Source organism: Podarcis gaigeae, assembly GCF_964106915.1.
Source record: "Podarcis gaigeae genome assembly, chromosome: 4".
NCBI classification, from domain to species: domain Eukaryota; kingdom Metazoa; phylum Chordata; class Lepidosauria; order Squamata; family Lacertidae; genus Podarcis; species Podarcis gaigeae.
The window spans coordinates 34,318,458-34,606,815 of record NC_139677.1 but is presented as its reverse complement, the minus strand read 5'-3'; the positions used below and the strand labels follow the sequence as shown (position 1 = coordinate 34,606,815).

General features: G+C 45.1%; 1 protein-coding gene across 4 annotated transcripts; it reads left to right on the top strand.

The window, feature by feature from the left end:
- The first annotated feature begins 139,556 nt into the window (after positions 1–139,556).
- Positions 139,557–287,913, top strand: ATP10A (ATPase phospholipid transporting 10A (putative)). 4 transcript variants are annotated; one of them, XM_083734163.1, is made up of 22 exons: positions 163,106–163,440; positions 163,738–164,177; positions 218,552–218,756; positions 235,869–235,954; positions 242,647–242,753; positions 242,864–242,995; positions 244,810–244,943; positions 247,192–247,444; positions 255,687–255,904; positions 259,468–259,662; positions 261,909–262,470; positions 264,549–264,652; positions 264,879–265,005; positions 266,159–266,343; positions 267,409–267,733; positions 270,927–271,003; positions 274,118–274,243; positions 278,230–278,430; positions 279,767–279,847; positions 281,175–281,279; positions 284,817–285,004; positions 286,376–287,913. In XM_083734163.1, exons 2-22 carry the CDS (start codon positions 163,741–163,743, stop codon positions 287,067–287,069), a joined length of 4,542 nt encoding a protein of 1,513 aa, XP_083590289.1. In that variant the 5' UTR covers positions 163,106–163,440; positions 163,738–163,740; the 3' UTR covers positions 287,070–287,913. The 4 variants fall into 4 exon arrangements, with proteins under 4 accessions (XP_083590291.1, XP_083590289.1, XP_083590290.1 ...); XM_083734164.1 differs by having other exon boundaries at positions 163,108–163,265; XM_083734165.1 differs by lacking the exons at positions 163,106–163,440; positions 163,738–164,177 and adding an exon at positions 139,557–139,675.
- The last annotated feature ends 445 nt before the right edge of the window (positions 287,914–288,358 follow it).

The window sequence follows — 288,358 nt, the reverse complement described above, 5'->3', positions numbered from 1 at the left end:
CGCCAGGCACTCCTGTCTTCCACTGCCTCCCGCAGTTTGGTCAAACTCATGCTGGTAGCTTCGAGAACACTGTCCAACCATCTCGTCCTCTGTTGTCCCCTTCTCCTTGTGCCCTCCATCTTTCCCAAATTCAGGGTCTTTTCCAGGGAGTCTTCTCTTCTCATGAGGTGGCCAAAGTATTGGAGCCTCAGCTTCACGATCTGTCCTTCCAGTGAGCACTCAGGGCTGATTTCCTTAAGACTGGATACATTTGATCTTCTTGCAGTCCATGGGACTTTCAAGAGTCTCCTCCAGCTCCATAATTCAAAAGCATCAATTCTTCAGCGATCAGCCTTCTTTATGGTCCAGCTCTCACTTCCATACATCACTACTGGGAAAACCATAGCTTTTACTATACGGGCCTTTGTTGACAAGTTTTACATAGCAAGATTTACATAATTACAAAAGTCATAAACAGTAAATAAACCACATCAAAAAAACACACAACCAAATGGGAAACAATTTCCACATAAATCAAAATCTAAAATTAAGAATACAGCATTCCTACCAGAGTTTAAGATGACATAGGTAAAAAACAACAAAACAGAGCCCTCTCTGCCCAGCAGCAGCAGTGGCAGCAGTCCTTTATACAGCCCATCAGGCCCTGCCCTGGGCCAGGTGGTGAGTGGCAGGACTGGGGCCCTCAGGCGCTGAGCAGTGGAACCCTCCCGGATGGTAGCCACAGCAGCAGTTCTTATAGGCCTGTCAGGCCCTGCCCTGGGCCAGTCACATCAACAATGCCCTGTTAAAAAGGGGGTGCAGACAACTGCAATTCTGTCACTCTCAATGAAGTTTTTCAATGGTTTAGTAGAAACTGGCCAGTTTCTGGCCAGCTCTGTGATCAATGTCCAAGGCAGTTTGGCCCTAATTGTAAAAAAAAAACACCTCCTGAATACTTTCAAGTGAATATATGTCCTCCCCCCCCCCCAGTGGCGTAGCGTGGATTGTCAGCACCCAGGGCAAGGCAAGTAATTTGCGCCCCCTAACCCTGAGTGAGCCAGGTAGGGGCAAAGAGCTGCGAGTGCGAGTGCCCCCCCCAGATGTAGCGCCCGGTGCGGCTGCCCCCCCTGCACCCCCCACGCTACGCCACTGCCCCTTCCTCATTTTTGGTAGACCATGCATCATTTCCACTGGACCAAGCTACTTCCAGAATGTGCCAGAACGCTCCTGGTATGCAGCGCTGCGAAATGACTTGCAAACGTGAACATAATTACGGCGCTGCATTTCAAGCCTTGTTCCTATGAGTGAGATATTCTCACAGCCGAGATTTAAAAGGTATAATGACACCAACATTAACTCATAAAGACTTATACAATTCCCTGCTCTTTGTGTATAAATTTGTCAAACCCGAACTGACAGCAATACAAATGGAGGTTATTGAAATCCATTTCCCCCCAAGCAGACCACTAAATCATTTAATTTTTCTCTTGCTAGACAAAATCTGATACCAGAGGTGTCTAATTGCTGGGGTTATATATTTTTCTTTCAACTTTTGACGTTCTAATCTCTGCTAATAAGCTTCCCATCCTTCTTAAAGGTGCAAAGTTTGCGTGATGAAAAGGAACTTCTTGCCGTGCAAGGCATCGCAGATGGGTGAGATGTTATCAAATCACTGCTGAAACACAGTCAGCCTTATCCAGCAAGGCAGTTGCAGGGCCTGAGTTGATGCTGACACAAAGTGTGGATGTTCCTTTCAGTCTTCTTAATATATATTTTCCTCCAAAAAAAACAACCTTTAAATGCTGTACAGCCAGGGGGTTTTTTCAGCCAGAACTCAGTTCCAACACCTCTCAGGTGGGTACCATTGCCATTATAAGAAAACAAGGGAGACATTCACGGTGAGTTCCGGCACCTCTTTTTCTAGAAAAATAGCACTATGTACAATAAACAGTATCCCTGAAACAGAAATATGGCATGCAACAAGTAAAACAGTAATATAAAAGCATGTAAAAACAGGGAAATCATGGCATTCAAACACATAAAACAGGGCTTGGTGTTATGCAGGGGTCAGCAAACTTTTTCAGCAGGGGGCCGGTCCACTGTCCCTCAGACCTTGTGGGGGGCCGGACTATATTTTGAAGGGAAAAAATGAATGAATTCCTATGCCTCACAAATAACCCAGAGATGTGTTTTAAATAAAAACACACATTCAATTCATGTAAAAACACCAGGCAGGCCCCACAAATAACCCAGAGATGCCCTTTAAATAAAAGGACACATTCTACTCATGTAAAAACACTCTGATTCCCGGACCGTCAGGAAGGCGATTAGGCCTGATCCGGCCCCTGGGCCTTAGTTTGTCTACCCATGGTCTTATGGATCAGGGAAAGCCAGGGCAAAATGATAAGTCTTTACAAGAAATCTGGAATACCTTGATAGCTGCTGCTTCACATATGACACAGGGAAGGGCACTCCATAGCATAGAGTCACCAGCAGAAAATGTCCATTTTTAGGTCACCACCTGAAAAATGTTTAATGCATGCGTTAGGTACAGATGTTGCTAGACCTCAAGTTGCACTGATAGCCTTCCTCAAACTAGTAAAGATGTTTTGGACTACAACTCCCATCATCTCCAGCTATTGTCTACACTACCTGTGGCTGATTGATGAAGACGGTTGTGGCTGTCTCACACACAAACACAGACATGGGCGTACTTTAGAAACCAACAAACAGAGCAGCAGGGAAGAACAATATCCCATTCCAAAGATGCCAACAGCACAATAGCCACAGCAGGGAGTCCATGCTGGAAAAGTCCATGCCGTTTCTTTTGGCATCATTGTGAAGGGACCTGTCAGAGCTGCCCGAGGTCCCAGCTCACAAAGGACCAACGCCAGTTCGTTGTTATATACAAAAGTCTTTATTGAAGTTCAGTTTCGATTTCAAAGCTGCGGCGCGCAGCTCTACGTCTCAACTCTAGACCGCTGAAGCTCCGTCTGAATCTCCTCCCCCCAGACACCAGTTTAAGACTCTAGCCTTGCTCCACCTCTTCCTTTGCTCTTTTCTCCTCTGGGCCCGCCTGTCCGCTGGGGTCTCGCCCTTTCTAGACTCTTCTGACGCTGAGTCCCCTGAGTCTTCCCCCTCCCTCCGGCGGGCTTTAGGACCTGGTTCCCAATCCGGGTTTCCTGCTGTGCCGCGCGCCTGTACATTCGAACTTGGCGCGCGCGCCCAGCCGGCAACCTTCCTCCTGACCGTTACACTGCTCCTGTCACTGCTTCCCCCTTCGGATAGGCTAGCTGGACCTGACTTCCCCTCCGTTCCCTCACTCTGTGATAGAGGCGTGGCCAGCCCTGATTCATCTTCTCTCCCTGCTGGAGGAGAAGCTGGCCCTGATACATGGGACTCTTCCCCCCCCCCACTACGCTCTGGTGGAGGAGCTGGTCCTGATCTCCCGCTGCTGCTTTGGGAGTCCCCGCTGGCCCCTTGCTTCTGGTGTGTCCCCCCTGGGACCCCCCTTGCCCTGGTCATCGGCGCCCCCCTCTGGGAATCTTCTGATTCGCTGGAGAAGCTCATGGAATCTCTCGGGCCACTTTCATACTCCCCTACGCTGCCCTCCGATTCTTCCCCTTCGCTCTCCATTTCCTCTCTCCCCTGTGCCTCTGCTCCTGAGCCCCTGACAGGACCATATGCTACATATGGATGGATGTAAACATGTGGGGCAATTCCATATTGTTCTAGGATCATATGGAGGAGATGTAGGGATGGTGGAGAAATTTCATTCAGCTTATATCTGTCTGATGTGGCAAGTGTCTCTATTGTTGATCAAAACTCAGAGTTCAGTAAACAAATATGGAACTAAAATGTGTGGGATTTGCTTGCGAACACTTCTTTAGTTTTTGCATAAGCTGGAAAGGCTATTCATGCTGGAAGAAAATCTTCAGAGTTAGTAAGGCCCATTTCCTCCCTTTGGTTACATATTCACTTAGATTGCAATCCAATGCCCACTTACTGGGAATGTGCACTGCTGAACTCCATGGAACTTAACCTTTGTGTAGGATCCTTGTTGTCTTTTGTTTATTCAGAGAGGCAAGGATGAAATGCCAGCATTTTTGTGGTCACGTGACATGTCTTCTCATCCCCTTTCCTCCATTTGTGAATGTTCATGACAACACCAGGCAGTTATTTTCTTGGTTATCAAATGATGCGCCATGAGAGGATGTAACATTCTTGCATCTCTGGTGCATCCCGAAGGAGCCTGGGGTTGATGTTATGTGCCTTGAGAAGGAACGTGGCGATGATGGCGATGATGCATTGCTCATGAGTCACCATTTGCCCAACCCAGGGGTCTGCAACCTGCGGCTCCAGAGCCGAATGTGGCTCTTTTACACCTTTGCCGCAGCTCCGGGGCGGATACTAGCGAGGGGAGGAGGCGCATTGTGCACCCCGACACTCCCCACTGTGGCGGGCGCTATACTGGCTGTGACGTCGCATGGGGGTGGTGCGTGCATTAGTCACGCACCGTCCCGACGTCACCTTCCCGGTTTTGCGGCTCCCAGTTTTTTCCCCTTTGGAAACAGGTCCAAGTGGCTCTTTTTGTCTTAAAGGTTGCAGACCCCTGGCCCAACCATTTAAAGCTAGGATTGGGGTGGAGTGGGGAAATGGGTAAGTGCATAATATCTGCATAATATAAAGCAGATGATTATTTGGAAAGATGAAGATATTCTTGGTATCTGCTATGCAAGCTATAATTGAGAGAACAAAAGATTCCGAGCTTTATGGTTTTTAAAAAATTAAAGAGAGAGAGAGAGGAAAGACGCAACTGGATATTTAGCAACCAGGAAGTTGTCTATGAAAAATCCCATTAAACTGCTCAGAGAGTGTTCCCATCCATTGCGCTGGAGCTTATGGAGGAAAATTACCCAGTGAGTGGTGCCTCAGGCCTCGGTGAACCTTTATTATGTCATTCAGTGCAAGAGTATCATTCTGGAGGGATGACGAGATGTATCTCACAGAAACGTGGAATTGTAGAGTTGGGAGGGATCCCAAGGGCCATGTCAGTCAGTACCCCGCAGGATCACACAATAACTGACCAGGCTTACTTTTGAGTAAAGAGAGGATTGTGATTATGTACCAATACAGATGTTAGTGGACTCCAACTCTCACCAGCTCAATGCATCTCAACCAATGGTCAGGGATGGTGGGATAGGCTTCTCTTGTACATTTACTGGTACTATAAGACTCTTAGCATCATTCATCTGGCAACCAATTTGAGCTACGAAGCTGAAGCTGGTATCTTCAAACTGAGGTGCATATTGATAAGAGACTGTTCTCCCTCTCCCTCTCCCTCTCTCTGTCTCTTCTCTCTTCTTTGGTAGTTTATTATTATCCTTTCTCTTTCTCTCTCCTTGGTAGTTTATTATTATCCTTATATTCTCTCTCACTGTGTTTTGGTAAGAATTTTATACTGATGAAAGGGAAGGATAGTTTGAGGACCTCGTGTGAGAGGCAGTTAAGGGGAGATCTCACAGGGGAGGAATGAGTCCAGGTGAGAGCTGGGAGGGCATACCTTCCTATGTAGGGGATGCAAGTTAAGGTAAAGGTAACGAACCCCTGGATGGTTAAGTCCAATCAAAGGCAACTATGGGGTGTGGCACTCATCTCACTTTCAGGCTGAGGGAGCTGGCGTTTGTCCACAGACAGCTTTCCGGGTCATGTGGCCAGCATGACTAAACTGCTTCTGGTGCAACAGAACACCTGACAGAAGCCAGAGCACATGCAAAAGCCATTTACCTTCCCACCACAGCGGTACCTATTTATCTACTTGCACTGGTGTGCTTCTGAACTGCTAGGTTGGCAGGAGCTGGCACAGAACAACGGGAGCTCACTTCATCACGGGGATTTGAACCGCTGACCTTCTGATTGGCAAGCCCAAGAGGCTCAGTGGTTTAGACCACAGTGAGAGAGGATTTTGTAGTTTCTGTTTCTGTTTCTTCTTTGTTTAGTTTCATTCTTTTCTTTATTTCTTGTAGATTAGTTTGTTCTTTTAATTGTATTGTGAAAAACTTTTCCCCCCCCAAAAAAAAATGGGGGGGGGCTAATTTCCTCCATATCCTGCAAATTAATCTACGCAAGGGACATTAGCTAAGCATTTCTTTGTAACAAGAGACCACATTGGATCTAAAGGATGCTGGGGACACACTCAGATCTGCTGCAGAATAAATCCTATCCTTTCAGCAGGATGGAGAGGTTTCATTTAAATAAAAACAGCAAGATATAAATGAGCAGGGACAAAAGATGTGCATTTATCACATACGGTAGATGCAAAGCGTGGGGAGGTTATTCACATAACCAAAGCAAAATTTGATTTGCAAAAAAATATAAGATTGCAACGCTTCTTTTAAATGAAGAAAGGGGGTACCATAATGAGAAAGTCTTTAAGCTGGCACTTTCATTTAAATCAAGGTTGGGGAGCCTGTTGCCCTTCAGCTGATGTTGGACACCAATTTCTGTTTGCCCCCCCCCCCCAATCCAGTATGGCCTGTGGTCAGGAATGGCGAAAGTTCTAGTCCAACAAGATCTGGAGAATCACAGGTCCCCCATGTTTGATTTGAAGTATTGTGCTGATGCGGCAACTACTGAAGCTGCATTCTGCTTACTGAAGAAAAATGAAGCCACAGAGTTCCTTTCGCTTTGCACATGTCAAGCGCTGCCATGGGCTATGAACAAATGCTTACTTCTATGGATGAATGGGAATGACTTCCCCCTTACTGACGCCGTAGATCCAAGCCTGAACCTACTAGATTGATAAGCGTTCAGATTTGATTGATAACTGTGAAGAAGAGCCTGGTTTCACTGAGGGAAGTGGGGATTTTGCTGTAGGAGAGGAAAGCCTATCCCAGACCTTTCTAAAAGTAAGAGGGGGAGAAAGAGCGGCATCCATTTTAGCACTAGAGAGGACAAGTGCGTAATGTCTGAAGAAAAGATGAATTCAGGAACATAAGGAAATGAACAGATACCCTGTATGGGGATGGAGCATAGATGCACATGCTCTGTTTCATTTAGAGCATAATAACCTAAGAAGGGACTGATAGATCAGCCCAGTGACCCATCTAGTCCAGCATCCTATTCTCACTGTGGTCAACCAGATGCCTATGCGAAGGCCTTCACCCCACAGCACTCCACATTACCAGGGTTTTCAGTAACTGGCATTCAGAAGTACACTGGTTCTATCAGGGTTAGTAGCCTTTGATAGCTTATCCTCCATGAATTTGTTTAATCCTCTTTTCGCACCATCCTGGGTTAGTGGGCACCACTGCCTCTTACGAGAGAGAATACCATAGTTTATCCTCTGTGAATAAGACCTTTCTTTGGTCAATCCTGAACGTTCCAGCATTCCACGTCGTGGGATTATTGCAGATATTAATATTGGGCAGCACAAAGCAACTGGGTGCATAAAAACAGACTCCTTTTGGAACAAAATGTTTTCTGGGCCCATGTCATTTATAACTTTTCCTGCAGAACTTTCTTCAAAACAGAACAAAGACAATAGTGGCACATCCAAAATACTTGCATGCAATATCTTGTGCATGTCCAGCACAGGATCAGCTCCTTACAAAATATGAAATAATTCCAGTGTTACGAGAGAGGGAGAAAAACTTTTCTGTATCCACTCTTGTCAGTCTTCAGGGACTCGGCTTCCTCCTCCCCTTTGGCAGTAGATAAGCAGAACAAAGAGGAAGGAGTCTCTTACCAGTTAGAATTTTTAATGATCACAGCGAGAGAACAAAGAATCCATTCCTAGGAATTAAGGTGCTCCCAATTAAGGGTTCCACCCACTTCCTCCCTTGTCATCCACGTCACTACCACGTCTTGCAACCTGATTTTGCAACCACTGTGCTCTCTGTGCTACCACCTTATCTGCTCTTATTGACCTTGGGCCGAGCAAATGAATACTTTCCAGCAAGAGTGAGTCTGTTCTCTCTCTCTCTCTCTCTCTCTCTCTCTCCCCCCCCAATTTTCCTCCTCCTAGCTGTTCCCCACCCAGTACCTCCCAGCTTCTGCCTTCTGAACTATGTCCCTCTGCAAACCACTGTTCCAAATCTATACTGTCCTCCTGCTTCTGGGAAGATTCAGGATCCTGATCAGGAGTAACAACGGGGGGGGGGGGGGCTCCCACCATTCCTCCTCAGTGCAGCCCTCCACAGCATGGTCCCTGACAACTCTCTCCATACCATGAATAATTTCATGCACTCAATCATGTCACCTCTTGCATACCTTTCTGCTGAACGAAAAAGTCCCAAATGTTGTAACCTTTCTGCATGGGGGGGATGCATATGGGAAAAGAGCACACAGGTCCTTCAGAGTGCATTCACATAGGGATTTGTGTCAGAGATCTGGTGCGCCATCCCCGTCAGCAATCAGGCTGGGCTGAGGTCATACTGGTCCCCAACCTGCTGCCAAAGCAGACCAAGCTGCACATGCTGAAATCCCTTAATCCACACAGCTGTTAAGGATGCTGAAGCCCTGTCCTCTTTTTAGCATCGTGGCCATCATCATGCCATTCGTTTGCATCTGTTGCAAAGCTAGTTTGGTTAGTAGGCACTTCAAAAAGAAACCCTCTAAATCCCATGCATTTGACATCAATCAGCGATTTGTGATGGCTGGGGCAGCCCAAGCAGCCCACAAGGGAGCAATAGGAGCAGGTTTCCATTTCCTATTGTGCTGCCCATAAAGGTTATGTAAGGCTACTTCTCTTGCAAGTGTCAAGTTCTATTTTCTTGGATTTTACCTGAGGTAGCCTGGAATTCTTTTTGCAATGAAGTCTTCATCTTTTTAATCTGTAGCCAAAGTATATTGTATATTCAGGAGAGAAGAAAGTGACTGAATCTCCCTCTGGCTCCTAATTTTGGGGGGTTTTGACATGCCGTCACATTGAACAGGATGGGGGATGTATGCTGATCGCTAATGAGAAAAATTCACAGTGCACATAAATATTCGCTTTGAGGTGTAGCGAGTTGACTGCTGTTGATCGTACTGCAAACTTTGGTCAACAGCAGGTTAATCAACTGAAATGTTGGTGGCTTAATTGGTGGGAGCTATTTTAATCAAATTACTTTTGAATTTATATTTCTTGGTATCTTTTAATGATGGATGCCATCAGACTTTGTGCTTGGGGAGAAGACTAGGCATGTTCACAGTATTCAGAAGATTTATGATGTTGGTGCTTATTAACCTTCTGCAGCACTCCAGTGATTTTCAAAGCAGAGCTGAGTGGGATTTTTATTTTATTTTTTGATATGGTAATGATCTTCACAATGAGATCCATGACAAAAGAGATCTGAGGAGGTATGACTAAAGCTGCCTGCTAGGGCTCTTTGAAGATCCCCACATTAAATACACAGAAGCCAGGCGAGAAGTTCTTGTCTGGGCAATTGAATCCCTTTTTATATACTAGGCAGAGTTATTCCGCTTTTTGAAAATAACCTGTAGATAAGAACCACAGGACCAGTTTAAGATGGAACTGTATCACGAGGTACATTTTTGCAGGGTGAAGTGGTTTTATGAAAGTTTGCTGCCTAAGGATTTGGAAGTGCACCGGTTAAATAGAAAAGGCAGCTTTGATTTTAAATGCTGGGTGTACCTGGGTGAGGAGTGGTTTAACAATCAATCCCTCTTCACAGGGACCTCTGGAACTTGTAGTTCTATGAGGGGAATAGGGCTCTTCCAACAACTCCCAATGCTCTTAGCAAACTACAGTTCCCAGAATTCTAGGGAAACCATGACTGTTTAAAGTGATGAATTGTACTTTCAGTGTATCGTATACATGTGGCCCACAGAGGGGTGGGAAGGAAGGAAGAGCCGTTTCCCAGAGTCCAGTCATGGGGTTCTGTGGGATTTCTTCCAGGGGAATAACAACAAGAATAATAATTTATTATTTATACCGCGCCCATCCGGCTGGGTTTCCTCAGCCACTCTGGGTGGCTCCTAACAGATTAAAAACAGAATAAAACATCAAACATTAAAAACTTCCCTAAACAGGGCTGCATTCAAATGTCATCAAAGAGTCAGATAGTTTTTTGTTTCCTTGACATCAGATGGGAGGGCGTTCCACAGGACGGGTGCCACCACCAAGAAGGCCCTCTACCTGGGAAGCAAAGTACAACATGGAAAGGAGTAGCAAGCGAGTTTCTCACATGAAAAAAAAAGTGACTAATAGTGTCTGTAGACAGACAGGTCATGTATCCACAGCAGTGGTCTGAGGAAGAATGACTGCTGAGATGAGCGCAGAGAAGAAACGCCATGGTGCATCTGCAGCAGCACAACCGGACACCTTCATCTGCCCCAGCTGCAACAAAAAATGTCTCTTACATATCGGTCTCTACAGCAGGCGCTGTAACTCCCCAATGGTTTAACCCCAAAGGTGCTCTCCATTATTATCTCCCAAGACAGACTAATGCCAACAACAACAACAACAAAACAATGCCTCCTGTTTCAGGTTCCACAAATGCTAGAAACTCAATCTCTTTTTTGACAACAAAAGCTGGGAATTTTGAGATTATGGGTCATTTGGGAGGAGGCTGCCCCTCTTGCCCTCCTCCTACAGGAGTCCTTCTCAGGTAGGACCACATCAATGGGTGGAGCTACTGTTGTTGAATGTGCTCAGTTCCACTTAAGAATAGCTCTTCTCCAAAGGTACTTGCTGATGACAACCTATCCGCTGTTATTTAAATTAATTTTTTTATATTGCTTTGTGTCAGACTGTACAACAGATAAGCTGAACAGAAGAAAAGGCCATGATAAAATTCAAATGTATGGATGAACATCAAAAGTGTAAAGGAAAATGTCTCCTATGATCCTGATGCATGAATGAACATGGAATGTTTTCGTCTTTGCCAAATGAATGATACTCTGCAAATGCTGAAGAATATTTGCCTACTGTTGAGGTAGATAAATGAATCTCTTCCTGACATGTGCATCATTTAAACAAACACATTTCCATTCCATGTCTAACTAGTTCCTATGTCTGGCCTGAGGAAAATGGAATCGATTAAGTGTGAATGTTTTTCATTAGGGTGAGTGTACTGGCTTGAACAGAGAATGCAGATGTCAGTGGATGGCTACAGAAAATTGCTATCTGTATCTAAAGCTTTGACACAGAGATAGGGAACCTGTGGCCCTGCAGAGGTTGCAGAACTTCAACTCCCAGCAGCCCCTGTCAGAATGACCAGAGATGACGGGAGTTGTAGACCAGCGACATCTGGAGAGCCACAGCTACCTATTCCTGAGTCAACATGATCTTTGAAAATGTATGGGCGCGCGTGGGCTGCCCATGTGGTTACTATGCCCCTGGCTCTCTTGATTTCTGATCAAATGAAGATGCAGGGTCAACTCATCTTCCCCATCTATATTTACCAAAATTCCTGATTACACCCTGATATATTATTATTTAATATTTCACAATTTAATTCTCTATGTAGATTGACGACATGCAGAGCCAGCCTGCCCATGAGAGGTGGGGTTAAGTGGCTGCCTCAGGTGACAAAAGAGCGAGAGGCATCCTGTCTGCCCCAACACTGGCAAAACAACCCCTCTCACCAAGAATGTTCCAGAGGACGGCATTGCCACTCATCTTCCCCACCTCTGGGACAGAGAAGATGAATGTCAAGGCCTTGTGGAACACCCTCTCTCACCACTTTTGGTGAGACGGGGAGTTCTGAAAGTGGCAGAAGTGGATTGGCTGAGGTGGGGTGGGATGGCAGAAGTTGGGGGCAGAGGGCGGCACATTCCTGTTTTGCCTCAGGTGGCAGGCTGCCCCTGGCTATACATAACTTTGACAGGGTTTTGTTTGTTTTTGTATTCAAACCAATAGAGTTGAAGTTAAGTCCCACTGCAATCAATGGGACAAGCAGTGCTTTGGGGGGCACTCAAGGGTACACAGTACTGGCACCTTTCCCCCCTCAAACATTAAATGTGTGGCACTTACTGTAGCAACCTCATGGTGAGTACCGGCACCTTAAAACAAAAAAAAGCACTGGGGACAAGTTAATGATGACTTGATTAAATGGGAACTAAGTGCAACTAAGAATTATGCAGAAATTCTGGTTTAATATGCTGGCTGTTTGCCGTAAATAAACATTGACTTGACTTGATTCAATGGTGCAACTAACAGTACGCCTCAAAGCCCATCTGCAAGAAGTTAATATCTTAGTACATTAACCTTCACCTTGCCTCGCAAATGCTGACTTGGTTATGCCGGCATTAGAGGACACCTCCACAGAAGAAGAACCCCCGGGAACAATTTCTGGGATGCACATTCCCATCGATGCTCTCAGTCCTAGCCATCTCACCACCCAAACTGGCTACTCGATTTCAAACAAGGAGTTGACAGCAGACACCAGGGACCATGGTCTAACAACTGGCGCCCCTGAGGTACTAGAGGAACTAACAGTATGGCTTCAGCCCAATCATGTTCTAGGCTGGAGCAATATGTGTTCCTGTTGAATTGTTTCAAGTCAAATTGTTTACTATTGCCTTTTAAAGTGGGTTGTTGTTTTTTTTAAATGAACCCCAGCTGTGTTGGAAATATTAAGGGCGGTTGACAATTAATCACGCAATGTCACTCTCCTGCCATTTTCTATGGTGGGATATTTATAGACAGAAGAACCTACTGCATGCTACTCAAATTCATCAGCAACTCTAAACTACTAGGGTTATCACATATTTTTTGTAACAAAGAGTAGAATTGGAAGAGTGGTTTACACCATGCAAATTGGCATCCCAACCAAGTTTTATGAATAGTCATGTTGGCTATGGTTTACAGGAGCGGTGGCTCAAAACATCTGGAAGTCCTGGGATGGGAGGGAAAGCCACCTTTAGGAATATCCCCTGGATAATGTTTTCGAAGGCAATATGTTGCATCGCCGACACAGGTTCTGAATCAGCTGTGGCCCCATGGCAGACTTTCCTTCGAAGTTTTCCAGGAGGCATCCGAGGGCTTCTTTAAAGGAAAGAGATAGAAAATCTTTTGTTTCATTATGGATTTGAACTCCTGTCTGACAAGGCAAAGGCAAACAAAGGTTTTGCTTTGAGAAGTCTCTTTCCATTACTCAGCCTTCTATGAGTCACTGCTGTTCTTTCTGCCATGCCTGTCCCTGAGACTCCAAACAGTCCCCATTTCTGATTCCAGCTCCAGAATGTCGCTTCCCTCCTTTGACAGAGGTCTGGCATACCTTCATTTTAAAGGAAGGCAAAATAAATAGCTCGTTAGGAAGACTGGCGTTTCAGCTCATATATTGACCCAGCCGTGTGCGTACACCCACACACCACCTCCTCATTTCCATTTCATTCCTCCTGACAGAAAAAAACAAACCTCTCATATTTGGCTGTATTTCAAAGCAAGCCATTGGCTTTCAATTCCGTAGGACAAACAGAAGGACAGGGAGAATTGTCAATGAATAGCCCTATGAAATAGATGAAGTGACGCAGCAATGAGGCCCCTGAGGCCCATCTCTCACATGGGGGGAGAGAGTCTTAAGCCACATTCATAACATAAATTTAAAGCACCATGGTATTATTTAAACAGTCACTTCCCCCAGAAAATCCTGGGAGCTGTAGTTTGTTAGGGTGCTGAGAGTTGTGAAGAAACCATTGTTTCCCTCATAGAGCTACAATTCTTAGAGCTTCTTGTGAAGGATTTAATATTAAAGTAGCATGGGAGGGAATTCTTGCTCCCACTTACCATCCCCCCCCCCCGCCAAGGATGATGAGGAACCATTAGTGGGCACTCTTTGGGTTTGGTTAGTCAACCAGCTACAAATAAACCTAAGTTACCATGTCCAGCTTAAGTAGTTCCTTAAGCTTCTTAAAATCAGATTTGAAGTCCAGAGTAGATGTCCAACTACACTCAGCATACCCTTGCCTCTGTAGAATGGAACCCAAGAGGACATGATCGCTTCCAGTAAATCAATCAGTTTCTCCCTCTTGGTGATGACCACTCCAAGACAGATGATCCCCTTGTTGCTTCTTCCACCTTTTGAGAAATGAAATTGTCAGTGAGGCAATTGATGAATTTGTTGGTCCTCACATTCTTGGCATAGTCTGAGTTCCAGCAGATATCAGGGTAGTTGAAGTCTCCCATGCCTACTGTATATCTCCTTTTAGAATGGTTGGCAATCTGCTCTAGGAAGGCTTCATCCAAGTCTTCTGTCTAACTTGGTGGTCTATATCAGACACCCACAGTAAGGTTGCTGTTGTTTCCCTCTCCTACAATTTTTACCCATATACTCTCAATCTACCTTCCATGCTCCAAGTCATGGATCTCTTCACAAGTGAACACATCCTCTGCATATAATGCTGCTCCTCCATCCCTCCTGTTTATTCCTTTTGAATAGGTTGTACTCCTCAATTTCTACATTCCAGTCATGAGTTTCATCCCACCAGGCTTCAGTAATGCCTATTAGGTCATATTTGTTGTCCTGTTTTAAGAGCTCAAATTTGTCTAGCTTGTTTCCCATACTCTGTGTATTAGTATAGAGACTACTCAAACCATGGGCCATTCCCTCCAGCTGCTTCCTTGTTTGCCTTTTAGCACCTCAGTTTCCTGTGCACCAGTGAAACTATTATCCCCATTACCAGGTGTTCCCCTGTCGTCTGTAATATTTTCCCCATGAAAATATTTTCCGGTGCCAGTGGGCCTTGACAGGCTTATCTAACCACAATTGTTGTGTACTGAGCAGCATTGGGCAACTGGACCTAGCCACCCTTTAGATTTCCCCATAATGGGCAGACCCACCCACTTGTCAAAGTTAGTCCACAGAGAGTACTGGGGGACGTAAGGATACTTAGGATAGAGAACTTGGCTGCGGCAGCACTACAAAAATGATCAGGTGGACTGCTGTCAATTGAATTTACAGACAGTGCAGCTCTTTCTTATTTGTTATAGGTAGTGGGGAGAAGTGATTTCACAGCTGCTTGCCTCTGCCAGAGAAACCGGCAAGATCAGAGAGACTCAATTTTTCAGAATTTGCCTGTTTTGTTTTGCGGCCCTTCAGAGTATGTCATCAGTCATAACATTCATAAAGGAACCATCCATATGGCATCATTTGAGAAATGGAAGCTAAATGGGTGTCATCAGTATACAAATCTGCTCAGTTCTTCCCTTTATATGTCGGTCTAGTTGCTGTGATGGTGATGATGTGTGTGTGTTTGTTCCAGAATTGTTGAGAAATGTGTTCTGCACAATACAGTCTACATCCAATTCAGGGGCGGGGGGTGGCGCGGGGGAAGCATGCATGCTAATCTCCTTTTAATGGAGATGTTGTAAAGAGGCCATATAATCCCAGCTCTGTGGATTTTGCAATTTCAGTACTGGAGAGTATTGGATAATTCCTGCAGAAAGAATGGTGCCAAGCAGCATTGCAATCAAACAGCCTCTGCCAGCTGAGGGATTAGGAAGACATTAGCATCTAGTTGCTGTCTGCAGCTTGGCATCCAGAGACTCAGCTGATCTCTTGTGGCCAAGGTGTAGCTGGGTGTCAGCTGCTTCTAATTTATGTACAGTGGTACCTCGGGTTAAGTACTTAATTTGTTCTGGAGGTCTGTTCTTAACCTGAAACTGTTCTTAACCTGAAGCACCACTTTAGCTAATGGGGCCTCCTGCTGCCACTGTGCTGCCAGAGCACGATTTCTGTTCTCATCCTGAAGCAAAGTTCTTAACCTGAGGTACTATTTCTGGGTTAGCGGAGTCTATAACCTGAAGCGTATGTAACCCGAGGTACCACTGTACACACAGTAGACTAAAAACTGGCATGTGTTTCTGATAGCACTGGCAAATGATACTGCGAAGGAATTAAAGGTCAGCTTGGATGCGTAACCTCACGGAGGACCCATGTAACATGCTTTTGACTGGGAGGGAAGAGATGAAAAGACATAAGAAAAGTGGTTGAGGCAGGAGACACCAAAGGTAGGCAGGCAGGGATGGGCAAGTCTGTCAGTGTTGGTTTCTCTAAGGCTCTCATTTTTTTTTAATCTTAACTTCAATCTTCCATGTTTCCACATCAGTTTGTGATCATCATCATTATTTATTTAAAAGATAAGGCCCTTATGAAAATTTATCACAATTTTAGCGAGAAATTCTCCCAATGTCCACACTTTTGTATACAACTGGGCCTAAGACACATTTTTTTGCAAAGCAATTTCCTAAACATAATGCAATTTTTGTATGCTATTTCCACTAATCTATGCATACTTTGCACTAGTGTATGAAGTTTTGTACACTGTATTTGGCTGGAGAACTGCATTGCAAAATTCAGAGAAATGAGGATTTTTGAAGGATGCTGTGCTTTGGCTCACATATTGTTCTGGAAAGTGAAAATTAAGTAGGTTGACCTTTGAGTATGAACTGAATCAAATTTCTTAAGCATCCTTGTAGCAGAGAATGAGCTGAATTGCACATATCATTTTGAAGGGCCAGACCGAACATTTTGCTGCATATTTTATTGTTTCCCAAGCAATTCCGTCTTCTGTTTCAAAGTAAATCTACCTGAAACCAAAGGTTGTGTGTTATGGTGCAAGTTGACTAGAAGAGGCCCAAATGACCCTGTCACTTTAATAATACCTTTGCAATGCAATCAAATAATTGTGGTGCATTCAACCATCTTTGCATCATTTACAAGGAACATGGAGACTCATTTGGGAGGTTGTTTTATGATTTAGTCTGCAGCAGAGGCAGTAGCCAATGGCCTTTCAGATGATGGGAGAACTCCCTCCAACCCCAACCAACATGGCCAGTCATCAGCAATGAGGGGCATTGTAGTCCAACAAAGATATTCAGGGCATGAAGTTAGCTTCCCTGGTCTATGGGGCTATGCACACATAGCAGCTGCTTTAAATGTATACCTAAAAATGGAAAGTGTAAATGCAACCAACATGTGTCATAAGCTGCAGCTTCCTATTCTTCTCTATGCTTTCAGTGACTGTCAGGGCACTGTCAGGCAAGGAATGACCAGAGTGAGGAATCAACTTTTTATTGTCAAAAGCATGCTTACGAGTTGGGGACGCGGGTGGCGCTGTGGGTAAAACCTCAGCGCCTAGGACTTGCCGATCGTATAGTCGGCGGTTCGAATCCCTGTGGCAGGGTGAGCTCCCGTCGTTCGGTCCCAGCTCCTGCCCACCTAGCAGTTCGAAAGCACCCCTAAGTGCAAGTAGATAAATAGGGACCGCTTTATAGCGGGAAGGTAAACTGCGTTTCCGTGCGCTGCGCTGGTGCCGGTTTGCCGGAGCAGCTTCGTCACGCTGGCCACATGTCCCGGAAGTGTCTGCGGACAGCGCTGGCTCCCCGCCTCTTAAGCGAGATGAGCATGCAACCCCAGAGTCGGTCACGACTGGCCCATACGGGCAGGGGTACCTTTACCTTTACCTTTATGCTTACGAGTTAGGAAAAGGCATGTCTATCAGTCCTACGTCTCTTAGCTACTCCTAGATGTTTTTATTCTGTGAACCGCCCTGAGATCTTTTGATGAAGGGTGGTATACAAATGTAAATAATAATAATAATAATAATAATAATAATAATAATAATAATAATAGATGGGCACCCAATGAGGCAGTTGCTGCAACAGAGAGGCCCCACCCCCCAATTCGGCGTATGTATCACTCCCTATCCCACTCCCACAGCTTCATGCAAGCAGGTGTAGACTACGCCTGTGTGTAGCCTCCCTCTGCTCCTCCCACTTCAGTCCTCTTCTGGTCCTGGGAGACAGTGGAGCAGCAGGAGGAGGAGGCATGGGAGCCCTTGACTCCACACCTTCTTGACCTATCTCTCTCTTCCTGCACTTGTTCTTCACTCTCCAGTCCTGCAGTTTCTCCTGCCTCTCACTTTCATCTCCTGGCTGTTACAGGCTCCCCCCAGATCACTGATTCCTTCTTACAAGGCAGTCTCCAACCCCACTTCTACCAGTGACCATTCCTCTGCATCCAGCCACCACTCCTCAGTGTCCACTTCATTAAGCAGAAGTGGGGTACCTTTTCAAATCTGATGGCTGCATTCCCTCCTGGGCAGCCTTCTGGGAGCTGCATGCCAGGGGGGAAGTGGCAGAAGAAGGAAAAGTGGGCAGGGCAACAGCTGTGACTCTGAACTTCATACAGAAGGCTACATTACAGTCACATGAAAGTCAGAGGCTTCCACACATATCTTCTTCTTCTTGTTGTTGTTGTTGTTTAGTCATTCAGTCGTGTCTGACTCTTTGTGACCCCATGGACCAGAGCATGCCAGGCACTCCTGTCTTCCACTGACTCCCACAGTTTGGTCAGACTCATGTCCAACCATCTCATCCTCTGTTGTCCCCTTCTCCTTGTGCCCTCAATCTTTCCTAACATCAGGGTCTTTTCCAGGGAGTCTTCTCTTCTCATGAGGTGGCCAAAGTATTGGGGCATCAGCTTCACGATCTGTCCTTCCAGTGAGCATTCAGGGCTGATTTCCTTAAGAATGGATAGGTTTGATCTTCTTGCAGTCCATGGGACTCAAGAGTCTCCTCTAGCATCATAATTCAAAAGCATCACTTCTTTGGCGATCAGCTTTCTTTATGGTCCAGCTCTCACTTCCATACATCACTACTGGGAAAACCATAGCTTCAGCTATTCGGGCCTTTGTTGGCAAGGTGATGCCTCTGCTTTTTAAGATGCTGTCTAGGTTTGTCATTGCTTTTCTCCCACACATATCTACCCACACACAAATTCAGCTTCCATCCAGGCAAGCAAAAGGCATTGTCAAAGTTAGAGGGCATCTTCCAGCCAGGCAAAAACAGTCAAGGAAGGCAAAGAGCAGGGCTGATGAGAGTGTGGCCTGGGAGAGTCCTGAGGGAGAGAGGCTTAGTAGGCCGCAGTTGGGCCCTGGGCCTCAGATCCTGTTCTCTAAGAGATTGAAAGGTGCATGCCTAAGATTGGATCCTGTTAAATGAACTTCATCTAGGACACCTTGTCCATTATGCTCTGCAGGCTGCCAGAAAAAACAACTCCCTTTTATGGACTTCACAGATGCATTATTTTTAAAAAAATCAACCACTTTGGCAATTTCATTTCAAACGATCCTTCCATTACCACCACCACCCCTCTTTCTCTTCCTAGAACGTTTTACACAGGAAAGAAAGTGCTTCAAAGTAATCTGAAGATGCTGCTCGGCTAGAAGCAAATAAATATCATTTGCAGCAATGATTCCTAATAACCAAGAAGAGGAAAAAGATTTTGGATTTGATATCCTGCTTTATCACTACCTGAAGGAGTCTCAAAGTGGCTAACATTCTCCTTTCCCTTCCTCCCCCACAACAAACATTCTGTGAGGTGAGTGGGGCTGAGAGACTTCAGAGAAGTGTGACTAGCCCAAGGTCACCCAGCAGCTGCATGTGGAGGAGCAGGGAAGCGAACCCGGTTCACCAGATTACGAGTCTACCACTCTTAACCACTACACCACACTGGCTCTAACCAAGCAGCTATGCAAACAGTGAGCCTGATTCTGAGTCTAATTCAGATCCCATTGAAGTTACTGGTAAAACTATCTTTGACTGCCATCCAATGAAGCGATAAGAATGTGCAGAGCAAAAGCACACATGGATGTTTGGAGCTCCATTGGATGTTTCTGCAGCCATTCCCACTGCTGAGGAGAGAAGCTGTATTCAGATTGGAGGCTGGCTTGTTTCTTCTGTGGTAGGCAGTGGTGCTGCTGTGTTCTGGCTGCACACATCTCTCCATCTGCACATATTTCTTCTTCTCATGGAATTGTCTTCTTGATGAAAAGAATAGCATGAGGTAATATGTGGAACCTCTGCTTCATTCTGATACAGTAAAATGTGGAAACCTAGTGTAACCCAATAAAAACTCTAGGAATACATGTGAGAGGGTCTTCACAACTCAAGTGTAGAGATTATCTTTTGATGGATAAACACTGTGGTAAAACTGGCTTTGCTGCAGGATGATGATTCTACAATTTTGGTCCTGGATCATTCTTGAAAGCTACATATTAGAGCATATACCTTACTGAACATAGCGGCATTTACTTCCTAGGAAACCTGCAAAGCCATGTAGTTTAAGAATTTCAACAGAATACAGTGAATAACTAGAACAGAGTCAAATCTAGCAGTATCCCTCCTTCAGTTTGCATCCCTGAAGAACACTGGTACAGGGGGGAAAAACTCAGGGGAAATGCTGAGGCTTTTGTCTTGCCAAAAATGCATATTAATTCACATTGTTTGTTTATTCATGTATTCAGTCTATTTATAGCTCACATTTCTACCAAGAACGCATTTGAAGCAACTTCCTTTCCCCCTTTCTTTTCCTCAGTTGGATGAAGGATGACTGCTACCCTCCCAAAATATAATCAAATATTCTGCCAAGACACGAACACTTCAGGGTTATTGTAAAAAGAGCTTTTTCTCCTGTAGTTGGACCAAAAAATGGGAAAGTGAGAAAGTGTTACAAAGCTGAGGTCATTCCAGACAGAGCTAAAACAAAATTTAAAACCAAAAGCAATGTTTAAAGAGACTCAGATTCTTGGTATCTGAAATCATTTTCCTGCATAGATAGCCAGTGTGGAGCAATGGTTAAAAGGATGGATTGGGACCAGAGAGGCCAGGGTTCAAATCCCTTGGCAATAAAGCTCCCTGGGTGTCCTTGGCCCAGTCACTGTCTCTTATCCTTTCCTACCTCACAAGGTTGTTGTGAGGATAAAACGAGGCCAAGGAGAACCACATACACCACCTTGAGCTCCTTGAAAGAAAGGTAGGGTCTGAATATAATAACAAATAACATCAGCACTCCTGTGGCTTTTTGCAGTGGTGTCGCGTGGGTTGCCAGTGCCCAGGGCTGCATGGAGGGGTGGGTGGAAGGGAAGGAAACAGATGGAGCACGCATGCTCATCCAACTGCCTAGCAGCATCTGCGATACCCAGGAGATTGCAGCCACAGGGATAAGAAAAAAAGAGTTGTTCCATTGCCTGGAGAGGTCACTTCCTGCTTCTCATGGAGAAGCTGTTTTCAATGGAGCTCAGTGACAGAAATGAGCAGGTGCATTGAGGCGGCACTGGGTGCTGAATTTTTTGGGCTCCTAACAATTTTGCACTGGGGCAACCACCCCGTGGGCTCCCTCCATGCTATTCCACTGGATTTTTGTACACGGGAGCCATTGTTGGTTAAACCACAGAGCCTAGGACTTGCCGATCAGATGGTCGGCGGTTCGAATCCACGTGATGGGGTGAGCTCCCGTTGCTCAGTCCCTGCTCCTGCCAACCTAGCAGTTCGACAGCACGTCAAAGTGCAGGTAGATAAATAGGTACCGCTCCAGCGGGAAGGTAAATGGCATTTCCATGTGCTGCTCTGGTTCGCCAGATGCGGCTTAGTCATGCTGGCCACATGACCAGAAAGCTGTATGCTGGCTCCCTTGGCCAATAAAGCGAGATGAGCACCGCAACTGCAGAGTCGGCCACGACTGGACCTAATGGTCAGGGGTCCCTTTACCTTTAAGAGAGGTAAGAGAGAGAAATGTGCCTGATTTGTCCTTCGTTCAGGAATGGGGAACTTATCAGGTTGCTTTTAATGTATGGTGCAGATGTGAGCTTAAGTCTTGCAACAAAACACCTGTTGGTGCTGGTTTTGTGTTTGTTTTTCTAAACAGATCCCTTGACAGCAGAAGGAAAACAGGAAGCCAAACAGTGTCCCTGAACCACTAACTTAAATGGTCAAAGGAAGAGGAAAGCTGAATTGACAGCATATAGTTTACCATCAACTTCAGATTTCATTTGCGCGAGCGGATTGACAAGCGCCGCAGTTCACCATGGAGGGTTTACAAGGTGTCTTGCAGTGTGTTTACATAGAGTTCTGAAAACAAAAAAACAAAAAAATGTTCCAGCTGCAAGGGCCGTTGCACAAAGGAGTGGAGAGCCTCTTCTGGCTCCACTGAACTGTATAATGAGATGATCGCGACTCTAATCACAAGAGAAGAAAGAATGGAATGTACCTATATATCCTATTATGTAAGACGTTTCATGGCTGATGGGAGCAGAGAGGACAGCAAAAGCATCTTTCATCTGTTAGGGTGGAAGATACAATCCCGTTGTGTTTTGAAGTGCGTTTAGCGTACTTTGTAGAGAAGTGCAGTGATTAATTATTAGGCATCTATTTTTTAAAAAAACAAAAAACTGCAGGGGGTCCATAACTAGAGCAAAGTTGCAATATTGGAATTGGGGGGGGGGATACTTTGTATACAAAGGCTTAAAATAATCATTGGATAGATATTGCACAACAGGAGCAACACATAACAATATCACTTACTGTTTAGATTGCCAGTGTTCTTTTTTTTTTTTAACTAAAATGCTATTTTCATGGAAACAACCTGGAATTTTGGTCAATAAATCAGATCATGGTGCTTGTTATCCTCCGGCACAAAGAACCACTTTCTTTGTCTTTGATTTCATTTATTACACTATTTCCTGCCTCTCTTCCATAAAGCTCAACCATCTTATACGCACAAGGCCCCTGCAAAGAAGGATTGGCTGAGACAGTGGCTGGCCCAAGTCCACTCACTGCATTTCCTGGATGACCTGGGACTGGAACCTGGAGTGTTAATTGTTTAATTCCTGCTGAAATGGAGAATTCCTGTGTGTATTGCCGAAAGGGTTTGACTGGAAGATTCCACTGAAGCTAAAGAAGAGCAAGAAGCACTCTCTAAGTCAGGCATAGGCAAATTCAGCCCTCCAGATGTTTTGTGACTACAATTCCCATCATCCCTGACCACTGGTCCTGGTAGCTAGGGGTGATGGGAGTTGTAGTCCCAAAACAGCTGGAGGGCCGAGTTTGCCTATCCCTGCTCCAAGCATCTGCATGGGTTGATAATTAACTGTTGTTCTCTGCTCTGTCGTGTGCCTGATTTAGACCACATGAGAGGTACTGAATTGCAAATTGGCATCTCGGGTAGTTGGTCCTTTGTTCCCAGGCTTAGTGGGAATAAAAGGTAAAGGGACCCCTGACCGTTAGGTCCAGTCATGGATGGCTCTGGGGTTGCGGTGCTCATCTCGCTTTATTGGCCGAGGGAGCCGGCGTACAGCTTCCGGGTCATGTGGCCAGCATGAATAAGCCGCTTCTGGTGAAACCAGAGCAGTGCACAGAAACGCCGTTTACCTTCCCGCTGGTGTGGTATCTATTTATCTACTTGCACTTTGACTTGCTTTCGAACTGCTAGGTTGGCAGGAGCAGGGACCAAGCAATCAGAGCTCACCCTGTCACGGGGATTCGAACCGCCGACCTTCTGATCGGCAAGAAGGGAGAGAAAACAGTTCCAGGCAAACTGGAGGCTGTAAGGAGAGAGACCTTTGCTTCTAGATCTGTTTGAAATTATATTTTATTTCTTAAAAGATGCTGAGCCCATGCTAGACATGCACAAGATATTGTATATAATTATTTGGGTTTTTTAAATTTATCTGCATTTATTGCGTTGATATGTCACTTTTTTCTCTGAGGGGCAGTAACTGGCCCAAGGTGAGCTTCATGGCTGAGTGGGGCTTGGAAGCTCAGACTCCCGGGTCTTAGGCTGACGCTCCAGACACTACACCACACTGGCTTCCATTCTAAGATGCAAACTTAGAAATAATGGTTGCATTGTCTTCACCATCAGAGGAAGTAATGCTTCTCAATACTGGTTGCTGGAAAACACAAGAGGGGAGAGTGCTCTCCTGCTCAGGTTCTGCTTATAGATATGTGGTTGGTGGGTGATGTGGTTGGCACTGTGGTCCAAACTACTGAGCCTCTTGGGCTTGCCGATCAGAAGGTCGGTGGTTCGAATCCCTGCAATGGGGTGACCTCCGGTTGCGCTGTTCCAGCTCCTGCCATCCTAGCAGTTCAAAAGCATGTCAAACTGCAAGTAGATAAATAGGTATCACTGTGGTGTTAAGGTAAACGGCGTTTCCGTGCGCTCTGGTTTCCGTCATAGTTCCGTTGCACCAGAAGCGGTTTAGTCCTGCTGGCTACATGACCCAGAAAGCTGTCTGTGGACAAGTGCCGGCTCCCTCGGCCTGAAAGTGAGATGAGTGCTGCAACCCCAAGTCACCTTTGACCGGACTTAACCATCCAGGGGTCCTTTACCTTTTTATGTGGTTGGCCACTGTGAAAACAAAATGCTTGATCCGCCAGTCTCTTCTGATGTTCTTAAATTCTTAGATATATGGCTCACTTGCTTTTTCACCTCTTGTGGTAAAAAAGCATCCTGAGAACTAGCTTTCCATCCTCCTCCTCGTCCTCCTCCAACCCTGTTAAAAACAGAAGAAAAAAGACCACCACGGCAAGAACAAAAGCTCACGAATGGATGCTTCGCAGATTATGATCTCTTTGGGAGACAGAACAAGTCTTTCAGAGGAGGGGGTGCACTCTTTGCCTTTGACTTTCAGTCATCAATCTCTGTATTTAAGTTAGTCAGACAAAGGCCTCATTCATCACTGTGATAAATATAATTTCCTTTCCAGTGTCCTATAGCCAGCTCTTTACCTATTCAGTAAGGATTTTAATAACTTCCACTTGAGGACGAAAGCAAATTAATCTCAATTCTGCAGCTAAATAGTGCTGACTCTTATTGGAGACTCACTCGTTAGTCCTGTGTTGCCACTTGTCATGATCTCAAAGTGGCCTCCCTGGTGAACTTTTTTTTATTATTGTTATTATTCCGCTAGTCATTTGACTGCAATTATCGCATCCCTTGTCTACCCTAACCTAATATAGCTTCAGCTGCTTTGCTTCCTCTGCTCAGGTCTCTAATGCTTTTACAGAGCCTATTAGCGTTATTCCTTATCGTGAGCTGTAAAAATAGCACTTCGTTAGCCATCAAGACTTGTTAATATTTTCCTTTACTTCATTAAACAACAAGTACTTCAGTCATGAAGCATTAGGCAGAAATTGCGTATAACTGCAGAAAACTAATAACCCTTCCCATCTTTTGAGATGGAACCATTTTCTTTCTATAGAAGAATCAAAGGTGTTATTTTTTTCTATTAATATTTCCGATAGCATTTTAAGGTGTAACATCTCTTAGACCGCAAGCATGTGGGCAGAGTTTGGTCCTGTTTTAGCCTTGCAGCTGATGTTTGAAGGCAATCTCATTCTTCCAATAATCTTTTGTTGCTTTTACAGACCGTCCCCTTCAGATACCAGACTCTGGGGTTCATCCAGTTGCTTGGGTGAGTGCCACTACCCCAGGATGCTTTCCTCTACTGCTTATAAATGTATTAAACTTTCCACTTAAAAGCCTGGTAAGATTAAGCCTCTGCACACAGGCAAGGCACACTGAAAACTGTGGGGTTTATTCTCAGGTAAACATGCATGGGGTTGGATTGTATGGCTGCAATTCTAAACACAATGAATACTCAATATTATTGAACTCAGTGGGATTGCCAGGAGTGCGTGCAGGAGCCGGACCCTGTGACCAGTAGGGCTTTGCAGGACTGGGGCCTTTCTAAGTTTGTTCTGGAGAGGCAAGGCACGGCCGCACAGGTGAGGCCGCTTGGTAACTCACTGCACCTGGTGGCAAGAGCCGGGAAGGGATATAAGGTCAGCATTCCCCTTTGTTCCCTGTCTTGCTGTGTTTGGCTTCTTACTTCCTGAGCCTTGGCCCTCGGCTTTGTGAATCCTTGCTTCTCGACTCTCGGACCCTTGACTTCGGGACTCCCTGCTTCCTGACCCTTGGACCCCTGGCTTCTGGACTCTCGTTCCTGCTCCCACCCAGCCATCTTACCCCCAGTCCCGACGCCCTCAGCCGAGACTTTGATCGCCTGTAGACCGGACCCTAACAGGGTTACACTTCTGAATAGGCATGAGGGTTCAGATCATCTGGCACTCTTATTTTCATCAATAGAACCCCAACCCAAAGCTGCAACCTCAACAAACTTACTATGGATAAGCCCCAATGAACACAGGGCAACTTTCATCTGAGTAAAGGTTCATACAATTGTGCCGTACCCTTTCCTAAGCCCCATAATAAGAGCCTCTGAAGTATTATTACACTTTGTAGGATAAGAAAACTCTGATCCTGAATGCCCATTGCCTTACGGCTATACTCATTCATGAGTAAGACTTCAGGAGCAATCCCAGAGGAAAAAATTGTACCCACTGCATCTTCTTTGGGAGAAGAAAAAGCTAAGGAACAAACATTGCACAAATCTGGAGTGAGGTCCCTAAGATGGTTGGATGATGCCTTGTACGGCCCCGTTGGGCAACTCCTGCAACCAAGCTGGTGCCAGATGTATTGCTCAGCTTTTCTTTGGACCACATCAGCGAGGCCAAGAGGGGGGTCCTGTTGTCTGGGGAGCCCAGGACCTCCATACACACAGCTCAGGCTTGTGCCCCAGGGAGGTTACTTCAGTGCTGCTAATGCAGCAAAAATGAAAAATTCAGGGGGCAAGAGTTATAAGTTGCCAGTCTCTGCAGCCACAGCAGGTGCTGTGTTTTCCCAGCGGTTTGAATTCACCTCTGGAAACACACTCCATTGTCTCTTGAGACAGACGGTTGCCAACAACAACAGAAAGATAAGAAAAGAGTGCATTGCAGAGGGGTGGACTAGATCAGTGTTTCCCAACCTTGTGCCTCCAGCTGTTTTTGAACTACAACTCCCATCATCCCTGACTAGCAAGACCAGTGGCAAGGGATGGTGGGAATTGTAGTCCAAAAACAGCTGGAGGCACAAGGTTGGGAAACACTGGACTAGATGACTCTTGAGGTCACTTCCAACTCTACAATTCTATGATTCCTTACTGATTAAAAATATAAATTGTCATGCAGGCTTTTTCATAGCTTTCAATGCTGTTCAATTTCAGAGTTTCCGAAGCTCGGGTTCAGTTAAAGATCACTCCCCTGGATGTTCTGAAAGAAAAAGTGGTTCAGGCTGCAAGCAAGATTTAATTTTGGCGTCTGAATTTACGGCTGTTATTAGCACTCTCTGAAAATTGATGACAGAACGGTTACTAGAATTTTCGCTTTTCTGATTTACTGCTTTCTATTCCGCATCCAGATGGCCAGGCAGGAGGGATGTTCATCTTCACGGTGATAATGCCTGTGATCAACTTTCTTAACGATTTCAAGGAATACTGACACATCCCTCCTCTCCTTGGCCTCCCCCTTCCCGGGTCTCCTACATGCTAGATTTGACTAAATGTTTTGAAGAAACTCGGCGCCTCAAGTATTGGCGAAGGTCTTTGTTGATTTAAACAGCCTTTTGCAGCAAGGCATAGGGGACTCGAGCTGGTGGCCAACATCTATTCCAGTCTGAAGAAGAAGTGTGTTCATCCAAATTGGCTAGACAGCATTGCGAAGTTCAGTCTAATGACTTGGAGACTTGGCACCGATGGAGAAAAGAACGATTCAGCTTGATTGGTGGTCCCTTAGCAACCAAAGCAAGTTGCTCTCTTGCTTTTGTGCTTTGCAATAAGTAAGCATCAAAGCCGTTGAGGAAATATCTGAGGAGGTTTAGTACAGCCAGCAACCCTGTAGAGGATGGCTGGATGGGAGCGGCCACAAGCGATGGGGGAGAAGTTTGGTTCAATTGCCATTTGAAGGTGAGCCCACCTAATTTTCACTGCTCGAAACAAGCAGAGAACAATCTGCGAAAATTTGCGCTTCTCCGAATTGTGCGATGCAGTTCTCCAGAAAAGTATTGTGTACCAAGATAGAATCACAGAATTGTGGAGTTGGGAGGGACCACAAGGCCCATCTCGTCCAACCCCCTGCAATGCAGGGATCTATTGCCCAACATGGGGCTCAAACCCATGATCTTGAGATTAAGAGTCTCATGCTCTACCAATTGAGCTGTGTATCTACGTAAAAATGCACGTATTCGTGAAGATAACATACAAAATTGCATTACATTAGGGGAAATTGCTTACACAAAATATCCACATTAGACGAAATTGCATACAGAAATGTGAACACTGGGGAAAACCCACAATAAATTGCTGATGAGGAGTGCTTGTTTGTTAATTGCAAGCAAATGTGGAAATGTGGAGAATTGAATTTGGGACTGTAATGATGAGAGAGAAACTGAAACTGGCTGACTCTCCCGTTCCTTGCTGCTGTTGCTGCCAACCCAAGAATCTGCCTTCCTCACTCTACCCAATGGTAGGACTGGCCCCGCATAATTGCTTAAAAATGGAATTATATAATCAAGTCCAGACGAAGGGCTGTCTAAGAAACAGGTCATAAATAGCATTTGCTATTTAAATTTTGGCAATATCTAGCTATTCTCCCAACCTTCTAATGTATAATTTGCAGTCAACAGCAAATAAATGTAAGACATTCAAGGATCCCCTATAGTTACATTTTCTTGTCTTGCTGTTTTGGAGAAGACAAAGAACAAATTAGTTATTCGAGTTGCTTTTTAAACAAGAATTATTCTCCCAAGGTGCCACACTCCTTGTCGTTAATGGCAATTGTTAATAAGGAATCTTAAAATAAGGTGTAGCTCCAGCACTTTCAACACGTCCCTTGATGTGTCATACTAAATAGTCACTGAATAATAGATTCATCAGTTAGCATCACGACGCACCAACCGACTTGAATATGCAAAGACTTTTCTTTTCAACGCCTTTTCTTAAATTAAAAAAAAAATCAACTCAGAAAAAGCCATAATTTAAGCGTCTAGGCCAAGATGTAGTCTCAAAGACAGAATTTAGGCTGGCTGCTGGGAGCACCTGCACACCTGCCATCCTGGAGCTATTCCCAGGGGGCCCTGTTTATGCCTGTCCTGGCCGCCATCTTATTCCCCAGAATGCCCCTGACTTAACATCACCCTGGAGCATTGTGGGAAATGCCATGGGGCTGGAGGAGATGCTGAAGCTGTTTGCCTCCCCGCCTACACCAACTGTTTGAAGCCAGGCCCAGGTGTATGGAAGGAGTGTGGCTGTGGAAGAGTAAAACAGTCACAGGGGTTTTTTTTGGGGGGGGGGGTGTCTTGCCAGAGCTGCCACCTTGCTGCATCCTGGTTCCAGCAAGCAGAAGTACTGCCACGACTGTTCTGGCAAAACACTGGAGGTGGTTGGGGCAGTGAAGATCTGTGCCCACCACAACCTGCCTGATGTTTTTCCTGACATCACCACTGCCCCACCCCACCCCAGTCATGGTGAGTAGCAGCACTTCCACAGCCAGGAGGGTGGCACAGCCTCTGGGTGGGGTAATTTCTGTTTTAGATGCACTAGAGACCATTGCTTTGTACCAGCCCATTTTAGAGATAAGTATGTTAAGAAACCAGGGGGTGTGCTATATTCAGCTTTCATTGATCCGAAAGCTGCATTCAATTCAATCTCTTGAGTGAGACTTTAAGCACTAGATGACGTCCATTAGTGCCCTGGGCTAGTTTGAATACGGGCCCAATTTCTAGCATCTGTAGAACTGGAGATAGGAGGCAAAATAGATAGGCCCCATTCCTCTCAATTTTGGTGATAAAACTAGCCTGCTCCTCCCTTCAGTGTTTTGCTTCTTCCCCTTCCCGCCTACCCCCCCCCAAAAAAAATCTTGTGGATTTCCATGGTTGGCATGCATTACTTCATCTTTCAGATGAGTTATACAGTGGTACCTTGGGTTAAGTACTTAATTCGTTCTGGAGGTCCGTTCTTAACCTGAAACTGTTCTTAACCTGAAGCACCACTTTAGCTAATGGCACCTCCTGCTGCTGCTGTGCCGCCGGAGCACAATTTCTGTTCTCATCCTGAAGCAAAGTTCTTAACCCGAGGTAAAATTTCTGGGTTAGTGGAGTCTGTAACCTGAAGCGTATGTAACCCAAGATACCACTGTACAGAAGAGCTATTTTCTCCCCTTCAACCAAGGCCATCAGGACTCACTTAGCTAAGCCAACACCATAGATTAAGGGTATTAGAAACTTCCATTACTTTCTGTTAAACCTGTTCTTCATTTCTAGTTTTCAAATGCCATACCACCTCTTGTTCCCTTAAATTACTTCCATTAGACTACCCTAATTCTGTGTCCAGGCTTCATCCCCACTTTCCCTCCCATACCTGCTTAGTTCCTGTGCTAAGGAAACCTCAGCCTTATTGGGATGGCTTGAGGGCAGGGTCTCTGTGCCTTGGAGCCCTTTGACTGGGCACATACAGGCATTCTCAGAGGCCCGTTCCAGGGACTGAGATGGTGGCAGCTCTTTAAAGTAAGCTTTGCAAAGTTTTTGGTATCTTCCTATTTTAGCTTGTACCAGATGCTCCACAAAGCACAAATGCACAATTGTGGCATTTTATCTCTGCTTACTCGGCTCCACAGTTGCCGGCCTCTGAGAGAGCGCAGCATTCTGGGTAACAAGTTCAACGCCCGGAAATTGACTCAGTGTAGAGCGTTCCCATCCTTGCCTCTGATTCTAGTTTACAAACCCAGGGTGGCTCTTTGGAGAAGATCCATCAGCATTCCCAAACTCTTCATTCATTATTAATGCAGTACATTCTTCTTTTAAATGTTTGATAAATCCAGATGTTTCAACCATGTGCAGCCAACGTAGTGGTACTTCAAATTAGAGTTGCATGGATTCTGGGAGCAGGATGTCAAAACCTATTCAGGGTATGTGGTTTCCCTTATGAAACATAGATACCATATGGTCTTGTGCATTCCTCTTGTGAACGTCTCTTCTTCCAGGCAGCTAAATAGCAAGCCCTCTGCTATTTCTGCGGCTACATTCACGCACAAAATATTTTCCACAAAGAACGGACAAGATTAGGCTGTAAGGGCTTACCTTTGAAGTCCTGGAAAAGACCCTGTGGAAACTCATCCAGACCCAGGAAGCTGTTGCTATCTATGATCTCATCCAGATCTTCATGTGAGTTAACACTAATTACTGTATTGGGGAAGGCGCCCGTTTCCAGGATATTCATTCCTCATAATGCAGTTGCCCTTTGAGGAAGTACAAAAGAAAGAAAGAAAGAAAGAAAGAAAGAAAGAAAGAAAGAAAGAAAGAAAGAAAGGAAACTCAAGTCAGTTATTTCCTTGGTGCCATCTTAGCGCAATAAGTGAGAGCAGTACAAACAAAACTGAATGCACATTTGCTACCCAACTCCACCTTGAAACCACCCCTGGGATAATAGGTTAATATTATTTGTGGGGAGATTAAGGTGCTATGGCAATTCATCACTTTGTTTTTTAATTAGTTCTGCAGAACAGCTATGACACAACGTAGAATGTTTATCCGCATCTAATTGGTGGGCAGCAGCTTGCCTAAGTGTGCTTTAATCTTGCTAATAGTGGAAACAAATGATATCATTTATTAGAACTGAATTTCTGATTTGGAGGAGAAAAGAGGTCAATTTCATGCAAATTGATTTTCTCTCTCTCTTTCACAGTAAGCGACAAATTCGGTTTTGCACATAACATTTTACACCACTTAGCCATGAACATGGATGGCCACCAGGCCAGAGCGGATGGCTGAGTCACACAAATATTCTCTGGCATTTGCATTTGTTAATCCCTGATGTGAAAGCCCTGATTAATCCATCTGAAAAGGAGGGAGGAGACCATACTGACACATTATTTATTAACGTATACATTTATGAGTTGCCCTTATACTAAAGGCAACATTACAAAAAAAAAATACACTTTGAAAGCAGGAAATAGTGTGGGGTAGATTTCAAGAACAGACAAGTTTCTCAGTAACAAACACAAAGTTGACATGTTGAAGATATGATTCTAAGATGTTGTTGTTGTTGTAGTACAGTGGTACCTCAGGTTACATATACTTCAGGTTACATACGCTTCAGGTTACAGACTCCGCTAACCCAGAAATAATACCTCAGGTTAAGAACTTTGCTTCAGGATAAGAACAGAAGCAGCAGCAGCAGGTAGCACAGCGGCAGCAGGAGGCCCCATTAGCTAAAGTGGTGCTTCAGGTTAAGAACAGTTTCAGATTAAGTACGGACCTCCAGAACGAATTAAGTACTTAACCCGAGGTACCACTGTATTTATATGCCACCCATCTGGCTGGGTTTCCCCAGCCACTCTGGGTGGCTCCCAACAAAATATTAAAAGCACAGCAAAACATCAACCATTAAAAACTTCCATGAGCAGGCTTACCTTCAGATGTCTTCCAAAAGCCAAATAGTTGTTTATCTGTTTGACACAGAGGCATGGCGTGGGGGGCTGTGGCCCCAGGCACACATTTTTGAGGGGGCGCAATCAAGCATCCCCATGACAGGCACAGAGCCCTGACAGCTGAAGCACAGTGGGCAGGTAGATGGAAGCAGTGGGTGAAGAGCCTATTGGAAGCAGACTCTGGTCACTCTCTGCACATGCCCCCTGGCGCACACCCTCACCCCAGCTGCCCAGTCCACCAGGTGGGTGCAACACTCGCCCCACCCTGGGTGCCCGCAACCCACACTACGCCACTGGTTTGACATCTGCTGTGAGGGCATTCCACAGAGTGGGTGCCACTACCAAGAAGGCCCTCTGCCTGGTACCATGTAGCTTTATATCTCTTAGTGAAGGCCCTCGGAGCTGGACTTCAGTGTCCAGGCTGAATGATGGAAGCGGAGATACTCCTTCAGGTATACAGGGCTAAGGCAGAAAAGCAGAGCAGAAAGCAGGGTATTATACCATGTTAATCATTATATCAACATTATCATCAGAACATAATAAGTGCTCTGTTGAATCAGGCCAGGGGCCCATCTAGTCTAGCTTCCTGTTGTCACAGTGGCCAACAAAATTCCTTTGCAAAACTTGCAAGCAGAACATGAGTGCAACAGCACTCTCCTCACCAGAAGCTGGTATTCAGTGCAGATAGAACTTAGTCATTCTGAATAGCAGACACCGTTAGCTTTATCCATCAAGGATTTGTGGATCTCTCCATCTTTCTGAAGCAAATGCCATAGTTTACTGTGTTGTCAGGGACTGGACTCAAGAGGACGAGGTGGAGGAGGAGTGGTGGAGTGGTGGAGATCCTGTTCCTTCTCCTGACGCTGCAGGAGAAGGGGGAAGCAGCATTGAATTACAGCAGGGCTTTGAGGAGTTTGAGGGAAGTCACAGCTCAGAGACAGATGAACAAAGGAGTTGGGCAGTGTTAGAAGAATGGGAAGAACTGCAGCAGGGCAGCCTGATGACACCCTGTCACTGGAGAGTATTTCTGACCCCCCCCTTCTCCCAAAACGCGGCGTTAGTGAAGAGTGCAGTAACAGCGGAATCAGAGACATTTGACCATAAGCAGCCACCGTAAGGGAAGGTGTTGCTGCTAGGAAAGAGGGGGGAGGACCCCAGTTTGGAGCAGCGCCATGTCTGAGGCTTGTTGCTTTCTGCCAGGCTTCAGGGAATTTGGTCCCCCTCCCTCATGGCAGGCTGCCAGTAATGGAAAAACAAGAAGCTCTTACCAATATATTTTACTCAATATTCACAGAGAGGGGTGTAGGATATTGCCTCTCCATCTCTCCTATTCTATGTGATCCCTTCATCAGCTGATCTGTCCTTTCTGCCTCTGAGCTTTCTGTTCTACTACTCTCAAGGCACGCCTGGTCCTGGGAGAGGAGGGGTCATGAATGCTTTCTAAAGACACTGAGTCTGTCACCTGTCTCTCCCCTGGTGCTTCTTCTTCCTGCTGCTCTCCCAATATTTCCCAGCTTCTCCCCTCTGCAGCCTCTGAACTATGACCTTCTGCAAACCACTGTTCTAAATCTATACTGTCCTCCTCTCCTGGGGAAGGTCCAGGAGAAGGGGGAGGCAGTCTCCACCATTCCTCCTCTGATGTCCAGTCCCTGACAGTGTCCATAGGAAATAATCCTTCTAAGACATGAAACTTAGGGTCATGCCCCTCATTTTCCCTAGATGGCATTTCTACTCATCTTGAATAACTAAGGCTACAATATTAAAACCCTTGCCAGAGGGTGAAACTTCATTAATCACAGCTGGCTTGCTTCTAAAAGCATGCACAGGACTGCTCTGTGAACATTTTGTGCTTGTGTAGTAGTACAAAAATTCTCCCCCCGTCCCCAATGTACATAATAGTACTTGTGTAATATTTTTTCTCTCTAAAGACTCTCTGTGTAGGAGGAAATTGTAGTAGAAGATTGTCTTGGTAAGAATAGAGATGTTTTAGCAATAAATACAAATATTCTCACTCTATAACAAATGTCATAAAACACAGCTGATACAAAGGGACGACGTTTCTTACAGAATAGCATTCGGAAGAAAATCAAGTTTGCAGGTTTCTGCTGCATTAACTTTGAATTATAATTGATTTGTGGGAAGCAGGAAGAGAAAGTGTGCCTTGGTGCACAGGGCTTTGTATATGGCGTGAATAACTACATCCATCAGGGTATAATAAAATGTTGATTACTCCTAAAATATAAATAAATCTTGGGGTTTACCACCCAAAAGTGGTGCATTCTTCTAATTACACCATTGATGAGATTGACTTCGAATTGGCTGCAGGGCAAATACAATAAACCACTAAACTCCGTACGCCGTGCTGAGCACACCAATAAAAAAGGACAAACTAAACAAAACAAGGTAATTGGGAGAGAAGCCCCTGGAGTAAAGAGAAGCACACAAAAAATGCACAGATACACACAACAACTCTCATCCTGGAAACAAATGACATGAGTTGGGCTTGGGCATTCTAAGAACTCATGAAGACAGTGTAAGGGGCAGGTGGTCCTTGCCCTCAACACCCCCAGCTTGGTCAAAGTGGCTTCACCCAAGCTAAGCTTTTGCTGTGGATCTGCACACAGTTTTACGCTTATATTTGCAGTTAACAAATAATAATAATAATAATAATAATAATAATAATAATAATAATAATAATAATAAAATTTTATTTATATCCACCCTCCCCTGCCGAAGCTGGGCTCAGCGCGGCTAACAACAATAAAAGTAACACAGCATTCTAAAATCAATACATTTAAAATCAAATCAGAATCAGATTAACGGCAACCATTGGGCTAGAGTTCTATGGGGATTACCAAAGGAGAGGGTCAGGCTGTGCCTTGGCCAAAGGCCTGGTGGAACAGCTCTGTCTTGGAGGCCATGCAGAAAGATGTCAAGTCCCGCAGGGCCCTAGTCTCTTGTGACAGAGCGTTCCACCAGATTGGAGCCACAGCCGAAAAAGCCCTGGCTCTGGTTGAGGCCAGCCTAACCTCTCTGTGGCCCGGGATCTCCAATATGCTTTTATTTGAAGACCGTAAGGTCCTCCGTTGGACATACCAGGAGAGGGGGTCCCGTATGGGGATATAGTGGAATGTGCAAGTTCATGCTTGGATCAGAGCGCTAACGAGCCAAAATTTGACCTAAATTAAGAAAGACCAGGGAGAATTTGGAAGGAGAAAGGGAAGGGGTGCACTGGTCTATGATGAGGGAAAGGTCAAGAACGTGATAGGATAAAATTCAAGCTGGGTGGTTAGCATGTATTGGAAAGTGTGGCAAATATTATGAGTTGTATCCAAAGCAGCAGTGCTTCTGTTACCTCTCCTCTCCCTGTGCATGCAAACACACAAAATCTTCTCCAGAGGGTCCCCCAACCCCCTGAAGCTGATTTTGAGAGCACATAGAGAACTTCAGTGGAGAGGAGGGGGTGGTTCCGTTCTGCTGACACAGATCTCTTTGGCGCTGTAGTCTAAACCAGTGTTCCCCAACCTTGGGCCTCCAGCTGTTTTTGGACTACAACTCTCATCATCCCTTGCTAGCAAGACCAGTGGTCAAGGATGATGGGAGTTGTAGTCCAAAAACAGCTGGAGGCCCAAGGTTGGGGAACACTGATCTAAACCACTGAGCTTCTTGGTCTTGCCAATCAGAAGGTCAGCAGTTCGAATCCCCGTGACGGAGTAAGCTCCCGTTGCTCTGTCCCAGCTCCTGCCAACCCACAGTTTGAAAGCACGCCAGTGCAAGTAGATAAATAGGTACCGCTGTGGTGGGAAGGTAAACGGCTTTTCCGTGCGCTCTGGCTTCTGCCATGTGTTCCGTTGCACCAGAAGTGGTTTAGTCATGCTGACCATATGATCTGGAAAGCTGTCTGTGGACAAAAGCCATCTCCCTCAGCCTGAAAAGCGAGATGAGTGCCACAACCCCATAGTCGCCTTTGACTGGACTTAACCATCCAGGGGTCCTTTACCTTTATTTTATTTTTTACTGTCCAGTGACTTAGTTCCATTTGGGAGAAGAAATTCCAGTTTCACATTTTATGTGGGTATCATGTCAGCTGCTAAACAGGTAGCAGCTAAAGTAATAAAATAAAAAAGATTTCAGCTAATTTTTGCAAGTACAGAGGATGGAAGAATACTAGGTGGAACAGAAATCAAAAAGGAAAGATACAACTCCTATACCCTCCAACATCCCACTGAACCAAATTGGAATGCTTTCTTTTTGGTCCCAAGCTCTCGCAGGAGCCAGCTGACTCACACAAGTCTGTAAGACCAAAAAACAAACAAAGGTCTTTTGGTCTAGCACTCTGGTGCAATCCAGCTGATTCATGGCAGAACATGAGACACACAAAAAAGTATATTTTGGTCTGGTGTAGTCCAGCAGACTCTCACCAGAGCACGGGACCAAGATATTCCGTCAGAAGCCAGGATGCCCTGCTCAGTTTGGGATGGTTGAGAGGTATGGACTCCATTTTGTTGTGTACAAAGTGTTGCACGTGCTCACAAGCTTATCACACAACCATTTGAAACAAAAAGTCACCGGGTTTCAACCACACAAGAAGATATCCTAGTACAGCAGTGGTAATACGCTTCTGGATGTCTGATCTATGTGATATCATGGTAGTATTTAGTTTGTTATGGACTGGCCTTGAAATATGAATATGTGGGCACTTCTAGCCTGGTGCTTGTTATGAATGGGAAAGTGCTCTGCTCCGGTCAAGCATGCCCGTCATGAGAACAAGAGAGAGGGGGAGCGAGGGTGACATTCACCCCCCTGGAAAAAAAATTGGAAAGGAGGTATCCAATTGAATGCACAGAACTGCGCAGGAAAAAGGGGTTTTCTGCTACTCCAGCACTGATTAAATACCAATACTTTAATAGTGTGAAAGGGAGCAGAAGAACCTCAGTGCCAAACTGGATGCACTCTTGTCTGCGAAACACCTCTGGACCTGGCAAAGATAGCACCAGGTTTCTCAGCTACAAAACCGACACCACATGAAGCTACCTCGGAGCTTTAGATTACTAAAAATAAACGTGGAGGTAGCTGGAAAATATAATTTCAAGCAAGCATGGTTACAAAGAAAGACGTTTAAAAAGAAAGGAGGCTCACAGTGTGCTGATTTACAAAAGTTGCGACCAGAAGCCTTGCGACGAATATAGGATAGAGACAAATAGCATATTAAAGAGCACAGAGTACTACCTCTGAGATTCTGAAACGAAAAAAAGAAAAGAGAGGAGAGGAGAGGAACAAGAGGCAAAAAAAAAAAACCCAAACCAGAAAACAAAATAGTCATCAATAAAACACAGATCAAGTTTCTTAGAGGTTTAAAACCTAGATACCTAAATTGTATGTCTAGGTAGGCTAGCTGACACAAAAGCTTTTTCATCAGCTTTCTAAAACGAGAGGAATCATTAGTGATGGGATGATGGATTCACTAGAAATACTGAATTTTTACACCGACCTATGGTCAATCCATTCCAGAAATACGTATTTGAACCTTGAAATCTATCCCACTAGACACCTTCTCATCTATGCCCTGATTTTTTATTAATTCCCCTTTTGGCTAAGGTCCATGAATTGAATTTAACATATGTGAGGCTCCACAGTTATTTTTACATATTTGTTAGCTCTACTGTCACTGCTCTAAATGTACAGTTACAGAGAATGTCAGATTTCATCTCTTGGCTTAATGTAACGGCAATATGATGTGTGTCAAAAGACTGATGGAAACAAATGCAACCCTCTCTTCCTATAATGGATTTTTAATTGTTAAAAGTGAGCGAGAAATCACCTCCCTTAGCGTTGGCAAAAAACAATCAAACCCCAAAATGAAAAAAACAAAGCAAATCCTGAGAAAAACTCTGCACAAATATATAAACTATGTTGAATCTGAAGATTATTGAGGAACAAGGCCAAATAATTAAGGGCACTTTCAGTTATTGTCTATCCTTTTACCAGATTCCCTTAGGGCTTTCCCACAAAGAGTCACATCATTGGCTTTATGGTCTGTTGCTGTGACCCGCCCTCATGAGTCGAGGTGAGATGTCAGCATGTGGTTCTCTTGAAGTTCACTGTATCAACTGGAGCAGGGAGAATCTTCTCCCAAATTTGCAGTTATTTTGTGGATGCATCCCTTAAGCAACGCATCTGCATTGGTTCTTTTTAAACTAGGGATGTGTGAAATTGACTCAAAGGAATCTGATAATTCAAATGGATACTTTCATGACAGGCTGTGGAAAACAGCAACAGCCAACAATAATGTTAAACCCATTGGATTCCAGTGAGTCTCATCAGCATTGGGACAGGCCTGCTTGTGCTGGCTGGTCTTCTCTTCATTGCAGGAGACGCCGTATGTCATTTCAGAGGGCCTTCTCGGTGCTGGCACCCACCCTGTGGAATGCCCTCCCATCAGATGTCAAGGAAATAAACAACTACCTGACTTTTAGAAGACATCTGAAGGCAGCCCTGTTTAGGGGAGTTTTTAATATTTGATGTTTTATTTTGTTTTAATATTCTGTTGGGAGCTGCCCAGAGTGGCAGGGAAAACCCAGCCAGATGGGCGGGTTATAAATTATTATTATTATTATTATTATTATTATTATTATTATTATTATTAGCGCATGCTGCTCAAAGATGCATTGCATCATGGACACTGTATTCTGCTCTGTCCCACAACATGCATTCACAGTTCCTAGTTCTCAAACAGAGAAGCTCGCTGCAGCAGTGCAAGCAACGGTTTTGAGAAAACTTTATGAAAATTCAATCAAACAGTTTGTCACTGGATGCATACCTGCCTTTGCGTGATGGAGTGACACTGCAGCAAGAGCACAAGACAAGGCTGGTGGAGGCTGCCCATTTCTGCTCCTGCAATGCAGCTGTGCTGGCTTGGGTCCAAATGACAGCAACAGTCATGATTTGTCAGAGATACTTAACCAGTGCAATGGCTAAGACAGTGCCAAGGTTTTTTGCTCGCCAGAAACGCACGAGTTGTAGAAAGGGTTATGTTCTTCCTTCTTCATTTTTATCCCTCAACTGGCTAACTTTGTGCCTTCTTTCCTTGTTTCATCGCCTTATTGATGTTGCATTCTCTTCTCTTCTCTCTCTCTCTCTCTCTCTCTCTCTCTCTCTCTCTCTCTCTTTTTTTGCTATTTAACAAATGCAAGTTAAATATTTATGTGCCTGATGGCTAAAGTGGATGTAGAGCATTTCTGAAAGAGGACCTGTTAATGCCAACTCACGCACATGACGCATTTATGGGAAAACTGTAATAGTCTGCTACTGAAGCATGAATATTTATTAAGAAATTGTGAGCCAATAGTTTCAGCTCAATTTCATTTTGAGTTTCTAAAAGCCTTCAAGTTTTCTGCTGTACTGCTTACGTTCCAGAATCGCTCTGCTGCTCCCATTTTGGATTTGAGATTGAAGGAGAGGGAATACTGCAAGCATCTTCGTCAAAAGCCAACAAGAGCCGTTTAGCGCCGTGTGAATTCTTCGGTATTGCATGCAATGAATACATCTCAGCCACTTCATAATTTGCAGAGTCCTTGTATATGTGCGTGGCGACATACCACCTCTGTCGCAATAGAAGCTTCCCATCCTTCTTGCGCCGTGGCACAAAGGTGTGTGGATTTTTTCGCCCTTCCTTCTCTTCTTGCCCTCGCTTGGGACGCTTCAAGCACTCACGATACCTAAAATCTAGTCATTTTGAATGGGGCTATTGTGGAAAATGGATTTTTAGGAGGAGGACACCAATACACAGTGGCGTAGCATGGGGGGTGCAGGGGGGGCCGGCCGCACCGGGCGCAACATCTGGGGGTTAGGGTAAGGGGGCGCAAATCCACGGGTTAGGGGGCACAAATTACTTGCCTTGCTCCGGGTGCTGACAACCCACGCTACGCCACGCCACTGCCAATACAGCTCCTTGCCAAGGGTGTAAGGGACCCTAGGTATGTCTCTGAATGAACACCACCCACCATGGCATCAAGCCTTGGCCCTGTATACCTGAAGTAGAGTCTCCACCTCCATCATTCAGCCCAGACACTGAGATCCAGCGCTGAGGGCCTTCTGGCGGTTCCCTCATTGCGAGAAGTGAGGTTACAGACAGAGGGCCTTCTCGGTAGTGGCGCCCACCCTGTGGAACACCCTCCCTTCAGATGTGAAGGAAATAAGCAGCTATCCTATCATTAAAAGACATCTGAAGGCAGCCCTGTTCAGGGAAGTGTCTAATATTTAACGCTGCACTGTTTTTAACACTTGATTGGGAGCCACCCAGAGTGGCTGGGGAAACTCAGCCAGATGGGCGGGGTATAAATAATAAATTAGTAGTAGTAGTAGTAGTAGTAGTAGAGTGTTAGACAGGATAGCATATAAGGCCCCACACCAACTTTGTGACTCAACGATTTGGTGTATGAAAATCCAAGCAAAAGGAAAGGGACACCTGCAACAAAAACCCAGGGTGAAATAGAGAAAAATGTCAGGAAACCTCACACAAGCAGATACACACACACACACACACACACACATACTAGCCATCCACTGTTCCTCTACAAAGGCCAAGAGCGGGGGGAAACAAGCATCATTTGCTTTAACACAATATCTGGTGTTTCTTGCTTTTGCCTTGTGGAGGTGACATGTCTGGCTTTTGCTCCAGGGTTCTGTTTATGTGCATGGCTTTAACACATAGTAATCAGGTGGAATGTTCTCTTCATTGAGCATGCAGTCATCCAGAACTCCATGCAATTTCCCTTCTCCTTTTCTAGACCGTATCCTACTGCTTTGAGGCTATATATTACTGCTTATGTCCTCAGAGGTAAGCCTCTGTGTGTGGCCGCTATAGAAATGTGTCATTATTCTTCACCTTGCTAATTGTGCCCAATCTATTCAAAGTTGATGGGTTGTTGTTGTTTTTAAAGCCACACAAAGGGGCTATTTCCATTCTGGTCATGACTGGGGAGGGAATAGGGTAGCTTCCCCTCACCATGTATGGTAGAAATTGCATACCCACATGAAATTTAATGAATGAAAAACCAAGGACTTAGTTACAGGCTCAAGAAAAACTGGATCTGATGAGAGCTCGAGGAGTCATTCAGACCAACCCCCAAACCTCTAAAAATATTTCGTATGTTAAGCTAAAATGACAGCACAAAACACATCCTTTCCCAGCCAAAATAAACTACATTCAACAATTTGACATGATGCAAAACAGACCACAGCGAAAATTAGAAACCCAGTCATTAACTAAAAACAGGTTGAAGCTTTAAAAGCTATTTGAAACCTGTTTGAAAGCAGTGTAGTGATGACCCCTCTGTACATACCTGAGGCCGGGGTAGTTTCATTATTGTTTAAGAAGGCTTTCCCTGAGTTGTGACCCAATAGGGTGTGTTGAATTTTTCAACTTTCAAATGATTTGGGAATTCGAAAGATATTTTGGTTAAATTAATATAATTTAGTTTTGCTTGGTAAGTGAAATGTGTGTCAGATTGCATAGAAATCATTAAAATTGATAGCCAAGTACTTGCCGTTATATTACATATTAATGTTATTTATTATTGTTATTATTTAACATTACCTAAAGGTAAAGGTAAAGGTACCCATGACCAATCGGTCCAGTCGCAGACGACTCTGGGGTTGCACGCTCATCTCACTTCACTGGCCCAGGGAGCCGCTGTTTGTCCACAGACAGCTTCTGGGTCATGTGGCCAGCATGACTAAGCCGCTTCTGGCGAACCAGAGCAGCGCACGGAAACATTGTTTACCTTCCCGCTAGAGCGGTACCTATTTATCTACTTGCACTTTTTGGCGTGCTTTCAAACATTACCTAACAGAAGGTAAAGTCAAAATTTATTGGTTTTCCAATCACAAAAATACTAGCAGATTATTGACACCCCAAAACATATTATTAAGACCCCCTCACTGAAGAAATTTGCAAAAATTAAGTTTCACCCCCTAAAATGACACATTTACTGACCCAGCCACTTACAGAACAATTGCATAAGTGAATATATTGCTTTTAGGATGTGTAAAGTTGCTATTATTGTTTTGAAAGTTTGCTAAAGCTTCTTTCACATTCTAACCCATGGAGGACTCTAAACCAGCTAAAAATGATGTGTTGGTGGGGCTGGCTACCCACACTACTTCTCCTTGCATGTTTGTTTCCGTGTTAGGAGACAGAGCACACAAACAGGGCTATTGATGAATTGCTTTTGGTCACAATTAAATTGTCTTAAAGGCCTAAACAGGAATTCACTATGGCCAGTTGCCCCAGATCCAGAGGTTTCATGTGGGGCTGAACTGCAATGCCCCACTGATGCCCAGACACAATTCCTGGAACGAGGCAAGCATCTCAAAGCATTGCAATGGAAACGTTTTGTCCCTTGGCTTTGTCAAAGAAGGAAATCAAGTCAGAAGCAATAAACAGCTCTCAGTGCTGAGAAAATTGAATGATTCAAGAGCTGATGCTGATGGGAACTCTCAATTCCTGAAAAGCTGCGGGGATTATTAGTGTTCAATTAGTGCTAGGTGTTCCTTTGGCTCAAGCCGAGGCCACTCAGAACAGTGGAGCCAGATTGCGGCTGCCCAACCGTCTGGAGGTCGATCTTTACATTCACGGATGAGCTAATGCGTTTGTGGAGAGGCTCATAAAGGGAGGAGTTCACCTTGCATTCGCCTTGGCTCATAACAATAAATCTCCCCATGTTTCCAGAAATAGATGGCCTTTTTCTTGTCATTGATCTGCATGCCATAATTTAAGCATTTGCATGCCCTAATGTGGAGCCTTCCCATTGCCTGAAAGATTTCTCTCCAGGGAATGATCACTACAAGGACAACCTTTTGAAATGTAAGAGCACCATCGTTGGGAACAGAGGGCCCTGGAATCCGTGCGGGGTTCGGATATAGCCAAACGCTGAAGCGCTATTATGTCCCTTGATAAATGGCTCCTGGAGGCATTGTGGATGCAAGCAGGAGCACTGTAGCAATTAAATTCTAGACAAGACATCTAAAGCGAAACCCCCGCAAGCACACCATTTGCAAAGGACCTATTAATACACGCTTTATCAAAAGGCTTGTAAATCCATGAAAATGCAAAGGGAAGGCTATCCTGGAGAGACGAGGGAAGTTCTAAGGAGGAAGGAAAAAGAAAAGGATTCAGAGAGCTTTGTGTGGTCTAAATGTGGAAGGAAAAACACTTTGAGTTGTTCAGCTCTGTGTAGTGAAAAGGAGGAAGAAAAGGGGTCCTTTTCTACATGTCGGTAAGCTCTAGGAGCACCGTGCTGGAGAAACTGGAATCAGAAAAAAAATGAAAAATCATGGAACATCTTTGCTAATTGAGGCCTGGGCGGTGGGGTGTCCATGCTCACCTGAACTCCCAACTTCTGAGTTGCTGCCAGGAGAGAGAGAGATTGGGCATGTTGAGATGATGGGGAGGTCGGAAGGAGCACAACACTGGCTCAATGAAAAAGAAAAAGAAGAGGAGTTTGGATTTGATACCCCGCTTTATCACTACCCTAGGGAGTCTCAAAGCGGCTAACATTCTCCTTTCCCTTCCTCTCCCACAACAAACACTCTGTGAGGTGAGTGGGGCTGAGAGACTTCAGAGAAGTGTGACTGGCCCAAGGTCACCCAGCAGCTGCATGTGGAGGAGCGGAGACGCGAACCCGGTTCCCCAGATTATGAGTCTACCACTCTTAACACTACACCACACTGGCTCTCACACTGTTGATCTCCCTACCGCTTCACCCCACTCTTGCTCCTGGTAGGCAGCAGCCCATATCCTCTGGGGTGTGGCTGGTTTTCCACCACCAGGAACCAGAATCCAAATCCTTTCCCTCTGTTTTTTCCCTGGGGGACTCTTGGTCAGGCAGTTTCCACTGCTCCTTTGCATCCATCCAGCCAGGAGAACTTCATGCAGACAACAATAAATTAATGGTGATAGAGGAAGCTGACTTTCCATGTTAAACAACTGCATGGATGAGCCCAGAATCTCTTGCCGTACATGTTTTATGTATAATACTCACTTCATCAATAAACGAAAGCAACTCATAGGTACATTGTCAGCATATGTTTACCGGCAATTCCTCATTTTCGGCGCCTTTGATTAGGACAATTACATGATCAATTAGACAGCATGAAATCCTCCAATTAACCTTTGCCACGCAGTAAACACATTTTTGCTTTAAGTGTTTCCCGTAAAAGGAAAGTTAAGAATGGCCTGTGGTCATAACCAATGAAAAGAAAATATTGCATAAATCTAAACAGAGGCGTAATAAAAAGCCCCAAAGAAGGCTTTGGGAAGAAAGATTTGGTTTAGCAGATAAAATGAAAAGTTCAGCTGTTACGTAAGACAGCTATTACAGGCTTCTGTGAACTGTGATAATCTCTACTCTCTGGTGGGGTGTAAGCACTACCCATAGCCCACTACAATTAAACCCACGGCTACGTGGGGAGTGCTAAAGGAACAGAGACAGTCCACTTTCTAATAACATGTCGTACAACTGCTGCAGAAGCAGTCCTGGGATTTCCAAAGGGCTTATTTGCAATTGCACCACCATGAACACCCTCTGGCAATATCATTTCACCTCTTCAGGAAGAAAGTGTGGCCAGGATTCCTTGCCCCTTACTGTCATCTCCCCCTTTGCCGGAGCGAATCCACAGAGGCAGAAAGCTGTCAATGCAGTCTGAGGCTGGTCTACTCAGAAGGAGGGGTGAGTGAATCTCATTGATTTGGGTTTCTCAATATTCCAGTTTTTAGTTTGATTCACCACATTTATGCATCAGTTATTTTAAAAAAAAACAAAAAAAAACTCATTCGCATTGGCGGTGTCTGGTGTGTCACTTCCCCTCCCAGGAGTTCCCTGCCATCGATGGTGGTCACCTGCAAGGGAAAATCTAGTGGCAACAGGTAGAGCTGGTGCTCCAGAGCGAAGTCGCTGCTGAAGAAATTACACGAGCTGCCAGAATCTAGCAGCCCCTCCACTTTGACGGGGTGCCCATTTGGGAGTTCTAGCACCACCTCTATGGCTATAGCTGCCTTGGAAGGGTCAGGCTGGGGCACTTCTATTGGTTGCTGGCCTGGCTGCTGCCCCTGCTGGTTGGCAGCCAGGCTTTGTCGTTTCCCTGCACCGGCCCTTCTTCCCTCTTCTCGTCGTGGCCTGTAGTCCCCATCATGCCTTGCCAGGCTTTCCGTTGAGGGCAGACCTTTGCAAAATGTCCCAGTCGCTGACAGAGGAAACACTTCTTGGTAGTTTTCCACTCCTTCCCCTCCCTTTTCCGGCCTTCGCCAGCATTTGAAACTTCGTGCACCGCCTGGGAAGGTTCTCTCGGCATCTGCGGAATGCGGTTGCCATGGAAACGTTCCGCCCTTATCTCCCGCTTCTCCTGAGCCCGCGCTTCCTGGCGTACACCGATTGCAAGCACAGCCTTTGTGAGTTCATCCATCAACCGCGGGTGGGGCGCTCGGGACAATTCGTCCTTCACTTCAGGGTCCAAACCCTCTTCAAACAACATTTGTACTGGTTCAGAGTCCAGATCCCACCCGAGCTTGTGGACTAACATCGCAAAACGCGACTAGTAGTCTCTCACAGACAGGCCCCCCTGCTTGCACCCCATCAGCTCCCTCCGTGTCACGCTTTGCTCCACCTCACTGGAGAACATTGCGTCCATTGCCTGATAGAATTTCTTAAGATCTTTCAATGCATCATTCTGCGTCGCCATTAGGGGCCTTATCCATTCTCGCGCCCCATCCTGCAGATGTCCAACAATGTAAGCCACCCTCTCCCCGTCATCCGCAAAGTCATTTTTCTGCAAATCCAAAGCGTATTGAATTTCCGTTCGGAAGGCATTGTAGTCTTGGGGCTTTCCACCAAACTTGTCTACCAGCCCCGGGACCTTCCTCCCTATCGGGGTGGCTCTGACCTGTGCATCCTGAGCCTGTCTCTCCTCCAGCCACGCAGACAGGGTAGTGACATGCGCCTCCAGGTCTCAGTTCCTCTCGACCAGACCTCACACCATGGCTTCTTGCTCTGTCTCTCCGGCCGGCCCTGTTTGGCTCATCGTACTGCCTCTCCAGGGCTGCGCACAAGCAACGTCAGGGACTGACGGATCGCTGTAATGGTTCTAGGGGTTGCTCGTGCGTAAGCCGGTGCAAACACCGGGCTGGGTTGCCTGAGTGAACCTTTTCTGTCCACACAGCCACTCACCTGTGGCTGCCTCAATCGCTGGCAGAATCCGTCGGTGGACGTTTCTTAAACTTCTTCCAGCAAAGAAGCTCTTTGACGCCTAGTCTCCTCCTACTCTCTCTGCGCGAAAGCCTTCTGCGCAAGGAGGGCATAGGCAGCGGAGGACCCCTACTCTCCCCGCTGGTCCCCAGCAAGGAGTCATGGGACTGCCTCGCCGCTTCCCCCATCTGCCCCCCTTCTCCACTGGTGCTACGCTGATTCTCTTCCTCAGAAGATGGGCTGCCTCTCCCAATCCCGGGACGCTCTCTGGAATCTCTCTGGATTTTGCTCTCTCCCTCCGGCACTGATGGCAGTTCCCTGACAAAAACATTGATGGGAAGTCATTGGTTTAACAGTGTGTACTTTTCCTGTTGATTCATCATCTCTCACCTTGCTGAAAATTCCCAGAGTGCCACTCTTACTATCAGAGTATTCTGAGTGAGGCAGTTGCCATGAGAGCTCATACAACCTATTCATCAGTGGGTGCCTGCCCTGTGTTTCTCCGTTATCCTGCTTCCTGCCCCTATTTCCCTTGTGTTCCACAACCTTCCTGTTATGGGCTCACCACTGGGGGCTTTCTGGTGGTGGCTGGCTCAGGGCAGACTGAGTGAACATGGTGGAGCAGGGCCACATCTGCCCTCATGGGCCAACTTCCCCTGCAAGTATCGGGTCTTTTTGCTATTCTTCTATCCAAGGTGTTTCATAGAATCATAGGCTCCATCCTCAAACCCCTCAGCTGCCCTGATTTTGCCAGGGCAGTCCCATAATTGGTAAAGCCATCACAGCTTCTGACTTGAAATCTGGGTGTCCTGATTTCAAGGTTTGCCCCCCTCCCCCAGTGCCGCCCCAGCAGTGAGATAGAGCGAGATGGTGGTGGCACATTGTGGAAGCCATGCAAAGCCCAAGGCTCACCTGCTGGCCACACAGTGGACTGGACACTTCAAGGTAGGAGCTTCAGATCTGATCCACATGGATCCTACTTCTCTGTTCCTCTCAACATGGCAGGTAGCTCCGAGTTTGGTGGCGCAGCCTGATGATGTCATTCACCAAGGCACCACTGGGAGCCAGAGGCAGGGGAAGCATGAGTTTTAAAGGGCCGCGGTGCAGATTGGAACCAGCAGTGCTAGTGGGTGAGACTTGAGCAGCTATCAGGATGAGGAAGAGGACAGGTGTGAAGGGAAGGAGGGCTGGTGCCCAGTGCTAGGGTCCTGCCTGGTAACATGTGAGGTAATGAAGAGGTGTCGGTAGTGCCTCTGAGCATGTACAAAGTGCCTCCCCCACCCTGGCTCTTCCCCCAGTCAGAAACACCTTATATTTCTCAGATGAAAAATGTCCTGATTTTCAGCTGAGGAATGTTGGAGGGTATGCGTCCTTTTATACAAGCTTTTGTGAAACAGCATTCACGAAATCTTACGGCTCCCTCCCACTTTTCCACCTTCTCATTATTCCCTTATATCACAAGGTTGCCGTTTCCCTTGCAGCTGTCACAGAGGGCAATGAAACATGTCCTTGAGATCTGTTTTGAGTCGTTCTAAACACACACACACACAACACAAAGCCCCCAGGGAAGGGTCAGCAGCTTCCTGACATTTGCAATTGTGCTCTGTAATCTAAAATACGTTATGTTCTGGTTGTGAAGTGCTGTTCACATTTTTAAAGAAGAATACTGGGAATTTTATTTTCCCCCAATTGATTTTTGCCCTTTTTTTCAAAAGGCAGAAGAATCTCCAAAAAGTAGGCTGCCTTAGGCACACACTGAGATTGAACACCATATCAGCACTCAATTCTCTCCCCCATTCCCACCCGGCCACATTGCCCAGCTGAGTCTCCTTGCAACTTGAAGCAGGTTTAGCAAGAGCAAGACCTAGGCCGCATCCATACCATATATTCAAAGCAGTAATATACCAATTAAAGCAGTCATGGCTTCCTCCAAGGAATCCTGGGAACTGTCATTTGTTAATGGCGCTGAGAGTTGTTCCCCTCACGAAGCTACAATTTTCAGGGTGGTTCAACAACTTATACCTCTTCCCAGAAGTGCCTATTCTTCCTGTCTTTAAAACACACACACACACAAACACACACACACACACACACACACACACACAATGGGCTGCATATTGCAAACATAAACCTATTAGACTCACCAACAGTTAGAGAAACTGTAATGGCTGGAGTGAAGAATGAGCTCATGGTGCTGCGACTGAGGGAGAAAAACTTGTGAAAGATGCCAAAGCATTAATACGTGTGACAACTATTTGACTGGCAACAACCGACTGCAAATGTAGCCTCCTTTCAAATATGTGGGGCTTCCTTCCATGTTGTGGGTTTCCCTATGTGCATATAGGCCATGGAAGAACAGTTTCAGCTCATCGCAGTACGGCGAGATATTGAACCTTTGATGGAATTACAGGGCCACCCATCAAGTGTTAAAATTGCATTTGCTGTGCTTTTAAAATCCCGTTCTATGACTGCAAACGATCCGTCTCAGAAAGCCATGGTCCTTGCATATGACGCCCTCTGCACCTTCTGAGAGATAATTAGGGTGCCTTGCCCTGGCAGGCTTTCTGTATAATCTTGGGAACAATAACATTAAGAAAACTTTCAGCATCATGGGGACTTTACCTAGTGATTGGGGCATTTTAATTGCTATAATTTAAATATGGTACAAGAAGCAGGTCACCAAGCAGCCTTTTGAAATCCCAGAGGTGATTTGGAAACTGAAAAGGAGATGGCTGTTAAGCGCAGAATGGTATCAGGTATGATATCAAATAAATAAATGGCCAAAATGAGTGGCTCTACCTTTGCCCAAAATCATATATTGGTACTAATATTTTATTGATTATGTGTGTTTTTTTTAAATAAAAAAATACGGTCTTTCCTTCAAGGAACTCAGGATACCATACAAATTTTCTTTTATCCTCAGAGCAACCCTATGAGCTAAATTTGGCTGAAGAGAGTTACTTACCCAAGACTACTTAGTCAGCTTCATGGCAGAATGGAGATTTGAACCCTGGTCTCCTCAGTCATAATCCATGACTCTAACCACCAGGCCACACTGGCTGTGTCTTCCACACTGTGCATTTGAGGGGCCAATGAGAAGACGCAACTGAAGAATGAGATCAAATTAGGCATCCTCCTCTGCCTTGAGGGAAAAGGTGAATGAACAAACCAGTGAATCAGCCTTCTATGGCTGTGCTGGTTGAGGTTCATGGGAATGGGAGTCCAAAACACATGGAAGGTACCAGGTTGGGAAGGTTATAGCAGTCCTTAAGACAATGGTAGAGATATTGCTCTAAGAGCTGGGAGTCTCATTCTATTAGGCATGCACCGCATCTGCAAAAAGCCTGAAGCTCCTGGCCTGTGCATTAGGTCACTCTGATCCACATTCTCAGCATGTTATTCCTGTTGGTGTTTAGCTGTTTGCCTTCCCTGCCCCTCTCCCTGGACCTCAAATGCTGCACACCTCCCAAGAGGCCCGATTTATCAAAGACAAACATACTTTCTTTGAACGCGCTCCGGGCTCTGCCTTCATCCCAGGGCACCCCGATTTCACCACCTGCGGACAGGGCTTGTGGAAGTAGCATCAGTGGCATTGTAAAGGAGTTCTTCCCGGCCTTTGGGAAGAAGCTGTGAGCCTCTGACAGGATTCTGGAGCCCTCCTGCCACCTTCCCAAAACCAGCCAGCAGTTATGGGTCTTTGGGAAGATGGCCGGAGGGCTCTTGGACCTTGTCGGAGCATTGCACCTGTGACGTTAACATATATGAGACAGTGCTGGAGGGGAAATAGTTAAACAGGTTGCCCAGTCAGGACCCAGAGGGGGTGGAGTTGGAGGACTAGAAAACCAGTTCTGGGAGGAGTTCGTTGGGAGTTGTTGGTGGGTAGTTGGTTGGTTTTAGTGGGTTGGCTGGTTGGGAAAGGCAGTTGGTAATAGAGAGACAGTTAGGGCAGTGGGTTCTTGAGTGTGGGGAGGTAGAAGAGCTAGAGAGAGGAAAATAAGGCTAAGAAAGTAAAAAGCAACCACGTTTGGAATACCGTAGAAGTTTGTTCGTGTCTGAAATAAAATATACTCTGATTTTACCAGGGAGGACCTGGTTGGTGGCAGCGGATTAGTGGTGTACGGGTCAATAATCCATGAGATGACCAGGGACTCCGTACGAAGGCCATAGCACCTCCCTCTGTCAGCTGGGCAGAAGCTTCCCAGGCTTTGGGAAGGAGGTGCCAGGGCTCTGTCATGATACTTGAGCCCTTCTGTATCCGTCCCAAAGCTGGCAAGTGCTTGCCCAGCTTTGGGAAAGTGGTGGGAGGGCTCTTGCACCCTGTTTGATCGTTGTGCCTCCTTCCCTAAGCTAAGCAGAAGCTCCCTGTGCTTTAGGAAAGAGATGTGAGGCCACTGTCCTGATTTTTATTGCCAGAGTGGTGAAGCGTGTGGTGCCTCAGTTCCCTAAGATATAGTCATTCTTTGAGTTGGTGTTTTCCTTGAGTCACAAGGCTGCCTTCGGATCTTTGCTTTGTTATTTCCCAGAAAGAATTCCATGAAACAGTGGGTATATCTGAAATCACTGTTCACTACGTCTGTTTGCGGACCACTACGGCAGCGTTGGACGTCATAAAACAAAGCTTCACGGCTTGTTTTCTCCAGATAAACATCTGACCCATTGCTTCTTTCAGAGACATGCATTGCCCACAAAGACTTTCACAGACCTATAGGTAAAGGTAAAGGGACCCCTGACTGTTAGGTCCAGTTGTGGCCGACTCTGGGGTTGCTGCGCTCATCTCGCTTTATTGGCCGAGGGAACTGGCATACAGCTTCCGGGTCATGTGGCCAGCATGACTAAACTGCTTCTGGCGAACCAGAGCAGCGCACAGAAACGCCGTTTACCTTCCCGCCGGAGTGGTACCTGTTTATCTACTTGCACTTTGAGGTTCTTTCAAACTGGTAGGTTGGCAGGAGCAGGGACCAAGCAACGGGAGCTCACTCCGTCGCAGGGATTCGAACCGCCGACCTTCTGATCGGCAAGTCCTAGGCTTTGTGGTTTAACCCAGAGCGCCACCCGCTCATAGGTCGCTTCATAGACCTATAGATTTATGTTTATTTGGTTCTATGTTTCCTAGAGATTATGTTCTGTATAGATTATAAAAAGAGTTTATACTGACATTGCATTGTTGTACTTGGTCATCGTGTTGCCTTTGGATATTACTGATTATTGTTATTTCCCACGGCAGGAAACCACCTTGTTTTACGGCAGCCCCCTTGTAGGTGAGCTATGGGTCTGTTCCTATTATTGCATCGGCATAATCTGCCTAGGATTGTCAACAGACTGGATGGGATGGGGGAATAAATAGACTGGGATGTTCCTCTTGCCTTTAACTGCAGTTTGAGATGATCTCCTTGGTGAAGCTTTTTCGCAGCACAGAGATGGATAAAATCCTGCTGTAAAATGCTGCCACCAAAGATTGTTGGCAATCCTCGATGTGAAAAATGCAAGCAAGGAGGGCAGCTTTCTGGGAATGGGGGCACTTGGCCCTGACCGGTTCAGATAGGAGATGCAGCTGGATATCAAGCACCCGCATACAATGTTGGATACCTCCGGCGAGGAGATTTATGGGGGCAAACTGGTTTCCGCTCCAGTGGTAGCAAACTGCTTCGTAAGTATTTGCACCATCAGCAACGAACAGGAAATGCATTAGTCTCAGGTTTCATGAACCAATGAGTTGGATGCAGTTAGCCTCCTTTCCCAAATGAATCTGCTCAGATAATCAATTCAAATTAAGACACAGAGCTACACTGGTAAACTGCTAGGTTATTAACCTTAATGATATTGGTGCTTTCTCTTTGCCACAAGTAGTATCAGAGGTACAAGTTGCAAGCATGCTCCCTGCTGAGAAGATTATTGATGTTTCTAATTAAACATCGCAACCTTCAAATGGGCCAATGAAGAACCTGAGGAAGGGCTAATTTTTATTTGCACTATAAGAATAAATGGCTTGTATGTAAAATCCCCCTGGAGAATTGGTTGGCATTCTTGCTTACTGTGCACTGGACTGACTTCCGTTGTCATAGAAATTGTCTTATGGTCTTTCTGGATGATCGATTTACTTGTGCAAGAAATGCACAGTTGAACTTCTGTTGCATGGGAACCAAAGATTTTCCATTCAGAAATACTTGCTTCTGGGTGATGGCATTTCTGGTAGCTCATATTACAATGTGCCGTTTCAAGGCCAGAGGGAATTCCATAAAATTCTGCGCAAGTTTTAACACAGCGGTTGGATCATCCACAGCTGGACAATACCTTTATTAGGACCAATCACAAAATAGTGTCCAGTTTTTGAGTTCTCCAGAACCCTTCATCAAGCAAGATGCTACACAAAGCAAGAAGGGGCATATGAAGAAGAATGCAAAGCAGAATAGTACACAAAAAAGTAGGGTCAATATTGACACAAGCTTAGCTTTTAGACTAAAATCGCACCTGCACCATACACTTAAAGTACATGACATCCCCGGGAGCAGCCTGGGAACAACAGTTTGCTCAGGGTGTTGGGGCCAGTAGCTCTCATTGGGCTGTCTGGTAAAGGCTAAACTGCAGTAGGAGATGTTTTGAATGGATGGCCTTTCGGTGGACTGCATTGCAATAGAATGCCCACTGTTACACATGCATGATAACGGAATGTGACTATATCATTGCTTTCAACAGTAAGATACCGTGCAAAATATCAGTTTCCCCTGTTGGAGCAGAAGACCCATGGTGAAGGATGCTGTGCATCATGTTACATTTGGATGAATCTACTAAATTTTGCATTAGACAATACCAGCCTAGTTGTTGCAAATGGGTACAACAGAGACAATCAAGGATGATGAAGTCTGACAGATCAGAAGCAAGATGAAGGAACAATTAGCATATCAAGACTGACCTCTTACATAACAGACCATAAACTTGTCAGTAGTTCTCATCCTACTCTGTAGTTTGAGGAAGAACAGAGTTTACATCTTAACAATTGAGCAGAGTCTATTATTATCATTAAATTAAGTAATTAAATTTCTGTACCATCCTTCATATGAGGATTCTGTTCCTAGGTGTAGTTGCTTTCCTTAACTGATTGTATATTTGAGCTATATCTGAAAATCCAGATGTTGGAAAACCCAGGTTTTTTATAGAAAAAAACAAAAACAAAAACATGCATTCTTCCTTATACCTTCCCATACTCCAAATTCAAAGGTAAGTGAAGGTTTACTTAGTTAGGGATACCATATTTCAAAAAGTGAAAATCCAGACACAAAACATGTTGAGCTTTTTTTTTTTTTTTTTTTGACAAAGTTGTTGAACCCGGATGCCATTTTTGACAGACAAATCCTGGCTATGTCCAGGAAATTCCAGACCTATGGCAGCCCTAACTTAGCCCTTCCTCCCAAAGGACACCAAGATTACAAGCAGCTAAATGTTAAAACAATACAATTGAAAATCAATTTATCTAAACCTATTGAAAATCTTAAAATGTTTAGAACATCTGAAAATATTTAGAAACAATCACATACCCTTAAAGTTATTAACATCACGGTTACCCTGACCAATATCTCTCAGCCATCAAATATTTGGGTAAACAGGATTTTTACATTTCTCCTGAAGCTCAGTAACGAGGGAGACAGATGCACCTCAGCAGGGGGACAGGCATTCCACAAATGGGGAATCACCACCCAAAAGGCCCTGTCCTGGGTCAACACCAACCAGCCAGAGTCAGTACCACCAACAGGGCCTCCTCTGTCATCTGTAGAGCTGAGATGGTTGATCTTGGAGAAGCCACTCCTTTAAGGACTTAGGTACCGAGCTGTTAAGAAACATGGGAATTTGTCCCTGTAAAGGCAGGGGCATTTCCTGACATTCTTCAGATAAGTCCTCTGCCAGCTGATCATATCTGTACATAATCAACATAAAAAACAGATTAGACTTTCTATCTTTTTAGGCTGCTATTGTCTGCTCTACTTTCTGGGGCCTCCGGGTCTTTCACATCAACCACTACCTGATCTTTTCAACTGAACTTGGGGGACCTTCTGCATGCATGTGTTCTCTGCCTGAGCTCACGGTCCTCCACGCCTCCTCCAAACCTGCTCCTCACTCTGCTATTGGAGCTACCATCCCTCAAGTCTGTGCAGCCATTGTGGGATGCTTCGGGCTGCTTTAATTCAGCAAATATGAGATCACAAGCTAAATCATGTACTGGCAGTGGGAGAAGGCAAGCTGCCAAAGAAGCTGAGCTGGATTAGTGCTAGGCAGAAAGAAAAGCCAGAAAGAAAACAGCAAACTCTGGCTGGCTCCATATTTCTGTCCAGTGAAACTGTTGATTAGAAAGCTTGAAATTTGTCCGTGATCCTTTTACCTTCGCTTTTTTGTGTGCGTGGTTACTGTGACTCTTTGCGTCCATGGGCTGATGCTTTGATTGCTGTGCTCACCTTTAGCTTATAGAGAACAAAAAGGAAAACTTCTTGCTTTTGTTCCAAGGTGGCTTGTCAAATGCTAAGAAGACTTGCCTCGGGCGTTCTGCTGAAACCAACTCGCAAAAGGTTTCCTATTATGACAGGCCCAAAGAAAGAATACGCCTGCCATTAAAGTGATGGCTTACTTATTTCATGGTTCTTCTGGAGACTTGTAAGACACTGCGGAACTGGATGTGGCTGGTATACCATGCGGATAAGCATGGACTATTTTATTCCACATACAGTGGTCCCTCAGGTTAAGAACTTAATTCGTTCTGGAGGTCCTTTCTTAACCTAAGGAACCACTTTAGATAATGGAGCCTCCTGCTGCCGTTGTGCCGCCACCACACAATTTCTGTTCTCATCCTGAAGCAACGTTCTTAACCCGAGGTACTATTTCTGGGTTAGCGGAGTCTGTAACCTAAAGCGTCTGTAACTTGAGGTACCACTGTACAGTCATACCTCACGTTACGTCCGCTTCATGTTACGTTCTTTCAGGTTACGTTCCGCGGTGACCCTGAAGTACCAGAAAGGGTTACTTCCAGGTTTCGCCACTCACACATGTGCAGTCATGCAAAATGATGTCACACGCATGCGCAGAAGCGGCGGATCGCAACCTGCACATGCGCAGATACGCCGCTGCGGGTTGCGTTCTTTTCATGTTGTGAACGGGCCTCCGGAACAAAGTACCACTGTATTTAGCAAACAGAAGACAAGTGAGGGGTTGGTTGTATGAAAATAGCTGATAATGCATCAAAGGGGCCATTCCTTCTCTTCCCACCTTGGACACCTGCTCCTGTCAGTGTACTCATCCTAGCCAACTGAGGCTGAAAGTCACGAATTGCACTGACACTCTGGGAAAAGGAGCATGAACTGTAGCTCAGTGGTACAGCACCTGATTTTGCATGCAGAAGGTCTCATGTTCGATCCACAGCATCTCCAGGAAAAGACTGCTGTCTGAAGCTCTGGAGATACGTATAGTCTCCAACTGCCCTGGCAATGCCAGGACCATCACGAAAACCCTTAAGCCATCACAGCTTCTCACTACGTCACGCAGAGTCCCGAAAATCCCGCAAGCAGGAAAAGGGAGTGGGGAAGCAGGGGACAGGGAGAGGAGGTGACAGTGGCCCGGCCCCTCACAGTGGCTCAGCAGGACCCATAGCAAGGGGAGGGGAGTAAGGGGGAAGGGTGTCAGTTGCTGCCACTGCACTCCTCAGCTCTGCTGGTCAGTACCACATAACACATTTGACTACTACAGTGATGCTGGGGACAAAAGCGGCCTAAGGGGACCTGGATCACACAGGGTCCTTTCAGAGATCATAGCCACTGACGATAGAGACTATATTGCTGGTGCAGACATGCCACCTCATAAACATCCACCACTCTCTTTGATCTACCTTTCCTTGTTATTGGGTTTTTCCCCGCACCACCCGTCTTCCAGGTGATGATATCTTCAAGCTCTTTTCTAGAACTGAATGGCCATGCAAATCCTTTACCCATTTGCCCAGGGCAAGTTCCCTTGGATTTATTGTGTCCTTACTTCTGAGTAAGCATGTTTAGGATTGTATTGCACAGCGCTTAGCGTTTTCTTCTTGATTAGGTTCACCTTGATTAGCAACTGAGGAGTCTACCAATTTCAGTCGCTCTCAAGTTCCTCATTTTTCCAATCTTAAATCCAATTCTCCATATTTCTAGAACAATTTGCATTTTGTTTTACAAATCATGGTGTAAATTCATCAGCATTTTGATGACAATGCCTCTTTATAAACACATTTTTGGCAAATGTGCTCAATTTTTTGCAAGCAATGTTCCCCAATATAATGCTTTTTGTACGTTATTTTCACTAAAGCGTTTTTATACACATTTTCCCCTAACATATGCATTTTTATTTTATTTTTTACACATTAGTTGGTTGGAGAACTGCATCACAATATTCAGAGAAGCATAGACTTCAAAGGATATATGGGTTCTCAGTCACATATTGGTTCAAGAAATGCAAATTAGGTAGTTTTCTCATTAAAATGCAAGCAAATCAAATTTCTCCCCCAACCTTAACATAAACTAGGTTGCTGGCTGCTACTGGTTTTGTATGGCTTTGGAACTGCATAACACTGAGCCTTCCAGGGGCAGCTCATTAGTTCTTAAGGAGCAGCTTTATAGCATAACTCTCTTCTTTCTCTCTGGCGATCATTCGTAACCGAGTAAGATTGTCTTCCATAAACACGGTTTTAACAATGAGTCCGTAAGTGACTGTGGAGGCCAATTCTGGATCCACACGTCCTTCCACAGTGGGGACATTGGTTTCCGGACGGGAGTTGATCATGCTGTGGATTTGCCAAGCGTGCCTTCCTCTTAGCACATTTCTCCCTTGTGTCCTGAGTTGAAATGTCTTGAAAGCCCATGACACCTTTGGTAAAGGCTGTTCTCCAACAGGAGCCCTCGTTGTGTTTCTCAGTTGTCAGTGTTTATACTACCTTTTTTTTAGATTTTCCTTGAGACAGTCTTTTCTTGACCATCAGCATTACGCTTTCCATTTTTAAGTTTGGAATAGAGTAGTTGTTTTGGAAGACAATTATCAGGCATCCACACAACATGACCAGTCCAATGAAGTTGATGTTGAAGAATCATTGCTTCAACACTGGTGATCTTTGCTTCTTCCAGTACACTGATATTAGTTTGCCTGTCTTCCCTAGTGATGTGTAAAAATTTTCAGAGACACCATTGATGGAATCTTTCGAGGAGTTGGAGATGGTGTTTATAAGTGGTCCATGTTTCACAAGCATATAGTTGGTAGTACAATAGCTTTGTAAGCAAGCATTTTGGTTTCCCTGCAAATGTCCCGGTCCTCAAACACTCTGCACTTCAATGGGGAGAAAGTCGCACTTGCAGAGCTCAGGCGATGCTGGATTTCAGCATCAATGTTGGCCCTTGTGGAAAGATAACTGCCTAGGTAGGAGAAGTGATCGACATTTTCCAACGTTACACCATTGAGTTGGATTTGTGGCACTGCAGAAGGGTTATTTTGTACTTGTTGGTGCAGGACTTTGGTTTTTGGGATGTTGAGTGATAGACCAAGCTTTTCGTAAGCTTCTACAAAGATATTTAGGATGGTTTGGAGGTCATCCTCTGAGCGTGTGCACACTACGCTGTCATCAGCATACTGAAGCTCTATGACGGAAGTTATGGTAACCTTACTCTTTACATAAACAAGTGCCTTGTCTCTATATAGCTTCCCATAAATCTGAAAGAAGAAGACAAAGCCATTCCAGTATTGTACACTATAACAACTGTCTCCTCCAGTTTAAACTTATGAATTATAACTCCTCGGCAAATACGCGCATGAAAATACATTTTGGAGTTTGTTTACAAAGTTCTTGTAAATTGGGCTATGCATATTTGAGGAACTTTGCAAAGATGAAAGCAAGTAATATACAAAATCTTTTATATTTGTGGCTGTGTTGCAGTTTGTGTCTACCCATTGTGATAAATGAACTTGTCCCTGTGCTCACAACAGAAGAATCTGCACAAACTCCAATGCTTAGTATGTGTGCAAGCCAAGGCAATATTTCATGTTGATTCCTTGATCTACTTCTTCCAGAAGAAAGAAAGAAAGAGAGAGAGAGAGAGAGAGAGAGAGAGAGAGAGAGAGAGGGAGGGAGAAAGAAAGAAAGAAAGAAAGAAAGAAAGAAAGAAAGAAAGAAAGAAAGAAAGAGTTGGCTCTGTGCTCAACTTGCTTATATATATTCGTATACATTTTAAAAAATAAAAATAAACTTCCCATAATAGCACTGCAGATTTAGAACAAGGAACCATCTTGTGTAGCGATCTTCTAAACTCCTTCCAGAACCAAAAGGCAGAATCATGCTTCTAAGTACCAGTCACAGTGGAATGATCGTGGGAGAGGCCTAGTGAACTTGTGCCCTCTTTGTGGCTTCCCATAAGCATCCAACAAAATTATGTTGACCTTTGGCCTGATGGTTACTGTGTGGGGAAGATGGAACTGCAAACACATTCACTGCAGTAAACTTATTTGCATAGGAAATTCCCTTGAGTGAAAATACTTAGGTGTTAAAGAAGGATCGAACATTTTTTATGTATGCAACAACAGCAGCAAGGATACTCGTTGCCAAGCATTGGAAAACTCAAGATATACCCACACTGGAAGAATGGCAGATGCAACTGATAGACTATATGGAATTGGCCGAGATGACGGGCAGAATCCGAGACCTGGGAGAGGAGATGGTGGAAGAAGACTGGAAAAAAATTAAAATTTATTTGCAAAAATATTGTAAATTGTATGAATGTTAAGTAGGATGCTTGATCATAAACAATTTGGCACCATCGGAACAGATGAAGTGAATTATAAAGATAAGTTAAATTTACGAAAAAATCAATTTTTTAGATAACTATTAGGCTAAGCTTAATGTTTTAAAGAGTGAAATGAATATATCTAAAATTTAAGATATAACATTGGAAAACTAGATTGTAAGGTGGGGACAAGGTGATAAATTTGCTGGATTAATTTTTATAAATTTGGAACGCAGGAGCAGGAGATGTGAGGAAGTCCAAAGAGGATAAGAAAATATGTTATAAAATGTGATATTTTTGTATGTTTTGTTTTGTGTGTTGTAACAAAAAAACCCTTAATAAATATTATATAAAAAAAGAAAATACTTGACGCACTAGTCCCAATTCCTGATTTCCTTGTTCCAAAGGCAGGCAAACATCACCATGAAAACCAAGCCCACCTGAGTGCATGTCTGCCCCTTTAAAGGTATTGAAACTTCCCTTAGATATACCCTCTCCTTTCTTCCACCCCCACTCCCTGCCCGATGCAGAAAGTTGGGTCTGGAATGATACAGTCACCTCTGACATTGAGCTGCTCGATGTTCCTATTTTCATCTGAGAAATATTGGAGGGTATGATTTCTGTTTGTCCTTATTTATCCAAAAATCATTTCAAAGATGACATGGAATATTTCGTCTTGCAAAAGCAAAGTGCTCATAACAAGAGCAAACCTCACCAATGGAACATTTTACGTATCAAGGAGCAACTTCTGCAGCCATTGCTGCTGCTGCTGCTTCCACAGCTTAAGACGCAAACTCCTGTTGAAACTATTTCTCTCAGTTGTACTGATATAAAAAGTGGAAAGCAAACTTTGATTGCGTGCAGTTTCCTTATGCGTCTGCAAAGAGAATCCTTGGGTCGCAGTCAAGATTTTCCTTCATACAAACTGCACATTTTCTGACACGTAATTCATACAGAGCTCATTGGGAGCCTCTTCTGAGCACACATGTATTTATTTATGCCTTTCCTTGAAGAACCTCAGGAAGATGTATGTAGTTCCTGCTATATAGTTGTGGTGGAGAACCTGTGAGGCCCTCCAGATGTGGGCAACAGTCAGGGAAGATAAGTGCAGAAATCCAAGAACATGTAGCGGGAGACCAGTTCCCCAGCCATGCTCTGTACAGTGTATTTTATCTTCACAACAACCCTATGTAAGGGTTAAGGGATAGGGGAGAGTGATTCAGGATCAGGCAGTAAGATTCTTGGTGGAAACCAGATGTGAACCTGGACCTTCCTGCTCTAAGACTAAAGCTCTTCCTATTACACCACAGGACTAAGCTATAAGGAGAACAGGACTGGGGAAACTGCTGCAGTACAATTCCCATCTTCAGTTGCCATTGGCCATGCAGGTTGGGGCTGATGAAAGCTGCAGATTCCTCACTCCTGCTGTAAAATTGCAGTCCAGTTCATACTTTTGCAGTCTGATCCTATACAGACACAAAAATCAACCATGTTAAATGGGATTTTCATTCCAAGCAAGTGTGCCTACAGACTGCAGTCTTAATATAACTGAGACGCTCTCAAGTGCTTTGTAGGACTCAAATGAAAGAGCACTATTCAGTAAATAAAACATCCTAGACCCTCATCTGTATCCTTAATTGGCTGATGAAATCAGAAAATGAAGTGCTTCTAGCTGTGAGAAATCACATTTATAATTCAATTGTGTCCTTTCTACTAAGTGGAAGCATTTTGGTGCGATGTGCAAAAGCTGATTATCAGGACTTGCAAAGACAGATAAACGGCAATGATACATACTTCTGAAAAGAGTTGGCACAGGAGAACAGCTTCAGACAATTACTAATGCCCCAAACCTAAAAAAAGAAAAGGGGAAGGGGGAAAAAAACAGCACTTGAAAGCTTTTCCAAGTAATGCATTTGGGACCAGGGAGCCAAAAGGTGTATTACCACTTTTAAAGCACATATAAGAACGACAAAAAGGTAAGTGCAGCATTTTTGTTGAAGAAAAAGTTGAAATTCTTCAAACTACAGAGTCATAAATGCTGCTTTGCTGGCAAGTGGCATTATTGCTATTAGGGATGGACACACACACACCAAGAGTTGGGTAATACCTTTAGCAGGACCAACTCAAAAGACACAAATATGTGACAAGCTTCGGAGTGCTCCAAAATGCTTATTTCAAGAAAGCTATTACAGGGCAGCTGGATGAGGTAAAATAGCAGATAGGGAAAAAAATAGGCTGGGTGTTGTGGCCATGGGGTCTACTGGGTTTAAAACAGGGATTGGAGCATTTTAGTTCCTCGCACAGGACCTAAAACAGAGATGCTGTAAGCTATTGACAGGAAAGAGGCCTGAATTTTACATGTAAGTTTGACACAATGAGCTAAATCTTTGATTGTGAATCCATTGCGTTGACAGGTATTTCTCTAACCATGATGGTTCTTCTGAAAGCTGACTATTAAAGTAGGGTTGCCTTCTCAACTGGCCAAAAACTAAACTAAACCAAACAAGCCTGTTTTTCAGTCTTTACCATCAGTTTGATATGCAGACATAGGAAGATGAAGTTTTTCATTGCCACCTCCTAATTGCGGCAGATCGAATGGCTGTGAAAGCGTTAACTATGGGAGCTGGTGCAGAAGCTGGTGGAGCCAACTGCCAAAGTCTCTGAGCATCCCTTCTCCATTCTGTCCCATTAATTGTTCTTCCAATTTTACCATCCCTGGTGTTTTGCTGTGTTCTCACTGTGTTATGACCAGATGTGATAAATAGAGTCTTCGCTTTATCATTTTATTAAACGATAAACACATGTTCGCATCTCCACTCTTAGCTAAGTCTGATGGGGGAATTGCATTCCAAGCCTGTCATGAAATAACGTTGCGTGTTCACCTTTCCCAGGTCTCAGCTCGGGGGCAAGGGGGAATGTTGGGGCTGCCTAGAAAGGCCAGGTTCTGACCTAACAGCTCTTTCCCCTAAACCAGGGGTGAGGTACCTCAGGATCAAGGAATGATCCTGAACCTCTCTATATATGGCCCCTGGAATTCTCCCAGGCCACAACAGTTGGTAGTCTTCCATCACACCCTGAGCGTTTTTACCTCCCTGGAAAGTGTCCTTGGACTCTGATAACGCCTCTTGTTTTTCTGTACAGAGAATAGAGAGGGGAGCATGAGGATGTGTGCAGAGACTAGTCTACTCAACAAAAGCAATACAGTGGTAACTCAGGTTACATACGCTTCAGGTTACAGACTCAGAACCCAGAAATAGTACCTCGGGTTAAGAACTTTGTGTCAGGATGAGAACAGAAATCGTGTGGCAGCAGCGCAGTGGCAGCGGGAGGCACCATTAGCTAAAGTGGTGCTTCAGGTTAAGAACAGTTTCAGGTTAAGAACGGACCTCCGGAACGAATTAAGTACTTAACCCGAGGTACCACTGTATTTACATTTGTTGCTTTGCTCACTTTTGCTTCTGGCCATGCTCACTGTCGGCACGTCCCAGGAGGAGGGTGCCTGGAAGGGAATGAAAAGGGTTTCCAGCATAGGCCTGAACCCTTCTGTGCAGACCTAACACTCAATGGTGAGAGACATGGTGTCAGAAGGCTGTCAGTGGCTCCTGGCTGGTTGCCCAGGAAAGTATAAAGACAAGGAAAAGTTTCTTACAGTCCTTTTTTTAAATTTCGAACTTTACAGAGAGAGGCTATAGAATCCAGCCTCTTGGATAATGGCGTTGTCCTGAGTGAATCTCCACCCCCAATCTCTCCCAGTTCCTCATTCGTCATCTTCATCATCTCCTCTATGGGTGCCACTAAGTGCCCTCTGTCTTCGAGCTCTTTGCTCTCCTACTTTTAAGGCCTACCAGGTTCTGGGAGATGGTGGGTCTGGAATGCTTTCTTGTGACAATGTGTCAGCCAGCTGCTACTCTGTCTCTGCCTGCCCCCCCTCTCCCTTTATTTCCCAACCTTCCCCCTCATCTGCCTCTGAACTGTGACCTCCCACAAACCACTGTTGTAAATCTATGCTGTCCTCCTCTTCCTCCTCCCTGGAAAGGTCAGGATGGGGAAGCGGTCTCCACCGCTCCTCCTGCTCTGCCCAGCCACTGATATCACCCCCCCCTCTCCAGCCTCCTCCTCCTCTGCCCAGTCCCTGACACATAGGCACCAACTCCATAGGGTTGACGTGTCTTGAGCCCCCCAAAGTTTCTTGAGATGGGTATGAGCCCCCCGCAACATGAGGGGCTGGGCCTCACAGTGGTGAGCCTCTGAGCAGACCTTGCGGTGGTAGCAGCATGCCTCACTGGGCCTTGCCTCAACGCTGGATGGTCTCGCTGGGCCTCGTCGTGGTGGCGGGTCTCTCAGGGCCTCGCAAGGCCTTGCCATGGCAGCAGCAGGCCTGACAGGGCTGTGTGTCACTTGTCGCACACATGACATCACATGCGTGTGATGGGCTCCACCCCAATGTTGGTCGAAACTTGGTGCCTCTGGTGAGAGAAATGTACCCTGCACTGCCTCAAAGTTCATCTACTCATACTTCATATTTTTCCAGCTTGAGTTCTGGTATTGAAAGTGGACGCTGAAAGTGGCGGACCTACATTTTGGGGGCCCTGAGGTTTGAACTGTTATGGGGAGCCCTTTGCAACCAGCAATGAGATCTGGGTAACCACTGTTGTGGTTGTCGGTGGGGTTGCTCCAAGACAGACCACCAAACCTTTATAACATCTGTACTACTGACTCTCAAACTTTGGAATTCTTAAAATATATACAATAAAAAATCAATCCATTTGAGTCCTGTGACTCAAATTGCATCTGCCAGACCTACAAATTTTAAGCAATGTGGACTAAAGTTACTTCTGGGGCCCCTCCAAGATTAGGGGTCCTGAAATTTATGCTTCATTAGTTTCCGGGGTGTCAAGACTCAGCCCTCATTTACCCTGGCACAGGGTAAGCCTTTTATTTGCCCTTCCAGCAGGCCCTTGTTTTCCTCATTTTGCTGTCGAATGTGGATGCCACATTACAAAGAGTTAGATGTAAGATCAAGATCTTATCTCTGCCTTCCCCAGCTTGCTGCCCTCCAGATATTTTGGACTATAACTCCCATCGACTGGCAGGGTCCCATGGGCATGACAGTCTAAAACAGGCATAGGCAAACTCGGCCCTCCAGATATTTGGGGACTACAACTCCCATGATCCCTAGCTAACAGGATCAGTGGTCCGGGATGATAGGAATTGTAGTCCCAAAACATCTGGAGGGCCAAGTTTGGCTATGCCTGGTCTAAAACATCTGGTTGGGGAAGGCTGTCTCAGATGGTGAGGGCAAAGAGCAGGAACTAAGTAGCTAACCCAGGGGTAGGCAAACTAAGGCCCAATCACCTTCTCAATCTGGCCCACAGATGGTCTGGGAATCAGTGTGTTTTTACATGAGTAGAATGTGTCCATTTATTTAAAATGCATCTCTGGATTATTTGTGGGGCATAGGAATACATTCATCCCCCCCCCAAAAAAATATAGTCCGACCCCCCACAAGGTCTGAGGGACAGTGGACCAGCCCCCTGCTGAAAAGGTTTGCTGACCCCTGAGGTAAGCAAACACTCTCCATTTATATTTCCCTGTTCCTCCCTGCCTACAGCAGCATACTTACTGGATGCCCAATGCCTGTTCCACCCAGGTTAGGAAATCAATCATAAGCAAATGACCTATGCAACTTAGCAGGTTCGTAGGGCCCCCGGCATTGCAAATGCTTACCAAAGGACGTTCAGCATGGGCAATGGAATGTTTCCATTGCAAAAAAGAAAAAGAAAAACACATCCCTTTCCAAATCCCATGTAGCTGAGGAAACTAAAAATAGAGTTTTCGAGGTGTCACCGTTGTAGCTTTTGCTTTATGTTGATTAGTTCTGTTGGAACTTGGCAGCTGCTACAGAAACCAATGAGAGCGCAACAGCCTCTACGTTTATCACATGACTTCAAGCGATCCACTCTCGCCCCTCTCGTTGCATAAGAGGGGGCCGGCTCTGTCCTCCCATTCGTTCCCCGGCTATTAGAATGTCAAAGCAGCAAAGTAGCTGCAGCAAAGTCCTGCTTTAATGGCATCAATCGGCTGGGTGGAATTTTCACACAAAACCCATCATCAGTCGAAAATGGGCCACCGGGAGAGAACTCTTCACCTTTAAATAATAATAATAATAATGTGTGCAACAGCCTCGCCTTTGCTTTGCATCCTCTTTTTAAAGCTTTGGTTGCTATAACAACTGCAGGGATGCAGATTTCGTACGCAGGCGGCCCAATTCTGCCCTTGGTAACAGCGACAAAACTCGGAGTAAAAGTGTATGGCATTACAGTGATAAATACAGACAAGTTGAAGTAGGATCGGCTCCCTCCCCCCCCCCCCCAGTTATGCAATCTCTTCACCACCTCCCTCCCTTTCTCTTGTCAAAGGACAATGTGTTTTTCCCTTCTGCCTCTGACTAAGCTAATAATGTAGTGGAATAATCGGGCTTAATGATAGTTTAAACCACAAAGGAATTATGTATTTTACATAGAACATTATTCACTTAAATCTTGAAGACCAGTTAATGTACAAATGCACAATCCAAGTTAAAGCAGAGTCGACAGCAGAATGGCTGCAGCAGCACTCTCGTTAGTCATGGGGAAAGAGTCAGAACGATGTGGGATACGGCTTGAGGATGCCAGATAACTATTTCAGAGCCTGCTCGGTCCTCCAGTGGCTTCTGAGATTCATCATTCATTGCCCATGCACTTGCAAACGCCTGCTATCCCGAATATGGGTGATGATAGGAATGGAAGGGAGGGGGGCATTTATAATTATCTTTCCCTGCTGGGAGATTTCAGAGCAAATTGTCTACTATCCACTGCTATTTGGAGACAGCCTTTTATTCAGCAGCTCTTGCCATTTCACTTCCAACCAAAGTTGTCCTGTGACTTCACATTCCCCCAGGGACCAAAGAAGAGAATGCAATGCATCTTTGTGGGGGGAGGAAAGACACACGTACGATGCATGTTCTGCACCCTCCCCCCCCACACACACACACTGGATGCAAATGGAGCCTCACTCTGGATGCAGGTATGAAAGCATACCCAGTTCCTACCTTACTTCTGCTATTACCACCAAATTAAGATGGAAAGGTTACAGTAAACAGTATTATACTTTCATGCCTGTATACATACACATTTCCAGCTGAAGAGCGTGAACTCTTAAAGTATGAACGGGGGGGGGGGGGGGAATGAACAGGCAAACTCCACCTGCAACATCTTTGAATCCGTCACTCTCCCTCTTGGTCTTTGATCTTTCCTGTCTTGAATGGCAAGGGGGCAAACTGAACTTTCTTTTTCCCAAAGAGAAACCGAAAATGACACACTCATCTGTCTCTGGTGACAAATACCACATCGAGTCTACTGATAAGTGTCGCAGCATACAGAGAATGGGGAATTATCATATTTTGCCTTGGGCACCACATACTTCAACAAAATGCCAGCGAAATCTGCTATCAAAAATATGAGGATCAAGTTATGAGAACGTAAGAAGGGCCTGCTGGATCGGGCCAATGGCCCATCTAATCCAGCATCCTGTTGTCTCAGTGATCAACTAGATTCCCATGGGAAGCCTGAGCATGATAGCACTTTTCCTTCCCATGGTTTTCAACAACTGGTATTCAGAAGCACAATTTGGCCTCCAGGGCCAGAATGGCTGCTCCTCCTTTGGGACCTGTGGGAATTCAGAAAGAGCGGCACAAGGGGCATACAACAGCGTGACAATTATGTAGGCATGTGGTGAGTGCAAACACACTTGTTTCTAGCCCAAGAGCTCTTATGCAGATTTGTTTCTCACAATACCTGTTCCCCACCTCAGCAGGCTGCAGATGTTCTCAGATAAGCGAAAGCAGCTGCACTGAACCCTATTCCAACAGCCCAATTGGAATATATATATCATGTGCAAGCAGTGGGGCTGGTGGCCATTGGAACTAGTAGGGCAGAAAGTAGGGAGGCCAACAGGAGATGGAGGCGTAGCCAATGAGAAGCAAATTCTAGCCCTGTGTCAATCCTCTTCCCCACAAGGGCAACACTGAGGAGGAAGCTGATAGTCCCACCCATGTGTGATAATAGGAAGGAAGGCAGGCAGGCAGGCAGGGACTGGCGAAGCTCAGGCTGAGATTGGTGGGGCAGGGAACCCATTTGCCCAGCCTCTGCTGAATGCAAGAGTATTTTGAAATATCAGTAGGAACTTCCTCTACAGCCAAATTCCCTATGGATATTTCTTATCTAGATTACCCACTCAGGAAAGCTTGACATCAGGTAGTGTTGGGTACCTGTCATAGGCGCCAACTCCCCAGAGCCCTGGATGCCTGAGCAACCAGAAAATTGCCCAAGAAGGAGTAGGGCAGCCACACATTTCAGCTGTCAGGTCGCTAAGTGTCAGATACGCATGCCCCTGGGTGTGCTGTTGTTGGGCACATGTGCCCCTGCGGTGTGAGCATCCCTGCGCACCCACAGTCATGGGGCCATGCCAGCACGCCAGGTACCTGCCAAGGGCACAGGAGCTCAAAAGGGCCCATCACTGTCCCTTCTGCCATTAGGAGCCCATTCTCGGTGTCCTGGTGCAGCCATCAAAGTGGCATCATTGCTTGCCCTTGCCATTCACCCGCTTCCCCACAGATGCATTTGCCCAGAGGCAGCTGTGCTTTGGCTCTGCATTAACACCAGACACAGCATTGTGGGGGAATCAAACAGTATGGATCCAAAGTACCAGCTCAGCCCCCCTTGGTAAAGCTGGATGAATGCCTCTCCTTGACCAAATTATGAAGGAAACACGAGCAACTGGCAGCAGTGCTAATCAGCTGCACCCCACCATACAGGGCCTGTCATAGTAATGGGAGAGTAGCGATCGAGGCTGCAGCAGTACCAGGGGGTACCATGCCAAGGGCCAACTCCCGTCTGGCACCAGCCCTGCCCCTGGAGACTTCCCCTTGCTAGGAAGGATTCATCTGTTCTTTGGCTTTCAAGAGAACTCAGGCCCCTAATGGATGATTTGCACTCCTGGTAACCCTCCTAAAATCAATAAAATCTCTGATGGTATAACTCAACACATGATTAAGCACCTAAGGACCCCCCTTAATTTATAAAAGAGGGCATAATTCTCAACCAGCCTGCTCTTCACAGCCATTGTTATTGATCTGGGTTACTACCTCTGTCATTTAGCTTTTCCTTAAGCAATGACTGGCTTCTAGGCTGCTCAAATGAAAACCTGAGCCTTCCCTAATTGCCTGTTTCCACAGGCTCCTATTGTGTGATGGCTTTCCATGCAGAATGTGATTCCTGCCCCCCCCATCACAGCTGAACATCTTGATTTGGTGATTTGCACCACACACACACATTATTTGCAGAGGGAAGCTCTCACTGGAGGAAATGGGATCAAATCAAACATGCAAATAGCAGGCAGACTGGGGTCACAGCAGGAGGCAAAGGGTTAAAAAAACCCATCCCCCTCCACACAAGTGTCCAAGCCTACACCACACAAACACATCTGCACTGGCTGTTTGTGAAAGAAACACCGTACTCATGGGTAAACTATGTGATCAAAAGAACATCTCATTTGATCCTTAGATAAGTAGAATGTTTGCCATTGCCATCACCACAAACAGCAGGACAAATGCTCCATTGCTGGACTCACTAACTGGCACTGATGTGCTGAAGAATAATTTTCCTTTTCACTGAAATATTAGTTAACTCATTTCACTGGCTGGTCTCGGTGATCATTATTCCAATTCACTAAACAGACTCATTTGGCAGCTGCTGTACAGTGGTGAAGAAACGGAGCTACAAATCAGAAAGTGTCCACATTGAATCTCACCTCCATGGGCTCACCAAGCGTGATAAGCAATCAGCATCTGCCCCTAAACATGGAATGCAGGGATAACAATACTGAGCCTTGTGGGTCTGAATCACTCTGAACATTTCATTCTTCAATATAGATGCTGATTCTTCTTAATGTCATAAGCAAGAGCTTATGACAAAGTTAAATACCTTGGAATCTGGTTAACTATGAAAAATATAAATCTGATTGAAAATAACTACAAGAAAACATCGAGGGGGAAAGATGGACAAGATCTCAAGACCTCTGTCTTGGCTCTTAATGCTATGGTGCTATCTGGTCCCCCCCAGATCAGAGCAATATCAGAATACTTCTAAAAGATCGAGAAGGAAAGCAGCACTGAGGAGAAGCCAACAGAAGAATGATGTAGAACAGCATTTTAAAAAAACAACCCAATGTGATCATTCTGAAAATATTCCAAAACAGGCTCCACTTTTTGACACTTGCAGAACAAATTAGTAGGATTGTTATTATTATTTATTAAATTTATATACTGCCCTATAACTGCAAGTCTCAGGGCAGTTCACAGGATAGATTCAGTTCAGGCTTACATTTTTGTAGCACAGTCACCTGCTCTCTGGTTCAGGTCTATGTTCCGGGCCAGTTAGAACTAAGCACCATTTAGTTACAATGGTGGTCTGGGTGACCTGTAATGGACCCACATGTCAGGGATTGGCTGGGTGAACAGGAGTGGTGGGAGATGGCAGCCCGGGAAACCCCAGAAGAGGAAGCCTCAGAGTCAAGGGATTGGTGTTGGGACACTGAGGAGAAGTCAGAGGGAGAAGATTTGGGAGGAGGGTTGAATGCTGAAGGGGCAACAGGGTTTAGTGAGCAGGAGGAGCAGATGACAGGCAGCAGTTCAGGCTCTGAGGCTGAAGCAGAGCAAGGAGGGTGTTTGTGTCAATGGACTGCTGAAGAATCCAGGGTGTCTCCCTCTCCTGCTGTGACAAAATCCCCTCCCCCTGGTCTCCAAAACTTGTAGAGTGATGAGAAGAGCAGAACAGAAGTAGAGGTGTATAGACACAGTTTGAGACTGCATGGAAAACATTTGAGAGAGAAGTGTTAGAGAGGGTGGAAGTCAGGAGTCTTCAATCCTGGCAACTGCTCCATAGAGGCAAGACCTACTGGAAAGTGTTGCTGAGACCACTAAGCCAAGTTGTACGTTCATTTCCTTGAATAAAGAGTTAACTTCACTGAAAACAGAGCTCTGCTTCCTTTATTGTTGACCTGCATCTGACTCAATCCCTGACACCAGATATGCAGGCTCCCAATGAAATGAATCCTTCCCCTCCAAAAATGGTGCTGTGATCTGGGTCATGACAGAAGCTAGGTGAAACCAGTAAGCAAAACTATCCTAATGCAGTGAAAATGTCCTGACTTTATTAGAGAGCTTCTGGCTATTTCTGATTTTCTCTGGACCGACACCTCTTATCCCGACCTGCCATTGTTTAGTTAATTTTTATCTTGTTCCACGTGCCAACAGAAGTCTCTAGGCCAGGGGTCAGCAACCTAAGGCCCATGGACCACAAGCAGCCCATAGGGGTCATTTTACTGGCACGCGAGCCGCCCCCGAACTGAGCCACCCACTTGGCGAGTCCCTGCACACTGCGCTAAACTGGCTTAGCGGGGGGGACTCGCTTTCATGGCGCCAGAAATTGCGTCTGCACAGACGCAAACCATGGAAATTGCGGGTGCGCACACTCACTCTCTCTCTCACACACACACACGGTCTGGCTCACAGAGGGGGCTCCGCAGCACTGAACTGGCCCAGGCAAGGTAAGCCTTGCCGACCCCTGTCTATGAAGTTGAAAAAGAAATCAATAAAACAAATTCCACCCTCAGCATCAAAACACTGCTACCATAGCTGTCAACTTTCAGATTTGAAAATAAGGGATCAGCAGCCTCGAAATTAAGGGATCAGCAGCCTCACCTGTCCCGGGGACAGTCTACGGGATATCTAACAATCCAGGATAGCAGCGGGAAGCAGCAGGAAACGGCGCTGGAATAAGGGAATTTCCTGTAAAAAAAGGGAAGGTTGACAGCTATGACTACTACCACTAATAGTAATAATGCCACATTTTAAGCAATGTGCTTAAACAATAATAAAATGCATCAGGTTCTAACATCAAAATGCAACATAATAACAGTACATGTATCCTCATGAAAATCTCATAAATATTACCTTTAAATGGTCACAATAAACAGATATAATACAGTAACATTATTACAGTTCTGGGGTTTGTTGACATGAAATTTAGTCAAACTGGATGGTGAAGCATTTTCCTAGTTTAATTGTATAGAATGTTTGTTTAGCTCATGCAGTCATAAGTATGCATAAGAGGGACATATATAGTTGCAATAGGGAGACAGGACAGAGAGAGAGAGAGAGAGAGAGAGAGAGAGAGAGAGAGAGAGAAGAAAAATGGTGGAGAGGAAGGCTTCACGCTGGCTTAAACGGAACAATGCCAGAACCATCCTAATTAGCGATAACAGCAAGCTCTGAGTCCCAATTTGTCTTTGAATTGATATGCCATGTTCCCCCTGTGAGCGGAACCCATTCTTTCCTGGTTTACTGCGAGGGGAGAGGTAAGAGGAATATCAAACCAGAAGGAAACGAGAAATCTGTGTGTTTTACAGACAAACTTTGCGTCCTCCTAGCCTCAGACCCACACACAGCTAAGCATGCTGGCTTGGCTCCTGTGGCCAGTCGGATTCAAAATATTGTGCGACATGTTAGCAAACACTACCAAATGTGACATTCAGTTGGCTTTGCTCATTGATGATTTGGGTTGGGGCAGGGGACGGGAAGTTGATATAATAGTTGTCCCATAATTTCACATATCATTACCTTGTTGTGCAAACAGCTCCATAGGATCCTTGCCCTGGGTGTTTGCTGGGCATACATCAGCCATTTAGCCTAACAGCGTTCAACATCCTAATTTATTCAGGCTACAAGCAATGAAAACATTTTACAGCCACAGTGGCTCCATAATTCTTCAGTCTGTCTTCTCCCCTCTCGTCACCCACCCCGCTTTCTTTGTGACTGTTACATTCCCGCGTTCCCCCCACCCCTACTTCTGCTTCTGTGCGTACATCGTGCAACATCTGAAACCGGGATTCTACACCCCCCTGCTGGAAGGATCAATCTTAACATGAATGCAATCTTCAGATCGAGACACAAAGCTACAAGCTCCAAATTGTAAAACAAAAAAATGCTTGAGAACTGCAACATATTATTAAGGGATGCTTCTGTGTTAATTTTTTTTTGGGGGGGGGGAGGTTTCAAATGCTTCCAGCTTTAACAAGAGAAATATGGATCCGGTAATGCAGAGGGAAGGAACTTTTTGGGTTTTTGCCCTGAGGACTGCATTCCTTTCTGAGCATCCATCCTGAGGCCGTGTGAAATTGGCACGGCAGGAACAGAGATACAGTAGAAGTGGGCAGAGCAACAAATGCAGACCCTCCATGTGCCCTTATTTTCCAGGTACAGTCCTAGATTTACAGAAGCTGTCCCAGTTTCTGATTTGATCCCAGAGTGTCCCGCTTTTCCTTAGGACTTCTCTACTTTCATCAGAGAAATGTTGGAGGGCATGCTAGGATGTCCCTATTCAAAATGTTGGTGCTGACCTTTGAAGCCCTAAACGGCCTAGGCCCAGTATACCTGAAGGAGCATCTCCACCTCATCGTTCAGCCCAGAGACTTAGGTCCAGCTCTGAGTGCCTTCGGCAGTTCCCTCACTGCGAGAAGTGAGGTTACAGGGAACCAGGCAGAGGGCCTTCTTGGTAGTGGCGCCCACCCTGTGGAATGACCTCCCATCAGATGTCAAGGAAATAAACAACTATCTGACTTTTAGAAAACATCTGAAGGCAGCCCTGTTTAGGGAAGATTTTAATGTCTGATTTTTTATCACATTATTATTATTATTATTATCATCATTATTAATTTTGTTGGGAGCTGCCAAGAGTGGCTGGGGAAACCCAGCCAGATTATTATTATTATTTTCATTAGAGGGTATGGAGTTATGCAACCTCCAAGCCAAGGAGATAAGTAACTACACAACCTTTAGAAGACATCTGAAGGCAGCACTGTATAGAGAAGATTCTTTTTAAAAAATAAATAATGTTTTATTTATTATGTTTTTATATATGTATGGGACACAGGTGGCGCTGTGGGTTAAACCACAGAGCCTAGGACTTGCCAATCAGAAGGTTGGCGGTTTGAATCCCCGTGACGGGGTGAGCTCCCGTTGCTTGGTCCCTTATCCTGCCAACCTAGCAGTTCGAAAGCACGTCAAAGTGCAAGTAGATAAATAGGTACCGCTCCGGCGTGAAGGTAAATGGCGTTTCCGTGCACTGCTCTGGTTCGCCAGAAGCGGCTTAGTCATGCTGGCCACATGACCCAGAAGCTCCCTCGGCCAATAAAGCAAAATGAGCGCCGCAACCCCAGAGTCGGTCACGACTGGACCTAATGGTCAGGGGTCCCTTTACCTTTTATATATGTGGGAATCCGCCTAGAGTGTCTGAGGCAACCCAGTCAAATGGATGAAGTATAAATAATAAAGTTGTTGCTGTTGTTATGGAATCGGACATCCTTTTTTTCATGTTGGAAGGGATGCAGATGTAAATTGGACCTTGGTGTGACAGGTCATCATTCCAGGCCATCAAAAGGCACTTTCAGAATTCAAGAAAACATTTCCTGACACAAAAATCTCACGGAGGGTTCAAGGGGTGTGGCCTAGGAAGTGAGAGGGTGTGCCTTGGGAGGGGAGTGGCCTGGGGAGAGTCCCATGGACCAGATTGAGAAGTTTGGTGGGCCACATTGCTCCCCCACTGAGCACCAAAGCTGTAGAACAGAAAGCAAGAGGTGGGAGCCCTGAATTTTGGCATAGCACAGGGAACCACTGAAATCTGAAAGCCCAAAGTCCACCACTGGGGGAGGGACCTGGTTCAGTTCACACATTTTAACACAAATCTGCTTAGTTGCCTCTCCCAAAACAAGATATAACTGAAAAAACAGCGGCCCTTGGGTTCGCGTCTCCGCTCCTCCACATGCAGCTGCTGGGTGACCTTGGGCTAGTCACACTTCTTTGAAGTCTCTCAGCCCAACTCACCTCACAGAGTGTTTGTTGTGGGGAAGGAAGGGAAAGGAGAATGTTAGCCGCTTTGAGACTCCTTCAGGTAGTAATAAAGCGGGATATCAAATCCAAACTCCTCCTCCTCCTCCTCCTCCTCCTCCTCTTCTTCTTCTTCTTCTTCTTCTTCTTCTTCTTCTTCTTCCTCCTCCTCCTTAGGTCCATTATTTTCAATGGGCCTACTCTGAGAAAGACTTAGCTTGCATCCAAGGGATTGTATTCAGTTAAGAAATGGGTGTCTGTGATGTGTGACGTTTATAAGCAAAAGTCTCTAGGGCTTGTCATGAGCTCCAAACTCCAAACTGACCACTGTCACCCTCATCCAGCAAGGGAGATCTGAATGCTCAGTTTTTGTGCATGTGCCTGTGCTTTGAATGCTCATCTTGTTTTCCCCGACCTAATGCACTTCCCTCTCTCTCTCTCTCTCTCTCTCTGGGGCCAGCCATCATGCAAAACAAAGAGCAATGTGGGGAGAAACAATATGCACTTCATCTTTCAAAGCCATGCTGTGCGTCAAGTGGGAGAAACCAGGACAATCTCATGCCAGAACACAAACACTGTGCTGGACTCAGAGCTGGCAAGTGTCTGCAGAGGGGAGATCAGGGAGAATGCCTAAAAAGCTGGAAAATTAACCCCTGCTGGTTGTCTCTTGTAATTTATTTCTGAACTACCCAAAAAAAAAAACCCCCAATCCTGAGGCTGACAGTCATCATCATACATATGTAAGCTGCTCAGAAAAAGTACCCAGACAGGTGGGGCCAATGGCAAAGGCAAATTACGACAATGAAAAATAAGCAATAAAGGCGACTTCACTGCCGTGTCTCTTCACCATGCTGGGTTTTTCTATGCAGCAAGGTATGTGTGTTAGGTGAAGCCATGATTCTTTGTGACCCCTTAAATATTCATCTAACCCCCTATTTCTCACGTAAACATCAATGACTATCTGATTATTATTAAAGTTGATTACACAAGTGCAGTCTGGGATGTTGCTGGTTCTTCCTCCCATAGAAGTGTAGGAGAGAGGCATGTCAAAGAGTTCCAGCTGGACAACAGTAGCCTTGCCCGTTAGTTATTCTCTCCAAAGAGGCTGGTGCTAATCCCGCTTCCTTCTCTCCCCACCATCGCCCAGGGCATGACACCCTTTCAGCAGCTGCCTTCTTCAACCAGGAGTTTAGAAAGGGCTGCAGGCAGTGCCGGATTTATGTATAGGCTAAGTGGGCTGAAGCCTAGGGCCTCTAAATTTAGGGGGCCTTACCAGCCTGCCCGCTCCCCAGTGGGCAGACTCCCCTCTCCCAAAACTGCAAACCCAAGACTTTGTGCAAAGGCAGGGCAACTCGGGCCCAGCAACTATGAGACTCAGAGCTAGCCAGTGGGGCCCAATTTAAAGCAGTGGGGCACAACTTGATTTTTTTTTGTAGGGTCCCAGTTCACAGCCAAAGTCTGCAAAATCTTAGAGATATAAATGAAATCCATCTAGATTGCCCTGATGTGGGGGCCCCCTTAGGAGCAGCAAGTGGGACCCAGTTTGGCTAAATTGCTCCAATTGCCTTAAAGTCAGCCCTGATGAGACTGTGCAGGGGTTGGACTGACAAGTCCTGCACCTTCTAGGTCCCTGGTGTCACTATTCAGAGTACAGACTCAATGACTTGTTATGGAAATAAAGGGGGGCACTTATTGCAAATCAGCTTTGTCACCTCTCCCCCCCCCCAAACCCCAAGACAATGAGCTCAACCAGCTTTTATTCACAGTCGCATAAGCACTACACTACAGCATGGCCATAAGCCTGTATGTTCAACAGCTGAAATATACACCCAATATGTAGCAATGGAGATTTATGTTACTGCTTTTTGAATAAACACTGTGTTTTATTAATGGACTCTGTATTTTGTAAATTACCTAAGAGCCACCAATAGGGAGCTCTAGAATCTGACAGCTAACCAATTGGGTACTACCAAACAGCGACCTCTATTGTTGTAAGCAGGTAACCAGCAGAGAATGCTTCAGCCTTTACACTGTTGACTGAACACCCCCTGCTGTGCAGATAATGGAGAAAGCTCATAAATTGTATCCTTTCTGGCATCCTGGCCAACTCTATTATGCTGGTGTAAACCCTGGTGCCCCAGAAGCCCAGAATAGCAGCAAATAAAATCCACTCATATGTCAGCGACTGATAAGACTTGTCAGTGAGAGCAGTAGTTTACTTGCTCGAATTAACAATTAAGAAAGTTTTGAGAATTTATATTCTAGATTAAAATTGATTATGTAATTGAGAAGGGGATTATAAGAAAAACACTGGGGCCTAATTTGAATAGTAGAGTGCCTGATATCTGGTGAACAATCTCATCCTTTATTTCCAAACTGTGGCTGCAGACCAAATCACCTGTCAGGAGAGTTATGAGATTCAGGTGAGGGTCAGATGCCTTGTTAATCCCTGACACCAGCAGGTGTCAATCCCGCCACCGCCACCACACTTCTCCTTCAGAGCCTGTCTAATAAAGAAGTCTGTTGCTAAGGAAACCCTGTTGCTAGGGAAGACTTGTTGCTGGGGGAAAACTTGTTGCTAGGGGCAAAACCAGGCAAAGGTCATTCCAAGTCTATTTTTAGACTTCACTAACAGACAAGCATCCATTTAGGGTGGCTATTTACACACACACCAAAAAAAGTGGGTGCAGATATGCTGTACCCTGATGGTGTAGCATCTGCTTTACATGCAGATGCTCCCAGGTTCAACTCCCAGCATCTCGAGGTTGGGCAGAAACCCCAGAGAGCCTCTTGCCAGTAAGTGTAGACAATATTGAGCTACATAGGTCAATGATCTGATTCAGTATCAGGTAGCCTTGTATGTTCCTAAATTTGAATGTGCTAATTCATACATACTGGTGGAAATTTAGAACCGATTGCTCTACAATGGTACCTCGGGTTAAGAACTTAATTCGTTCCGGAGGTCTGTTCTTAACCTGAAACTGTTCTTAACCTGAGGTACCACTTTAGCTAATGGGGCCTCCCGCTGCCGTCACATGATTTCTGTTCTCACCCTGAAGCAAAGTTCTTAACCCGAGGTACTATTTCTGGGTTAGCGGAGTCTGTAACCTGAAGCGTCTATAACCTGAAGCATCTGTAACCTAAGGTACCACTGTAATTTAAATAGTGATATGTTTCACCATGGTGAGAAGCAAGACTGTGCTCATGCATGGAGTGAGGGAGGGATTGCACAGCCCCCCCCCCTGCTCCCCGTTCTTATGGTCCTTCATCTTTAAACTGAGCTTGGACCAGACAGCTCTTCCCATAGAGGACTATCCTCTGCAAAATAGGGTGCATGGTCTGGCTGCCCTACCTTACGGGATCCGCTGCACTTCATTTAATCTCCCAGTTCATTACAATACCTTTTAATGTCTATTCATGGTGCAAAGGGGTATGAAAAAGCAGTATTTCCATTACAGATTTATTCCTCTTATTTATGCATTGTCTTGGTGCTGTTGAACACATTGCATTTTTTTTTTTAAAGGACGGTAAGCTTGAAAGTAAATAATTAAGCCGGTCTCCCTGGGAAGCATCTAAATCTTTTTTTTATGCCTCATGAAACTTGCATTGCTGTTGTGCTGTCAGAGTTAGCTGTATTTTCCTGACAAAAGAATATCATTTTGGAATATTAACCATCCTCTGCAAAAACGGTGGTGTGGATCTGCTTTGCACAACCGCGGTGCACTTAAATGCCTCCCTTGCAAGGAACTCTTCAATAATGCATGAAAAGAAGCAATCTCCTAATATTAGAAAGGGAAAGCCCCTCCCCACAACCCCACACCCAATGCATGCCCTGTGTGTTATTAAGTCAGCGCTTCCATTGTGGGGACCATGTGATGGTCTCATAACGATGTTCCAGGAGCCTTGCTCCTTAACCAGGGTTCGTGTTTCCTTTGGAACAAAACACAACAGAGACACTGGCAGTTTTAGGGGAGCGGAGCCAATTCAGTCACACTGGATACAGAGCCTTGGGGAAGCTGCAGCTATGATGTGCAATGTAAGGCAAGAGGCAGGTGCTGCTGAATTTTGGTGTTGCAAAGGGAATCAATGAAATTTGAGACTCCAAGGTCCACCACTGATGGAGACTATGGTGTCTTGATGATACAGTAGTACCTCGGGTTACATATGCTTCAGGTTACATACGCTTCAGGTTACAGACTCCATTAACCCAGAAATAGTATCTCGAGTTAAGAACTTTGCTTCAGGCTGAGAACAGAAATCGTGCTCCAGCGGCATGGCGGCAGCAGGAGGCCCTATTAGCTAAAGTGATGCTTCAGGTTAAGAACAGTTTCAGGTTAAGAACGGACCTGTGGAACGAATTAAGTACTTAACCCGAGGTACCACTGCATATAGTTTTATTTACACATATATTCAACCTGAGAGTACTGTGGAAGGACATTCCTGCATTACACCCCAATAAGCACTCTCGCTTCTTCCATGGTCTTAACAGGCTTAGGTCTAAAGACAGAGAACTCCACCATCAGTGTTTGGCACAGTTTCAACCAAACCTTGATTAAGTCTAATGTTTACTGATTCCAGGAAATATAGGTGTCCTTTCACCCACAAACTTTCTCATCAGAGAAATGTTGGAGGGTATGGGGGAACTCAGCCGGATGGGTGGGGTATAAATAATGTTGTTGTTGTTGTTGAATTATGTGACCCCAGAGCCAAGGAGATAAGTAACTATACAACCTTTAGAAAACATCTGAAGGCAGTCCTGTATAGGGAAGTTTTTTAAATGTTTAATGTCTTTTTTTATGTTGGAAGCTGCCCAGAATGGCTGGGACAACCCTGTCACATGTTTGGGGTATAACAACAACAACAACTATTATTATTATTGAATAGGATGCCCCTGTCATCACTGGTGAAATGTTGAAGTGGGGGTTGATTATAATGTACTAGACCACTTGCTAATTAAGCAGCCAGAGATTCCTATTTCTTTAGCCTCTGCTCTTCCTAATACTGTATGCTGTTATGTTCACATGCTGTCTTCAGAACAGGAGGTGGATACCTAGTTGCCAGTTTATCTGACAAACAGCCCAGTCTGCTCTTGTGCGTTTGACACCAGCCTGATGTGAAGAAATCCACGTGCAAAGGCTAGAGATTATCAGCTGCTCATCTTAAAAGGTACAGCTACTGTCGTCCGTTGAAAAGTTGGCAACCCTCAAAGCGCATGGGAAATGATGCATTGTTCTTCAAAGCAGGCAGCCTGTTTTTCTTATGAACTGCCCCGTTATTTTGCTTTAATATTGTTGTGACCATCCTTTATGCTCAAACGCTGCCTTCGCTGACCTGGTGCCCTTCAGATATTTTGGACTACAATTCCCATTGATGGGGAGGCGCCAGGGAGTTGAAAGCTGCCTTCACATGTTAACTTATCCCCAGTGTGGAAAACATAGACATCATATCTAATGCTCACTGTTCATTTATGAAATTCTGAGTCAGGCAGCCGCCTTATAAGATTACACAGTGGCATAATTCAAGCTATTTTCGGAAGTCCTTTGTGGCGGGTGTTTGGGATAGCTATATGGTTGCATTTGCAACACAATCTTTTTCCCCCCAATTATGATTTCAGAGAGGCATTTGTAGAATCGTATTTCTTTTTTCTGGGCAAGAGAACAGCCTTATATTTCAGAGAAAGCTAATAATGAAAAAGAAAAGGAAACCTGAAAGCATTTCTTCTAAATGTATGATTGCTAGAAATTTCAGCCTGACTGTAAACCTGCCTTCTGTCTGCAGCGCTTTTATGGTATTCATTATGCCGCACTTGGAGAATGCAGACTTAATTCTCAAATGGTCTTTTGTGGCTAATAAACGGGTGCCACGCTCCCGTGTTATTTGCTCCTTTGTTCTATGAGACTGTGGAGCACAGGCATTATGGGATATTTGGAGTTACTCTCCATAGCCGGTGATTCGTACATATTCAGAAGCACCGGGCACAATCCTGCCAAGTCAAGCATTGCAATGAATGAAGGGACCCATTCACGTAAATGAGAGAGGCTGGTTTTATTTACCATGCTTATATAACTCTGTCTTTTTGCCCATGGATCTCAAGAGCAGCAGACATGGAGATTCCTAAACAGCAAGGGGTTTTATAGGGGGTCGTCCAGGAGGGCTGATTCTTTTGCACTGAGCCCTTGCCTTCTCTCCAGTACCAAAGTGGGCGTTGCTAAAAAGTGGAGGTGCGGAGCCAAACTTAATTCCTTATTAATGCATATGAGGTACTTACATGCTTGCTTGCTTGCTTGCTTGCTTGCTTGTTTGTTTTTTTAAAAACACCATGAATAGAAATGATTTCATCCCCCTGGGATGATTTTCACAAGAACCCAACAACAGCTTGTTGCAATTCTTATCTATAATAATCTGTAATTATTATTGATACAGACATGGATTTGCAGCTTTTGAAAAGAGAATTTGGACTCAGCTAGATTGGTAAAGAAAAATCATTTTATATGCATTGTATATATGTGATATAGCACTGTGACACTAGATGGTGATGTGAAATCCCATCTTTCCCTACTGGATTTCCCTGTATGAGTTTACAATGGAACACCCTCCCATCAGATGTCAAGGAAATAAACAACTATCTGACTTTTAGAAGATATCTGAAGAAAGTTCCGTTTAGGGAAGCTTTTAATGTTTGATGTTTTATCGTGTTTTAAATATTCAGTTGGGAGCCGCCCAGAGTGGCTGGGGAAACCCAGCCAGATGGGTGGGGTATAAATAATATATTATTATTATTATTATACAATGCATTTAACTGAATTGCTTCTTTGACATGTATAGATCCAGCTTTTGTCTGGACATGTACACGCACACCATTGAAATCTAATGAATTAATTGTCTGGCCGGGATGATCTTCACAACAACCTCCCTTAGCCCACTCACAATCCTCTCTGAAAACCTTCCTTTCCAGGAACAAAGGAAGCTGCCTTGTGTTCTGCCAAGGGCGGGGTTCTTGCTGGATCTGGAGCTAATAAGGATGAAGAATAAGTAATGCCTTATTTGCATAAGGTTAACAGATAGCAGCACAGGACACAGGTGGCAAAGTGGGTTTAAACCACAGAGCCTAGGACTTGCCGATCAGAAGGTCGGCGGTTCAAATCCCTGCGACGGGGTGAGCTCCCATTGCTCGGTCCCTGCTCCTGCCAACCTAGCAGTTCGAAAGCACGTCAAAGTGCAAGTAGATAAATAGGTAGTGCTCCGGCGGGAAGGTAAACGGCATTTCCATGCACTACTCTGGTTCACCAGAAGCGACTTAGTCATGCTGGCCACATGACCCAGAAGCTGTACGCTGGCTCCCTCGGCCAATAAAGTGAGATGAGTGCCGCAACCCCAGAGTCGGCCACAACTGGACCTAATGATCAGGGGTCCCTTTACCTTTAACAGATATCAGCAGGCATACAAAACACAAGTTATAGCATACCAGACAGAAGTCACACACAATTTCCCCTTCAGCTACCTAGAGCTCAAGGTATAGCAGCGAGAGAGACCCCGACCAACGGTCTCACAGCATCTGGTGTACCTTGACATGTGAAGATGCTCTCTGAGCCCCTTCAACCTACAGCTCTTATAGCCAACTTTGATTGACTGCACCTGGTTAGCAGGAATCACTCATTGATCAGCCCAGGACACGGGGTGTGACTCAACAGGAATGCGGAGCAGCTGAGAGTCTCCAACTCAGTTCACTGCAACTAGGTATCCTCCCCACTAGCCAATCAGCTCTTAGAACACAGGAGACCCAGGAAACTCCTGACACAGGTGTGCCAATCATGAATCAGCAAACCTTAAACTGGGGGTGTAAAGGGAAAGAGCCATGTCATCTAACTCCTCGAAATTACAATGGTCTTCCACGTTTCCCCTACACCTTGTTCTGAGCCAGACCATTTGTTCACGTAGTTCAGTATTATCTACACTGACTAGAAGCAGGTATCCAGGGTTTCAGGCAGGAAGTGGGGAGATGTCAGAGATAGAACCCAGTGCCTTCTGCATGCAAATCAGATGCACGACCTCTGAGCTACAGCTCTGCTCTTCATGCTGCAGCATCCCTTCTACTTCACTCCTAGTTTTTCTACTTTGAGGCTTAGAACCCTCTCTGTTGGGTGATCACGTCTACCCACACACCAATATCAGTAGTGCCCTTGCTTCACTGGAGAGCCTAGTGGCAGCCATAGAGCAAGGCGCTTGGAGGATGCACTGCTGTTCTGGGGGAAATTTCCCAGCGAATCAAAGAGCTTTCAATGACTTTCTTCGGACTCTTGTTTACCAAATACACTCTGTAAAAATATCAGCTTGGCATTTCTCTCATTGCCTACTGGAATCCAAAGAGAATCCCTAGCTTAAGTCAAGGTTTAACTGGTCTCTTTGATCTGCGATGGCTATTTCACACATGCAAATCACTATTTGATGTTGTGTTCCTTAAATGAGAAACAGGCATATGTGAAATCGAATGGAGGTATGCAGGAAATCCTGGCTACTTCCAGGGAGGAAGGACATCAGAGGAGGATCTGGGTTTGCTTTAAGAGGGGTAGGGGAAACTGAGCCATTCTGGGGGTTGGGGCTTGTTGCAGTTTTAGACATGGTGAATGAAAGATCTCCCCCCTCCCCAGCTCCAAAAAATAAATAAATCCCTCCCTGCACCAGGGCTCAGATGCTGCAGAGAACCTTGCAGCAACTGCAAGTGTTTAAAATAAAAACCCTTTGATCAACTTATTTAAAAAGTAAGGAAAACCAAACAACTTCACCTCTGAAAATTTCTCAGAATTTCTCCCCCCCCCCAAAAAAAAAAAACACCACAACCTAATTGGAAGTGTTTTCTTTTCACACAACCTACAAAATTTTCAAATAAAATTGGGCTGAAAGGCTTGGCTCCAGTCTTGAAATTACTCTTCCTGAAAGCTGGATAAGAAACCCAAATGAGTTCTGTGTTAGGGTGCCAGTTAGGGGTGACTGATACCCAGTGAGACTGGTAAGGAGGAGGGCAAGGAGGTCACCAGTAGGTAGCGCCACAACCAATGACGAGCAACAAATATCTCCCCCCCCCTTCCTATTGAGTTCTACCGTGGCAACATTGGCACTAAGGATGAGGAAGCTGATAGCACTACCTGCTGAACTGGCTGTAAGTAAGGAGGTAAATGGATGCGGGCTGGCTGAGGACAGACTGGGCTTGTTGAGGCAGTGCTCCATTCTTCCTAACAGATCAGCTCCACTAGCCTCAAGGAAGGACCCCCAATAATCCCAGATGCAAACAGATGCAAACAGGTGTGTTCCCAGACTCCTTCAAACTGATGCATAGCTCAGTTATGTGCCTGCTATCTTGAGAGTAGGGTGTGGATCTACACTCACGGTTTTTAACATTAAGGAAGGGTTAATAAATGGTTTTGATAACGTAGATGGACACAAGGCATCCTACTTCTTAACGTTCATAATGTGTTAATACCTAGTCTTTTTATCACTTAATTTGTAATCGTTTTATGCTGCTATATCGGGGGGAGGGGAGTTTTAAAAGGTAGCTTTTTGTTGTCTTTCTTTTTTTTTTTTTACTGAATTCAAACTCCAATCCCCCATCCAGTGGTATTTGAGGGGCAGTGTTCAGTTTCAGCAAAGGACACAGTGGAATGTGACACCAGAGGGCGGAACAAAGCAACCAGCAACCAGCAGCTTTGGAAAATGGTGTGGCCGGTTATTATTACATTTGATGAAACAACCAAGGTAAAAAACGTTTTAATCAACAGGTATGCCCTGTGACAGGGATGCAGGTGGCGCTGTGGATTAAACCACAGAGCCTAGGACTTGCCGATCAGAAGGTCGGCGGTTCGAATCCCCGCGACGGAGTGAACTCCAATTGCTCGGTCCCAGCTCCTGCCAACCTAGCAGTTCAAAAGCACATCAAAGTGCAAGTAGATAAATAGGTACTGCTCCAGTGGGAAGGTAAACAGTGTTTCTGTGCACTACTCTGGTTCGCCAGAAGCAGCTTAGTCATGCTGGCCACATGACCTGGAAGCTGTATGCTGGCTCCCTCAGCCAATAAAGCAAGATGAGTGCCGCAACCCCAGAGTCGGCCACAACTGGACCTAATGGTCAGGGGTCCCTTTACCTTTACATATGCCCTGTGACGTGTTAGAAGGACATCTCTAATATCATTCTTATGGGGGGGGAATAACGTTAAACAGGTCAGTGTAGATCCAGCCTAAGTTAGCCTCGCTGTGGCCAAGACTTACCCTGCAGTGAAGGACTGCACCCTTGGTCTCCTTTTTCTGATTTGAAGCTAAATAAATACACTTGTTGCAGCTTTTCTTCTGTTTGAGGTAGATCTGGCTATAAAGAGGCTAGCCAGCCACTAAATGGCTTCAGAGTGACATCTCTTCCTTGCAAGCAGCTGGTGGCAATGGGCTGTTATTAATGTTGTTATGTACCTAGAAGACACCCAGGAGCGCAGGAAGAGGAGCTGAAAATAACAAGGTGTACAAAGGAGAGTCTTGCTCTCTTTCGCTCTCTCTTTTCTTTCAGGCCACATTATTTAATCAGTCAGGGCTTCCTCTCACCTCCTCCTTTCCCGCTCCTCAGCTCACTCGCGCTCTCTGCCTCTCCGCAGCAATCGTGCCTCAGGCAAAGTTCCTACAGAACTTTGAGAATAAGAGAGTGGGCAGCAGTTCAGCACAGGCATAACCCTGGAAAAACCGTTCTGAGATCGCTAACAGAGAACGCATATATTAGTTGGCATCGTCCAGTCACACAGACACATAATAAAATAGCAAAGGAACAACAATAAATGGTTTTGTGTGAGCGTGCATGCATGCCTTTCCAGAGGCCCTTTTCATATTTTATGGCATTGGGTAATAAAAGTGCAGCCTTGACTTAGCAGCTGGCGGGGGGGGGGGGGGGGCGTCCACATGTTCTCTGCCCTGTGCAAAACTAGCATCATAGCATGCCTCTTGCCGCAAAATTGCATTGGCCCAGCACCAAGTGGGATTTCGCACACTTGGGGTTGGCACAGAGGATATGCTCAACAGGAAATGGAAGACGGGCGCAGTTCTCTGACAAGGAACCCCCTGTCTGTAAGCACATCTTTGCTGTGCAAGTGAGATTCTTAGGTGCACCTCAGCCGCTTATAATGTGCAGTGCAGCCTGCAGACTGCAACATTTTGTCGCTTGAAAATGCAAGGGGGTGAGTTCCCTCCTTCCCACACACACAGCATGTGGTTGCAAAGTAGAGCATTCATCAGCTGAATACTTCCCAGGAGGCTCGAAAAATGAATGACAAAACTCATTTTCCCTTGCCTATTTTATTTTGATCAATTTTTTAATAAAAAAAAAACCTTTTGCGCAAGCGGAGTGCCTCTAAAGCCCAGGGATGCTGCAAATCCCAATAAACACACCCAAAGTGCAAGACTATAGCCGTGTCCCCCCCTCCCCCCACTTCCAATTGTTTGTTTGGAGGTTCCTTTTCTTGCCCCAGAATTGCATGGGGTTAGCTTAGCATTCTTGGGAGGAAAGCAATGACAAACCTAGACAGCATCTTAAAAAGCAGAGACATCACCTTGCCAACAAAGGTCCATATAGTTAAAGCTATGGTTTTCCCAGTAGTGATGTATGGAAGTGAGAGCTGGACCATAAAGAAGGCTGATCGCCAAAGAATTGATGCTTTTGAATTATGGTGCTGGAGGAGACTCTTGAGAGTCCCATGGACTGCAAGAAGATCAAACCTCTCCATTCTGAAGAAAATCAGCCCTGAGTGCTCACTGGAAGGACAGATCGTGAAGCTGAGGCTCCAATACTTTGGCCACCTCATGAGAAGAGAATACTCCCTGGAAAAGACCCTGATGTTGGGAAAGATGGAGGGCACAAGGAGAAGGGGACGACAGAGGACAAGATGGTTGGATAGTGTTCTCGAAGCTACCAGCATGAGTTTGACCAAACTGCAGGAGGCAGTGGAAGACAGGAGTGCCTGGCGTGCTCTGGTCCATGGGGTCACGAAGAGTCGGATACGACTAAACAACAACAACAACAACAACAGCTTAGCATGTCATCCATACTGTGTCTTGGGGGGCAGGGTTTCACTCTCACCTTGCTATCCCTGAGTGGTAGCGAAGAAAAAAACCTCAGCTGCAGCTTGTGGGTTGGGAGGAGGAGGGAGCGTAACCCTGAGCCCACATTCAGATGACACACATTAAGCCAAACCTTGGTTTAGTGTGGCCCAGGAGCGAAAAGGAGCTGTGAGGAGCAAGCTCCAGTCCAAAAAGCTACATGTTCCTACAGTCCCAGGAAGTCATAGTTTGGCTTCCTGTGATGTGTGAACCAGGCCCATTGTCTGCAGTAACACAATGGAAAGATGTTTCCTGGTTTCTCACAGGCTAGTTGGATCTGAAAAACTGATACCATGGCCACACGTTCCCTAGGAGTAAATGGCTTGGCGTTCCTTGCTGACTTCATTGGAAGTTGCACACTTTGCAGCAACCTTGCTCCTTGCTTATGTTTCTCTGCAATGTGGAGCACAGTGGCGTAGCGTGGGTTGTCAGCACCCGGGGCAAGGCAAGTAATTTGCGCCCCCTAACCCGTGGTCTCTTCCACTAGATTAGTTAAAGAAACCCTTACCCCCTAAGCACATGTATTGTTTGTTATGAAAATACTGATGTAATTAAAGTAAAATGCATCTAAATACAAGTTTATTTTCAAACACTTTATTGTTAGCTGCGAGTGCGCCCCCCCCCCAGATGTTGCGCCCGGTGCGGCCGGCCCCCCCCCTGCACCCCCCACGCTACACCACTGGTGGAGCATATTCTCTTATGAGAGGCAGACTCGCGGTGGGTGGCCTCCCAGTCTTGCCTTTTGGAGTAGATGGCCTTTTACTTCCTTCCTTCCAGCCCTGTAATTCCCCTTCTAATTTCAACTCAAATTAAGACTAATTGTTCACTGACCTATATCCCGCTCCTCATTCTGCCCAACGTGTAGCAGCAATGATGCATCCGTTGTGACAAATCTTACAATTTATGTAGCGAGACTCTTGCAAACCGTCACCTCGTGCTCCTCTTAAGCAAATGGGGCAGCTGTTATTAGGACAGTTCACCCCCCAAAAAGGCTTATCAAAGGCTAAGGCTATGCTGCTCTCTTCCCATTGAACCACACGGAGTTCCAGATGTCTTCCTGCAAGGTCTGGGCTCATGGCTTAGGGCATATATATGTGTCCCTATTTTCCAGGGACAGTCCCAGATTTACAGCAGCCGTCCTGGTGTCTGATTTGATCCTGGAATGTCCTGCTTTTCCTTAGGACGTTCCTATTTTCATAGGAGAAATGTTGGAGGGTGTGGAGTTAATTGACCCCACAAGGCAAGGAGATAAGTAACTATGCAACCTTTTGAAGAGATCTGAAGACAGCCCTGCATATGGGCTCCTGGTATGCCCCGTGGAGAACCTTAAGGTCCATAAATATCAACACTCTAGAGGTTCCGGGCCCTAAGGAAGTTAGATTAGCCTCAACCAGAGCCAGGGCCTTTTCAACACTGGCTCTGGCCTGGTGGAACGTTCTGTCTCATGAGACCAGGGCCCTGCAGGATCTGATTTCTTTCCGCAGGGCCTGTAAGACAGAGTTGTTTTGCCTGGCCTTTGGCTTCGAAGCAACTTGATCCCCTCCCCCTCTTTCATTTCTCCTTCTGTGATGGAACTCCTATTTGGAGACTTCCCTGGCTTTTTTCTGGTCCACATAGGACCAGTCAGAATAGTTGGCCTTGGTGAAGATTTGACGTTTTCATCCCCAAAATTTTTTTGATTTGAGTTTCTATTGAAATGAGACTGCATTTTAATGTTGTATTTTAATCGTGTTTTTAAGTTATCTTAATCAATTGTTTTATATCTGGTGTTAGCCACCCTGAGCCCGGTCTTGGCTGGGGAGGGCGGGGTATAAATAAAAAATGTTGTTGTTGTTGTTTCATTATATTTTTATATACAGTGGTACCTCGGGTTAAGTACTTAATTCGTTCTGGAGGTCCGTTCTTAACCTGAAACTGTTCTTAACCTGAAGCACCACTTTAGCTAATGGGGCCTCCCGCCGCTGCCACGCGATTTCTGTTCTCATCCTGAAGCAAAGTTCTTAACCTGAAGCACTATTTCTGGGTTAGCGGAGTCTGTAACCTGAAGCGTATTTAACCCGAGGTACCACTGTATTTTTCCGTTACAAGACATTGTCCCCCCCAATTTTTTGGGTCAAAAATTGGGGGTCATCTTTTACACAGATTTATACGGTAAGTCTTGGGTGAGCTGGCAGCTTCTGATGGCTCCTAAGTCACCGAGTTCAGGGCACTCAGGGCACGGAGCTGGCTGGAGAGGCAAGGTGGTGCTGAGGTGAGGAGGGAGCTTGGCAGCAGCGCACCAACTGAGGTGAGGTGAAGCCAGACTGGAGAGGCAAGGCAAGGCCACACCAAGGTGCAGTGGATCAAGCGTGGGATTGCCCAGAAAAACAACTATTTTGGGCAATTCCCCCCTCCCCAAAGAAAGCTTAACAGCTTTAAAATAATGGTTTCTAAATTTTGGGCTCCCCAAAGTAGGGGTCGTCTTATACGTGGGGTCGTGTTATACACTGGGAAATATGGTGTGTTGGAAGCCACCTAGAGTGGCTGGGGCAAGCCAGTCAGATGGGTGGGGTATAAATAATAAAGTTGTTGTTGTTGTTGAATAGGACATCCCTATTTTCATCAGAGAAATGTTGTAGGGTATGAAACTGGGCAAGGCGGCTGCCCTTCTGCCTTCTTCGTGGGAGAAGCTCAGTGGCAGAACAAATTTTTTGCATGGCTCCGTCCTCATCATCTCCATGCAAGGCTGTGAGAGAGCCTCACCTGAACGGGCCTGGACGGCTTCTTTGTATGTTCCTGTGATGCTCCTGAGATGCATCCCTTCCATAACCACTTTCCTCCCTGTAGCATAACATCCAAAGCTGCTCTCTAGCTTTTTATGTCACCAACGTAGCATCCTTGCCCGAGTTTGCATACCAGTGTGCTGTCCTGAGTTTGCTCCAGACGCCAGAGAACAGCTCAAGAGACATTTGCGTTGAGGTGTTTGTTGCGCCTTCTTCTAAAGCCCAGCTTTATGATTATAATATATTATTAATAATTACACAATGTCTGCGCAAGCACAAAAGACTGGCAGTATTTTGACAGTCCCGTCATGCATTCAATTGAGCAAAGCCACAGAAATAATAATAATGATGGTGCCCGCGGTATCTAATTTTGAAAACAACAATCTTCCTTTTATAGTTTGAAAAGAGAGGCATACTGTGCGCACTCACAGCCTATAATCATCCCCTCCTTTCCCTCCATAACTGCAGTAAATTCATATAAGACAAACTTCCGAAAATCAGCCACTCAGAGTGCCATGACTTAGACCTCACCTTGCAGTTTAGGGTATCTTGGACAAAACATCTGCCATTGACACCCAATTCTAAAGTAAAGGTAAAGGGACCCCTGACCATTAGGTCCAGTCGTGACCGACTCTGGGGTTGCAGCGCTCATCTCGCTTTATTAGTTGAGGGAGCCGGCGTACGGCTTCCGGGTCATGTGGCGAGCATGACTAAGCCGCTTCTGGCAAACCAGAGCAGCCCACCGAAACGCCATTTACCTTCCTGCCAGAGCGGTACCTATTTATCTACTTGCACTTTGGCGTGCTTTCGAACTGCTAGGTTGGCAGGAGCTGGGACCAAGCAACGGGAGCTCACCCTGTCGCGGGGATTCAAACCACCGACCTTCTGATCGGCAAGTCCTAGGCTCTGTGGTTTAACCCACAGCGCCACCTGTGTCCCCATTCTATGTGGCCTCTAATGACAGGACCACCCCATGGTATCTTTATAATCTACCCCTTCTAGTTTTTAAACAAGGTGGACTGTAATTCTGAGTGCTCCTGTGTCCCTTCTTTCAACATAAGCCTCTATCAAGCATTCTCCTTGCCCAACACCCGTTCAGATTCTCTTCTAATTTATGGTCTCCTATTTCATATAAGCATGGCTTGAAACAAGCCACATTTTGGATATACGACAGAGCGTCCAGATTTATAAGCCACATAACTGTCATCACATTTCGTAAGAACGAGTCCCGTTGTTTCAGAAAAGAAGCATTTCCCTCGTGTGTCGTCTTTGATGAACTTCCCAAAGAGTCATGGCAAATTCTGATGGTTGCTATTGGAGTTTTCTGCATTCAGTCCATGATGACTTTTGAGGCATCTGGTACAGTGATCCTGACCATTTCGTGTGCCACCGTAGAGCATTATATTGCAGCATTTGCAATGGTGTTAATAAGGGTCACCAACTCAGCACCGATGGGTGCCATGGCACTCCCAAAGCCTTTCTTGGTGCGTCTGGGATGAACCTTAATCTCCAACTCCCTATCTTTCATTACGAAAAAAGGAATCTTCTATAATTTGTAGAACCTAAGATATAAATGTACAGACACCATTCTTCTCATTTTCTCTTAGAAATTAGTGTGCCTCCCCAATAAATTCCCACACTGGAGCCGCTGTTAAACAAACACACTGCCCCCACCCTGCTGCCCAAAATCAAGCTTCTTGTGAGCAGGAAAGTAGTGAAAAATGCACTGGGATGAAGTTTGCTTGATGCAATGTCATCTAGCCCAGGGTTGCCATTTTTCCAGAAGTAAAATTCATCACACAAAAGTTGTTGAGGTGTGGTGTGTTTTTTAAGGAAACTCAAATATTTGACCTTTTTTGGGGGGGGACAGTGTTGTTGAACAAAAATCCTAGGCATAAATAGCCAGTTGTGGCGTTTGCCTCGTAGGATGGGTCATAAGGAAAGGGTTAAAATGGGTGTGATGTGATTGGCCAGTGAGAATGCAAGGGGAGGAGTAAAAGTTAGAGTGGGAGGTTTTGAAAGTCAGTTGAGGTTTGGGAGTTGAGTTGAGGTTTGGGAGAGTTGAAGCTTGGGAGTTGAAGAACGAAGAGGGAGGTTTAAGTGTGGGTTGGTAGAGTTGTATTGTGAGAGAGTGAGAGGAATTATTAGGTGGAGTCAGATAGATAGTTGGAATAATCAGTTTGGAGTTGTTAGGAACTAAGAACAAGAAACTGACAAGAAAAAAATTAACTGAAACCATAAGCTTGTTCCTGCATTTAAAAATAAACTTGATTATTTGTTTATGTTAACAACTGACCGGACTCTGCGTGTCCCCGTGAGAAGCGGGGTGGTGGCAGCGGAAAATGCAAACGCAGTGGCGGCACAGGGTCAATAGACCGTCAAATGTCCGGAGGCCCTGTGTGTGATCACCACACCAGTGTCATCTAAACTCCCTGCAAACAAATCAGGATGAATGCTCAATAAATTGGAAGCAACTTAAGAAAATATGTTTTCTCAAGAAAACTTCCCCAAAGAGATTGAACCCCTGATTCTGTCAGGCAGAAAGAACTGTGCAGGGTTTCTGGCAGCTGTCTTCCTGAAATGCCAGGGATTGGGACCTTCTTTATGCAGAATGTGCACTTTTCCAATGAGCTGCAGTGCTTCCCTTATTTCTCTGTGGGATCTGAAAGAGAGACCTTCATTTCAAAGTGACTGCTACAAACCCAGGGGGGAAATACTGCGCACATGTGCCAGAAGTACTTTCTCTAGGGAAACTGCTTTCACCTCAAAATCCAAAACAGTTTTTGGAACTCAGGAAAGTTTGGTGATGTGACTTCTGAAAAAGGAACCTGCACAGGTTTAGGGGTGTGCATGGGCTGTTTGTGCAGGCCAGTTTTGATCGTGCTTTTAAAGCTTGAAGCCAGCACCCGTTGATGTTCCAGTTCAGTATTGCTAAAGCATGGCTTGGAACATGAAGCTCAAACCCTGAAACTAGATGTGTTGGTGGCTGGCGCATCTGCTATTTGCACTTTTGGTGTGAGATTCAAAGGAGGAAGCTATACATCTTTCACTGAAAAGAAACCAGATGCGTATGGAGCTCATCCATCTCACGGTGAGGGGTGTTGCAACAGAAAAGCCAAGGTGGATCTGTGAGGCTTAAAATATCTTTGCTCTCTCTTATTGTGCATAGACCCAGAAGAGAGGGACAGAGTGGAGGCAGTAATTCTTCTGAATAGCAGCTGCCAGGAAACCTAGGAGAGAGGGCTCTTCTGCTGAAATCTGGCATGCAAGTTTCCCACAAGTTGGCCACTGTGAGAACAGGAAGCTGTGCTAGATGTGTCATTTTGCTCAGCTATAATCATGTCAAATCTCACTTGCCACTGAGTTTCTTTAAACAACTCGCTGACCTGACAATGCCCAACCCTACTTCCCTGGGAGTAAGCTCCATTGAATTCAGTGGGTCTTACCCCTGGGTAAACACAGTTAGGATTGCCCTGTAAGTTAGGAGATTGGGATACAGCTGTTTCCCTGTTGTGGAGAGCAGGACTCGAGCTGAGAAGCTCTGGCCCTCCAGATGTTAATGAACTACGAATCCCATCATCTCTGGCCATTGGCCATGCTTGTGGGGACTGATGGGAGTCGTAATTAGCCAGAAAGCCAAAGGGCCCCACCTCTGTAAAGGAGCCAGATGCAATTGGGGGGAAGCCAGGTGGGAGATGCTGTACCTTCCTCCTCTTCTATTTAAGCAGAAGGGTGCTCTGACTCACAACCTGGGCACCTGGACGGGCTGTCATGAGTATTTCTAGTCCCACTTGAGAAGTGACTAGCTGCTAAGGTGCAGTTTGAGTCCTGGCCACGTTCCTGACCTCAGCCCTTCGGTGGATTGAAGTGAGCTATGCTTGATATCATTTAGCATACATTTTAGGGGTTTAATTTTGTATAATAGAAAAGCTAGAAGTAAGTTAATTAAAAGAGCTTTAATGCCTGAAAGGAGTCAGCAGGTTTCTATGGTTTGCTGATCAAAGAGAAAATGGTTCTCTTTAATGATGTTTGGGGAATTTAGTTCTCTCCCCCTCTCTAAGTCATAGCAGAGTCAGATAACCACACACTAAGCTGTCCTTGTGATAAAAGGAGATAAACGGATGATTTGAAGGCATTCTAATAAGAAAAGTTGCTCAAAAACACTTCTTGGAACATTCCTTTTACAGAACCTTGCCCTTCCAACCTAGGTCACACCCACACCATATATTTAAAGCAGGATTATCTCATTTGAAACAGTCGTGGTCGTACCATCCCCCCAGCTGCCACAAGAATTCTGGGAAGTGTAGTTTATTAAGGGTGCTTAAGAGTTGATTGGAGACCCTTTTTCTTATCCCAGAGTTACAATTCCCTGAGTGGTTTAGCAATCAATCCCTCTTCCCAAGGGACTTTAGGAAATGTAGCTCTGTGAGGGGAAAAGGGGGTCTCCCAATGACTCTCAGCACCATAAACAAGCTACAGCTATCATTTGTTTTATGACAGGTGTGGGGAGACTCTAGCCTGTAGGCCAAATGCAGCCCTCCAGGCTGCTCTGTCTGGTTCTTGGGCTGTTTCCCCTGCCATGTCCTTCACCAGCTTTGCTCTGCACTCTCCTTGAATACAGTGGTACCTCACAAGACGAATGCCTCGTAAGATGAAAAACTCGCAAGACAAAAGAGTTTTTCATTTTTTGAGTTGCTTCGCAAGACGAAAACGTTTTGCAAGTTTCAATGCATTCCTATGGGAATTTGGTTTCAATGCATTCCTATGGGAATCCGTGCTTCACAAAACGAAAAATTCACAAGACAAAAAAACTCGCAGAATGAATTAATTTCGTCTTGCGAGGTACCACTCTTTTGCCTGTTTGGAAAGTTTCTCTGAGCTGTGATTACCTGGACTGAGAGATTGTGGGGGGATGTATAGAAACCTGTTTTTTGCACAGGTGGAATGGAGTCCATGGTACAACAATAAAAGCCATGATCATTTCTCTACTTCCCTATGCTTCTGACCCTACCCAACACTGGCAGATGGCCCCCAGAACATTCCCTACAAGGAAATGCGGCCCTTGCACTAAAAGATGTTCCCTACACCAGTTTTATGATGTCCCCCTGCCTATTATGCATACAGATGCAGAGTGGGATAGATAGATGATAGATAGATAGATGATAGATAGATAGATAGATAGATAGATAGATAGATAGATAGATGATAGATAGATAGATAGATAGATAGATAGATAGATAGATAGATAGATGATAGATAGATAGATCGATCGATAGATAGATAGATAGATAGATAGATAGATAGAGATTTAGATTTCATAATAAACAAGAACCCTATTCAATCACTGCTGAGGTGCACCCACAATTGTGAGGTCTGATGAGATGAAGATGATGCCTCCCCACGGTTGCCATTGGCTGCAGACAGCTTGTGATGTCACAAAAGCACTTGGCAGCTGAGTGGCTATCAAGGTAGGCCAAGGAGAAAGCCTCTTTCTGTTCCCCAGCAGGACACGGCTGGCAATGACTGTGGTGTTCAGCAGTGTCTCCACTGGGAGCAGCTCTGGATTTAGGGTCGTGTGGGTGGTTCCCCTGCACAGGGCACTAAGCCAAGGGGGTGCAAACTTGAGAACATCCATCATTGAGAAGATTCATTTGGGAGCACCAGGTTTTGGGCTTGCTCAGGACACCATACTACCAAAGATGTCCAAAGCCCTCCCCTGCTTGGAGAAAGTGAACTGGTGGATGGAAGGAAATAATCATTCAGCGCCGGGATGCCATGGAGCAAAAATAAGGCAAGTTCATTTGCGGAGAGGGATTGTGACTCGAATGTTGCTGATATCCATGGTCAGAACCTATTTCTGGGTTAGTGGATCTGTAACTTGAAGCATCTGTAACCTGAGGTACCACTGTATACATATGCTTCAGAAGCTGATTTCTCTCCCCCTGTCCTGCAGTTTTATATCTATATATTTTATAGCTCCCGTTGCTTGGTCCCTGCTCCTGCCAACCTAGCAGTTCGAAAGCACGTCAAAGTGCAAGTAGATAAATAGGTACCGCTCCGGCGGGAAGGTAAACAGTGTTTCCGTGCACTCCTCTGGTTCGCCAGAAGCGGCTTAGTCATGCTGGCCACATGACCTGGAAGCTATACGCCGGCTCCCTCAGTCAGTAAAGTGAGATGAGCGCCGCAACCCCAGAGTCGTCTGTGACTGGACCTAACGGTCAGGAGTCCCTTTACCTTTACATATACATATATATATATATATATATATATATATATATATATATATTCAGAAGTTCCCATCACAGGACTGCCACATTGTGTGGCTTGGCCTTCTGGTGCCTTCAAATGAAGAATTATCTCAGAAAAGTGCTGAGGGCCATTGCTAAGATGTCAGTGAATTCATCTTCTCTGGGTCATTGTAACCTGCTTAATGGGACACTTGCCTATTCAAGCATCGGAAATAGTTCTATCAGTTACGTTTCCCTTAAGCGAGGCATAAATAACTTGCCCATAAACTCCATCAATATATTCCAGGTATAGTTCCAGACCTTTCAGTTATGTAGTGCACTGCCCACAGCAATTACACAGCAAGTGTCAGTGATAAATTTTGCATGAAAAAAGCAGCTTAGGGCTCTGTTCAAACTGTTTTTCCCACTGCATGTACATCACTTTTGCAATTATGCAAGAAAGCAGACATGACCTATAGAATCCTAATGAATAACCAGCTTTCATTACTGTCATTCAAAGGGATTGCTGGTTTCAGATTGATTTAAAAAACAACAACCATAAATCCTGAAAGTAAACCACTCACGTTATAAGATAATTTACTCATACTTATGACCCACTCTATATATACTATGATTAAGGGGTCATTCATGTCGACAACTTCCCCCTCCCTCACAGAAATTGGACTGCAGGCTATTTAGTTCCATGAGCAGCTGAGCATTCCGTGCCATCACAACAGCTCAGCCAATCATAGTCCACTACCTCTGCAGTTGCAATATGTGATATACTCTGTTGGGACATTTGGAAGATGGCGTTTCAGGACCCCCAATGGAAGTTGTAAAAAATGCTGTCATCGGGAATGGTTAACGCCAGCAGGATTTCCTCAGCCTATAGAAGCATAGCTCAGCCTGAAACGTTCTTTTGAAAGCAGAAGAATATATAAATATCAAGCTGAAAATATGATATGCAGAAAAGCATCTGCAAATGAAGCGGTTGTGCAGGGAAATTGGTTTGGAATGGCATTAGAGAGCTGGTACAGCATAGTGACTAACAATGTGAGCCTAACCATGTATATGGAAAGCATTCCTGTTGAATTCAGTGGGGCTTATTCCCAAGTAAGTGGGGTTAGCATTGTAGCCTTGGAGTATGGTGTAGGAAGGCTTCCACATCAGCCATGAACTCACTAGGTAGAGAAATCATCATCGTCTAGCTCCACCCCCAAGTTAACTGTTTGCAACTGGCTCCTGGTGGCGGACATTGGGGTTTTAGCAAAAAGAAGAAGTAAAGTCCATCTCACAAGTCTGCTCACACAAGTTTTTGTTGTTATGTGAACTGAGCTCCCCACCCTGATTCCAGCACATGAAATTCAAAATAGCTGCATGGAACTGCATTGTAAGTGTTTTCGGATGCCAGATTTTACCAGGTCTCCTAAGAGAAGATCCCAACTGGTTGAAGAGGCAAACATATTTTCCCTCACTGCCTTCTCGTTCAGGTCTCTGTGGCCTCTTGCTGCATTGATCATTCAGGCTTTTAATTATTCCACTTTTCCGCGAAGTGAATCATGAAATTTTAATGCCTGCAGTTTTTAATTTAGAATACAAAATCCCTAAATAAAAGAAATAGCAGTGTAAATGAACATGGAAGCCTGCATGTTCTCCTACCCCTTGCCCCACAAAGAGCATAAAGAACCTAACGTTTCTTTAAAACAAAAAGCACAAAAAAACACAAAAACTGTGTTCTATGAGATGAAACAGAATCTTCAAGCCTTTGTTTTCCATAAGTTCTTGTTGGGAGAGATTCCCCCCACCCTCCGTTGTCTTGTGGAGCAGTTACCATGGCAACCTAACATCAAAGGCCTAATTATGGGGGAAAGCCACCCTTCCAAAAAAAAACAACAACCCAGAGACCTCATGCCTGCAACAGAAGATGCTTACTTAAAACACATGGATGGGTTGGAATTCACTGCTGAAATATGCTGAATATATCTATTCTGAGTGAAAAGATATTCTTACCCAGAGTTTCAGTCCCCACATGCCTGTTTTTCACCCAGAACATTCAGGAGCTGCAGAGCAATAGTTCTTGTGCAGGTCCAGAGACTCTCAATGTTGGAAGATTCGGGACCAATAAAAGCACATGGTTAAACAAGATAACTTGCTCCCACAGGAGGCAGCGATGGTCATCAATCTGCAGTCTGCATGCTGTGCGTGGAGTATACAAAGCTGTAGTTGGGGTTGTAGGGAAACAGCTGGGGGGAAAATAAAAGGATTTTCTGCAAAGGGCTTTCCCATCCCTGATCCACCTCATTGCTACTCCATAACTTATGCTCATACAGTTCCTTTATGGTTCTCATCCATGCCCACTTTCCCCAAATCTCTATGAGAGTAGAGGGAGGACTTCTCTGCCTTAACCAATCCTTCATTCCTTTCCACAACTTCATTTCTGAGTCCTGATTCCAAATCGTCTTTCTGCATCCTCCCCTCTTGAAAGTTTGTTTACTTGAAGACTGACATCTATGGAACCCTTAGAGTCGAAGGTGGCTACTCTAATCCAAAATTTCGTTGTCGCAGCAGAAGTAAACAGGAGACCGATGTGCAGTTTCCTGAGTGCAAGCTAATAGGTAAGATAATAGGAATCTTTACTTTATAAAGGACATGTGGGCGTCACGGTATTGCAATATTGCATCTGCTATTGACATAATTTACACTTGAGAATTGGAGGGGGGGAAGCAGTTGCAACGCAAAGTTAATTCACTAGTGCATAAAACACTTGATCTTGCAAAGATCCCATTAACCTTTTTCAGACTGTGAAGATCTGGAATTTGGAGACAGCAAAACACAGATCTTTTGAAACTGCAGTGCGCTGCAAATGCCTAACAATTCTGAGATCATTACAGAGTATAACTACAACCCAGATAAATATTTTCCAGCTTCCAACCAGTTCTGCTACCTCTCTACCAAAGGGAAATAATATAAAAACGGTATTGCAGTTAGCTACTTTGTTGAAGAAAAGGCTATGTGGAAGTGTGGGACATGTCCGTCACCTGAAGTAGAATGGTGGAAGAAGATGCTGCTCGGCAACAAAAGACTAGGAGACTTTGTTACTACCTTTCATGCACCTGCAGAGAGGTGTCTGCTCAATTTTTGCCCTGCAGTTTTTCATCGAACGACACCAAGTGATTAATTAACAAAAGAGATTAAATTGAACTGTGTTGCCTTCTTTTTTGCATCAGGGAATCGTTCTCCACCACCCTCCAAGATAATGAATGAGCTATTCAATATACCTGAAAGATTAAAATCAGAATCGAAAAGGAACTGGATCTAGCTACCTTAAATTAGGGCTACCATATGCCCGGAATTCCCCGGACATAACCAGAAGACGGCAGTTGGGAACAGTGTCTGGGTGTAAATTACTGAAATGTGTCTGGAATTTCAATGTTAGCCTGCTAAATTTTCTCCTATGAAGGAAGCCATTCACAAACAGAAACCACTTAAAATAATTCTGCCCATTGTGCAACCATAGCTCCAATCCTTTTCCTCTTCATATTGTGTGTTTAAAAACTTTGTGTGAGATTCCACATATCAAGTTCATTGTCACCAATGGCAGATCACAACATTTGAGTTTGATGCATTGCTTTTATCGCTTGTGCTGGTCCCTGTATTCCAGCTGCCCACAAAACATCAATTTTTTGGGTAGCAATTGAAATTTTTGGGCTGATTCATTTATGGATGTCACTTCCTTGCAGAAACCACATGTAAGGATGAATCCACATACATAGCTGGACCTATTCCAATGGGTATCACGTGTCAGGAAGTCATCACTAATTAGGGCATCCTCCTGACACACGTGCATGTGGAAAAACATCACTATGCATCTAAAGTAATAGCGCATACCTAAGAATTTACACATTGGCTCTTTGTATACCCTGAATTATGATGTGATTTGGGGAGTTTTGGGGAAGGTTATCACATTTCCAAGTCAGAATTAACAAGGTATCCTGATGTACATCAGGGACTTCCTAAGCTTCTTGGTGACTTTAGCTCTTCAAAAATCATATTACTTTTCCCTCCTCCTCCTCCTCCTTCAAACTAAAAGCAAGTTGACTTACTTTTGGTAACACCCAATGCTCAAGAGAGCAGGAATGGAGAAGAAAGAAGTTCTGTTCTTTTATGATTTCTCCCTGAACCATGGGTTTTTTAAAAATGTGGAGGTGTCGTGTTCTGTTCATTTTCTAATGCCATTGTCCAACCCATAGATTCTTGCATGCAACAATACACTGGTCAACAACAAATTTGTTGTCTGCATTTTTTCAGTTGATTTAGGACAAATCTGATGCGCTGAATCCAAAAATCACATTGGTTTTGATCAATCAGGTCAAGTTTTTGAACTATGGCCACGTCTTTTTTTAACGTTTTTGTTCACATGTACGCTTGTGTGGAGCATTTTAGAAGAAGTTGGTGGGGGTAAAATGCCATGTCGAATAATTGCTTTGATTGGAAATGATTGTTTTAATGACAAGAAGTATTCAGGTCTGATATTTCTGGGTGATTATGTCAAAAAGGGATTAGTTTGAAGTCATAAAACCTCAAAATCTTCCATAAATTGGTGTGGCTGGGATCAACAGAAAGAACCGGAGCAGCCTCAAGTATCTTGATCTTCAATCAGCACGTCGTCCTGTAGCTCATTGTGATGAAATTCCAGTGCCTATCTTCAGAAAACTTCCTGACATTAGTGACGAAGATGCCTCCAGTGTTGAAGGACATGAAGAAGAAGAAGTGGTTCTTGAAGATGATGCTCCACATCCATTTTCCCAAAAGGAGATGAATGATCTAGTTCGTGACCTCAGCTTGTCAAAGGACTCTGCCAAACTGTTGGCATCCAGATTGAAGGAAAAAAACCTCCTCTCTGACAGTGCTCGCATCAGCTTCTTCCGCAACAGGCATCAAGAGTACCTCCATTTTTTCTCGGAAGAGAAGGAAGAGAAGAGAAGATATTGCACAGCTTCTGCTCAAGCTTGGAGTGCCACAGTACGAACCCAAAGATTGGAGACTGTTCATTGACAGCAGCAAGCGATCACTGAAATGTGTTCTGCTACACGACGGCAACCAGTTTGCCTCTATACCCCTGGCTCACTCGAGTACACTGAAGGAGAACTATGAAGCGGTGAAGTATGTGCTGGAGAAAATTGGTTATGATCAGCATAAGTGGTTTATTTGTGTTGACCTGAAGATGGTGAACTTTTTGTTGGGACAGCAGTCTGGCTTCACCAAGTACCCATGTTTTCTGTGCATGTGGGATAGTAGGGACCGTGCTCAGCATTACACGAAGAAGGACTGGCCTGTGCGGGAAGAATTGGTGCCTTGCAAAGAAAGGAACGTCATCAACGACCCTCTGGTGGACAGAGACAGAATACTCTTCCCACCGCTGCACATCAAGCTCGGCTTAATCAAGCAGTTCACCAAGGCTCTGGACAAGGATGGTGACTGCTTCATTTACTTGTGCCAGGCTTTTCCAGGATTGACCATCAGAAGACCATCAGACTTTCAGAAGTTGAAAGCTGGCATCTTTGACGGTCCTCAGATCCGTCAGCTCATCAGAGATCCAGAGTTCGGAAAATCAATGAACGAAGTGGAACTGTAAGCGTGGAAGGCATTTGTTCTGGTAGTGAAGAACTTTCTTGGCAACAATAAGGCCAGAAACTACGCAGAACTTGTCAACAACATGCTGACTGCTTTCAGAAACCTGGGCTGCAACATGAGCATCAAGATGCACTACCTATTTTCACATATGGACCGGTTTCCTGAGAACCTGGGTTCAATGAGTGACGAGCAGGGGGAGAGATTCCATCAGGACATGAAAGAGATGGAGACCAGGTATCAGGGTCACTGGGACGCAGTCATGATGGCTGACTACTGTTGGACTCTGAAGAGAGACCTCGCTGCCACTGAGCATTCCAGGAGTTCCAAGAAACGGAAGTTCAAGCCATGAAGTTTGAAAAATGGTGAAACAACATGCAATTTATGTGTACTTACCTTTATCAATGCCCACCATTCAGTTTACAGTAAACCTGACCTGATGGAGAGAAACGGATGCCATTTCCTGATTCAGCAGTGCAAAAATACCCTAAATCAGTTGTAGAAATCTAGACAACATTCAAAAAGTAAAAAATTGTTGCCCAGTGAGTCTTAGATAGGCATAGGCAAACTCGGCCCTCCATATATTTCGGGACTACAATTCCCATCATCCCTGACCACTGGTCCTGTTAGCTAGGGATGATGGGAGTTGTAGTCCCAAAACATCTGGAAGGCCAGGTTTGCCTATGCCTGGTCTAAGAACAGAAGAAGATCCTTGTGGGTTCATCTAGCCCAGTATCCTGTTCTCGCAGTGACCTATGGGAAGCCCCCGGGCAGGAGCTGAGCAGAACAACACTCTCGCCACTTATGATTCCCAATAACTGGCATTCAAGTGATATAGCTCATAGTTCAACAATGGAATTCATGCTCAGAGGGTGTAATTATGGGCCAAAACCTGGATGACTTTAACAGAGGATTAGATGTCAGTGTGAAATATGAGAGGCTTTGTCTTCTATGAAGGGGTGACAATGCCTGCAAATTGTATCAAATTCCATAAGAAAATCAGAAAGTTATAGCCTTTTCCTTTGCTTTTTCTAAAGAATCAACCTTCAAACGTGCTCTGAATGAAAACCCCTGGTTGTATCTGCTTACAGTTTGGCAGGAGGTTTTATCCAATCTGGAGCAGCTGCTGTGCCCATAAATTCCATCCACTTTGTCCAAAAGGGGGGAAGGTTCTAGCCATCTTTAGACCCTTCATTATTGTGATTGGAATTCTTCTCTTAATGTGCAGATACTGATACAAGGTGGATTTGGGGGGCTGTTCACACCCCCTACTATACATACAGTTTTGTACATACAGTGGTACCTCAGGTTAAGTGCTTAATTCATTCTGGAGGTCCGTTTTTAACCTGAAACTGTTCTTAACGTGAAGCACCACTTTAGCTAATGGGGCCTCCTGCTGCTGCCGCGCCGCTGGAGCACAATTTCTGTTCTCATCCTGAAGCAAAGTTCTTAACCCGAGGTACTATTTCTGGGTTAGCGGAGTCTGTAACCTGAAGCGTATGTAACCTGAGGTACCACTGTAGTAGTAAAAATAGGTGCAAACAATTAGCGTGTGTGAAGCAATGTAGAATAGCTTTAATAGTTATTTATGCCTACATGACATTCAATACAGCAAGAAGGTTTAGTATGATAGAGGTAAGGGATTGTCTTTTCTGCTTCATGCCATTAGTAATATTGTATTTCATTTCCCAAAAGGGAACCACCATAAAAGGTTTTAAATAGCTTAGGTATAAGGGGATCTCTATTTCCATCACAAGTTTGGGGGGGGGTATTAATTTGATAGCACTTTGAGGTTTTTATCTCATTCCGGGTGCCACTAATGTTTGAACACTCCAGCTGGTTCAATTTTAATATTAAAGAGGCCTTCACTTGTTCCTTTATGAAGTCAAATCCATCATTTCTCAAACACGACAATATTCCAGATTAAAATAAAGTGATGATAAATGTAAGAGGATTTAATTAAAAACAACAAATCATTTGGCTGCTTCTAGTGGGCAACCCTATAATCCAACACTCTTAAGCTATGCAAAATAGTGAAATATGAAACCAATACCATACCGGAAATGAGAGAGGATTGTAAGCCATTAGGCTTGTGTTGCCTTGATGATGGATTTACATTGCATGGTTGTAACCACTATGGGACTGTAGTCATACATAACATGTTTGCACAGCAACAAACATATTTCCCTACTGCAGTGGGGAGGGGGGCGAAGACTGCAAAACACTTTTCAGCTGAAGTTGGGGAAATGCTTTGTCTTGAGGATCCAGTGCTATAGAATAAGAAAGTCGTGTTCCTGAACATGCCTATCTATGCCATAGCTTTGCTATTTGTACCCTAGAAGCAGAAGCGCTGGAAGCTCCTAAAGTGAGCCCTTTCACCATTGCCTGCAGTTAGCAGTAGGAAATGGTTGTATCATAGCTGTCAACCTTCCCTTTTTTTGTGGGAAATTACCTTATTCCAGCGCTGTTTCCCGCTGCTTCCTGCTGCTATCCTGGATTGTTAGCTATCCCGTAGACTGTCCCTGGGACAGGTGAGGCTGCTGATTCCTTATTTTTGAGGCTGCTGATCCCTTATTTTCAAATCTGAAAGTTGACAGCTATGGGCTGTATGTGTGTTGCATGTTACTAGGTGGTCAGGTTGGGTGATGCCAGGAGAATGCCATGGTACTTCAGGTAGGCTTGCCATATTTCAAAAAGTACAATTGATTTTTCGATTGACTTGCCTAGGATCCAGGGCAAAGCACCGCCTTTCGGAAATCCCCCCCTGCCCCGCCCCGCCCCGCCGGACATCAATTCCACCTTTGAAATCCTGGTAACGTCTGGGGAAACCCTGACATATGGCAGCCTTACTTCAGGTAATACCCATTGTTAAGTTGTGGGTGAACATATCAAATGACACAGTGATTCTTCAAACAGCTCTTGTTTATTCACAGGCCAGAACAGAACTGAACTAAAGGGTTCAGCCAGCCTGCTTATATAGAGCTCCACTAGAAAGCAACAGTAACCATTTTCTGTAGCTATCCAATCACTGAATGTCACTTTCAGTCCCTTATTTGCATATGTGCACCTGAGTGAAAACAATCTACAGTATCCCCCTGCTGGCCCAGGGTGAGAACTTCAGTACATAACACCCATGTTGCTCTGGAATTCCCATCCTTTGTTCACTTTAATGGGAATCCCACCCAAGGTCATTGACTAACTGTTGCGCTGTTAATTTTTCTGTGCTGTCTTCCAATATTATTTTAGACCTAATTTGCGGCAATGGCTTTGCTGAACAAAGGAGTTGCAACACCAACCTGTTCAGTGTGGATGGGCAAAATGCAGTTGAGGCTATATCCTGAGTAAATGTTCCTTGAAACTGAAAGCTTCCTGTTCAGAGGTTCAGCCCATTTTCCTTATCGGCATAGTTGTTGGATCGGGGCTGAACTGCTGCTTGGATAGAGTCAAATTATTCTCCGGGGGGGGGGGAGAGATTTAAATGCCGGCTTCTTTCCCTGATAACAAAATTGTTGTAATCCATGATAACAAAATCTGACAGGCAACAATTAAGAGACAATTCAGTTAGCACTAATTGTGCTGAGCAGGAAAGCAGTAACATGGGTTGAGCAGGAAGCTTTCAGTTAACATTAGAGAGGACTTTGCAGAATTGAACTGACTTGTGGGTAGATATTATAGAAACTTCTTTGTCACAGGGAAAGGAGTTGAAGGAGAATATTTTGTTTTATAAAGTGCATGTGAGGAACCAACCTTTTAATTCCAGCTGATGGCAGGAAATTATTGCCTCAGCAGTACCAAAGGAAATGTCTGTTAAACAGATGAACCCAGAAGGAGGTTTAAAAAATAGTGAGGAAGGCTGTATGTTGTAGAACACAAGTATTTCTAGTTAAAGACATTCCAGTCCTCCATGTGCTTCTATAATTCTCCTAGACCTATTTGTGGCACTTAAAATAAAGGCGGGATGGGTGGGTGGAAAGTAAGACCTTAAGAGAGTCTCTCTCTCTCTCTCTTGCTCACTTTTTTTCCTTTTACAAATGCCGTGATAAATATTCCCCTTGAAGAAACAACACCAGAACATCATTTCACGTCACTGGTAAACATTTATTTATAGCATGTCAGCTGATTATATCCCAGTAATGCAAAAAGGAGAGAGTCTCTGTCAACGAGTGATGGACTTTAAGCAAATTAAAATAGCACTGGCTCTGGCTCAAACAGTGTCCATTCTTTAAAAAGAAAAAAATACAAGCTAAATATAGTTAGCCCGTAAGAATCTCAGATCTATGGGGGAACAGAGGATGACTGTAACATATCTAGCGTGCGCAAACCCTAGCTCAGATATCAGCATGTGTGTGTGGATAGATTTCCACTACTGCACCATTAGCTACAGCATAGAGCAGGCCCCAACAACATGAAAGTTGTTCCTGATTTATATTTTCATAGCTGTTAATGTTTTGAAAGTCACACTTTCCCTTCCCTTTCAGTTACCCTGGAAATTACAGCAGACCAGCTCCTAAGATAGCAGGCGCTATCATTGGGCAACAAGCTCAGGTTGCAGAAGTTGTGAGGTGCAGCATTTCCTCTAAACTAGCCTGCTCACATGAGGTGCTGTGGAGATACTCTCCTATTGCTAGTGCTGAAGTAACTCTAGCCACCCTCTGCATGTGGGATTGCCATCTTGCCCTTTGCCTCAGGCAGCAAAGTGTCTTGAGCTAGCCCTGGCCCCTACCACCCACAAACAACCCTTTCAACACCACATCCCCCAGTCCTTCTTAGGTAGACTACCGGCACAGAACTTGTATCTTGTCTCCTGAACCCCCCAGAGATATAACTGCCACAGGAGTCCTGCCACATGTCCAGAGACTACTCAGAAGTTCAAGGAAGCCCTGAAGAGCTTCCCTAAAATCCTGAAACATCACTGCTTAGAAAAGTCCCATGGCTTTTTTTTTTTAAAAAAGGCACAGGTCCTTTAACTCTCCACATGCAGCCCCCATGGGGTGGGGCTTCCATCTTGACTACCAAGCCCAGATTATGAAATTCTGCCAGTTGCTGTAAGCCACTGCTGAGACACCATGTATTTCCTGACTCAGATGAGGGATTGTGGTTCTGAGCCAATACCTTCTTTCTCACACACAGCCCTGACCTTTGCATGGCTTGCCTTCCTATCTGTTTCAGAACCCTGGGAGTACTGATTCTGTCTTGTGTGGGCCATCTCATTGATAGGTCATGACTCCCTTAAATGCATGCTCTAAAATGAAAAAGTTGTGATGGCGCTGAAATGTGTGAGGCAGGTTCAAGGGAAATGAGGGCCCGCTGTACAAATCAGGTGTCTGGTAGCAATAGGTCAACTTCTTAAGCATTTCCTGCTCCAGCCATTCCCTTTCAATGGTGTTTTTTGAAGACTTCTGAAGACAACCCTGTATAGGGAATTTTTTAATGTTTAATCTTTAAAGGTGCTGACCTTTAAAGCCCTAAACGGCCTCAGTCCAGTATACCTGAAGGAGCATATCCACCTCCAACGTTCTGCCCGGACACTGAGATCCAGCGCCGAGGGCCTTCTGGTGGTTCCCTCGCTGCGAGAAACCAAGTTACAGGGAACCAGACAGAGGGCCTTCTTGGTAGTGGCACCCGCTCTGTGGAACGCCCTCCCAAGAGATGTCAAAGAGAAAAATAACTACCAAACTTTTAGAAGACATCTAAAGGCAGCCCTGTTCAGGGAAGCTTTTAATGTTTAATAGGTTATTGTATTTTAGTGTTTTGTTGGAAGCTGCCCAGAGTGGCTGGGGGGACCCAGACAGATGGGTGGGGTATAAATAATTTATTATTATTATTATTATTATTATTATTATTATTATTATTATTATTCTGTTTTTATGTATGTTGGAAGCTGCCCATAGTGGCTGGGGCAACCCAGTCAGATGGGCGGGTTAACAACAACAACAACAACAACAACAACAACAACAATGTGATATTCTATTCCTGAATTGTGGAATTGCATCATGTGGTTATTTATATTTGTATTTTATGCTTTATGCAAACTGCCCTAATAGGTGGCCAAAGAAGAATTAAATTAATCTTAAAATGTCCACTCTTAATATTCTGTAGCTATATTCCCTTCCATTAAACCATGTGGGTTTTGTGCCAGCTGAGCTCTCGGAGTGATATATTGCCGCGGGAGTAGAATTATTTATTGAAAGAAATTGGGCGGCATTTTACAAAAGCAAAAAAAAGTCGGTGATGACACACATGATTAGTTAGTCTGTTTCCAAAAACAGCAAATTGTGCTCTGTGGGACACATCCTGTCCCCCGTCTGACGAGCCATTATATGCAAGTCGCAACAGGAAGATTTATGGGGAGAGGAATTTCAAGACATAAGCAGCCATGAAACTTGCTCTGTGGCATCAGATAGCCACCCGTGGAAATGGGTTGTGTCAGCACGAATGAACTTTGTTCTAAAGGGTTAGCAAAACAGGAAACTGCCTTCTACCAAATTAGACCCTTGATTCATCTAGCTCAGCGCTGTCTGCATAGAATGTGAACTGGACTCACACCTGTGCCATCTCTCTCATCCCTACGGTTTGAATTGTAAGAAAAGTTCATTTAAGGAAATTCATGGAAAGCAAGTTTCCTTGCAAGCACCTATATTGTGGCAGCGTTAGGGATGCATTGCAGAACAAACCAAAGCAGAATATTGTTGGCATCTGCTTTTCTCAAGAGACAATGGAGTGTGTCTCTGGGGATGAAGGCAAATGAAAGAACGGGCCTTCTCTACGGTGGTTCCCCATAATGCTCTCCCCAGGGAAGTTCGCCTGGCGCCTTCATTATACACCTTTAGGTGCCTGGCAAAAATGTTCCTTTTTAACCAGGCCTTTGGTTGGCCTGATGGACACCCTATGCCCTTTTAAAATGTGGTTGGTTTTCTTGGGGGGGGGGGCTATTGGGTTGTTGTTACAGTGGTACCTCGGGATGCGAACGGGATCTGTTGCAGAGCCCCGTTCGCATCCTGAATGGAACGTAAGACGCAATGGCGCGTCTGTGCGTGCGCAGGCCACATTTTGCCGCTTCCGCGCATGCACGTGATGTCGTTTTGAGCGTCTGTGCATGCGCAAGCGGTGAAACCTGGAAGTAATGTGCTCCGTTACTTCTGGGTTGCCACGGAGTGCAACCTGAAATTGCTCAACCTGAAGCACAATCAACCCGAGGTATGACTGTATTTTGATTATGTATTTTGTGGTTTTATATTTTGATTTTATTCTGTGAGCCACCCAGAGACCTCCTGGTATAGGGCGGTATATAAATTCAATTACTAATAATAACCATAAACCATTACATTAGTGACCTCTCCGGGGCGCAAGCCTGGGCAGGGTGTATGGAGGTCCTGGGCTGCAAGACCCACCCACCCCTCTCAGCCTTGCCAGTGCTGCCCAAAGCAAAGCAGAACAATGTATTTGGCGCCAGCTTGGCTGCAGGAGTTGCCAGAAGGAGGCGTACAAGGCACCTTCCAATCATCTTAGGGACTCCACTCTGGATTTGTGTAGGGTTTATTCCTTAGCCTTTTCTTCTCCCAAAGATATGCTACAAAGCAGCAGAGCTTTAGGATAAGAATTTTCCTTCTCCTAGATGGGCTAGGTTGACAAGCCCCATCTGCCTCATACTTCCCTCTACAGCACGTGCAATAACCACCTTCTTGATGGTTGGACCCACTGTGGGTCTTGTCTGCTCAATTCACCAGAGCCTGTCTTCACACACAGGGGAAGTTCCTAACTCACCAGGGGTTTGAGACCCACCAACTACCCTCACTGGGTATTTGTTGTTGTTTAGCCGTTTAGTCGTGTCTGATTTTTCGTGACCCCATGGACCAGAGCACTCCAGGCACTTCTGTCCTCCACTGCCTCCCGCAGTTTGGTCAAACTCATGCTGGTAGCTTTGAGAACACTGTCCAACCATCTTGTCCTCTGTCGTCCGCTTCTCCTTGTGCCCTCAATCTTTCCCAACATCAGGGTCTTTTCCAGGGAGTCTTTTCTTCTCATGAGGTGGCCAAAGTATTGGAGCCTCAGTTTCAGGATCTGTTCTTCCAGTGAGCACTAAGGGCTGATTTCCTGAAGAATGGAGAGGTTTGATTTTCTTGCAGTCCGTGGGAATCTCAAGAGTCTCCTTCAGCACCATAATTCAAAAGCATCAATCAGCCTTCTTTATGGTCCAGCTCTCACTTCCATACATCACTACCTCGCCGGGTATGGTCAAAGCCATTTCCCAGGCTGCGGCCATTCTAGCTTATCAACAGCTTCTAGGAGCCACAGATGAAAGCTGAGTGCAGGGTGGGGCCCAAAGGTGGACAAACCACTTCAAAAGGAGTATGATGTGTCCCCCAGCAGAAATATCAGCCCTCCCCTAACATCCCATGCACCCCGGAAGCAGCAGAAATTCACCACTAAAGCATTTTTTTGTGTCAAGAAGCTGTTGCAGACTGCACCCACATAACAGCACCCTTTCATCCACTTTAAATTTGCAAATCTAAAGTTCTGGAATTTGATTGAATCACTCCCACAAAACCCTGACAGTCTGGAGGTACGCTGCATGTTAGCTTTGCCTGAGACACGGCTGTTTGAATTGGCTTAGGGAGTGCATTCTCCAAAGAAAGTCAGCATACTCTGGAAAGATTTCCACTGAGGTCAGTGGGAATACTCCAAAGTCAGTGATTGGGAGAGTGGCGCTTCAGTGATGTTAGAGGCTTTTCAGATAACGTGACCTTATTTCTCATTTTTGAGAATGGAAATTACATTGGGGCATTTAGCTGAGGTTGGTTCAAAAACATGAAACACATAACGACAACAGGATCTGCAAGGAGGGTCCCCCAAGCTGTGTGATTTCACATTGGATAGAGCAACGAGCATTTTTCTGCACTTAAAGCAGAAAAGAAAATGCTGCAAAATGAAGTCTGGCCATTCATTGGGACAAGTGATCTTTACTTACAAGGTTATCCCTGCTGCGAGACCCTTTGAAACCGATTAACTTTTGCATCTGCTACACAGAGACAGAGGGGGAGAGAGAGAGAGAGAGAGAGAGAGAGAGAGAGAGAGAGAGAGAGAAAGAAATATGAAGCCTGACAACCTAGTTCTAAACTCTTCTGGAAACTGGTGCTGCAGTCAGGATGCTACAATGCGAAACATTTTTCCACTGTTTTTGCAGGAATTTGGCTTGTGGTGAAAACAGATATAAACAAGTCTTTGCAACCTTTTTTGAACTTGGGCGGGTGTGTGTCAAAATTGGCTTTACTTTCTGGGTGGCCCCAACCCAGCATTAACGATCCGTTCTTCAAGAGAACATACTGAGAGACGTTGCATGTAGATAGTTGTGTATGATTAATGTTGGAAAATTCAGGGCAGGCAAAAGAAAGCACTTCTTGATGCAGCTCATGGTTCATCTATGGAATTCATTCCCACAAGGTGTGATGGTGGCCAACAATCTTCTCAATGAAGATAAGGCTGTTGGGAGCCACTAGCCCTGTTCTCCTTCCACTTTCAAAGGCAATCTGCCCCTGAATACCACTTGTTCAGAATCACAAGTGGGAACAACACAGTTGTGCTTGAGTTCTGCTTGCAGGCATCCTAAAAGCATTTGGTTGGCCGCTATGAGAACAGAAGCCTAGGCTGGATGAATCTTTGGTCTGATCCAGCAATGTTCTTATTGTAGTTTTAGACTGTGCTTGCATGCAGGAATCTATCGGCTGGGGCTACAGTATTAGAAGATGAATAGAACAGGCTGCATTCATCTCAGGTTCCTACTCCTTCCTGGAACTGTGTGCCCCTCTCTAAATGTTCTCTCAGTTTGAGGGTTGCTGAGATATGGAGGGCTGACTAAATGGTTTAGGGCATGGGTAGGCAAACTAAGGCCCAGGGGCCAGATCCGGCCCTATCGCATTCTAAATCCGGCCCACGGACGGTCCGGGAATCAGCGTGTTTTTACATGAGTAGAATGGGTGCTTTTATTTAAAATGCATCTCTGGGTTATTTGTGGGGCCTGCCTGGTATTTTTACATGAGTAGAATGGGTGCTTTTATTTAAAATGCATCTCTGGGTTATTTGTGGGGCATAGGAATTCGTTCATTGTTTTTTATTTCAAAATATAGTCCAGCCCCCCACAAAGTCTGAGGGACAGTGGACCAGCCCCCTGCTGAAAAAGTTTGCTGATCCCTGGTGTAGGGTCTGGAGCAGCGGTTCTCAACCTGTGGGTCCCCAGATGTTCTTGGACTACAACTGCCATCATTCCTAGCCAGCATGACCAGTGGTCAGGGATGATGGGAGTTGTAGTCCAACATCTGGGGACCCACAGGTTGAGAACCGCTGGTCTAGAGAAACATTTCACTGACATTTCTCATTGAACATGGTGCCTTTTAATCTGTGACTTCTTCCAAAGGTTTGTGCATAAAAATGGACCTGGTCCTTGCCTTGGTAGTGGTATGGTGTTGTGCCCAACTTCATCTCATCCTGCCTAAAGGAGAGCCTCCTAGTTGTACCTTACATGTACCTTACACGTGGAAGGCTGCAGGCTCAATAAAAGACATATCCAGCTATATCAGATAACAGCCCTGAGAAAATAAAATATCAGATAAGGAGAAGTTTTGTTGTTCTGGAATCCATGTCACAAAATAGTTTGCAGGCTGTCCTCATCCCTGAGTGAAACATAAAGGGAAAACCTGCGTAACAGTCCATTCCAGAGGCAGAGAATCAGCCTCTGTTTCCAGCAGGCCTTGGTGCAATTTGATACCTGAAAAGCACCTAAATGGCTTGATTTGAAATTCCACTGCCTTCTCACTATTCCATTCTAATATTGTGACCAGATGCAGACTCATGGACTTCAATACTAGACAAATTCTGGGGAGGAACGGGCTCCACAATTACTGGCTTAGCTTTACCATCTAGCCTGATCAAGAGTTCTGGAGAACTGAAAAGCTTGCACACTTATTTTGTGATATATGTATTGGCCTCATAAACGAATTGCCCTAATTTGAATTTCAAAATTTCCTTGTGGGCCAAACCAGCTACCATTACATTTTTGTGTTTATCGTTTGAGTCATGTATATGCTGACTACAGCATGAATTCTGATGCACAGGCATGGAGTTTGCCAACAATCAATGGAGAAGGAAGAACTGGGATATAATGGCCATGAACAGAATCACCAGATAGAATTAGTTATGGGATGGAAGACTCAGTCAATACAGACCTTTCAACAGAATTGGACACTGTTTATTATGTATTGTAATCAGTAAAAGAGAGATGAAACAGGTAACCATGGATATATTAACGTTTGAGGTAGTCAATCACGCATAAGCTATTAGGAATAAATATAAAATAAAATAACCCTTTTTGCTAAAAATAAACTACTGTTGGCAATGTACTGTTTGGATAGAATGCACTGTATGAATCTCAAATCAGAGTCTTAGCTTGCAAAGAGCAACCAAATTACAACCAATTCTAACATTCAGAGCAAGTGCAGGCCCTCCAGATGTTTCCTAACTACACCTCCTGTCAGGGAACTGCCATTGGAAAGGCAGGCGGTGGAAGGGCTCTCAGACGCTAAGAGAGACTCAGCAGCAGAGGAAGGTACCAGCAGGGGGAGGGAAAGAGCTCAGAGAGAAAGTGAGTCGGAGGGAGGGCTCCGAGAGTCTGCCAGTGAAAACAGTGGAGAAGTCTCAGGACCCCCCATAGGTACACCCACTCCTCGCTGAAAACTGTCCCGCCGAGAATCCCGAAGACGTGTTTCCGTTAGGGAACTTTTATGTTGGAGCAGATTCCGCAAACGCCCACTGTCGGATTCTGCTAGCGATTGAGGGAGTCATGTTTAAGGGGGCTCCGCTTAAGGCAGAGTTTGAGAACCATGCCCAAGCTCTGAGGGACTAAGCTTTAACGCACAAGCAGCTCATCATCCCATCACAGCAATCCGACAGTTGATGGCGTGTAAACAGGGGAATCGCTCCGTCCGAGAGTACTGGACAGAGTTTACCATGCTGATCCATAAATTGGGATGGGACCTGACTGCGGAACCGATACAAATGCTGTTCGAAGAAGGTTTATCCACGGTGGTGAAGGATGAGCTTTCCCGCGTGTCTATAGACCAGCTGACTAAATCCGCGCTCACCATAGGAGCGCGCCAGGAGGCGAGAGCCTTGGAGAAGCGGGAAGGGAAAGGGGAACGTTGGAGTGAGTTCCACATTCCACAGATGCCAGAGCACCATTCTCCGCCCGTAGAACCAATGGAGATTGGGACAGCGCGCGCGCGCCTAGTTTCAAACACCAACAATGGGGGGAAGAAGGAGGGAAAGAGCACCAAGAAATGTTTCCTCTGCCAACAGCCAGGTCACTTTGCCAGAGTTTGTCCGCAAAGGAAGGGATGGCAAGGAATGGCGGGAGCTGTTGGGGGTGAAAAGGAGGGGGTTCAGGAGCAGGTAAAAGCCAATGCCTGGTTGCCAGCATCGGGGCACAGCAGCCAGGCCAAAGAGCAGTGAATGTGCCCAAGCCTGAACCCCCAAGACCAGCGCTTGTAGTAGAGGTGGTGCTAGAGCTATCAAACGGACACCTGCTAAAGATAAAGGCGCTATTGGACTTCCCGCTAAAGATAAAGGCGCTATTGCAGCTCCTGCAATTTTATGAGCAAGGAGTTTGCAGCAGAACACCAGATACAGACGATCCCTTTAAGTAACCCCTTAGAGGTGACAACGATTGATGGGAGGGAGCTGTTGGGCGGAGAAGTTAACCAACAGACTGTCCCTATGATAATGAAGGTGGCCAGACACACGGAGGTAATAGCGTTCAATGTGGCCACTCTGGGAGGGGCGCCCATCATATTGGGGATGAGCTAGCTAGCGCTGCATGATCCGCTAGTGGGATGGCACCAGCGGGTAGTTTCCTTTGGGTCAGCACATTGCCTAGCACACTGCAAGGGAGGAGAGGCTCAGGGAGGAGCCAAGGCCACCCTAGCAGGGATGGAAGTAGCTGATAAAGGGAAGGTACCACGACAATACGCCGACCTGGGTAACGTCTTCAGCGAAAGAGAAGCAGATAAACTGCCCCCGCACAGGCCCTTTGACTGTCAAATCAACCTACTCCCAGGAGCCCAGTTACCAGTGGGCAAGCTGTAAGCCATGTCCGACCGGGAGATGCAGGAGTTAAGGGAGTTCATTGACAAGAACCTCAAACGAGGTTTTCATCAGGGAGTCACGAGCGGTGGGGGGTAGCCCAGTTTTCTTTGTGGACAAAAAAAACACGGATAAACCCAGGCTTGTAGTTGATTACAGGGCCGTGAATGCCGTGTCAGAACCCGTGACATTCCCCATGCCAAGAATCGATGACATTTTGAACCGAGTGAGGAAGGGGAAAATCTTTACCAAACTGGACCTGAGGGGGGCGTATAACCTGATACGAATGAGAAAGGGAGATGAATGGAAAACTACCATGTTCACCCCCCTGGGGGCCTTTGAGTATCTCGTTATGCCCTTCGGTCTACAAGCGGGCTCAGCCTGCTTTCAATCGTTCATGAATCACGTCCTGGGACCTTTACTTTACAAAAACTGTGTGGCATTTTTAGATGACGTATTGGTGTACTCAGAGAATGAGGAGCAGCATGTGCAGGACGTAAGAGAGGTACTGAGCAGGCTGCAAACAAACCAGCTGTGGGTGAAACTGGAGAAATGTCAGTTTCATACCAGAGAGGTGGAATTCCTGGGGTACCGTTTATCAGACAAAAGATTGGCCATGGATCCCAGCAAGGTTCAAGCGGTACTGGAATGGAAGACACCGAAGACCAAAAAGGACGTACAAAGGTTCCTGGGTTTCGGAAACTTCTACCGGAAGTTTATCAAGAACTTCGCCCACTTAACGGCGCCCATCACTGACTGTCTCAGCAGCAAAAAGAAATTTGTCTGGACGGAAGAGGCGCAGCGAGCATTCAAAAGATTAAAAAGGGCGTTCGCGTCAGAAGAACAACTTTTGCACGTGGATCTGCAACAACCGATGAGAGTGGAAACAGATGCATCAGACCGCGCGGTGGGGGCGGTGCTTCTTCAGCCGGGAAAGGATACGTCGGAATGGAGACCGTGTGCATTCTTCTCTCGGAAACTGAACAAGTTTGAGAGGAATTACACCGTGTACGACCGAGAACTACTCGCCATTCATGAGGCGTTCCGGAGGTGGCGACACTTGCTGATCGGAGCGCAGCACAAGGTCCAAGTGTGCACTGACCACAAAAATCTAGAATACTGGAGAACTGCCCGAGTACTGAACCAGAGACAAGTGAGATGGGCCCAGGAGTTCTCCAAATTCAACTTTGAGATTTGTTACGTGCCAGGGGCAGAGAATGTCAGAACAGACGCCCTATCTCGAAAACCCGAGTATTTAGAGGGGGGGAGAGCACCCGAGGAGAGTCATATCATCCCAGAGGACCGCTGGGTGTGTGGGGCGGCATTGGTGGGGCCGAGAGAATTGGTGGAGGGAACCCAGAACGATGAATACGCCCAAGATAAGCTCAGAGGACTTCGGGGAGGTGGAGAGAACACAGGGGGTTTTGAGGAAAGGAACGGAGCGTTGTATTACAAGGGGGCACTGTACATACCAGAAGGAGAATTGAGGGGTAGAGTACTCAAACAATTGCACGACAGCCCCACAGCGGGGCACTTCGGGCAACACAAAACCATGTGGTTGGTTACCAGGGAGTTTTGGTGGCTCAAGGTGAGGGAAGACGTACGGGAATATGTAAGGGGATGCGACCGCTGCCAGAGGGCAAAAGGGGAGAGGCTGGCACCGGCGGGGCTACTGGAACCCTTACCCACACCAGAAAGGCCATGGGAGGCAGTATCCATAGATTTTATGACGGATCTGCCAAAATCCAAGGGGAAAACAGCTGTCATGGTGGTAATAGACCTATTGACCAAGATGTGCCACTTTATAGCCTGCTCGCATGCGGTCACAGCAGAAGAAACCGCCAAGTTGTTTGTAAAACATATTTTTAGGTTGCATGGCGCCCCCTTGAGGGTGGTCTCAGACCGAGGGAAACAATTTACTTCCAGGTTCTGGAGGAAGCTCATGAGCTTACTGCACGTGGAAGTCAATTTTTCGACTGCCCGACACCCAGAAATGAATGGGCAGGCGGAAAGGGCGAACAGCATTCTACAACAATACCTGAGGTGTTATGTAAATGACAGAGAAAATGATTGGGTAGATAAGTTGGCTCTGGCAGAATTTGCCTATAACAACGCGGAGCATGTGTCCACAGGGATGAGTCCCTTCCTGGCGAATTATGGGTGTCATCCCAGGGCATTTCCAGGAGAGGGAGGGGAAAGATGGAGTGTCCCGGCAGCGGAACACTTTGTAGAAGAGATGGAAGCGATTCACAGGCAGCTCCAACTTAATTTAGAGAGGGCCAATGAAGAATACAAGAAGCAAGCAGACAGAAACCGTCGGGAAGGTGAAACCATAAGGGTGGGGGACCGGGTGTGGTTATCCACCCAAGGGTTGCCGTTTAAGGGGGGATGTAAGAAATTGAAACCTAAACGGCTGGGACCATTTGAGGTGATACAACAAGTCAACCCAGTGGCATTCAAACTTAGGTTGCCCAAACACATGAAACTGCACCCAGTTTTTCACAGGTCCTTACTGTCGCCGCACCGAGAGGGGCGGGAGTGGGGGGGACGTGAGAGGGAGGTCACTCAAACACCAGTGATAGAAGAAAGGGAACGCAACAATCATGTGGCAGGAATCATCGATTCCAGGTGGAAGGGGGATCGGGTGGAATATCTGGTAGAATGGGAAGGAGAACCGGAGGCAGAGAACACCTGGGTACTGGCAGAGGAGGTCAATGACGAGGTTTTAATAGAAACGTTTCATCAACGGTTCCCAAGGAAACCGCAGCCGGTAACACGGTTCAGGAGGGAATACTTAGGCACCACCGATGAGGAAGAGGAGTTCGAAGGGTTCCCAGAATCAGGGCTGGAAGAAGGTGTAGATTCCGATGAGGAGGAATACTTGGGGGGAGGAGACGGAAGTCAGTGGAAAGAAGTGTTCGAGTCCTCTGACGATGAGGAAAGTTCTTTCCGGGGTTTTCCGCCCTCACCGCCCGTAGAGGAGGGGGCGGGAGGGGGTGAAGGGGGCCCTGGAGGGGAGGTGGATGTCAGGGAACTACCATCGGAAAGGCAGGCGGTGGAAGGGCTCTCAGACGCTAAGAGAGACTCAGCAGCAGAGGAAGGTACCAGCAGGGGGAGGGAAAGAGCTCAGAGAGAAAGTGAGTCGGAGGGAGGGCTCCGAGAGACTGCCAGTGAAAACAGTGGAGAAGTCTCAGGACCCCCCATAGGTACACCCACTCCTCGCCGGAAACTGTCCCGCCGAGAATCCCGAAGACGTGTTTCCGTTAAGGAACTTTTATGTTGGAGCAGATTCCGCAAACGCCCACTGTCGGATTCTGCTAGCGATTGAGGGAGTCATGTTTAAGGGGGCTCCACTTAAGGCAGAGTTTGAGAACCATGCCCAAGCTCTGAGGGACTAAGCTTTAACGCACAAGCAGCTCATCATCCCATCACACCTCCCATCATCACTGATCATTGGCCATGCGTGCTGGGGCTGATGGGAGTTGCAGTTCTTCAACATCTGGAGAGCCAAAGGGTCCCCACACCTGATTCATTCAAAAAATGAATGAGATCTGATCCATACATTGGAAACCTTGGCTCGTTGTAGTGCCACATTCATCCACACAATTGCTGGACCAGATATGAACGCACAGCCAGCTCCCCATGTTCAGCCCAGTGATGCGACGTATTAGCCTTGCACAGAGACACGTTCCACACTATTGGCTGTGCACCAGACTGTTCGAAACCAGAACCAAGGCAGCTGCCATTCAGTAGCATAAAATCTAAAATGACAAACACATTTGCATCCATTTACGCTTAGTGTCAGTTCCACAGCAGTCGCTAACATACACCATTTTTTCCCTTAGTGCATATATTTTGCTCCTTTAAAATAATGCTTTTGATAAATGCTCATGGCATAACAATGCTTTCAAACGACAAATGCTTAGAGTGAGCATACCCTTCAAGAAAGGGACCACTGATGGTCTTATACTTTCCTTTCCACTTTCTGAATGATCCACAATGTTTTATAAATATATGTGAATGAGCAACATTCTCCGCTGCCTCTATTTAAGTTGTCCTGGGAGCCTTCCCATTTCCTCTTCTAATGCTATGAAAGAAGTGCCTTGTATTCCATCAGGTGCTACCAGGAATAAATGCTAATATTTTCAGACATTTTTGCCTTTCAAGTCCTAAGAGGGGAAATCTAAATTCTTATAATAACATAAGGTAGGGGCGTGTACCAGCCACAAGATTTGGAAAGTAGCCCGAGTTAGTCTGGAGTGCTTTGGAAGCTGCCTTGTTTGGTTCGGGTAGGAATCCGAATCTCATTTCAGAGAAATGAAGCTTTGTGTCGCCCCCATTCAATAATATGAGAGATTTAAAAATACCCCATTGTTTTGAGCCCCAGGGAACCTGAGGATGTTGTGACCAATAGTTTGATCACTTCTGGCAAAGCCCAGGCTTTGAATCACAAGTTTGCAGTAGCCTCCATTCAGACGCCATTGCCTTCTTATCGGCCCTGATATGCAGACTCTTTTTCTTGCCCAGCATGTTTCATTAAATACATCTTGATGTGCTATTAATAGGAATTGCAACAAAATGTTGCAGTGCAGACTGTGCTTTCTGTTCAGGATTCCAACCAGCCAATGATGCCCTTCTGGAGTATTCTAGTCAATTCTTCCTCCTGCCTGCATTTTGCTTTCCTTGTCAATAAACCTCTTTCAACCCCTCTTCCACACACACCCTTGGGCTTACATTTCCCCTCCAATATTAGTCAGCACTCCATGGCCACAAAACCTTGCTCACTCTGTACAACTAATCCAGAATGCGGCAGCTAGACTGGTGACTGGAAGTGGCCACTGAGACCATATAACACCGGTCCTGAAAGACCTGCAATGGCTCCCAGTACATTTCTGAGCACAATTCAAAGTGTTGATGCTGACCTTTAAAGACCTAAACGGCCTCAGCCCTGTATACCTGAAGGAGCGTCTCCACCCCCATCGCTCAGCCCAGACACTGAGGTCCAGCACCAAGGGCCTTCTGGAGGTTCGCTCACTGCGAGAAGTGAGGCTACAGGAAACCAGGCAGAGGGCCTTCTCAGTAGTGGCGCCCACCCTGTGGAACACCCTTCCACCAGATGTCAAAGAAAAGAACAACTACCAGACTTTTAGAAGACATCTGAAGGGAAGCTTTCAGTGTTTGGTGTTTTTAATATTCTGTTGGGAGCCGCCCAGAGTGGTTGGTTGGGAAATTCAACCAGATGGGTGGATATAAATAATTTATTATTATTATTATTATTATTATTATTATTATTATTAGGCCATTCTGAGCTTTTACCCATATTCAGTTTTATATAGTTAAATTTGTTGTTGCTGCTGCTGTTGTTTTAAAAACCCTAACTCTTAGCATGCTACAATTCCCACGATTCTTGGCTAGGGCTGAGTTACGTGCTTTCGATCTGCTTTAAATGTTTGGTGTGTATGTAGTGAAAATGCTCTCCTTTTCAATAAAAACTTCATTGTTGGGCGGTGGGAGGGAGAGGCAGAGAGGATGAGCTTCAGTGAGATCCCATGTTATAGAACCTGCACTCTTGAGCTATTTCTCTTTCCTCTGTTTTCCGTGCTCCATCACCATGTTTATTTCAGCAGCTACAACTTACTCAGGGCCTGGCCTTGGAACACAATGAAGAAGAATGTGAGGGAGATGTTGTATAACTTGTTTATAATGGAATCTGGCCATTTTTCTTGTTATTGATTGCATTAGACTAAGCCACAACAAAGAGTTCATTAAAAAGAAGAGGTTGAACTGGCATCTTTTTTTGTGAGTGGGTTATATGCAGGCTTTTCAGAAGCTCGGCAGAATGGAGTCGCTAAGCGGGGGCAGGGGGGGACCATGCCACAGATCATGTTCCCACAGAGGGGTTCGTTCTCCCCCACTTTTGCTCTGATCACAATACACCCAAGGGAGAATCTGGCTGGTTTGTCTTTATTACCTGGGAAGATACAATGCCCTGTGTTACTTGATTTCCAAGGGGGGTAGGAAATGGCTTAGAAATAATTATGAACTTGGCATTAGTCTGGTAAGCCATCATTCTTTCACAGCAGGGGTAACCCATGTGATGTCTTCCATATGCCGTTGGACTACAGCTCCCATAATCTCTGGCTGAGGCTGAAGGGAGCTGGAATCCAACAACATTTGAAGGGTACCATGTTACCTATCCCTATCCCTGTTCAGCTTATCGCGTGTGCACCTACTTATTAAGAAAAACCAGTTTGTTTATGCCTGTTAGGAACAGACCAAAATTCACGTATCATTCTGGAAATGAAAATTACCTTCTATATGGGGATTGAGACTAAATTGTGTTAAACATGTCATTTAGGAAACTGGCCAGTACTTTATGCCAGAGGTTTTCAACCTTTTTGAGTCCATGGCTCCTTTAGCCACCTACCGGTACATTCTTTCTGCAGCACCTCTATGGGGCTCAGGAGCCCAGTTATGTCACCCCTTGCCTGCAAAGCTGGCAGCCTCTCACCCTTTTTTCCAACACCCTCCCTTGTGGAGTGCTCCCTCTCCCTCCTCTCCTCTCCTTGGGAGTAGTCCAGGCACTTGCTACTTCTGCCCCTGGCCTCTGAGCTGCACCCCCTGCCCCAAATAGAGGTACATTCCAGAGCCACCATTCGCCTGCAGAATAGCTAGAGCTGCTGCAATAAACAGCTGTGCACATCTTTGGAAGGCAGAGGTGCAAGAGGGCATCAGAGGAAAGGAAAGAGGGACAGGGTTGCCCATGGCACCCCTGACCATCATTCAAGGCACCCCAGGGTGTTGAGGCACACCGGTTGAAAACCACTGGTTTACACCTTATGCTGGTTTCCATAGCTCCCTTATGCCTTCCTCATTTCTATCACGTCACCTGTGTCCAGCTGTGATCAATTCTGAATCAAGCTGCCACCATTTCCCTTTGATCTCTTCCTGTTAATTGGTCCCTTTTCCCTGATTGGTCCCTTTTCATGCACTTTGGTGACCCCATGACTTAAGAGAAAAATATTCTCAGCCTATCCAGAAGAGCCAAGATTTGGGGGGGGGCTGTGCCCCATCCCAGAAGACATTGGTGGGCTGTAGAGGACTCAGCCCCATAGAATTGGTGCGGCGGCCACTCAGTCATGAAATTCACTGGGTGAATTTGGGCCAATCACTGGCTCTTTGCCTACTCTACTTCACAGGGCAGTTGTAAGGATAAAACAGGGCGGGGAAAACTATGTACACCACCTTGAGCTCCTGAGAAGAAAAGTGGGATATAAATGTAGGGTGTAGAGAGCCAGCGTGGTGTAGTGGTTACGAGCGGTGGACTTGTAATCTGGTGAACCGGGTTCACGTCTCCGCTCCTCCACATGCAGCTGCTGGGTGACCTTGGGCTAGTCTCACTTCTCTGAAGTCTCTCAGCCCCACTCACCTCACAGAGTGTTTGTTGTGGGGGAGGAAGGGAAAGGAGAATGTTAGCCGCTTTGAGACTCCTTCAGGTAGAGATAAAGCAGGATATCAAATCCAAACTACTCCTCCTCCTCTTCTTCTTCTTCTTGTTTTTCCCCTATGTATTCATTTCATAATAATATATAATAAATAAACATTAACAGAAATAAATTTGAAAACAAATGAGGTACGTCCACAATCAGCTTGCTAATTGACACGAAGGCTGCTGGCTAGGAAGAGTTTCTCCAGTCAGAAGCTTTACAAAATCTGCTTCGTTTCAAAGAGGGGAGGAGAAGCAGACCATAACTGTAAAATACAGCCAGGGCTCTTTTTCAGCTGCATCCCAATAAGGCAGCAGGGATATTAATAGTAAAGTCTCAGCAGAAAAATGTTCACAGCTCAGTGCTGGTGATTTAGGGTTTGTCAAGGACTTTGGAGACATTTTAATCTAGCAGGAACAGAAGGTTGCAAAAAAAAAAAAAAGTTTATGATTTGGTAGGAAATTCCTCGGCAGCACGAAGACATTGAGCCTGAGCTGACTGTTAACGCAGTAGGAGGGAAACGGTCGTTGCAGTTGGCGTGCTAAAGGAGGTACCAAAGGTAGCAGGAGGCACGGAGGGGGCACCTTCCCCATGCAACCTCCCTCCCCACCACCACAGAAAGCAAACGGACGTGGGCTCCTTTGGGTCCCCTATCACGCACACCCTTTTGGATCCCTTCCATTACCACAGATGGTGTGCTTTCCTGGAGCGGGAAGTCAATTGCCAAGAATACCTGCATGCGTCCCTAACAAGTCAAATGCTCACCCTTCCCTGCTGCAGATGGGCAATCTATATTTAACATTGATCTTAAGGGAAAGAGGTGGCAGGGGGAGCGAAAGACTTACAGCGAACCAGTTGAAAGCCAGAATAAAGGCATCTTAAACTGTCGAGCAGACTGGCAGAAGTAAGCCCAATTCTTCACCGTGTAGCTTAACCCAGAGCATAGGAGCCAACTCCTAGGGGCCGAGGGGTTTTCACGCTCCCCCATAAAATATTTGAGGGGCTGCCCCCTCCCAAGTTGATAGGCATTGCCATTCGTTTTTTTATATAATATTTTTTATTAATTTTAACATATAAATTATAAAATGTACCACAAAACGTATCACTTATACAATCTTTTTAGACTTCCATCAGCACCTCTGATGATCCACTGTTTTAACCACTTCTTATGCATTTCTTAACTTTATATTGCCTTTACATCTCTTAACAAATCATCCTCCCCCTTGTCCATTTTTACAATACTTCTAATAATACTTCTCACAAAACTTCTTGCAACCCTACAAACGTCGTCTGTTCTTCACAATTACTTTCCAAATAGTCCGTAAATTTACTCCAGTCTTCTGTGAATTTCTGGTCTCGCCGGTTTCGAATCCTTCCTGTTAGTTTATCTAATTCTGCATAGTCAGATAGGCATTGCCATTCAAATGGTGTGCATGCATTGCGTCAGGTGATCGATTATTTTATTCAAGTTGGCACCCCTGAGCAGAGCAGACACTTTTGGGGAAGGGCTGTGGCTCAGACCTAGAGCATTGGCTTTGCATGCAGAAGGTCTCAGCTTCAATTTCCAGCATCTCCAGGTAAGCCTCTTGGTCTGAAACCCTGGAGATCTGCTGCCAGTGTGCACTGCTGAGCTTGATGGACTGAGGGTCTTCCTCAGTAGCTTCTCATCCTCCATTCAGCCAATTGGCAGACTAGTTGTTAACAGGGTTGGGTCACAACAAGCTGGTACCATAATCTGATGCTTCTCTGTCAGAAACTTTACCCGAGTAAAGCCCCACACAGGCCCTTACAATGGGCTGAGTTTCTCTGTTCTGCTGTCTCTCTCTCTTTATTATTAAGGAAGTTAAAAGGGGAAAGGGCATCCCAAATGCATTCATTTCAGTGCGTGCTCTTTAAAAACCACCACATAACTAATACAGTGGTACCTTGGGTTATATACGCTTCAGGTTACATACGCTTCAGGTTACAGACTCCGCTAACCCATAAATATTGCTTCAGGATAAGAACAGAAATCGTGCTCTGGCAGCACGGCAGCAGTGGGAGACCCCATTAGCTAAAGTGGTGCTTCAGGTTAAGAACAGTTTCAGGTTAGGTACAGACCTCCGGAACGAATTAAGCACTTAACCTGAGGTACCACTGTACATTCAAGCTTTTTGCGCTGGTGGACAGAATTTGAATGAATCTGAATTTTGTCAGTTCCATACAAAACACGCTAAGTACGAAACACAAAACGGCAGCCTCTAAAAATGAATTGTGTGTGTCATAAAAGACTTGCTTAGATTGTCAGGGAAGAAGAAGAAAGAGGCAGGGAGTAGCTCTGAGGACCATGACAGATGCCAGCAACATTGTGACGAGCAGGCAGCTTACCCTACCTGGCCTTTTAGACGTGGGCTCAGCCTTAGATACGACGAGTATCCTATTGAGCTCCCCTCAAGTACAATTTTCTCTCTCTTTGTTGTTAAGCGTTACTACTGGAGATGGAGGCATGCTAGCCTACTTGGTTTAGAAAGAAGATACTGGCTTTCCTTCCCCTAAGGAAAAACAGAATAAGATGTTGATTCCACTGCTAGAACATCTGTGCTTTGCCTGCAGATGTTCCCAGATTCAGTCTCTGGCATCTTCAGGTAGAGGAATGGAAAGATCAGTCAATCTGGGTTCTTTTGGCTTCACGTTCTTCCAGTCTCCAGTTCTCCGTGTTTTGCAGAAAACGGCTATTTAAAAAAAGAAAATCCCTTGAAAATTTGAGTGTGCATTTCTCTGAAATTCAGAAATGTATGCATTTTTGCCAAATATACACATTTTAGCAAAGCAGTTTCCCTGGTGCTTTTTGCTCGTCTGTAATTCTCACAAATATATGTATTTTGATGCACCCTTCACCCCGGTACAGGAATTTTTGTACACATTGCTCAGCTGGAGAACTTGCATTGCAAAATGCAGGAAAACTGTGTTTTTCAAAGCATGGTTTGTGTATTGTTTCACAAAGTATGAATTAGGTGGATTTGCCTTGAATTGTGAACTTGATCGATCTCTCCTCCATCCCAATGCAACGCCAGTGCTTATCTTGACACACTCTAAAAGGGTGTGCACAGGGATGGGTGGATAATTCATTTAATTCAGCAACCTGAAAAAGAAAGTGTGCTGCAGCTCTCAAAAGTTTGGGGGAACAGTGGCCTAATTTACATCAGTTTCCTTTATCCATGGTACTCCCTGACAAGCAATTACAAGCTAGGCAAAGGGCCAGGCTCCATAGCCTCTTCAGGAGCGCCGCATGGTTTATATCCTGGCAGTAAACACTAGGAAATGAGGTTTGCTGCAGAATAAAAACTGAATACAGCTTGGAATGAAAAGTATGAGAAATTTACCTGAGCCGTTCCAGAACCTACCTTCCTCCTAGCTACACAGTGATAATTAGAAGCACTACACAGCTAAAGAACAGGAGAACAAAGTATCCATTTTCTATAACTGCTTATTAAAAAAAAAAACACACACACCAAAAAACCCCCACGAGCTAGTTAGCTACCCTGCTGGCTGCTGGAAAGGAAACTCCGAGGTGGAGATTTGAGATCTGAGCTAATTACCTAAAAATACATTTGTGTGTGTGGCTGAACCAGGTATTTCTAATGGGAATCGTTCCTTAATTAAGTCTCCAGCGGAAATAGAAGGTTTTAAGAAAAGCGCTAACCAGAGTTGCCCAGGCTGATGGAGAAGGATTTGCACCTGCAAGCTGTATTTTGTCCTAGAAAGCAGGGGGGGAGGGAATGTCACCTAATTGGTGCCAACTGTTTGTGGGGAATTATTGAATTTCCTTCCCATCGAAAGAGTGTTATAGAAATGTTCCCAAGGCAGAGTAGCTAAGTCCAGGTATGAATCATCGCCTCTGTTAGTTAACGGACGTGTTTTTCCTCTAAATAGCCAGCACCCACGTTGTCGATTTCCTCCTCTACAGCACTGTACAATATTGCGTCTATAAGTGGAAAATATTGGATCTGTTGGCAACAATGTTCTTATTCCCCCAAGTGGAGGCCTAGGTCCTTATAATATAACAGTATATAATATAATATAACAGTAAAGAGAAGTGCCTTAAGGGTAGGGAGAGGGTTTAGCAGAAGCTCTCCTTGTCAAAGGGGTGCTTATACAATCAACCAATGAGAGAGGATGTGGAGAGACTGTGGAGAGCCCAGGCAGGCTCATAATATCTTAACGGTGTCTAGCCAGGATGATACAGGTGCCTCCTCAGCACACCTCTTTGGTGAGCAGGTGAGGACAACGTCAACCCTGATGGTGGTACAGTGGTGGTGGTATGACCTGTGGGGCCATAGGCTAGCCCAGAGAAGGCTATGAGGTGCACACAGCTTAGTCCTCCCAACATCTTGCTAACACCTCACTTTGACTAATTGATAGCCATGCCTCATCAAAACCATTTTTTCTATCTCTTCGTTTTGACTTCTCCCATCTGTATGCAGCAATCGTCTGCAGGAACTCTGAATTTTGAAATTCTTGAGGAATTTGTTTCCCGTGGGAAGACACACATCTCTATGTCACTTATACAGTGGTACCTTGGTTTCTGAACACCGTAAACCCGGAAGTAACTGCTTCTGGGTTTACGGAAACAGGAAATGTGGCTTCCTCTAAGTGAGAGACCCTGAGGCCTAGCTGTTGGCTAATGAGTTTCAGTTTTTGAACGTTTTGAACTTGAACAGTCCTCCAGAATGGATTACATTCGAAAACTGAGGTACCACTGTACTAGATAGGGTTGCCATATTTCAAACAGTAAAAATACAGACAGAAAAGTTGTTGAGCTTTTTTTAGCAAAATCACAAAAACAACTGCCATTTTTGAGCTATTTTTATGGAAAATTGGTCTGCCATATGTCAGGATTTTGCTGATGTCCACCTGGACACTGCTTCCAACTGCAGTATTCCGGATATGTCTGGGGAATTCTGGACGTATGACAATCCTAGAAGACGTAAGAGTTTCCTGTACAAGGGCTCACTTGCTCTTCCATAAGTATGGCCACACCACCATTGACTTGGTAAGAAACATCCCTTCACTTCAGTGACCTAGTTGCACTTTCCTCAGGGATGCCTGGGTAGATCCTGTCTCCTCTCTCATTGAGGCAGATGCTCCACTCAGCAGCAGGCAGGTTGATGGAGCCACCCCCTAGAACAGCCTTTCTCAACCTTGGGTCCCCAGATGTTGTTGAACTACAACTCCCATCACTCCTAGCTAGCAAGGCCAGAGCTCAGGGATGATGGGAGTTGTAGTCCAACAACACCTGGGGACCCACAGGTTGAGAATTGCTGCCCTAGAATATCAGTGGCAGTACCCAAACACACAGAAAGATTGCTGTGTTTTTGTAAATAATATTTGTGTTATTTGGCCATTCTTGGCACAGAACTCGCTCAGAATCAGTTCTTTTTTTCTTTTTTATCTTTTGAATATTTTTTGAATTTTATAACAATGATACAAATCTCATTCATCTTGTTGTTTACAATTATTCTCCCTCCCCTCCTCTGGACTTCCCTCAACTCCCCCTCTGCTGAGTTATTTAGTTTTATTTATCGTATCCTGCTTTTCCTACACAAAAATAATATCCCTTATCATTTCTCTGAAATATCTGTTACTCAAATGAAATTGTGAAAGTTTATTCAAATCCTGCCAGTGAATCCAGTCCATTCTGTTGTTTCTGCAAATGGTTCCCAGACTCTTTTGGAGTCCTTTTTGTCCTTCTCTCATAGTTTGTCTGTTAGCTTAGCCAATTCTGCATAGTTCATCAGCTTTTCTTTCCATTGTTCCTTTGATGGTATTTCTTCCGTCTTCCAATATTGTGCAATCAAGATTCTTGCCGCTGTTGTAGCACACATAAATAATGTCCATTTTTCTTTTGGTAGCTCTTGATTTAGGATACCTAACAAAAAGGCTTCAGGTATTTAACAAAATTCATTTTAAACATTTTTTTCAATTCATTGTATATCATTTCCCAATATTTTTAATGCATTTGCATTCCCACCACATATGACAAAATGTTCCTTCCTTTTCCTTACATCTCCAACGTCTGTTATTTTCTTTCCTAAACATCTTTGCCCTTTTCACTGGTATGATATACCATCTATACATCATTTTCATGCCATTCTCTCTTAATAATATGCAAGCTGTGAATTTTATATCAACTGATTTTGGAAAGTTCTAAACATTGGAAAGAACAAGCCCACAGCCTTTCTCAACTTGTGGTTCCCCAGATGTTGTTGGACTACAACTTCCATCACCCCTAGCTAGCAAGGCCAGAGCTCAGGGATGATGGGAGCTGTAGTCCAACAACATCTGTGGTCCCACAGGTTGAGAACCGCTGGAAGAAGGAGTTCTAGCCCAGGTGTGCCTAACCCATAGCTGTCAACTTACAGATTTGAAAATAAGGGACCAGCAGCCTCGAAAATAAGGGATCAGCAGCCAAAATAAGGGATCAACAGTTACTTTGATAAAATACATATCTTTTTGCATGCAAATGGCTTTAGATACCTATTTGGTCCATAAATTACCATATAGCATATATTCAACACACAAAAAATAGCAACAATTTGTTGTTGACAAAGTACAGCTGGACATAGAAAGGGCCCAATTACCTTCAGTAGCTTATTTAAGGGACATCATCAATAAGGGACAGCAGCGGGACATGGCACTGGGACTGTCCCGCCAAATAAGGGACGCTTGACAGCTATGGCCTAACCATTTTTCAACAAGGAGCAGCATTCACTCTTGGCCAGACCCTTTGGGAGCTGCATGCCTGCGTTGCGGGGAGGGGGGTGATAAAGGGAGAGAGGGGAAGAAGGAAAGAGATCTTTGACTTGTGAGCTACGCCAATGGACACCTCCCGAATGAACCTGCAAACTAAAACTGCCGCTCTTGTTTGAAATGTGCAGTTCTGTGAATTTTTTTCTACAGCTGTGCGCAGTAAAGAAAAGTGCACAGAACTCTGCAAATTAGTGATAGTAATGTCCAGAACTACATAAAATTGGGGGGGTGGAGAGAATGCTTGCAGAGTTAAGCAAAAATATTCATGAAAATACATATAAGTTTCCGTGTGGAATGCTTTTCAAAAGAAGTCGCAAAAACTGATGCAGAGCTAGGATGAAGTGAACCTGTGACTGGAGGTAAGAGGAAACAGAAAGAACAAAAAAAATGGCAGATCCTTACCAGTTTGCTAATTTATTTCCGGGTATTTCTTAATTTGTGGCGGCCTCTCGGGTTTTGGAAGGGGTGCTGGGGTTCTGTCCCTGAGCTATGTAGTCTGGGGGTGGGAAGCATGTTTCTCTGAGCACTTTGTAATAATGAATATAACCCTGGAGACTCGAAATGGGTTTTGTGCTGTAAATAGCTTTCAAAGATGGGATTGCACCATACACTTTAATTTTTCATCCGTGCAAGGCTTCAGGTTAATGATTCATATAGAGTGAGAGAACTCCACTGCACATGTAGAATTTTAGAAGAGCTAATGAGCCTTGGGCTCCTGCGTTTATACCCTTGCTCTTCCCCAGAGCTAGGCGGGTGCAATAAGTGTGCTTGCTTTTCTTCTGTGAAGGCAGAACTAAACAGTGGTTCATTTTCAAAAAATAAAATAAAGCGCTGGTTTACATATCATATCGCAGAGACAGAAAGATTGCTGACCCTTTCTATTAACTGCTTAGCAAGACCTTACAGTAAAATTTTCTAAGGCAGAGAGTTTCGGTTTTAAGCAGGACAGCAGGTATTTTTGATACTGTTGTGGGATTCAGCACAAGAAAGACTGTAAAAATGAATGGAATCTGTGCGAGGTTGTGCTTTGGGGAAGCTTTTATCCATTTCAGTTGGAATTTTTCAGGAAACATTCACGATAGATTGTGCTCTGAACCTCCTAAATTATATTTCCACAGACTGTTCTCCTTTTGCGGGGGGAAAGGTGGGGAAACTCACCATGAAGTAAGTTTGTTTGTTTGTTTGTTTGTTTGTTTGTTTGTTTGTTTGTTTGTTTGTTTGTTGCGGGCCAAGTCATTATGTCACACACACACACCCAATCCCACATGCAGTGGCTAAATGTAAGATGTGATTAATAAACTCAAGCAGACAATGATCTGGATTAGACATGGCCACAACTTGATTAGAGATATACATAGATTTTTGGTCCAGGCATTGGGTGTATACCTGTTCCAGCCTCCCACCAGACAAAAAATTAATATTATTATTATTAAATTTTAAATAGTAAGGAAATTTAGTTCCTCCGAGTTGCTGCTCCAAAAAAAAAAAAAGCATAAACAAAAAACAAAAACAAAAATTTTCAGAAAGATACTCCCAGGTAAGCATGCTCAGGATTACATCTGGGCAGACTCATTCTATGCATGTTCACTCAGAAATAAATAAATGGCTAAATTGTTTAATCCCCCCCCCCAAAAAAAAAATTGTCTTTGCACTCTTAAACTGCAACTGTAAATGCACTTATCTTCAGGAATTATACAACTTTAGGCGCCAGGCAAAAACATTCATTTTAAACCAGGCCTTTGGTTGATCTGATTTACATCCTATGCCTTTTTAAAATGTGTTTTTTTTGGGGGGGGGGCTATTGGGTTGTTGTTTTTCTTTTTATTATGTATTCAATGTTTTTATATCTTGATTTTATTCTGTGAACCGCCCTGAGACCCCAGGGTATATCAGTTCAATAAATAATAATTAGTGCCATTGATCTCAACAGGATTTACTCCTAAGTAACAGTAAACTAGGCTTTAGCCCAGCTTTCTATCTCTTTCACCCATTTGCTTCTAAATAGTAATATCAGAAGCCTGTCTTTAATATTAGAAGGGTATTATTTCCTTCTGTTTCAGAATGCAGTCAGCTGCTATGAAAGGGATAATCATGTGTTGATGAAAGCTGTTTTAAGCAACATTCCTTGAGTGAAGCATAATTAACCGTATTCATCCTTGAGTCCAAAAGCGCTTCTTTTTCCAAAGTAGGGATGTTAACCCCGCTATCCTGGCCAGCTTCCAGCCCAGACAATTACATTCTTTCCACAGTGGTTAAAAACCCCTAGATAATGTATTCTTCATCCCTCCATCTCCTAAGCCTGATGAATAGCTCTGCTAGCGCTATTACATGGTTGTCGGATTCCAACCCAAAGGTCCTTGAATTTTCGTTATAAATGAAGTGTATATGGCTTGCAATTTTGTAAAACACTCTGGAGCTTCTGAGTGGCACTTCGTGGACTGATGCATCACGGTGTTTGATGTTATACACTTGACTTAGTGGGAGGATGAGAAAATATCGGTGTAAGGAATAGAATTGCCAAACAGAAACAGCTACGATGCTTATAGCCTTTCTGGAATAGTTTAGCTGACAGATATTTGCTGGAGCTTTATTTCCATTATGACATGCAGGCCTCCTATATACCCTTTTCCTTTGTGATTGTAATATGTTTTAACTGTTTTTAATGCAAAATTAAACTGGTGCAATTTGCCCTGGGATCTGCTGGTGATAGGCAGGCAGTATATTGGGTGGTGATGATATAGACCTGGACAAGAACATTTAAAAAGGCTGTAAGAATGCTGTACTATAATGGAGAGGATTTAGAGGAAGAGAGGAGTGAGTCAGTGTTATAAGAATTCCTCACAAAAAGAGCATGTTATTGGGTTTTTTGTTCAACATCCCCCTGTCCAAACTGTACCCTCATGCTAGCTAGCCCATGGTTAATCTGATCGGGGATGCAGGTGGTGCTGTGGTCTAAACCACTGAGCCTCTTGGGCTTGCCAATTGGAAGTTTGTGGTTCGAATCCCTGCGACAGGGTGAGCTCCCGTTGCTCTGTCCCAGCTCCTGCCAACCTAGCAGTTTGAAAGCACGCCAGTGCAAGTAGATAAATAGGTACCACTGCAGTGGGAAGGTAAATGGCGTTTCCATGCGCTCTGGTTTCCGTCATGGTGTTCTGTTGTGCCAGAAGCAGTTTAGTCATGCTGTCCACATGACCCAGAAAGCTGTCTGCAGACAAATGCCAGCTTCCTCAGCCTGAAAGCAAGATGAGTGCCCACCCCATAGTCACCTTTGACTGTCCTTTACCTTTACCTTTACCTTTACCCTTTACCTTCATCTGAACTGGCATGTGGGCAGAAATAAGTGTGCAAATGCCTACACTTGCTCTGTGTATGTGTTTTGACTTGACAAAATGTGTTAGAACTCAGCCCCAGGAGTCAAAAAGCCTATTTGGGCATGGCCTGCCCTGTGCAGATGTCAATGTTGATTGGAGTGCTCAAGTGGGAACTAGGAGATATGGGTTGAAATATCAGCCAATCCATTCCTTGAGCAAGTGGGTTATTCTTTTTTTTATTTTTAGGAAATTATAGTGTTAGTGCCAGACCAGATTTATCAGATTTAAACCAATTCATGGAGGATAGGTATTAGCTTTGATAGGTAAGTGCAGGCATGCAAAACCCGTGATGTTTCAGATGTTGTTGGACTCCAATTCTGAACAATCCCACCCAGCATGGCCAATGGCCAAGAATGGAGTTGGAATTTGTTGATATCTGGATGGCCACAGGTTCTGGCTAAGTGGAGCTTCTATGTAGGAAGCAGTGTGTATAAGAGCCAGTGTGGTATACTGGTTAGAGCATAGAGCTAGGACCTAGGATATCATGGTTCAAATTCCCACTCAGCTACTAGGTGACCTTGGACCAGTCACTGCCTCTCTGCCTAACTTACATCACTCGGTTGCTCTGGGTATTAAATGAGGAAGGGGAGAACTAAATACACTGCCTTGCCAGCCTTGGAGAAAAAGGTCAGGTATGAATGCAACAAATAAATTCAATCAGAAAACCATATGCTAAGGACAAACAACAGGAGAGGACCACCAACTTTATAGAATCATAGAATCGCAGAGTTGGAAGGGACGCTGTAAAGGACCCCCTGACCATTAGGTCCAGTTGTGCATGACTCTGGGGTTGCGGCGCTCATCTCGCTTTACTGGCCGAGGGAGCCGGCATACAGCTTCCGGGTCATGTGGCCAGCATGACTAAGCTGCTTCTGATGAACCAGAGCAGCAGACAGAAATGCCGTTTACCTTCCCGCCAGAGCGGTACCTATTTATCTACTTGCATTTTGACGTGCTTTTGAACCGCTAGGTTGTAGGAGCAGGGACCGAGCAACAGGAGCTCACCCTGTCGCGGGGATTCAAACCGCCGACCTTATGATCGGCAAGTCCTAGGCTGTGTGGTTTAACCCACAGTGCCACACGCGTCCCTGGAAGGGACCCTGAGCATCACCTAAATCCAATTCTCCAGGAATATGCAGCTGTCCCATACAGGGATTGACCTGCAACCTTGGAGTTATCAGCAGCACCACGCTCCAACCAGCTGAGCTATCCAGGGCCAAGTTTATGTTAAGCTTGTGCGTTTCTTAAGACTACTGCTGGAAACAGAATACTGGCCTTGGTGGACTTTTAGGCAGACTTCTTTTCTTAGCAATTCAATTCACTGCAGGTCATTTCAAGAATGAATGGCAAATGAATGGCTATCCATGGCTTTGCAAAGCTGCTGCTCTTTTCTGTGTCGGATCTGCAAAAAAACTGGCTTTGGAGTCTTGGCAGTGGGGAAATGTGAGAATTTATAGAACCCCAACCTGAGATTAGAGGTTGTCACAGAATATTAATAAGGGAAGGACACAAAACTGCTGATCTCCTTCTGTGTCCCTTTCTTCATTTGTAATCTTCCTGTCTCCGATACATTATACAATGGACCTTTACGAATATGCTGGCCTTGCTCAATGCAACGCCGGCCGAGGTGGAACAAATGATAGATTATGTGTATAACCTCTGAGGCATTCTTTCGAGATGGTGCATAGCCTATTACCGAAAGAGGAGCTGGGTATAAACTTGCAGCAAATGCACCGAACAATTATTATTATTTTTTAAAGTGGAGCAATAAAGGGACAAAGAACATTGGGAGGGAGCGTGGGGATGAATGATGAGGCAAGTGTTGCCATTTATCAATGGGATTGTCTGTAGGGTTGTGGAAAGCAGAGTCCGCATTGGAATTGTAAGCCACTGTACGATATATTTTGCAACTGCATGGTGCGAGAGCATCATTGCAGATGTCATGTAAGGGCTTTGGACCTGAGTTCCCCCACGTTCAAGTCCAACATACTTTCTTGTCCCTATACCACGCTGGGCCAAAAGGGTTCCCTACCCCTGGTATACAAGGCACTCTTCAACCCACTCAAAAACTATGTCTCCAGCTCACTACCCAAAATGGCTGCACCATGCAACGTAATATTTTAGTGCACTAATACGATAACTTCTTGCTGCCACTAGATGGTTCTTGTGATCACTGGGTGGCAAAAAGCAGAATGTCTAGTGGGCAGTAGCAGTGCGGTGAAGCACTTTTACAGAGCTTTCCTAACCCCATAATCCACCATGCTGGAGGGGCTAGGATGTGCCTCCCTCTGCCAGAATTTGCCATTTGGTGGGGGTGAGGGCTCTGCTGCCATAAAAGGCCCCCCCCTGCACCTGTGGAAAGCATGGTTGGGAACGACTACTGCTGGTAGTTGATAGTTGACATACCCCATAGGATTTTTCAAGGCTGGGGAGGGGCAGAGCTGGGCTGGGCTGGCCAAGGATACACAGTGGATCTCAAGGCAGTTCAGATATCTTCAATGGGCCAAGCAAGAATTGGTGAAGTTATCACCTTCTGTCCTGGCCAGATGCAATGAGAGCTTTGCTGCTCCATTTGGCCCTGCCGTTTCTGACCAGACGACAAGATTGCTCCATTTGGGCACCCTGGCAGCCCTCTCATTGGATGACAATGTGCATTGCTTCACTTACTTGAAATGTGGAAAGGCAGCACTGGGGTGTTAGGGGCCTCTCCAGTTCATTCTTCTCAGCAGGGCTGTAGAACCCGGTCCCAAAGCCCTACCTTTGAGGGCACCATGGGTGAAAGGGGTAGGCTTGTTTCTACAGCGAGCCTGTTGAACACCGGTGGCAGAAAAGGCAGGTCTGAACTTTCAGGTTTAATGTGTGGCCTACAAAGTTCATCACATGGAAAAAACAGGGCGTAATTTGAAAGGAGTCTTTCCCACAAGCAACGTGTCTGAAGAGGGCGGCTTGGTTTCTGATAGTCTGCATCTCACAATACACTGCAAAGTGACATCAAAGGCTGATGGGGAAAGTTTGACTTTTTGGTGGGCGGCAAAAAAATCCTCACCACAAAAAAATCTTTTAAAATACAGTCGTACCTTGCTTCTCGAACGCCTTGGTACTCAGATGTTTTGGCTCCCGAATGCCGCAAACCCGGAAGTAAGTGTTCCAGTTTTTGAACATTTTTCAGAAGCTGACCGTCCGACGCAGCTTCTGATTGAGTGTAGGAAACTCCTGCAGCCAATTGGAAGCCACACCTTGATTTTTGAATGGTTTCGGGAGTCAAGCAGACTCCTGGAACGGATTAAGTTCGAGAACCAAGGTTCCACTGTACACTGCTTTGTAGTGGTGGTTGTTTTGCTGTTTAAATTCTGAATGTATCAAAAAACAGACTTTTGAACCAGGCTAGGAACCTTGCAACCCTGAAATCACTTTGCCCTTCTCTCTACACACAAATCAAAAGACATCCCAGGCCCCATTTTACACAAAGACCAAAGTATCAGTTAAGGGCTCCTCGCTGAACAACTTGGTGACTTTCTCTGAAGGGTTTCCAGCAAATGGGAGGCGAGAGGCTCTAGGAAAAGGATGCAACAACGAAAAGATTAAAGCTTAGGTGAAGAAGCAGTCTCAGATGATGATGATGCCCTTTCTAACCTTTTACAACACAGCATCAAGGCCCAGAGAAGCATGTTTCAAAATGACTACTTGTCAAGGCTAAGGGCCCAAACCACAAAGGGAGACACTATACCAAAAAGAAATCAGATGTGGTTTAGGAGCACACATGGCTTATGTTCTCAAGGACAGGCATGTTGCTTGCATCGTACAGTGGTACTTTGGGTTAAGAACTTAATTCGTTCTGGAGGTCTGTTCTTAACCTGAAACTGTTCTTAACCTGAGGTACCACTTTAGCTAATGGGCCTCCTGCTGCCGCCGTGCGATTTCTGTTCTCATTCTGAAGCAAAAGTCTTAAACTGAGGTACTATTTCTGGGTTAGCAGAGTCTGTAACCTGAAGCATCTGTAACGTGAGGAACCACTGTATAAGAATCACAAGACTCTTTCAAATCAACCCACCCTATAACAGGGTGGGCAATCTCAGCAACAGGGCTATCCCTCTTCTCCATCATCAGCACAATATGGAGAGAAAGACTCTTCCTTCAGTGGCATTGAATCACGGTTCTTTTAATAACATCCAAAGTTCCCTTCTTCCATCTTCAAGATCTGAAAAGGCTCCAAGACACAGCCCAATGACTTTCCCAAAGATCTCCTCATCAATATGATAAGCAGCTCCCATATGCTGTGTTTGGGAGGGTGGGGGAGATGTACATACAGTGGTACCTCGGGTTACATACGCTTCAGGTTACAGACTCTGCTAATACAGAAATATTACCTCGGTTAAGAACTTTGCTTCAGGATGAAAACAGAAATCGTGCAGCAGCAGCGCAGCGGCAGCTGGAGGCCCCATTAGCTAAAGTGGTGCTTCAGGTTAAGAACAGCTTCAGATTAAGAATGGATCTCTGGAACGAATTAAGTACTTAACCCGAGGTACCACTGTATCGCTTATGAAGAAAAATCAAAGGCTGGGATGCAAGAAGGCACCATTTCCCACTTCACCGGCCATTCATCGCATACAGTTCGTCTCCTGCCAAATATGGCATTCTTCACCTTTCTGTGGTGAAATTACATAACTTGCATTATGAACATAATTCATTACGTAAATTATGTTGAGATTACATTATTCCATCCCACTCATTTCAATGCAAAGGAAACACAATGCAGATGAGTTGGGGGAGGGTATCAATTGCAGCTTATTTGCGGACTGAGAGCAACAGCAGCAGCAAATACTGATCGTATTTGCTGGATTCGTTTACACTCAGGACATGGGGTGAATAAGCAAACACCGGCAATTTCCGCTCCCATTTCTGATTTGGTCGGAAATCTCTGACATCTGTACTGAGGAACGAGCTCACTAATGAAGACCCTTAAAAGGCCTCCCTTAGAGGGAAAAACGTGTGCTGTGAGTCGCATGCTTGTTATCTATTGATTTCTACAGTGCCTTTTGGAAGTAATGGAACTTCACACGCCTGAGTTAAATGCTAGGAGTTCAGCTCCTGGCTGGTCTAAAGATTTTTGACCCTGTGCCCCAGAAATGCCCTAACAGCTGCAATTGAAAAAGGTAGCCAAACTCACATCCACTTTTCGATTACTACCTTTCCGACTCAGTCTACTAGAGCACACATTTGATTAACTTCTCCAGTGCTTTATGAACAAATCTGAGGCCTCCTTTGAGGCTGGGAGAACTCTCTTAGCTGGAAGAGCTGTAAAACATTTCCTGGAACATTTCAAACTTTTGTTTCTCTTTTCCCTAAATATATGCAATAGCCCAGAGCGTAGTTAGTCTGCATAATTATACACATGTGATAAAATGTTTAGATTCAGAAGGCTGGATAATTTTGTAAGGCTCTTGCAACTTGGTGTTTGTTTAAGGGGAGCCAACTATAGGGGGCGGAAGGAGCTTCGCCCCCCTCAGTATTTGTGGGCAGGGGACCGAGCCCCCCAATATTGAAGGGCCCCCAAGCAGATTGGCCTCCCACCTGGAAACACATCCTCTGTGCTCCCCATCCCCCACAGCTGATGGGCAAGCGCTTGTGTGCCGGGGGGGCATGGAGGGTGATCTTTACTCTCTGTGCTCTCCAGCCCCTGTTGCTGTCATGGCACCATGGGGATCTCTCTGGGGCCATCTGGCTTGTGTATGCCCCAGATTGCATGCCTGGTGCAACAGCCCTCCTGGCACCCCCCACCAAGTGCATGGCATCGTGCAAATGACATCACGCGACACTGGGCCCCCTCAATGTGGGGGGCAAGTTGGTGCCCCAGTTTGTTTGTTAGCTTTGATTGCACTTTGATTGCAATTACTTCCAGAGGGATAGCTGTTAAGTTGTGGGTAGACATAGCAGGTGACACAGCGATTCTTCCAAAGCAGCTCTTTATTTGTAAGCTGGAACAGAACTGCCTGCAGAGCTCAGTCAGCCTGCTTATATAGAGCTCCAGGACAATGTAACTGCCATTTTCTAAAACTATCCAATCACTGAACATCACTTTTGATCCTTCATTTGCATACAAACTATCCAATCACTGAACGTCACTTTCGATCCTTCATTTACATAACTACCGTATTTTTCGCCCTATAGGATGCACGTTTTCCCCTCCAAAAATGAAGGGGAAATCTGTGTGCGTCCTATGGGGCGAATACAGCTTGGAGAGCGAGAGGGGTTGGTGCGCACCGACCCCTCTCGCTCTCCAGGCTTCAGGAAGCTATCAGCAAGCCTGGGGAGCCCGCGGGAGTTCCTGCAGGGCTCCCCACGCTGTGGATAGCAGCCTGCCGCCCGGCACACGGGATGCCCTGAAGCAGAGCGCCCTGCGCGTCGGGCAGACATCGGCCAGCCCCACAATCTCGGGGGACAGCGGGGAGGCGCAGTGCCGCCATCCCGCTGTTCCCCGACCTGGTTTCCCCCCCAAAAAAAAAATTAGGTGAGTCCTATGTGACGAAAAATACGGTATCTACACTATCCCCCTGCTGGCCCAGGGTGAGAACTTCAATACATAACAATAACCATCTTAATCTGTCAAAGCACAAACAACAAAGAATCTTGTGGCACCTTAAACGAGAACAACTTTATACAGTCATATGGAAGAAGAAGAAGAGTTTGGATTTGATATTCCGCTTTATCACTACCTGAAGGAGTCTCAAAATGACTAACATTCTCCTTTCCCTTCCTCCCCCACAACAAACACTCAGTGAGGGCTAGAGACTTCAGAGAAGTGTGACTAGCCCAAGGTCACCCAGCAGCTGCATGTGGAAGAGCGGAGACGCGAACCCGGTTCACCAGATTATGAGTCTACCACTCTTAACCACTACACCACACTGGCTCTTCCAAAACGTTCAGAAACCAAAGCGCGTCTTCTGTTTGGCTGCAGGAAGCTCCTGAAGCCAATCAGAAGCCACGAAAGCCCTGTTGGATGTTCGTGTTCCAAAGAAAGCTTGTAAACCGGAACACTCACTTCCGGGTTTGCGGCATTCAGGAGCCAAAATGTCTGAGTACCAAGGCATTCGGGATCTAAGTTACAACTGTACTGACATAAACTTTTGTGTGCTACAGAAAATGAACTGTAAGGCCAGAATGCATGTTTTCATCCTTAAATTAATTTCTGACTTATTTATAGTGGTCCCGTCCCACCCCGTGCGTAGATTCACCCTCAGGTGCAGGTCAGCAATAAAACATCCAGTGTAGTTAACTCTTTTTTCAAAGGAAGCAAAACAGCACAAGCCTAGAGATTGCAGCAATTCTTCCCAGTGGGTCTTGCACCAGTGAGGCAGTTACGAGGACTGAAGGTCTCCACCTTTCCCCCACTATGACTCCTCCCAGCAACTTGAGGCTCCTTGGTCTTGTCTCTCTTTCCTCCACCTTCCTCATTCCTCTCTGTGTTCTGGAAGGCTGTGGGGAGAAAAGCTGGTCATAGCAGGAGGGGGAGACCTCCTGGATTCTTCAGAAGCCTGCCTCCACTCCTCTCCAGCCTCTGCTTCCACCTCTGAGTCTAGATTGCCCTCTGCCACAGCCTCTTCCTGCTCATTAGGCCCTATGTCCTTTTCAGCTTCCTCCTCCCAGTCTGCTCCTTCTTCTCCCTCTGAGCACTTAGCATCATTCCACCACCAATCCCCTGGCTCTGAGCCTTCTTCTCCCAAGGGTTCCCTTAGGGTTTCCCCAGCTGGTGCCTCACCACTCCTCTGCACCCAGCCAGTCCATGACTACAGACATCAATCCACTGTGATGACATGTGATTGCAGATGCAGCAGACTTTCCCATTCCTACATCTCAAGGTGGGAATGATGGTGTTGTTTTGGCTGCACAACACTCACTATTTGCTCAGACTTTAGGGGATGTCCATAAGACATTGTACCTGAGTATCTGTTGTCTTTTGTCTTTGTTTTTCTCCAGCATGCCTTCAGTTGCCTGCCTTGCCTGTACTCAAGCGAAAGCACCGCCCAGGCAGATTATGGCTCCCTTCCTGTACGGTGGCTGTGCAGGGCGTCTTGCTTCCAAGTAGGTGCCTTTGTCTTGGCTCTTATTGGCTGTGTTATGTGCATCTGCTCCACAGCCGGCATCCAATGGAGAATGTGGCATGTTGACAACATCATGGGCGGGAGCAGACCTGGCTTTGCAGGAATTGGGCTCTGGGTTGCCTGTTCTCCTCATAGAATTTCTATTAAGAAGATAAATGTTTTGTGCACAGCATTAGCTGATGATGAGCCCCTTCCCTCTGAAATAGTTATTGCTAAGGACTGCGGTGACCATGTTTTGTATGGCCTTTCCATTCATTATATAACGTTTCCAAGCGTGGAAAACATGGAGATTTACCTTTTTTTCCATTGGAGTCATTCTGGACTTAGCTGCAGGAACATTTGTGCTCATTTTTGTTTCCTGGAATATGTATTCCATCCTAGCGAAGGAAGGAATGAAGCTCCCTGACGTTTTGGGATTGCCTCTCGTTCCAAAAGAGCAATGTGTTGGAGCTGCTATTTATGTGGGGTTCCTTGCTGCAGGTTCACAGCTCTTAAGTGGAATGCTTGTTCTTGGTGAAAAATATTTCTGGAGATTCAGGGAGTCACTTTCAAGGAAGAAATTGTTACTGATCCTGAAATTGTGGAAAGTGAGAGCCCAGCTCTGAGGCTAAAGTGTAGGGAGGATGCCTCTACTATGAAACGTAAGTGTGAAGATCAACCCACTACTTTGGGGAGATATAGAAGGCATATGAAAATAGAATCTATGCCAAACTCATCAGGGATGTGGCTAGGAATGGCTCCAATCCTGGAACTGACTTTTTTAAATGCTGGCATGTGGCACTGTATAGATTTATTATCAAATTTGTTGGTTTTATCCATGGGTCGGCAAACTAAGGACCGTGGGCCGGATCAGGCCCAATTGCCTTCTAATTCTGGCCTGCAGACGGTCCGGGAATCGCCGTGTGGATTGTCAGCACGTGGACTGGCAGCGCACGCATTCTTTCCCTCTCCCTCCCTCTTCCTCACACGGTGCCGCCGCCTCCTCCTCCCTCCCTCCTTCTGGCTTCTCCCCACCCTGCCTAGAGGAGGAAGGGGGCTGGGCTTTGTTGGTGACAGCCCCTTTCCAGAGCCCTTTCACGCACCGCTCGTCGTCCCTCCGCCGCCGCCACCAGCCCCTGCCATTTGCAAGACACAGGAGCCGCAGTTGGCTGAGCACCCCTCTCAAGCTGCCACCATTTAAAGCAACCCCTCTCCGGAGCCCTTTCGCGTGCCGCTCATTGTCCCTCGTTCATCCCCCCACAAAAACAAAAAAAATAGTCTGCCCCCCCAAGTTCTGAGGGACAGTGGACCAGCCCACTGCTGAAAAAGTTTGAGGACCCTGGTTTTATCTTAACTTGTGCATATTCTGTTTGAATTTTTGTTTTACACCGAATGCTGTTACATCCCACCCTGGGATGATTGCAACATAGGATAAACTATAAATAGGGGAAATAAATGAAAAGTACCAAATTATTATATCTAGATATTGATTTCATGTTATATCATTTTTAGCAGTAGAAAGAATGCTATCTCATTGCACACTTCTGCGGGACTGCTTATTTTGCTGCAAGCTATATGTCTATTGTGCTTGACATTTCAAATTTTCTGCATTTCAGGAACTCTTTGTGCATTGTCTTGTGTATGCCATGGAACAAGTGCAAATCGCAAAAGGTTCTAGGGCATGCTTGTGTGTGTGTGTGTGTGCAGTCAATTTCACAGAGAATACTGGCGAAGCCTTTGAGGGCCTCTGGTGCTACTCCCAGCCTTGAAGAGCATGTTCAATAATAAGGGACACTCCATTTCAGAGGTCCAGAGTGACCTCAGCCTCTTCTACCTTTTGAGGCCCCCTAGGCACAATTAAAAAAATGAAAATGATGCCACACAAAAACAAAATAGGGCACACACAAAAGGAGTGATATATAATTTTATATGACGAAATATCAGTGAACACACACACAAAAAAACCCCAAGTCTTTTACCAAATCACATCTCTCGTTTGCTCAAATTTGCAACTCTCGGGTCTTCTTTTGAGAAAGCATCATCTAGTACAGGCATAGGCAAACCAGCCCTCCAGATGTTTGGGACTACAATTCCCATCATCCCTAGCTAACAGGACCAGTGGTCAGGGATTATGAGAACTGTAGTCCCAAATATCTGGAGGACTGGAGTTTGTCTATGCCTGATCTAGTATTTTGAAGGTCTCCTATCTACTACTTATAAGATCTTGCACCAGTCTGAATCTGAAAGTTAAGCGGAGAAAATGTTAACTTAGTGTATGTAGCTGAAATAATGGGATTGCAACTACAATGTGTGATTAGTACAATTAAGCTAAGATTCTTTGCCAACCATCTCTTATGGATGGGTTTTTTTGTAATATTGTTTTTTTAATGTGTATATTATATGAAATTTTATATGAAAGTGTGGTTTATCTTAATTGGTTGATTTAAAATGGGAAAGCTAATTTCTAGAAAATGCTCTATTTGGGGAACTTTATGCCTATTCGGGTACAGTGCCTTTATTTAAATAGGATACATGTTGGAAATGAACTGCTCTGGAGCAGATTTCCAACCATGTTGGTGGGAATGTGTTCAAATGAAACCACATTGGATTCAGATGAATAGCATAATAGAATAGCAAAATCTTGGGCGATGGAATATATCTGTTGTATCATCTGTTTTTCTGCTTGGGTATGTAAAAATACAGCTCCAACTAATGTTTACATTCAGCTAGGAAATGTACTAATTAGTGTCGCTGTCACATTTAGCCTTGCCAAACTAGGAGGAGTATAGCATCACCTTCAGGGGAAACAGAGTGAGTTAAAGCACGTCTGAGCAAAACGTTTTACATAAAGAGAGGAAAGAGGGATTTGTCCCTGCAGTCTTTTTTTCTGGTAAAGTTTTGAGCCATATTTTCCTCGGGGAAAGCAAACAATCTCTCTTCTTGAATGCAGTGGGACATATGAAGCAATATTTTTCACGAACAGCGTTGTGCCGTGTTAGAAAGCTTCATCCTAAAGAAACGCTTTTGTCTCCTCCAGAGGGTTGTTTAGACTGTAAACATCTTCATGCCATTAGTGACAGTGATGGAAAATGAAGATGCCCGTGTCAAAATGTGCTGGGACCGTCTTAGTCACTTCTTACACATTTCCTAACTTAATATTGCCTTATATTAATAACATATCCTATCTCTGGTCGTCGCAAATACTTTTCAAATAGTCTGTAAATTTACTCCAGTCCTCAGTGAACTTCTGGTCCCGCCGGTTTCGGATCCTTCCTGTTAATTTGTCAAGTTCCGCATAGTCCATTAATTTCATTCTCCATTCTTCCATCGTTGGTATTCTCCTTGTTTCCATTTTTGGGCCAATAATATTCTTGCTGCTGTTACTGCATATAAAAAAAAGCTTACATTCCTTTTTATTTATATCACTTCCCACAATGCCTAAGAGAAATGCTTCTGGTTTCTTTATAAATGTATATTTCAACATTTTTTTTAAAATTCATTATATACCATCTCCCAGAAGCATTTCACCTTTTTACACTCCCACAACATGTGATAATTTTTTTGCTAACTTCACTGGTGTAATGTACCATCTATACATCATTTTCATCACATTCTCTGAGTTGTATCCAATTCTTGGGTGTGGAAGATTCAGTGGGAAAGTAGTGCATCCTCCAACAGAGACAGCCAAAGAAGTTGAAAAAGAGTGTTCCAGGAAACACTGCGCAATCTTTCCCTAGAAGCCTCTTCATGTCCATATGGCCTTCTCTGCAATTCATGTTTGAAGAAAGATTATGGGCAAGGTCTTATAGATAGCCTTGCTTCCACCTTCTATTCCCACCCCTACTAGTCCCTTGAGCTCATTCCACAGAATTCCACTGAAATGTTTTTTGCAATGCTCTTTATTTTTTCTCTGGAAACCCTTGTATGGCAGATTTGCTGGTTTTCTGCTTATTGGTCCACAATTATCCAGTTACCATGCATGCAGCATGGATTGACGAGACATGAGTGAAAATCCAGATACGGAGATGTCTTCTCCGACTTTCTAAATAAGAGGAAGGGCTGGAGATGGGGGAAAGATACATAGACCAGCAGTGTAAAGTGTGGGAATGTTGTAGATAGTAGGAGAGGATATATTGATTAAATATTATCCTTCCTCACTCACGCTAGTGAGCTAGTAGCAGAGCACATTCCCTTGCATGTTGCTGGAAGCTAGTTGCTGGATTCCTTAGAACCATTTGAGTTACACAATCCAGCCTGGCTTTTCCAGATTGGATTGTTCCTGGAAAATCCCCTTTAGTTCCCTCTTAGAAACAATAATGACGCAGCAGTCTTCTTTTAAAAGTAATGATAAGGTTTACTTACACTCAGCTCACAGTATGATCCTGAAGGCAGGCTTCATCTTGTAGTTACAGTTACAGAGAAAAGTGTGGGCTCATCCTCTTGTGAGGGATAAGCCTGTGTACTGCTGGCTGAGAGACAGCACACAGCAAAAGGCATCAACAGAGGCAAGAGAGAGATGGCTGCGTGACTAGCCCCTTTATAGGGTCTGCCAGGGTCACACCCATCTACCTGGTCACACACAGTGGGAGGGTGCTCCAGACCAGGTGTGACAGGAAGTCCTCCTGGCTGAGGCAACATTCCCCTGTGTGTCCACTCTGGGCACACATTTGATGTTACATCGCACATAGAGAAGGCTTCAATTTCAACTCTTGACATGTCTTGTCTAAAAGAATATTAGGGAACAGGGTTCAGTGGTGACTGGGGCCTATTGAAACTGGTGGGGCGGAAAGCAGAGAATCCAACAGAGCCAATGACAGGCAGAGCCAGCTAATGCTAATTTTGAACTTACTTTCCAGCCCCCCAACTAAGACTAGGGAGGAGGAAGCTGAGAGCCAGAGCTATCCCTGACTGGATGTAAGAACACTGCTATACCAATGGGCAGGTTGTGCCAGTCAAATACAGTCTGGGCTTTTTCTTCAGCCAAAACTCACCAGAACTCAGTTTCAGCACCCCTCAGGTGGGTGCCATTGCCATTATAAGAGAACAAGGGAAGCGTTCATGGTGAGTTCCAGCACCTCTTTTTCTAGGAAAATAGCACTAAATACAGTAACTTATGTGGGGGTTACATTCCAGGGATTGTGCCTAAAGCCAACATTGCAGATAGTCAAAGCCCGTTGGGTTCCACGGTGGGTGGGATTGCCAAAGTCATTCCCCCTCCCCCCAAAAAACCCTCCTTTATGACCCTTTAAAATGTTATTTTATTTATTTGCCACATGCATGAAGCTGAATGCGCACAACTTAAATGTGCGTAAGTTGCAGGCTTACTGTATATAAAACTGGCTGGGTATATACAGTGGTACCTCGGGTTACATACACTTCAGGTTACAGATGCTTCAGGTTACAGACTCTGCTAACCCAGAAATAGTACCTTGGGTTAAGAACTTTGCTTCAGAATGAGAACAGAAATCGTGCTCCGGCGGCATGGCGGCAGCAGGAGGCCCCATTAGCTAAAGTGGTGCTTCAGGTTAAGAACAGTTTCAGGTTAAGTACGGACCTCCGGAACGAATTAAGTACTTAACCCGAGGTACCACAGTAATATATTGGGGGAGTGGTGAGTGGGGCATGATGTTTTTAAAGTAGCTGCAGCCATATAATGCATTTATCCCTGACCTCAACTTTCAAAACATATAAGGAGTCATGAAATCATATATATGATTAATTTTAAAATACAAAATTATAAAACATACCACACAATTTATCACAAATACATTCTTATTGGACTTCCATCAGCTCCTCTGATAGTTCTCCGTCTTAGTCACTTCTTACGCATTTCCTAACTTAATATTGCCTTATATTAATAACATATCCTATCTCTGGTCGTCGCAAATACTTTTCAAATAGTCTGTAAATTTACTCCAGTCCTCAGTGAACTTCTGGTCCCGCCGGTTTCGGATCCTTCCTGTTAATTTGTCAAGTTCCGCATAGTCCATTAATTTCATTCTCCATTCTTCCATCGTTGGTAATTCTCCTTGTTTCCATTTTTGGGCCAATAATATTCTTGCTGCTGTTACTGCATATTAAAAAAAGCTTACATTCCTTTTGATTTATATCACTTCCCACAATGCCTAAGAGAAATGCTTCTGGTTTCTTTATAAATGTATATTTCAACATATTTTTTTTTAATTCATTATATACCATCTCCCAGAAGCATTTCACCTTTTTACACTCCCACCACATGTGATAATTTTTTTGCTAACTTCACTGGTGTAATGTACCATCTATACATCATTTTCATCACATTCTCTGAGTTGTATCCAATTCTTGGGTGTGGAAGATTCAGTGGGAAAGTAGTGTATCCTCCAACAGAGACAGCCAAAGAAGTTGAAAAAGAGTGTTCCAGGAAACACTGCGCAATCTTTCCCTAGAAGCCTCTTCATGTCCATATGGCCTTCTCTGCAATCTTCATGTTTGAAGAAAGATTATGGGCAAGGTCTTATAGATAGCCTTGCTTCCACCTTCTATTCCCACCCCTACTAGTCCCTTGAGCTCATTCCACAGAATTCCACTGAAATGTTTTTTGCAATGCTCTTTATTTTTTCTCTGGAAACTCTAGTATGGCAGATTTGCTGGTTTTCTGCTTATTGGTCCACAATTATCCAGTTACCATGCATGCAGCATGGATTGACAAGACATGAGTGAAAATACAGATACTGAGATGTCTTCTCCGACTTTCTAAATAAGAGGAAGGGCTGGAGATGGGGGAAAGATACATAGACCAGCAGTGTAAAGTGTGGGAATGTTGTAGATAGTAGGAGAGGATATATTGATTAAATATTATCCTTCCTCACTCACGCTAGTGAGCTAGTAGCAGAGCACATTCCCTTGCATGTTGCTGGAAGCTAGTTGCTGGATTCCTTAGAACCATTTGAGTTACACAATCCAGCCTGGCTTTTCCAGATTGGATTGTTCCTGGAAAATCCCCTTTAGTTCCCTCTTAGAAACAATAATGACGCAGCGGTCTTCTTTTAAAAGTAATGATAAGGTTTACTTACACTCAGCTCACAGTATGATCCTGAAGGCAGGCTTCATCTTGTAGTTACAGTTACAGAGAAAAGTGTGGGCTCATCCTCTTGTGAGGGATAAGCCTGTGTGCTGCTGGCTGAGAGACAGCACACAGCAAAAGGCATCAACAGAGGCAAGAGAGAGATGGCTGCGTGACTAGCCCCTTTATAGGGTCTGCCAGGGTCACACCCATCTACCTGGTCACACACAGGGGGAGGGTGCTCCAGACCAGGTGTGACAGGAAGTCCTCCTGGCTGAGGCAACATTCCCCTGTGTGTCCACTCTGGGCACACATTTGATGTTACATCGCACATAGAGAAGGCTTCAATTTCAACTCTTGACATGTCTTGTCTAAAAGAATATTAGGTGTCAGGGTTTCAGGGACAGAGAGCGAGGGGGAGGGGTCCCAGGGTGACGAGGAAGAGGACGACGATGACCCGAGGTTGTCAGTGAGTCCGTCAAGTGAATCCGAGGATTCCCAAAAGGGAGCCCCCCTGGTCAAGCCAAGGGGCAGTAGAGAGGGAAGCAGTCAGAAGCAGGGGAACGAAGAGGGAATCCCCAGTGGGGGTTGGAGATCGGGACCGGCCTCTCCGTCGGAACGGAGTGAAGGGGGTGGAGTTACCAGTGTGTCAGAAGGAGCAGAACAGGGAGCAGAGAGGGGAAGGAGTTCGGAGCAGAACGTCCTGCCGGAAGGGGAGGAGTGTAGTACCGAGAGTAGCGTAACGGTCGAAAGGAAGGTCAGAGGCAACGTACACGCGCCAAGTTCAAATGTGGAGGCGCGCGGAAATGAGGAGAGCCCTGAGGAGGAGCCTGGTCCCAAAGCACGAAGGAGGGGGGAGCAGGCGTCAGAAGACTCAGCCTCGGGGGAGTCCCAAAGGGAGGGAGCACAGGGGGGCAGGAAGACCCTGCGGAAAAGGAAGGAGAGGAAAAGGTGGAGCAGTACAAGCCTCTTAAGCTGGTGCAGGGGCGGGACTGACTCAGAGGGGACTTCAAACATCTAAGGGTAACAGATGCTGAGCCACGGAGCTTGGATGTAACGACAACAATGTTCTTCAATAAAACCTTTTGTATATAACTTGGACTGGATTTTGGTCTCTTGTGAGCTGGGACCTCGGGTGGCTCTGACAGTAAGTCCCCTCACAAAGAACGCAAAATTTTTTTTTGCAAAGCTCACAAACGGTGACAGCCATGAGTGCGGAGGATCAGCTGACAGCACTGCGAACTACAGTTTCCGAACTCACCGCTGCAGTCCTTGCGTCTCAGAAGAAGCATGACGAAATGGAGAAGCGCTGCCAGGACCTGCAAACAAGGTGGGAGCGTGCAAACAGGGAAGGGTTCCCAGGGTCCAGATCAGAGGGCATTGGACTTGGAAGGCGGGGGGGCAGCCTAGTCACCCACTTCGATGGGAACCTGAAGCACTACCCCAGTTTCAGAGCAGACGTTTTGTATGCATTACACTTGCTTCGTCATGACTTTAAAGATGAGGAGGAGAAAGTGGGGTTTATTGTTTCTCACTTGCATGGGCCGGCCAGAGACTGGTTGCGCAATTTGTGGCGTGAAGATGGCCCTGCCCGCCGCGATTCTGATGAATTCATTAAAGCGATGGATGCCTGCTTCCAGTCAACCGTAGATTTGGATCTTGCACGCAGGGAGATATTTGGACTGAGGCAAGGCAAAGCCACTGTGCGTCAGTACCATTCCAGATTTTTTGCTTTACTGACTGCATTACGCTGGGAAAAAGACTGCACACCTGTGAGGGATTTGTTCTGGGAGGGTCTCAGCGGTCCCATAAAGGACGAACTTGCCAGGGGAGACAGACCTCAGACCCTGGAGCAGGTGGTGCAGAGGGCGCTGGCGATTGGGATACGTCACGAGGGACGTCCTTGGCACAATGAGGAAGAACGTCAGGTGCGTCCACCAGCGAGGACGTCTTCTTTCATCCCCAGGGAGTTCAGTCAGTCACATCCCTCGCCGCTGGGGAGGCAGGGGGAGGAGCCGATGGAACTTGGTGGTGCTAAGGCTCAAGCAACAGCCAGAGCCCCAGTTTCCGGTGCAGTAAAGGCGAAGCCTCCTAGAGGGACCAGGAAGTGTTACATCTGCGACAGTGCACTGCACATGGCGAAAGAGTGCCCCCAGAGGCTCCAGAAACACACTGCAGCTTTAGCGACGGTAGCTGCAGAAGTGATCCAGGAAGAGGAACCTCAGGGAAACGACAATGCCTGGCTGCAAGCAGAATTGCTGGGGCTCAGCCAGGCGAATCTGTAGAACAGTCCCCAGCATCTTTGCAACCCACAGACCCTTTACCACCCAAGCCAGCGGTGCAGCTCACTGCAACACTTCAGTTGCCAAATGGGACCACCCTAGAAGTGCCCCTCACGATCGATTCGGGGAGCAATGCCGATTTCGTGGGGATGCAATTCGTCAAACAGCATCGCATAGCGCTTCTGCCCGCCACAACGCCTCTGAACGTAGTCACAGTGGATGGCAGGAAATTGCTAGGAGGGCAAGTTGTGCAACAGACACCTCCCATGGTAATGCGGATAGGAGATCACCGAGAAGTCATTAGCTTCAATGTCACCCAACTGTCTGACACGCCTATAGTATTAGGCATGAGTTGGCTGGAGAAACACAGTCCTGCTGTAGCGTGGTACCAACGCCAGATCACCTTTTGCTCATCGTACTGTGCTCAAAATTGCATCCAGTCCTGCCAGGAGGAGGGGGCTGAGCACCAGCTGCGACTTGGCATGGTGCAGGCAGTACCTAGCAAGTACGAAGGGTTCCTGGAGGTTTTCTGCGAGAAGGAAGCTGACCAGTTGCCGCCCCACAGACCTTATGATTGTGCCATCGACCTGGTGCCGGGGGCGCAGTTGCCGACTGCAAAACTGTATTCCATGTCTGAGGACGAGATGCAAGAGCTCAGGGAGTTCATAGAGCACAATTTGAAGCGTGGATTCATCCGGGAATCGAAAGCAGTGGGGGGCAGTCCTGTGTTCTTTGTAAAGAAGAAAAACACGTCCCAAAAAAGACTCATTGTGGATTACAGGTTCATAAACAGTATGACCAAGCCCAAGGCCTTCCCCATGCCCAAGATAGATGATCTCCTAGCAACCGTGAGGAAGGGGAAGATCTTCACCAAATTGGATCTGCGTGGAGCGTATAACCTCATACGCATCCGGGAGGGCGATGAGTGGAAAACGGCCATGTTCACGCCTCTGGGCACGTATGAATACAGAGTTATGCCGTTTGGTCTCCAAAATGGATCTCACGTATTCCAAGCCTTTATGCATCACGTGCTAGCGGGACTCCTCTACAAGAAATGTGTGTGTTTCCTCGACGACATCCTGATCTTTTCGGAGACGGAAGAGGCCCACGAGAGGGACGTAAAGGAAGTCCTGCAAAGACTACGAGAGAACAGGCTCTACGCCAAGTTAGAGAAGTGCCAGTTTGATGTGACGGAGGTGGATTTCCTGGGCTACAAGCTGTCCGACAAGGGGCTGGCCATGGACAGCGTCAAGGTCCGCGCGGTGTTGGACTGGAAGAGCCCACGCAATCGGAAGGAAGTCCAGAGATTCGTCGGCTTCGCCAACTTCTACCGCAAATTCATCAGAGGTTTTGCAAAGGAGACAGCAGCGATCACGGACACTCTGAGTTCCAAGAAGAAGAGGTTCGTGTGGACGGAACAGGCAGAGCGCTCTTTTCGGAAGCTTAAAAGCCTTTTCGCCTCCGAGGAGCAACTGCTGCACGTGAATCCAGGCAGGCCCATGCGAGTGGAGACCGACGCGTCAGACAGGGCGGTTGGAGCTGTACTCCTGCAAGAAGATCCACATGGAAACTGGAGACCCGGTGCCTTTTACTCCCGAAAGCTCAGCAAGGCGGAGCAAAACTACACCATATGGGACAGGGAGCTGTTAGCCATTCACGCAGCTTTCAAAGCGTGGCGACATTTCCTCATAGGAGCCAAGCACACAGTACAGGTCCGCACGGATCACAAAAACCTAGAGTATTGGCGCACGGCGAAGCTCCAAAGCCAGAGACACATGCGCTGGGCGGAATTCTTCGCGGATTTCGACTTTCAGATAGAGTACATCCCAGGAGATTCCAACGTTATAGCCGATGCGCTATCCAGGAAACCGCAATATCTCGACGAAGCGGCGCCAGTAGCAGCCAAGCACATTTTCGCACCGCAGGCGTGGTCGTGCGCTGCCATCGCAGTAGATCTGGACGCGGTGCGACGCGCGTTGCAAGTGGATCAGTTCGCACAGTCCAAAATGGAGGAGTTGCGCAGAGGTGTGCAGAGTGGAGAAGAGTTCCAACTGCGCGACGGACTGCTAACTCGCAAAGGTGCCCTCTACGTGCCAAGCGACGAGCTTCGCGCAAAGGTTCTGCAGCAGTTGCACGACGCCCCCAGTGCTGGCCACTTCGGTAAGGAGAAGACAATAGAACTGGTGGCAAGGGACTTTTGGTGGCCCCGGATGCGCGGAGAGGTAGCGGATTACGTCGCCAGGTGTGACACTTGTCAGAGGTTCAAGCCAGTACACCAGAAGCCAGCGGGGCTGTTGGAACCGCTGGAAACGCCACAGCAACCGTGGGAGAGGGTAGCCCTGGACTTCGTTACTGACCTGCCCAGCTCCAGAGGGAAGACAGCGGTACTGGTGATTGTGGACCTGTTCACCAAGATGGTGCACTTCATTCCGTGCGCAAAGGTGGCGACGGCGGAGCAGACTGCCAAACTCTTCATTGATCACGTGTTCAAGGTGCATGGGCTGCCGCAGTCCATCCTGTCCGACAGGGGGCGCCAGTTTGTTTCCAATTTTTGGCAGAAACTTTTAGGTATCCTGAACGTCAAGATCAACCTTACGTCGGCGAGACACCCACAGACCAACGGCCAAGCTGAGAGGGTCAACGCGATCATGCAGCAGTACCTGAGATGTTACGCCAATCAGCGACCCGCAGCTTGGGTGGACTACCTGCCGATGGCAGAGTTTGCCTATAACAACACGAAGCACGTGTCCACGGGGGTGACGCCGTTCTTCGCGAACAACGGTCGGCATCCCAGAACCTTCCCGGGGTTCGGGGCACCGAGAGAGGGGGTGCCGCAAGAAGCCGACCAGTTTGCAGCGGAGCTGCAGGAGGTGCACGAAGAGTTGCGGAGACATTTGGAGCTGGCCAAGCAAGCATATAAGGTGCAGGCAGACAAAAACAGGAGAGCGGGGGAGGAGATCCAGGTGGGGGACTGGGTGTGGTTAGCCGCCCAAGCCATGCCAGCCAAGTCGTTGGCCAAGAAGAAGCTAGGGCACAGGCAGTTAGGGCCGTACCAAGTGGAGGCTAAGATCAACCCTGTAGCCTTTCGACTAGCCCTCCCCGAAGGTTCCAGAGTGCATCCGGTATTTCATAGGTCGGTGCTCACCCCCTACAAGGCACCGCACAGGTTTCAGGAGTCTGAAACAGTCCCGCAACTACACACTAAGTCACAGGAGAGGGAGAGGGCGCCTAGGGCCGAACCACTCAACGAGGTCACAGAAATCCTGGACTCGAGATGGGGGGAAGAGGGGGTAGAATACTTTCTAGCCACAGAGGGCACTCCAGCCAGTGCCAACGGTTGGGTGCCAGGCTACGCTTTAGACGAACCTCTTCTAAAAGACGAGTTCCATGCCCTTTTCCCGCATAGACCCATGCCAGCCGAGTACTTTGATGACTGGCTCTTTACGCCCACACTCTCAGGCAGTACTTTCCGGGGTTTTTCTTCAGCCGAGGAGAGAACGCCAGAATCTAGCCCGCCCAGGGGATCGTGCTCAGGGGTGGACACAGAAACCTCCTATTGGTGGGACGAGCAACCAGAGGAGGACTGGCGCAGGAAATGGCTGACGGGACCTTGGCCGGCAGCACCAGACGAGGTACCAATGGAAGAGGGAGAAGAGAACACTTTGGGTCAAGAACCCGAATTCGAACACTCATACACCGAACTGCAAGCAGAGGATATGGAGGTACACAACCTGTATCCTGCATCCACCTCCGAAGAGCTGCAGCTCCTACAACCTGCACCCGATGGGCGGGAGGGGGGAAGGGGGGGCTTCGAGGGGGGGATGGATGTCAGGGTTTCAGGGACAGAGAGCGAGGGGGAGGGGTCCCAGGGTGACGAGGAAGAGGACGACGATGACCCGAGGTTGTCAGTGAGTCCGTCAAGTGAATCCGAGGATTCCCAAAAGGGAGCCCCCCTGGTCAAGCCAAGGGGCAGTAGAGAGGGAAGCAGTCAGAAGCAGGGGAACGAAGAGGGAATCCCCAGTGGGGGTTGGAGATCGGGACCGGCCTCTCCGTCGGAACGGAGTGAAGGGGGTGGAGTTACCAGTGTGTCAGAAGGAGCAGAACAGGGAGCAGAGAGGGGAAGGAGTTCGGAGCAGAACGTCCTGCCGGAAGGGGAGGAGTGTAGTACCGAGAGTAGCGTAACGGTCGAAAGGAAGGTCAGAGGCAACGTACACGCGCCAAGTTCAAATGTGGAGGCGCGCGGAAATGAGGAGAGCCCTGAGGAGGAGCCTGGTCCCAAAGTACGAAGGAGGGGGGAGCAGGCGTCAGAAGACTCAGCCTCGGGGGAGTCCCAAAGGGAGGGAGCACAGGGGGGCAGGAAGACCCTGCGGAAAAGGAAGGAGAGGAAAAGGTGGAGCAGTACAAGCCTCTTAAGCTGGTGCAGGGGCGGGACTGACTCAGAGGGGACTTCAAACATCTAAGGGTAACAGATGCTGAGCCACGGAGCTTGGATGTAACGACAACAATGTTCTTCAATAAAACCTTTTGTATATAACTTGGACTGGATTTTGGTCTCTTGTGAGCTGGGACCTCGGGTGGCTCTGACATTAGGGAACAGGGTTCAGTGGTGACTGGGGCCTATTGAAACTGGTGGGGCGGAAAGCAGAGAATCCAACAGAGCCAATGACAGGCAGAGCCAGCTAATGCTAATTTTGACCTCACTTTCCAGCCCCCCCCCCCAACTGAGACTAGGGAGGAGGAAGCTGAGAGCCAGAGCTATCCCTGACTGGATGTAAGAATACTGCTATACCAATGGGCAGGTTGTGCCAGTCAAATACAGTCTGGGCTTTTTCTTCAGCCAAAACTCACCAGAACTCAGTTTCAGCACCCCTCAGGTGGGTGCCATTGCCATTATAAGAGAACAAGGGAAGCGTTCATGGTGAGTTCCAGCACCTCTTTTTCTAGGAAAATAGCACTAAATACAGTAACTTATGTGGGGGTTACATTCCAGGGATTGTGCCTAAAGCCAACATTGCAGATAGTCAAAGCCCGTTGGGTTCCACGGTGGGTGGGATTGCCAAAGTCATTCCCCCTCCCCCCAAAAAACCCTCCTTTATGACCCTTTAAAATGTTATTTTATTTATTTGCCACATGCATGAAGCTGAATGCGCACAACTTAAATGTGCGTAAGTTGCAGGCTTACTGTATATAAAACTGGCTGGGTATATACAGTGGTACCTCGGGTTACATACACTTCAGGTTACAGATGCTTCAGGTTACAGACTCCGCTAACCCAGAAATAGTACCTCGGGTTAAGAACTTTGCTTCAGGATGAGAACAGAAATCGTGCTCCGGCGGCATGGCGGCAGCAGGAGGCCCCATTAGCTAAAGTGGTGCTTCAGGTTAAGAACAGTTTCAGGTTAAGTACGGACCTCCGGAACGAATTAAGTACTTAACCCGAGGTACCACTGTAATATATTGGGGGAGTGGTGAGTGGGGCATGATGTTTTTAAAGTAGCTGCAGCCATATAATGCATTTATCCCTGACCTCAACTTTCAAAACATATAAGGAGTCATGAAAAAGTTTAAGAGACTCTTCTTGTAGCTCATACATCTGCTCCAGAAATTGATAAACAATAGCAATTTAATACAGTGCTTGGGAAAGGTGTTAATATGCAGTTAAGAAGTTTATTGCATGTTTATTTGGAAATCCCCAGGGTATTCCAGGAAAGTGTAAACCGGATTGCAGCCTTGAATAACTGACAAATTTAAACTTACAAGGAAAAGGAGACAAGCCATTCCTTTGCAATGTCAACTCATCTCCCATGAGCCCACATTTCTGTAGACATGTAAAAACTGCAGCAAGAGGTATAAGTTTCCCACACTTCCTGTCTATCCCCTCTACACAAGTTCAAACACCTAAAGCTTTTATAAATTGGGTCTTTGTAGAGGCTCTGTTATGTAACTTTGGTGTAGAAAATTAAGTGGAATTTCAAATTTGAAACAGTCCCTTAATGCTGTTACTTCCAATGGATTTGAAAAGCTAATTTACAGTGATAAATTTCTAGCCACTGCCTCGAGTGGCTCCAGGGAGCGTGGCTATAAATTAGCATGGTTAAGTGAGCAGGTCCTTTTGCTCTGAAACAAACAGTGCTGTGGTACATAAAGGATTTGGGGCAGATATGGTAATTGAGCTGTCTGTGAGGCCTCTGCAGATAAGTGGGAAAGGGAAAGATTGAGGATGCATCTGATAGCCCAAAGGTTTAAAGGAAATTAGATGTATATGAATTTGTTACTGTTTAAAAAAACACAAACCAATGTTAGATGAATAGTTTGCCTGAGCAGCTTTGTGCCAACTGTGGCAGACCTATGCACACTGCACACTGAACACAGGGACTTACTTCCGAGTAAGCATGCTTCATCACAACATTGCACCAGGTTTAAACATACACTCAGGGACCTCAGGGCAACTCACTTACTGAGCATCCATTCTGACTGGTTTTCAGGGAGGTTAGACAACACTGACTTCACTGAACAGCCATTCTGGCTGGTTGTGGGAAAGTTAGATGACACTGAGTTAAGCAAGTTCCTTGTCGCTTTCCTTTTTGCCCAAAAGTCTGTATTGGGGTTTATTGCGCCAGACCTCCCAGTTGACTGCAATTGTGCAACATGCATTTGCTGCAATCTGATTGAATTACATGAGGAAATAGCAGCGATATAGAACAGTCTCTCTAATCTAACCTGAAAGAAGCTAGGGCTGAAACGGACGTGATGCTGAAAGAAAGATCTCACCCTCTTATCAGGGTTGCTGGTTTTGACTGGAGCAACAGCCATGAGGGAGGTGTGGGGTGGGGTTCGTTCTTTTCCCCATTGTAAAGTGCTCCCCGCCAAATCTGCTATTAAACCTGCTATGGGAGAAAAGGGTAACTTTATATCCCTCCCCCAAGTTGGTCTAAGAGCAACTGGGGGAATTCAGATCAGGGGGAAAGGGTTACACATCACCTCCCTCAGCACCATGACTCTCCTAAAAATCAAACCCTCCCACATCTCATTTGAAGTATAGAGCGGAAAAACCGGAAGATCTTATCACAGCTCTCTCTCGCATCAAAATCTGTTTTGGCTCTGAGTCATATTTTGGAGGGGAAATCCAGAGGATTTAAACTATTACTTCCCCCCATTCACTAACTAACGGCATTAAGTGTTTTCCTTTGCAGTAGTTGGTTACACACAGATCTTTGAGGACTGTCAGTAGCAGTTAATCTTATTCTGGGGGAGTCCTTTTATCACCTCATATCGTGCTTTGCTTTTAATTATTTTGTTTTTTGTTTGTAGTATTGTATTATTTCATAACCTCCAACATTTATCTGATGAAAATAGGGACACCTTATAAAATAAAATAAAATAAAATAAAATAAAATAAAATAAAATAAAATAAAATAAAATAATAATAATAATAATAATAATAATAATAATAATAATAATATACCCCAACCATCTGACTGGGTTTGCCCTAGGTGGCTTCCAACATATATAAAAACATAATAAAACATTAAAGAAACTTGCTATACAGCGCTGCCTTCCAAGGTGTTCTGAACGTTGCATAGTCACTTATCTCCTTGGCTCAGTGGGGCCACATAACTCCATACCCTCCCTCATTTCTCCAATAGCTAATACAGTAACAGGCAAATATAGCGGATAGTTAAGTTTTCACTGTCATAAACTCTGACCTTGATCGTTCCAAGCATGGAGATCCACTGACACTGCAATGTAAATGCATTTGCTAAGTCTATACCTTGCCAAGGTTCTGGTATAAACAAGAAAAGCTTTGGATTTCATACCATACTCAGGCCATGCAATATGTCATCATAATCCTCATAACCACCTTTCAGGAGGGGGTGAACATTTAGGGAGCAACCTGTGTCCTCTAATGAACAATGAACAGTCAAGACTTCTCAACAAAGATGTGAATTTGGGCATTTCATGGATTGGCTTAAGGTTGCAATTCAATGCACGCTTCTCTGGGAGTAAGCCCCCAATTGAATGCTGTAGGACTTACAGTATTTCTGAGTAAACGTCTCAACTGTGGTGTTGACGTTCTGATTTAATGGGAACCTAGAGTCGGAGAACGGAAACTTGTACAAGTCATCTGAACCCAAGGTGTGCTCAAGAAAGCTGGCACTGCTGGGCATTATTTATATATATATATATATATATATATATGAAAGGAAGAGGAGCAGGTTTGCTCAAGTGTGTTGCAGGTAGAAATGCTGTTTGTAATGAAATGAGAGCAGTAGCTTACTTGCTCGAATTAACAAATAAGAAAGTTTTGAGAATTTAAATTCTAGATTAAAATTGATTACGTAATTGAGAAGGGGATTGTAACCAAAACACTGGAGCCTAATTGGAATAGTAGAGTGCCTGGTATCTGGTGGGCAATCTCATTCTTTATTTCCACCAAAGCACTTGTCAGGAGAGCTATGAGATTCAGGTGAGGCTCAGATGCCTTGTTAATCCCAGCAGGTATATAAAAGGAAGACCTGGCCTGCCCAGGTCACAAAAAGTTTACAAGGTTCAGTTATTGCAAAAGTTTTTCAGTGTTAATTTTATGCATTTTTAAAAATCACCTTGGTATTTAACAATAATATCTTATGTTCTTTAAAGGAGAAATTGTGAATTGCAGAATTTTAAATACCTGTCATCATCCTTGGCTTGGCTTCACTCAGTTTTGTTTATAAGACTCTTCCATTATCTTCTAGTTGTGAGGGTGGGGGATGGGGAGGGGCCTCACAAGAGAGTAGCCTATGGCCTTTCTTCATCTAAATCCGGCCCTACTGTCCATGCTGGAATATTAAGGAACAATAGGCTATACTAGGACTGATGAACAACCAGCCCACATATCAATCTATGGTGTTTAGTTCAATGACCTGTTTCTCTGTAATCTGTTTTTTTGAGGACTTTTGAAATAATAATGATTGCAATTAGACAAGCTCCTTGTTGTTGTTGTTTTATTGCATGTCATTATTTATCTTCATTTCAGCTTGCGAAAACCTACCCATGTCACCTTAGATTGTTCTCTTCTCAGATTTCGAATAATGAGGATTTATATTACCCTTTCCCATTCTTATATGCAAAAACTGCCTGCCCACACACTTCCTGCATGCCCTTCGTCCTACGCATAAGATTTATTAATGCCTGTTAACAATGGAAGCTGTTAAGTGCAGGCTTTAAAACAACCATTTTAAGTTGGGTCAAAATACCCATGGCTTCTAGCAGAATGAATTTACTATCTTCTGCATAAATGGAACACCGTCCCATCAGATGTCAAGGAAATAAACAACTAATTGACTTTTAGAGGACACCTGAGGGCAGCCCTGTTTAGGGAACTTTTTAATGTTTGATTTTTTTATCATGTTTTTAGTATTCTGTTGGAAGCAGTCCAGAGTGGCTGGGGAAACCCAGCCAGATGGACTGGGTATTATTATTATTATTATTATTATTATTATTATTATTATTATTTCAGAGGGAAAGAGCCGAGAGTTTCTAAAGGGAGTTAACAGAAATTGAAGAGAGGCAGCTTTGGACAGGAGCTACTGCGATCAGAAGATCTTCTACAGTATCATGCATGAATTTAAATACCCGAATAGGGCCAGGAAAGAAGATAAGCACCCTGGGAAGACAGGGTCTTAATTGTGCATTAAATCCTATATTTGAGAAGTCAGCAAGGGAAAGGTATCCAGAGGGCGAAAAACCCATCACATTTAAGGTTATATATATATGGCCATTTTTCAGCTAGAACTCACCAGATCTCAGTTCTGGCACCTCTCAGGAGGGGGGCGGGGTGCAGTGCCACTACAGTCGTACCTTGGATCCCGAATGCCTTGAAAGTCTAATGTTTTGGCTCCCAAACGCTGCAAACCTGGAAGTGAGTGTTCTGGTTTGCAAATGATATTTGGAACCCGATTGTCTGATGCGCCTTCCGCGCCTTCCAATTGGCTGCAAGAGCTTCCTGCAGCCAATCAGAAGCCACACCTTGGTTTCCGAACGTTTTGGAAGTCGAATGGATTCTGTTCAACTTCTGAGGTACTGTACGACTGTATAAGAGAACAAGCATTCATGGTGAGTTCCAGAACCTCTTTTTTCTAGAAAAATAGCACTGTGTGTGTGTGTGTGTGTGCGTGTGTGTGTGTGTGTGTGTGTGTGTGTGTAGGGAGAAAGGGGAGTTCTTTTCTTTTTGTCACCACTGCAGAATCAAACCATCAACCAGAGAAACAACACACAAATATATTCGCTTGGATATGGCCGGGATAAATTAATGGACGTTGCCTAAGGACCCAGATGCACCTCTTGGGAGTTCCTTTCATTCAGCTGGACCTTGAGAAGGGGGGGGGAAAGCACAGCGAGTTAAAGACATATAGATGTTTTCAAGCAGCGAAACAAAGAAATCAATACGAGAGGGTCCTAAGGGCTTTGTTCCGGGTAAATTCTGAACATACTTGGTTTTTGTCAAACCAGCATGCTAAGCACCGGGTGGCCTCTGGTATATTTGATGAAATGGTGCTGATTTGTCAGCAGATTGCCCAGTTCTTTTAAATACTGCCTTAGGAGCCTCCGAATGGGATCAGGATTGTAACACTAGGGGAGGGGGAATAAACCTTTTCCTCTGAGCCAGGTTGCCTGTCAGCCCCCTCCCGCTTACAGTTTGTCCCAGGAAGGAAAAGTACCCAATTTTTTCTCCACAGGGCAACCAGCACCTTGGCATTTAGATGGGGATAACTGTAGAGGGGGGTGGGGAATAGTCAAGCCCCTACTCCAGTGCTGTGGTTCTGATCCAGTTATAAAACACTAGCTGCTGTTTTCTTTTTTTTAATTACTTTTCAGAAACAAAACAGAACACATAGCTTAGTTGGTAGAGCATGAGACTCTTGTAGTCTCATGTTGTGGGTTCGAGTCCTGTTGGGCAAAAGATTCCTGCATTGGACTAGAGGACCCTCAGGGTCCCTTGCAACTCTACCATTCTACGATTCTACCTTAAAACACCAAAGAGGTTTGATATAATTCTACGATTCTACAATTCTATATATAACAACTAAAATGAAGATTATACCATTCAATTCCCGGAGGGGGGAGGGAGTGGCGAGGAAGCAAAACCAAGCCAGATCATTGTTGTTGTTTAGTTGTTTAGTCGTGTCCGACTCTTTGTGACCTCATGGACCAGAGCACGCCAGGCACTTCTGTCTTCCACTGCCTCCCACAGTTTGGTCAAATTCATGCTGGTAGCTTCAAGAACACTATCCAACCATCTTGTCCTCTGTCATCCCCTTCTCCTTGTGCCCTCCATCTTTCCCAACATCAGGGTCTTTTCCAGAGAGTCTTCTCTTCTCATGAGGTGGCCAAAGTACTGGAGCCTCAGCTTCACGATCAGTCCTTCCAGTGAGCACTCAGGGCTGATTTCCTTAAGAATGGACAGGTTTTATCTTCTTGCAGTCCATGGGACTCTCAAGAGTCTCCTCCAGCACCATAATTCAAAAGCATCAATTCTTCGGCGCTCAGCCTTCTTTATGGTCCAGCTCTCACTTCCGTACATCACTACTGGGAAAACCATGGCTTTAACTATACGGAGCCAGATCACAGAATTTGTCATAGAAGCATCTTTGCATAAAACTCCATGAGTGGCAGGTGGTCTATATCCATGTTCCTTCACTGAAGGGTAAGAAATAAAACTTGACCAAAGGGCATAAAACTTGTCTCACTGTTTACCTTCTCTACATCCTTGTATGTGTCCAGTCATTTTTTCCATAAGACCCAAATTCCAGTGATCTGGAAGCGGTGAGATCTGTATTCAAGAGTTTGGCTGTTGTAATCTTAACAGCGGTTGTAAGGTGAATGATAAGTTCTTTGTGACTAAGGGCCTGAGCTTCCAAGTTTAAAATGGAGAGAAGTACAGTGGTAACTCGGGTTACAGACGCTTCAGGTTACAGACGCTTCAGTTTACAGACTCCGCTAACCCAGAAATAGTTCCTCGGGTTAAGAACTTTGCTTCAGGATGAGAACAGAAATCGTGCTACGGCGGCACGGCGGCAGCAGGAGGCCCCATTAGCTAAAGAGGTGCTTCAGGTTAAGAACAGTTTCAGGCTAAGAACAGACCTCCGGAACGAATTAAGTACTTAACCCGAGGTACCACTGTACAATTTTAGGGTCAGGCAATCATGCTTTAGTTTGTTCTCATGCCTGCTTCCTGAAAAACTATGAACACGAATTTATATATGGGTTTAAAAAGCACAACGGTCGGCAGGGTTGAATCCCCGCGGCGGGGTGCGCTCCCGTCGTTTGGTCCCAGCGCCTGCCAACCTAGCAGTTCGAAAGCACCCCCGGGTGCAAGTAGATAAATAGGGACCGCTTACCAGCGGGAAGATAAACGGCGTTCCGTGTGCTGCGCTGGCTCGCCACATGCAGCTCGTCACGCTGGCCACGTGACCCGGAAGTGTCTTCGGACAGCGCTGGCTCCCGGCCTCTAGAGTGAGATGAACGCACAACCCTAGAGTCTGTCAAGACTGGCCCGTACGGGCAGGGGTACCTTTAACATTACTTAAAAAGCACAACATGTGCATAGAAGAACCACAATTTCCGCAGTTTCTCCAACCATTGGCAAGACTGATCTGAGTAATTTTACTTAGCAAAAGAGGATGCATGTACAAGTGGTGTGGAGAACCTTTATTGAGTTTTTGTGAATTCTTGTGGGTATAGATTTAAATGGGGCTTTGTCCCAAATTTGGCTCCATTCAACCTTGTCAAATTCCTCCATTTTGGTGCCCTCATATATATCTAATTCAAAATATAAACAAATAATAAGCCGTAAAATAAATTTTATTTTTTTGAAATGAAACAAAACCTACAGTAAGATGGAAAATAGTGTGTATTTTTCTTTAGTTGTATAAATAATCTTTACTTTTTGTTCAGCTGCACCATATGGGCCATGGTAAATGCAGCCATGGAAAATATCTGTGGTGTGCCCCCCTCCCCATTCCCTTGATTCCCTAAGCATGTGCTTATTTTGCTTAATGGTTAATCCAGCCCTGCAGTGCACAACACTCTGGTCATCTCTTCCACCAGCCCATAATACTGACAAAGATAACTTGCTTGTGAGCAGAGGTACCCCCTTGGAAAAGTTAAGAAAGATTCTTGCCCATTTGCCACTTTTAAAAATTATTTTAAAGATTTGGGGCTATATTTTGGGACATTGACAGCAGCATGCCAGGCAGAAATTCAACTGGTGTATCTTCCATGCATCACCTGGTGAATTTCAACCTGCTGTGCAGCTACTTCCAGTGTTCCTGCTTGTGGGCCAGAGAATGGTGCCTTGGATGCAGGAAGCCGCCAACTCCTTGCGCCTTAAAGAATAACTTATTATATGATCTGCTGACATTTTGTGATTTGGCATAACTGGTCTCCAGGGTATTTTGTTTTGTGCACAATTCCAACCTTGTAGTGGACGAGTGATTTCTCTTTGCAAAGTGTTAGCTAACTAATCTCTTGGGCATCGTGGCTAAACGTCACTTCACACGTTGTGGTTTAATTTCTGCTGACACGCAAAAGCGTTCGGCCAGATTTTTATTTTTAAGGAGCAGATCTAATTTGAAAAGCCCAACTTCCCTTTTCTATGGGAGTCTTTCTGCTCACAGGAAAACCAGCCCTGCAGATCAGTTTTCAACCATCTTTGTTGTACAGTGGGATGGACTCCCTTGGGAGAAGTGGAGTTGGGAAGTTTTTAAGTTTTTAAGCAAAGATTGACTGGCTACATATCAGGGATGAGAATATTTACCGTATTTTATTTATTTCCTAAAATTTAGATATTGCTTGATTTACAAAGTAGTATCTAGGGTAGCCCCATGAAGCAGCCTTACGCGGCAGCCCCATGGGATCGAACCGACGTAGAATCGGATCGCACGTGGTGCGCGGAGTTCCCATGCGCACAGCCACGTTGCGCCCGCCTCAACTTCATATATTTACTTTTTCCGCCTCCGTGGGTTGTTGTTGTTTTTTGAGGGGGGTGAGTAGTGGGATCATCCCCTCGGCCTTGTCAGCCTCCTCCTCCTCCCGCTCCCCCCCCCATCTCTTTCCAGGAAGTTTCCCGGAACCTCCCCCGCGCGCCACGCGGTATGAGTGCAACTTTCTCTTCCCCTCCCCGCGCGCCCCGCCAGCCGACTCCCTCCCGTAAGCAAGAGCCCCTGTTCTTTGCGGCGGAGCGGAAACGAAAGCTAGTATTGGGCTGGTGAGAAACGACGTGCAAAGTAAGACAAGGACTACTTTGTGCGAGTCCTCCTCCTCCTCTTCCTGCAACTCCTCCTCGCCCGGGAGTCACTGGCAAGGCAGCGGGGGGAAGTTTGAAGGAGAGGGAAAGTGGAAGAAGAAGAAGAAAAAAAAGAGAGAGCATCTTCCTAGATTCGGAGGGGAGAGGCAGAAAGAGTGAGATCCCTATTCCAAACAAAAATTTCTAGATGGGAGGGTTCAAGGGAGCTGGAGGGAGGATCCTCACCTCTCTCTTAGCTTGGAGGGGAGGGGAGAAAGAAAATAAGGGCATGAGTAAGTTTTCAGAAAGATGATCACATCTTGCAAAGGAGGGAGAGAGGGCTGGCTGCTGTCTCCATGTGGAAAGTGCGGGAAAAGTTCTAACTTTGCTTTTCTCTCTCTCTCTCTCTCTCTCTCTCTCTGTGTGTGTGTGTGTGTGTTGTGGGTTTTTTTTGGGGGGTGGGGGTGGATTAGACCATGACACAAGGCGGAAGTGGAAGGGAGTTTTCTCCAGAGCAGAAGGAGGAAAAAGAAAGGAAGAAGAGAAGAAGGAAGAAGAAGAAAGATGCAGGCAAGACACGGAGGGTATGTTCCAACTTGCTGGCACCTTGGCCCGAAGCGGAGAACCCCCCTGCTCCCCCAGCCGACAACAGGCTGAAGACCACCAAATACACGGCTTTGTCCTTCCTGCCCAAAAACCTCTTTGAGCAGTTCCATCGCCTGGCCAACGTTTACTTCGTCTTCATAGCCCTGCTCAACTTTGTACCGGCTGTCAACGCCTTCCAGCCTGAGCTGGCCTTGGCCCCCGTCCTCTTCATCCTGGCGGTCACCGCGGTCAAGGACTTGTGGGAAGACTACAGCCGGTACCGCTCCGACCAAGAGATCAACCACATGGAGTGCCTGGTCTACTGCAGGTAACTGGAAAGGGGTTTTTTTGTGGTGGGGGGCAGATACTCTGCCTGTTCCTGATGGTGGCGGTAGTGGCATGTAGATGTGGAAAGGCCAGCCCCACATGTGGAGGTTTGTGGCTGCGCTTGTGGGCCCCGCTAGCGGGGAAATTGCGCCAGGAGAAAATAGGGCATTCCGCCGCTACGGGAAATGGAGCTTTAGATATTGTTTTTGATAGTTGAAAAGGTTTCTCGTTCTGAATCTACAGCTGCCCCAACTAACCGTTCTCTGCAACGTGCAGGTGGCCTTACCCGCTTCTGGCTTCCTATTTCCTTTGGCATAATAAAAAAGTGATAAAATAAGAGATTTATTGCGATGACAGTGCTTTTCTCGCCTGGGTGTCTGGCGTCTGCTTAATTTCCTTTTCTTCGCGTTATTTTTTATTCTTGTTTTGTTCCCCTCTCCTGCACACGTGTGTGCCTTGGTCCGCTTTCTATGGAACCGACGTATTATAGGCTTTCTTCCATAAACCGTCTTACTGCGGAAGAGTGGTCCCGCTTGAGGGTTTGGTTGGAGGCTGGAGTAGTTTTGCCTTTTTGTGGTTGTGTGCATGCATGCAAGCTTTTGGTCGAGTTGGCGGGATTTATCCTAGCCAGCAAGCCCAGCGAGGCTTTCTTCTGAGTGAATGGGCTTTGGGTCGCACTGTTTTGACCAGGGTTGAAAAATCCTGTCAAATGTAATGTCTGCACAAACTCGCTATGCAAGCCTTCACTGACCTGGTGGAAAAGGCCTACAGGTCAGTGGCAGGCAGTGTTCAAAATTAGCCAGGCGCCGGGTGCATTTTGGCCCTGGCTTTCGGCTACTTGTGACCAAGTGAAGATGCCTGGGTGCCAGGATAGTGCCTGATATCTCCACGACCTGGAAGTGCATGCTTGGGGATCATTGGATCTGGACTGTTTTCACGCACTTAATACCCCATCCTGTAGCATTCTATTTGTTATATTTTACATGCAGAATCAGAATGAATTTCAGGAACCAAAATGCTTTTTCTGCGCGGCCGGAGCAGGAGCGGTGAACAATGTCATACTTAATCGTTATCACTTGCCTTGCCCCACCCACAGTTGTGAAGAATATACTTAATGTTATGAATGGTCCGTGTCACTGTTAAGAAAAAGAGGTAGGAATAGCCCAGTGTTTATGTGGACTGTCCCTGGATCAAGTGCCTTTTCTTCTTCGAGTTCTCAAAAGTTCTTAACCTAGCTCAAGGTTGTCATCGGAACTAGCCAGATGTTGAACTGAGAATCACATAGTCCATCGTTTGAAAAATAAGACTTTAGAACCGTCTTGCCCCCAAATGGCAACTAGACATCCCATTTTGGCGACTGCAACTGTGATCTAAGGAGCCTTTTGGTACCTAGCTTATATATTTGAGTTTCTAAAACTGGTTGCAGGACGGCTGCTTTGCAGTCAAAACACCCCAGCATTTCCAAGTGACACTGGAAATGTCCCTCATCTGAAACCCTTTAAAAAAAAAAATTAATCATTTTTTCTGAAACCCTTGATAGCTCCTGTCAGTCAATAGAGACCATCCTGAGCTGGACAGACAGAGGTTCTGACTTGGTTTAAGGCAGGTTTCACTGTTCCTAAGTCTCAATGACTCCATGTGCAAGCAGAAAAACAACACTAGATTGCACATTTCCCCAAATGTGTCCTTGACTGCCCTCCTACGTTAGATACCCTCAGCCAGTGACTTGCTTTTATGTGAAATACCTAATGCTCCTAAAATACTTTCCCTGCTAATTTTAGAAATGGGAAAAATCAATTTTCAATCCATCATGAACTCTTAATGTTATTTATGTGCGATTTTCATAGCACTATTTGATTGACTTTAAATTACCTAACCAACTACCATATTATTAAATTGCTGGCGTGCGGGGCGCGGTATAGATCTGTTGTCAGTGCAGTCTCGTGCGAGATGAAATTAACTTTATTCCCGAATAGCAAATGCATTGTTTCGTTCGTACATCTTGGAGATTACTTCTTTGCAGAAAATGGTTATATTTATAGCAGTACAGTAATTCTGCCCTAGTAATTTGAAACCTCATTACAGCAATATGCAGTTAAATCTTCGCTGACCAGACAGAAAAGGATAGAGATTCCTATTTTTCAATTATAGGGTGTACGGCTTAGGGAAATGTGAATTAGCAAAGTTTTGCTGCACTTGCCTCTCTCACTGCCAATTCAGATGTGGGTGTACGTCTCTTGATGCTGTTTTGTTTAATGACTTGTAGGCAAAAGTGTGGACAGAGAAGACTTCTTTGGAAAATGTTGGCCCGGTGCAGACATCACATTCCTGGACCTAAGCAACCATGAGTTATTGAGTTATTGATGCACCATGTGTCTTTGCAGTCCCTTCCCCTTCTTTCCTTTTTGTGCTCTGCCAAATAGAAGACTTCTGAATTTGTTAAACTGTGGTTTACTCTGGTGCCTGAATTAGGGAAACTGTGGTTTGGGCACTCTGTACCAGGGCTGGGCAATATCTGGTTTTCAACATCACAATATATCACCAGCTAAATATCATGATATATCACAATATATGTCTGCAGCAGTGGAGGGCCTTAAAATATAAGGAAATACAGTGGTACCTTGGGTTAAGTACTTACCGTATTTTTCGCTCTATAGGACGCACTTTCCCCCCTCCAAAAATGAAGGGGAAATGTGTGTGCGTCCTATGGAATGGATGCAGGCTTTCGCTGAAGCCTGGAGAGTGAGAGAGGGGTCGGTGTGCACCGACCCCTCTCGCTTTCCAGGCTTCAGGAAGCTATCCGCAAGCGTTCGTGGGAGTTCCCGCCGGGCTCCGAAGGCTTGCGGATAGCAGGCAGCAGCCCAAATCCCGGGGAGCGCAGCGCTGCGCACCCCGGGCTTTGGGCAGCTATCCGCAAGCCTTCGGAGCCCGGCAGGAGTTCCCCCCCAGCCCCAAAGAGCAAAGAAGCCAAGACAGCCAGCAGGATCCATTCCGCTGGCTGTCTTGGCTTCCTCTTTAGCCACGCGCAACCTCTCCAGCCGTGAGAGGCTGCACGCAGCTTTGGCAGAAGCCAAGACAGCCAGTGGGATGGATCCCGCTCGCTGTCTTGGCTTCGTTTTTAGCCGTGGTGCTGGGGCGGAAGAAGCCCGAGCTTCCCCTGACCCCAGCCCCCAGAACAGGTCCAGGAGTGGCGGCGAGATTGCGCACAATCCCCGGGCTTTGGGCTGCAGCCTGCTATCCGCAAGCCTTCGGAGCCCGGCGGGAAGCAGATAGCTTCCTGAAGCCTGGAGAGCAAGAGGGGTCAGTGCGCACCGACCCCTCTCACTCTCCAGGCTTCAGCGAAAGCCTGTATTCGCTCCATAGGACGCACACACATTTCCCCTTCATTTTTAGAGGGAAAAGTGCGTCCTATAGAGCGAAAAATACGGTATTTATTTATTAAAATAGATTCTTAGAGGTTGATAGGAGCTGCCTTCTCCTTAGTTACAAGTAAGTCCAGTGAAGAATAAGGAGAATCGATGGTCCACAAGTAGTCACAAAAAGTCATTAATGGAAAATACTGGTAAATGATTGTCAATTGCATCTGGCTATTTGAACCAGGCTATGGGATTTCCCCCCTTACTCCTCCCACATACACTCCTGAACTTACTTTGTGAACCCAACTTTAGAAAGAGTTGTCTATGCTTTTAAAAACCTACCAGAACTATAGGCGACTCCTAACTTACATGAAAGTTACATTCCAGGGATAGTGGATAAATCCAAAATCATATACTGTATAGTCAAAACACTTTGGGTGCAATGGCGGGTGTGATTGCTAAAGCCCCCCCCCCGACTATCTATCTATCCATCTATATATATATATATATATATATATGTATATATAGCACGTAATACTAAATGTAAGTTAGTTGTGAGTTACCTGTAAAATTCAAGTGGTTTAGCAGGAGAACAAGCGTATGGTCACATTACAACCTTAGTGAAGTTGTTCTGCTAACCCCACCCCACCCGCAAATATCCAGTGCGTTTCATAGCTCCCCCCCCCCCGCTGTTCACATCAGCATGGCTTCATTAGTGTTCCTGTTTGCATATATACACCAGGCGGGCATTATGCCTTTACCCTATGCAGATCTTGTCTAGAGATGAATGGCTTAAAGACTCCAGCTGGAGAGAAGCTCGTCTGAGAAATGGCACACCAAAGAGTAATCTCTAAGAAATTACAGGAGACACTGGGATTTTGAGTCATGTGAACATGGATTAAAAATCGGGGATCAGAAACACAGATAGCTTAGGAGAATTAGCTGGTGAGGCAGTAGGCTAATGGGTATTCCAAGAGAAGGAACTTAGGTTTTATTTCCCTTTTGTAAAAATTCTTGTATGGAAAAGCACAAAGTGCAGTGGCATTTGGCAGCGACAGCAGTAACTCCCAGGCTGTGCAGAAGGATCTATGTTTTTGAACAACGGTAGCAGTCCCTAAAGCAATGCACTGCCCTTCCAACAGTGGTGGGATATGGAAGAGCAAGTTTCACAGTGTATTGAGAGAGAGATAGAGAGAGCTATGGATGATAGAAGAAAAGGAGGAGTTTGGACTTGATAGCCCGCCTTTCACTCCCCGTAAGGAATCTCAAACCTGCTAACAATCTCCTTTTCCCTTCCTCCCCCACAACAAACACTCTGTGAGGTGAGTGGGGCTGAGAGACTTCAGAGAAGTGTGACTGGCCCAAGGTCACCCAGCAGCTGCATATGGAGGAGCGGAGACGCGAACCTGGTTCACCAGATTACGAGTCCACCGCTCTTAACCACAACACCACGCTGGCTCTCCCTTTCTGTGGGTCATTGGTAGTCTAAATAGATTTAAAAAAAATAATAATGGTATAATTTTTAAAAAAGCATAAGCCAAAAAAAACAAAAGGCGAGCATTTAAAAGTGATTTGCCAAGCTTAATAAAGATGTACATTAGTCTTTAATTCAGACCAAGAGTCTTAAAAGTGTACCTGCAGTTCTGTAGCTTACGGCTACATATCCTTGGGTTTGCCAGCAGATACTGCAGATTGTGTTGAGGTTTTGGCCAGATATAACAGGAGAGAAGGTGGTAACGAGTGGGAGTGAAAGAACTTGGAAGCCAGGAGCATCTTTGATCGGAAGAAACAAGTTCATGCTTTCCTTGAACACTTGTCTGCTCCTTTTGGTCCTGCCTGGTGTGCAACATGCAGTGAAATCAGGAGGAGGCAGTAGGATGTTTTGCATTGCATAGGCCTTTGGACCAGTGATGTCGGTAGTGGTGGTGGTTTAGAAACTGTGACCTAAGCGGAGGCTTTGTACACACCACTGCCTTAAAATGCAGCAAGGTCATTCCCCCCTCCCCCCCCCCCACTGTGTTTGAAATTGCAGAATATGATTGATTGGACAAGTTCCCAAGTTGCCCGCTTGGCACTTGTGGGTATAGAGTGGAAGAAGAAGAGGAGTTTGGATTTGATATCCCGCTTTATCACTCCCCTTCAGGAGTCTCAAAGCGGCTAACATTCTCCTTTCCCTCCCCCCTCCCCAACAAACACTCTGTGAGGTGAGTGGGGCTGAGAGACTTCAAAGAAGTGTGACTGGCCCAAGGTCACCCAGCAGCTGCATGTGGAGGAGCGGAGACGCGAACCCGGTTCACCAGACTACGAGTCTATCGCTCTTAACCACTACACCACACTGGATGCCTTCGTATGGCCTACAATTTCAAGTGGAACTCAAATTGGGGGGTGGGGCACAGCAAAACTCTGTGTATCTCAAGAGGATAGATGTGAGTTGTGTGTACACAGCTTCACAAACCAGCCATGGGAGCACACGGGATGCAGTGTACTGTATGGGAGTGTGTGTACACAGCCGAACAGCTTTAGAAACTCAGATATATAATTATCTAGGCGCCAAACGGCTCCTTAAACCAAGGTTGCAGTCGCCAAAATGGAATATCTAGCTGCCATTTGGGGGCAAGTCGGCGCTAAAGTCTTGTTTTTTAAATGATGGGCCAACATCCGGCTACTTCAGACAACAACCTTGAGCTAATTTTGAACTTCAGTCTCTGGACCCTGCCAACTGCCGTTCCTTTTTGCACAGACCCCAGTTTTCCCCCTCTTTACAACTTTATTGCTTACCTCCCTCACCAGACACCAGCTCCCAGACTCGTAAATCATAACAATGCAAAAGTGAGATAATCTGAGCAAGCACTTAACTGCAGAGACTTGTTGCTGTTGTTTTTTAGTTCCCAGCAAATCCCATTATTGATTTCATGGTTTCACATGGATGTTTTCCAGTAGTGTTGGAGGGGAGTGGGGAAGAGCAATGATTTCACATCTCCAGTTGAGGGGATATTCCAAAGTTGTGGCTCTTTGGCTGCCCTCGGGCTCTGGAACTTAAATTGTTTCTGAACATTTGTAATTAGAGAGGCCACGATGCTAAATCTTTCTAGCCAGCCTGTTTACAGAACGGGCGCCGCTTGGAGTCAGTACCAACGTAACAACAGCCGCAACCCTTTTCCTTTTTAAAAGGAAGGGCAATTTGTAGTTAACAACAAATAAACGAAACAAATGATTGTCCTCTTACTTAGCCAAGCAAATTTGTTCCAGGCTTTGGGATAATTGTAAGTTGGATAGGTGTTGTGTGGTTTACATGGCATATATCCTAATAGCTTGAGTAATTGGAGGAACCGGTTGATCCTGAGATGCTCCCATTTCCTGACCCATTTTCCAAAGCCTTACAGAATCGTAGAGTTGGAAGGGACCTTAAAGATTATCTAATCCAGCCCCCTGCAATGTAGGAATATGCAGCTGTCCTGTATTGGGATTGAACCTGCAACCTTGGCGTTGTCAGCACTATGCTCTGACCAACTGAGCTATCCACTTGACTTGATTTTGGGGAGTGAATGTATACGTATACGTATATGTATATGTATATGTATAAAAAGGGTAAAGGGGACCCCTGACCATTAAGTCCGGTCGTGACCGACTCTGGGGTTGCGGCGCTCATCTCGCTTTATTGTCCAAGGGAGCTGGCGTACAGCTTCTGGGTCATGTGGCCAGCATGACTAAGCCACTTCTGGCGAACCAGAGCAGCGCATGGAAACACTGTTTACCTTCCCGCTGGAGCGGTACCTATTTATCTACTTGCACTTTGACGTGCTTTCGAACTGCTAGGTTGGCAGGAGCAGGGACTGAGCAACGGGAGCTCATCCCGTCACAGGGATTCGAACCGCTGACCTTATGATCAGCAAGTCCTAGGCTCTGTGGTTTAACCCACAACGCCACCCGCGTCCCATATGTATATGTATATGTATATGTATATGTATTTGTGAGAAACCAGCTCCAGGTTTGTAGGTGCTCTGCTCTGATGGGTCTCTCCCCTGTAATATTTGTTTCTGCTTAAATGTGGGGTTAGACTTACTTCAGAAGGAAAAGGTAGCTGGACAGCAGCATATGTTACGTTGCTGCATGGCGTTGTGGGCAATTCCAATGGGGGCTTCCTTGTGCGGACTGGGGCTCCAGAATTTGGAGGAGGGACAGGGTCTACAGCAGTGATGTTGGACGTGGTGGGCTCTGATACTGGCTAGACAGCAGTCAGGTGTTGCTTGATCTACACTCTTGATGCTGCTGTACTAAAAGAAGGACCATTGCTCAGCTGGTAGAAACATGTGCCTTGCATGTGGAAGGTCCCTGACTCAATTCCTGGTATATCCAGGTCAATCCCTGTCTAAAACCTTGGAGAGCTGCTTGCAGCCAGTGTATACAATACTGAGCTAGATTGGCCAGTGATCTGACTTGGTTAAAGTCTGATTCCTATGCAGTTTGCTCTTTTCTCTGCACAGTTGAACCAGGAGACAAAGGGACCAGGGTAAGGAAACTCAAATATATAAACTAGGTGCCAAACGGCTCCTTAAACCAAGATTACAGTCACCAGAACAGAATGTCTAGTAGCCATTTTGGGGCAGGAGCCTTATTTACCAAATGATGGACTGTCTGTGACTGATTCTGAGTTCAACATCTGATTAGTTCAGAGGACAACTTAGAGCTGGGTTGAGAACTCTGAGAACTTGAAGAAGAAAAGTCACTTGATCCAGGGACAGTCCACGTAAATATTGGGCTATTCCTACAGGATATGATATTAGTGTGTGTGAACAGCCCAGATCCAGTTATCCCCAGGCATGCACCTCCAGATGGTAAGCGATGTCAGGTGTCATACTTGGTGCCTAGGCATCTTCACTTGGTCGTGTGTGGACGATAGCCAGGTGCAAAATGCACCTGGCGAATTTCGAATGCTGCTACTGGTCTGGGATGATGGCAGATGCAGATCAACAACATCTGGAAGGAAGCCACAGGTTAAGGTACCCCTTAGTTAGACTGAATTCTGCTGTGTGTTGCTGCTTCTCTTTTCTCCCATTATTTTTTTACCTATAACACATTTGTTGTTGTTTAAATTCACATTCAGGCAGCTGGGGTAGGGTAGTTGAACTACATTAGTAGTTTTGCTGTAATTATTCCAGCCCTTTGTATGTCTTGGTTACTTCTCTTGGATCTGTATAGCACTCCTGTACCGTGATTTTTGTTTTTGTTTTCCAAAGGAAAATTTCAAGCCTCCCATCAAGGAGGAGTTTGGGTGGTTAGTCCCTAGAGCCCCAGAAGAAGAACACTGGAGTTTATTTGAAGATACTGGCACAAGGGCCCATTAGCTTAATCTTATCTCTCTGAAACATCTTGTTATCTGAGCACAGTGTGTGACCTCCACCTAACCCGGTGTTTGAACAACGCCTGTGTAAACAGCACCTTGCTTAAAATGAACTTCTGGTATTTCCAAAATGCCTTCGCTGTCCTCCCAGGTTATTTGGACTAGTCATTTGCTACCACATCGTTATTTGTCAGTTGGGTTTCATGGCTTTCGGGGTCCGGAAGGTGTGATCTGATGCTGTTGCACCCGGCCTGAGAGTCTCAGTTGTGGCCGACTTGAGCAGAAGCTGCTGGCAGTGAAGTTTCTGAACTATATCAAGGATCAGAAAACAAGATAGGAAACGAATCGTGCGGGTGCTCTCAAGCAGGTGGGAATACTCTGAAGCTGCCCTGGCCTGCCCAGGCTTTTCGTTGGCAGCTGTGAAAGCGGGGGAGTCCCAAGGGGGAAGATGATACTTGCTCTTTCCCATAACACTGCCTGTACTTTCCAGTAAGTGCTACAGGGTGAGGCAGAGTTAGCCTTCCTAGAAGCATAGAATTGTAGAGTTGGAAGGGATCCTGAGGGTCATCAAGTCCAATCCCCTGCAATGCCAGAATCTCAACTAGATCACCCACGACTGGTGGCCATTCAAGCTCTGCTTAAAAGCCTCCATGGAAGGAGAGTCCACCACCTCTCGTGGGAGTCTGTTTCACTGTCAGAAAGCTCTTCCTGATGTTTTTTGGAATATCCTTTCCTGTAACTTGAAGCCATTGGTTCGTGTCCTCCAGAGCAGGAGAAAACAAGCTAGTTCGCTCTTCCACATGAAAGCCCTTGAGATATTTGAAGATGGCTATCGTATCTCCTCTCAGTCTCCTCTTTTCCAGGCTAAACATACCCAACTCCCTCTACTGTTGCTTGGTTTCCAAACCTTTATCATCTACGTTGCCCTCCTCTGCACACGTTCCAGCTTGTCAACATCCTTCTTAAATTGTGGTGCCCAGTATTGGACACAGTTCTGAAAGCTCTTCCTGATGTTTAGTCGGAATCTCCTTTCCTGTAACTTGAATCCATTGGTTTAAGTCCTACCCCCTGGAGCAGAACCCAGATGTTTTCTACGGCTCCCATCAGGCCCAGCTAGCATGGCCAGTGCTCAGGGATGATGGGAATTGCAGTCCTAAATGTCTAGAGGGCACAAAATGGGGGAAAGTGGGGCTTACGCATAATGTGTTATAAGGTCCTGCTGCTGTGCATCTCTTGGCCGTCCATGGAGTTCCATGAAGCCCATTGGGTGGCAAAGTGGAATGTTAGAGTGCTGCCCATGTCTCCCATTTAATATCTCTCTGGAGGGGCTGCCTCTCACTTTGAGACGACTGCATCCACCAAGCTGAACATAGTCCACTGCGGGGAGAGGCTCTGCTTCGTAACATTGCTGATGTGCTACTGGCCTGGCAGCTGCAGAAACAGAACTCTTATTAAACACATGGTGAATCCCAGTGTGTGTGTCTGGTGTGCTGTGTTTGGCTTGGTGGGCCACCAGTTGTGCAGAGCTGAACTACGCGACATTTACCGTATTTTTTGCTCTATAAGACTCACTTTTTCCCTCCTAAAAAGTAAGGGGAAATGTGTGTGCGTCTTATGGAGCGAATGCAGGCTGCGCAGCTACCCCAGAAGCCAGAACAGCAAGAGGGATTGCTGTTTTCACTGCACAGCGATCCCTCTTGCTGTTCTGGCTTCTGAGATTCAGAATAATTTTTTTATTGTTTTCCGCCTCCAAAAACTAGGTGCGTCTTGTGGTCTGGTGCGTCTTATAGAGCGAAAAATATGGTAACTCCAAAGCGTCAAGCCTTCGTAAATCCCCAGTATATACCAAGGGAAGGAACTCGGCTTTTCCAGATGCCCTTCTCAAAAAGTAGCATGCAGCGCATTCTACGCTCGATAAATAACGCGGGCATCGTTCTCCGGGCGTTGCAGTTCGATCGCTCAGTTAGGCTAATTCGCCGATAAGTTGATTGCTTTACTTGCCAGTTTCTTCAACAGCACAAATCCTCGCTCAAAAGTGTAAGATGGTGAAGGGGGAGAAGATAAATAAAGCTGGCAGCCACAGTGCCTGCTTGCAGTGGCAGTCCATCAGTTCTGTATAGACAGGAAACACCTCTGCAGTAAGGGATGTTTGAGGATAACTAGATAACTCTTGATGATAACTTTTTGGATCATTCGAAATGCATTAATCAAGAACGTTGGAGCTGGAGCAAACCTGCAAACCTTTCCCTTTCCCTTCCCCTGCTTTTTTTTTATTTAAACAATGCAGGTACCGCCGCAGTGCCGGTCCAGGGATCCGATGGACTGGACTTGGCAGAAGCATCACAGTGACAGCACTGTGACAGATGATGCAATGCAGCAGCAATAGCCTCTGAAAATCAGGGCAGCAGCTGTTCTTCCCTCAAACATTCCTTGCTTTAACCAAACCACTTTGCTTGAGGATCCTTACAGCTGGAGAGTTGGGGGGCTGTTTTGAAGCTCATTCCTTGTGGAGTTTGCTAGGTTTCTGGTCCGACTGCAGCTTTCAGAAGGCCATTGGTAGGATCTTACATCGGGGCACATCTTACATTGCCAGCAGGCTTACCTTGCTGCGGCAGTGGAAACAGGGAAATGCTGTCCAAATTTCCCATTGCTCTGGATTGTGAGAAATTAAAAACATAGCTTAACACTCAGCAGTGGGCTTTCCTGGGCCCATGGCAGTTGCCCAGTGGTCATGTATTGATGCCAGGCCTGTTAGGTTTAAATCTTAGTGAGATATGGTGCTTTGTCAATGTTTTTTATTTTTGTGTGTGTGTGGATGAATCAATATGGAGTTCTAAGTATGTTATTCTAATTGATGCTGTAATAGTTCTAGGAGTTGCTCGTGCGTAAGTTGCCGCCACTCCTGGCTAGGTTACCTGGTTGAACCCTTTCTGTCTGGACAGCCCTTCACTTCGTGGCTGTCTCAGTTGCTGGCAGAATCCGTCAGTGGGCGTTTCTTGAACCTCTTCCAGCAAAGAAGTTCTTTGACGCCAAGTCTCCTCCTACTCTCCCTGTGCGGGAGTCTTCTGCGCAGGGAGGGTGTGGGCAGCGGAGGACCCGTGCTCTCCCCGCTGGTCTCCAGTGAAGAGTCCTGGAGCCCCCTCGCCGATTCCCCCTTCTGCCCCCCTTCTCCACTGGTGCTACGCTGATTTCCTTCCCCAGCAGATGGGCTGCCTCTCTCCCTACTGGGACCCTCTCCGGCATCCCTCTGGAGCCTTCCCTCCGCCTCTAGCTCCGATGGCAGTTCCCTGACACTCGGGTTACAGACACTTCAGGTTACAGACTCCGCTTGGATGCTTTTGGAGATGGAATGCCAAACATACATAGACCTCGGTCCGATCTAGCAAAGCCATTCTTATATCTGCTTGCATTCTAAATAAGTGGCTTGGGTTGCCGAAATGCAAACCACTTTGGCACAATGAGACAACGCAGCCTGTTTCAGGCCTGCAAAATCTCAACATCTTTGGGTTCGATTCCAGCAGTATTTGCGACGTGGCCTCAGAAGAGAGGCTGGGTAGAGGGGGGAAGAGTGTGCTTTTTCCCTGGAAAGGGAAACAGTCTTTGTATGTTTTATTTATTATTAAAAGGTTTCTACCACCCTTCATCAAGTACGGTTTCAGGACGGCATGCAACATGTGCTAGTCATAAAACGAGCTCACCTTCCAGGATATGCCAGAGCAGATTTTTAAGTGTCTGGGGTTAAGCAGAAAGGTGGAAAGGTGCCTGCTTCTAACTGTTTGCATAAGCAACCTCTTTTGCCAAGCTGGCGCCGTCCAAATATTTTGGACTACGGTTCCCATCAGGCCCAGCCAGTGCCGGTTGGCAAAGGCTGACATAGCTGATTCTGCATGCTTAATTGGCTGCAGGGAGAAGAGGCAAAGGAACATCTGGGGAGAGGCGCAGAGACTCATGATACATTCCAGTGTAGCATTCCAGCTTTTCTGTTCGCTGAGCTATACCAGAATCTCTAAAGGCTGAGAGGATGGGCAGCTCTCAACGTGTGGCCCACTAAGTTGAAAGCAGTCTGCTGTGGGATCTCGAAACCCCCTTTTCTTCCACCTTATCAAAGCTTACAAGGCTCTGAGGGCCTTCTGGCAGTTCCCTCACTGCGAGAAGTGAGGTTACAGGGAACCAGGAAGAGGGCCTTCTTGGTAGTGGCACCCACCCTGTGGAACGCCCTCCCATCAGATGTCAAGGAAATAAACAACTATCTGACTTTTAGAAGACATCTGAAGGCAGCCCTGTTTAGGGAAGTTTTTAATATCTGATGCTGTATTGTATTTTTAATATTTTGTTGGAAGCTGCCCAGAGTGGCTGGGAAAACACAGCCAGATGAGCAGGGTATAAATCATAGATGATGATGATGATGATGATGATGATGATGATGATGATGATGGCGTGTCAGGTCATCTGACCAGCTCAGAAAAATGACTAGTTGACGTGGTTCAGAGGCCAGCGATAAGCGCATGGTTTAATGACTTTGGGACATGGTGTCAGTTGGACGACACATTAAAGAAATGGAAGGAGGAAGACCTTGACACAAGATTGCTGGATTGATGTTCGGGCTGCAGCTTCGTGTTTCCCGTAACGGGGAAGTTTTCCCCCGAGTCAGCAGTTTGGCGTGTTTAACTGAGTTTTGCCTGACTGACTTCTGCAATCCACAACCATTTTTTAGTCTGTGCATTTGCCATCTCGCGTCCGCTAAAATGTTTTGGTGCTTAACGGTCATGGCAGAAGTGTCTCTAGGACCAGGGTGAAACTGTAAAGTTCCCTTGTTTATTTTTGTTGTTTGCCGGTTGTTGTTCATGCAATCTTGTTATAGTTACAGTTCTGACACGTTGCTTTTTTGTATGTTATATTTGCTGCTGTATTGTTTTGCTCTGTTGTTAGGAAATCCTTTTTGCACTGTTTGGTTCTGAAATGTTTTGTTTTCTTTGCCGTAAACCACTTTGAGCACGATTTTTGTGTGTGGAAAAACAGCATACAAATATGAGGAATGAATGAGTTTTTCTGAAATCAGCAAGTGCAGTGAATCTGCTGGCTGAGGGTCAAAACTGATGGAACCCAGGAGAAATACTATCGGATCTGATGTGGGGTGGGAAACATCTGATTACTATTCTTTTTATTAGAGTAGTGGTGCTGGGAAAAAGGGGGAATTCACCTCTTCCTAAGTAGTTTCCCCAGTCTAAGGCACACAGACACACACACTTCCAATAGCCCTTCTTGGAAAAACTACTTGGAAAAGCAGTGTTAGAAATTAGCCAGGCACCAGGTGCATTTGGTGACGGACGCAGGTCCAATTGTGACCACAAATTAATGAAAACAACAATAACAATCTCTATTGCAAAAAGCCCCTGGTGCCTAGACATTCTATTATGGCAACCGTAACCTAGGTATAAGATGCCATTTGGCGATTATGTTCTATATCGTGAGTTTCTAGCACTGCATATAAGACACCTGTTGTTAAGTTGTGGGTGAACATATCAGACGACACAGCGATTCTTCAAACAGCTCTTGTTTATTCACAGGCCAGAACAGAACTGAACTGCAGGGTTCAGCCAGCCTGCTTATATAGAGCTCCACTAGAACGCAACAGTAACCATTTTCTGTAACTATCCAATCACTGAACGACACTTTCAATCCCTTATTTCCATTTGTGGACCTGAGTGAAAACTATCTACAGTATTCCCCCTGCTGGCCCAGGGTGAGAACTTCAGTACATAACACCTGTATTCTTTCCTAGTGGGATAGCTTTTTCATGGATTTAGCCTGGGGGAGATGACATGAAAGGAATGTTTTTGTTTTGTTTTGTTTTTAAAAAAACCCTTTCAAATTGCTGCTGCTTAGATAGCATTGGAGCAGTCCATTCAGCCATTCAACAGAATAACAACAATAATTGCATAATGAATAGCAAAATAGTTGTGGCATAATATAAATAAAATGTAATTAATCAATTTATAATCATTTTTTATAGTTGGAAGATCTAATCACAGCCTTCTTATCACGCTCGAGCCGTGGTTAAACCAGGATGTATCCAATTAACCATTGTTTCCTGTTTCATCCAAACCAGGAAACTATGGTTACGAGTTTTGAAATAAACCAGGATATCAAGCCAACTAAGCTATATCATTACAGCTTGCACTTTCATAGTCAACACAGAGCCTATTTCACAATATGCATAAAGGAGAAAGAGAAGAATTGGATAGAATAAGTGGACTAACCAGGAAACCTCTTGCCTCAGAATTTATCAGCTAGTGTTGAAGTTGTCGTTGCAGACCTTCTGCACTTTTATGCTTTTCTGGAATTTCTTCAGAATGCCTAATATCTTCATGGCTTAGAAGACACAGTGATTATACCAACAGGCCTTTGCAGCTGTTTAACTTTGATTACCCAGTGATTTTCTGTTTAATATGTTCCAACTAATGTTCCACCTTGATATTTTATGATGCGGCAATACAAAAATACTTCAATAAAAAACTGAGCGACTAAAACCTAGGCTTATTGCATATAAGCAAAGTGCTAGTTCATGCTGCTCAATCATGCCTGTTCTTTTTCTCCCTGTGCTGCGCTGGAATGAAATAAACCAGAGTGCTGGCTTAGCGTTCCATGAAAACCAGCACTTGTGGCTTGCTCCCTCCCCAAACAAACCACAAGCTGTAAGCCAGGAACAGACTTTGGCTTCTGTTCATGGTTTGTTTGGAGCAAAACAAACCATGAGTGCTGGTATGTTAAGGCAGCACTTGGGTGTGTTTCCTTCTGCCTTGGCATAGGGAAGTGAAGGGTGCAGTTGAGCAGTGATCGCCAGCATGCTGGTCGTTCACAATAAGCCATAGTTTGTGGCTTACCATTACCATTAAGTGTCAAGTTTGGGTCTGGATTGAAATTCCTGCTCTTAGGGTGTCTATAGGCAGGTAACAATTCCCCTGTCAGTAACATCAGAATGATGATGATGAAGAAGATGATGATGATTTATTTCTACCCTGCCGATCTGGCTGGGTTTCCCCAGCCACTCTGGACGGCTTCCAACAGAAGGTTAAAAATACAAGAGGCCCAGATCCAAAATGTTGGGAGGATAGAGGACTTTCAAAGAGTCCCTGTACCACCTACCCACCATGGTTTGTAGACTGTGATAAATCTTTTTTTAAAATCAATTTTATTGGAATATAAAGAAAAATACAGAACATTATCAAATATCGTTTTCCCCAAACTAAAACATTAATCTAAATAGTCTATCAAAGAAAAAATAAAAGAAGAAAGAAAGAAGAAAAAGAAAAGATAGAAAGAAGAGAAGGAAAGAATAAGAAGAAAAAGAAAGATACTTCTGCTTCTCTGTCTTCCAATTATATATAAAGTAATTATTCAAAATATGTGACATCTGCACTCCAGAACATTTCTAGCTGTAAATAGCATCCAGCTTTTCCTCCTTCTGTAGGATGATATTTTCCTCAGTCCCCCTCCCAGGCCTCCCACCCTAGTTTATCACTCAGGGAGTCCATTATAATTCTTCTTTAATCCATATTTTCTAATCTTCTGGATTAGTATTTTTCTGGCTCTTTGCGACTCCTTTCTCTTTAAGGATTGCCACAAATTTCAATCACGTGGTAGTCCAGACCATGATGAATTATTGATTGATTGACCTCCTACCCACTGCTGCTGCAGATGGGACACAGATTTGAGCACAGTGAACATAGCACCGAGTTCTAGTGGTAGTACTTTAGCATGGAAGGGGCTACTTAAAATTGCCATTGGCCTGGTTCCTGGAAGAGGCAGGGTTTTTTTGGCCTCAGGTGGCTTTTCAGCTTGATCGGATCCTGGCGCCATCCCCGACTTTTATATCATGGGGTTGTGATGAGGTCAAGGCAGAGAAAGATGGTACAACGTTTTGCATGCGAAAAGCGCATCATATAAATAGTCAACATAATAACGACTATAGATGGGAAAGAACAGTGTTCCTCTGGGAATTTTTAATAACACCGTTTTACTGCTTGGCCATCTCTCTGTACAGTAATGCTACCCCTGAGCGAGGCCGAGGGGAGCAGCGGCCAGGCCTTGCCTCACGTCAAGTCATTTCATAAATCCTCGCTGGCTTGGAGTGTTGCAGTAATGATAGATTACGTTTACTTCGATGTGTTTCTGGGGGTGGTTGCCTAGTAGCAGGGATCCTGTTTCAGGAAGTTAACACTGAGAGTTTTATCTGCCGAAAGATCTTCAATGTCTTCCCCGTTTTAAGAGGTTCAGGCTTGACGTAAGGGTGCTTTTACAAAATGCTTGCCAGCGTTTCAGGGTATGAATCAAGGTGCTGGCTTTTTAAGAGCTGCCACACTGCACTCTGTTCCAATTTTTTTTTGAACAATAGCATTTTCAGCAGACTTTTGGTTTGTACCTTATTTGTGGCAGCCGAGTGTTGGCTTATTTCTCTTGCCACGTGGCTAACCGTGGCAGGGAAGGATTTCATTCTGGAAGGTCATGAGGTTCTGGGCCATGTATATATATGTGTGTGTATAGGTAATGTTTGCATGTGTCAGGAACTGCCATCAGCTCAGAGGCGAGAGGTGGAAGGGCAGTTGGGTTACAGGGAGACTTCGAAGATCGTGAAAAGCAGCTCTTCCTCCGGCGAGGAGGGAAGCCCCGCCTCCAGTGGGAAGGGATGCAGGGCTCGGAAGATGCAAGAGAGAGCCGCAACACCGAGCCTGAGCAAAGTGGGGGGGAGGCAGGTCCCCCTTTGCCCACGCCCTCTCTGCACAGTCGGTTTACGTGCAAGGGAGGGATAGAATGGGGGTCAAAAGTGCTATACTGGGGAAAGTTTAAAGACCGCCCACTCCCAGATTCTGCCAGCGACTGGAATTGAGACACTCTGCACTGTAAATGTTTTGCACAGATAATAAAGCCTTGAAAAGACTAGTGGGAGTCTTGCCTGTTCGCTCTCGAGCAACCACGCCGGCATACATAACAGCAAGGAACGGTGAGGACACTGATTAGTGTTGGCAGACTGACTCCACATTACAGAGACGTCTGCAAATGTGACCTGAAGCCTGGCAAGATCAACCCCGCTGTGTGGGAATCCCTTGCAGATGACCACAGTGCCTGGAGACGGGCAGTCAAGCCGTGCATCCACAGAAGTGACCAGAGGAGGACTGACCACTGAGAGGAGCATAGAGAGAAGAAACACCACATTGCACCTGCAGCAACACAACCAGACCCTTTCATCTGCCCAGTGTTTGAAATTAGCCAGGTGCCAGGCGCGATTTGCTCCTGCCTGTTGGCCACTTGCGACCAAGTGAAGATGCCTGGGGTGCCAGGATAGTGCCTGACATCTCCACCATCTGGAGGTACATGCCTGGGGATCCTTGGATCTAGACCAGTGTTTCTCAACGGTTTTCCAAATCAAAGTTCTTATAAGCTTAACTTAAACACTTAACATCATTCTATCTTACCAATTCAACATTAAACATATTGATTCATCACTTAACTTATTTAAATCCTAAGCCAATCTAGTACTTACAACTCCCATTATTCCTAGCCAGCATGACCAGTGGTCAGGGATGATGGGAGTTGTAGTCCAACAACATCTGGGGACCCACAGGTTGAGAACCGCTGATCTAGACTGTTTTCACACAGTGATACCCCATCCTGCAGGATTCCTACAGTTACATTTCATCTGCACAATTAGAATGAATTTCAGGAACCAAAACACTTTTTATGTGCAGTCCGAAGCATCATCATGGTGGTGCCATTGCAGGATGATACTCAGGTGAGAGGAAAGTCAATTCACTGAGAACTAAAGCCTGTGGCCCATCGGATGATGCTAGACTACATCTCCCACCATCCCTGAAAGTTGGGCTGATGCTAGGGAATCCCGTTTCCTCTAATGCCTGAACCTCTTCATGCACCTTATGACATGGTTTGCAGTCCACAAAAGCTTAACGCTGCAGTAAAACTGTACACCTGCCAGAAGGGTCTTTGCTATAATAGCAAGGAAGCTTGGAACTGGGAGCACGTAATGGTGTAAATACCATTAGCTCCTGAAGTTGGCCTGAGAATATTTGGTGCCATTTGTTTGTGTTTAAATATTTGAACTACCTTGGGGGAAAGGCGGTGTATAAATAAGTCCAAATAGATATGCAGACAACATCTGGATGATGTCCATACCTCTGCACTAGCGGGAAGGGAATAGAAGCAGATTTGGAGACATTTGGGAGAAAACTCATAGAGAGGAAAGGTCAATGATGAAATGAGCCTCTGCCTGGCTATTGCCTTGATTGGTGGTTGTGAACTGGGATTTATGGGTGCAATATACCCCGTTCTATCTCTGAAACCGTGTGCCTTGGATTCTGTATCCCACGGGTCCTTGGCAGAAGTCCTCACTTGGTGGTGATCAGCATGAACCTTTTACATCAGTCTCACTCGGATATGTAGTTCTTATCCAATGTGGTGGTTCTGGAAACACAAAAATAAGTACCAAAGCCTAGTGTGGTGTAGTGGTTAAAGTGCCAGACTAGGGCCTAGGAGACCAGGGTTCAAATCCCCACTCAGCCATGTAGCTCATTGGGTGACCTTGGCCCAGTCACAGTCTCCCAGCTTAACTTACCTCACAGGGTTGCTTTTAAAATAAAATGGGGAAAGGGAGATCCATTTAAGAACAGCCTGCTGGATCAGTTCATTGTAAGACACCTTGAGATCTGTGGAAGAAAGGTGAGTTATCAAAATAAATGAACAAAACCAAGGTGACTTTAATAATGTTGTTGTTGTTGTTGTTTTCAAAAGCAGTGCTACACCACACTTCAATTGTAGAAAAATTCCCCTGGCCCATTTACAGTCTGTAAATAAAGCAGCAATAATCCCACCTACGATAAACAGTGGTTAAAAGCAGAAATCAAACCCCATCAAAGATTAAAAGCTTTGGAAAAGAAAAAAGGAATTTTTAGTGTTCCAAGACATCATTTGCTTGCGCTTGAGAGTTTTGTCAACCAAATCTAAGCCTTAGTAGATTTTTTCCTCTGGCCTGAGAGATAAGTTTCTAGAAGTCACATTAAGAATCGGTAGCAGGAGAGAGATTACAGAGCAGTTCATTGGTATCCAATTGCTTGCTTTGAATCTCAGCCGAGTATTCCCACTGTATTGTTACGCTTGGGGGCAACTGAGTGTGTTTGTAGTTTTTGTGTACTGTTCTCTTCTTCTTCTTTGTATCCCCCTGGAGGGAGCTGGGCAGCTGAACGGGGTGACCATCACAACTGCCTATTTTGTGTTGTCTCTCGTTGCCTATCGTGGAACGTAGGAAGTGGCCTTATCCCTAGTCAGACCATTGGTCTGTATTGCCCACACAGGCTGGCAGCAGCTATCCAGGATTTCAGACAGTGATGTCTTGCAGCCCTGTCTCACAACCTGGGACTTCAGGCCTGGTTTTTAAGCTGGACCCAGAGCAAACGTCTGTGCATATGCACACTTAAGGCAGCTCCACCTTAGACATCTCTACTGGCAAATGGAATTGTGTTGTGTGGATGCAAACTGACCCAAATATGGACTCCTTCGTCCCCCTTGCCTAGAAAGCTGAACCCTGCTGGAAGAGGCTTCCCTTCCATCAGTGCTGGAAACTCAGATATATAATCTAATCACCAAATGGCACCTTAAACCTAGGTTATGGTCACCACAACATGGCATGTCAAGGCAATAGGAGGGGGGGTTGCAATGAAAATAATAATAATAATAATAATAATAATAATAATAATAATAATAATTGTACTGCTTTGTATTTTAAAAAACAAATGTCAAAGCCATTTACAACATCAAATAAAACAATCCAGGAAATAACAAATTCAAGCTTCAAGGAAAATATTTCAGATCCATTTTTAAGTGACATTTTGCTTTCTCTATACAGTGGTACCTTGGGTTACATACTCTTCAGGTTACATACACTTCAGGTTAAAGACTCCGCTAACCCAAAAATATTACCTCAGGTTAAGAACTTTACCTCAGGATGAGAACAGAAATCGTGCAGCGGCACCAGGAGGCCCCATTAGCTAAAGTGGTGCTTCAGGTTAAGAACAGTTTCAGGTTAAGAACAGACCTCCAGAATGAATTAAGTTCTTAACCCGAGGTATCACTGTACAGTCATACCCCGTGTTGCGTTTGCTTCAGGTTAAGCGTTCTCAGGTTGCGTCCCGCGGTAACCTGGAAGTACTGGAAAGGGTTACTTCCAGGTTTCGCCGCTCGCACAGACGCTCAAAATGACGTCATGCACGTGCGGCAAATCACGACCTGTGCACACACAGGCGTGGGTTGCATTCTGCTCAAGTTGTGAATGGGGTTCCGGAACGGATCCCGTTTGCAACCAGAGGTACCACTGTTTTTAATTAACCTACTTGATTTATATAGTTACCTCATAGCAGAATTACTCTAGGAAGCCAGTGTGTTGCAGTGGTTAGAGTGTCGGACTAGGACCTGGGAGATACCAGGGTTCAAAGCCCCACTCAGTCAAGGAGCTCACTGGGTGACCCTGGAGTCAACCACAGCCTCTTAACCTACCTCACAGGGTCGTTGTAGGGATTACCAGAAGAGGGGGCTGAACCATACAAATGCAGCCAATAAGCTCTTTTGCTTAACCTTCTTAAGAAAGCTGGAGGGGCCAGCCAGATGGAGATGGAATCCAGAGGTCTCCATGTGGTCGCAGTTGGACTCGCGCCAGTCGCAAAACACGCCTGATGCCTGGGGAATTTTGAGCGCTGCTTGTGGTTCTTGGGTTCACGAGTTCCAAAAGCCATCTGTTCATGGATCTAATGCAGCTCTTCCTCATCTGGTGCCCTCCAGGAGTTTGGGTCTACCACTTCCATCACCCCAGAATTTGGGTCGTGCTACCTGGGGCTCTTGAAGGGACGCAGGTGGCGCTGTGGGTTAAACCACAGAACCTAGGGCTTGCCGATCAGAAGGTCGGCGGTTTGACTCCCCGCGACGGGGTAAGCTCCCGTTGCTCGGTCCCTGCTCCTGCCAACCTAGCAGTTCAAAAGCACATCAAAGTGCAAGCAGATAAATAGGTACTACTCCGGCGGGAAGGTAAACGGCGTTTCCGTGCACTGCTCTGGTTCTCCAGAAGCGGCTTAGTCATGCTGGCCACATGACCCGGAAGCTGTACGCCGGCTTCCTTGGCCAATAAGTGCCGCAACCCCAGAGTCGGCCACAACTGGACCTAATGGTAAGGGGTCCCTTTACCTTACCTGGGGCTCTTGGGAGTTGTGGCCCAAAACATCCTGTGGCATCTGGAAGAAGATTGGTTTAAGCGCCGAGTCTCACTTCACACACAGCAAGAGGAACTGGGAAAGCAGACGCAAGAGTTGCTTCCCTTATTTTTATTGGAATTAGAAACAGGCCCTGAATCAGGGATGTTTACCTGCATGCTGGCTCAATGGGCTTTCTCCCACCCCCCTTTTCAGAATTTCTCCTCAGTAGAAAAACCTTTCTTTAAGCAGGTGTAAGCAGCAGGCAATCTACTTTGGTGAGCACAAGCAAAGAGTGACTCCAGGAATGTAGAGGGAGAATAGCAGGTTTACCCAGACGCCTTAGAAAATGTGTTTTGCATAAACACATTCTACAAATGGGATTTATAATCTACCTCCAGGCGCCCTTGGAGGGTGTAAGAATCCTAACCCAAATGTGCACATCAAAACAATAAATCTTTCAAAACCATAGCAAACGGTACAAAAATTCCAATCGAGCTAGCTAAGGCATTAATATAATTACAGTGCAGAGATTTCATCAGGTATTCAGCTGGATTTTGTGGTTCATAAGGTTGCCGTGTTTCATAAGGCTCTTTTGCATGCATGGTCTATTTTTCTTTCCCTTCCAGTATTACTTCAGCAGCTTCATTGCTCACCTTGTCATTTTTACCAACTTCTATTCCTCCTGGCTACGTCTCTAAAAGGCTGGGGTGAAGGTAGGTTGGGGAAGAACTGACGACTTTAGTACTGGAGGGTGTGGGGGCCCTGCCTTTTTATTTTTAGCACTCATTTTTTAACTCCTTCACAACAGAGCCCTCTGGTTTCCCGCTTACTGATGTGATTTAGATTTATAAAATGCAGGAAGGAGTGTTTCTCTGCCAACAAATTTGCTTCGGCTTTCTTTTCCTGTGTCTCTGTTGGCCCCCCTCCCCCAAAAAAGCTCTTGAATAGAAGAATTTCCCCTTTTTGAGGAAATTTTAAGGACAGCTTTGTCCATCCTGGTGCCCACCAGACCTTTTGAACCATAACTACCATCACACGGGGCTGGGGCTGAAGGAATTGTAGTCCCCAACTAGATTTGGGAAGCAGTGGCGGTCGGTGGGGCAGAGGAGGGCTAGCGCAGAGGGATAGCTCAGTTGGTAGCGTATCAGGCTGTTCATCGCAGAGTCGTGGGTTCAAGCCCCGTGTTGAGTGAAAGATTTCTTCATTGCAGGGGACTTAGATGATCTTTGTGGTCCCAACTCTACAATTCTGTGATTCTGAGTTTACCTCAGGGGTCAGCAAACTTTTTCAGCAGAGGGCCGGTCCACTGTCCCTCAGACCTTGTGGGGGGCCAGACTATATTTGGGGGGGAAATGAACGAATTCCTATGCCCCACAAATAACCCAGAGATGCATTTTAAATAAAAGCACACATTCTACTCATGTAAAAACACTGATTCCCGGACTGTCCACGAATTTAGAAGTTGAATGGGCCGGATTCGGCCCCCGGGCTTTAGTTTGCCTACCCATGGTTTACCTGACTTCCCAGTGCTGGGGTTGATTCTGGTTACTGAGAAATGGAGGAGTGAGGTGTCAGGGTGGTGGGATCCAAGTGGCAGATAGTTCTTGTTGTTGTGCCCACACCGCACTGACCTCTTTTCCCTCTTGGTGACTGTCAGTGATCCCAGTGTTGGGAGGTCAGGCAACCACTGCAGTCCCACAAGGAAGAGGGCATAAGCAAGCAGGCTTCTGATCATGAAGAAATGGCTTCTCCTGAAGGACTGAGAGGGAACAGTATTAAAACAAACAAACCCAGAGATGAAGGAACAGGAAGCTGCCCAACGCCAAACTGTTCCGAGGGAGGAAACTGTTATCTGCAGAGAAGATTTGACAGATCTCAAACTCAAATCTCTTGTTAATGGGGCTGTGGGCAGGAAGGGGTCAGATACTCTCAAAAGTTATTTGCCTTAAATCTTTGTGCTTTCGATTGCTGTCTTTCTGAGCTGCTAAATCTGTTTGTACCCTAGTAACCCACTCTGTTACTAGCAAGACTACATCAAGAATCTGCCTCATTCTGCTTCATATAAAGGGTTGAGTTTGGTGAAGAGTAGACCATGGAATTGGTGACCCATCAGAATTAATATGCACTGAAGCCTGCTAGATTTTCCTGTTCTTGTAGTCTCCGTCGGACAACAAACACAGGAGGTTAATTGACTCTGCCACCCGTACAGAGGGATGCCACTGGCGGTGGCTGAGACTCTTTTCAATCTGCTGTAGATGATTCTGGTCCCTGAGAAGTAGATGAGCAACACAGATAAGGTTGGGCCACTCCTTTCGCTGGTCTGGGCCTGCAACACCTTTCTCAGTATGTTCCGTTTCCTTGCACACTTTTCCAAGGGCTCAAGGTGGGCAGCAATCAGTGTTAGAAACTCAGGTATATAAGCTAGGCGCCAAAATGGGTCCTTGAGCCAGGGTTGCAGTCACCAAAATGGAATGGTTAGTTGCCATTTGTGGGCCAGGCTGCTTGTAAGTAATATTTTTCAGTACGACTTTTTGGTTCCTGAAATTCATTCTGGTTGTGCAGATAAAATATCGCAGATATAATTCTGCAGGATGAGTTGCCTAGTGTGTGAAAACAGTCGAGATCCAAGGATCTCTAGGCATGCATCTCCAGATGGTGGAGGCGTCCGTTGCTGTCCTGGCGTCCAGACATCTTCACTTGGTTGCAGGTGCAAAATGTGCCTTGTGTCTGGCGAATTTTGAATGCTGGCTGCAATGTTAACTCCCCTGAGGGCAAACAATCTAATTTTCAGTCTAACATGGGTGCTGAAAGTGTTCCAGTGCCCATGCTGGAAAGAATGAGATGGAAATGTTTCACTCAGTGTTTTCATGCCTACCCCTTCTAATACATGGGATTTTGTGGAAGCATCTGGGCGTAAGATTTTGATAGGTCTAGAAACATTTGTTTGGTTTCAGAGCTTACCATTCTGTTCTTTCTTCATCTGCTCTCCTGGCTTTTGGACTTCTAGGATGTTTTTTATCCTTGCTCAGTTCTCAGATAATTCAGTCGCATCCCTGTTTTGTTGCTTCTAAGCTGAAAATACATTTTTTCTCCCCTCTCTCCCGAATCTGGAAGTCTGATAATCAGTTGTTTAAACTTTGGTGAATGCATTCCTCACTGGCAGTTAGTCTTTTCAAGCTGAGTGACCTTCCTTTTAAAATTCCTCTTGGCTATGTTGTCTGTTGGGTTGTTATTACCCCCCAAATCTTAGTTTTCAGCACTAAGCACTGCTCTCGCGACAGGTCTCATTTAAATGAAGATGGACCTGGCTACTTACAGCTAAATCTTTCCTCCTACACATTTTGTCCTTTGAAACTTAGGAAGCATTTGTATTCTTTGTATTTCCTGTCAGATTACTTGATGCTTAAATTAGGCTTGCTACAAGCAATGTTTTTTTCCAAAAGAAAGTTTGATTTTCAGTCATAACGAAATCAGGGTGTTGAGGGTTGTTGTTTTTTTGTGTGTGCCTTTACCAATGCTTGAGGAGAGAATCCCAGTTGTGAGTGTAAATTGCTCGTCCTGTTTTGAAAGGTCATGTTTTATGTTTGGCCTACCTATAGAACGGTGGAATGCTCAGTAACACTCCAGGCCACAGGTGAGATACAGTGGTACCTCGGGTTAAGAACTTAATTCGTTTGGAGGTCCGTTCTTAACCTGAAACTGTTCTTAACCTGAAGCACCACTTTAGCTAATGGGGCCTCCTGCTGCCGCCGCACCACTGTTCTCATCCTGAAGCAAAGTTCTTAACCTGAGGTACTATTTCTGGGTTAGCGGAGTCTGTAACTTGAAGCGTCTGTAACCTGAAGCATATGTAACCCGAGGTACCACTGTACACCATTTTGGAATGCTTCCTTGTATAAAAGAAAGTCTCTCTGCTTTGGGCTAGAACATTTTCTCTTTGCTGTACTAACTATTTACTTTCTTGGAGGTTTGTTTGTTTACATGTGGAAGCATTAAAAAAGCAGTATACCCTCACTTGCATTGCAAAGTGTTACAACCTGTTGTAGCACATCAGGATTCAGCCATTTCTCTGTGTTTGATGAGACCATTGCATACCCTCCAACATTTCTCAGATGAAAATAGGGACATTGTATATAGTAATTATTATTATTATTATTATTATTATTATTATTATTATTATTATTATTATTATTATATACCCTGCTCATCTGACTGGGTTGCTCCAGCCACTCTGGATGGCTTCCAACATGTATAAAAACATAATAAAACTTTTAAAAACTGGAACGTCACTCTAGGATCAAGGTCAGAAAGCTGAATGGCTCTTGTAAATCGGGAACTGTCCCTGGAAAATAGGGACACTTGGATGGTCTGTTATTGTGAGTCTTTCAAAACCATATGGCTTTCAGTGAAATAGTTGCATGCATGCAAGGATTACTCCTAATGCAGTAAGATCTCAGCTCTGTGTTGTCATCAAATGTAGTCTGGAGCATTAAGGAAAATGTTTAGGTGGGTGACAGGAGGAGGGGGAGATCCTTGTGGTAATGGAACCCTAGCCTTAGTGCTACCTTGAATAAAACCTCATATTTTCATATGCTTTTCAATGGCTTGGGTTGGAATGTATTTAAATCTTTAAAAATAAAAAAGATATGGAGACCTGGGTTCTCTTGAGAGGTGAAAAGGATGGGGTTTCAGGTTGTGCTGAAGCTTTGTCTGCTTTTCCACGCCACACCGTTGTGTTGCAGGTGTAGGGTGGGTTTACCTCCCCAAATAGGGAAAGGCAACTTAGAAGCATGAAAATCTACTTTCCATAGCCATCTGTGAGCGAAGAGAGTGAAGGACTCCCCCCGCCCGGTCCTGGCTCCTCCAAGTTTATATTTCATTTTAAGTACATTCCAAGAGCAGCGCTTTTAATTGTGAAGGCCTGCAGAGGGCAAAATATTATGTTTGGAAGATCTGCAAGAAGGATCGCTTTTTAAAAAGTTGCTTTTAATGGCATCTTAAATCCCACTTTCTTAGAAATAAACACTCATGAATTAGATGTCCTCTCCTCTCTCCCCCTGCTCCGGGTTCCCGATTGCGCCTGATTGCAGCCAGGGTTGTTTGGACCTGAATTCATAGAAGGTTTTCATGATGGTGTGTGAAAATATCTGTGGCTCAGTCTTCTAAAGAAATCGCAGAGGAAGAAGAAAACATTCTGGCTCGCAATTGACTATCCCTTCCATTGTGTAGCCCTGGACTGGGTTCTGTTTTAGTGTTGCCACCACACTCTTCACTAACCTGGTGCCCGCCATTTGCAGTTTTAGAAATTCAGATATATAAACTAGGCGCCAAATGGCTCCTTAAACCAGGGTTACAGTCGCCAAAACGGAATGTGTAGTTGCCATTTGGGGCCCACACGGCTCGAAAGTCATATATACGGCTTTTTGGTTCCTGAAATTTGTTCTGATCAAATATCACAAATAGAATTCTAAAGGATGTGTTGTTAGTGTGTGAAAACAGTCAAGATCCAAGGATGGCCAGGCATGCACCTCCAGATGGTGGAGGCTTCAGGTGCCATCCTGACGCCCGGGCATCTTCACTTTGTTGCAATTGGCTGTTACCCAGGTGCAAAATGCGCCTGGTGAATTTAGAACACTGTCTAGATTGTGTGGACTACAGCTTCCGTCAGCCCCAGCTAGCGAAGTAAAGACTGCAATGTAAGCGCCTGGCAAAAGGTCTTTGGGGAGATCATTTTGCAACTGGGGTGCCACTGCTGAGAAGGTCCTCTCCTTTGTAGCTGAATACTGTTCCTCTGATAAAGGAGACACCTGGGAAAGGGCTTCAGTAGAAGATCTTAATGCACAGAGAGATCAGTTTTGGTAATCACTTCCTCAGGTTATTGCGAATGTCTGCAAACTCTGTGCTACACATCTATAGGACTGTCAGCTCTTACAGAGGTATACAGTGGTACCTTGGGTTAAGTACTTAATTCGTTCCGGAGGTCCGTTCTTAACCTGAAACTGTTCTTAACCTGAAGCACCACTTTAGCTAATAGGGCCTCCTGCTGCTGCTGCGCCACCGGGGCACAATTTCTGTTTTTATCTTGAAGCAAAGTTCTTAACCTGAAGCACTATTTCTGGGTTAGCGGAGTCTGTAACCTGAAGCGTCTGTAACCAGAGATACCACTGTACTCCCTTTTTTCTTAACTTCCTCTTCCTTTTTTCTTTTGATTAAAGAAGTAAAAGATGTTAACACAAGCCTGTGGGTGCATTACCTATTTTATAGCGGACATGAACAGAATGATAGGTAAAATTAAAAAGCAGAGCGTATTCTTTATATGTTTTTGTGCATGCTTTTAATGTTTATTACATTTACATATCTGTATACGTCCTCCTTACATAGATAAATGTGGTGCAAACTGTAAGAAGTTTATCAGCAGCACACATGGAAGTTTGCATAGCTTTGCAACCCAAGATACCAAACCAGCATTTTGAGTCTTGCCCATTCATGTCTTGCTGGTGTCATTCTATGCAGGCATTGATCCAGCAAATCCTGATGAGCTGGTGTGTTATTTTTCAAAGGCTGGTTGGCATACCATTTTGTCTTAATGCCAGGTAACCAGCACCTGAGATCTGAAAAAAATAGAACTAGCAAGGAAACAAAGGCATTCCTATGTGTCACATAGGGAGGGAGGGGGAGACTGGGGGGGGGACCCATTTTGACCTGGGTCCTCTTCCGGAAAAGGTGTTGAAATGAATTAATGGCATGTGCAGCACAATGCACAATTCTTGTGCTCTTGTAGTACCCAAATTAGACTGCTTCAACCTCTAGTGGGGTTGCGTTTGAGGACAATTGTCTGCTGCTGGCTGCATCTTGCCAACTCCAGCTTTCGTTGTTTTCCTTTTCGTTCCCAGGCACCATCCAAAAGGGTGGCCTTAGCCCATTCCCAAGCCATGTAGGTTTGTGAAAGCTATCTTCCATGGCAGCCTACTTAAGTACGAAAATCTGCATCAAAGGTTTCTGTGAGCTTCCACACAGGGGAAGGGCATCCCATTTATGGCATCACTCACAGTCTGTGGCGGGGCCTTGCCACACTGCCACCTTCCTGGCAGAATCCACACATACACAGACACACACACACACACACACACACACACACACTCCTTGTGCCCCCAGCCAGTGTAAGCCAGTGGGGCTTTGGATATAGCAACAGACCCACCCCAACTCTCCCCACCCAGGATTGTGTTACAAGTCCCACTGTGTTCCGTGTGCAAATGTGTTTAGGGTTAGATCTGTCATTATCTGTTGTTCTTCAGCCCGCTTATCCACTCCCATGAGAAAAGCAGGCTTCTAGCCTCTCTCAAAAAGCGGAATTTAAGAAAAACCAGGTTTGTGGCTTCCCTGCTTGAATTTTTTTACTGTGCTTAAAGGAAACTCTGAAAATTGGACTGCTGTGATTTGAACTTTTGCGTTTGTTATTGCATGACCCAGTCCAGTTAAGCTGCTAGTGGTCTTTTGGTCACCTTGCAATGCAATCCTGTCTGTGTTTACCTCAGTTTGAGCAGGGCTTACTCCCAGGTAATTGCATGGGGTTTCAGTGTTGGAGAGCAAAGTTTTCTTAGTGGTCAAAGCACATGGCTGAGTCATAAGGTACTGACCTCAGACTACAAGTATGAGCCAGCTCAGGCAAACCTCAGTGTCATCTTTTGTGAAAGGAGAATAATATTTGTCTCTTTGTAGCACAAGGGGGGGGGGGCAGGGACTGGTAGCAGATTCATGGGGGATAGGCAACAGGCAATGGCTACCCTGCCCTATTTTCCAGCTTCTCTGACATATGAAATTACCATTTGAGAAAGGCTTAGTCTCACTGAACTGGTAAACCTCTGCTTGGGCTTTACCACAGGGGGCAGCCCATGTGATAGAGTGCCCCCCCCCCATACAAAACATTTCCTTCTCATAGAAAACTGTCGGTCAGCGGGCAGGCCAAGCAGTAGAAATTTCTGTGTAGTAGTCATTTCACATTTGCACAATTCCTATCATAGGAGCCTTGTGGCCCATCCTCAGTTTTAGCGCCTAGTCAGAACAAGGCCACGCAGGGACTGCAATTTAAGGCTCTTTAATGTGACTCAGCTTGCAAGGGTTAAAAGCTTCTTGAATCTGTCAGAATACATGGGATGTAAGGATGAGCAGGTGTCAGGCCTTGGATTCCAGAGCAGGTATTAACCCAAATCAGACAGGCAGGCAGCAATCATGCAATATTCAGACACTGGCCAACCAGCCTGCCAAATAGACAGTATTGCAACACAGAAAATAGCCTTTTTTCATGTTAGTCTCTGAGACTGAGAGGTATGGCTGATCTGGGACTTTTATGTTGGGAATTGTCTTGTGGCTTAAGCCCAACTTTGCACGATCAGGCTTTTAGGATCTGGGGAGGCCTCCATATGCAGAGGTGTAGATGTCTGAAGGCTTCTCCACTTCAGATATCCATACTAATGGATGGACTGCAGGACCGGGGTGTTAGGGGCAGGGCTAAAGGCCCTATTATTATCATTCTTATTTATTAAATTGGTACACCACCCTTCATCCGAAGATCGCGAGGTGGTTCAAAACAAAATGAGAACACAAAATACATAGTGAAAGAGTAACCGAGCCAGTAGCCATCTTCCCACCAGCACATTTAACAGCCCATAGAATGTTGATCAGCCAAAGGCCTGGTTATCGAGAAACATTTTTGTGTGGCATCTAAAGATACGTAATGAAGGTGTCAGGCGGGTCTCCATGGGGAGAGCATCCCACAAACAGGGAGCCACCACAGAAAAGGCCTGTTCTCATGTTGCCACCCTCCAGGCCTCACGGGAAGGAGGTGCATGAAGAAGGGCCTCAGATGATGATCTCAGGCCCAGGTCATGTCTTGCAAACCCTTCAACACTTGCCCTTCCCAAGAGAAGACCCCTCCACCCTATTTTCACAAGGAAGGTTTTCTGTCAAAAAGCACATGTACCCAACCCCATTTTGGTGGTTCAGACCTGATTCAGGTGAAGCATATTTTGCAGAGTTACCGTTCCACTGCTGATACATCCTTAACCCACCTCAGAAAGACGAATGCTGGCTTTTTTCTCCATTCCTCATTCTCTTCCCGAGGTGTTTTCTTTTTGAGTAAAAAACCCCCATAAACCTGTAGGCAGCTTGCACAGAACAAACCTATCCCCGGGATGACTCCTGCACCAGAAACAAAGAACACTGTCAATAATTTCCAGGATGTCCTGAAAGCCTTCGGGTTAAATACACATTTGAGGTGGTGGAATGGGGGTTCAGTGGGAAGAGCCGAGTTGGGAACAAAATAAATAAATATATAAAAATATTTTATCAAGCCCTGCTCTTTCCATCCAAAGGAAATACATTTTCTCTCTCATTCATATATATATATATATATATATATATATATATATATATATATATGCTTACCCTAGCCTCAAGGCATGACACAGCAGTGTGTTGCACATAACACAATGAGGTTCTCTTCCTGCTCTTGACAACAAATACTCTCCATATTGATTTTAATAGGGTACCTTCAAACTTGCTCTAGGCCATAAATCTGTCTTTGATGTGCAGCGCCTGTTTTCCAGGCCGACTGGCATCATCTGTAGGCAAAGAAAGGGAACATTCCAAGGCAGAAAGGAAAAACCAGGGCATTTATCAGGCTCCTGGAAGGCTGCCCTTCGTGGCTGGTGGCCTCTTTTGGCCTTGATGGATCACAAGTTGTGCAGCCCTGCCTCGAATCGTTCAAGGAGGAGGAATTTGTTCCTAATTGCAAAGGGCTTTGGAGCCAGTGTGTGGGCGTGCACATTTTTGTTTAAGCAGGTAAACAGCAACTCGCAAGTGTACACAAAGCATTATGGTATCGAGCTTTGGAGTTAATCACGTTAACAGTGGGGAAAATGTTATTTTGGTTTGTGCGACTGGCCAGGCTGGTTAGGGACGGGCCGAGTGGCTTTGATGCTGTTGGCAAAGAGTATTTACTAATCTAACAACAATTCCAAATGTACTTGGAAGGCAATTCTTTGGGTGGGAGCAAAGCAAAAGACTGCCTTTGTTGTGCCAAAGTTATTCCTTTTTAACAGTGTTTCCTCCAGACGAGTTTACAAAACTGCACACTGAAGTACATAAATAAATATAGCTTTGTTGGAAACCTATTAGTTACAAAACACTGATATTGAGATGCTGACCTGATTTGTATCTGTTTCCTGGTTTTGTTTGAGGCTGGCTGGACAATACAAGCTTTGATAATATTATTGGGCACAATCTAGCAAAAATGCAACTCTTTTGCTTCCATTAAGTTTGGCGGAAGTGTTAGGGCCACACTAGTTGTGACGTTAGTTTGCATGGTTGGTGTTTTCTGCAAAGGGGCTGGATGGGGACCATGGATGGGGAAGGGGACTTCATCGAATAGAATTATACCCCTTCCCACTGATTGCTATTTGCAATGGGAGGAAATCTCCCATTCACACCAATGAGGGCTTCCCTCCTGTTGCAAATAGCAGACATAGGTGAGGAGTTTCTTACCAGATATCAAGACAAGGGGTTACTGGTCCCCTCCATCTTGGGCCATGACACTATCTTAACTTTTTGTCATTGAAACCAGCACAGTTTTTATTGCGGCTAGCTTATGCTCACAATAAGCTTCAGTGGAAGAAATATTTTCTTTTGTGGATTTTTTTTTAAAAAAGAAAGTTCAAGTTTATGTGGCAGAGGCATTTAAAAATTACCATGTATTTATCCTTTTTTGTCTTCATTGTACATCATTTTAGCTTCATTTCTTAATGTCTTGGGCTAAATCTTCATTGGTTTTGTACACATGCCCACGACTCCTCCTCGAGGACGTGGAGATTTGTGGAACAAACGACAGCAAAGTCGCAGTCGTCCCCCCCCCCCCAGGTCCTTGCCCAGGTAGTTGAGATCGTTGACCTAAGAACAGAACCTGGAGCTGCAGAAGCTCACTTCAGTAAAGACTGTGTTGGGCAGTGCACCCTGCAAACCTAGTTCTTGGTAGAAATCTCTTCCCCGCCCTGGGATAAACACTGGTTCTTGACCCCCTCTGTCAGGCTGGAGTATGGCCTTCAAGGAGAGAGCAAGAAATGCTGCCTTTTACTTGTGAGGTTGTTCTCCTCAGAGAAAATAGTTCAGTGCACCCCTTCAGCAGTTGGTGAAGGAGGTTGTCCTCTGTCTGCAGCTGTCCTCCTAGAGTGAGAAGGTGCTTGGTTTCCATTGAGACAAGCGTTGGTAGTCTCCAACTCCCCTCAGCCTCAGCCAAATACGCTCATTGGCCAGGGTTGGGGGGAGCTGTGGCCCAACAACATCTGGCTTGGGGCTCACAGGCTCCTCATCCAAAACCTACTCCCTTCTGCTTACTGTTCATCCTGCGATCCAGTTCTTTAAAACGAATGGTTCCTCACTTTCCTGATGGTTCTGGAGTGTTGTCAGCATAATTTCCCAAACTGCAGCCAAACACATTGGTAACTTGGAGGTCCTGTAGGAATTTGCTTTAAGGTTGGCTCATGGGAAGCGATTGCCCCTCTCAACCTGAACCCACAACCTCCAAGGTTAGAAATTTCATAGGGAAGGCCAGCATTCCCTGTATCCAGAAGAGCGAAGTTGGTGTTGTTTTCGTTAATTTCAACCCAAATGTCTCCAAAAAATGTCTGTCTGTCGTACAAATTGCGGCCTTTGGGTTGCCCTAAACGAAAACGAGGCCCTGGGTGTACTTGTCCGCTGGGCTTGAATTTCAGCCATTCCATTAAAAAGTGGGAAAACATCCTGTTTCCGCCCAACAGCATTCACTAGTTGCCTGGCCTTTCACATTTATGGGAGATAAACTGTCAGGTGAGGCCCTTCAAAAAAATATTATCTTCCTTTCCTTCCTGAGGTTTATTCTGTACATAATTTCAAAACAAGATTATTAAAAAGTGGAGCTGCTGACTGAAGACCTCAGTTGCAGAAAACTGCCTGAGGGAATTGCTCCGGTAGGTCTGAACTCAACAGGAGTGTGGACTGCTTACGGCTATTATCGCTGAGAACTGTGACCTTTTGGCAATCAAGCACCATCCCAAATGCCTCACGGTGCCTTTAGAATGAGCTGCTAGGAGGATAAATGAGTTTAATGAGTGCTTTTACTTCACAGAAGTCACCACGGCTAGTGGCCTGTAGAATGCATAACTTTTTAGGTAGGCTTCCTCCGCTCGATTCATTTCGTTTCCTAAATAAAAAGGGGGGGAAATGCTTCGATCTCATGCGCGGAACAAGAATGGGGAATGAGGCCTCTTTGCATCCCAGTGGTGTTCCGTTTACAAGTTAGGCAGCAATATCACATGGTGAACTTCTGTGTCAACGCCATGCCGCTGAGGTGTTTGTGAACACACATGTGTGCTACCAATGCTGTGATAATGTGCCATGCGTTAGTGGGTGCATCGGTGCTGTGATGTTGATGCCTTGCCACACACAGGCATTTTTTTCTCAAGGGATGCTGTAATGTTTGAGCACATCCTGAGGTGTGCTGCGCCATGCCAGAGGTGAACCCTCAGGGAAAGGTGGCTCAATAAGACATCAAACAGTTTTTGCTTCCCTTTACAGGGCTGCCTTCACGTGTCTTCTAAAAGTTGTATAGTTATTTATTACCTTGACATCTGATGGGAGGGTGTTCCACAAGGAGGGTGTCACTGCCAAGAAGGCCCTCCTCTACATGGTGCCCCAAAGCTTTACTTCTTGCAGTGAGGGAACTGTCAGAAGACCCTTGGAGCTGGACCTCAGTGTCCGGGCTGACCGATGGGAACAGAGACGTTCCTTCAGATACACTGGGCCAAGGCAGTTTAGGACTTTAAAGGTCAGCACCAGCACTTTGAATTGTGCTCAGAAACGTACCAGGAGCCAGTGTTATATGGTCCTGGTGGCCGCTCCCAGTTACCAGTCTAGCCGACGCATTCTGGATTAGTTGTAGTTTCCAAGTCACCTTGAAAGGTAGCCCCATGTAGAGGGCATTGTAGTAGTCCAAGAAGGAGATAACCAGGGCATGCTCCACTCTGGTGAGATAGTCTGCGGACAGGTAGGGTCTCAGCTGGTGTACCAGATCTGGACACAGAATGTACTCTGCTGTGCAAATCGAAGCGTCCTAGCCCGCTTTGCCTCTGGCCCCACCCACCACTGGTCCAGGAGGCAATGTGGAAAAGGCACCTCTGTGTCTTTCGAGAAAAGGGGAGCAAGAGTTCCTACACATCTTGGGATTAGTTCAGTTGCTACAATGGCCTTGGCAAGCATTCGGAGTGGTTCCCATGGGCATGTGAGGAAGGGGGCGTTGTGGCATTGCAGTGGCAGGCTCTGCCTTGCTTCCTACCCATGTTTATTCTAATATTGGTCGGGAGCCCCCACATGTACAATTATCTCTGTAATGCCTGGCACTCTGCGGTCTCACCCTGGGACTCTCCATAAATGTCATCGTTTATGTGCATAGGTCAGGTGTACAGCCTGCCACGACAATGCCACAACGCCCCCCACCTCCAAGCGTTTACCCGTTTAGAAGCCTGCAAGGACCTTTTATCTGCATGACATACATTTGGTGAAAGGTGTATTGCATTCGCGCTCTGTAATGAAACAGTTGCCTTTGCCTGCTTTCAACTTTGCCACACCTATCGCTCCTATGTACATTAGCAGTACAGATGAGATGGATCGCAACCATTGGAGAGAGGCCACAAATCATGCCTGATTTCTGGGAATCAGCTAGCTGTGATGTGCAGCATTTGTTGTATACTTCCAATTCATTTTAAAAATAATTCCAGACTACTCTGCTTAGAACTTGGAGGCTTACCCCAAACTTGTGTGTGCCAGATGGAGCTTTTTCAGTTTTTGGGCCTTTGCCCTGTCTGTTTCTGTATCATCTGGGACTATTCTCCTTTTTTTTTTTTTGCTCCGGCACTCTTGCTCAAGGAGGCCTAGCTCCCTGAGCACGTTGGGTTAAAGCAGCAGCTATCTTCTGCAGCGAGGAAGGTGTAATAAAATACACGCATCAGGAGAACCAAGGAGATTTATGGTTGTTTTGCTTAATTTCCGTGCGCCAGACTGCAGTTAAAAGCCAGCAGAGCAGGACCAGAATGCCAGCGTTCAAGGTTGTCACTTTGGCATGTGAAATCGTATCTTTCTGGAATCATTCTGCAGTTTATGCACTTCAGTGGAAGCAGGATAATCTTCTGTACAGATTTACTTTAGAAGGAGTGAGTGAGAGGGAAAACGCCTAGCAGCTTCTGCACCTGGCAGTGGCCTAGTTCTCAGTGAGACAAAAAATAAAGGGGGAGGAAAGCAACACAACACTATCAGTTTGATTCCACCTCTTTTTCAGGTACTTCCCAACCATGATCAATGCGTGACTGGAAGCTCCGTCCTTGTTCTTGCCTGGCAATCCCCAGGGTTGCCGCAAGAGCTGTTTTGACTGTGTTTTGCTAACAATAACCGAGACCTCAGAGTACTATATAACCACAGAGATGCTGTTCTATCAACTGTCAAAAAGGAAGTGGTCTAAGTAGTCATGAAGGGTGAAGGCTGCTGAGCAGCTCACTGGACTGTCTATTAAAATGCAAACTGGCCTGTAAATACCTAAAATGTTTTGACAGACTTTGGGCTAGTGTGCTAATCCAGCTGTCGTGCTGGACCACCGGTCTGGTACGTTAAGAATGCACACAAATTCCCCATGGATAAAACAACGTAAGTTTCCTAAACTGTGAATGCATGGCTTTCATGAGGACATGGGCTAACCTCACATTTTAAAATTAGGACTGCAAATCTTTAGCACTGACATACGTAAGCCCTGCTTTCCTGTACAGTGGTACCTCGGGTTAAGAACTTAATTCATTCTGGAGGTCCGCTCTTAACCCGAAACTGTTCTTAACCTGAGGTACCACTTTATCTAATGGGGCCTCCTGCTGCCGCCGTGCCGCCGTCATGCGATTTCTGTTCTCATCCTGAAGCAAAGTTCTTAACCCGAGGTACTATTTCTGGGTTAGCGGAGTCTGTAACCTGAAGCGTCTGTAACCTGAAGCGTCTGTAACCCAAGGTACCACTGTACTGATTCTTTCTTTCTTTCTTTCTTTCTTTCTTTCTTTCTTTCTTTCTTTCTTTCTTTCTTTCTTTCTTTCTTTCTTGAAACAGAGCCAAGGTTTTCTGTCCAGTGCAATTTTTTCCTCTTGTAACACACAAACTGGAATAAAGCGAACAGTGGAAAAACTGATACCAAAGGCAAATGCTGCTGTCATTAACATCCCAAAATGTGTTGCCTGACCACAAGACGCAACGTTTTTATTTTTATGGATAATGGCAAAAAAGGAATGGCCAGCCCTTTTCTGTCCTCCTTTCTTTCCCTTCACATGTGTGCTTCGTTGATCCACATGCATTCTTAATTAAAATGCCATTATCAAAAACACTGAACTCATTTCTTTCTGGCTTTGCCACAGAATTTCGAGGAGATGCCAGGGAGTCAGCAGATATTGCTGCCTTGAATCTACAGTTGCAGAAACATTGCTACTCTCTCCTTTGCCCAAGTAACAGAAAGTTCACAGCAACATATGCTGGGTGGGTGGTTTATGTAAAGCCACGACACATAACTTCATGGTGTCATTCATAATCCTGATTTAAAATCTGGGGTCTCAAACTTTTGCGGGCCCACATTTGGGATTTTGAGAGAGTGCCATGGGCACCAGCACCCTTGGTTGCTCCCCACGCCCCCTTGACGGAATAAAAGTTTGCATATGAGCACATGTGCACACACACACTTTCCAAGGGATGGTACAAGTTGGATCCAGTGGAATTAAAACAGATGCTCTTGATTTAGTATGGTTTTACACAGGGTTCCCTAAAAGAAAACCTACCATCAAATTGAAGCTTCCAGGGATAGGCTTCATAGTAAGCGTCCCAGATCTGGTGCCAGTACCACAGAAACTTTGGCCCAAAACATGCAATGTCATGGATTGTCATGAGTTTTAGACAGGGCAACAATCAAACCCATCAGCAGAGGACACAGGTGTCATCTTTGGTCTGATGGCCATTTTGAGGGGATCCCTTGTAAAAATAATAATATGAGGAACCATAAAGACCCATGGTTTTGCACCATGTTATCAGATCCATTAGTGCAGGCTTCCTCAACCTCGGCCCTCCAGATGTTTTAAGACTACAATTCCCATCATCCCTGACCAATGGTCCTGCTAGCTAGGCATCATGGGAGTTGTAGGCCAAAAACATCTGGAGGGCTGAGTTTGAGGAAGCCTGCATTAGTGTATATGGTTCAGTCATCTGTTATTTGATGGTGGTTTGGGCGGAAGTTGAGCAAATGCAAGAGGAGTCATTTCACTGGATCAAACATGGGTGAGATCCCTTCCCCCTCTGTCTCTCTTGTGACACTTCTCCCCACGCTACCCCCAGCTACCCTGTTTTCATCCCCCCAACCTTCCAGATAATTCCCTTTTCTTTCCTACTCTCTCTGTGGACCTTGAGAAAGCTCATAAGGTTGAGAAGAAGAAGAAGAAGAAGAAGAAGAAGAAGAAGAAGAAGAAGAAGAAGAAGTGGGAAAGAGAGATGCACTCTTCCCACTTCCTCTTTCACCTTTCGGTGCTTATCAAGGTTGACGTTTTCAGCTCAGATATAATTCAGGTGCTGATGTAAGCCAGTGAGTTATGATCACAGATGAATGATACTGTATAATAGAAAGAAAAGCACATAAACCTGGAAGTTTTGGGGACACAGCTTCACAAGCATTCTTGATTCTCCACCTTCCCTTTTGCTCTCTGCATCTTAAAGGACGGCTTTCTGCAATGGGGAAGCTGTCTGTACTAGTGGAGACTCCCATGCATTCTGTCAGTAATAATTTTTATTAGTTTTCAATTACAGTAATCCAATAATAGCCTCATTATAACAATGTCAAATTATAATACAATTACTAATACCAATCATTCAGTTGGGCAGTTTCCTATGCTCCTAGTAGGCGATTTCCATCCTTTGTGTCGGAAACGGCATGAAGTTTGAAAGCACGACGTAGAAATAAAGAGCTTTTGGAGTGATGTTGCAATACATGTTAACATATTGCGTGTGATCATTATCTAGCTGAGCAAGATAAGCACTCCGTGAATGTTTATCTGACCAACGAGGAAGAGATTCCACATTGATAGTACTTCCTTGCCTTTGTGGTTTGTGGTGGCTGGGTTTATGAGTTTTTTAAATGCTGAACCTGTTCCTATTGCCACCACTAATAGCTGCCTTGCTACTGGCAGACAAGTGTTTAGACCTTTAGTCAAACCCTTCCATGTATATACTTGTGCAGTCAGCCATTTTAGTCTCTCCTCACTCAGGCTACTAACAAGGACTTAACTATGGCCAGACTAAGGTGGTTAACATAATGTGTTTATCGGTCTTTATATGGATCAGGGATGGAGATTCCAATGAAACGTTAGGAATAGCTTTCTGATGGTAAGAGTTGCTCAAGAGTGGAAAGGACTCCCTCAGAAGGTGATGGGTCTCCATTATTGGAGGTTTCTAATGGCCATCTGTCAGGGTTTCTTTAGCTGTGAGTCCTGCATTGCAGTGGGTTGGACTAGATGCCCCTATGATTCTGTACACTGATGTTGCTGTATAAATAAACATTGATAATAAAGATAAGATACCAAATTCATAACATAGCCTGCAAAGCATTTCCTTAAGGCAGATAATTGCCTTTGATAATGCAACACGTCTGATAGATGATAATTACAAGCCTAAATAAAAAGTCATGGGCATAGTATTAAATATTTAGTGACCAGGCTCTTAGCTTTTAGAGCATGGTTAAAGAGGGTTTTTGAAAGACACAACCCTCTTTTTGTGCATCTGACCAATAGTGTTTCGCTTTGTTGTTGTTTTAAAAACTCGCTTCAATGGACCTGTGCATGAATTGTCCCTGATAGCAATGAGAACCAACACAGTAACTGCTCAACTATTTGGGGTCAGGGTTGTGGGGTTTGTTTGTTTGTCTCTCTGTCTGTCTGTCTGTCTGTCTGTTTGTTTGAGGGGGGAAGGATTGGTGCCTAAGAGCAAAATTAGCGCTCATATAGCCAACCTGATTTGCAAAATCCGTTTTCACCTGCAAGTATGGACTGTCACGGGTGAGATAAGTTTCAAAGTTTCTGTCTGAAAGCCCCATCCCTTTCCCAACAGCCCCACTTTGAAGAATATCAGATTTTAATACAGGCTAGAACTGTGCTGTAAGAGAAACAGAGTTAAGCAATAACCTGGGGATTATAGGATTTATAATCCAGCTACATCTGAAGGATGCTGCAGCAGCTAACCTTGATACTGATACTTGTCAGAGTCTAGTTGTTTGGTTTTTATTTACGGACTTAGTGTTTTATGAGTAAAAAAATGAGGTGCCAGTTCTCATACATTGATAAAAGGGCCGTGGGTGCCAGCACAAAATGGCTTCTGTAACTAGTTCTTGTTGTTTGTCTCCCAGTGCCCCTGATTGAGGGGAACTGCAGGATATGAAAAATAACAAGTAAATAAATATTAATATTGCATCACCCAATGTGCATTTGGGGGTGCATAGTTGCTGAAGTAATGTGTAGTTCTGCCTTATAACATGTCTTTGTCTTCTCCTTCCACTCCACTCCCCCCCCCCCCACAAAAAAACCGTGTGAAAAACAACTTTAGACTTTCAGCTGCTCTTGATAGCAGTGTGTAGCTCCAGGCTATTTATGTTGCCTTCACATTAGTATTCTTGTGGTATTGGGATAAGCAGTGATCTATAAAGTTAAGGACAGGCGCCATAACCCTCTGACAGCAGTTAAATCTGGAAGAGAGAAATTACAACACACTTTTATATGTCACGGTTACTGTATATTTAAAGCTTGGAACAAAATATTGCAGATTCACCAGTCTGGAATAAATGTTTCGGCCCCTTCTTTCTTTCTTAGCATTTTTGGGTGGACTGAAAAGCGCTTTTAAAAAGTATTTCTTCTCTTGGTTTATGTAATCCTACATCACAGCTTCTGGAAATAGCCGTGAGTGACTTAAATACATTTAAATACTCACACCCCATAGTAGGGCTGGGCAACATCTGGTTTTCAACATTGTGATATATCGCCAACTAAACATCACAATACAGTCGTACCTTGATTTTCGAACAGCTTAGTTCTCGAACGTTTTGGCTTCGAAACGCCACAAACCCAGAAGTTAGTGTTTCGGTTTGCGAACTATTTTTGGAAGCTGAACGTCCAATGGGGCTTCTGCGGCTTTCGATTGGCTGCGGAAGCTTCCTGCAGCCAATCAGAAGCTGCACCTTGGTTTCCAAACATTTTGGAAGTCTAACGGACTTCTGGAACGGATTCCGTTCAACTTCCAAGGTACGACTGTATCCTAATATATTACAATGTCTGAAATAAGCTATATAGAGGCATTGGCTGGCTTCATGGTTTTTCCCGCATGGTGATTTTTGCTGGCGCATGCTCTTGTAATTTGCTGCCCCTCTGCATGAGGCAGGGGATTGCTGAGCTGGCAGAGTTAAGAGGGGCTGCAGGAATCAAGAGAAGTGTTGGCTGCGCTACATTCCCCCCCCCCCACACACACACACTGTGATTTTTGCATAAAACACACACACACACGTGTCATACCCTGGGTTACAGACGCTTCAGGTTGTGTTTTTTCAGGTTGCGGACCCCCGAAACCCGGAAGTACCTGAACAGGTTACTTCCAGGTTTCGGCAGTCGCGCATGCGAGGAAGTGCTAAATCATGCTAAGCGCAGAAGCGCAACCCACACGTGCGCAGATGCAGGTTGCGAACGCTGCGGGTTATGAACGTGCATCCCACACGCATCACGTTCACAACCCAAGCGTCCACTGTATATTTTGATTTGTGATTTGCCAGGTCAAAAATTATGAAACCGATACCATGATATGGATATCATGGATAACCAGTTTTGGACCATATATCGCCCAGCCCTAGCCCACAGACTTGTCTCGTTTGTTAAAAAAGGGTGCTCATGACCAGGAAGGCTCAATAAAGCTTGAGGATGCCTCAGATTATCTGAATTTCCCAAAGGTTATTCTTTTGTTAGAGAGCATCTATAACGGCTAATATCTGTAACTGACTAGGTGACATTTCCTAAAACGCCAAAAGAAGTTGTTTACTGTCTGGCACTGAGCCTGGAAGCAGGGAGAAAATCAGTAGTTGTGTTTCAGTAAAAGTCTCTACCTTTTACTTTTTATTTTTTTTCACGTTCAAGGATAATGCCAAGATGATCTTCATATGTTAAGCAATATAAAATGTTGCAAGTTGCTCTGGGTGAAAGGTGTTTTCTTTTCAGATGCTTTATCCCCTCCCGATTCTCTCTCTCCACTGTTCCAATAGTTTTTTTTCAAGGGCTGTACAATGAGTCCCTTGGCTGACAAAAGGGAAAAAAAGCGTTAAGAAAATAATTTCAGGCATCTAACATTTTGTAAAAGCGAACAATTATGTTATTTCATCCAAGACAAGGTAGTTAGTTTTGTAAATTGTACCTCCTGCTCCCCACACCCCAGGCAAAAAGACAGCAAATTCTTTTCTTTATAAATCTAAAAAAAAAAAAAAAACAACTGAGTCACTCAGGTTTCTTAGGTGCGAATTCTCAGATCAAATTGAAGTCAGCTGGCTTTACAAAAGGAAAATTAGCACTTTCAGAGACTCAGAAAGCCATTTAATAGTGCGTTTAAGCCTTATTATTCCTACACACACCTTGTTCGCTTGATAGGTTAAATGTAAATTAACACCGAATTGCTTATCTTCTTTCCCCTGTGGTTAATACCCAGGTATTTCTGAACAATGAAAAAAAGGATTTCTTTAAAAACACTCTCATTTTAATACTGATACAAGAAATGGATGCAGTAACTTTAGTCTTATATAGTCATCCTGCTTTTTAATAAACTTTTTTTTCCCCTGGCAAGTCTTTTATCTGATTAGAAAACCGATTCAGCCTTCTCCGATGAATCATGCATTCAGAGCACGTTGCAGTTTGTGTTGGAATAGAGAAATACACTTGACATGATGTAAATTTCTGAAGCTATAACTTCCTCTACACATTCCTCCTGAAAAGCCACAGCCCTGTTTTCCCCCAGCTTTTCCCACAGGCCTGGAGTCGAGAACTATTTTAGTATATGGTAGCCAGGAAATGTAATGAGCATGTCATGGCCACTTCTAGGAGCCCTATCAGTCATTACTGGGATGAATTTGTTGGTTTACAGGAGTCCAGTCGGGGGAAGCAGTGTAAGAGTTCAGGAATATCAGCCACACCAACCTTTGCTATTTAAAGACGTGTTTCAGAACACTGGAGATCAAAGAAAAGTCCCATGGACGGTTTTCACAATGAGGGGAAGTCAACAATGGGGCACCCATTAATAGCTGATCTCGAGTTAGAAGGCGACAATGGGGAATGATCTTTGTTTTGTTCTTTAAAGGTAATGAAGTGCCTGAAAGTCTTTGTATCCGCGCAAGTTTGGATAGATTGGCTAGTGTGCCACATTGGTTTTTTTAAAAGAGTGGATTTTGTGGTTGTGGACATCGTTGGGAATCTGAGGTGAGTTACCCATGCAGCGAAAGTTGTCCCCAGTTCCAGTCACCACACAGAGTTTACTGTTGCAGCGGATAAGGCTTCCGTAATACAGTTCCAGATGTTGATATATACAGCTAGCTTGTAGGCGTTGCAGTTATAGATACAGACAAGTGGAAAATATTTCTGTTGCTCCAGCAATTTAAGATGTAGCAGAGTCTGACTCTTCTCAAGACTGACACAGCACAGGACCTTGAACCTATTGAGCTGACATGCCATAATCATATATATAGTCAGCACTGGGCCATTGCCATAGCAACTGGCTTAGCTTACCTAGCACCCATTGTCTTATTTTCATCCATGGGGTGATTTAAGTTCATGAAGGAGCTTTCTCCATGACCAGTTCCTCTAACACACATGACCCTCCCCTCAGATTTTAATCCAGGTTGGTAAAGAATAGACAGATCCTGTGCTGGAGTTGTTAAGAGTATTGACCTGGGAGGCCAGGGTTCAAGCCCCCACTCAGCCGTGAAGGTCACTGTGGATTTTGGGCCACTCACTTCCTCTCAGCCTAACCTACCTTGCAGGGGTTTTATGAGGATGAAGTGAGGGTAAACCATGTGTGCTGACTTGAGCTCCTCTGAAGAAAGGTGGGGTATATATTCAATACACACTCTTCCCGCCCTGTCCCTAACCAGATCCCAAACTCTCTCAAACTCTGTGCCATGCCCCTACCCAATCACCCCATTTATCTTATTGCTGCTGCTGTTGCTGCTGTTGCTTTGATGGCGGAGGCAAGGGGACGGGAAGCAACGGAAGGAAGTCTCACATCTAATTTGTGCCTAGTGAAATGAAGTTTTCTAAAGGGCTTTGCAAACATTGCAGTAGCTCCTGGAGAAATTGCATTTCCTGGCACCAGCAGGGAAAGAGACCTCTCTCCCGCTAGCCGCCATTTGCCATCAAGGTGAGAGGGGTTTGGGGGACTGCTGAGTTTGCCGGAAGGAAGGGGTTTAATGGGCTCATTCTAAATTCATTTTGGCTTGGAAATAAGCCGATCCGTTTCCTGGTTTGGGTGGAGAAATAGCTTGGCTTATTTCTGAGCTAACCAGATTAAATCAAGGGGGAGATTACTCATTGTCAGCATCAAACAGGATAAAGGAATAACATTAATAGAGGGAGATACCCCCCACACCCACCTTTACCAGTGTAAATAATTACCTTTACTTTCAGTAATCCTACCTCTTGAAATAATAGATTGAACGTTTTATTCTGGAATAGCGATGGGGTTACAGAATCGTATCTATGTGTGTGTTTGAAAATTTTGGATTGTTAAAAAAGTGATCCTGGAAGGGTGGCTTAATGTGCAAGTGAAAATATAAATTGTGTTCTTTTTCTTTGCATTATCATCATCATCATTACTATTTGCTCCCAAGCTGATTTCAACTTAATTGTAGGAAACTGTAGGATACAGTTCATTAAAGCCCCAGTACTGATATTTTATTAAGAGTAAGTCCCATTTATTCGCATGGAACTTACTTCCTAATAAATGTGCCTAGGATTTCAGTCTAATGATTTTCTCTTACCCCTTTCCTGTGAACTCTGGGTATAGGGCGGTATACAAATTTAAATAAATAACAATATTTATATGAGTTGAATTTAAGACATGGAGTGTTTCAAGCAAAGCTTTTGTTGATTTTTATTTATTACACCATTAAATTCTTCAGAGGTTGTTTTTCTGGCTGCAGTTTTAATTTCTGAAGGCCACCAGTGCTGGTATTTACCTCCCTTGGGTGAAAGAACAAAGCATTTTGCCTCTTTTGAAAGGAAGGCCAGTGTTGCTTCAAAAGATATCAAACAGACAGCGGTTGGCTGGGGTTCAGGAACCTACTTGCACTTTGATTTTGAAGGGTGTCAGAGTCTTCTACGTGCCACTGAGGACCTGCTGAATAATGTGCTGGCGCATTATATTCAATGGATTTCTGTGATAACAAGAGAGTGGTTCTTCCTATATGTTGCTAAGCTCTTTGGATAGTCAGATTTCTCCCTCTTGTTTAAACCTTGAGATTTACAAAGCCTAAAACCAAAGCCCACCATAAACTAAAATCAGGCTCTCATATTTTATAGTACCCGAACACTGCAGAGAAGTACTTTAGAAGTGCTAAAAGCGAAATCCTAGCCAGCTCTTGAATTCTGAAGAATGTGCACATCTTCACTTCCAAATGAGTGATGAAGGCCAGTGAAGACAGCCTCACAATAGAATCAATTAGCTCAGTCAGCCAGGGCAGAAATTAATGGCTAGAACTTCTCTTTCTGTCTCTATTGTCCCTTGCTTTTATGATTGCGGGTTCATTTACCAGCGTTCAGGGTGAATGAAGAGAAAAGAATTGTAGCATACAAAGAACACACTTCAAAGCAGAGTTAGCCAACATGGTGCTCTCCAGATGGAATTGGACCACAACTCCCATCATGCTTGGTCATATAGGCCATGCTGGCCAGGACTGATGGGAATTGACGTACCAACAATATTGGCTGGGTGGGTAGCCTGTGGCCTTTCAGAGGTTGCTGTGCTCCCAACTCCCATCCTCCTTAGCCACCATAGCCAATTGCCATGGATGATGGGAGTTGTAGTCTAGCAACATCTGGAGGGCAATGTTCTCCCCACCTCTGCTTTGAACTATGTTCCATTGAAACAAGCTGACTTCCTAACCTGTGGTTTGAAGCCGGCTTACTTCAGCTAAGCATAGCGAAGACTAACCACAGTTTGCCCACGTTCAGACATAATGTTAAGCTGTGGTTTGTCTCAAGCTTCTGAACTACTTTCAGCTAAACCGGAAGAGATGTGGGAAGGGAGACATGTTAGCTTTGTGCACCCAATAAGAAGCAGCTGTTTATTCCTGAGTCCAAACCAAGCCAAAGTATGTTTGCAATGACTGTGTGTGTGTGTGTGTGTGTGTGTGTACCAATGGTTGCTGTGACTTTTCCTGATTAGTATAAACGTTTGTGTATGTGTCACCGCGTGCTACTCTGCAATGTCCAAAGAAGCTGTGAGTAGATAGCTGAGCCTTCCTCTTGTTTTGGCATGTGGTCGGTTTAATGAGTCTTTAGATTTCTGTACTATTTTCACTTTCCTGCTGCAAGCAGTGCCTGATTGTGACAGCTACCAAATATGCAGGAATTTAAAAAGTCAGTTCGGCGGAAGCGTAGTGCTATGTGTGGAATATTGCTCAGCATGTAATATTTAAAACAATGGACTGCTCAAGGCAGCGTCTGTCATAGATGTTGCATTCACCCTAATGCAATTTTTATGTGGGTCGTAGGATGCATCCAGATCCCCCCGCCCTCAGGTTGCTCCCAGGTAACCTGTTTATTTAGCCTTCATCCTCATTTTTTCCTTCTATTTAATGAGCATCCATTGTTTGTGGGGAGGCACTGCATCAACACCAATGTTATTCCACCCCTTCCAGGGCATTTTTCTGTCACTTTCCTTGTTGCAGAAAGTCTGCTGTTTGGGGGAAGTGGATTTGTTGTGCAAGAGCTCCAAATCAATGCTAATTGTGCAATCTGAATTTCCCGGTCTGTGATTGAATCCCACCCGAAAATAGTGACCCTCTGGAAGTGCCCTGAGTATCGGCAACATTCCGGGGTAGAGGAATTGGTATTGCAATAGATACACTCGTGAAAATTGATTGGCATAATTTGCAGACCGTTTCATCCTTGGCCAAAAAAATGCCCTCTCGTTCAGTGTTTTTAGTGTAGGGTGTTGGGAAAAGAGTATTAAAATGTGCTAATTGTGCTTTAAAAAAAAGAAATGGCACCCAAAGAGCAGATTGGACAAGTTCTTCTTTCTTGCCCTTAAAATGTGATGTCTCACTCTTCTTATTTAAAAATAAAATAAAAATCTTTAAATGTCTGGGAATAGCACACTCATTCTTCTGAATTGCCTCCTTTTCTTTGTTCTCTCAATTTGATTTATTTTAGAGATTTACACTCTGCAGTTCAAGCACTTCTTAGGGTGAAATGACTTTGAGGAAACCCAACCATATATTTATTCAGTAGAGGCCACAGCTCTAGCAATGAACTTGAACCAATGCACATAGTTGCCATCAAGTGCATGCACAGTATATGAACCTATGTCCCACATCCTTGGACTTCCTGCCTATCTACTGATTTTCAGAGTTGATGTAAACTGGGCCTCCACACATTCCCTGTACATACAGGTGGTGCCTGTCTCTTGAGCCACATTGGTTCTCAGTGGTGTTACGACTGTGGAAATAGACACCCTCTAATGCAGAATTGATTGTGTGGCGGTCTGTTTCACAAGGACTGCCCTTCACACAAATTACCCAGTGCGCAAGGAATGGTGCCCATGCACTCTACATGTGATTACCATCGTGTGTGGGACAGTATATCTTCACAAGCCATTTACTTCAAAAGCTGCAGATACCATGTTTCATTCATACAAAACATGAAACAAGCCCTGCTGGGCCCGTTTATCTAGTCCAGTGTTTTGTTTGCTACAGTGCCCAGCCAGATGTCTCTGGGAAGCTCCAAAAGAGAGATAATCAGGTTTATGATCAAAGCCCAAGGAGCACTTTTCCCAGTTATCTTCAGCCCTGCTCTGGATCCAGTTGTGCAGTATTCTTCTTTCCTTATTTGGCAAAGTGTGCTCCACATTTCCTCTTACAGCTGTCCTTTTAATGCCACTGCTACTGCAAAAAAAAATTTCAATGGCCCACGATTTGCAAACATACTAATTTAACCTGAGAATAGCGGAAAATATTATTGTTTTGCTGTTTTGTTTTACTTATTTGCTTGTTTCTATTGTGGGTGGCGCTGTGATTTAAACCACAGAACCTAGGACTTGCCGATCAGAAGGTCGGCGGTTCGAATCCCTGTGACGGGTTGAGCTCCCGTTGTTCGGTCCCTGCTCCTGCCAACCTAGCAGTTTGAAAGCACGTCAAAGCGCAAGTAGATAAATAGGTACTGCTCTGGCGGGAAAGTAAATGGTGTTTCCGTGCGCTGCTCTGGTTTGCCAGAAGCGGCTTAGTCATGCTGGCCACATGACCCAGAAGCTGTACGCCAGCTCCCTCTGCCAATAAAGCGAGATGAGCACCGCAACCCCAGAGTCGGTCACAACTGGACCTAGTGGTCAGGGGTCCCTTTACCTTTACCTTATCCTGTATTGTATTCTGTGAACCGCCCTGAAATCCTATGATGAAGGGCAGTATATAAATCAAATGAATAAAATATTTTATATGGTGCACACAGCACCTTGCTAAGTGGTGCTGTCAGCATCTGCTTCTGAAATCGCCCACTACGCTGTGCTTCTCTCCTCCCATTGGCTGTTGCATCCAAGAATGAGAACCAATAGCTGGGAGGCAAGGCCAGGTGTGTCCTGAATCTGGGAGGAAACAGAGCTACAGTGTAAGAACATAAGAACTCTGCTGCATCCTACCAGAGGCCCAGCTAGCTCAGCAGTCCATTTCCCACAGTTGCCAACCAGATGCCAAAGGGAAGCTCACACACCACATGAGCACAACAGCCCTTTCCCACTCCTGTTCCCCAGCAACTGAAGTTCAGAGCGCTGTTTGAAAGTATCCAGGTGCCAGACACATTCAGCACGTAGCTGTCAATCACTTGTGACCAAGTAAAGATGCTTGGGTGCCAGGATGGTGCCTGACATCTCCACCATCTGGAGGTGCATGTCTGGGGATCCTTGGACCTTGACACTTTTCACACACTAATATCCCATCCTGCAGAATTCTATCTTTTATCCGCACAATCAGAATGAATTTCAGGAACCAAACTGCTTTTTCTGTGCAGCCTAAGCCAGGAGCAGGAGCAGTCGCCATTAAGAAAAAGAATTAGGCATAGCCCAATATTTATGTGGACTGTCTCTGGATCAAGTGCCTTTTTTTTTCTTTTAAGTTGTCAGAGTTCTTAACCCAGCTCAAGATTAGCCAGATGTTAAACTGAGAATCAATCACAGCCAGTCCATCATTTGAAAAATAAGACTTTAGAGCCGTCTTGCCCCAAAGGGCAACTTTGGCGACTGTAACCTTGGTTTAAGGAGCCATTTGGTGCCTAGCTCATATATCCGAGTTTCTAACACTGGTTCAGAGGCGCGCTGGCACTGATCCTGGAGGTAGGATGCAGCCATGATGACGTGTAGCTATTGGCGGGCTTCTCCTCCATGAATTTCTCTAACCTGCTTTCAGAGCTGCCGTGAGTTGGTGGACATCGCCAAACCCTGCGGGAACAGGTTCCAAGGTTTATCTGTGACATGTCAGTGATGGGGAACCGGCAGCCCTCCAGAAGTTGCTGGACTCCAACTCCCATCATCCCTGATGTATGGACATCCTGGGTGGGCTGATGGAAATTGTAGTCTGACAGCCCCTGGAGGGCCCAGAGGTGTCCTACCCCAGCGCCATTATGGAAATAAGCACTTCTTGTTGTCTTGTCTTCATATTGGGCTGTTCAGCTTTGTTGGGTGACCCTCAGTTCTAGTATCAGAAGAAGAAAGGGAGAAAAACTTCTCTATCCATTGCATTGTAGTCAGCCTGGCTAAGCTATGCCAGATCAACATTTTACTTAACTACCCCTGCTTTCTCTTTCTTTCTGATGCCCCATTCCACTTTTATAGCTTTCCTTTCAGTTTCTACCAATGGGCATTCAACGCTCCACTTTCCTGCACATCCTCTTCCCCATCCTTCAGCGAAGGATGTCACAGAGCTGTAACTCTGAAAGGTATGGTCAGTGAAGTCCTATGGTAAGCCTGGTGGTCAACAAAAGAGGTTCAAAGACTCTCTCAAGGCAAATCTTTAAAAATGTAGTTTAGACACCGACAACTGGGAAACACAGGCCTGCGAGCGCTCCGGTTGGAGAACAGTCTTTACCAAAGGTGTCATGGGCGTTGAAGATGCTCAAACTCAGGATGAAAGGGAGAAACGTGCTAAGAGGAAGGCATGCTTGGCAAATATTCAGCGTGATGAACTCCCACCCGGAAACCTATGTCCCCACTGTGGAAGCATGTGTGGATCCAGAATTGGTCTCCACAGTCACTTACAGACTCACTTTTAAAACCGTGTTTATGGAAGACAATCTTACTCAGCTAGGAGTGATCGCCAAAGAAGAAGAAGAAGGTACAGCAAGGTTGCCAGGTTGGCCAATGAGTGGAGCTCTCAAACTCCTATACAAGCAAATGTAGTCTTACAGTTCCCAAGGGCAAATTGTGCTCCTTGTTTTAACCCAAGTGTAACCTGGGTAGGCAAAGTTGGGAGAAAGGAAGTGGCATGTGGCGGTGCTTTTAACACTCTTTTTATTTTATTTTTTAAAAGCACAGAATGTGCAAAAGCTTCACGGAGTCAGTGAATGGATTGCAGAGCAGATGTGGCGAGAACATAAAAGACCTAAGAATATCATTTTCCCATACTAGATCTGTGTCTGCATTTTTAGCAGAATGCCCACAGTGACTCTGGCTTTGTGATTTATGCTGCAGCACATTATAACGGTATATTTTTGGCTACTTCGACTACGTTTCGCGTCCACAGAGTTATTCACATTTTGTCCTTATAAGGAATAATGATTCATAACAAGAGGAATCGGGAGCTATTTTATACTGGAACTTTTTTATATCTTCTTAGGAAAATCCTACTCTCTTAGGTATTTCCTAAGAATGTTACCACATCACTTTGCTTTTTATTTGGGTGGAAATGTATGTTGTTGTTTTTATTGCCATGTCGCTCTGAATTTCCCTGATCCTTATCTGTACTGGACCATGCCGCAGGGCAGGAGTTGTGCCTCCACAACTAGACTCTATCATAACTCAGATGGGGAACAGTAATTTGATACTAGAGAGATTCACCTCTGTTGACTGAGTGTTGGCTGTTCTCAACAATGGTGGACAGATGGGGGAGAAAACGTGGGACTCACTGTCCTCTGCTATTGTTTGCTTTGGGATTCTCTCTCTCTCTCTCTCTCTCTCTCTCTCTCTCAGGTCTTGGAGGAGCAAAAGTTAAGTGAGGTCTTTCAGCATTTCTTAGCTTCCTTTGTTAAATATGTGAAGCTACAATAGGGCTAGCTTTTACAACAGGGCTAGAAAATTGTGACTTGCATCATCCCTGACCAGGGCTGATGGGAACTGGAAGCCAACAACCTCTGGAAGGCACTAGGGCTGGGCCATGTATTGTCCGAAACCGGTTTGAAGTCCCTATCATGATGTTGCTTTCATAATTTTTGACCTGGCAAAATATCACAAATCATGGTGTGTGGATGTGCAATGCAAAAATCACAATGTGGGAATAACCGTGAAGCCAACCAATGCTTTTCTTGATTTTTATAGTCCCTGTTAATTCTGCCAACTCCTTATGCAAAAGAGTAGGCACTGGCAAAAATTGCAATGCAGAGGAAACCGTGAAACCAATCAATGCCTCAACGTAGTTCCATCTAGACATTGTGATATATTGGTATATCGCAATGTTTAGCTGGTGGTATCTCACAGTGTTGGAAACCAGGTATCGTCCTAGAAGGTGCACAGGTTCCCCATTAGTGCCTTGCATTAATGCCTTCCTTTCTATATGTGTCTTTTTTGTGCTTAAAAGAAAACAATTCAAAATTCTGCTCCCACGTGAATCAATTCTGTGCCAGCAAATGCTCAGTTATGTTACTTGTAGATGTTATTATGCAAATGGTGTTGGAGCCGGGACATTTGCTAAGTATCTCTGTGGAGCACTGAAACTCCACCCCACGACCATCTGGAATCCTCCAGTTGCTGGGATTAGCTAGGCATTGTTTAGATTCTTTCAAGTCTGTCTCTGCAGCCATACGGGCTAGAATTGTGCTATTTGAAAATGAATGCTGAGCTTCTCAGGAACCTGAATGCTGTGCCTAGTACTTACATTCCATGCCTTTTCTACACCTCTACAGAACCACAGGATATGCTCAGAACTGGAATGTGTGTTTGGCAGCTGCTTCTTATTTAGAAACATGCCAAAGCGCTAGGCTGAAATACGTTCCTTGGTTCCTCACATCTCCTCTATTAATCTTTCTCTCCTGTGTGCTTTCGCTGAAATATATGCATATAAATCAGTTCAGGAAACATGCCTCTTCCTCTTCATGCTGTGCCTGTCATGGTGCTTTGCCTTAGATATTTTTTTGTACTGGGACATAAAGTCTCAACTCCACACCTCCAACTTAACTATTTTATCAGTAGGCTTCCAAGATTCTTCCTGAGTGTCAGCTGTGTTGTAAGTCAGCGTAGTGGCCAAGTAAATTATGGATAGCTTTTTCTTTTTTCTTTAAGTTCATAAAACTATAGATGGGAGAGTCAGGAAACTGGTTTCTCACTCCTGAAACCCGCTCCACTGACTTGCAACAGCACGGTCACATTGTGCTGTGCATTCCCCATGCTGTATATTTCTTTGGAAATTTGCTTTTCTGAGCTCTCTGTAGTTGAACTGACCCAGTACAATTGAGCTTACAGACGTTTCAGAAACGAGGCCTCTGGTACAAACCTACTGGCATGTGCTTCCTGCCAACGCTTCCTCATTTGCCTTCAGCCCATGTTTGGTACACCTGTCTCAGAGTGCAGAAGGAGCTGGATTTTAGTTCTGGAGCTTTCGGGGTGAATGCAGTCCAAACAAAGTATAGCACACCCTCAAGGGGCATGAGGGGTGTGCAACTGGCTAATGGATGGACTTGGACTTACCCAAGTGACAGATCGCAGGTTGGACCAACACCAGGGTGTTTGTGTTGTTGTTTGTTGATGTTGAAAGAAAGGTTAAAGCCTTAAAATGTCTTATCCAAGGAGTTTCCTGAGCGGCAGCCATAAAGTAAGAACATGTGGTGGTCAGGTAAAGTAGAATTAGAAACCTGAAGCCAAAGAACTGGCTAGGCTAGTCCGGAACAGGGTGTGCGCTTCAGTGTTCAAACCCTTTCCTCTGCCTTTTGTCCCTCGTGGCCGTTTAGGATTCCGTGTCACAAAGCAGAAGTATTAATGTAAAAAGGTAAAGGGACCATTAGGTCCAGTCGTGACCGACTCTGGGGTTGCGGCGCTCGTCTTGCTTTACTGGCCAAGGGAGCCGGCATACAGCTTCCGGGTCATGTGGCCAGCATGACTAAGCCGCTTCTGGCGAACCAGAGCAGCGCATGGAAACGCCGTTTACCTTCCTGCTGGAGCGGTACCTATTTATCTACTTGCACTTTGACGTGCTTTCGAATTGCTGGATGCCTCAACTGGCAGAGTTCTTGCTTCTGTGCAAGTCTCCGAATGCACAGGAGGTCTCCCAAGGTCTAGATCTGGTGTCTGTATGCCTCTTGGGTTCCCAGGTCTACATTTTTCAAATATGTTCCTTACATAGTCTCTTTTTCCTGCTTTACTCCACCTTTCATGCAGCTACTCTGCCTGTGGGCATTCTGTGCTTTAGGTTCTTTCACTCTGGGTCCTGTCCCATCATTCTAGCTCTGTAGCTACATTTGTCCCATTTCTTATTTCCATAGTGCCTGTGTGATTTTTTTTAAAAAAAATATTTTATTAATATAAATTCTCATTTTAAAAAAAAATGTAACAAAAGTTTTCAATACGCATCACTTGTTCTGTTACCTTCTGTAGCAGACATAACAGTTTTAATCCCAAACTGACAGGCAACCCTCCTCACAGAAGTTGGACTTCGAACATTTCTGATGCGCTTCGTTCCTTGGGTATTGGTGTGTCTGTGAACCAATTGGTGTGAGAGGCTTCACTGCCACAAGCACAACGCAACACAGATGGAAGTCTGCCCATGTAACAAGTTGTAGTCTCTCAGGAGCTTTTGCCAGCTAGGCTGTACTTAGAAAACATTTCAATGCATTTCTTGCAAACATTTCTTGGCCAGGATTGAAAGGAAATACACCACCAGATACTGGAAAGAAGTGAAAGTCGGAGATTTCATCCAGCTGCGTTGTAATGAAATCATCCCTTCTGATATCCTGCTGCTTTCCTCGAGTGACCCCGACGGTCTGTGCCACATTGAAACCGCTAATCTGGATGGGGAGACCAACTTGAAGCAGAGACAAGTTGTAAGAGGATTTTTAGAGCTGGTAAGTTTGCATATATTTTATATTGCTCTTTAACTGGTTTTTGGTAGTGGTTTTTTTTAAAAAAAAGTTATATTGCTGTTCTTTTTAAACTGTGCGCTGCTTGGAGATTTTTGACATACAGTGGTACCTCGGGTTACATACGCTTCAGGTTACATACGCTTCAGGTTACAGACTCCACTAACCCAGAAATATTACCTCAGGTTAAGAAATTTGCTTCAGGATGAGAACAGAAATCATGCTCCGGTGGCACAGCGGCAGTGGGAGGCCTCATTAGCTAAAGTGGTGCTTCAGGTTAAGAACAGTTTCAGGTTAAGAATGGACCTCCAGAACGAATTAAGTACTTAACCTGAGGTACCACTGTATTAAGTGGTGTAGAAACGCTTTTTAATTAAAAGAATGTTTAATTTCATTCAGTGCCTTAAAATAAATGGTGCTTGTCAGTTGCTGGAAACCACAGGAGGGGAAAGTGTGTTCTTGTGCTTGAATCCTGCCTTCCTGTTTTCACAGGAAGTTGGACTGGATAGGCCATTGGCCCCATCTAGCAGGCGATTCTTTCGCTCTTGCCTTCTCTCGTTCTTGCCAGTGTTACAGAGCAAGAACTACTCATTCCAGCAAGCTTGATGTTCTAACTCCCATCAGCCCCAAACGTAAGAGCTTGCTGGATCATGCCAATGACCCACCTGGTCCAGCCCCCTGTTCCCACAGTACAGGCATAGGCAAACTCCGGCCCTCCAGATGTTTGGGACTACAATTCCCATCATCCCTAGCTAATAGTTCCAGTGGTCAGGGATGATGGGAATTGTAGTCCCAAACACCTGGAGGGCTGGAGTTTGCCTATGCCTGCCATAGTTGCTAGCCAGATGCTCACAAGAAGCTGGAAAGCAAGACCTGAGCGCAACAGCACTCAGCCCATTAAAGAGCCAGAGATTCCCCATCCTGGATTTAGACCATCCTGACATGCAGAAGAAGAAGAGTTTGGCTTTGATATCCCACTTTATCACTACCCTAAGGAGTCTCAAAGCAGCTAACAATCTCCTTTCCCTTCCTCCCCCACAACAAACACTCTGTGAGGTAGGTGAGGCTGAGAGACTTCAAAGAAGTGTGACTAGACCAAGGCCACCCAGCAGCTGCATGTGGAGGAGCAGGGACGCGAACCCGGTTCACCAGATTACGAGTCCACCTCTCTTAACCACTACACTACACTGGCTCTGCAGGGCAATACTATTCATGTCTATTCAGAAGTAAGTCTCATTGAGTGGCATGGGACTTCTAAGCTAGCGTGCATAGGTTGTCCTCATGTGCTGCCAAGGCAGCATGCACAAAACACACACACCCATGGCATTAACCTGGGCTTAAGGCTTTGAGAAATCTTGACAGTCCCTATAAACAACGCCTGAGAGTCTCGTCCAAGCATTAAAAACGACTCCACCTTGCTTTCATGGATTTATGCCCATTTCTTGTGACAAAGCCTCTAGGGTTTCTGTTTGTTTTGGTTGATAAAATATTGACTTTGTACGGATTGTGGGCCTCTGAGGTCTCCTGGAAGCTGGATTATGAAATCCCACCATCGAGCTACGTGGAGGCATGCAGACACTGCATATCTGTGGCCGTGTTCAGCTCTCTTTTTTGCGGATCAGGACCACAGCTCAAAGAAAACAGAATTGCAGATTCAAAGGATTGTAGAGTTGGAAGGAACCCAAAGGTCATCTAGCCCAACCCCTTCAATGCAGGAATCTCCACTAAAACATCCATGACAGATGGCCATCCAACCTATGCTTGAAAACCTCCAAGGAAGGAGTTGTCCACCACCTCTCGTGGCAGACTGTTCCACTGTTGATCAGCTTTTACCGTCAGAACATTTTTCAGTATCTTTTGTCGGAATTTCCTTTCTTGTATCTTGAAGCTATTAGTTGTAGTTTTACGCTCCAGACTGGCGTTCGAAACTCCCATTGTTCTAGGCGCATTTTGCGACAGGGAATTTCATCAGCGTGAGCAGTCTCTGAGCTCTGGGCGCAGTACAGCGCCTAAGATTTCAGATTAAAACTGAAGAGTGGAAGGAGGAGATTTTTCTGCCTCCCCACTTCCAGCTACTCTCTGAAGACTGGAGAAGAGACCCTCTTAAGACTATTAGGACGGTGGGTAAGAGAAGGACTAGACCATGTGAAAAATGAACATAATATTTTAGATGCAGTTCATTCATTTTCAGCTTTGAATTCTTGTTATTTAAAAAAAAAGTTCGTAGACATTCTGTTGTTGCGCCCATAACCTAGGATAAAGGTTTCATTTAGCTCCTAGCTTCGGTATCTCAGTTTTTAACAGTGCTCCAGAGCAGGAGAAAACAAGCTTATTCCCTCTTCCACATGACAGCCCCTTGAAGATGGCTATCATATCTCCTCTCAGTCTCCTCTTTTTCTTAACAAGAGGTCAGAAGGTTTCCACGGGAGCACATTAGATCAGCAGCTGAATATCGGGAAAGGGCCGTTATGCTGCTTACGTGGCCGCAACTTGCTTTGGCGAACATCACAGACCTAGGAATGTTGTTTCACGAGGAAACAAAAGAATCTATTATGCTGCTTCCTATAGCAGTCATGTTTGGTCACATGGCCTATCACAAGTCAAGGGGCAGTGTGGTTTTTAGAAGAACCCCCCATTTAAGATATCAAAGAGTTTGTCACAGGGCTGCTGCATGCATTACACTCGAAGGGCACCAGCTCAAGTGCTTAGAAAACTATTAAACTGTTAGCCTTTGTCTCTAATGTTTTCAAGAGAGAGATGACCCTTCAATCAGGTTAATAAGCACTTCCGAGAGTCACTGGAGATACAGGTCTGAGCAGGGAATGCAATATATATTTACGTGTTTGGCCAAGCAGTTATAAATATTAAAACTTTCACTTGTATCTAGAATTACATAAATGCAGTCGGATTGATTCGTAAGAATGCAGCCAGCCACAGGGAGCATCTCTCTCTCCTCACCTTCCTGCCACTTGGAAAGCAGCAGACAGAGATCTCACTGACCCCTGGAGTTGTGAACACTGTTCATTCCATATTTCCAGGTCATATATTCTGAAACCGTTATTGTGATGTGGACTTGAAACCGGTTTTGGACAAGGCATCGATACATTGCCCAGCTCTATTTCATATAATAGAAGGGGAAGAAATGGAGGCAGTGAGAGATTTTACTTTCTTGGGCTCCATGATCACTGCAGATGGTGACAGCAGTCATGAAATTAAAAGACGCCTGCTCCTTGGGAGAAAGGCGTCTTGACATCGCCTTGCCAACAAAGGTCCGTATAGTAAAAGCTATGGTTTTCCCAGTAGTGATGTATGGAAGTGAGAGCTGGACCATAAAGAAGGCTGATCGCCGAAGAATTGATGCTTTTGAATTATGGTGCTGGAGGAGACTCTTGAGAGTCCCATGGACTGCAAGAAGATCAAACCTATCCATTCTTAAGGAAATCAGCCCTGAGTGCTCACTGGAAGGACAAATCGTGAAGCTGAGGCTCCAATACTTTGGCCACCTCATGAGAAGAGAAGACTCCCTGGAAAAGACCCTGATGTTGGGAAAGATGGAGGGCACAAGGAGAAAGGGACAACAGAGGACGAGATGGTTGGATGGTGTTCTCGAAGCTACCAGCATGAGTTTGACCAAACTGCGGGAAGCAGTGGAAGACAGGAGTGCCTGGCGTGCTCTGGTCCATGGGGTCACGAAGAGTCGGACACGACTAAACGACTAAACAACAACCAGGGTCCATACTGGCAGTAAGTACTTGGGCTGCCTCAACACTGTCGTTCTACCAAGTTTCAACGTCACCCTTATTGCTAGTTTTGTCTTTTTCAGAATTGGCCTCCCTCTGGCTAAGGATTTTTCATACACCAAACCAATTTCACACATGCGCATACACACACAAGTGTGTGGAGCTTAAGGATTTACTAAGCCCAAAATCTGAAGAAGTACATCACCTAATCAGCAGCGCCTTTACTGGCAGCCGGAGATTATGGTCTATCTTCTAAATAGATATTTATTGTTCCGCAAGCTTACATAGTCTAAACGCAATGAATAAATGCATTTAAAAAGAGAGAGAGAGATCCAGCAGAGAGTGTGAAACCTTTCTGCAAATTGCTAGTGTCATAACATGTATAGAAAAGCTGAGTCTTGGGTAGAATGAGCGGTATTCAACAAAGTTTTACTTAAAAGACCCACTGACATTAATGAACATGTCTGGGTTAGGCCTTTGGCTGATTAATATTCTGCAGCCTTTTAAATGTGTCTGTGGAATGCGGGTGTGTTGTCATTGTTTTGCTGTTTTGTTTTAATTACTTACTTGTTTCTATACTGTGTTTTATTCTGTGAACCACCCTGAGATCTTATGATGAAGGGTGTTAAAACACATAATAAAAATATTAATAGGCCTTCTTTGAGTATATATAGATATAAGGTACAACAAAAGTAGTAAGTATAACCAATATAAATGCATGCACAAATAGAAAAATTAAAATGAAGATACAATGGGGAGGGAAACCTAAAAGCTAAGCCTTTGGTTCAAATCTCTTTGGTGGCACGAATTAGGCAAGCAGCCCTTTCTCCTTGTGTCTCCTGTTTGTAATATTAAAAAATTGTAATACTGACTTGAGTTAAAGGACTGTTGTTAGGATTACTGAGATTATTCAAGTTCAGTGTTTTGAACATTCAAAATGTGTTTTATGGGTTGGATCCAGACTCCAGTCCTGCTAGTAGGAGCATCTCCCCACACTGTTGAGTATTATGAGGTGTCGGAGGTAGAACTGTGGGTGACGCTGTGGTCCAAACCACTGAGCCTCTTGGGCTTGCCGATCAGAAGGTTGGTGGTTTGATTCCCCATGATGGAGTGAGCTGCCATTGCTCTGTACCAGCTCCTGCCAACCTAGCAGTTCGAAAGCACACCAGTGCAAGTAGATAAATAGGTACTGCTGCGGCGGGAAGATAAATGGTGTTTCTGTGTGCGCTGGTTTCCATCACGGTGTCCCATTGCGCCAGAAGCGGTTTAGTCATGACCCAGAAAGCTGTCTGTGGACAATCGCCAGATCCCTTGGCCTGAAGCGAGATGAGCGCCACACCCCATAGTCAAGTTTGACCGGACTTAACCGTCCAGGCGTCCTTTACCTTTTAGAATTGTGGTCTGCAGCAGGAGGGGGGAATTGGCAAAAGTCATATTCCCCCTTCCACAGTGGGATCCCACCCCTGGATCCTAAGCCTTCTGCGAATGGAAGGGGCCTGTCAACAGAAGATGATGTCTGGATCCGAACCCATCAAATTAAAAACATAACCAGTGCTTTTTTTCAGAGGGTAATCAAGGCTACACAGTACCGGCAACTCTTTCTGTTGTTGAAAAATGTGGCACTGATTGTAACAACTTCATGGTGAGCATCGGCACCTGTTTTTCTAGGGAAAAAGCACCGATCATAACCCTGCTTGTGTGTGAATGCTTTTGTCGTGTACCCTGCTGAACGGTAAGCCACAGTCTGGTCACACTGTGAAACCCAGCATACAGCCAATCATAATCATCATTCACAAAAACCAAATCAAGATGATGGGCCAATAATCAACCCAGTTTAAAAACCAGTCCCCAAGAGCTCAGGTCGGATGGCTTTGTTTGTTGTGAAGCAAATGTTACGTTTTAATGAAAAATTCCTCATTTTTCTGCAAGGGCTGGTGAGTACAGAGAAGCCATAATAGTTCTTCACAGAGAGGAAAACTACAGTGGCGTGAGGAAAAACAGTTTTCCTTCAGTAATGCGAATCCATGCTTGTTTGTGGCCTGCCTTGATTTTATCGATTCATTTGTGGAATCCTGTGGATGCGATTGTTACAGTGCGCTGCTGGGATGCTAATAAATATAGTTTCTCCGTCAGAAACAGATCTAATCTTTTTCCTAGCGAAGTTTGCTGCCTGTAATTACATGTCCCTTGTTGATACTCAACCAATGAAAGTAGTCACTGATGCCAGGCACAGTTTTAATTTCATAAACTGTACTGCCAGTTCTCCAACCTCTCAGAAAATTCCATTTGAATATATAAATATTGTGTACAACTTCGCCTGCCTGGTAGGTTTGCAAATAAGAGACCACTCAAGGAAATTGGGGAGGGGGAGAGAGAGAGATATTATGTGCATAATTGCAGTTTAAGGATCTGATGTTCTGGAGTCCAGTCAATTTTTGAAGTGCTGTTGCTGGGGATCTGAGTTTACAGCTCTCTTTCCTTACCTCGCCAAGAATATTTTTGGTGGGGATGGGGGGTGGGGAAGGAGCCAAAGTTTGAAAAAAACATAACAAAAAGAACCATAGTTAACAAGTAGCCTTTATTTCACGTTAGTTATGTGAGGAAATATTTAGAAATGGTTTAATTTAGCATGAACAAAATCAGCTCTGTTTTAAAATTTAAAAAAGAAAATTAAGAATATGAGGAGACACCCACAAGAAAAAAAAACCTAATAAAATACAGTGGTACCTCGGGTTACATACGCTTCAGCTTACAGACGCTTCAGGTGACAGATTCCGCTAACCCAGAAATAGTGCTTCAGGTTAAGAACTTTGCTTCAGGATGAGAACAGAAATCGTGCTCCAGCAGCGCAGCAGCAGCGGGAGGCCCCATTAGCTAAAGTGGTGCTTCAGGTTAAGAACAGTTTCAGGTTAAGAACGGTCCTCCAGAACGAATTAAGTACTTAACCCGAGGTACCATTGTAGCCCCAGGATTTAGGGCCCGTTTGCAAATACAGTTGGCATATACTGAACCTGCATCACCTACACCCAACTTTAGGCAATTATTATTATTATTATTATTATTATTATTATTATTATTATTATTATTAATTCCCCTCCCATCTTGCTGGGTTTCCCTAGCCACTCTGGGCAGCTTCCAGCAAAATATTAATATGGGAGGGAGCATTTGTTTGAAAGCACCGTTGTGGGGAAATCAGCTTTCCTAACAATGTAGCATGTGTCAAGGTGGGGGGGAGGGGGACCTCAAACTGTGAAGTAGCCTGCAAGTATAGCCATTTGCAGACTGTTACTAGAGGGTTCCAAAACTGAGAGAGAAAGCACTGGGAATTCTTGTGCTTGGATCCAAAGGGGTTCTCTGAAGAGACACGGGCAAGAGAGATGCTCTTTAAGAACCTTGTTCTGTGAAAACACTGAACTGCACCACTGCACCTGCAGCCAGTTTTCATTCAAATAAACACGGGCATATATATATATATATATATATATATATATATATATATATGTGTGTGTGTGTGTGTGTGTATATGTATATGTATATATGAGAGATGAGGGAGGTAAAGAGGACAGAGATGAATAACTAAACTTACTAAAGCTTGTTTCTATATTTTACTTATTTAATTACCCCATTCGTACCCCATTTTTCCTTCAAGAAGCTTGATATAATGTAGGTGTTTCTCTCCATCCTCATTTTAATCTCACAACAACCCTATGAGATAGGTTAGTCTAAGAGATAGTCACTGCTAAGCTCAGTACAGGGGTGCCAACTTGAATAAAATAATGGGGGGCAGATTAGCCCCACCTTGCATAATTGATCACATGACACAATGCATGCACACCATTTGAATGGCAATGCCCATCAACTTGGTGGGGGTGGTCCCCTCAAATATTTTATTGGGGGTCCCAAAGACCCCTTGGCCCCTAGGAGTTGGCGCCTATGGTGCAGCGTTTCTTAAACTTGGGTTTCCAGCTGTTTTTGGACTACAACTCCCACCATCCCTAGCTAGCAGGACCAATGGTCAGGAGAGTGATGGAAATTGTAGTTTCAACACAGCTGGAGACCTAAGTTTGGGAAACACTGACCTAGTGAATGGCGATCAAAACTCAGGCTTCCTAGTTCATCACTCTAACCCAGTTGCGAAAGACCTGTGGCCCTCCAGATGTGTTAAGATTCCAACAACATCTGGAAGACCACAGATTCCCTGTGCCTACCCTAGCCATTTCACCAAACCGCTTTGAATTTAGAAATTTAATAAAAGGAGTATGTTCTTAGAAGAAGCTCATTACTAGGCTACTAGAACCATGATCTTCAAGAGACGAGCGTTCATTAATTAAACAATTGGTTTTATTATAATCTGCTCAATATTATATGTGTGGAAATTATTCCTTTTCAGGAACTGCACTGACTAGTTCATCTTCGGAGACCGACTCAGGTCTGACTCAGACAGTTACAGCCCACGGGGTGTTCTCCCTGCGAAGGGAAAGTCTTAAGCACTGACGTTAGGCTGTGGAAATAAGTGAAATGAGTTGAATGTTCAGGGAACATGAGAACAAATTCTAATGAATAGCAGAAATTTGAAGAATGCAGACGGGATATTTATAGAGTAGAACAAGTTCGAAGACACTCATTTGGACAAGGTAGACAGTGAAGCAGTTATATGAGCGGAACCAAAATACAATAGTGTTCAATGTGACTTTTGCTTGAGTGGGGGGGCTTCGGTGAGATCAGAATGTTGCTTTGTTCGAGACCCTTCACATATTACTCACAATGAAGGGATATACTAGGGAGCGGGGCTGTGCTCCTGGCCCCATCTTCAAGTGCCTGTGGGTCATGGTGGTTGTCTGCAAGGAAGAACCCAAGCACAAGCAACTGCCTAGGCCTAGGCTTCTATGCAACCTTATTCCGAAGCTAGAGCTGTTAGGCGGCTAGATGCCCGCAGTTTTGATGTCCGCGTTGAAGCAAAGGTGAAGCGGCTTGTGTGGAGTCAAAACATGAGCATGATTGCGCACCTGGCAGTGGCGGGTGGCACCTAGGGACTCCGCAGGCAGAGGGGTCTGGTGCCATGCAGCCCCCCTCAATTTTGTATCACTGGATCAAGTTGAATGAATTAACAAACCGTTTTAGCTTAAGTAAATAAGCACTTAATTGCTACTGTTCTGAATTCTGTCCTGCTATTACAGTGGTACCCCAGGTTACATACACTTCAGGTTACAGACTCTGCTAACCCAGAAATAGTGCTTCAGGTTAAGAACTTTGCTTCAGGATGAGAACAGAAATCGTGCTCCGGTGGCACGGCGGCAGGAGGAGGCCCCATTAGCTAAAGTGGTGCTTCAGGATAAGAACAGTTTCAGGTTAAGTACGGACCTCTGGAACGAATTAAGTACTTAACCTGAGGTACCACTGTATCTTACATTGTGGGTCATGCAAATAACTGTTCCAAATAATGCTTTTTATAGGGTAGGGTAGGGGGCTCTGAGAATGAGTTTATAGAACCAAGGGAGCAGCAGTCTGGAGCTAGAACAATGTACACATTTTGCTCCCATTAGCGGCTGTGGAGAGACAGAACTGGCACAAATTCAAACATATTTTCCCCACAGAAGCCTCTCCTAAATCAAATTTGTCCAAATATACACTTAGAGCTTGCCACTAGCTTGAAAAACTCTGCTTTGGGTCACCGGCAGGCCCTCCAACAGCCTTCAGAGAGAGGCCACACGTTCTTGAACACTGTCAGCTCTTTAAATCCCAGTGAAGTCAGTGGGGTTTCAGCTGCACAGCATTGCCACAATCAGTTGGGTGTGTGTATGTGTATTTAAGAAAATATTGTGATATCTTTATTTTTATATACTGCAGAGAACTAGGGATGTAAATATTTTCCACCGGTATAGGTTAAAGTTTTCAAAACACTATAAATCATTCTTATGAAACCTGACTGGAGCAAGCAGGGAATAGATCAGCCCTGCCGCTCTTCCTGGCGTGGCTGACAAAATATTTCCAGCTCGCATAAAACATTCCATAAGCAATTACTGAGGGTGTGGCGGCCAGGCCAGCTGCCCTGTAATACTGAAAACACATGGGTCCATCTTTCGCGGGCTTAGGCAGAGAGAGCTGGAAACCTTTGCTGCGACTTGAATGCAAGAGGAGCTGGATAATGTTTAGCACAGGGGTGGCCCTCCCAGCTTGCATGGCCAAGAGCAGAGGGCAAATGGGAGTTGCAACGCAACATCTATAGGGCACTTGCTGCAGTAGAGAGGATGCAGGACTTATGCACAACTTTCTGTATGACTTGCTGCCCTAAGGATTCAGCAGCCTGCTGTAAATACAGTTGTACCTTGGGAGTCGAAAGGAATCCATTCCGGAAGTCCTTTCGACTTGCAAAACATTCGGAAACCAAAGCGTGATTCTGATTGGCTGCAGGAAGCTTCTGCAGTCAAACGGAAGCCACAGAAGCCCTGTTGGACGTTTGGCTTTCAAAAAGAGTCCGCAAACCAGAACACTCACTTCCGAGTTTCCAGCGTTCGGGAGCCAAAACATTCGAGAACTAAGCTGTTCGAAAACCAAGGTACTAGTATACTGTAGTACTAATTGGGGTGGAGTGTGACTGGCAAGCAAGGCAAAGCCAAGCGGTTTTCTTTCCTCCTCCTCCCCCCCTATGTTTTTTTATTGATTTTCAAACAATTTCACAAATTCCTTTCCATTTCAGTACAATATTCCCTTAACATTTTGACTTTGCATCCTTACTTCCATGATGTTTCTGTTCAAATCGTTCACCTACTGCCATAAATGCAGTATTTTTTTCCTATGACATTATACAGGGGTCAGCAAACTTTTCACTGTCCTTCAGACCTTGGGGGGGGGCAGACTATATTTTTTGGGGGGGAAGGAATGAACGAATTCCTATGTCCCACAAATAACTCAGAGATGCATTTTAAATAAAAGGACACATTCTTCTCATGTAAAAACACACTGATTCCTGGACCATCCACAGGCCGGATTGAGTTTGCCTACCCATGATATATCCTACATTACATTCCTTTACCGTTCTTATTCCTTTGCTTATATTTCAAGTCCTGCTTGTGATTTAATTCAACTGTAATCTTTTCTCAGATAATCCGAAAAGGGTCTCCACTCTTCCACAAACATTTCTTCCTTTTCGGTCTCTTGTTTTCGCCGTCAATTGCATGTAGTCCAATAATTTCAAAGTCCATTCCTCTTTTGTTGGAACTTCTTTTTTCCCCATTTATGTGTATACAGAATTCTGGCTGCCGTGGTAGCGTAAATAAACAATTTAACCAACAAGAAGTTGTAGTACGTTGGGTGGAGACTTGTAGCGGTCAGGAGCCCCCAGAAGGGGGTTCCATGTATAAGATTATGCAGAGACAGAGTCTTGGTCTATTTCATCTTGCCTGTTAAGAATGAAGGCATAAGGTGCTTACACTGACAAGGGGGTAAATGAGGATTTGAAGTTAGTGGTAGTCATATGTAAAATCTGTCCACTCCGTCCCACTTTCATGCTAATGCTGAAGATCTGATTGGTGAACTTCATGCAATTCTGTGTGTTTGGCAACTTTGCAAATCCTAGGGATGGAAAGATCTGTCGATTTCAGTTCTCATAGTATCTCAATTTCCCCCGTTTTAAATTCAGCTCCCCACATTTTGCAGCAGTATTTGGATTTTAAAAAGAAATCCGCACGAAAATTTGTAAGCATTATAGTGAGATTTTTTCCTAACAAACACATTTTCATATGCAGTTGCAACTAATGGAATGTGTGCAACATGGGAGGGGTTTTTTCTAGGAAAACTTTCCTTGTTACTTTGTTGGATGTTGTTTACATAATCTTGTTATATTTATAGATCTGAAATGTTGCTTTTTGTATGTTATTATATTCGCTGTTTTGTTTTGCCGTGATATTAGGAAATTCTTTTCGCACTGTTTGGTTTTGAAATGCCTTGTTTTCTTTGTTGTAAGCTGCTTTGAGCATTTATGTGTGTGTGGAAAAGCAGCATACACACACAACATGAATGAATGTACAATTTTTACAAGCAGTTTCCTATAATATAATGCATGTTTGTAGATTATTTTCACTGGCATCTTCATTTTTATGTGTTTTTATTCCATTTTTTATATTGCATTTATAAGCATTTTTGTAAACGTTAATTGTAGAATTGCAACATTTGGATATGTGCAAATTTTGAAGGATAGCTGTGTTTCGGTTTTCATGTTTTGGAATCTGCACATTTGAGAGATTTAGATACGTACGGAATCAAAATTATGCTCCATCCCTTGTTATGACTGTATGAAAACTAATGAGCTAGTAGATTCAAGAGCATCATTTCATGGTTACACAGAGAGGCCAAAAGCTCAAAAGCAAATTAGCAAAGAATGTGAAATGTTCTTTTCACTCAAGATTTTGTCAGAAACATCTGAACCTCCTTCCTTCCCCCCCAACTAGCTGTGTTTCCTATAGCGATTTGGAATGTGTCTGACACTTTACAGCAGCTCTCGCTCATCCCTGGAATAAACTTGTGAAGTAATTTGTTAAATAGTCCCATTTTATAGATGGCAATGGGTGTGTCTTGCCCAAACCAAGAGGAAAAAAAGTATGGTTTGGAGGAATCTGAACTTGGTTCCCCATCATAGTTCAAGTCTGACATTCTTCCTACTAAACCCACATTGCCACCTAGATCAGGCATCCCCAAACTCGGCCATCCAGCTGTTTTTGGACTACAACTCCCATCATCCCTAGCTAACAGGACCAGTGGTCAGGGATGATGGGAATTGTAGTCCCAACACATCTGAAGGGCCAGGTTTGGGGATGCCTGACCTAAATCATAGCAGCTTTAACTATTTGGCCACACTGCGTAACTATCACCATAGGAATCTTTCCATTTAGATTCCAAAGTATCTCCAGGAAATCTAAATTCAATGCATTGTTACTTAAAGAGAAAAAAATTCTGTCTTGCTGCTTGGCTGCACAGCTCTGCAAACTGCTGTGGGCACTTCTAGACTGTCCCCATTTTAGGGTGGCAAACGGGCCGGGTTCCACCCAACTTTAGGAAGGCCCAGTGTGTGTGATGTCATGCACGTAACACGTGTGTGATGTCATGTGATGGGAGGAGTCCCAACAGAGCCCACTATGGTCACAGGTAGGCCAGCCAGGGCCATGGGAAGGCCTGCTAGGGCCTGTCACAGCCTTAGGAAGGCCTGGTGGGGTCTGCCGTAGCTGCAGGTAGGCCCAGTGGAGCCCACCACCGGCTGCACAATATTGAGGGGGCCCAACCCCCTCCTTGTAAAATTGGGGGGTGCCCCCCCTCTGCCTGTAAGGTGGGATTCAATCATTTGAGAATTTATTTTCACAGGTGTGGCAGAGGATTATTCTCTCTCTCTCTCTCTCTCTAAAGGAATTCCCAGTCCCACTGAGTTAACATTTATACACAATCCTATTTGCTTAGTGAAAAGAGAAAAAGTTAGCTTTGTACCTGTTTCTTCTTAGTTGTAGGGGAGGGCGAAGGTTTTTATAATCTCTATTACCGTGGAGGGCGAGGAAGTGCCTGAGTTAGCAGCAACTACTTTATCTCATCTCAGCTTTTCGTTCAGCACTTTTTGTAAAAGGGGGGGGGGCAAGTAATGTCTTAATACTTTTGACAAATGTTTTAGAGGATACCCCTGAGAGAGCAGAGAGTCCTCCTTCGGAAGGCCAGTCTAATCAAACAAAAGGCTCATTGCGGTTGCTGAACTCAGCAAACAAGAGACTGATCCCGGCGCCGGATAGATATATTATGTTCGACGCCAGTTGTGAGCTTCGGAGGTGCTGCGCATCCTTTCTCCCAGGAACACATGCCAACAAAGGGCAACTCTCTTATATACATATATATTTATATCAGTGTGCTATCTAGAGACGAAGTCTTCCTTGCAAAAGAAATCTGTCAAGGCCCAAGGAAAGCAATTACGCTGGGCTCACTTATCGGCATTGTAAAATGTTCTCTCTCTCTTTGCCGTGTAATTGTCATACATCAGCTCATCTGGGAACGAAAGGCCTTCAGTTCTGTTGATTACGTGGTTGCGATCTGTTATAAATTACGTTAAAATGCATCCACGAGGCCATCTGAGGGCGAGAGAATCCAATTACAGGGGGAGTCCAGGAAAGGGAGAAGGGAGCTCCCTCCCAAACGACTGAAATTGGATTTCCACCTTTCTTCGAGAAATGAAAGCGCTCTTTGCCTACCATTCGGATACAGAATGCTGACACTGTTTTGACAGGGGGGTTCTTATTCATCAATGAGTGAGCAAGTATATTAGCCAGTGCTTGCTGCTTTGCAAGCACAAATGGAACTTCACACTGATCAGAGTGATGCTCTGCTTTGTTTGTCATCATACTGCAGCAAGGAGCCTTGCCGTGTCAATGTTCTTGCGTTAACTGCATGCAAAAAAGGGGGGGTGTTGCTGATAGGAATGTTTCCAAATAATTTGGGGGAGAATTATAAGCACCTAATTATACATAAGGGACGTGGGTGGCGCTGTGGGTTAAACCACAGAACCTAGGACTTGCCGATCAGAAAGTCGGCAGTTCGAATCCCCACGACGGGGTGAGCTCCCGTTGCTCGGCCCCTGCTCCTGCCAACCTAGCAGTTCGAAAGCATGTCAAAGTGCAAGTAGATAAATAGGTACCGCTCTGGCGGGAAGTTAAACGGCGTTTCTGTGTGCTGCTCAGGTTCTCCAGAAGTGGCTTAGTCATGTTGGCCACATGACCCGGAAGCTGTACGCCGGCTCCCTCGGCCAGTAAAGCGAGATGAGCGCCGCAACCCCAGAGTCGGTCACGACTAGACCTAATGGTCAGGGGTCCTTTTACTTTTACCTAATTGTACATCTATATAGCCATGCACACACACACACACATACAGATGCATATCTATATACATACCTATCACTTTTATTTCCACCCTTCCTCCAAATAAGCTTGTTTCCGGCTGCTCCAAAGGGCAGGGCACAAACCAGTCGATTCAAGTTACAAAAACGGAGATTCCAGCTTAACGCCAGGAAGAACTTTCTGGCCGTAAGAACTGTTCAACAGTGGAACAGACTCCCTTGGGATGTGGAGGACTTTCCTTCATAGGAGGTTTTTAAGCAGAAGCTAGATGACCATCTGTCATGAATACTTTAGTTAGGATTCCTGTGGGGGTTGGACCAGATGACCCTCTGAGACCCTTCCAACTCTACAATTCTATGATTCTGAGGAGCTCAGGCCGTTAGCCAAAAAGTGCAAAGACATTGTGCAAATTACACCCAGGCGCAGTTCAAAAGACAACAGCGTGCTCTTTTTCAAGTCATTCAGAAAACTTTGGACTCAAACAGGCACATGAACCAACCATAACTTGAAAGATGCAGAAAATGATGCAGAAATTCAGGAAGAAACTGTATCCCCACCATCAGTATTGATGCGAGAAATGCTATCAAATAGACATCCATGATAATTGCGTAACTGCACCCTCACAGCAATTACAAGGGATACCAAATTGATCAGATCTGTACTTTAAGTTTACGATCTTGATTTTTGTAGTTCAGTGGCCTGCACAGTTCTCCAAATGTAGCAGTGTAGTTCTTGGCTGTTTGTGCATGTAAAGACACATACACATTCAGTCTTGGAAGTGCATAAAACTATGTGTAAATCACCTTGAGGGGGTTGCTTAGAAAGTGATTAATAAATTGATGATAATGGAATACAACCATAATAATATATGTTTTGTACCCTGTACAATACCAGTGTTGTTATTTATACATAGAATTATGCAGATAAAACATGTGATATTCATCGTGCTTCATCACATGTAAAACTATGAGAAACTTACTAAAAAATAATAATGTACTGATTAATACCAGAAGACAACAGAATTGAACCATGAATGAACAAATATATAAAGGAATCTGAGTCAGAAGATAGCTGTTTTGCAAGTCCATCATTTTCAAGACCAAATAATGCCTTATCTATGGGAAATAGCACATTTCCCCACGTACCAAATGTTATGCTTTGGCCCTCTTGGAATTTTCTCTCAATAGAAATGCAACCTTCAAAGTAACCATCAGAACTGTGTGGAACAAAGTTGAAAACAACTGAACATTTTCTGTGGGCAAACCTTCCGCCCGCCCACCCCACCAGCACGCAGAAAGAAACCTGATCGTGCAGAAAGGCTCTTAATTAGCATGATTGCTGCCGAAAGAATGGAGTATTTAAATCTCCATGTTTAAACAAAAGAGGTATTTGCTCTGCCGTGAAAGTCCAATGATAAAACCTTATAATAACGGGTAAGTGTTCAGGATATGCAGACGGTGCCAATGCCAGCTTGAGCCTAATTAGTTAGGGAATCAAGGAGAATTTTAAATGTTAATTAGGTAAGAAGCATCCTACTGTATGTGCCTAATTTACTGTACAGGATTAATTTATCTGAGCTAGCATGAAGCAATTAAGAAACCCTGATTATATTTTCAGAAAGCTTGTATTAACATTCCCATAATTGACAACGTATTGATTTATATTCTCCCAGATTGCACTTTGTCTTTTTGCTTGAACTTGAAACCTGCCACCGATAATCTTAAACGTTTTCAGCCTGCCGGGACATTTTTCAGAAACCAGAAATAATGGTGGCGGTTGTTTTTATTTTGAGTGTGGCTTTACGGCAGGGAGCAAGCAGGATTGGGTACTTGTGGGTACGCGTTAGTGCTTCTACTGTATAATGTGCAAAGTAGCCACACAGGTTTTACTTCCTTGCTTACTCCGTCGAAGCTTGCGAAGGAGAACTACAACTGGAACGTCTCCTTCCTGTCCCTTTCCATGGCGAATCCTTAAAAAATATATAATGCAGCCATATCACCGCTTATAAGGACAGAAGCAAATAAATGGTAAAGTTGTGTACCTTCTTGTCTATAAAAAGTGGTGCTTTGCAGATCAATTTCTTTTTCAGCAGGTGTGCCAACCTCTTTCTCCCCTCTCCCCACCCGATGTTGCTGGACTACAACTCTCATCATCCTTGACTATCGGCCATGATGGCTGGTGGTTGATGGGAGTTGGAGTCCTGACAACATCATAAAGAGGCACAGGTCCCCCCGTCCATCTTTACTGGTTAATCCCAAACAGGTTATTTATAGAATCAATATGATATTTTATGGATAAGTCGCTTGCCTTTATTGTGATGGGTAATATGGGAAAGCGGTATAAATATCAGAGGATGATAACGAAGAGCAGCTATGCTGGATCAAACCAAAGGTTTGTCTGGTCCAATGGGCGGGCAGATGGCACCGTCCCTAAAACAAATTGTGCATGTTAAGCTTTTTGCTAATGGCTTGCTTCTATTATTTCCTTTGCTCCAGGACTCTGAATTTGACCCGTTGAAGTTTACTAGCCTAATTGAATGCGAGGAGCCGAATAACGACTTAAGCAGGTTTCGAGGCTTCATGTGAGTATACCCTTGCAATTCCATCTACGGTTAAGGATTGCCCTGCAGGTTTAGACTGCCATCTTCTGCACGCTTACCTGGGAGTAAGGCCCGTCGAGCTTAATAGGACTTAACTTCCGAGTAGACACGTATGGGCTTGCGCTGTCAAACCTTTGCATAGTGAAGTTCGCAAGTCTTATGAATCGTTTATGGGAGGAGAGGGAAGTGATGAAAATGAATTTGACGGGGGTAGTGAACATGTGACTGATGGCGTGACTTGTTTTTCGCTACATCTTCGTACCCATCAGCAGCTCAGGAAAAAGCACAAAAGGATACGAGTCGCATTTGGGGAAGGCTTAAAACTTGAAAGTGTTTCAGTAGTTGGTGGAAACGGAACCTGAGGCCGCTGGATGAATTAAACAAGAGCTACAGTGAGGGTGCTAAATTATGAAGCAAAGCCAAAACCATTTTGGGAAGATTTTTTTTAAAAAAAAATACAAATGTACATGGAAAACCTGTTAAGAGGGGATTGGAACTCCTGTTCATCTGATTATCTGACATCAGCAGAGAGAATGGAGAAAAGCTGTTTAATTTCTTGGGTGAGGCTTAGCATCCATCTTTCCATAGACTATTTCAGTCCTGTGTCAAAAATCAGACCTCTGTTATATTCTTAACATTAGAGCAGCCATACTGGATAAAATCAAGGGCCCCTCATGTCTAGCACCCTCTCTGCTCCCAGAGTTGCCACAGGAGACAGCTTCTTGCTTGGTTTTGAGCTGTTGGAGTGGATAGTGGAGTTTATTTGTATTTATTTAAATGGGTTGGTTTATCTTTCCCAGGAGTTACTGGGGATTGAACCTGTGACTTTTTGTGTGGGAAGCAGTTGCTCTAACACTAAGTGATGGCCATTCTTTCTGAATATGTTTGATATGTTGTGGGTCAGTTCAAGCACGATCTTGTGGGGAGCAATTTTTGATAAAAAGTTTCCGTTCTTGGAATTTATTCTCCTCGACTCTCTGGGCAACTTTCTGCTTGCAAGACATATTGAATTCGGTGGCATTTGGTCACTTTCCCATCAGTACTTAACATTTTAGTTACTTAATTATGGCGTTATAAAATTATCTGGGCAGCTTACAATAAATAAGTAAAAGAATAATTGAAATACGGAGTAAGACAGGAAACGTATATCCCATGCCCATAGAATGTCCCACACAAAGTCTTGGTCTCCATTCAGGATTAAATCAAGTGTTGTCTCTTCTTTCCTCAGCTCAATTAATATTTCCAAGAGGTAGCCATTTATCGTATTTAGAAGTTTTGTTTCTTTGTCATTGCCTAAACATAGCTTTACCCACACAATGTGAGAAAAACAGAAGTTACCCGTTATTATAACACTTTCTTCTTCCTCTGCTTCTCCCAATTCCTTTTTCCCATCTCAAGACCATGGTCAGTTTTTGTCAGGGAAGATAGTATGACCCTGCTACTAAACTACATTTTGGCTCAGTATTTCCACCCACAGTGACTCTTACATCAGTTTTCCTAATTTCCTTCTTCGGCAGACAAAAGCAAATCTTCCCCAATCGGCCCTTTACAATTATTTCTATACAATCTATATTCCAAAATAACTGTATCCCACAGATTTTTGCTTTTCCTCTATCTTTCTGATAACATCAACGGTATGTCTGTTTCCTCTCCACATTTTCTGTTTGTGTGCATTTTCCTTAGTTTTTTTAAACTGCTGTCATTTGTTTCTAGCCTTGTTCATATGTCACAGTGAACCACAGATACAGTAACAGTTTACCAATAAAATACAAACTGCATTATATGGTCACAGAAGTTTATCACGGCCACTTTGTTCCCCTCTAGTCAGAAAGCATGATCCCTGGCTTAGCAGCACATATGAACCAGGGATCCTAATTTGTTTCCCTCAAACCACAGTCTGAAACCAAGGTTTGTTCTTGGCTTACCAGATCATGGTTTGTTCCCTCCATACACTAGTGAGAAAGGGACACGGGTGGGGCTGTAGCCTAAACCACTGAGCCTCAGGGGTTGCCAGTCAGATGGTCTGCGGTTTGAATCCCTGAGACAGAGTGGACTCCTGTTGCTCTGTCCCAGCTCCTACCAACCTAGCAGTTCAAAAGCACACCAGTGCAAGTAGATAAATAGATACCGCTGTGGTGGGAAGGTAAATGGCGTTTCCGTGAACTCTGGTTTCCATCACGGTATTCTGTTGCTCAAGAAGCGGTTAAGTCATGCTGGCCACATGACCCGGAAAGCTGTCTGTGGACAAATGCTGGCTCCCTTGGCCTGAAAGCAAGATGAGCACTGCAACCCCATAGTCGCCTTTGACCGGACTTAACCGTCTGGGATCATTTACCTTACCTTAGTATTGGGAGGAGACAGCAGCCCAGAAAGATGTATTCATGGGATACCATTAGCTATGGTTTACTGTGATGTGTGAACTGTGCCATGTTTACCACCATTATCGCTTTGTAGACCTGAAACACTGATACCCTCAACCTGAGTCATACTGAACAGAATGTTCCTGTTTGCAGCATTTGTGATATTAAACCCTAGCAATCTGGTTCTACTGCATTCAAGTGACATTGTCTGTCTAGTACACGTTTGTGTTGTTCCAAAATGTTTCCATTGCCCAGCAAATCCTTCTTCCTAGAAACTCCATTGTCTCATGCATGCGGATGGCTTTAAGAGCTTGGATTTTAATAACACACCTAACAACCTAGAATTTTTTTACCAGTGTGTCCCAACTACGTTTCCCAATGTCATCAAATTCTGGCCTGCATCATAATCACTCACTCCTCCATCACGACTTACTATTTAACAACCTACCTGTGTTTCTTTTGAACCTGGTAGGCCTGTCACCACATGATCAAGGCATCCATCACAAACTCACCTGCCGTATCTTTTCAATGATTAAATCACTCGTTTCCAGAGCCCAAACCCAGAATTGTATCCTCCTTGAGAGAGGGTATCAATTCATTATGGGAGAAATGTTTCCTTTCTTAGGGATAATTTCTCTACTGCTCAGTAAGGTTCCCTTCTATTTAAAATAAGAATAAGAAGAATAAGAATAAGAATAAATGCAACTGGCAATTGCAAAGTCAAATGAATGGTTTGAAAGTGATTGTGATCAGTTCCCCCATTTTATTGCTTTTTTTCCTTTTCGCTTGTGTAACTTACCTGGCAAATAACAGGTGTCATCAGTATGTCGTACTGTGATATCTGCCATCTCTGCACTCAGAAGCAGAGGCATAGGGGCAAACTGCCAACAGTGCCAGTCAAGCATTCGGGACAAAGGGGTCACAACCAGCAGCCTACCTCTTCTGTTCCGTTAGCCACGGTGAGATTTTAGGAAATGATATGTTTAGACTTCCATAAACATCATTTTGAGTCATAGGCGGTTCCTATGCCTGCCATGATCTCAAGGCTTTCCTTGTGCCCTGTAATCACTATGTCATATCAAATACCCATAGCAGACTATTAGGGACATAGGAAGCTACCTTATACTGAGTCAGACAGTGGGGTCTTTCATAGACTGACTGTGTGTAGAGGAATGGTAGGAGGGACCAGCTGAGGACCCCCCCCCCCGGGAACCTTCAGGGGAAGACAGCTCAGTAAGATAGCAAACATTAAAAACTTCCCTAAACAGGGCTGCCTTCAGATGTCTTCTAAAAGTCAGATAGTTGTTTATTTCCTTGACATCTGATGGGAGGGCGTTCCACAGGGTGGGCGCCACCACCGAGAAGGCCCTCAGCCTGGTTCCCTGTAACCTCACTTCTCACAATGAGGGAACCACCAGAAGGCCCTTGGAGCTGGACCTTAGTGTACAGGCTGAGTGATAGGGGTGGAGATGCTCCTTCAGGCATACTGGGCGAAAACCATTTAGGGCTTTAAAGGTCAGCACTAACACCTTGAATTGTGCTCAGAAACGTACTGGGAGTCAACGTAGATCCTTTAAGAACGGTGTTATGGCAGCCACTCCCAGTCACCAGTCTGGCAGCTGCATTCTGGATTAGTTGTCATTTCCTGTTCACCTTCAAAAGGAGCCCCACATAGAGCACAGCAGATGCCGTACTATGGAGCTAGGAAGGGTAAGTCCGTTTCGGTCCACACGAGTGTCTCCTCCCACTCTGTTTTCTGTTTCACTCTTGGCAATTTCCGTTACGAGCTACTTGGAGACAGGAACCTATCCTTTTAGCTGTTGTTATTTCTGTAAAGCTCCACAGATACTTAGAATGTTACATAAATAAAGAAAAACCATAAATACAACCACAGGGCTTTGGGTTCTTTGCAACCGGCAGGTTTATGAACTGCTACATTCAACACGAGTCGACTCATGAAACCCCATTCTGTGATGTATTGAGTTAGTCTCCCTAGTGTCAGAGTGCCTTTTATCATTTTGCCTAGTAGAGATGGTGATCGGGAAGGTATTGCCAGGCAGAAAGCATTAAAGTGCACAATAGCTGACTTACCCTATATGTCTACAGAAAGGATTACAATGAGATTGTGCAGCCTAGGACTTTGAGCACCCTGAAGGGCTATATACATGCTTCATGATCTAGGCAATGATTAATAATAATAAGATGCACTGCAGTCCATTTCTGTATTATTTCACGTCCCAACCCCTTGTGATTCAGTGAGAAGAGTGCTGTGTGTATGTTAGCCTCTCAGCCACACACTCAAATCACTTGCTCCATTCCAGTAAGAGTCACCAATGTGCCTTTTAGTCCCAGGCATGGCAATCACACAATACTAGTTGTTGAAATTGCTGCACCCTAAGTGCTTAATGAGGGTGAAAAAGGAGAGTGCAAAATATGGTCTGAAGCTCAACATCAAAAAAACTAAGATCATGACCACTGGTCCCATCACCTCCTGGCAAATAGAAGGGGAAGAAATGGAGGCAGTGAGAGACTTTACTTTCTTGGGCTCAATGATCACTACAGATGGTGACAGCCGTCACGAAATTAAAATACATCTGCTTCTTGGGAGAAAAGCAATGACAAACCTAGACAGCTTCTTAAAAAGCAGAGACATCACCTTGACAAAGAAAAGGTCCGTATAGTAAAAGCTATAGTTTTCCCAGTAGTGATGTATGGAAGTGAGAGCTGGACCATAAAGAAGGCTGATCGCCAAAGAATTGATGCTTTTGAATTGTGGTGCTGGAGGAGACTCTTGAGAGTCCCATGGACTGCAAGAAGAACAAACCTATCCATTCTTAAGAAAATCAGCCCTGAGTGCTCACTGGAAGGACAGATCATGAAGCTGAGGCTCCAATACTTTGGCCACCTCATGAGAAGACTCCCTGGAAAAGACCCTGATGCTGGGAAAGATTGAGGGCACAAGGAGAAGGGACGACAGAGGACGAGATGGTTGGACAGTATTCTCGAAGCTACCAGCATGAGTTTGACCAAACTGCGGGAGGCAGTAGAAGACAGGAGTGTCTGGCGTGCTCTGGTCCATGGGGTCACGAAGAGTCGGACATGACTAAACGACTAAACAACAACAACAACAAAAGTGTATTCAACTGATTATCACCTTGTTTGAGAAAGGTATAGGAAGACCTGATTCCCACCCGCAATGGACAATTAACTTTGTCAGAGCCAAAAAGCAGACTCTAATGGGAGAATTTTGTTTCTAGCTCCGTGCATTTAATGCCATTTTTATCTCTGGATCAGGATAGTTGTTCCTTTGCCTCAGTCCCCCTTGCCTGTAAAATGGGAATACTTTATTGAATTGGAAATTGTCGTTAAGGGGTTGTTGCTTTTTGTGAGGGAAAATGACCCTTTTCATAAAGGGCCTTCTCAGTTGAGGCACCTGCCCATGGGACTGCCTCTCAAATATCTGAGAGATCCTTTCTTTCCCCGTGGACTGTCTTGGGTGTGAAAATTGGCAAAGAATACCCCTTTGGGAGCTCTGCTACCCTCAGAAATTTGAGAGGTGGTGGCCCAGATCAGGGCATTCTCTGCAGTGGCCTCTAAACTGTGGAATTTCCTCCCCACTGAGATGCATTTGGCAGCTTCATTGTATAACTTTTGTCCTTTGCTGGCCCCACTCTGTTATTCTGATTGTAAATTGTTTTAACTGATCTTAATATTATATTTTTACATTGCTGCAACCTGCCCAAGGACTTTATGATGAAGGGCTGGTAAGAAATCTTAATAATAATAAGCCTCTTCGTTGATGCTCTTGAACTAGATGGTTAAGGTGCATCTCTTCCACATTTTATTTACTTTAATTTCCAACTGCTTGTGGGTTGATTTTATGGGTTTCTTTTAATTGCTCTTTTTATAGTTCTTTTTACTTATTTGAGTTGTCTGTTTTAATGTTATAAACATTGGGAGCTTTCTAAAGGGCCAAAAGTCAATATATAAATGACTTCCTAGAGAAATATAGTTGTATTGCAAACTCTTCCGTAGGAATTATGGTAAATGTTGTTAAAAAGCAGTAACTTCTCTTCATTTTCAAACCTTAAATTTTACTGAAGGGGGGACTTCCATGTGAAAGCTTTGTGAAATTCCATTGAAGGACAACAGGCAAGAGATGAAATGGGAAATCCCCGGTTATTGTTTGTAAATTGATTATAAAGATGCTAGGGTTGATTTTCCTGCCTTCTATAGGTTGGTAAGGAATGAAACAAGTCCTCTGCCGCAGTTATGAAACGTATACATAAGTTGATATCTCTTGTGCTTTTGCAGTGTGCATAGAAGTGGCAAAAAGGTTGCGCTGAGTAAAGAAAACCTCTTGTTGCGGGGATGTACGATTAGAAATACAGAAGAAGTCTCAGGAATAGTCATCTATGCCGGTAAGAGGCAGCTGCTACCCTTTACCTTGTGCTTTTACACTTCGTTCCTTTTGATCACCCCCAAAATGATTGTGTATACACCATCATGGCATTCAACTTCCTTTCGGCAGGGCACGAGACGAAAGCCTTTCTCAATAACAGCGGGCCGCGTTACAAGCGAAGCAAGCTCGAAAGACAAATGAATGTCGATGTCCTTTGGTGTGTCCTCATTCTTATTGTGATGTGCTTGTTTTCAGCCGTTGGTAAGTCCCCACCATTTTTAGCTATAAGGTGTAAAAAAAAAAAAAATTAAAGGCAGGGAATGAATAACAATGAAAATAAATACAGATAAATAATTTTCTTTATTCATGTATTGGAACAAACACAGCCGGCATAAGTAACTTTGTGTTTGAGACCCAGCTCTGCTCAACTAAAATTAGATGCTTTGGGAGCAGAGATTTCTTTATTGTAAAATATACCTTATAATTTTACAAATAAATAAAGAATACAGTACCTCGGAAGTCGAACACCTTGCGGGTCAAACGTTTTGGCTCCCGAACGTCACAAATCTGGAAGTCAGTGTTCCAGTTGCGAACGTTCTTTGGAACCAGAACATCCAACGTGGCTTCTGTGGCTTCCGATTGGCTGCAGGAGCTTCCTACAGCCAATCGGAAGCTGCATCTTGGTTTCCAAACATTTTGGAAGTCGAACAGACTTCCGGAATGGATTCTGTTCAATTTCCGAGGTGCCACTGTATACCACATTAGATAGATAGATAGATAGATAGATAGATAGATAGATAGATAGATAGATAGATAGATAGATACCAGAATACCATGAGATTCTGGGGATTGAACCCAAGATATTCTGCATACAAAGCAGACTTTCTGCCACTGAGCATACACATTACATGCATACACATACTCCAATTGTATGGGGCAGCAACTTCTATGCTGACTGATTTTGGTGTGTGTGTTCGTGTGTGTAGGTAAAGATAATTTCTTGTAAGCAATGTCCTCAGTTCTGAGAACCTCAAAAATCAGAGGGTTTCATTTCTTTAACAGCCACACAGTCAGAAAATTTGGGGTTTCTGAGAGAGAAATGTTCTGCACCAAGGGATCGAGGCGAGAAGGGGCACAGTGCTATTATCTCTGAGTGGGGGTAGGAATATGTTAAATATTGTGACAGGCTACCCCGATCCCTGCCAAGCTGTGCACAGGACTCCAGGGGTCTTGGCCCTCAGCCAGGGTCCGTGCTTCTGTGGAGAATTGAAGATGGGATGGAGGCTGTCGCAGCTTCAAGAAGTGTGATTTACACCTGAGTTTAGATGGAGGGAGTCCAGATCTTACAAAATGGTCATCTCAAGAGAGTCTTGTTCCCCACAGCAATGGAGGGCTGGAGTCCAAGGAATCCCAGCCTGCCTTCAGCCAGCCTGCCCCAAGATGGATATCTGACTTGGGTCTCCTTTCTTGTTTCCACCACTCCTTGCTCAAGGCCCCAAACTCTACCTGTGGCATCACGCCCAGTTACCCTGGCAATCTTCCAAATCCCCAGTCTCTGTACCTCACACCTCAGGGCAGGGGAGAAGGACCGTTCTCTTGCTTTGCCAGTGGTCCTCAATGGCCCTGAATTGTTTCGTAATGGCCCTAGCTTAGCCAGGTCTTTTTGAAACAAAAAAAATTCCTTCCAGTAGCACCTTAAAGACCAACTAAGTCAGTTCTTGGTATGAGCTTTCGTGTGCATGCACACTTCTTCAGATACGTATCTGAAGAAGTGTGCATGCACACGAAAGCTCATACCAAGAACTGACTTAGTTGGTCTTTAAGGTGCTACTGGAAGGAATTTTTTTGTTTTGACTATGGCAGACCAACACGGCTACGTATCTGTAACAGGTCTTTTTGGTTAGGCTAGCCCAGGAATTCCTCTGCAGCTTGTATTTCTCCCTTCACATCCCAGATCTTACAGTTTATTAATTTATAGGGTTTAGCGCAGGGAGGGGGGTATCCTCCGCAAACCCATCAACTTTGTCGCTCTTATGTTTAATTTTCTATTTCTTTCTCTCCCACCTGTCCTACAGGTCATGGAATCTGGGTCTGGCAATATGGTGACAAAAAGAAGCCTGTCTTTGTTGTCCCAGATCACAGAGGAAACTATTTGCCTCCACTTAAAGCTGCAGTTTATTTATTTTTGACCATGATTATAGTGTTTCAGGTAACTATACGCATATTGCTTGAGATACCTTTTGTTGTTGTTTCGGCCAAGTCACACTGGGGCAAAAGATGACTAAATTGCAAGGGGTTGGACTTGGTGACCCTCACGGTCCCTTTCCAACTGTGCAGTGATGTGATTCTGTGTGGGTTTTCTGTGGATTGACATTTGCTTTGATTCAGGGGTAAGGAGAGGGATTTCCCAGGGAATGTAGTGGGAGTCCCATGCCTAGAAAGCACGAGAAAAGTGCTTGGACCTGCGCTTTCTAAGCATGGAACAAGCAGAGTGTGAACGAACCCTCAGAAAGTGGATACCCCATAATATGGCAGCTAGACTGGTGACTGGAAGTGGCCGCGCAGACCATATAACACCGGTCCTGAAAGACCTACATTGGCTCCCAGTATGTTTCCGAGCACAATTCAAAGTGTTGGTGCTGACTGTTAAAGCCCTAAACAGCCTCAGCCCAGTATGCCTGAAGGAATGTCTCCACCCCCATCGCTCAGCCCGAACACTCAGGTCCAGCTCTGAGGGCCTTCTGGCGGTTCCCTCACTGCGAGAAACAAGGTTACAGGGAAACGGGCAGAGGGCCTTCTTGGTAGTGGCACGCCCTCCCATCAGATGTCAAGGAAATAAACAACTATCTGCCTTTTAGAATACATCTGAAGGCAGCCCTGTTTAGGGAAGCTTTTAATGTTTGATGTTTTATTGTTTTTTAAAAATTATTATTATTAATATTATGTCGGGAGCTGCCCAGAGTGGCTGAGGAAACCCAGCCAGATGGGCTGGGTAATATAATAATAATAATAATAATAATAATAATAATAATAATAATAATAATAATAATAATAATAATATCAGGCCTCTCCAGTGGGTTTCCCTTTACCATTAGAGGCTGAAGTTTACGTATGCCTTGGGAGGCAGGAGCCTAGAAAGCTGCTCCCTTTGAGCTCGTTGTTGCCTACACTAACTGGCAGCACCTTTCCACAATTTCAGACAGGGGACATTCCCTGCCCCACCTGGAGCTGCCAGGGTTTGAACCAAGGAACCTCTTCACAAAAAGCAGCTCCCCCTCTGTGTTGGTGAATACAGACCACATTCTGACTTGAGGGAGGCCTTCCTGTTTTGTGAAGCCTGCCCCCAAGCGCAGCCCAGCGTCCAAGCCTGCCCCTCCACCATTGGCCAATCTGGGAGACAGGCTTAGATTGGTCTTCTGATAGGTGGCGCGGTGGCATTATGCCCTCCCCCCTTCTGCCTATCCAGGTCGGATACTGACCCTGGATCTCCCCGTCAGGTCCTATAGGAGCCTCCGCGGTGCTGCAATGCCACCTCACCAGAAGGGCGAGCGGGCTTCTTGGATAAACATTTCAGGTTTCATTGAGTGGAGAGCCCTGGGTGCTGTGTCCAAGAATGGAAGCTACGCCACTCTCGAGATGTTCTTGGACTTATACAGATTCCCCATCTAAGCTGAATGTGCTCTGTACCTTCTTCACAGGACTGGGGGCCCCTACACAGGAAGCATGTTATGGTAGCAAGAGTTCTCTACACTGAAATATATACTCTGCTATGAATAGAGCCTTTTGTGAGGTTAAAGGAAATCCTTGGAAAACTTACTTAACAAAAATCTCCGGGGGTGGGGTGGGGCAACCCTCTTCCCGTAACACTTTGCCCAGCAGTTACAAAACACGAGGTACATTTGCACAAGCTTGCTTTTTTGCACACACCCAGACTCTGTTTCCTTGCTTCAACTTTTGTGGGAGAGCTGGCTTAGAAGCCTGTTTGGTGTGTGTGTGTGGTATATAAAAATGGAGGTGCCTTTTACTTAATTCGCCTTTTTCTTTTGCAAAATCTTTTATGCTGCCACGATTCTGACTTCACTCTCTCTTTTTCCTCCACCCTTTCCCCTTCCTTTCGTAGCTTCTTTCAAGCTCGTCTTGTTATCCTGAAAACATTTGCTTTTCTTCAACCTTTTGGTAGTAATGCCACCAACCCTAATTATGGATGTCAAGTCTACAACGGCTCCATACGCTTTCCTAATCTGTCACAGTAAACCTTTGCAGATGCTCTAATAATTTTACGGTGTTGGCTTTAAGTCAGACAATATAAATGCTTTTTTAGAAACAAAAAAAAAACAAAAAAGGTACAGTACAAGATGGCAATTTTCATCACAAGTTGATTCAATTACACATCTTTTCAGCCAGCTTTGATATTTTATATATATAAAAAAAACCCTCTCTATTTTTATGCATTCCAGGTTCTTATTCCCATTTCTTTGTACGTCTCCATTGAAATCGTTAAAATATGTCAGGTGTTTTTTATTCATCAAGACAAGGATTTATTTGATGAAGAGACAGATCTTCAGCTACAGTGTCGTGCTCTGAATATCACTGAAGATTTAGGTCAGATTCAGTATATATTTTCAGACAAGACTGGAACTCTTACTGAGAATAAAATGGTTTTCCGAAGGTGCACTGTTTCTGGTGTAGAGTACTCCCACGATGCCAATGGCAAGTATGATATATTTTCATTTCATTTAATGTACATAAAATTGGCTCTCGTCTATGGGGTGGGGTGGTAGAAAGGTTCAATGCAGTTTGCATTTAACATTTAAGGGTGAACACCCTAATTTGCACTTTCCTAAACAATAAGCACACTGAAATGCAGATGTTTCAGTTGTGAAATTCACACTCATTTGAATTTTACAGTGCAGTTCTGCCGCCAAGTAATGAGTAGAGAAATGCATATGCTGAGCTAAAAGTGTGTACACATTATTATTATTATTATTATTATTATTATTATTATTATACTGCCCTTCATCTGTAGATCTCAGGGCAGTTCAGTACAATAAAAAGATTAAAATACATGATAAAAACAACAAACACAAACCAATAACCCTCTCTTCCCTGCCCCCATCCCACAAACACATTAAAATGGGATATAAGATGTTAAGGAAGAACATTTTTGCCTGGGGCCTAAAGGTATATAATGAAGGCGCCAGTCAAACACCCCTGGGGAGAGCGTTCCACAAATGGGGAGCCACTGCAGAAAAGGCCCGTTCTCATGTTGCCACCCTCCAGAACTCTTATGGAGAAGGGCCTCAGATGATGATCTCAGGGTCCAGGTAGGTTCATATGGAGAGAGGCACATATTGGTAGCAATAACATTTAAAAAATTCATTGCTTTGGGGAAATGTGCATATTAGGCAAAACTGCATTTAAAAATGTGCATATTAAAGGAAACTTTTCACTGAAATGCTGACGAATCGCCATGAGAAATGTAAAAATAATTGAGAAGAACCTATGAGGGGGGTGGGTAAAATTGACAGATTTACCTATCCCCACTTAAAAGCCAGATTCTTGATTCGAGGTGTGTAAGCCAAAGCTGAACCAGTAGTTCTTAAATGATTTATTTTTCTGAGAAAGTTTCTGAGATTCTTCTTTACTCTGTCTCTCTGAAACAAGAAGACACCTTTGCAGAACTTTCTTCGCAGCAGTAGGCCTCAGCATCTGCCTTGCATGGCACTGGTGCTTATGCCAGGCCAGGTGGCAATAAAGCCCCAATTCACTGAAGGAGCTGAAGAAGTGTGCATGCACACGAAAGCTCATACCAAGAACTAACTTAGTTGGTCTTTAAGGTGCTACTGGAAGGAATTTTTTTATTTTGTTTTGACCATGGAAGGAAAGTTTCTGGTCCTTTTCTTGGCTCCCCACAAAGCATCTCCGGAGGGTTTGAGGTCCCCCCAAACAATGTGTGATAGAGCACAGGGGGAGAGAGAAAGAGGAACCTTTCCCTCCCATGATCATCCTTAAGTTATCTTAAGATCCTCATCTGATTTGAGGCAGTTCTTTCCACAGCCCCTCACATCATGGCTCACTCAGAGGCTTTTGGCATGTGCTGGCGGTTGCAGGGCTGGTGGGTTGGGAGAGATGGGCAACTTCCTTAGGAACATAGCAAGCTGTCTTAAAGCGAGTCAGGCCATTGGTACATCTCCTTCAGTATTGTCTACACTGGCTAGCGACAGTTTCTCCAGGGCTTCAGGCGGGACCTTTCTGCGTGAGAAACAGATGCCGTCTCACTGAGCTGGTTAACCTATCTTAGGCTCTGACCTGCTGAGCTCACCCATCCTGCCCCACCTCGAAACATCCATGAAGACACACAAACAAACGTTGAATGATTGAAATGAGCTTTATTCGCAAGTTGCTGCGTGTGTGTGTTTCTGAACAGAGCATACCTCTCTGCTCTTAATAAAGAGCCTTCTGTTTGGGGCTAATCCAAGAACACCGAGTCAAGGAATAAAAATATTGACACTGGCAGTTGTCCCACCGTAGCATCTTATGGACTGTAAGGTTCATAGAAATTGCTTCTTTTGAGTTGGGCGGGGTGGGGTACAGAGAGAGAATTTCATGTTCTGGGTGGTGTTGGTCATAGTGCAGATCGAATGGCCTTTCATGATGTCGAAAGCTTAGCAATAAATGTGAGGAGCATTTGCATCTTAAAAACACACCCTTTGCATCTTAAACAGCAGAAAAAGTTGTCATACCAAATGACCTAGCTTTCTGTTGTCTTCTTGTGGAAACTCAGCATCTGTTTCTGACATCTAATCATATCAGTGACCAGCCACCTAGTGTTGCATGTACAACAGGGCCCAGTATTTTTCTGGCATGTCTAAACTGAACAGGGTCTGGCTGTGGCACAGTTTCAGAGATAGATAGATAGATAGATAGATAGATAGATAGATAGATAGATAGATAGGAGCCCTGACCATTAGGTCCAGTTGTGACCGACTCTGGGGTTGCGGCGCTCATCTTGCTTTATTGGCCGAGGGAGCCGGCATTTGTCTGCAGACAGCTTCCAGGTCATGTGGCCAGCATGACTAAGCCGCTTCTGGTGAACCAGAGTAGCGCACAGAAACACCGTTTACCTTCCCGCTTGAGCAGTACCTATTTATCTACTTGCACTTTGACGTGCTTTCGAACTGCTAGGTTGGCAGGAGCAGGGACCGAACAACGGGAGCTCACCCCGTTGCGGGGATTCAAACCACTAACCTTCTGATCGACAAGTCCTAGGCTCTGTGGTTTAACCCACAGCGCCACCCGCATCCCAGATAGATAGATAGATAGATAGATAGATAGATAGATAGATAGATAGATAGATATTGGTGTCTCATCCTTTAGACTTGCAGCACCATTGCAAAAAAAAAAAAGGAGGGCCATTCATTATCTTAGGGCCAAGCTGTATGTGACGTAGAAGAGCTATAGTTAGATTTTTCCAACATCACTCTTAACGCATTTTTAAAATAGTTGTGCCCGGGGCGGGAGTAATTCTGTGTAACATGTTTCTTTATATTTCATAAACAAATCGGTAAACTTTGAACTGGCTGAGCTTGCCTAAGACTTGTTTGCAATTGGCATCCATTCATTGCTACTGATGAAATGAAGAAATGGGGGGGGGGGAATCCTGAACACATTTTGTAGTGTCACTTTTTATTCTCCAATGGCACAAATCATTAATGAAACGAGGGCATTTTACACAATTAGTACCCCTTTTCCTTCTTCTGCAGTGCCCAATCTATCCTTCCTTTTTAATTATGAGTGCCTTCCCCCCCCACACACAGTTATTCTTTCTAAATTTGCACCCGCGCATTTTAAAGTTTGCACATTGCTTATTTTGGTCACAACAGAAACCCAGAGGGACTTGGTAACTCTGCTTTCCTAGAAGTCAATTAAATCGCAGTCCCTTTGAATCGCCCGGCCTCTTCTTCTCTTTCCTTATTTTCTTTCTTACTTTCAGCACTGTGCATAAAATCTATTGTATGATATATAGGTGTGTAGGTAAGATTGTGCAAATTCAGCATTTATTAGTTAACGGCAAGCATGCACATTCCAGGAGGGGAAAACAGGAAAGCAAAATTATACTTGGCTGTGGATTCAGTCTTAGGAACCAGAAGGCAGCCAAGCCATTCCTAGTACAGGACCAGATGTGGGCAGGATAAACAGTGGGCACTCTTCAGTCCAGAATGCCTCTAGGCCCTAGAGTGACATGATTGTAGTTGCTCCCATCCTGCTGTGGATAGCACCTGCACCTTTCTGGGCTGATGAAGACACACTTCATGATGGACTATATGTCATCAGGATTACAGTACAATCCACACAGTTGTGGATGGAAGATGTAGACATGAATCATGAGTGAGGAGGCGGCAACCTGGTTGGCATCCATCTATCTTGAGAGACAATGGAGTGTGCAGCTGGGGATGAGTAATAATAATAATAATAATAATAATAATAATAATAATAATAATTTTATTATTTGTATGCCGCCCATCTGACTAGGTTACCCTAGCCATTCTGGGAGGCTCCCAACAGAATATTAAAAACATGATCAAACACTATAAACTTCCCTAAACAGTGCTGCCTTCAGATATCTTCTAAAAGTCAGATTGTTTATTTCCTTGACATTTGATGGAAGAGCATTCCACAGGGCGGGTGCCACTACCAAGAAGGCCCTCTGCCTGGTTCCCTGTAACCTCACTTCTCACAATGAGGGAACCACTAGAAGACCCTCAGAGCTGGATCTCAGTGTCTGGACTGAATGATGGGGGTGGAGACGTTCCTTCAGGTATACTGGGCCAAGGCCGATTAGAGCTTTAAAGGTCAGCACTAACACTCTGGATTGTGCTCGGAAACGTACTGGGAGCCAATGTAGGTCTTTCAAGACCAGTGTTATATGGTCTCAGCAGCCACTCCCAGTCAACAGTCTATCTGCTGCATTCTGAATTAGTTGTAGTTTCCTGGTCACCTTCAAAAGTAGCCCCATGTAGAGCTCTTTGCAATAGTCCAAGCAGCAGGAGATAACCAGAGCATGTACCACTCTGGCAAGTCAGTCTGAGGGCAGGTTGGGTCTCAGCCTGCTTACCAGGTGGAACTTGTAGACAGCTGCCCAGGACACAGAATTGACTACGCCTCCATGGACAGCTATGAGTCCAAAATGACTCCCAGGCTGCGCACCTGGTCCTTCAGGGGCACAGTTACCTCATTCAAGACCAGGGAGTCCCCCACTGAATTCAAACCACTGCATTAGCAGCAGCAAGTGACCTCCCCTGGACTCAAGCCTGGGCAGGGTGTATTAAGTACCTGGGCTGCCCCTCTCAGCCTTGCTGATGTCATCCAAAGGAAAGCAGAGCAATACGTTCAGCTTGGCTGCCGGCGTTGCCAGAAGGAAGTGTACAAGGTGCCATCCAACCATCTTAGGGACTCTACTTGAGATTTGTGTAGGTGTACTCTCTAGGCTTTTCTTCTCCCAAAGATATCCCACAAGGCAGCAGAGGTTTAGGACCAGAGTTTTCCATCTCCTAGACTACCTTCCCAAGTTGATGAGCCCTATCTGCTCCTCACTTCCCTCTACAGCACATGTAGAAACCTCCTTCTAGACTGCTGGGCACACTTTGGGTCTCATCCGCTCAATCTTCCGGAGACCCATCAGCAACCATACTTCACTAAGCATAGAAATAGAGCCTTGTTCAGGTAAAAAGATAACTTGGCAAGGCCAGAACAGAACTCAAAGGCCAGTAACAAGAACAGAGCACCTGTTACAATTGCACACCTCCCAGTTCAGACGTCTCTGATGCTGCTGCAATGAATTTGGAAAAATGGAGATTCTTTGAGAAGGGCTTGAGGAAAGGTCGTCTTGGCTTACAAGTGCACCACAGCCACAAAGGAATGAGCCAGGATCAGCAACAAACCATGCACTTGATCCATCCGTATGGCATATTCTCTGGCAACTCCATTCATGTCCTTAATGATGGTAGCTGTGCTGTTGAGGATTCATTCGCCGGCAGCACAGCTAGTCCGCCAGTTGAGGCTTAGCATCCATCTTGTTCCTAGAAGTACTATGCCATTGTTGTTCCTTTTAGTACAAACAATGCGAATTTGCTGCCATCGTCTCCCTAATATTTGATTTCCGATATAAAGCCTTTGCTGCAGATCCAGATTAATGTAGATCCATAAATGTTATCTGGAATGCATTGCAGTTATGCCATCGCCTATAAAGAAATGACATTTCAAATGTATCACTGAGGAAGTTCTTTTAATCCTCTTGACCACTTGGCATTGTAGTCCGCAAATAGATAACTGCCAGACTTAAAGCTATTTTAGTCCTTAACGAGTTTTTTTGAAGAGCCTTTGTGGAGTGAGGTTTTTGAAAATCATTATTCACAGCTATTTGCAGTGTTGCATTTATTACACTCTGACCTCCCATTTCCTCTTTTGCCACGGATTTTAAATTAATATCCTGTGAACAAAATTCTCGGCAAAGTTCCCAATCTTCCCTGATGTGTTGTCTTTGTTTGTTTGCTTTTAATCATCTTGGTGGCCTCTTTCTGGTTTATTTTATTATTCTTATTTTTGGTCTTTTGCCGGCAGAGCTGCAGATAATGTAGGTGGCTTTAGGGAAAGCTGTACTGCAAAGGGAGTTTTCTAATGGGCTCCGGTGGATTTTATGAGCTATTTCAGAATGTAATAGCCTTGTCACATTGAGCCAGAAAATGAGGGAAGCCATGTACTGCATTAAATAACTAATTATTTTGTCTATATCAGTCATTAAAAGTTGATGTTCAATTAAGACTCATCTGTGTTGCGTTGTAATACCCAAATGGTTCATTCTCCAGCAAGTGTCATATAATACGAAACCTGGGTGTCAGAGTGCATAGTAGGGTGTGTTTGCATGGGACTTTTGAGGGAAGCTTATCAGAGAGTCCTAGTTCCTTCCTGCACCGTTGAGGATGGAATGAAGGCAAGAATGAGCAGCCTCTTTGTTCCTCAGACAGACAAGAAATCTTTTGAGTAAGCAGGGATGATCATCTAAACTGGTACAGAAGGGATGGAGGACCTGTGGTCCTCCAGATGTTTCTCACTAGCCATGATGATTGGCCATGCTGGCTGTGGCTGATGGGAGTTGGAATCCAGCAACATCTGGAGGACCACAACCTGTATTACAGCTATTGGTACATGCAGACTTCCTTAGCTGATGCAGGTAACCTTCCCTCCACTTCCATCTCTGACCAGAGATGGTGGTACATAAGCTGAAGCCTGATCTCCTCCTGATCATGTGTCATCTTCTCATTTTCCCACAAGCCAGTTATATCCTGAACTGAAGCTATCATAGTCAGTCTCTCTCTCTCATAATATTTTATTCTTTTCCCCATATAGAATGTTACATTCATTACTCAACAACTGTATTCCAATTCAACAAAACTAATGACTTCCCACTCACCCAACACCAATGTTGATAAACCCAGATTACATACGATTGCGCCTTTCAGGTTCTGTCTCATCGATAACATGTTTCTTAATGTATTCTGCTGTTTTCTTGCCCCGCTGTAGTCTTTGCATGCAGGAAGTGACTTTTTATATAGGCTAGATATGGTTTCCATTTTTCTTTGAGAGATTCTAAATTTGTATCGTTCATCAGTGCCGTGCGTTTTGCCATCTCTGCATATTCCAAGATTTCCGTCAGTCCTTCTTCCTTTGAAGGTGTTCTTCTTCCCTCCTTCCATTTCTGAGCTTAGAGAATCCTTGCCGCTGTAGTCGCATACATAAAGACCGTCGAGGCTTCCTTTGGGATTTTGCTGTATCGTATCCCCAGCAGGAAGGATTCTGGCCTCTTGGGGAAAGCTTTCATTGTCTCTTAAGTGTTTTCATGGCAGCTTAGCAGCAACATCTAGAGCAGCATGGGCTGGGCTATCTGGAAGCACATGAATGTAGAGTGCTTCTGCACCATATACAAGAAACTGATTTCACTGAGTATTTTTTATCAACTCAGTGCCAGGCCATTGGTCCCTGTTGCCCAAGATGCTGGCTGGCAGCTGTTTTCCGTATGTTTTCAGCTGGAACAGAAGAAGTTGCCTTATGCCACTTCCTACCATTGGTCCCCCTAGCATCATATTGTCTACACCAACTGGCAGCATATCTCCAGGGTGCTAGGAAAACGTCTCTGTCCCTGGCCTACCTGGAATTGAACCAGCGACCTTCTGCTTCCAATGCTCTCCTATGCTTCTAATGCTCTCCTAATGAGCTGCAGCCCTTCTCAGGAGAAGCTAGCGATTAAACCAAGGACCTTAAACATGTAAGATGTACACTCTGCAGCCGAGCTATACGCTTATCCACATTGTATGTTTCTTTTGGGGGTGTCTTCTTCCATTTCAGTTTGGTTCTAGAGAGCCAAATCCGGAGCAGAAGTAGGGCTTGTATATAGTCTTGTCAGTGGCATCCTTGTAATTTTAAGCTACTGAAAGGCATTAAAATGCCATTATCAAATAATTTGACCTGCATGCTTTGCAGCCAGTACTTGTGGAGTAAGAAATCTACAGCTACGGCCAGGCATCCCAAACCGAACAATTTCCAGGCGTGTCTAATCCTGTGCCTGTTCTGCTGCCTATACCTGCAAATGAGAGGGGATTGTGCCCAACTCCCTAATTCCCAAAAGAGTTAAACAACTGAATGCAGCATACTGAGGACTTAGCATCCTCAGGACAGAAGACATTTCAGTAGTAGGGCTTCTAGGCTTCTAAGTCAATCTATTGTCTCCAAATCACATCCTCTGAGAAACCAGGCTGTGTGTTACTTTTCCTTTGGGGTTAGTCACTGGTTGTGTTGGCAGTGTTACCCAACACATTTTTTATCTGTTCTGTACTCCTATTTCATTTTTGCATTTCTTCCACAAGCCAATTTTGTTGTTGTTATTTCTTGTCAATAGCAAAACGTATTGCCATGTACCAGGAAGCTGATTCCGAGGATGAAGAAGCTGCCCCTAAACCGGCGCCATTGTCCCAGCGGGATAGTATTAGCAGTCACCAGAGCATTAAGGTTGTCCACAGGAACCAGAGTACAAAATCTCATAGGCGCACGGGGAGCAGAGTGGAAGCCAAAAGAGCGAGCATCCTCTCAAAGCACACGGCTTTCAGTAGCCCCATGGTAAGTATTCCCTTTATGCTGGGGTCTTCCCGCTGAACCATTGTTTTAATCGTCCCATATCTAGGCCCCATCTGCACTATACATTTAAAGCAGTATCATAGCACTTTAGACAGCCGTGGCTTACCCCAAAGAATCCTGGGAAGTCTAAAGGTTGCTGAGAGACCTCTATTCCCCTCCCTGAGCTGCAGTTCCCAGAGTTCCTGTTAAACTACTCTGGGAATCGTAGCTCTGTGAGAGGAATGGGGGTCTCCAAACAGCACTCAACACCCTAAGCCAGTGGTTTTAAATCAGTGTGCCGTGGCCCCCTGGGTTGCCTTGAATGATGGTCAGGGGTGCCACAGGCAACACTGGCCTCTGTCCCTCTTTCCTTCCCTCCCTCCTCTGATGCCCTCTTGCGTCTCTGCCCAGTGGCGTAGCATGGGTTGTCAGCACCCGGGGCAAGGCAAGTAATTTGCGGCCCCTAACCCGTGGATTTGCGCACCCTAACCCTAACCCCCAGATGTTGCGCCTGGTGCGGCCGCCCCCCTGCACCCCCCACGCTACGCCACTGTCTCTGCCTCCCAAAGGCTTGCACAGCTGTTTGTTGCGGCAGCCCTGGCTACAAGCTCCCCAGGTGAATGGTGCCTCTGGGGCTGGCCAGGAGGTGCTTCCCAGGCCTCAGTGAGGCAGTGTGAGGAGGCATCTCTCTTTGGGGTAGGGGGTGGCAGCTCAGAGACCAGAGGTGGCAGCTGTGGCTGCTCAGAGGACTCCCAAAGAGAGGGGAGAGGAGCCTAAGGGAACGCTCCACGAGGGAGGCTGTTTGAAAAAGACTGAGTGACATAACTGGGCTCCTGAGCCCCACAGGGATGCTGCAGAAGGAATGTAGATGGTCAAGGGAGCTGTGGTCTCAAAAAGGTTGAAAGCCTCTGCCCTAACCAGACTATATTTCCCAGTATTCTTTGGGAGAATACATGACCAGTACTATGATACTGCTTTAAATGTATACTTTTGATGGAACCTTAGTTGTACAGTGGTATCTCAGATTAAGTACTTAATTCGTTCCGGAGGTCCGTACTTAACCTGAAACTGTTCTTAACCTGAAGCACCACTTTAGCTAATGGAGCCTCCTGCTGCTGCCGCGCCGCCGGAGCCTGATTTCTGTTCTCATCCTGAAGCAAAGTTCTTTCCCTGAAGCACTATTTCTGGGTTAGCGGAGTCTGTAAACTGAAGCATATGTAACCTGAAGCGTATATAACCTGAGGTACCACTGTACTTAGAATAGCGTTGTGCAACTTGTGGTTTACCAATGCAAATGCAGACCATGAGTCATCTACACTGCATCCCACCACAGGCTCAATACGTTTCTTGGTTTTTTTCCCTTTGGGGAACAGCAAAAGCAAAGTGACACCTGACACCTGTCTTCAGCTTTGTGAGTAACAAGCTGCGCAGGCCTCTGCTCATACCTCTGTTGGAATCTTTCATGTTTCGGTTTTCTAACGCGTTGTTTCCTGCTATGCACTCTGCAGGTTTTATGCACGTTACCTCCCCACCTTGCCCCCCAAAATTTTGAGGCCAGTCATTTTTATAATCAAAGAGCATTGTGGCTCCTTAAACACTGTTTATTACGGCATGAGCTCTCGTGGATTTGAAAACCCGCCTTGCCAGATGCCCGAGTCCACGAAAGTTTATGTCGCAATCCAGTCTTTTAAAGTGCCACCAGACTCTACAGCTGTTTTTGCTGCAAGAGACATCGTGCGGCTATCCCTAACTTTTGCAAGAAAATCACATGCAGTTTGTGCGCAGCGACTGATGTATCCTCCTTTGATGTTTGGTTTTTGCTGAGGGAGCAGAATTTAAATGCCTCAAATTCCTCAGTAGATTCCAGATAGACACAGGGAGGAGGCAGAAAAGTTGGAACAGAAGCATCAATTGGTGGTAGGCACATGCAGAGTAATTTTCGGATTGTACTTTGCAAAAGCATGCACAAAGTTTTGTCCTTTCATAAGGTAGAAAATTCTGAAGGAGGAAGGCCTGGTTAGAGCATCTGATAAAAGAGAAAATGCCAGTAACAGTGGTGTTTGGCATGGAGACTGATTCCTGAAAGGGTCATGAGACACTACAGTGGTACCTCGGGTTACATACACTTCTGGTTACAGACTCCGCTAACCCAGAAATAGTGCTTCAGGTTAAGAACTTTGCTTCAGGATGAGAACAGAAATCGTGCTCCGGTGGCGCGGCAGCAGGAGGCCCCATTAGCTAAAGTGGTGCTTCAGGTTAAGAACAGTTTCAGGTTAAGAACGGACCTCCAGAACGAATTAAGTACTTAACCCGAGGTACCACTGTAATTTGATAAAGGAGCAGGCCTCTCCTGATTTTAATGATGGTTACTGACTGCATACACAGCAAACCTATAAAGTACACGCCCCCCCCAAGGGTCCGGGAACTGTAGTTTACTCCTCACTAGGGCCATTACTATTGTTAAATTACTGGGCGTTGGTAGCCCTTGCTGATCTACTGCAGCTCACCCACCGATCTACCAGTAAATCCCAGCTGTCAGGGATCGTGCTGAGGAGATCTGCACTGAGGTTGAATGGTGGGAGGCTCTCCCTGCTCCCAATCCGGATCCTGAATCTTCCCAGGAGCAATGGGACAGTATAGATTTGGAGCAATGGTTTGCAGAGGGACATAGTTCAGAAGACAGAAGTTGGGAAGAACTGGGTGGTGAACAGCTAGAAGAAGCACTGGGAGAGAGAGAGAGTGAAAGTTAACAGACTCAATTTATCTAGAAAGCATTCATCCGCTCAGCCCATGTTCAAAGAGAGCAGATAAGATGACAGCACAGAAAGCACAGTGGTTGCGAGATCAGGTTGCAAGACACAGAAGTGACGGGGGTGACTAGGGGGGAAGTGGGTGGAACCCTTAATTGGGAGCACCTTCATCCCTAAGAATGGATTCTTTGTTCTCTTGCTGTGTTCATTAAAATCTCTAACTAGTAATAGACTCCTTTCGCTTTGTTCTGTTTATCTCCTGCCAAAGGGGAGGAGGAAGTCGAGTCCCTGAAGCCTGACCCTAGCCTACCTTCTGCTCACCCTTTCTGCAATACAACGCACTAGCACAAGCTTCAGAATTAATGGGTATTACAGTTTGAGAAGCGAAAACATATTGGTGTTTGAATAAATACACATACTGCCAACGGTCTTAGCTGAAAACGTCTCTAAAGATGATTGGCAGGTACACGGTCAAACATTGTTGCTTTCAGATAACTCTTAGGGTTATCTACCCCGATGTAAACAAGGAATGGTCATTACTTTGCTTCACAGTGTTTGCAAGCCGGTGGGGGGAGATTATCCCACCCCCACCCCCCTTGCATACTGGAAAATGGTATTTGTAAAGCACAGGGCTTGGATTACGATATTCCGTGGGGCGAGAAAAAGTGGGTTTCTCCAAAGACACAGATGGGATTATCAGAGATATGCTTGACAGAGCACATCTGCAGAACAAGCTCAGCCTGGAGACTTGGAAAAGGGTGCCTTCGAAATGCGCCAGCCTGCAAGGGATTCACTTTGCCTGTCTTTCGATTCCAGGAAAAAGATATCACACCAGATCCTCATTTGCTGCAGAAGGTTGACGAGTGTGCGAGCTACCTGGAGATCACGAGGAGCCATGACCGACCGTTATCGCAGCTGTCCCCCGAACTCTCTGACATCTTTGACTTTTTCATAGCACTGACCATTTGCAATACGGTGGTCGTCACCTCTCCGAACCAGCCGCGGCAGAAGGTAGGTTAGGGGATGTTAGGTGCCGGCGTGGTTGCTCGAGAGCGAACAGGCAAGACTCCCACCGGTCTTTTCCAGGCTTTATTATCTGTACAAGACATTTACAGTGCAGAGCGTCTCAATTCCATGTCTGCTCAATCGCTAGCAGAATCTGGGAGTGGGCGGTCCTTAAACCTTCCCCGGCATAACAGTCATTTGACCCACATCCTTCTCCTCCCCTCTCTGCGTGCGAACCGACTGCGCAGAGAGGGCACTGGCAAAGGTAGATTTTCCTCCCCTCCGCCTTGCTCCCTAGCATCTTCTGATCCCTGCCTTCCTTCCCCACTGGAGGCAGGGCTTCCCTCCTCACCGGAGGAAGAGCTGCTTCGCATGATCTTCAGTGGCTCCCTGTAACACAACTGCCCTTCCACCTCTTGCCTCTGAGCTGATGGCAGTTCCCTGACAGGGGAGAAACCGTGCAAAGAAGCTTAAGCCTGCTTTAGGATAGATTTTTGAAAGCCGTGACATGAAAACCTAAGAAGAGGCTGCTGGATCAGTCTGATGGCCCATCTAGTTCTAGTTCTAGTCCTCATCCTGTGCTCACAGTGGCCAACCAGATGCTTTTGGGCAGCTGCGACTCTGCTTCTGCAGACTTTGGTGTGTCTGCGTGTTCCCTCTGAAAGAACCCCTACAGAGATAATGGCTCTGACTCCTGAAAAAGTATAGTTTGATCCTGAGCATGTCCTCCCAGGCATATTTACTGCCATTTCCATAGACTTTGTCAAGGGCAGCGTTGATCTCATTAAATTTAATTGCAAAGAACCCTATACTGGAGCAGTATTGGGGGGGGGGGCACCAATGTTTGATTATTCCTCTTTTCAGGCAGTACAAGGATGATTTTAAACCACTTGGAGGTTTTGTTTCCAACAATTTAGCAGCATATAAATTTTGTTAAATAAACAAAGAAGACTACATTGGGAGAAAGGCGATATATTTGTGTACATCTCATTTAAGGATTTGCGTGGCTGACAACAGTTATTTGTGCCTAGGGCTTGTGCCTGCTCCTGATGGCTGCACCGTCAAAGTCAGATAGGGCAAGAAAGAATGAAAAGGGGCAGATGCTTGGACAACTGTTGAGGTTTTTTTAATATAATCAAAGTAGTGTTGTTGGGCTCCAATTCCCATCAGCCCCAGCCATCATGGCCAATGGTGATGGTTTATGCCGTTAGTTACAGCATGGTGCTGATAATGCCAAAGTTGCAGGTTCGATCCCCGTAAGAGACAGCTGCATATTCCCGCATTGCAGGGGGTTAAACTAGATGATCCTCAGGTTCCCTTCCAGCTCTACAATTCTAACATCTGGAGGGCCACAAGTTCCTGCACCTGCTGCAGAATAACCTTGTGCGCTGTTTTTATTTTTTGCTTTCGGAAGCCTTTTTATTAGCTCCAGAAATGTGTGCAAAACATCCACTGTGCTCTGCTTCTATTAATTTGCACTGTCAGATTTACATAGGCTGATTTCTCACCCGAGTCTCCCTTCTAGGTGGTTGGTCCTTGTTTCTTTTTCTTTTTATAAATTTATTTATTTGGTTTTTCAACTTAAAATTTTACAGAAATATATCCAACATAAATCATAAAAACAAGATTCCGAGGAATCTCCTGGATTTCCATCCTCCCCTTTAGTGGGTCCTGTTATTAATCAATTCCGCATCTTTTATAAAAATCCAAACCCTTACCTCTTCCTTTATATCCAGAAACAACCTTAAACTACAAGTGATATTCCAGTCCTACTAACAATTTTAACTGTTTACAATGGTCTTTAAGATAAGTTATAAATTTTCCCCATTCCTTATTGAAATTTATTCCTGACTCTTCCGGTCATTTTAGCCATTTCAGCATAGTCCATTAACTTCATCAGCCATTCTTCTCTGGTAGGAACTTTATCTTCTTTCCGTTTCTGGGCAAGTAACATCTGTGCAGCCGTGGTTGCATACATAAATAGTCTTTTCTGCTCCTTTGGGATTTCAGCACCTAGAATTCCTAAAAGGAAGGCTTCAGGCTTTTTAACAAAGGTTATTTAAAACTTTTTTTTTCAATTCATTATATATCATTTCCCAAAATCCTTTTACTATCTTACAGTTCCACCGCATATGATAAAAGGTGCCTTCTTTACATTTCCAGCATACATTTGAGCATGTTTTATACATTTTTGCTAATTTACTAGGAGTTAAATACCACCTGTACATCTTTTTTGGTCCTCGTTTCTTAAGGTCCGGATCAGATTTGAGCTGAAGTCTCCTGTCAAGACCATCGAGGACTTCATTCGGAGACTCACGCCCAGCCGCCTGACGTCCGGCTCCAACAACAGCAGCTCGTCCAGCCTGGCCACCAGCAAATCGACACAGCGAGCTGGTTCCAGCATGATCTCGTCCGCATCCACGGAAAGCACTTTACTCAACGAAGAAGAAAAGCTAGCTAACTCTCCCCAGGTGAATAACAATAGCTACGGTTCCCAGCAGCCCAAATGGACACTGGGCAATGGGCCGAGAGAGGGTGAACTACGCTACGAGGCAGAGAGCCCAGACGAAGCCGCCCTTGTCTATGCGGCAAGAGCCTACGACTGCGCTTTGGTTGGTAGGCTTCCTGACCAGGTCTCTGTAGAGCTGCCTCACCTGGGGAGACTGACCTTTGAACTCTTGCACATTCTGGGCTTCGACTCCATCCGGAAACGGATGTCTGTGGTGGTCAGGCATCCTCTCACCGATGAGATCAATGTTTACACTAAAGGAGCGGATTCGGCTATCATGGATCTCCTTCTGCCCTGCTCTTCAGGTACAAACTTCCCCTCTCAGGTTATGGAAAAAAGCATAACAGCTTAGGGCTGACTTTCTCTGCCACAACACAGATAGATTTGTGCCCTGCTGTACTTTTTTTTGAGGAACTATGTTCGTAGCATCTTCGGTCTTTATGATCTCTTTAGAAGCAGCAACCTGACAGTGAGGTATCAGCTCTTTGGCTGAACAAATCTAAAAATGGATGAGCTTTCACTCGCTCTAGTATTCAATGTATTGTGCTGGGTTATTTTTTTCCAGAATTTTTATATTTGGAGCAGTTTTTCCTGTCCATTTGCAGAGATTTGTGTTCTGCACTTAAGCAGGGGGGATCTGAAATCAATAAAAAGTGGCGATGTTCTGTAGTCGATGCTTTGATGTCGCCAATAAAATATGAGGCTGAAATGAACTCTGTACTTCGGATTTGCTAGTCAAAATGGATTGTTTTCTTTGACACATTTGCAACTTGTGGATCTGTGAACTTCAGTCCTTTAGTCTGACAGCAAATGTTGGTTTCAGCATAAATTTCCTACCATAATTAATATTACTGGAAAACACTAGAGCAAATTGCCGTGAAATCGTTTTCGTTCTGCATTATTTGTTTAATAAAATAAAACAAACATGCAAGCTTGGACTTTTTGTCCTTCACATACGTAAGTTAGACTAGGACCACAGAATTAAGAGCTGTTTGTCATTCTAGCACTGAAAGTAAGCTTCCCTGTTCTGATATGCTACTTAGATCTCGCAACCTAAAAAAACTTGCTTCGGAATGTCTGTTTCTTGCTAACTGAAAGAGAGCACTAGTTAAAGAAATGTGGTGCAATCACGTCTTATTATTATAATTTAAAATATGAACAATTTATAATGCTCATTTATTCAGTAACAATACGGAACTGAATATTGTAATTGGCTTAGGTTAGAGAATCCTGGGAAATGGAGGATTATTTGTCACAGAAACAAGTTTTTAGCCCTCCTTTTTCTATATACGGTGGTACCTCTAGAAACGAACGGGATCCGTTCCGGAGCCCCGTTCGCATCTAGAGGTAAACGTATCTAGTGATGGTGCGTCTGCGCGCGCGCGTCGCTTTTCGCCGCTTCCGCGCATGCGCGTGACATCATTTTTTACCGTCTGTACATGCGCAAGCAGCAAAACCTGGAAATTACACGTTCCGTTACTTCCGGGTTGCCACGGAGCGCAACTCAAACGCACTCAACTCAAAGCATATTTAACCCGAGGTATGACTGTATATATATATATATAGAGAGAGAGAGAGAGAGAGAGAGAGAGAGAGAGAGAGATGGTTTCTACTCCATTTTGTGAAGACATCTGATGGCTCACCAAAGATAATTTAAGTAATACATCTAAAAATAACAAAATGCCACCCAGCATAAGTATTAACAAATTCAGCAAAGCAACCAGGCTAAAGTTGATGCTATGCGATGAAGGCTCAAAACTCCAAATCCATATCAGTGCATTTCATTCTGTCCCTCCCCTTGTTATCGTCTCTTCTACCTACTTTTCCTTAACAAAAAAACAAACAAACCTCAAAGCTTAGAAGCAAAGTTAATAAAACTCCAGTATTGTCCAGAAAATCAAAACATTCCGTAGGTACATGGTCTTGGTGGCATCTGAGGCCCATTGTCTATGTACCACCCTAGTTCCATCTCTTTGTTTCCCCCCGTAGTGAGCTACATTAGTGCAACCCAGCACAACTCATTTTGTAGAAATAGGATTGCAACCAATAAAGTAGGACAGACATGTCCTTCTCATGGAATAAATGATACACCTGTAGCTATAACAATACAAGCAGCTGAACAGAAAGTAAACATTAAAAAATAATAATACAAGACTCTTTGGCACATTTTTAAATAAGAGAAAAACTATGTGGCATACAAAAAATACTTGTCTTTGAGCAGGAAGATTTGGGGTTTCCTGGGGGATATTAGTGTTTCTATTATACATATGGCTTTTATTTCCAGCCACAAGGGAGAGAAAAGGATCGTTCATTTTTAGACTACAAAATTACTGGTATTTAATAATTTTTAAGTGTTTTGCTTTTTAAAAAAAAAAAATTCCAGATGACCCTCGAGACAGACATCAAAAGAAAATCCGAAGCAAAACTCAGAATTTTCTTAATCTTTATGCTGCTGATGGGCTGAGAACTTTGTGCATTGCAAAGAAAGTAAGTGCCTGAAACGTCCTAAATTCATTTGGGGGGGGTGTATCTCACATATATGGGGAGGGGGTTGTTATTTTATACATAACACAGCATGAGGTATTTTCAAACCTACTGAAACCATGGGGTTTTTCATTCGGTGTCTCTGTGCTGGTCTGTGGCCTTTTATGTTCTTTTGATGTGAATGTTCCTCCTCCTTGCCTCCCTCCCTCTTTCTTTCCTTCTTCAACAGGTCCTGAGCAAGGAAGACTATTCCTGCTGGTTGAAAAGTCACATTGAAGCAGAATCTTCCATCGACAACCGGGAAGAGCTGCTGTTCCAGTCAGCCGTGCGGATAGAGACTGATTTGCATCTTCTAGGTAACAGTTAGCAGGAAGGAAAGGAAAGGCGGGTGCCTAGCAATTGAGAGGGTGAATTTGAGGCGCAATCTCTCAGTGGTTGCCATTAATCTCTGGAATTACTTGTAGTCAGGTGGTATATCAGCTGACATGGATGCAGCAAATTCTGGAACACCTGATTGCGCTTTTGATTTTCCTAGTCCCCCTAGTCCCACATAACACAGTCATACCTCGGGTTGCGAACATGATCTATGCGGGAGGCACGTTCGCAACCCGCAGCGTTCGCAACCCACAGTGCCGCGTCTGCACACACGTCTGATGCGATTCAGCGCTTATGTGCAAAGCACAATTTAGCGCTTCTGCACGAGCGCCGAAATCCGGAAGTAACCCGTTCCAGTACTTCCGGGTTTGGCGCAGTCCATTACCCGAAAACACGCAACCCACGGCGTTCGCAACCTAAGGTATGACTGTAAAGGGGGAATTCAAGTGGAGCCCTCACAGTCACGGAACAGCTTTTGAGCCAGTCAAGTGCCTCTGTTAACTCCCTTGACAACCACCTTTCACCTTGTTCCGTAGGATCCAGCAACATGCTTTTTAAGGGTCAATGAGAGCTTCAGGGGGAGAGAGGAACTGCAAAAATCACCTCCTCTTTCTTTTTCTTTTAATTATACTTTGTTAAGTTTAAACATTTTTGACATATACAATCAAAACACAATTTTGTCTTTTATTTTTGTCGACATCCCGCCCCGTTTTCCATGGAGTTGTTGTTTCTCCCCTTCTGCCCTGTCTTCTATCTATTAAATCATAACCACAATATTATATAATTACTTCTGTTGTTCATAGCTCAAATCCTACCTCACAAGTTCATCATACTATAATATTTCTTCACATGGTCCAAAAAAGGCATCCATTCTTCCATAAAACACTCATCATTAGATTCTCTTAATTTTTCCAGTTCTGCATAGTCCTTTGTCTTACTTATCTAGTCTTCTTTGGTGAGGACTCATCCCTTCCTCTTTCCTTACCAGAAGAATCCACTGCAGCGGCAGTCCCTACGGTGGTGTAGGGGTGGCACTGCCGCTCTCCCAGCCCCCGAACGCACACGGTTAAGTGTGTGCGGTTATCTATTTAAAGTCCTGGTTTTATATTTGCTTCCATTTGCTTTGTGTCGTAGGTGCGACGGGCATTGAGGACCGTTTACAGGACGGAGTTCCAGAAACCATTGCAAACCTGCGTAAAGCCGGGCTGCAGATCTGGGTTCTAACTGGAGACAAACAGGAAACAGCCGTTAATATTGCTTATGCCTGCAAGCTGTTGGACCATGACGAAGAAATCATCACCTTGAATGCCGATTCGCCGGTATGGTGACATTGCCGTGCAGTGCTGGGCCTTGTAAATCTAGCAGGCTCTCAGCCTTTCATAGCATGTCTGTCCATGCTGGAGGCTTACTAAACATGTATACCTAGACATTCCTGTGTAATATGTGAGCTACCAAGCCAAGCACAGCCTTCCAGCCATGCGTGGATGCCACCCTGCCCTGGGAAGGCTTGATAAACCTCATTTTTTGCTGCAGTGATTGTCCTCCATCTGGTAAAGGTAAAGGGACCCCTGACCATTAGGTCCAGTTGTGGCCGACTCTGGGGTTGCGGCGCTCATCTCGGTTTACTGGCCGAGGGAGCCGGCGTACATCTTCCGGGACATGTGGCCAGCATGACTAAGCCGCTTCTGGCAAACCAGAGCAGCGCACAGAAACACCGTTTACCTTCCCGCCTATTTATCTACTTGCACTTTGACGTGCTTTCGAACTGCTAGGTTGGCAGGAGCAGGGACTGAGCAACGGGAGCTCACCCCGTTGCGGGGATTCGAACCACCGACCTTCTGATCGGCAAGTCCTAGGCTCTGTGGTGTATACCACAGCAGCACCCGCGTCCCCCCTCCATCTGTTAGGCCACATTAAATGTGTGATCGGCTGTGTTCAGCTTGCAAGTTGTGCAAGCCTGGCCTGGAGGTAAAATGTCCGAAAGGGATGTGCTTGACTTTGAATCACAGAATTATAGAGTTGAAAGGGACCCTGACGGTCATCTAGTCTAACCCACCCAGGACAGATGGCCATCCAACCTCTGCTTAAAAACCTCCCAACAAAGATGACCATTGCATATGGAAGCTCTTCTGCAAAGTTCCAATGCTGTTTTCTTTTTTAATCTTCCATTCTCTCCCCCCCCCCCCCGCCTCCCCTCCTTCTGACTGGCTGTCCTTATTCTGGTGATTTTCATTTATAAGCTGCTTTGGATCACACTGATTTAAAGCAGTTAGGAATTTCTCAGGTAAAGCAAATCGAGATCATGGAGCAAAACCCAGAGCTTGCCTCTTTTTTCTTCTCGCTGTAACTCCACACACTCAACTTATTGTTGTCTTTTATTCTAGGAAATGTGTGCCACATTGCTGGAGCAACACTTGAAGCGCATCGAGTCTAAATGTTCGAACGAAGCGGCTGAAAAACCTACCGGGAACTCGCAAGTGAGGTTCACCCCTCTCTACGTGCCGCCATCAGCCTTGGTGCATCCCAACTTGGGCTTGGTGGTTGACGGAAGGACCTTGGCCTATGCCCTCGAGAAAGGCCTGCAGGACAAATTCCTTTCGCTAGCCAGGAGGTGCCGCTCTGTGCTGTGTTGCCGCTCTACCCCAATTCAGAAGGGGATGGTTGTGAAACTGGTCAGAGACAAACTCAAAACAATGACTTTGGCAATAGGCAAGTACCTTGGCTTTCAGACTGATTAGCAGACACATTTTCTTTCTTTCAGCCAGAGCTATCCCTCTTTCATTTAAAGTGGAGGTGGGGAACATTTTCTAGCGCGAAATGTTTCCTTCCCTTCCTTTCATTTCTTGTGGGCAAACTTCCAGCAGCCACATAGCTTTGGTGGAAGCAAAAACCAGTGGAGAAATGAATGTAATTTTTACAGTAGAAATCGCTTCTTTGTTCAGAGCAGTGCATAAGCTGCTGCTAGCTTTTAGGGCACTTGCGAAGGACAACAAGATATGAAGGAGATGGCAGACAGATTAAAACAGAGAAGGCAGCTTTTGTGGGGAAATGATATTTGCCAATTTGGGGGTCGGCGGGAGGGTGGGTCATACAAAATTGAAATCGATTGCATGAATATTAGACTTTCCTGAGCCATTTTGGTCTCAGGCACCCTCCCCACTTGAGATGGTAGTGCATTTTCCTTTGCTAAGTTCAGAACATGGCAAGAAGCTAGCCCTGTTGTATTGGGGAATCCTGCTGCCCACACTGCTTGGCGGGACACTGGGCGCCTGACCCAAAGTCCTGCCCTTACCATCTCACTGCTTCCTGATCAGGGAAGGATGAAGGAGGAGGGTGGGTGCTTAGCTCCTATCTTGCAGAAGGCAGAGCAGGATGGGGGCCACGTAGGCCTAACAACCCTTCCCCTCCCTCCTTTGCCAAGAGGAATTGGAGTCTTTAACTCCCACCCCTTAGTGTGGGGTCCCAAACTGTGTTTCATTAGACATTTTTGAAAGTGCTTATTCAAGATTCCCTCTCCCTCTCCCAGTCCTCATTTCACACCAGGGTGCTGTTGGCATGTCTCTGTAATTCATCAGGGAGAAACCACAAAAAAGTAAGATTTCCTTGGCAACATTTGGTGCTCTCTCATCAATCTCAGCCTGCCTTTCAGCCTCTGGAACTGAGGAAAACTCTTTTGTTTTTCCACTACTTCACCACCATGTATTACTCGCCGAGTGCGTTAGATCGCTATTCTTGGCACGATCCTGCAGGTTCTGGAAGAAGGCATTTCCCCTCCAGTCTTGTGGGAACGGTTATTCCTTTCGAAGGGTGAAAACTGTGAGGTATTTCTTGTGCATAGATGAGGCATCCCCAGAGCGTTTTCTGCCTGAGGCAAAGGACAAGATGGCGCCCTCCTTCCCATTCCACATACAAAAGCCAACCAGACTGGCAGATAAACCTTATTTCGAAGCTGGCGACTGGGCAGTGCTGTCCACCACACTTAAGAACAGCGGCCTAGATTGGGGGAAAGGCAGTGTAGGATATAGGGCACTCATCCATCTTCCCAACACCTAGACTCTGCCCCCCCCCCCCAGCATCTGCTGCCTGAGGCTCACTCTTCCTAATGGCAGGGCTGGGCCTGAGTGCGTTTGTTTTACAGAACAGGGCAGTGTTTCTAGCTTTGTATAGCCAACTGGCATCTGTTTGCAGCACTGTGACTGAAGCGGGGAGGGCGCCAAGGCTTTCTTTCCGACCAGCTATGCCTCCGATCCCCATAGCATATGTTCAAGGGCCGGCCAAGGTTCTCTGGAAACACCCACTAGCATAAATTGCACTTTGGCTTCAGGAGCAGAGATCTGAAAATTACACAGACTAATGCAATGAGAAACCTGGGTTGTGAGAGAAAGAGCACTATCCTCGCAAATCTAATTGCTTTTGCTTTAGAGAAGAAACAGACAATGGAGATTGTTTTTGCATGCATTTCCCTTCAGCGCTTCTGCCCCCGAAAAAATACCCTTTTAGGTGTATGATTATTGCGGGCAGATAGAGGAGCAATGGTCTGAAGCATGTTTTGCATTATTTTTGAGAAAGATAATGCTATAAGGTCAGCAGCAGTGCTTCAGAACAATGAGAAAAAGGACAAGTCCATCTGCTTTGACAGTCTTATTAAAAGATAAAGCTCGATAGAGCCTGTGGTTGCCTATTATTTCTGGCTTTCTTCTGTCTCCACAATTAGAATCGTCTTTGCTGACCGGCGATTAATTAACGTGTGTATTTATTGCTAGCATTTCCCCCCCACACACACACACACCCCAGCTAAAAAGTCCCCCACAGCTGTTTGGGAGTAAAAGCGAGTAGCCTGAGAGCAACAGCAGGCAGTAAAAGAAGGCAGCCCCTTTTCTTGGGCTTACAATCTAAAAGACATGACATGAAAGGAAAGGGGAATCTGTAAGGAAGAGGAAAACAAGCAAACCCACTAGGAGGGGAAACAGTTCAAGGAGAAGAGAAGCCAAAGGAATCAGTTTCTCAGCAGGGCCTATGGAGCGACCCTGCTTTCCATCTCTCCCTTTACACCAAAGATTTGAATAAACTCACCAATGACTGAGAGATGGTGCATTTTGGGTGACACCAATTTCCCCCCATTTAACCATAGGGTGGAACTGAATATATTGTTCTAGATATAATAATAAACTATACCCCCCACCCAAAAAAACCACTGCTCTTCAGCAGGTTGATCCTATTTTTTTCTATGAAGATGCATCAGATTATCAGAGCCAAACATTGCGCTCTCACAGAACTAACTCAAGGGGACTAGAAACTTGTTCTCTCTTTAAAATAAAATATCAGCATTCTAGGTGCAGTTCTGCATCCATTACTGTATGGTGCACATCAATTTGCAGAACACGCACCTTCCTGATACTACTTCCCATGCGTACTTCCAACTAGACAGGTACTTTACAGGTACGGGTGGCCAAGTGAAAAAAGGACAGGCTCCCTACACATTTTAACAGGTGTGCAAAAGAGGGGATTTCACCATGTGCAGTTTTTCATGCACCACTATTAAAACGTAGGAGTTCAGTTCAGCCGTACTGTTGTTTCCAAGAACTGGGTTCCCTTTCTCATTTGTCTGGCATATTTGCTAAGGAGAACAGGTGTGCTGCTCTGTTTTATACTACTTCATTTGATGGTTATGCATGTAATTAGTGAGGTCCAGTCTGCACAAGCAATTTAGATTGGGCTTTGCAATTAATTCCACAGCAACGTAGCCATTTCACTGCTAAATATGGCCCTGTTCCTTTTTCCTTTTCCCTTGATTTTCCATTGCTTCTTTTGCCACTGGTCATGTCTGCTTCAATTAAAAACAAATGACATCTCTTTCTCCCTCCCTCCCTCCCTCCTCCTCCCCAACCCCAATTGTTACCAGGTGACGGAGCAAACGACGTCAGTATGATCCAAGTAGCTGATGTTGGTGTGGGGATCTCGGGGCCAGAAGGCATGCAGGTACCGTATGCAGACCGAGAAGCCACCCCGGGAAAGAGTCGGGTCCATATGTTTTCCATATGTCCACTTGCATCTCGTTCCCCCATTGTGCTGCAGCAAGACCCTTTGCGACAGCCGCTGCAGATTTCCGAGGTCTCGTGAGCTGCCTGCCCCAAGGTGGGCCAGCTGGGCTTTGCAAAAGTTACTTTAGCAGAGCTTACGTTTGCGCAGCTTCACCTTTCGGCTAAGTTTCCTTTATAAAACTGTAAAACATCTAAAATACTTTAAAAATAGTTCTCTTAATTTTTTCCTCAATTGCCATGTACAGTGGTACCTCTGGATACGAACGGGATCTGTTCCGGAGCCGTGTTCGCATCCAGAGCAGAACGCAATCTGCGTCTGCGCAGGTCACAATTCGCTGCGCATGCGCGTGATGTCATTTTGAGCGTCTGCGCATGCGTGAGCAGCGAAACCCGGAAGTAATGCGTTCCGTTACTTCCGGGTCACTGCGGAGTGTAACCTGAAAATGCTCAACCTGAAGCGACTTTAACCCGAGGTATGACTACCTTGAATGTTCTGTTTTTCCTTAATTACTGCCTTTTGCTCTTGACGTCTGTTCCTGTCTCCTAGAGTCATCATTCAGTACAGTTGTCTTAACTTTGTACAACTAAGAGCACAACCAGATGGCGGTACTTTTGGGGATTGGTAGCACTGCTTTATCACACCTGAGCCCTTAAGTAGAGAGGCGCTTCAGATTCTTGCAGGTGCCCTCCCTCCCGCAAAAGCAAACAGGGGCCACACAATGTAAGAAGCTGTCTGACAGACAGAATGTGAACCTTTTCCCACGGTTGTATTTCTATCATAGAAAGGGCTTGCCCTGTTTCGTTTCTGCCTGCCACGCAACTGTTAAAGGCAGAAGAGACACACTCTCCTCCATTGCTAAGCCTAAGCCATGCAAAGAATTCAGTGCGTAAATAGCAGCAGCAAAAATTAGGAAATGATGTATTAATATACAGTGGAACCTCGGGTTAAGTACTTAATTCGTTCCGGAGGTCCGTTCTTAACCTGAAACTGTTCTTAACCTGAAGCACCACTTTAGCTAATGGGGCCTCCTGCTGCTGCCGCGCCGCCGGAGCACAATTTCTGTTCTCATCCTGAAGCAAAGTTCTTAACCCCAAGTACTATTTCCGGGTTAGTGGAGTCTGTAACCTGAAGCGTATGTAACCCGAGGTGCCACTGTATTCTGAAATGAGAAATACTGAAAATGACCATATAAGGTATAACATTCACTGGCAAGATGAAGTGAGGAGACGCTGGAAATAAACACACACCTCAAGCCTTGATAAGCAACAACAAAAATTCTCTGAGCATGTGCAGTTTTCTGCCTTAAAAACATACTTTATCCACCATTGGGTTTTTTGTTTATTCTCTGCTCTGCCTTGGGCCAACCAGTAACTCCCAGCCTAATCTACCTCACTTGGCTGTTGTGAAGTTCTAAAAGGGATATTAAAATGGCTGCAAAAAAAGAACTTAGTCTTTATATCATAGGCATCAGGTTTTATTTCCTTTAACCACAGAGATGCAATTTTGTTCTGTAAAGGGCCATGTTTTCTCATCCACGAACCTAAAACTAAGAGCTTGTTTATACCTTTTCTTGGAGACTTACCTCACAAGAGAGGCCTCGGATGCCATAAATGCAGAGAAATCTTGAGAAAAGAGCAGCTTTTTCCATCATCTCACTAAATATTTATTTTATCACCAAGTATCGTCTTGGCTTCCATAAGTGCTGGTTTTATGAATGGGAATTATTAAATAGTGGTTTGTGCCACATGCCGTTGTTCCTATGAAATGTGGAAGGAAATTGAGTCTGTCAGGGCGTTCAAATAGCTTTCTCCTCTCCTCTCTCTCTCCCTGATCAGAAATAGACCTAAAGGGGGTGGGGGGGGGAGGGAAATGCAGTCAGGCAATTTTGTGGAAATACTAAAGTAAACACGTTTGCATTTTCAATCCATTATGTAGAAAGATTGAAGAACAGAGAAATGGGAAAACTAACGGACAGTCTTCTAATATTTATAAACAGCAAGTTAAATGTATTGTTCATGGCCAGCCATTCTTGGCCACCCTCTCGATTTGTCAGGCAGATTCCTGGCGCGTTGCTTGGGGTGGCTGGCTGGCTGATGCCAATAGGTGCCGAGGGTCCGAGAAGGACCATTGCTCCAATGTGAACGCCAGCTTTGGGAAACGGATCAGTCATCTTCCCCATCTCCCCCTCCAGTAGGGGTGGGGGGCGATCAGAGTCTGTGAGTGGAATATGACAGAGAGAGGAAAATGGAAGGGATGGAGGATCTGGAAGCATCTTAGAGAGCAGTTAACTCCCCCTGGGGATTTGGTGTGGGGCAGTGAACATAAGAAGTCAGCAGCTGTCTGCCGAGTCTAGCCAGTGGCCTCTCTAGTCCAACATCTGTTCTCCCACTAGCAAGCCAGGTGCCTATGGTTAGCCCAAAAGCAGGAGCTGAGCAGAACAGTGCCCTCCCCTTTTGTGATTCCCAGCAACTGACATTCAGAAGCACGCTGTCCTGACAGTGGAGGCGGAACATGGACATTGTGCCTAGTATTCATTGGTGGCTTTGTCCTCCATGAATTTAACTAAATCTCTTATTGGTGGACATCACTGCCACTTGTGAGGGGCGGATTCCATGGTGTAAGTAGGTGCTCTGGGGTTCTACTGCACTTATGCTTACATAAACACATGTATCCTTACTTCCAGTGAGCCCAGAAATCCCAATGAAATGGGAAGCGCTGCAGAATATATCAAGCAATGAATGTTCCAGCGACATCCACCGTAGCAGTTCTCAGTGGAGTCAGTTGCATAAGAATAAGTCTTTGAGTGATAAGATATTGAAAGATTGACAAATCAGCCTTGGAGCACTTTAGTAAGCTGATCAGAGGACATTTCCTCCCTTTTGTGAATATCTGTGTTCCAGGCATTATTTCAGGGGCATCTGTGGATTTCTGCTTGTTTCCACCTAAAATTGTTTTATATATATATATATATATATATATATATATATATATATATATAATTGTTCAACTAACATCTGCAGAAGGATAATGTCAACTCTTCTTGCCTTGAAGGCTGTGATGGCAAGTGACTTCGCAATCCCAAAGTTCCGGCACTTGGAAAAACTCTTGCTTGTGCATGGCCATTGGTGTTACTCACGACTCGCCAACATGGTGCTGTATTTCTTCTACAAAAACGCAGTAAGTGTGTGTTAGCTTTGTAGCCTGAACATGTTTCCGGATTGTACTTAGGAGTGCCTTTTCACTTATGCCATCTGCTGAGAAAATGGCGACGCTTTTGATTTTTGCTTTGACCTGTTAATCGTGACTCGTGCTTGCAGAACCTTGCATGCAAAACATACAGAAACTTCTTTTGGAGGCAGAATATCGAGCAGAACACAGCACCAAAGCACAATGGCCCTAAACGGCCTCGGTGCAGTATATCTGAAGGAGCGTCTCCACCCCCATCGTTCTACCTGGACACTGAGGTCCAGCACCGAGGGCCTTCTGGCAGTTCCCTCACTGCAAGAAGCCAAGTTGCAGGTAACCAGGCAGAGGCCCTTCTCGGTAGTGGCGCCCGCCCTGTAGAACGCCCTCCCACCAGATGTCAAAGAGAACAACAACTACCAGACTTTTAGAAGGCATCTGAAGGCAGCCCTGTTTAGGGAAGTTTTTCATGTTTGATGTAGTACAGTATTTTAATATATTTTTTGGAAGCCGCCCAGAGTGGCTGGGGAAGCCCAGCCAGTTGGGCGGGGTATAAATAAATTATTATTATTATTATTATTATTATTATTATTATTATTATTATTATTACTACTACTACTACAACATTCTGCCAAAATAGGGGAGGACAGGAGGATGTTACTCCAGTGCTCCAGAATCTATGTTGACTTAACATAGCGGGGATGGGGAACCTATGACCCTCCAGATATTGTTGCACTCCAAGTGCCATCGGCCACAGCCAGAATGGCTGATGGTCAGGAATGATGGGGATTGTAGTCCATCTAATCTTGGAGGACCACAGGTTTCTCCATTCTATCCTAGAGCTTTCTAGGAGCAATTCACTTTGCTGGTTCTGAACTATAGTCACCGAAATGGCTTGGACCCAAGTATATGAGAGATGTGTTCAGTCGCACTCCATATAAGCAGCCCAAATGCTTGTGTTAAGCCAAACTTTGCACAAATCAGCAAACATGCAGGCTCCCGGAAATGAGATTTTGTCCTATGGTTTGCAGCTTGCGGGATGCCTTGAGAGAGGTGAAACACGAGCCAAGGTTTGGACTGGACCCAGACCACGGTTTAGCAAAGCAGCCACAGTATCCTCCATAGGAGCCTGCACATTTCCCTGTCTTGTACTAAGCCATGGTTTGCCATATTGTTAACATGAGAAGGAGGTGCCGTGTTGCTTGTGATGGTGAAGCCTTGAGGAGAACAATCTGTGCATCAGGCAGTCATACAGAGGAACGGTGACGCAGCATGTCTATCAAAAAAGAGGAAGGAGAAGGAGAGATGGAGGAGGAGAGAAAGATCAGGGTTTGGGGATTAGGATCTTGTGATGGGAAATGGGAAGCAGTCGGATTGTGAATTAGTGATGTGGCAGCTGGAGAGAAAAAGTGACAGACAGCATGGGAGACAATGTATTCTCCCGACGCCTCTTGGTGGGCAAGGGGATGTTGTGTACATAGGTATTTATCATCTGCAGGCCTTTCAGGGTAGTAGGTGTTCTCCCTTTCAGAAGCCCAACTCTGTAGCATTCTGTGGAGCAGATGCCATAGTTCCACATTATCCCTTTATTTTAGGAGTTTTCATCTGGCAACACTTGTTAAAATGCAGATGGCTGGCATTTACAGGAATAGCAGACCCTGCTGTATGACAGGAATCGCGTGCCGAAGAATCAGCCTGTGTAAATTTGATAACAAGAATAAGACTTGCTACTTAGGGATAAGTTACGGAGCAGGGTTGGCAGGTTTGAGGCTTGCCTAAATCTCCTCCTCAAGGTCCACCAGCCAGAATCATTTACAGCGTTGCAAGTTAGGGCAATATTCAATAAGCCATCAGACTATAATAGTAAACAGTAAAATTAAATATTAGCAAATAATAATTAATCCGTTTACAGTTGTCAATTATAATAAAGAATTACAATATGATGAAATTCCTGGCCTCTGAGGTTTACCTTTCAAAGAACTGCTCTTAACATAATTCCTGGAATACTGGGGTCACCAAAAGCACTGAGCCTCCAGCAGATTAGGCTGACAGAATGATTTTGCAGGCTCTGTCTCAGCCTGTTCATCACCTGTATGAAGTCCTACAGCCCAGAGAGCAGGTGCCTCTGAAATTTGCACACATTTGGATTTGAGGAAGAGAGGGGGAAAACAATCATGCAGTTCAGTTTTGCATTTATTGTACGAGTTCCTGATACGGTTTGCTCAGAGGCTGCCTATAAATTAAACATAAAGCTTTCAGAATCGTCTTGTCCTGAAGATCCCTCAGAGAGCAATTCAAGTTTCAATAGTTCTTCTTCTTGTTGTTTTTAATGAGAATTCCTAAGGCTGAAAGGCTGAAACAAGTTTGCGTTGGAGTAGCATCTTTGAAGCCAACAGAACTACTCCAGAGAAAATTGTTAAGATGACTGCACTAGTAGTATCTGACCAGGGCAGCCTTTATATTTCTTGCTTGTATAGCCCGCATTGTAAAAATGGAAACACGGCAGATGCACTCACAGAAATGCACATTCGAGATGCCCTGTAATTATAAATTATTTGCAATAAGCATCTCGGAATAATACAAGAGCAGAAGCACTTGTAGCATCAGCAATTTTCTGTAGAAATTGTGCAGCTGGTTTCCTGCACAGGACTGGGGTCGGGTGGGAGTTGCACTGGTCAGAGAACCCCCCCCCCCTTAGTGTGCCAGGCATCCAAACATTGGACATCCAGGCTCCATCTAGTCAAGACCTCCAGGTATAGAGTGGTATATAAATTCAGTAAATAAAACAACAATAAATAATCCATAGAATTTCACCCTCAGCATGTTGGCGTTTATGCATGTGATAAGCCATATGATATTCAGTAGGTTGACCCCCAAGCTTGCTAAAGGGGCAGGGATGGCTGGCATGGTCCTGATCCCCCTTTAAATGTGTGCAACAGAATGGGGGCTTGGGTTCTGAGTTTGCAACCGTTAGGAGCAGTTGTGTTTAGCTGCTCACTCTGAAATCACAAGCCGCCAGCCTCGTGAAAGATCAAAAGCCTGTTGTGGGAACCCGAAGAATAGAAATGCACAGCAACAATTCAAATGTTATAGAGCAGGAGTTGGGGGGGGCCTGTGGCCCTCTGGGTGTCAATTGGACTCCATCTCCCATCAGCCCCAGCTAGTATAGCCAATGGGCAGGGACAACTGGAGTTGTAGTCCTGCAATACCTGGAGGACACCAGGTTTCTCACCCCTGATGTAGAAGGATTTGGGTTCAGATAAGACTTTATCTGGTTCCCAGTTTTCCTGCCCAGTTGATTCGGTGGGGTGAAGTGGAGAGTAGAAATGAGTCTCGGAGGAAGCTTCCCACATGACCATTGCTGGAGGGAGAACTGATTCTAAAAACTTTTGTGTTGTCTTTGAACTCAGTTACCCAAAGCAACCACAAGGATATCTAAAATCAGGTCAGGGTTGGGTGGGAACTGGACAGCTTTTGTGTGATTCGCATGGGAAGTGAGCTTTGCACAACCCCATTGTCGGTCTCTGAACTTCTACACAACCCACACATATGCTGGTTTGGAGAAGCTGGGATGGAAGGCGGGGTGGTTTTAAAGTGCCACTGTTTATTTTTATTTATTTTATTTTATTGCAAATGTAGCAGAACTCAGTGTACTCTTTTGTAATCTTTTCCATTTTGGTTCCTGGGACATCTGCCTGCAGAGTTACCACTTTACGGGGGGGGGGGGGTGAGAAATTATTTTTGCTACCTATATTCATACAGTTTCTCTCCCTCTCTGAGTAGATTAAACTATTGTTAAGCTGGCTCTATTCCTTTTGTTCAAAGAAAGTCCAGGCACAGAGATGGGGCCTCTTTTCTGGCAGCCCAAAAAGAGAGTTAATACATCCAAAAATTATAGAATGATGTTATGCTTGCAAGTCCCGAAGGTTGCATATGGTTAATGTGTGTGTCCCCCCCCCCTTTATTTTCCCCCGTCAAAGATGTTTGTAGCTCTTCTCTTCTGGTTCCAGTTCTACTGCGGGTTTTCCGGGTCTTCGATGATAGATCAGTGGTACCTGATCTTCTTCAACTTGTTATTCTCATCCCTTCCCCAACTGATAGTTGGAGTGCTTGATAAAGACGTACCAGCAGATATCTTAATTGCTGTGCCTCAGCTCTACAAAAGTGGTCAGAACATGGAGGTAAGGGGTGGGCTGGGGGACCTTGCCTTTCCTCTATGACCCTAACATCTCACAGTGGGAGATTGAAACTGGCCGGTCAACCTTCACTAAACATTTAAGTTATAATAAGCGTTGCTAAGGAAGTTTGAAAAATTGCTTGAGCTGTGTAAAGAGCACAGCCTGTCAGAGAGTTCTCTGTATAAAACACTGTGTGACATTTTCCCACAAAAAGCTGTTTGGAGAATACAGGCAAGAGTGAAATATCTTGTGGGTTCCTCTGAAGACGAATCCTAAACAGCCAGATTATGTTGGGATCAAGATGTCGTTTGTAGATTTCAAGAGCAGGAAAGCACAACGTAAAGGCAGGTGAAGAGTCATGAACACCTCATTCCCCAGCCCCAGTACCTATGAAACTTCATCTTTAAAGATAATGAGTTGGATCCAGATTAAGTCAGCTGAACCTTGTTCCCATTGAAATCCGGTTCCCATTGAAATCCGTGGGGCTCATGGCTTGTCTTCCAGTTCACTTAGTCTGGATCCGACACGTCCTTTGGTGAGTTGATATTGTTGTCAGTAACTACAGCCTTGAACAAAAGTAGAGTCATGTTCAGGAACCTGATGGTCAGGCCAGATCAGGAGGCAAGAGGTAAAAAATGTAGCTTCAAAGGTTGTGCATTGTGGGAATATCTGGAGGGCTATGGATGGAAGTGAATATGTTCAAGCTCACCCCATGGCAGGCTGGCTTGGAAAATAAGGTGAATCACTTCCAATAAGATTGGTGGGAGGGGTTACGTCTGAGCCAATCAGACTTTCATCAGTCACCCAGCCTCCCCTAATCCCTCCCCCCCCACTTCCCTTTCAACCCCAGCCAGGGGGCAGAAGAGACAGCATGACTCCTTGTGTGGTGTAGCCACATGATTCTCATGAAGACTCGAAGGCCTTTTCCCTCCCAAGGAGTACAGTAGCTCTTTGAGGGGAATGTTGGGCAGGTTGGAGGCTGAGAATGGATAAGTTTTAAGAAGGGAAAAAGGCTTTTGGGGGTGGGGGCTGATGAGCCAGGTAAGAGGGAAGGTGGATTTTAGGCTCGGTTGGGGATTAAGCTCAGAATTTAATCTGAGGCAGAGAAGAATTGGAGGTCTTGTAATGATCACTTTTTAACTGAAGCCCTCAGAGCTTGTATGTGGGCATGAACTCAGAGACTTTCACAGGTGTCTCTAGATGGACTGACTGGGACAGAAATCCACAACTTGAGCTGCTCTGTGCCTTTTTGCAGTTGATTTTTTAAAAACAGAAAAACATACAAATTGTGTCTTATCGGATTCAAAGCTTTCGCTTCCCCCTTTTTTTTCCATTGCAGGAGTACCAGCCACATATGTTTTGGATGAATATGATTGATGCTCTCTACCAAAGCCTGGTTTGCTTTTTCATCCCATACTTCGTAAGTTACCAGTTGTAGACATGCTGAGGCTCTGTGTGTGTGTTCTCTTGCCCCCTTCCTACCAGCTGCATTCACCATTGCGTGCTGGGAGAGCACATTCTGCCCACATCCCTGGCTTCATTGCATTCCCATGTGCTCAGAAGATGAACTTCTGCAGCAGGGAGTCTGCTGGACTTGTGGAGTTTAAAACTCTTGTTGCCAGCAAGAATACTCACTGAAAAGGGCTTCAGCAAGGGGGTTCTTCAAGTGTATGCCCAGAGACAGAATGCATGTGTGAATGTGGCAAATAACATGTTGTGAGTCATGACTTCGGTCGGGCTCCTTATGGAGCACATCTTTGGTGGCAATCTCAGGCTTGCCTCTGCGTAGCGTGTGAAAATGCCTTGAGCTTTTCAAATGTGTTGTCCTCTTAGTTTGCCGAATTAAGATGACATAATAACAAAGCGTTCAAGGAAGAATGGAGACCATGGATGGACTGTCTATCAAAGCATCACCCATACATGAAGTCACGGGCAGTATTTGAAATTTAAGCAGTGGGTTACTGAAAGAACTAACGATAGTGTCAGGGACTGGGCAGAAGAGTGGTGGAGACCGCCTCCCCATCCTGACCCTTCCAGGGAGGAGGAAGAGGAAGACAGTATAGATTTACAACAGGGGTTTGAGGGAGGTCACAGCTCAGAGGCAGATGAGGGGGGAAGTTGGGAAATCATGGGAGAGCCAGAGCAACACCTGGCTGACATGTTGTCATTAGAAAGCATTCCAGACCCACCATCTCCAAGAACCCGGCAGGCCTTAAAAGTAGGAGAGCAAAGAGCTCAAAGACAGAGGGCACTTAGTGGCACCCATAGAGGAGATGATGAGGATGACGAATGAGGAAGTGGGAGAGAAGGGGGGATGGAGATTCACTCGGAACAATGCCATTATCCAAGAGGCTGGGTTCTATAGCCTCTCTCTGTAAAGTTTGAAATAAAAAAGGACTGTAAGAAACTTTTCCTTGTCTTTATACTTTCCTGAGCAAGCAGCCAGAAGCCGCTGACAGCGTCCTGACAGAAAGTGAAGTTTAGATAATAAAAGCATAAGTGTGGTAAAACAGTTAATAATCATCATCATCGTCAACATCATCATCATCATCTCATCAGGAAAGGAGGGGGAAGAAGAAACTTTTTGCTTTTAAAAAAATACGGTGTATGACGATAAACATTTAGGAATATTTTTGGAGATTTAATAAAATTGACATAGAATGAGCTTTTCAAATACAATGAGCATGTTTATTTGTTGGATGCTTTTAAACAACTAAATTTGTCTAATCCCCATTTTATGTTTTCAGACGTATTATGATTCTGATGTGGACATATTCTCCTGGGGAACTCCAGTCACCACCATCGCTCTCTTCACCATAATATTGCATTTGGCTATTGAAACCAGAACCTGGGTAAGTGGCCTACCCTAGCACAGCATAGCAGTCTGCTCTCTTTGCCTTACCTGTCACTCTTGCTACACATCTTCCAGGGTCTCTCTATTTCGCTGGTTTTATTAGCTGCTCCAACAGAGAGCGGCTTGAGACTGTAGTGTAGCAGTTTTATATGTTCCATTTAAATAACGCTGCATTGAATTTTCCCCTGACTAGAATGCTTTCTGTACATTCACAAGAGGAGAGCAGGTCAGCTGCCAGGTTCTTTCTTGGGGACTTTCTTCTTGACCTTGAGCAAATATTTCTGCATCTCACACAAAACAGGCCCAGTTCAAACAGCTGGCTTATCCAACTGCCATCCTTTTGAGGCATTCAGTTTTACAGGCAGAAAGCATCTTCAGGTAGGGCTGGGAATGACTTCTGCCAGAAACCCTGGAGAGAACCACTATCCAACAGGGGGAGGGGGGCTGACTCAATGTAATGTTTTTTATTTACTTGTTTGTTTGTTTGTTTTTGCAAGATTTACCATATTTTTTGCTCTATAGGATGTACTTTTTCCCCTCGAAAAATTAAGGGGAAATGTGTGTGCGTCCTATGGAGCGAATGCAGGCTCCTTGGCTTCAGCTATAGCAATGCGAAGCCTCCAAAGCGTAGAGGGAGCGCTCCCTCCGCGCTTTGGAGGCTACGCGTTGCTTTCGCTGAAGCCTGGAGAGCAAGAGGGGTCAGTGCGCACCGACCCCTCTCGCTCTCCAGGCTTCAGGGATAGCCACCTGAAGCCTTTGGAGCGCAACAGGAACTCGCGCTGTGTTCCGAAGGCTTCGGGTTCCTTTTGCTGAAGCCGGGAGAGCAAGACTCTCCTGGCTTCAGCAGAGAGGGACAGCTGCGCACCACCCCTTCAGCGAAGCTGGAGGAGAAATGGAAAGGGAGAATTTCTTTTTCTTTTTCTCCTCCTCTAAAACAGGGTGCGTCCTATGGTCAGGTGCGAAAAATAAGGTATACACTGCTTGTTGTAAAGAAACTTCAAAGTGGTTTACGAAAAGGATAAAACAATAAATTAAAAAATATAACCAGTGGAAAAACCGTTTGGAACATTAAAAGAAATAATTAGAATCAACAATAAACTCAAAACTATATTAAAACACAGGTCAGCACTCTGCATATCTGGGTGGACTTGCCTAAATAAGAATGTTTTTAGCAGGTGCCCTACAGGTAAAGGTAAAGGACCCCTGGAAGGTTAAGTCCAGTCAAAGGTGACTCTGGGGTTGCGGCGCTCATCTCGCTTTCAGGCCGAGTGAGCCGGTGTTTATCCACAGACAGCTTTCCGAGTCATGTGGCCAGCATGACTAAACCGCTTCCGACACAACAGAACACAGTGACGGAAACCAGAGTGCACAGAAACTTCATTTACCGTCTCGCCACAGTGGTACCTATTTATCTACTTGCAGTGGCGTGCTTTCGAACTGCTAGGTTGGCAGAAGCTGGGACAGAGCAATGGGAGCTCACTTTGTCACGGGGATTCAAACCATCAACCTTCTGATCGGCAAGCACCTGCCTGGTCAGAGAATCATAGAATTGGAAGGGAACCCAGGGGCCATCTAGTCTGACCCCCTGCAATGATGTCAGCAGGCAAGGAGTTCCAGAGTATGGGAGCTGCCACACTAAAAGATCCATTTCTTAGAGATGCAGAATGAGTACTAAGTGGTGCCTGTAAAAGGCATTCAAAGCAATCAAGTGGGGATACACAGGCTATGGCAATCTTTCATGTGAACCGTTCCCAACTGAACTGGCTTTACGTATATACTAATAGTAACACCTTGAATTTGGCCTGGTAGCAAATAAGCAGCAAATCAGTCCGGGTCTCTGAGAAGAGGTGTTATATCCCGACCGGGTCCTGCCAGCAATTATGCTGCAGCATTCTGCACTCGCTGTAGCTTCCAGATCAAGCCCCACAGAGCACCTCAGTAATTTAATCTTCTAGTAACCAATGCTTGAACTCCTGTTCAGTTGTTAAGGAGAAATAGTGATGATATCAGCATACTTCCTAATGACCGATGTCACTACTTCTTCATTTGCTTTACACAGGCCATATTGATTATTAGAGCTCTCCTTTTACCCCTTTAAGGGTAGATCTCAAACATTTGAGTTTATTGAGCAACACCCAATCTGCTCCGGTTGTGCATATTTATGTGTGTATAAACAAAACAGAATTATCCCAAATGTGGGAAGGAATGAACTATTTTATTATCATCTGATTGTGGTGTGGAATGGGAGGGTAGACAGACAGGGAACCTCTACTGTTCAGTGAGGAAAAATCTTTGTCGCTTGCTAGTATTTGCCTGGCCAAGCCTGAAGCAGCTGTCTAGGTTGTAGTATAAACTTGTCACCGGTATTCCTCCCCTCACACAAACACACCCTCTTGGGTCTTCTTTTATGGTTCGTTCCAATCTTATCTGTTCCTTCCTTCAGTTATTATTTTCCTTCTTCTGGGACTAACTGCCTGTTCATTTTTGAGGGATAAGAACCTTCCAAATGGAGCAGTCATGAAACTCTCTTGCTGCAAGCCATTGGTGTCTAGGACCACAGTTTTGTGTGTTGGTGCTATTTATTCCATTTATGAATCACTTCCCATTAAAACATCCTGAAGCTATTTCAGTGCTGCTACTGCGGCAGCTACATTGCCAGGTAACACATTGCTGGGTTGGAATTAGGAATTGGGAAAACAAATTCCCATCAAGTTTTGCGGAGCTATTGTATATTGTTTACAATCTGTAGTGATACATAGTACAATCAAACCTCGGTTCCCCAACAGAGTCATACGTTTCGGCTCCCGAACGCTGAAAACCCGGAAGTAAATGCTTCCGTTTTCAAACATTTTTTGGAACCTGAACATGCGATGCGGCTTCCGCTAAGTGCAAGAAGCTCTTGCAACCAATGGAAAGCCGTGACTCAGTTTTCAAACATTTCGGAAGCCGGACAGGCTTCCGGAACGGATTAAGTTTGAGAACTGAGGCATCACTGTATCCCCAAGTTCTGTTCCCTGGAACTGTTTCATGAGGATACCATGTTCAATGGTAACAAAAGCCCAGAGATAGATAAAAAAGCAGCTTCAAATTTATAGCTTCCCAACTCCTTTTCACCCTGTATATGTAGGAAACGAATTGCAATCCATGGCTTAGTGTTGCATTCAGAGCAGGAGTTATGGTTTGTTTCATTCCAACAAACCATGATCAGATATAATGCTAAGCCGGGGTGTGTTTCCTCTAAGTCAGGCATAGGCGAACTCAGCCCTCCAGATGTTTTGGGGCTACAACTCCCATTATCCCTGACCACTGGTCCTGTTAGCTAGGGATGATGGGAGTTGTAGTCCCAAAACATCTGGAGGGCCGAGTTTGCCTATGCCTGCTCTAAGCTAGGAGGAGAGGACCAGACACAATTTCCCTGTGTACAGCAAACCATGGTTTATCATGACATGTTAGCGCAGCCATTGTGAAAATCCTTTGCCATGTTGTTTGGCATTCCGGAATTGCACATTAATTTTGAGGATGTTTCTCTTTTTAGACTTGGCTGCATTTGTCATCTTGTGTCTTCAGCGTTGTTTTGTTCTTCATTGTTGCTCTCCTTTACAACGCGTCTTGCCCAATATGTTACCCTCCATCCAATCCCTACTGGACCATGGAAAAGCTGATGGGAGATCCTATGTTTTATCTGACTTGCTTCATAACACCTGCTGTTGCTTTGCTTCCGAGGTAAAGTATTTTCCCCCCTTCTTCTGTATATTTGTTAGTGGACAGACCTCATTTTCATTCTTTTGTGAAGATATTGCTAAGCTGCAGGCATATGCATATGCAGAAATAATCAAAATGTGTCCTAGAGCTGTCAAGCCCAAATGAATCAATAGTTTTGTTTTGTTTTTAGCCGTTGGCCATAACAAATATATGAAATGAATATCAAATAGATCACAGCAAAGCAGATTTGTGAACAGATGAATAAAAACCCTACCTAAATTCACATAACAAAAGACACTATGCGTTAATATGTTTCAAGAGATGTGTGCAGATTCTTATGTACAGTGGTACCTTGGTTCTCGAACTTAATCTGTTCCAGGAGTCCATTCGACTCCTGAAACAGTTAGAAAACCAAGGTGTGGCTTCCAATTGGCTGCAGGAGCTTCCTGCACTCAAGCAGAAGTAGCATTGGCTTCCGAAAAAGGTTCACAAACCGGAATACTTACTTCCGGGTTTGCGGCATTCAGAAGCCGATTCGTTTGACACATAAGTCGTTCGAGAACCAAGGTACCACTGTATAATAGAAATGAACTATGGAGAGAGATTGGGACATGCCCACTGACTCCAATACCGAGAAGGCCCTCTTCCTGGTTCCCTGTAACCTAACAATGAGGGAACTGCCAGAAGGCCCTCGGCACTGGACCTTAGTATCCGGGCTGAACGATGGGGGTGGAGACGCTCCTTCAGGTATACTGGGCTGAGGCCGTTTAGGACTTTAAAGGTCAGTACCAACACTTTGAATTGTGCTTGGAAACATACTGGGAGCCAATGTAGGTCTTTCAGGACCGGTGTAATATGGTCTCGGCGGCCATTCCCAGTCTGGCTGCCGCATTCTGGATTAGATGTAGTTTCCGGGTCACCTTCAAAGCTAGCCCCACGTAGAACACATTGCAGTAGTCCAAGCAGGAGATAACTAGAGCATGTACCACTCTGGCAAGACAGTCCACGGGTAGGACAGCTGCCCTGGATACAGAATTGACCTGCGCCTCCATGGACAGCTGTGAGTCCAGAATGACTCCCAGGCTGCGCACCTGGTCCTTCAGGGGCACAGTTACCCCATTCAGAACCAGGAGTGCATCGAAAAGTGCCCAGCCATTTCTCCCTAGTATTATGATGACAAAGATGGGAACACCAGAAAGTAGTTGATGGAGGAAGGGTCTCACCTTCTCCATTCTCAAAGGAGAAACCTTTCCTCAAATGGCATTCTAGCTGAGCATCCCACCAGCACAGTTCAGACAAAGTGTACTTGGGACAGTGTTCTTTTGGTACATTCTCTTTTCTCAATTCAATGACTTATTTGGTCCTTTGTGGCCCTTTTCATCTCCCTGGCAGGTTCCTGTACAGAACCCTTCAAGGGACTGTGTTTCCCACCCAGCTTCAGCTCGGCCGCCAGCTGTCCAAGATGCCCCCAGATGCTCGCAACCAGCTTTTAAACAGATGGCACACCAAGAAGGAGGCCGGTCCCCACAAATACACTTGTGCTCATTACTCTCCCGAAACCCCGCATTTCCTCATCGGCGACTCGTTAAAAGCCTGTAGCCAAAACAGTCCCTCCAGGTTATCTCAGCAAGGGAAAGAACAGGCTAAACAACCAAAGACCGTACCCACCACGGAGTTAAACCCCCCTGCTCCCCCTCTTGGTGCTCAGCTATATGAGGGGGACGGGTGTTTTCTGTCGGCTCGCAGTCAAGAGGAAACACCTTTGGGTTTTCACAAAGGCACTTCGGAGCTGGAGCCGAACTTAGTAGATGAGACATTCCAAAGGAACTCGACAGCAGACCAGGCGGACTTCAGCTTGTTGAACTGGATCACATCGACTTCATTGTTCAACGGCATTGAGAGAGAACTGCCTTGGTTATCGAGCAGTTTACAAAATGGAAGGTGGGACAGTGCAGCTTCCGGCAGCTGCAGTTCTCAGGACCTCAAAGGCTCAGTGGAGCAGGCCTCAACCTGTTTCCAGGAAGAAGGAGGAAAGGCTTCTGGTGGCTTCTTCCATACAGAACCTCTTGAGTCCACTTGTTTATGACATAGGCATTGTAGCGCATACAGTCGTACCTTGGAAGCTGAACGGAATCTGTTCCGGAAGTCCGTTCAACTTCCAAAAAGTTCAGAAACCAAAGTGCGACTTCTGATTGGCTACAAGAAGCTCCTGCGGCCAATCGGAAACCACAGAAGCCCCATTGGACGTTTGGGTTCCAAAAAACGTTCACAAACCGGAACACTCACTTCCGGGTTTGCAGCAATCAGGAACCAAAACGTCTGAGTATCAAGGTGTTCGGGTTCCAAGTTACGACTGTATTTTCTATTTGCACAAGAGTATATAGTATTGCTCTGTTTCCAATGCTGGAACAGAAAGTCAAGGTACATAGTTTTATTTTGAAAGGATGTTTAAGCACAACATGTTGAAAAGAAAAGCTTTATATAAAAAGAAAAGAATCCATATATGTATTTATTTTTCATCTCATTTTATACAAATGCAATGTGTTTTTTATTTTTATTTGCTTCTCTTCTGTTATGGGCTCCTGTTATGTACCAAGTGGCAGCTGTTGGATTTCTACCAACAAGTGAATGTGGTCACCATTGGTTCAGCCATGCAGGGCAGGGGAAATCCTACACTGACTTAATAAAAATTGGGCATCCCCCATTGAGTTTCTCTGGGGGAGGGAACAAGGGATGTCTGCATGGAACCAAAGAGCTAGGAAATCCATCAGAAACAAAGACCCCGTATGTACGATGTTACACTGCCAAGGACATAGCGATATTGAAAATTTACAGGTGTGGCCCTCCTTCCTCCATTTTTTAAATATTTCAACCATAGCAGTTTATGTATTGTGACAAAATAAGAAATAAATGAAGATCTATGTTGCAAAGATGTTTTCCTCTCTTCTGTCGGTGAAGGTACAGTTCTTTGTTTAAAGTCTGGGCCATTTGCAGTGAGAGTTGGAAGGGACCACAAGAGTCATCTAGTCCAACCCTCTGCAATGCAGGAATATTTTGCTGAACATGGGGCTCAAACCCACAACCCTGAGATTCAGAGTCTCGTGCTCTACCAACTATGACCCTTGAAAGAAGATATAATATGCTAGGGAAATTGTGAGGCTTGTACCAGCTCAAGGCAGCTTACAACATGAAAAAAATTACAAAAAAGTAATAATAAAAAGTACACAACCAAATTGAACTATTTCTGCATTATATTTAAATAAAGATACCAATAAAGTTCTAAAATATACAAAAAAATGTTATCATTAGCAGCAGCAGCCACCCCCAAACCACACCCAACTGTCAGCTGAATGGTGGAGGTTCAGGGTTCAATCC

Coding starts and splice junctions, on each gene's coding strand:
- ATP10A (XM_083734163.1), top strand. CDS start 163,741: ATGACACAAGGCGGAAGTGGAAGGGAGTTTTCTCCAGAGCAGAAGGAG. Junction 264,653..264,878: donor CTTTGTGCATTGCAAAGAAA/GTAAGTGCCTGA, acceptor CTTCTTCAACAG/GTCCTGAGCAAGGAAGACTA. Junction 265,006..266,158: donor GACTGATTTGCATCTTCTAG/GTAACAGTTAGC, acceptor TTTGTGTCGTAG/GTGCGACGGGCATTGAGGAC.